This window comes from Trichosurus vulpecula, chromosome 3, assembly GCF_011100635.1.
Source record: "Trichosurus vulpecula isolate mTriVul1 chromosome 3, mTriVul1.pri, whole genome shotgun sequence".
In the NCBI taxonomy this organism is placed as follows: Eukaryota; Metazoa; Chordata; class Mammalia; order Diprotodontia; family Phalangeridae; genus Trichosurus; species Trichosurus vulpecula.
In genome coordinates, this window is record NC_050575.1 from 105488027 (window position 1) to 105776384 (window position 288358).

At 39.5% G+C, this 288358-nt stretch overlaps 1 protein-coding gene and 1 pseudogene across 1 annotated transcript; one reads left to right on the forward strand and one right to left on the reverse strand.

Moving 5' to 3' along the window:
* Positions 1 to 96959: 96959 nt before the first annotated feature.
* On the reverse strand, positions 96960 to 97995 carry LOC118842154 (annotated as a pseudogene).
* A 19402-nt stretch (positions 97996 to 117397) lies between these two features.
* Positions 117398 to 241863, forward strand: CHD6 (chromodomain helicase DNA binding protein 6). Its single transcript, XM_036752815.1, has 37 exons — positions 117398 to 117905; positions 118426 to 118573; positions 120042 to 120191; positions 138131 to 138196; positions 139229 to 139287; positions 139803 to 139920; positions 147754 to 147840; positions 148063 to 148197; positions 158193 to 158314; positions 159290 to 159533; positions 160952 to 161128; positions 161727 to 161870; positions 164022 to 164277; positions 166342 to 166552; positions 171785 to 171980; positions 182063 to 182227; positions 188536 to 188715; positions 190148 to 190258; positions 193573 to 193775; positions 194579 to 194778; positions 195603 to 195762; positions 198732 to 198821; positions 200244 to 200347; positions 203819 to 203948; positions 208294 to 208354; positions 211040 to 211088; positions 211815 to 212031; positions 212421 to 212629; positions 213590 to 215185; positions 220458 to 220609; positions 221889 to 222095; positions 226216 to 226308; positions 228617 to 229069; positions 230037 to 230228; positions 231461 to 231580; positions 238799 to 239228; positions 239394 to 241863. Exons 1-37 carry the CDS (start codon positions 117430 to 117432, stop codon positions 239693 to 239695), a joined length of 8013 nt encoding a protein of 2670 aa, XP_036608710.1. The 5' UTR covers positions 117398 to 117429; the 3' UTR covers positions 239696 to 241863.
* Positions 241864 to 288358: the final 46495 nt, after the last annotated feature.

The following is a 288358-nucleotide window of genomic DNA, read 5'->3' on the forward strand; positions in this document are numbered from 1 at the left end:
AGATGGACTTCATAAGAACCTGGAGAGACATACATGATCTGATGATGAGGGAAAGGAGCAGAACCAGGGGAACATTGTATACAACCACAGACACATTGCTTTGGTGATGACTAACTTTGATAGACTCAGCTCCTCTCAGCAACACAAGGTTCTAAGACAGCTCCAAAAGACTCATGATGGAAAAGGCTATCTACATCCAGAGAAAGAATTATAGAATCTGAATGCAGATTGAAGCAAACTATTTGCTCTCTCTTTTTTTTTTATTTTATTTTATCTTAGGTTTTAGAACACCATTCTCATGGTTCATTTGATTGGTTATAATTCTTCTTTACAACTTGATTATTGGGAAAATAAATGTAATGTGAGGTTATATGTAGAACCTATATCAGATTACATGGCATCTTGGAGGGGAGGGGGGAGGAGAAGAAGGGGGAGAAAATTTGGAACTCAAAAGCTTGTGGAACGGAAGGTTGCAAACTAAAAATAATTAATTAATAATAATTAATTGATAAAAAAGAAAGAAGTATAGTGGTATCCCTGGTCAAAGGGTATGTACAGTTTAGTGACTTTTTGGGTATGATTCCAAAGTGCCTCCCAGAATGGCCAGAACAGCTCACAGCTCCACCACTACTTCACTACTCTGCCTGTTTTTCTGCAGTTTCGGTGGCAATTGTAAATTTTCTTTTTTGGTTATTTTTGCCAATCTGTGGGAAGTGGGTTGGAATTTCAGAGTTGCTTTAGTTTTAATTCCTCTAATTGTTATTAATTTAAAGCATTCAAAAAATAGGGCTTTTGAGCATTTGAACTTTTTCCTTTGAAAATTGACCGTTCGTATGCTTTGCCTATCTATTGAAGAATGACTCTTCTTCTCATATATTTGAATGTTTCTTATATATACTAGATATCAGACCTTTATCAGAGAAACTTTCTGCAAAGATTTTTTCCCCCAATCAGCTGTTTGGCAATGGTACAAGTGTAAAGAGTGCAGAATTTGAAATCAGAGGAGCTAGGTTCAAATCTCAGGTCTGCCACTTAGCACTTATATGACCTAAGTGAGTAATTTAACCCCCAGGAGCCCCATTTTCCTCATCTGTAAAATGAGGCTGCTGGAGGAGATGACTTCTAAGGTTCTTTCCAACTCCCAAGTCTAGGATCACTTTCATTTGAGGGAAACCGGAAAGGCTTTCAGGAAAGTCCTCTTAGTTACACCTGGAAGGACGAGATGAATTTCAATAGTCAGAGAGACAGCCATCAGGGAGAAAGATGAAATGTCAAATTTGAGAAACAGCTAGCTTCCAGTTTGAACTTGTTTGGTTAGAACACAGAGTCCTTTAAAGGGAAAATTATGAAATGATGCTAGAAATATAGGTGGGATCCAGCCTGTGAAGGGCCTCAGATGATAAGATAAGCAGTTTGTACTTTATCCTTTAGGTAATAGAGAGCCACTAGAGGTTTTTGAGCAGGGGAATGACCTAGTCAGGAGGATTATTTTGATAGCTAGAGGACAAAAGGATAGGAGGGGGACAGACTGGAATCTGTGAGACCAAGTAAGAAATTATTGTAATAGTCTAAGCAACAGGGGATGAGGACTAGAACGAAGATGTTGCCAAAGAGATTAGAGAATGGGGGATGGATATAAGACCTATTACGAATCATTGAGAGAATAGGGGACCTAAGTATCCCAGGTACAGGATCCTTTGTTCTTACTACACAAGAAAAGTAAATTAGCCCTGAGGGAAGCTATGATGGTTCACACAGCAGGGGGGAGGGGGGAGACCTGGAAAGGAAGGACTCTGGGAAGCAGTGTTTAATAATGGGGCCAATTGACTTTCAATACCACTGACAATTGAGGATCCTAGCCCTTGCACTCATTAGTAGCAACAGAAGCATTGTCTTCAGATTTCCTGGACACAGAGTTTTCTGCTACCCTGGTGAAGCCCAGTCCAACCTCCTTCTCTTCAGCCCATATGGCCGAGGGAGTGGCCAGCCCCTGCCCGTCATAAATGGGAAGGGAAGGAACCCAGTGATACCTCCCCCCACCCAATTACAGCTTCTCCTGTTTGTCATTTATCCATGTAGCCGCCACATAATCTACAACTGCTCTCAGGGAGATCTCAAATGTGCTCCATTTCTAAAATTTGCAGTGAAAATGGAATAGCGCAACTGGCTCACAAGTCAATAATTAGCTTTTATTGTGCACTTTTTATTCATAAATAAAGAAATCCTTGATTATTTTTTTACTATGCTTACATGAGCTAATGTCCTTATTATCACCAGAAGGGATTTCCCTGGGTCATTTAAGGCTTTAGGCAGAACAATCCTAGAGAAGATGAGCCTGTACTTCCAGGTCCAAAGTCTCCATTCTGGATAAGCAAAGGAACTCCCAAACCTTCCAATTTCCCAAGCCTGTCTGTTTTCCAAAAATAATTCAAGGCTGAAGGAGTATGCACTTGCCACAAAGAGTCCCGATGTAAAGTCAGAAGACTGGCATTTGAATCCTGTCTGCTACTCCAATTATAATTTTGGGCAAGCCTTTTTACCTCTTGTGAGCCTCAGTTTCCTCATCTGTAAAATGAATAGCTCAAGATAGATAGTATCTAAGTTCCCTTCTAGCTCTATATCCAATGATCCCATGACTAAATCCCAGGGTCCCTATCTCCTGAATCCTATAATAAAAAGAGTTTCTATGGATGCTGGGTCTTCTTTTCTTTTTTCTGTTACACATAGATGGTTTGGGGTCACTGCTTTCAGGTGAGTGCTCAGGCTGTGCCCGGAGGTATTAGCCAATAGTCCTGGTCTGGGCACTGGTGGTATCTAAGAGGAAGCAGAGACTTTACTGCTTTTCCCCCAAATCCAAGCCCCTTTCAGTCTTTTTAGGTCTGGGCCCAAGATCTGAAAGGAATTGCCCAGATTTAGGCTAAACTAGTTTGGCCAGGGGTGGGAAACTTCCTTGGCCATCCTCCTGGCCCTAAAGGAGCATTCAGAGAACAGGAATGCCCTTAGGACCCAGGCTAGATGCTGGAACCCCCAAGGATCCTCTCTAACTAGGGGCTCTCTTAACGTTAAGGTACTAAAAGAGGGAGGAAGGCCTTTAGTAAGTCACTGTGGCCAGGTGTGTCATCAATTCTAATGCAAACTCCCCAAGGCAGGAGACATCACAGCATCCTGTCCTCTTCATTCTCCCCTGTGGGCTTTAAAAGAGATTCAAGGATTTCGCAGAAAAAGTTTCCTTATCTGTGGGGACTTGGGAAGTGGGAAATACGGCTCCTTGGGTCAGTGCTGGCCCTTACTCGTTGTGTGACCTCAGACAAGTTACATGACCTCTTTGACTTTCAGTTTCCTCCTCTCTAAAATGGGAATAATTATACTTTCATGACCTACTTTATGAGGCAGGTGGGAAAATCAAATGAGATAAAGTATATGAAGCATTTTATAACCTTGAAGTGCTATCTCAATCTTAGCTATTATCCGGATGATATCACAGGTGGCCAGAAGTACTCTCTCGAGTCACTGAATATCAGAGTGGGAAGAGATTGGTCCAATGCCCTCATTTTAAAAGAATGGGAGGTTGAAGCCTAGAGAGGAAGGACCTGCCTAAATTTATACATAGTACCAGCCTGAAACAGTGTGATGTAGTGAAGTGGTCTGTGGGTATCCACAAACTTGAATATGGAAAAAAAATATATCTTTATTTCAATATAATTTGTTTTCTTTGTAATCCCAGGTATGTTGTATTATGTATTATTCTGAGGAGTCCATAGGCTTCACCAGACTGCCAGAGGGGTCCAAGATGTAAAGCTTAAGAATTCTTTATATTAAGGATAAAGAGCCACCATGTGAGTCAGGGAGACCAGACTGATATATACTAGCTGTGTGAGACCGGCCAACTCACTGCCTCTCAGGGACCTGGGCCACTCTCTAAGACTAGACTTCAACAGCAAACAAAAATATCACAAGCAGGATCTGAACCCAGCTCCTCTAGTTCCAAATCGAGAGCTCCTTCCTGACAGCAGGCTGGGCAAGGCCACAAAAATTCATGCCCTTAAGACGCGTAGCAGATGTGGAGTCTCCTTAGTCACTGTAATAATTAACTTTGCTTTCCCTCTGTCTCTACATTTGTTTTAGTTCTGCTCCCAGAGTCACATGTTTGTCCTTTATACCTAAGCCTCCTCTGTAATGCTTGAATATAAAGGTCCCAATCTTCCCATCCCTCCATCCCCAGGGGAGAAAAAAGCAGTCTCACATAGGCCTTGCGCACTCAGCCTTGCCCAAAAGCTAAACACACCTGGGGTGGTCAGGCATGACAACAGTCCTGGAGTCTGCTTGGTCCTGACCAGACACTGAGTATCCATCATTAGATTGGTCCAGGGACTGAGGGTGCTCTAAGATTTTACATTGAGTCATCAGGCCAGGCCTGACCTGGCCTTCCACAAACAAATCACCTCCCTGCCTCTGCCCAGAGTTGAAAATGAACAGCCATCTGTCTTGTGTTCCTTCTATGTGTCCTTTATCTGCCAGAGTACGTAGAAGCAAATGGGTCCCTGTGTGTGAGTGTGAACACTGTGAACAGTCCTCAGATTGGTGTTTATGGCTGTGTAATGAGCTAATTTTCTTCCACACTATTGATTTCTCTCTCAGTGCTGCTGCAGGACGCTCTCTGACAAGGAGTGACTCAGCTACTTTGCCCAACATGGGGCCAGAATATGCAGGATGTTCCAGGTGATCAGAAAATAGACATGCTGACCAGCGGTAGGTGGCCCACGGCTAAGAGCAGGTGATAGTCCTCAGAATGGGCTGGGGGCGTGGCAGATCAAAGGTCTTAGATGGAAAAGGGGGAATAGCCGAGGATCATTTACAGAAGATATGTAAGTATCATACAGCCTGTGGAGGTCAGGTAAACAGCTCTAGATTACTATGGGATCATGGGATCATGGGATCATGATCTAGAGCAGGAAAATACTTCTGCTATCATCTAGCCTAATCTCAACACTGTTTTACAGATGAGGATAAGGATTGAAGCCCAAAGCAGTTGAATAACTACAGAATATAAGCATTCAATTAAAATTCATTTATTAAGTAACTCCTATGCTCTAGGGGCACGTGGAGTGTTTGGGAAGGACTGGCTCCTCTGGCGTGAGGGCTGCTGAGCCCTTTTCAGGGCTGCTCATCCACCTTTGGTGGCCACCTGATTGACCCAGCTATCGCCTGTGGCTCCAAGAAGCTTTATCATGCAGAGTAACCATACCTCAGTAAAACTGTTTTGGCAAACAGGCTAAACCAAGTTGAGGGTAACCAACAGGCCTCAAGCCCATAAGTGAGTTGGGGTGGGGTGTCTATTCCAAGCATGTAAAGACTTCTCTGACAGAATGGGTGGCCAAGAACAATTTGTTCCAATGACCATAAAGGAGGCTGAAGCAGGTGCTGTGGAGACTTAGAGCTTGGTTAGACATCAGAGATGCCAAGATGCCAAGGTCATCCACTGTGTCTCAGGCCATTGTCGGTTGTCCTGACTTTTGTCTTGCCACTGGACTTCAGTGATTTTGGAAGAAAGAGATCGACAACTTTGTGCAACTTTGCCTTATTTAAATCCAATTCACAAGAGAATCAAGACATCACCCATGATGTCACTGGTCCTCTACAAAAAGAACGATGAACAACAACTATGCCAGGCACTGTTCTAGGCATGGAGGGATACAAAGCCAAAGATGAAAATAATTCCTGTCCTAAAGGAGCTGACATTTTACTGGGGATGGAAGTAGGATGGAAAACAACATGCAAAATATATATGTATACATGCACATACACACACACAAAGTAAGTACAGAATAACTTTTATGGAGAGCACTAACAGCTGGGGGGAAGGAGCAGAGGGGTCAGGAAAGGCTTTCTTTTGGAGGTGGTACTTTAGCTGAGCCTTGAATGAAACTAGGGATTCTAAGAGGGGAAGGGAAGAAGGGAAAGCATTTCAGCCATGGAGATAATCTTTGCAGAGGCACAGGAAATGGAATATATGGGAACCAGCTATTGGGCCAATTTGACTAGAACAGAGATGTAATCCCTGTTCCAAAGCCCATTGATATGGGACTCTCTCCTTATTAGTGAAGACGAAGGCCCTGCTCTACTAGAGGTGGGGGTTGGAGTTGGTGGGAAGTAAGAGTTTTGGTTCTCAGCCAAGTCCTCTTTTAGGTACTCATCATTCAAGTGCTTCCTGGCTACCAGCTTCAAGAAAGAAGATGGAAGAGGCCAATCCCACTTCAGGTTGCTGAAGATGTTTTCAGGTTTTCTGTGAAGACATGAGAGGAGAGAACTGACTGTCTTTATCATGGTCCTATCCCCAGCTTGCTACTCTAGAGACTTTGGGGAGTTCCACCTTGGGTGAGATCCAGGACCCTGTCTCTTGGTTGCCTCTCACTCCTAACAGGAAAGTGACTTCATTCTGCATTGTCAGGTATATATTCTCCTATGTATACCTTCTCTGATTTCTGTTTTGCTATGATTTAGATAAATGGGCTTCTTTGCTGTTTTCTCTATGTAAGTTCATTGAGGAGCTGGTATGTGGTGGGAGAAAGGTAAAGCTTTGGATATAGACCTTGAGTTCCCCCTTTCCCTCCAGAAATTACAAAGCAATCAAAAGTTAGCTCAAACCCAACCATATCCCATAGACTAACAATGTTTAGGAGAGCAGATAAATATACTTCTGGTCTGGCATCTCCTTTCTCAGAGGAGAACAGAGCGACGACCTCCAGTCCCAACCCCCTGCTTCCCCTCTTGGCAGGAATGAACATCTCCCTTTGGAGAATGATGAGGGGAGGAGAGGCTAGAAATATCTGTTCTGCCTCCCTTCTAGTCACACACAAGGTCAAACTCCCACCAAGCATGGACCTCTCTACACATATGGTGCCCTTCCCATTCTTTCCCTATATAGATTATATGTGAAGTGGAGTAATGGCATAGATTGTTGTTATTTTCATTTCCAGTCCCGTCTGACTCTTCATGACCCCATTCTACAGATATCAGTCTGCAAAGATGGGCTGGAGCTATACTGATGAGGATGGAAGGAAAGCTCAGGTGGAAACCATAGTCCAACCTTATAGGCTATAAGGATCTTGGGTCAGCTAGTGCTGAAAGTACTGGACTTGGAGTCAGGAAGTCCTGAGTTCAAATCCTGCCTCAGACAATTACTAGCCATGTGACTCCAGGCAAGTCATTTGACCTCAGTTTACCTCCCTTTCCTCATCTACAACATGGGGATAATAGCACCAACATCACAAAGGTTTTGTCAGGATCAAATGAGATAACAAAAGTAAAACATTTTGCAAATGCTATATAACCATCATCATCATCACTATTCATGACCTCCAACTGCAAAGGTTTTCCAACCTGACACAGGCATACCCTATCTGTGAATAAGAATTCCCTCCATTACATTTCCAACAAGTGGACAGCCAGTCTCCATGTAAAGATCCCCCAGTGAAGGGGAACCACTAATTTCCAAAGCAGTTCATTCTCCTTTTGGACAGCTCTTAATTATTAGGAAGTTTTTTCTTTATATGGAGTCTATACCTACCTTTCAACAGTTTCCACCCATTGCTCCCAATTCTGCCTTGTAGGTCTAAATAAACAAGTAATTGATTCATCCACAAGACAGCGCTTTAAATGCTTGAAGATAGTTATCATTAAAAAAACTTCCAAGCTTTCTCTTCTACAGGATAAACCATCCCAGCTCCTTCAACTGACTGGCCTACAGCATGATCTCCAGATGTCCAATTATCCCGGTCACCCTGCACTGTCATTCACCAGGCTTGCTGCTGTTCTCCTCAATGTATAGTACCCTAACTCAACACAGTCCTCTAAGTATGATTTACCAGGTCAGAGGATAGCTGGATTGTTGTCTCCCTCACTCTGGCTATTATGCTTCTCTCAACACAGTCTAAGATTGTATTAGCTTTTTTGACTGCTGGATTGTGTTATGAATTCATTTTAAGCTTACAATTCACTAAAACCCCCAGTTTTTCCCCAGATCATTGTTTAATAATTCACCCTCCATCCAACACTTACAAAATTGATTATTTGAACCTGAATTTTTACATTCAGGTTTTAAAAGAACAAACCTAATAGGATAAATAAAAAGTTTTACCTTTTTATTTATCCTATTAGGTTTGTTCTTTTAAAATTCATTTTATCTTTCAATCCTATTCAGACATTTTTAAATTCAATCATCCAATGTATTATCTATTACTCCAAGCTTGATGTCTGTAAATTTAATAAGCATACAGTTTACACTCTATGTCACTAATAAAAGCATTAAGCAATACAAGGCCAATAGCTTCATAGGGTACTCTACTGCAAGTTGACACTAACATGTTAACAACTATTCATTGGGTCTGATCATTCAACTAGTTCTAGATCTATCAAAGTGTAACTACCATCCAGCCCTACTTCTCTCTATTTTGTCCCTAAGGATAGCACAAAAACCTTTGCCCAATTTCTTGATGAACTTCCTGTGTATTATGTGTACAGAATTCATTTAACCTACCAGTTGAATGATCCTGTCAAAAAATAAAATAAGTTTAGTCTAGCATGACCTATTTTTGATGAAGTAATGCTGTCTCTTTATCATTACCACTGCCCTTTTTCAATGTTTACATACAATCCCTTTAATAATATGCGCTACAATTTTGTTAGGAATCAAAATCAAGATCCCCAGCCTATAGTTTAAAGATTCCACCTTCTTCCTTTATGAAAAAGCCCCTCTCCTACATGCCATGAGTTTTCAAAGATTACTGACAGCAACTCAATAATCACATCCACAAGTTCTATCAGTCTGAGATGTCCTTCATCTGGGCCTGGTGATTTGAACTAATTAAGGGATGCTCTCTTGTCTCCTCACTGAGTTGAGTTTCAACTAAGTAAATGGGGACAGTGTGGTGCCAAGGCATAGGTATTGGATTTGGAGTCAGAAGACCTGGTATTCAATACTATCCCTAACATTCACTAGCTGTATGACCTTGGGTAAGTTATTTAACATCTAGGCCTCAACTTCCTCACCCATAGAACGAGAGTATCAGAATAGATGACTTCTAAGGTACCACTTATCTCAAAATCTATGCTTCTAAGAAACTTTGTTAACCATTTGTTAATTTGTCATCCCCAGTCCTAAGATTATCTTCCTTGGCAAAGAGAAGGAAAATAAAAAATGAATAATTTTGCCTTCTCTCCATTATTATCATTCCATCCAATATGAGCAGAGATCTTTTCCTCTTCCTCTTTTCCCCAGCATAGTTAAAACCCCCACTAATTCCTCTTTTTTATCCTTTACCCCCATTGCCAACCTCCGCTAATATTACATTTCAGTGTTCCTCAGACTGTTCTTACCACAAACCATTCCCCTGCATGAGCTGCACTTGTTTCTTCCTTCTATACATGTCTATTTTTTTAAAGACCAAGTTGACTGAGTTTCATCTGTATCCATGTCTCTTCCCCATCTCTTCTTCAATGGAATCATTTGTTTTTGTGTCATTAAAATTTAATTCTTGAGAACATACTGTCCTTGATCTACTTTACCCTTTTCCTAATCTGTAAAATGGAAGATATAATAACACTTCACAGAGTTGTTGTGAGGATCAAGTGAGATAATTGTGTAAAGTACTTCATAAATATTAGAGCAATATACAAATGTCAGCTATTGTTTTTGTTGTTAATATTATTATTATTATCCTACTTTTTTTGAACTTTTTGAAATCTCTTTTTTCCACAGATTTAGGGCATCAGACTGCACCTGGTTTCCTTCTCCTCCATCCCAAACTCTGTGATCATTTGCTCCCAATATTCTTATAATTTCTATTTCAGTAACATGTTCATTCTTTTTTATTAAAGTTCAGGTTCAAAATAAGTGTACCTTTTTTGTTTCTGCAATTGTTTCTGCAGTCTCTTAAAGAATGAAATTATCATGACAGCAAGTCAAAACCTTATCAGCTGCTTCGCTTTTGGTTGAAAGGAAGCACTATCAGATATCCAGACAGCTGAAGTCTGCAATAATAACTAAATCACAACTGTCTCAAATTGATGATCTTTTTCTGGAGCTTCTGATCTCATAGGATCATAAAACACAAATTAATAGAAGGAAGGGAATTTGGAAATTATCTTAGCTAATCCTCTCATTTCTCAAATGAGGAAAATTAGGTCTGGAGGCAACAGTGGTCCGTGGAAAATGGACTCAATCTGAACTTTGAGGACTTGAGCTCTAATCACACTTCTGACAGTGCTTGTGTGACCTTTGGAGAGTGACTTAACCCCCCTCTGCCTCTATTTCCTCATCTGTAAAATAAAAGGATTAGACTAAGTACCCTCTAAGGTCCCTTTCAGCCCTTCATCTATGATCCTAAATGGCTTGAAAAATTCATACCAGCAACACTCTTAGCAGAGCTGGAATTTAAACTGAAGTTCCCAGTTTCTAAATCCATTCATTCTTCTTACCACTACACCATACTGCTTCACCAGTTATTTATTTTGTTCTAGCCAGATGGTCTGTGGTACACTAACATGACAATATCTCTTCTTTTTTTCTCCCTATTGATTGTCACCTAAATGCCCTCTACTATGCTTCTTCCCTATGGTTCCTGTATTTCCTCACATTAGTGAATCTTCTTAATATATGCAATGCCTATTTCAAAAGCTTCTCCTAATAGAGGCTATACTTACTTCTACTGTATAGCTTTAAGAGCCAAATGGAATATATCGGACTTGGCAGTTGATACTGACAGCTTTTGAGAGACTGCGAAGACAGAATTAAAGGAGATGATTTGAGGGGAACTATGGGAAAGACAGAACATGAATGAAGAAAACCTAGCTCTTGGTAAAACTGTCACCTTATTTTATGAAGAAACAAGGAGAATTTTGTGTGGTGAGTTTGGAGAAAGACTATTAAAACTGATGGCTTGAGAGAAGAGTTTCCTGTCATAGTGAAGAGAAGCTAGAAAAGATAGAAAGAAAAAGAAGATGGAGGTGTCTTCTTTTCTGGAAAAAAAAACTATTTTAACTTTTATCTTGTAGAGAAGATGAAGAGTATTGCTGAGAAGAAACTGAATGGTATGTGTTTCCATCAGTTACAGTGATGTTTATAGATGGTTCTAGCTAAGATCTTTCTCATAGTTAAAATATTGAAAATAATTTTGAATGTCTTTCTATTATTGATTACATTGTTAATAAATTGTGTAGGCAGTAACTTTAACATTTATATAATTTTAGGAGATTAGGAGTTGATATACATAGAAGATCAACAACTATTTATGGGGAAAGATGATTCTCCAGTTGTAGGGGTAGGAACTCCAACCTAATTCATTAATAAGGAAAATATCGCAATTTTATTAATTAATAAGGAAATATCCACTATACCCCTAGATTACCCTAGAACTTATGATGATGAGAATAAATATGATAAAGAACCAGTAGCAAGCTATAAGGAAAGTTGACTAACCCAAAAAACCCTGTTTCATATACAGTGTTATTCCACTGCACCTTTTTATCTATTCTGTTCCTTTTAAATAAGCTATAAACTTCCAAATTAGTATTTTGTCTCTTTTTTGATTCATTCTCAAGTTACAAGTCCTGTCCTATTAAGTCCCAGTGATAGCTTTGATGTTAAACTTGCCTCCTTTCATTTATGGAGATGATTTGAGGCACTCTTCTGGAATATTATTTCCTTTGAATTATTGATCTCCAATGACATTCTTTTTTTCCTGTTATTCTTCTTATTCTCTTTGATGCCTTGCTTAGCAGATATTCCTGGGCAGTCTTCTCCCTTTCTTTGATTTTTTTTCAGCTTCAAGACCTAAGTATCAGATCCACAAGTCTCCAAGCAACCAAAGAAAAAAAAAATCAACTCTCATTAAGTACCCTCCATCCCTAATCAAGAACCCATAATACTTATATTTTAAGTGATAGCTTAGAAATCCAAATGCTTTTCTTAGATACCACCTTCTCAACTTCTTTCCAAAGCCACTTTAAGGTCTTCGGTGTTTTCCCCCCAGGACTTCATAATCTCTAGCAGTTCTTTGGGTTCCTTCTGGCAGAATCATGTGCCCATATGAACAACCAGAAATAGATGGTGGTCTTCAGGTGTGACAAGTCTCTGGAAGCTTTGCCTCACAACCTGGGAGATATGCCACAGAAAGACAACAGATTTCTCTGATTTATGTCAGTTCAACAAATAGCTACCTTGACAATCTCACCAGGAAGACAACAACCACTACTAACTTGTTTTTTTCCTCTGACTATTACAAGATGACTTCTCACCTGGTGCTACCATATCCTTATTCCTTGAAATACAAGTAACTTCTTTCCCTTAGAGGGTTCAGCTCTACTCTCTACAAGAAGGATATCACTCCTGCTATATATCTCCAAATAGCAAATTGTCCTTTTTCTTCCCCAAATCACATTCTACTACCCTCTGTAGTCCTGCCTCTTTTTATAATCTTTTGTAATTTTTCTTATTGATTTTCTCTTTAGAGAACCTCTGGTTAAGAAGATGGTGTCTGAGAATGGAATTTGGATTTTTGGACCACAGCTTAAAAATATCACAATGATGGGGACTTCTGGCCAAGAACGGAGTACATCTAATGAAGGCATTAAGTTAAAAAAGGAAGGATGAGAAAGAAAATTGCCCACATATATCTGCCAGGCTAGATACCATAGAAGGTAACTATAATATAGGAAGAAAAATAGCAGTGAAGACACTCAGAAATTCAACAACATCCAACAGGGGAGGCAACACTAAGACTAATGGGCTCAGCTGTTTATATACAAATGTACAAAGCTTGAATGACAAGTAACATAAGCCAATATCTTAATAAAAACAAATATAACCTTGTAGGTATATGTAGTCCTTGGTGAAATGAGACCCCTGAATGGAATATAACTCTGGAAAAATATATACAGTACAAAAAGAAAAAATCAGATAGCAAAAGGAGGTATGGAGTATTGTTACACAGGGTGTCCTAAAAGTCTTAGTGCAGTTTTAATTTTTAATAGCTTAAAAGTAAGCAGATAGCCTCAGTGTAAGTAATCTCAGGTACCAGAAGAGAGATAAATTGTGTAGAACGTATGGATAAAGATCAAAAAACAAAAACAGAAGTGATATTGTCATCAGATTTTATTCACACAACCTGGACAGAATGAAGAAATAGATAAAGAGTTTGAGAAACAGATCCTGGCACAAAGGCAGGATATAGTAGCAATGTGAGACTTCAATTATTCAGACATCTGCTGAAGCTCTTTCTCTGCCAGAAGCAAATTGGCTAGTAATTTCTTTGCTTGCCTTAACAATAACCTGCTCCTTCAAAAGGTAGAGGAACCAACAAGGGGAACTGCCAAAATGGATCTGATTCTCACCAATAAAGAGGAACTGGTTGTTGGGGCAGAACTGATAGGAGCATTGTGGGGAAATAATTACTTTATCACATTGATTGTGATAGAAAAGGAAAGAAAAAGGCATAGTCTGACAAATATCCTAGGTTTGGGAAGGATGAATTTCAAAATGTTCAGAGAAGGATCCCATGACCTAAAATTCTACAGGGGAAAATTAGCGCAGAAATGAAATCCTGAAGCTCTGGTGAGAAACAGTTCAAGTAAGGAGGAGTTACCAAAAAAAGAATGAGAATACACAGGAAATTCAATAACACATATAGATTCTAAAAAGATATACAGAAGATGGAAGATTAGTAGATTATTAGAAGATATTATAAGATAAAAACAAAAGTATGGTTACAGTCCTGTAAGAATAATGTAAGGATACCTGTCAGATTGGCTAACATGACAAGATGTCATGTTAATTGAAAATGAAATGAAATAATGAATGAATAATGAAATGAAATAATAAATGAAAATAAAATGAAAATTGGAAAACTAATGCATCGTTGGTGGAGTTGTAAACTGATCCAACCATTTTGGAGAACAATTTGGAACTATGCCCAAAGGGCTATAAAAATGTGCATACCCTTTGACCCTGCAATATCACTTCTATGGCTATATCCCAAAGAGATCATACAAATGGGACAAGAACCCACATGTACAAAAACACTTATAGAAACTCTTTTTGTGGTGGCAAAGAACTGGAAATTGAGGGGATGCCCATCAATCAAGGAATGGCTGAACAAGTTGTGGTATATGAATGTAATGGAATACTATTGTGCTATTAGAAATGATGAGCAGACGGACTTGGAAAAAAAACCTGGAAAGACTTGTATGAATGGATGCTGAGTGAGGAGAGCAGAACCAGAACATTGTACACAGTTACAGCCACATTGTGCGATGACTAACTTTGATAGACTTTGCTCTTCTCAGCCATGCAAGGTTCTAAGACAACTCCAAAAGGCTCATGATGGAAAATGCTATCCACATGCAGAGAAAAAACTCTAGAGTCTGGATATAGTTTGAAGCATACTATTTGCTTTCTCTCTTTTTTATTTTGTTTTGTTTCTTCTTTCTTGTGGTTCATTCCATTGGTTATAATTCTTCTTTGCAACATAACTAATGTGAAAATATGTTTAATGTGAATATATATGTAGAGCCTATATCAGATTGCATGCCATCTTGGGGAAGGGGAAGGACGGGGAGAAAGTTTGGAACTCAAAAGCTTGTGGAACTGAATAAATAAATAATTTTTTAAAAAGAATAATGTGAGGAGTACTAAAGCTCAGAATCAGCTACAGATGGTAAGGGAAGCTAAGCACAACAAACAGGGGTGTTGTGAGAAAAGGAGGATCAAAGAAGGGATAGGACCACTGCTCATGATGGATGGGGGTAATGATAATTGATGATAGAGAGAAAGTAAAGCTTCTCTGCTAAGAAGAATGATTTTTGGAATGGGAAGAACAGAACAAAAATTCTTAGAGTAGTAAAAACATAGGATAAAAAGAGAAACACTAAGACACTACCTAGTTGTGCCTAATGAGTTTAAATCATCAAGCCAAAAGGTATGGAAACAAATGATGGATGTGATTGCTGAGCACTTGTCAGAATCTTTGAAAGTGATGGAACTGACCTAAGGACATCAAATTCAGGGGAGGGGGGAAGTTTGCATATATGCCCAAATAGTCATAGTAGTATTGTTTGTGGTTGCAAAAAAAGGGAAACAAAGTGAATGTCCATCAATTTGATGATACCTGAACAAGCTATGGCATGGGAATGTCATGGGACAGTACTATGCTGAATTCAGACTAACAGTGAAAGATTTATATAAATTGATGCAGAGCAAAGTAAGTAGAACCGGGAAGAATAAAAGATTTTTGGTTATTGGAAGAGAACTTGAGAAAATTCCCATAAAAGGAGAAGAAAATGGAGTCTGCAAACTATAGGCCAGCAAACTCATTCCTGGAAAAATTCTAGAATATTTTATTAAAGGGATGATTAGTAAACACCTAGAAGAGGAAGTGGTGGGCCTAAAGAGCTAACTAACATAGTTTTATCAAAAACAGGTTATGTCAAACTAATCTCATCTCCTTTTTTGATAGGCTTTTTAGACTGATATGTCAGAAGAATGCTGTAAAAACAGTTTAGCTAGATTTTAGCAAGGAATTTGACACAGCTGCTCATCTTATTCTGGTGGAGAAAATGGAAAGATCCATCTAGTTAGACAATAGCATAGTTAGATAGAGTTGAAACTGAATGTGAGGATCTAAAGAGAAGTCATCAGGCATTTAAAATCACCTTGGAGCAGTGAAGGGAAAAATGAGTCTTCAGAAAACTTGTCATGAGCTCTAAGCCAATCCATCCTAAGGGCAGTGATAGGTGAAAATGTAAGGAGGACAACAAAGAAATGAAAACTAGAACAGATCTGTCTATAACAAAACATTTTCATTGTCGATAGCAATGGAAACACTACCTTTGGATTCTAACACCTCGGTCCCCTATGCTGTACATGAAGTGGAAATGGCATGAAAGAAGGCAGGAGGAGCAGCTAGATCAAATAAAATACACACAGAAGAAATCTATTCTGGAAGTGAAACATTTTTTAAAACATCAAGATTCTTATTTCCATAATATGTCAAAGAGAGGAATACAACAAATGATTGGGGAAAAAACACAGACAGTATTATTACTTTAAAAAGGAAATTGAGACATGAGTAGCTACTGAAACATATTTCTAACTTTTCATCTCTACAAAATGTTTGTCAGAATTATCCACATACATAATAATGGTGTCCTAGATGAAATATAAGAAGGAAATTATATGCTCTCACAATTTTCTATAATAAATTACATCTTCACAGTCACACAAGTAGATCAAAAGGTATGGAGAACACAAACTCCCACTATGGTAATTATTTGTTGGATATATAATATATATATTACCAAGTGGTCTCAAGCACAGCAGGAACTCATGGAAGAATTCAAAAAGGAGCTTAAAAATCATATAAGAGAGGTAGAAGAAAAATTAGGAAAAGAAACAAGAGTGATGCAAGAGAATTATGAAAAAAGAGTCAACAGCTTGGAAAAAGAAAACAACTGCTTAAAAAGTACAATTGGCCAAATGGAAAAGGAAGTACAAGAGCTAACTGAGGAAAACAACTCCTTAAAAGTTAAAATTGGGTAAGTGGAAACAAATGACTCCATGAGACATCAAGGATCAATCAAACAAATTCAAAAAAATGAAAAAATAAAAGAAAACGTAAGATACATTATTGGAAAAATAGATCTAGGAAAGACAATGTCAGAATCATTGGACTACCCAAAAGCCATAATCAAAAGGAGCACCTGGACAGCATCTTTCAAGAAATTATCAAGGAAAACTGCCCTGACATCCTGAAACCAGAGGGCAAAATAGGCATTGAAAGAATCCACTGATCACCTCAGGAAAGAGATCCCAAAATAAAAACTCCAAGGAACATTATAGCCAAATTACAGAACTACCATGTCAAGGAAAAAAACTGCAAGCAGTCAGAAAGAAACAATTCAAATACTGGGGAACCACAAACAGGATTATACAGGCCTCAGTAACTGCAACATTAAAGAATCAGAGATCATGGAACATGACATTCTGGAAGGCAAAGAGCTAGGACTACAACCAAGAATCACCTACATGGTGGAATTAAGCATAGTACTTCAAGTAAAAAATGGCTATTCAATGAAATAGAAGGATTTCAAGCTTTCATAAGAAGACCAGAATTAAGCCAAAAAGTTTGATCTATAATATCAAAGCCCATAAGAAGCCTAAAAAGGGAAAAAGAGAAAAGAAAACATAAGAGATTCAATGAAGCCAAACTGTTTATATCCCTACATGGGAAGATGATACCTGTGATTAGTACAGCTAAAAAGAAATATACATAGACAGAGGGTATGAGTATAAGGTGAATTTGAGGGAATGACATAAAAAAATAATTAGTGGATAAGCAAGAATAATATACTGGGTACAGAAGGAAGGGAGAGGTAGAATGGGGTGAAGTATTTCACATGAAGAGGCACGAGAAACCTATTACAGTGGAGGGAAAGATGTGAGAGTGGCAATGGGCAGCACTTGAACCTGACTCTCATCAGTATTGGCTCAAAGACAGAATAATACACATAATCAGTTGAATATGGAAATCTATCTTACCTCACAGTAAAGTAGGAGGGGAAGAGATTAAGGGGTGGAGGGACCAACAGAAGAGAGGGCAGATTGGAAGAGGCAGTAGACAGCAGCAAACACTGTTGAGGAGGGAAAGGGTGAAAGGAAAGAGAGGACAAAAAGGAAAAAAATAGGAGGGAGGGAAATGCACAGTTTGTAATCATTAACGGTTAACAGAGTAGATCAAAAACAAGAATCCTGGGGACAGAGCCAAAATAGTGGCTTGAAAACAGGAACTTGCTAGAGCTCTCCCCCAAATCCCTCCAAACACCCATAAAAAATTACTTGAAACAAATTCTAGAGCTACAGAACCCTCAAAATTACAGAGGGAAACAAGTCTCCAGCCCAAGATGGTCTGGATGGTCACTGGGAAGGGTCTATTACAACATGCTGGGAGAAGAGCATAGCCCAAAGTGGCCCATGCCAGGACAGACCAGGACAGAGTAGAATGGGTAGAGCAGGCCTCAGGGCCCTGAATCACTGAGCTGTGGCAGTTACCAGACTTCTCAACCCACAAACGCCAAAGACAATGGAGCAGATCAGCGGAAAAACTGCTGGATCTAGGTGAGAGAAGTTCACAGTCCGGTTGCAGCCCCAGGGAGGTGGAGGTGGCTGCAGATGTTTCTGGAGCCCCTGGACCATATGGTGAGGGGAATCAAGCAGCTGATCAGAGCAGGAGTGCAGAGATGGCTTTGCTGGAGCTGAGGCAACGTTCTCATGCTTTGTTCTGCTTGGATCTGAACCGTGGCTGTGGTTGGTGGTTCTTGGGGGAGGAGGAGTGCTGGTGTGGCAGAACTTTATGGTGACTGTGGAGAGGGAGTCCTCCTGGTGGTTACACAAAAGAAAGGAGTGCCTGCACTCACAGACCAGAGCACAGGCCAGGAGAGGAGCATCATACCACCTCCGAATAGAAGTAGCTCTGAAAACAGCAGTGCAAAACCCCTGAAGCTTGGGACAAAGCATTCTCCACTCTGCAAGCAGTCATGCCCTGACAAAAAGTTAAAAAGTCAAGTAATTGGCTGGGAAAATGAGTAAGCAGCATAAAAGGACTCAGACTATAGAATCTTTCTTTGGTGACAAAGAAGATCAAAACATACAGCCAGAAGTCAACAAAGTCAAAGATCCTACATCAAAAGCCTCCAAGAAAAATACAAATAGGTCTCAGGCCATGGAAGAGCTCAAAAAGGATTTGGAAAATCAAGTAAGAGAAGTAGAGGAAAAGTTGGGAAGAGAAATGAGAGTGATGTGAGAAAATCATGAAAAACAAGTCAATGATTTGCTAAAGGAGGCCCCAAAAATACTGAAGAAAATAACACCTTAAAAAAAAGACTAACCAAAAAAAATAGACTAATCCAAATAGCAAAAGAGCTCCAAAAAGCCAATGAGGAGAAGAATGCCTTGAAAGGCAGAATTAGCCAAATGGAAAAGGAGGTCCAAAAGACCACAGAAGAAAATACCACCTTAAAAATTAGAATGTAGCAAGTGGAAGCCAGTAACTTTATGAGAAATCAAGAAATTATAAAACAGAAACAAAAGAATGAAACAATAGAAGACAATGTGAAATATCTCATTGGAAAAACCACTGACTTGGAGAAAAGATCCAGGAGAGAAAATTTTAAAATTATTGGACTACCTGAAAGCCATGATAAAAAAAAAGAGCTTAGACATCATCTTTCAAGAAATTATCAAGGAAAATTGCCCTGATATTCTAGAACCAGAGGGTAAAATAGAAATTGAAAGGATCCACTGACTACTTCTTGAAAAAGATCCCAAGAAGAAAACTCCTAGGAATATTGTAGCCAAATTCCAGAATTCCCAGGTCAAGCAGAAAATTTTGCAAGCTCCCAGAAAGAAACAATTCAAGTATTGTGGAAACACAATAAGGATAACACAAGATCTAGCAGCTTCTACCTTAAGGGATCAAAGGGCTTGGAATATGATATTCCAGAGGTCAAAGGAGCTAGGATTAAAACCAAGAATCACCTACCCAGCAAAACTGAGTATAATACTCCAGGGCAAAATATGGATTTTCAATAAAATAGAGGACTTCCAAGCATTCTCAATGAAAATATCAGAGCTGAATAGAAAATTTGACTGTCAAATACAAGAATCAAGAGAAGCATGAAAAGGTAAACAGGAAAGAGAAATCATAATGGACTTACTAAAGTTGAACTGTTTTGTTTACATTCCTACATGGAAAGATGATTTATAACTCATGAGACCTTTCTTAGTACTAGGGTAGCTGAAGGGTATGTATATGTATATACACACACACACACACACACACACACACACACACACACACACATATGTATATATATATGTATATATATATATATATATATATATATATACACATATGGAAGGAATAACATATAAACTCAATTGGGTATCTTACCCCACAGGAAAGTAGAGAGGAAGGGGATAAGAGGGGGAGATGATAGAAGGGAGGGCAGATTGGGAGAGGAGATGGTCAAAAGCAAACACTTTTGAAAAGGGACAGGGTCAAGGGAGAAAACTGAATAAAGGGGGACAGGATAGGATGGAGGTAAATATAGTTAGTCTTTCACAACATGACTATTATGGAAGGGTTTTGCATAATGATACATGTGTGGCCTATGTTGAATTGCTTGCCTTCTCAAGGAGGGTGGGTGGGGAGGGAAGAAGGGAGAGAATTTGGAACTCAAAGTTCTAAAAACAAATGTTTTTAAAAAATGATGTTTTACATGCAACTGGGAAATAAGATATATAGGCAATGGGGTATAGAAATCTATCTTACTCTACAAGAAAGTAAAGGGAAAGGGTATAAGATGGGGGGTGGAGTGGGGAGATAGAAGGGAAGGCAGACTGGGGAAAGGGGCAATCAGAATTTTTGACATCTTAGGGTGGGGGAGGGTAGAAATGGAGAGAAAATTTGCAACTCAAAATCTTGTGGAAATCAATGTTGAAAACTAAAAATATTAAATAACAATAACAAAAAATAGATAGGGCCAACCAAACGTGCTACCATGCAAAAAAAAAAAACCACCAAGAATCCTACAATATGTTGTTTACAAAAAACACACTTGAAGCAGAGAGACACAGAGAGTAAAGGTAAGAGTATGGAGCAGAATCTATTATGCTTCAGCAGAAATTAAGAAAGCAGAGGTAGCAATCCTGATCTCAGACAAAGCAGAAGCAAAAACAGACCTAATTAAAAGAGATAAAGAAGGAAACTACATTTTGCTAAAAGGTATCAGAGACAATGAAGCAATATCAATACTAAACATATATGCACCAAGTGGTATAGCATCCAAATTCTTTTTGTTTCCCCAGGAACAGACAAAGTTCATTAAGGATTCGCCAAAATGGGTTGTGTTAAGAAATCCCACTTTTTTTCACAAGCCGGCCAGATTCAATCCACTGAGCTAGACTGAATCTAAGCCCAGCATCCAAATTCTTTAAGGAGAAGTTAAGTGAGTTACAGGTTCATGACCAAACAAGAGATAGGGAGAATGCTGAAATGTAAAATAGATCATTTTGATTATAATAAGTTAAAAAGGTTTTGCACAAACAAAACCAATGCAACCAAGATTAGAAGGAAAGTAGAAAGCTGGGAAACAATCTTTACAGCAAGCATCTCTGGTAAAGGCCTCATTTCTCAACTTCATAGGGAACTGAGTCAAATATATAAGAATACAAGTCATTCTCCATTGACAAAACGGACAAAGGATATGAATAGGCAGTTTTCAGATGAGGAAATCAAAGCTATCTTTAGGCATATGAAGAAGGGCTCTAAATCACTTTTGTATAGAGAAATGTAAATTAAAACAACTCTGAGGTACCACATCACACCTATCAGATTGGCTAATATGGCAGAAAAGGAAAATGATAAAATGTTGGAGAAGATGTGGGAAAATTGGTAAACTGATGCACTGTTAGTAGAGTTGTGAACTGATCCAACCATTCAGGAGAACAATTTGGAAGTATGCCCAAAGGGCAACCAAATTGTGAATACCCTTTGATCCAGCAATACCACTATTAGGTCTGCATCCCAAAGAGATCATAAAAAAGGGGAAAGGACCTACAAATGTAAAAATATCTATAGCAGTCCTTTTCAAGGTCACAAAATATTAGAAATTGAGGGGATGCCTATCAATTGGGGAATGGCTGAACAAACTGTAGTATATGGATTTAATGGAATTCTACTGTGCAATAAGAAATGATGCACTGGCAGATTTTGGAAAAACCTGAAAAGACTTGTACAAACTGATGCAAAGTAAAATGAGCAGAACAAGGAAAATACTGTACAGAGCTGTCAGCAACATTGTATGATGGCCAACTAGGAATGACTCAGCTCTTCTCAGCAATACAATGATCAAAGTTAAGTAGAAAGGACTCAGAAAGGAAAATGCTATCCATATCCAAATAAAGAACTGATGGACTCTGAATGCAAATGGAAGCCTACTCTTTTCACTTACTTTATTCTTCTTTGTGTTTTTTCCCCTTTTGATCTGTTTCTTCTTTCACAGCTGTGACTAATATGGAAATATGTTTTAAATGACAGCACGTCTATAACCTATATCAAATTACCTGTCATTTTAGGGAGAGGGAAGGCGAAAGGAGGAGAGGGAAGGAGAAAAATTTAGAACTCAAAATCTTGTAAAATTGAATGGTAAAAATTGTCTTGACATAATTAGGGGAAAATACTATTAAAAGATTCTATGATAGAAGGAACTGCAGAGATAACTTAGCACGGTTTCTAATCACACTTTATGGAAATAATAACACTTCCACTTAAGAATTTATCAAGTCCTTTCTTCACAATAGTCCAATGAGGTAGGTAATGTAAGCATTATTGTTAATATTTTACAGGTGAAGAAACTGAGACTAAGAGTGAGCTGCAGCTATTAAGAGTATTGAGTAGGATTCAAACCCAGGGGCCCTGAACCCAAATCTAGTACTCTATTCACCATACCACATAAATACAAAATATGTAGGAGATGAAAATAAATTTTAATTCCCATGCAAGACATACCCTGGAAGGTGCTTTTAAAAAAATAAATCTCCTTGGGGTGGCTAGGTGGCACATTGAGTAGACCACCAGTACTGGAGTCAGGAGGACCTGAGTTCCAATCTGGCCTCAGACATTTGACACACTTAGTAGATGTGTGACCTTGGGCAAGTCACTTAACCCAATTGCTCCTCCCCTCCAAAAAAAAATAAATTCTCATTATTACCTTTTGCCTAGACTTTTGCAATAGCCTGCTAACTAGTCTCCTTGAAGACATTTCTTCCCTCTACAACACAGCCTTCATACATAGCAGAGCAGTCTTCATAAAGTGCAGCTTAAGTGGGGCAGAACCAAGATGGCACTCTGAAAGGAAGGAATTACTGGAGCTCTCTCACAAATTCTGTCAGATACATCTAAAAAAGTGAATCTGAGCATATTTGAGAGAGTTGAAAGCCACTAGTAGACTGAGAGGGGTAGTAGCACCAAGCACGCGGAACAGCACCAGACCACACCAACCAGGAACAGCAGAAGAACCCAGCAAGCACGCTGGTCTGGGAGAGCACTGGGCAAGCAAAATGCAGGAACAAGAGCAGGCCCAGGGCAGAAGTACTGGCTACAGCAGCGACCAAGCCCCAGGCTTCTCAGCCCAGGACGGGAGTCTGTCAGAGCTATAGGAGACACCAGTGCAGAGTCTGAGGTTGTGGGAGCAGTTACCCCAGAGGCCTCCAGCCCACACACAGTCTAAAAGTTTGAAACTCACCTTTGTGAACTTCCAGGAGCCATAATGGCCAGGTAAATCAGCACTACCTCCCTCCCTCATCCAGAGAATACTATCTCAAGAGAAACAGAGAAGCCAGAAGTGGGACTTCAGTGGCAAAATAGCGAGAGAAGTTGAGGAGAGGACCCTTCTTGTGGTGGCAGAAGGAGACTAGTGCAGAAAGAGAGGAGTCCCAACAGGCCTCACCTCAGCAGAACAAGAGTAACTGAGCCCCAGGGGGGTGGAGATGACAAACATCATGGACCCCAGACATGCCTTTGCACAGCCAGCGGAAGTGGCAGACACCAGCACAGACAATAGCTGAGACCACCCGTGCTGTAGAGCAGTCCTGGGGAAAAGAAGACTTCCAGCAGCCAGACCACCCCTCCCCCACACCTCATGAAACCAGAGGCCATAGCACACAAAGCCAGTGAGCAGGCCCACAGATCCCAAGACAAGAAACTTGGGACAGAGATGCCTAAGCCCCAGAAGCAGAGATCCACTTTAGAAGCCAGGAGGAAAAGAAAACACCATGAAAAAGCACACTAAAAAGCCAAAGACCATTGAATACTATTTTGGAGACAAGGAAGATCAAAGTTCCAATTCAGAAGAGGACAGCATGGATACTACACCCACATCTGAAACCTCAAAAGGGAAAGTGAACTGGTCTCCAGCCCGAAGAGCATTCCTGGAAGAACTCAAGGAGGACTTTAAAAACCAAATTAGAGAAGTAAAAGAAAAAAATGGAAAAAATGGAAAAAAAATTCACTGATGAAAACAAATCTTTAAAAAGTAAAATCGGCAAAATGGTTAAAGAGAATCAGAATATAAATGAAGAAATGTCTCATTGAAAAGTAAAATCAACCAAATGGAAAAGGAGATAGAGAAGCTAAAGGAAGAAAACAATACATTAAAAATTAGAATTGGGCAAGTAGAAGCTAATGACTCTATGAAACATAAAGCATCTGTCAAACAAAATCTAAAGAATGAAAAAATAGAAGAAAATGTGAAATATCCGACTGAAAAAACAACTGACCTGGAAAAAAGATCAAGGAGAGACAATCTAAGAATTATTGGTCTACTGGAAAGCCATGATGAAAAAAGGGCCTGGACATATCTTTCATGAAATCATTAAGGATAACTGCCCCAAGGTCCTAGAGCCAGAGGGTAAAATTATCAAATTATCAAAATTATCAAAAAAATCCACTGATCACCTCCTGAAAGAGATCCCAAATTGAAAACTCCAAGAAATATTATAGCCAAATTCCAGAATTACCAGGTGAAGGAGAAAATACTGCAAGCAGCTAGAAAGAAACAATTCAAATGTCACAGAACTACAGTCAGGATCATGTAGGATCTTTCGGCTTCTACATTAAATAACAGGAGAAATTGGAATATGATATTCTGAAAGGCAAAGGAGGTTGGACTACAACCAAGGATCAACTACCCAGCAAAATTGAGCATAATTTTCCAGGCAAGGAGATGGACTTTCAATGAAATAAGGGAATTCTAGAACTTCCTGATGAAAAGACTAGAGTTCAATGGAAAATTTGAACTTCAAATACAAAACTCAAGAGAGATGTAAACAGAGAAAAAACCCTTGTTAATCAATAAAGCAAATTATTTACATCCTTATATAGGATTAAACATTATATTGTTTTATATATGTTATATATATATATATATATATAAATCTTGAGAATAGTACAGTTTTATGACAATTGAAAGGGATATACACAGACTGTGGGTGTCAGAATAAAATAACTGACATAACGATAAAAATACATTTAAGAGATGTAAAGGGATGGCTCTGGGAGAAGAGGTAAGGAAGTAGTAGAAAAGGGTAAATTATATCACATGGAGAGGCATAAAAACATATTATAGTAGAGGGAAAGAAGGGAGGGAGAAGAGCAGTATTTGAACTCTACTCTCATCAGATTTGGTTCAAGAAGGGAGTATGTTTACTCTGATAAGTATAGAAATCAAACTTGTCATACAGGCGGTAGAAGGGGAAAGGGGAAAGAAAAGGGAGGGGGTTTTCAGAAGAGAGGGAAGAAGTAGCAAGGGGATAAAGGTAAGATAAGGGAGGGAAACCAAGAGGGAGGGTAAACTGAGGAAGACAGTCGTCAAAAGCAAAACTCTGTTGAGGAGTGGAAGGGAGAAGGGAGAAATAAAAGTATAAACAGTGGGGAAATAGGACGGAGAAAAAGACACAGATAGTAATCATAACTGTGAATGTGAATGGGACGAAGTCTCCCATAAAACGGAAGCAGATAGCAGAATGGATTAAAAACCATAATCCTACAATATGTTGTTTACAAGAAACACATTTGAAACAGGGGGATACACACAGGGTAGAGGTAAAAGGCTGGAGTAGAACATATTGTGTTTCAGCTAAAGTAAAAAAAAAAAAAAACAGAAGTAGCAATCCTAATCTCAGACAAAGCAAAAGCAAAGATAGATCTAATTAAAAGAAATAAGGAAGGACACTATATCCTGCTAAAAGACGCCATAAACAATGAAGCAATATCATTTTTTAACATATATGCACCAAGTGGTATAGCATTCACATTCTTAGAGAAGAAATTAAGGGAGTTACAGGAAGAAATAGGCAGGAAAACTATAATAGTGGGGGACTTCAACCTCCCCCTCTCTGAACTAACCTCAGATAAATCTAACCTCTAAATAAACAAGAAAGAAGTTAAGGAGGCGAATAGAATTTTAGAAATGGCAGATATGATAGACCTCTGGAGAAAACTGAACAGGGATAAAAAGGAATATACTTTTTTCTCAGTGGTACATAGCACATACTCAAAAATTGACCATGTACTAGGGCATTAAAACCTCACAATCCAGTGCAGAAAGGCAGAAATAGCCAATGCATCCTTTTCAGATCATGATGCAATAAAAATTATTTGTAATAAAGGACCATGGAAAAATAAACTAAAAATTAATTGGAAACTAAATAATCTAATCCTAAAGAATGAGCGGGCCAAAGAACAAATCATAGACACAATTAATAACTTCATTCAAGAGAATGACAATAATGAGACAACATACCAAAACTTATGGGACAGAGCAAAAGCAGTTTTTTGGGGAAGTTTTATATATCTAAATGCTTATGTGAATAAAATAGATAAAAAGGAGATCAATAAATTGGGCATGCAACTGAAAAAGCTAGAAAAAGAACAAATTGAAAATCCCCCAATTAGATACCAAATTAGAAATACTGAAAATCAAAGGAGAGATCAATAAAATTGAAATCAAGAAAACTATTAAATTAATAAATAAAACTAAGAACTGGTTTTGTGAAAAAAAAAAACCAGTAAAATAGATAAATCTTTGGTCAATTTGGTTAAAAAAAAGAAAGAAGAAAACCAAATTACCAGTATCAAAAATGAATTCACCTCCAATGAAGAGGAAATTAAAATGATAATTAGGAATTATTTTGCCTAATTGTATGCCCATAAATTGACAACCTTAGGGAAATGGATGAATATTTACAAAAATATAAATTGCCCAGGTCAACAGAAATTACCATCTCAGAAAAAGAAACTGAGCAAGCCATCAATGAACTCCCCAGGAAAAAATCTCCAGGGCCTGATGGTTTTACATGTGAATTCTATCAAACATTTAAAGAACAATTAATCCCTATACTTTATAGACTATTTGGGAAAATGGGTGAAGAAGGAGTCCTACCAAATTCTTTTTATGACACAGTATGATACTAATACCCAAAGCAGGAAGAATCAAAACAGGGAAAAAATTATTGACCAATTTCCCTAATGAATATTGATGCAAAAATTTTAAATAAAATATTAGCAAAAAGATCACAGCAACTTATCACAAGAATAATACACTATGACCAGGTAGAATTTATTCCAGCAATGCAAGGCTGGTTCAATATTAGGAAAACTATCAGAATAATTGATCATATTAACAACAAAACTAGCAGAAACCATATGATCATCTCAATAGATGCAGAAAAATCCTTTGACAAAATACAACACCCATTCCTATTAAAAACACTAGAAAGCATAGGAATAAATGGAGCCTTCCTTAAAATTATAAATAGCATCTACCTAAAACCATCAGCAAGCATTATATGTAATGGGGATAAGCTAGATGCATTCCCAATAAGATCAGGGGTGAAACAAGGATGTCCATTATCACCCCTATTATTCAATTTAGTACTAGAAACGTTAGCTGTAGCAATAAGAGAAGAAAAAGAAATTGAAGGAATTAGAATAGGCAAAGAAGAAACTAAATTATCATTTTTTGCAGATGATATGATGATTTACTCAGAGAATCCTAGAGATTCAAGTAAAAAACTACTTGAAATAATAAACAACTTCAGCAAAGTTGCAGGATATAAAATAAACCCACATAAATCCTTGGCATTCCTATATATTACTAACAAAGCCCCACAGAAAGACATAGAAAGAAATTCCATTTAAAGTTACTGTAGATACTCTAAAATATTTGGGATTCTACCTGCCAAGACAAACCCAGGGCCTATATGAACACAATTATGAAACACTTCTCACACAAAGTCAGATCTAAATAAATGGAATAACATCAGTTGCTCATGATTAGGACAAGCTAATATAATAAAAATGACAATTTTACCTAAATTAATTTACTAATTCAGTGCCGTACCAGTCAAACTACTAAAAACTACTTTACAGAGATGGATGAAATAATAACAAAATTCATATGGAAGAACAAAAAGTCCAGAATATCAAGGGAATTGATGAAAAGAAATGCTAGGGAAGGTAGCCTAGCCATACCAGATATCAAACCGTACCATAAAGCAGCAGTCATCAAAACTACCTGGTACTGGCTAAGAAACAGAGTGGCAGATCAGTGGAATAGGTTAGGTACACAAGACGCAGAAGTCAACAACTATAGTAATCTACTCTTTGATAAACCCAAAGAATCAAGCTTCTGGGCTAAGAATTCACTATTCCACAAAAACTGCTGGGAAAATTGAAAAATGGTATGGCAGAAACTGGACATAGACCAATATATTATATCATATACCAAAATAAAGTCAAAATGGGTTCACGATTTAGGAATAAAGGCTGATACTATAAGCAATTTGGGAGAGCATGGAATAGTTTACCTATCAGATCTATGGGAAAGGGAAGAATTCATGACCCAACAAGAGACAGAGAGCATTACAAAATGCAAAATGGATAATTTTGATTATGTGAAACTGAAAAGTTTTTGTATAAACAAGGTCAATGCAACAAAGATTAGGAGGGAGGCAGAAAATTGGGAGAAAATCTTTACAACCAATGTCTCTGATAAAGGCATCATATCTAAAATATACAGGGAACTGAGGCAAATTTATAGGAATAAAAGCCATTCCACAATTGAGAAATGGTCAAAGGATATAAACAGGCAGTTTTCAGAGGAAGAAATTAAAAATATCTATAGGCATATGAAATGCAAATCAAAACAACTCTTAGGTACCACATCTCTCCTGTCAGATTGGCTAACATGTTGGAGAGGATGTGGGAAAATTGAAATACTGTTACATTGTTGGTGGAGTTGTGGACTGATCCAGCCATTCTGGATAGCAATTTGGAACTATGCCCAAAGGGCTATAAAAATGTGCATACCCTTTGACCCAGCAATACCACTTCTAGGGCTGTATTACAAAGAGATCACACAAGTGGGAAAGGGACTTGTATGTACAAAAATATTTATAGCAGCTCTTTTTGTGGTGGCAAAGAATTGGAAATCAAGGGGATGCCATAAATTGGGGAATGGCTAAACAAGTTGTGGTATATAAACGTAATGGAATACTATTTTGCTGTCAGAAATGGGGAAGATACGAACTTCATAATAACCTGGAAGACCTACATGATATAATGCTGAGTGAGTGGAGCAGAACCAGGAGAACATTGTACACAGCCACAGATATATGGATTCTGTGATGACTAACCTTGACAGACTTGGCTCTTCTCCACAATACAAGTTTCAAAGACAACTCAGAAGGACTCATGATGGAGAGAGCTACCTACATCCAAAGAAAGAACTATGGAGTCTAAAAGCAGATTGAGGCAAACTATTTGCTCTCTCTTTTTTCTCTTTTGTTTTTTGGGTTTTTTTGGTTTTGTTTCTTCTTTCTCATGATTCATTCCATTGGTCACAATTCTTCTTTACAACTTGACTATGGTGTAAATAAGTTTAATGCAAAGTTATATGTAGAAGATATATCAGATTCCATGCCATCTTGGGGAAGGGGTGGGGAGAAGAAAATCTGGAACCCAAAATCATGAGGAACTGAGTGTTGTAAACTAAAAATAAAAAATCTTAATAAAAAAGAAATTGTTTCCATTTTAGAAAATATTAAGCTATGTAACAGACAAATAATTATTAATGGCCATATCTTTGATTGGTGTGGTTAAGTCATAATATCCTTTAAAAATTGCCTTCTGGATTTACATGGGCTGATGCTGAATGAAGTAGGCAGAAGTAGTAGAACACTGTACCCAATAACAGCAACATTGATAGACTTAAGGCTTCTCAGCAGTACAAGGATCTAAGACAATTCTAAAAGACTCATGACAGAAAATGTTATCCACATCCAGAGAAAGAACTATGGAGTCTGAATGTAGATCGAAGCATACTATTTTCTCTCTCTCTCTCTTTTTTTTGTTTCTTCTTTTTTGTGGTTTTCCCTTTGGTTCTAATTCTTTTTTACAATACAACCTAATGTGGAAATATGTTTAATATGATTGTACATGTATAGCCTATATCAGATTGCATGCCCTCTTGGGGAAGGGGAAGCAGAGGGAAGGGGAGAAAATTTAGAACTCAAAATCTTATAGGAGTAAATGTTGAAAACTAAAAACAAAATTGTTTTAAAAATAATAAAGTACAGCTTAAACATTTCTAGGTATGAACAAAAACATAGAGGAAGGAAAGAGTTAGCCATATTGGGGGAACAGAAACTAGTACAATTTAGCTAGACCACATAGATCTTGAGAAGTAGCCTAAGTCCAAAGTTGGAAAAATAGGTTTTAGCCAGATGGTGAAGAGCCTTGAAACTTAGACTGAACAGTTTAGACATTATTCAGTAGACAAAAGGGAGCTGGTGAAGGTTTTTGAGGAGGACAGTGCCATGGATAGGTAACCAATCTCTTACGATACAATAACTTATTTATTCCTGGTTTGAACAGGGTTCAGAAGTATATATTAGAAGAAAATAAAAGTTATGAGGAATGAGGCTATCATCCTGGCATGCTTTAGGGGAGAAATAAATTGTGCTCTTGAAATAAAGTGGGCCAAAGACCTGGTTTTGCGATATGATGACAAAAGAGCAGTTACCTGACATGGGTCCGGTGGGGGACTGTTCTATGGTCATCAAGGGGTTTGTTGCTGAGGGTGACACTATTAGACACACCCTCAGGATTCTGTGCTGGAAGTAAAGACCGTGGCTATATCTGCCTATCTCTGACTGGCTTGTCTCTTCCTGCCATCCACCACTCTAACGTTCTCATGCTAACCTATCATGATGTTCTTTGGAGGTAGGGAGAATGCATAGTCCCCTTCTTGTTTAAGGGGCTTTGTAGGGCACTGTAAGATCTTACTATTATTATTGCTGTCTATAATACTGATAGCTCACTTTTTAATTTATAAAGTTTATTTCTCACAATTTCCCTGTGAAGTATGTATTGCAAGTATCATTAATCCCATTTTACAGAGAAGGAAATTGAGATCCAGAGAAATCCCAGAGAGAAGCAGAAAATTATGAGAGTTAGAATGGAGCAACCATCTAGTCCAACCTATACATTAAAGAAATAACTTCTTTAATATAATTGACAAGTGGTCACAACCAGAGCTTCTACTCACATATATTTGGGGTAAAGAAATGAAGTAGAGAACTGTCAGGAGAGTTTAGAACCTCTCAAGGATTTCCTTGTATTTTACCTACATTTCCTATGCATCAAGGACCCTACTCTTAAGTTGGAAAGGCTGTGGCCCAGGAGAGTAGGGAGCAGTGGGAATGATAAGAGAAAATCCTTTCTCAAAAAAATGTAAGCACCATAACTCCCCATACCCACCCACCCACACTCACACACAAAAATAACAATGCTGCAGTTATTTCCATTTGTGCCGAATTTCTACCATAAACAGTCTCTTAAGGGGGTGGATCTTGACTGGAGGAATTAGCTGCAAGCTGATGCTTGTTGCATGAGATCTTGGCCCTGGGGAGGATGTGTGTTTTCCTTACAGTTTTCTGAAGTGTGGATTTTGGCTTTTTAGTTTCTCAATGTGAATGAAGAATTTTCTTTAGTACTTTCAGATGCTTTAGTAATGCCTGAATGACTAAATATGACCAACACATAATTGAGTTGTGGTATTTAGAGCACATGAAAATAGAATATAATTCAGTTTTATCTAGTACTATTTGATGGTACCTAGAAAAGACAGATGATAGAAAAGTAGGAAGAAGGACCATATTACTGACAACAGAAGAAAAATAAAAGAAAAAGAGTAAAAGGAAGAGAAAAGAAAAAAGACCTTTGCAAAATAGGCTATGGCAAACCACAAGCTGAAACCAAACAGGTTTTCAAAAACCAATAGTTTCCAAGAAAACTAGGTTGGGGGAGGGGGGAAAGTGGTGCAGAAAGTGGTGCCAACTGGATACTGGAAGGGACAGTAATGGAGAAAGAATACCAGAATGAGTAACAGATGTGGCTGAAATGAAAGGACTCTAGTGGCTGGTAACTGGATGGAAGTGTAGTTAGTCTCCAGATGTTGGACCAAATGAGGAAATTGAACTCCATTCAGTTCACTTGTTCTGGGCAAGTTGTAAGGATCATGGTCAGGGAATTAGGCACAAAGGTGCTTAGGTGGTTTGGAGGAACAGGTGGCAATTGAGATCCTGGTAGGCATGGTGACAAAGGTAGATATAAGAGTTAGTCATGGTCAAATCAGACACAAGTCTTAGTAGACTGCTGGTGTCAAGGGTAGCCAAAGTCAGAAGGATCAGCAATGCAAACAAAGGTCAGGCACAGAGACAGAGGTCTCTGGTCCATTAGGTAAAAGACGATTTCAGGCAAGAGTAATCCAGTACACTGGAGAGCTCCCAAAAAAAAGTTCTTGACAAAGACTAGTGCCTTCCTGAGTAGTTTTCAGAACCTTGGCTCACATATATTGGCTCCACCCCCTTGGTGTAACTCTGGTTGATAAAACTGCTTCCTACACGTATCCTGGGTCAGTATTTGGGGGCTAGAAAACCTCTCTCCTCCTCCCCTTTACTACATTCTGTCCCCCCCCCCAAAAAAAACCTTTCAGTCACTATATCAAATGAGAAGGTCATACTTTTTTGGCCTGCCTTACATGAGATAGAGAAAGAACAATTAAGGGAGAAAGAAAGGTAGAGGCACGGAGAGATTGAAGAGAAGGAATGCAAAAAGTGAAGGAAAAAAAGTTTATAGTCCCTGTGTCCAGAGCTCGGAACATTTGTCGGAGGCAGTCCCTTGAAGCCTTGCTAAGTACTATTGACACATTTAAAGCCACCCAGGTCAGAGTTCAAATGCTTCAACCTAAAACTGGTGTAGGGTTGCATCTGTAGGGAGCCACTTAGCTCTGGGTAGGGAGGAGCTCTCAGAATCACAGGGTGGGGTGGGGGAGTGGTATGTCCTGTAAGAGTAGAGGAACTTTAGTGTCATAAGGCCTGGGTTCGTCTGGGGCCCTTTAATATTGAAAACCTTGACAATAGATTGAGATATGTAGATAGAGATAAAATAAGTAGGTAGATAGGCAGGCAGATATTTACATACATATATACGTTCATGCAACATTTATTATGTACTTACTATGCACTGTGCTAGTGGGTGGGGGATACAGGGGAAAAAAAATAAGCAAAACAGTCCCTACTTTCAAGGAGCATACATTCTAATAAGAGAGAAGGCAATACATGCAAGAGAGCTGAAAGGGGGGAGGAGGGGCCCAGGAATGTTGCCCCAGTTTCCAGTGCAAAGGAAGGCGAGAGTAGAGGCAGCATAGTGGGGAGATAGCCAGAAAATGAAGGCCTGAATCTGGGCAAAATAAGGCAAAAGTCCACCTGTTGGAGCCAGGGTGGTTCAATTTTTTAAAAAGCGAGTTATTATTTACTTATCTTCATCACCTTGAGTAAGTCCTTTTTCCTTCCTGGGCCTTAGTTTTCTCCTCTCTAAAATGAGAAGGTTGAACCAAACAATCTCTAAGGTCCCTTCTAGATCTAAACCCTATGTTCCTATGACCTCTCAAGGGATCTTCAAAGGGGTTAGAACTATAAAAGCAAGAATACATGACAGCTGTCTTAATCCCAACCACCCACGGAAAGAAACAAAATTAACCTAAGTATAGTCTGCAACAGGGCCCAAAGCAGAAGGCCCAAAGCAGAGGCCCCATGTGGTTTTTCTCTGTTTTAAAATGAAGTTCAACAGTGATAAACATACGTTAGTACAAATCAGCTCAAACAAGTCTGGACTGTCCAGTTATCTTCTGTGTAGCACTCATTTATGTTGTGAGTGTCATGCGAGAAGGAAGGGGTGGTGTTTCATGATGCAGTTCACGAATGTTCAAAAAATATTCCTCATGGAAGAATATTTTAAAAACAGAAAATAGTCAAGAAAAGGTTTAATGAAAAGCATTCTAATGACAATGTTTTAAAAATTATGGAGAAAGGCTCAGTAGGACAAGAATCCAAATAAGAATATCCATGAGAAAGGTGGCATGGTAATCCCTAATGCCCCAACCTAGGAAGCTGCATGGAGCTTCATGGACCTTGAACTTGAAGGCTATACAATTTGAGCCACAAAAAGTCACCTCTACTAAAGCCTTCTTCTGATGCCTCTTCAAGAGTTAGAGGAGATCCTGGGCTCCAGATGGACCACTTGAGCTCAGGAGTTCTGAGGTACAGCAAGCTAAACTGATCAGTTGTCTACACTAAGTCCAGCAGCAATATGGTGAGTCCCCAAGAGTGGGCAACCATCAGGCTGCCTAAAGAGGGGGTGAACCAGAACAGGTTGAAAAAGGAGTGAGTCAAAGCTCCTGGATTGATCAACAGTAGGATTTAAGACTATAAGCGGTCAGTGTCCTGCCAGCCTGAGTGAGACAGGGAAACCACATATTTTTTAAAATGTATAGACATTATCCTTCTATTACATAAAATGCTAAACATCTACACTGACTCAGCCCTAGGATCCACCCAACCAATATTCTATGGAGGACTAGAAAGCACATTACAGTTAGAGTACTAAGATTGAATTTAAGTCCAAGTCCCACTAATTTAATACTCTGGGATGCAAAGCTATGTAGGAGACTCTCAAGTCAGCATACGAAGTCAGCATGTTGAGCTTCATGCCAAAAGACCTGGGTTCAAGTCCAGGCCCTAATACTCATTAACTATGTAACCATAAGCAAGTTACTCAACTTCTCTAAGCCTCAGCTTTTTTGTCTGTAAAATAGGGGTTGTCACATTTGCTCAACCTATCTCATAGGTTTACTATGATTAAAGAACTTTGTAAAAAAACCAAAAAGTGATACCCTTTAGAAACATCTCTGGCAGGGACATGCGGTGATGTGTTGTGGAAGGACATGGCTGTTGTTCTCCATGTCATTGACCTAGACATCTAAATTTTAACTCTGGCAGTAGTACTGATACCCCTAAACTTTCTTACTAGTTTTCGCATTCTACTTAATCATCCTGGCTCTGCTCCTTCCTACCTTCAACTCTGATCAGTAATACACCTCCCAAAGAGCCATTCTCTAGCTCTGGTAAGTAGCCTAGAGTGGCAGGAGTGTGCGCGCTTGTGTGTGTGTGTGTGTGCGCGCGCGCGCATGTGTGTGTGTGTGTGCTCGCATGTGCATGCAAGCATGTTGAGTTAAGCAGAGCATTCCATCCCCTTTTTCTGTGGTAAACATTCACTGGCATGTCAGCACACGTTATTATGTGAGCCAATTCCCCCTAACGCATAAGGAGAACTGGGTTTGAATGCATTTGTGTGGATGTATTGTGTCATGTGCGGGTTTCAGCTTTAGCATCTTTAAACTTTAGATTGTGAATTCTTTGTGGATCTGTGGATCTGCACAGTATGTAGGATGGCCTGAAGCACACAATGTTGTTGACCATTAAAAGTTGCTTGTTTTATACAACATAATGAACCAGAGGGCCTCCCCGCCTTTTCTTCTCAGGTCTTTGCCCTTAAAGAAAGGCCTGAGGTGAGCTCTTCTGCCTCTCAGGTTTCATTTCCTGCGGCCTCTTGCTCTCCTTCCTTCTCCTCCCCCTCCTCCCTTCCCCAAACATTGCCATGCTATACTGCACTACAGATGCACAGCCCAGTTCAAGAGCAAAGAAAAGAAGTTTGATGAAGGCAGGCTGGTGGCTTCATGTGTGGAAGTCAGGTCTAAGGCCAGCTTAGACCCCTCTTCTCACACTCCTCAGATATTTATATCAAGAAGAGAGACAGAATGAAGCAGCCTAGTCCAAGTGACATCATGGCAATAGCTATTTCACTGGGCGGAAAGGAATAAGCATTAATATGGTGCCTACTATGTGCCAGACACTGTTCTAAGCACTTGACAAATATTTCATTTTAGTAGTTAAAGTAACAGTTACACAAGATACAAATGGAGCTTGGATGGAGAAATGCAGGTCGACGAAGACACTGAAACAATTTACTGGCTCATAGCAAAGTTCAAGTGAATGACAATTGAATGTCAATATCTGGACTTTCTATAGTTGAGAGGTCACAGAGAAGGTTATCAATAAACGTTTGTTGAATTGAACTGGACTGAACCACACAGCAATCAAAGAAATGATGGAAAAAACATTTAGTCCACGTACTAACAAAACATATGAACTAAAGTCCCCTCTCATGCCTTATCATGAAATAGAGTTGACTCTGGCTTATCAAAGTCAGGCAGAGCCCATGTCCTTGCAGGTTCTATCACCTTGGGAAAATTCCAAGGACAGGACTGGACCAGTGATGAACTTGTATGTCTGCTATCCAATGACCAATCTAAGTTAGGAGAGGCTCATTCCCAGATTGGCCATAAAGCGGAACTTCTCAACCTGGGGTTCGTGAACTTTTAAAAAATAATATTTTGATAACTGTATTTCAATATAATTGGTTTCTTTGTAATACTATGTACTTTATTTATGCATTTAAACACATTCCGAGAAGGGTTCCATTGGATTCACCGTACTGCTAGAGGGTGTCACAAAAAAGGCTAAGAATTCTTGGGATAGAGTGTTTAATTGTTTTGGCTAAAGCAACTCTCAAAGATAATAATAACAACAACAATAACAGGTACTTTACATCCATTATCTCAGTTGATTCTCACAAAAACTTTGAGAGGTTAATATTACAGGTATTATTACGCCCATTTTAGAGGATGAAACTGAGCTTAAGAGAGGTCAAGTGAGTTGCCCAGGGTCACACAGCTAGTATATGAGACGGGATTCAAACACAGAACTTCCCTGACTCCAAATCCAGTACCTTATCCATCATAGGAGGCTGCCTCTCATCCATTAAGTTATAGAGAGGCTGTGATCTTCATCAGCCAAGGGATATCTGCATTGACAAAATTACCGGTCATTGATGTATTGAGATTGTGGAAATTTTAGAAGCAGTGCTGGGAACAAGATGATTACACATGTTTCACTAACATACTCATAAAATAGCACAATGCAGACCTGAGTACTAATTACAAATGTTATGTATGTCCCTGTAATGAAAACTAAGGATCACTTTATAATAGGAAAAATACATAGGAGCAGTAATGATGGTGTGCACTTTGTATTGTTTTGATATTGCAAAACTGAGAAACCACTTTTGCAGCAAGACAGTGCAGGCTGGTAGAATTGATCAGTAATGCTGATCACAGTTTGATGCAATGAGGCTTAAGAATGGGGTATACTTTGCAGATCTACAAAAAATTCCACAGCAAGTTCAGACTTGGAAAGAAGCCTCAGATTAATCAAATTTATGTGTTCAAAACTATGTCTATCTAAGGCTGAAGAAGCAGGGCATGCTATAGTTAGAGGCATGTTCTTTTTATTCAGAATAGAATGGTTGGTGCTCAAAACATAGCCAATTACCAAATAATTTTCAAAGAAGAGTCCCAGTAACATTTTAAGCAATGGCAGCATTAAAAGTCAACCCGTTGATTACTTTCCTTCCTTCCTTCTTTCCTTCCTTCCTTCCTTCTTTCCTTCCTTCCTTCCTTCCTTCCTTCCTTCCTTCCTTCCTTCCTTCCTTCCTTCCTTCCTTCCTTCCTTCCTTCTTTCCTTCCTTCCTTCTTTCCTTCCTTCCTTCCATTCTTCCTTTCTTCTTCTCTTCCTCCCTCCTTCCCTCCCTCCCTCCCTCCCTTCCTCCCTCCCACTTTCTCCTTTCCTTCTGTTCATTCTTCCTTCCTTCCTATTTTCCCTTCTTCCTCCCTCCTCCTTTCTTTTAGCAAGCATTTATTACAAGGGTTCTTACCTGTAGTCTGTGAATGTGTTTTTCAAAAATATTTTGAAAACTATTTCACTATAATTGGTTTCCTTTATAATCCTATGCCTTTTATTTTATACATTTAAGAGTATTATTTTGATAAGGGGTTCATAGGCTTCACCAGATTACCAATAAGGTCCATGACACAAAAAAAATGTTAAGAAGTCCTAATTTATTAAGCACCTACTAAATACCAGACACCCTGCTGGACGGTGAGAGTTCAAAAGAAAAAAGAAACAGTTCCTCCTCTCAAGAAGCAACAATGTTAATAGAGTAGATACAACATGTACATTGAGAAGTAAACACAAAATACGTACAAGTAAATGTAAATTCATTCCAGGAGAAGAAGGAACTAACAAACGGGAGGGGAAATCAAAAATGACCTGGAGTAGAGAAGGTGGCACTTGAGCTGAGCCTTGAAGGGAAATAAGCATTTGAGGGAGCCTAAGTAAGGAAGCATGAGGGACAAGCCTATATAATGGCACAGTGATGGCAGATGGAAGGTTGTGGCTGGGGAACATCGAGTTGGTCAATTTGGCTGGAGCATAGATTGCGTGAAGAGGTTGTTGTTGTGGTTCAGTCATTCAGTCATGTCTGACTCTTAGTGACCAACTATCTGTGATATTTTCTTGGCAAAGACACTGGAGTGGCTTGCCATTTCCTTCTTCAGTTGTAGGGAGGGGTTAAGTGACTCGCTCAGGGTCACACAGCTAGTAAATGCCTGAAGTCAAATTTGAACTCTGGTCTTTCTGGCTCCAGCTCCCATGCTCTATCCACTGCACCACCTAGCTGCCCCTGTGTGAGAAGAGGAATGAGGTACAAAAAGTGTGTGTAGTAAGCGTGTGCTAGGCTCGCTGTTCAAGAGTGAGGCTTGCCACATCTGCCCCCTAGAGTTTTGTGGGTATGGTGTATCTTCCTCTAATGCCCTCATCTTGAGCTCCCATTCTGGATGTGTTTCCTCCACAACCACCACCTTTAACCAGTGAGTGACTAGCACTCTAGTTCCATTTAATGAAGTAACATCAATCAGTTCTCACAAACGGACAAAGGTATGAACATCCCCCCTGCATCACCTTGAGGTTTATTCCACTTTGATCTACAGAGAGAGTGGGCTCAGACTTAGTATAATTTGTAAATAGTATTGGTCCATCAAGTTCATGCCAAATATCCTCAGTAAGGCCTTTCTCAGGCAGTGTTGGCCTGGGTCCCAAGGGTTGCTTTGTACTCTTAAAGTCTTTGATATTGGGCAGGCTGCAAAACTCAGCATGAATTTGACTCCTGGGCTCCTGCACGCTCAGAGGCTCACTCTCCTGACCTGTGGAAACTTGTAAAGTTGGAGCTTCCAGACTGGTCTCTTTCACCTAACAAACACCAGGGCAAGCGAAGAACTGAGAACTGTATTTATGGGGGCTCCATATTGGTCCGACAGGGAGAGGACCCAAGGCCTCTATCCTTAAAGGAACGTTTCTTATTGGACATAGTTACAGAAGATCTATCCAGGGGTGGGAAACCTGCAGCCTGGAGGCCACATGTGGTACTCTAGGTCCTCAAGTGTGGCTCAGTCTGCACTTGAGGACCTAGAGGGCCACATGTGCCTCCGGGCCACATGTGCCTCCAGGCCACAGGCTCCCCACCCCAGAGCTATGTCTTTTCTATGTCTCTCCCAGGTACTTTCATAACTCTGTAAGAAGCAGGTTTCTCAGACTCTTCTATGTGGAGGAACTGTATCAGCTGAGCATTCTGTGCATGTAGCAGACTCTGATTATACCTGAAAAGGTAGGGGAGCCAGATTATAATGGGCTTTGTGTGCCAATAGAAGGACTTTGCATTTTAGTCTGAAGGCACTGGGGAGCTACTGATGCTTCCTGAGCAGGAAGGAACGCATAAGACCTAGATGCCTTAGGAGTATCAATTTGGCAGCTGTGTGCAGGCTGGAATAGAGAGGAAAGAGACTTAAGGCAGGGAGATCTAAAGTTATAAGGTTCCATTACCAATTTCATTACATTGTAATCCTTTATAGCAAAGAAAATTATGCTTAATAAAAAAGTGCAGAACCTCTGATGCTGTGTGAGAATGAATATCTGGCATGCAAAAGGAGAAAGTATTTTCTGTGATAGACCTGGATCACTCAGGCACAAGCTTGAGTGAAGGAGCATTTTGAAAATATGAACATAAAATAAAACAGAATGTTCCATGCTTACAAGGCAGGCCCAAGCCCACTATATGTGAATATCATTGATAGAATGTATCAATCTGACCTTCTCTTGGCTCCAGAAATTTTCTTTAGCTCTCTCCTGTATCTAGAATGCTTCCTCTCCTCAGCTCCACCTCCCGGCTTCCATTAAGTTCCAATTAAAACCCTACCTTCTACTAAGTTTGTTTGTATTTGTTTGCTGCCTCCCCCATTAGATTGTGAGCTCCAGGAGGGCAAGAACTGTATTTTGCTTCTTTTTGTGTTACCGGCACTTAGCATAGTACCTGGCACAAAGTAGGCACTTAATAAATCCTTATTGACTGGCTGTTTATTGACTTTGAAATTAATTCACTCATAAAACCACTTAGTAAGTTCTATCTCCATACAAAGCACTCCAAGGTTGTGGAAGGGGCATGGATAAAGATATTCAAGGCATGATCCCTGCCCTCATAAAGCTTACAAGACAACAGGGGGCATAAGCCATACAGATAAATGCACAGTACTATATATGTTATACTAATAGTGCAGAATAGCCTGTAATAAGTGAATAAGGGGACAAAGCAATCAATTATCAAATATTTATTAAGTGCCTGTTATGTACTAGACTCTGAAAAGTGAGACAAAGTGCTCTAAAAGGTCTAAGGAAGGAAAGCTCAAAAGATATAGACAGATTGATAGATGGATCGATAGATACACACACAAGTAGATAGATAGATAGATACACACACAGATAGGTAGATAGATAGATTGATAGATACACACACAGATAGGTAGATAGATAGATTGATAGATAAACACACAGGTAGATAGATACATAGATAGATAGATAGATAGATAAGCTATATAGATGGACAAGGAGGTCACCAACCAACCTAGATTATAAAAATACAAGCAGATGGAAGATGGAATAAATCAGTCACCAGCTTTGCTAAGGCAGCATGGTACGGTGAATAGAGATCCAGCCTGGGAGCCAGGAAGACCCGGGGTTCAAGGCCTGCCTCTGACACATACTATGTATGTGTCTTACCCTCTTAGTGCTCTAGGCCATGCTCTAAAACCATGTGTTTCAGAGAAGGTGCTGACCTGCTTGGGTAAAAAGAATTTCCTCATTTGAAGCTCCTTATACCAATGAAATCTCAGGTCCAGTCCTCTGTGTTAGGCACTAGAGACACAAAACCAAAAATGAAACTTTCCCTATCCTCTAGGACCTGCCATGCTGTCAGGTAAGGCAATACACACATACATTGATTATTATTAATAGCTAACATTTATATAGTGCCTACTATATGCCAAGCATTGTGTTGGTGTACTTTACAAATATTATCCCCTTTGATCTTCACAACAACCTGAAAAGTAGGTGTTATGATTAGCCCCATTTTACAGATGAAGAAACTGAGGCAGAGTGATTTAAGTGACTTGCTCAGGGTCACACAGCTAGTAAGTACCTGAGGCTGTATTTGAATTCAGTTATTCCTGACTCCAGGCTTTATCCACTGGAGGGGGGAGGCAATAGCAGCTGGGGTATGCAGCACAGGTAAGATTTCAGGTCAGAGCTAGTACTTACATTTAGCTCTGAAGGAAACTAGTGGTTCTAAGAGGTGGTGGTGAGAAGAGTGCATTCTAGAAACGGGGCCAGTCTAAGCAAAAGGGTCCGAGATGGGAAATAGAATGTGTGTGAAGAATAGCCAAAAGGACAGTTTGGCTGTACCAGAGAGGCATGAAGGAGGTTAAAGGATTATAAACCTTGAAATGCGGGTTGAAGCCAGGTTGTACAGCATTTCAAACACCAAACAGGGCTTATAGTTGATCCCAGAGGTAACAGGAAGCCACTGGAGTTTATTTAGCAGGGGAGTGATGTGGCCAGATCTGGGCTTTGGGTATATGACTTTGGCAGCTGTGTGGAGGATGGATTGGAAAGGGAAGAGACCTGAGACAGAGAGACCAATGAGAAGGCTAAAGCAATGGTCTAGGAGAAAAGTGATGAGGGCCTACATGAAGATCATACCCATGTGATTGGAAAGAAGGGGACAAGTGTGAGATATGTTTGGAGAAAGAATTGACAAGACTTGGCCATTGTTGGGATGTATGGGGTGAAGGAGAATGAGGATCGGAGGGTGACTTCAGATCTGCAAACCTGTGTGCCTAGGGGGATGGAAATAATGGAGTATGGGTTCTGGACATCCCCCATCCCTTTGAACTTTCCCATGAATTTCAGGAATCCAGCCCCTGAACCCAGATCCCTGGCGTTCACCCAAGGCATTGGCTCATCCCAGTAATTCTTTCAATTGTTTTTTCATTGTGGGCCCCCTACCCAGCCCTACCTTCAATTCTCTGTTACCTCCAACCCAGCCCAGACTCCCTTTCTCTGCTACATCGGACCATTCCAGGCTATTTGCCCTTGCATTTTGGGGTTCCCAAGAACCCTAGACCACAAAATAAGCACCCTTAACAAAAATAGGGGAATCAGAAGAGGGTTGAAAAAACACGACAAGGAAAAGAAAACTATGCAGTTCTATAGGCTTCAGTTCTATACCTTTAACTATCAAATCTACAACAAAGATTCCCAAATCTCCATCTCAAACCTAGACCTCCATCCTGGGCTCTAGGCCTGTATCTCCAATTGGCTGTCACACATTTAAAAAAAATTTTTTTTCCCCCAATTACATGTTAAAACAATTTTAAAACCTTTTTTTTAAGGTTTAAGTTTCAAATTCTATGCCTCCCTCCCTTCCTCCTCCCTGAGACAGTAAACAATTCATTATAGGTTATACATGTGTAATCATGTAAAATGACACATTTTAAATTTAATTCAACCACCATTTATTAAGTACCTATCAAGAACAAGTCACTGGGTTAGGTAGTGGGTGAGATATAAGGATATGGAGATTACAATTTAATGAGGCTTTTCCACCTGGATGTTCTACCACTACTTCAAATTTAACACACCTAAGACCAAAGTCTTCATTCCCTTCCCCAGCCCTATTCGCCCTCTCCCCATTTCTGTTAATGATTCCAGCATTCTCCCAGTTACCCAGGTTTGAAACTTCAGATTTATTTTTGCCCCCTCACTGTCTGCTTCCTTGTATCCAATCAGTCAAGGATTCCTGTTGGTTCTTCCTATGAAATATTTCTCCTGTTCATTGTTCTTCTTTCTAGTCCTCATTGTTATCCCCTTAGTAAAAACCTTTATTGTCTCATATCAGGACTACTTGTGATACCCTTATAGTCAATCGTCAATAAATATTTATTAAGTGCCTACTATGTTCGAGGCACTGTGCTAAGCCCTTGGAATACAAATATGAAAAACAAAGACAATCCCTCCTGCCCTCAAGGAGTTCACAATCTAAGGAAGGAAGACAACAATTGGTCTCCACCTTTTAGTCTCTATATTTTCCAATCTACCCTACAATATAGTAACGTCCTTCACGAATTATTCTTCCTAAAATATTACTTAGGCCATGTTATTCTCCTGTTCGAAAACTCTTAACAACCACAGAAAAAAATCCAAACTTCTTAACTTTATTTTAACTTGCTTCTTCTCATTTCAGTCCCAGTCTTACCTTTCATTTCCTTACGTTATCAACCTTACCTCCTACTACCTCTTACTCAAACCCTTGCCTCTGGCTAAAAAGTAGGTGGCACAGTGGATAGAACTCTGGAACTGGAGACAGGAAAATTTGAGTTGAAATCCTACCTCAGACACTTATTAGCTGTGTGATCCTGGGCGAGTCACCTAATGTTTGTTCACTTCAGTTTCCTTATCTATAAAATAGGGATAATAGTGGCACCTACCTCCCAGAATTGCAGTGAAGATAAAATGAGATAATATTTGTAAAGTGATTGGCACATAGTAGGCTCTATATAAATGTTAGCTATTAAATATTTTGAGCTCCTCCATGAGAGCAGCATCTGTGTCACATCTGTCTTTGTATCTTCAGTGGCTAGGATAGGACAGCAGACACACTAGGCTGTATGTACAACAAATTATTGTGGGTTGAGTTAAATTGGTCACCTTCCCTGAATCTGTGTAAGTTTTCTCACCTCTTTGCCTTTTTTCTGCTTCCCAGACTTTCTCTTGAAATGCTTTCTCCTTTTTTATTTATTCCAAAAATGTTTTTACAATTCAATTCTCTCTACTACAGAACTTAGTGCCCACAGTTGTAGCCTCTTAGAAGGGTGTATTAGAGATCCTCATCACTACTTACTTGAAAACATCCCCTTAACTACTCTCCCCACCTCTAGCCTCTCTTTCTAATCTATCCCTCAGATTAATGTTTGTTAATGACATACACATGTGATCATGCCTTTCTTCTGCTCAGAACTTTAAAGTATAAACTCCTTAGCCTGGCATTCAAGGCTTTCCAAAATCTTCTACAATATCTCTGTCATGCCTTTGCTGCTCACTTTGTTACCTGTGCCCAGAATGGCCTCCTCCCACTCCTATCTGTTGAGTTCCTACTCATTTTTTAAGACCTAACTCAAATGCCAACTCTTCCATGAAGAACACTGTGATCCTGGATACTCTTCCCTGGGTTTTTATGATACTGCTCTCTCTTGGTTCTCCTTCTACCTATCAGATCACTCCTTCTCAGTCTCCTTTGTGGGATCATTATCCACATCACGTCCCCCAACTGTGGATGTTCTTCAAGGCTCTTCTCTTTCTCTGTATACCATTTTCTTGTGACCTCATCAGCTCCCATGGGTTTAATGATGATCTCTATCCAGATGACCCATGAATCTATATAACCAACCTTAATCTCTCTCCTGTACAGCAGCAGCAGAAACTGCATATTTTAAAATGGATATCACATAGATTCTTCAAATTTCCTATATCTAAAACAGGACTCATGATCTCCCCCCTCAAACCCACCCTTCTATAGAACTTCTTTATCTCTGCCAAGGATACCCATGTTCTTGCAGTCTCCCGATTTCATACCCTCTGCATTGTCCTCCACTCCCCACTATCACCTCACATATTCAATTGGTTGCCAAATCTGGCTGTTTCTACTTCTACAACACCTCTTGGATCCTTTCCCTCCTCACTATTCACACAGTTACCACCTAAGTTTAGGCCTTCATCACCTTTCACTTGGAATACTCTGTGACCTCCTAATTGCTCTGCTTGTTTCATGCCTCTCCCCACTGCAATCTGTCCTCTACACAGCTGTCACAGTGACTTTCCTTAAACACAGATTTCACCATCTTGCTCCTCTCCCCAACAAACTGTAATAGCCACCAGGGTCAAATATAAATTCCTCTCTGTGGCTTTTAAAGCCCTTTAAACCTGATCCTAACCCACCTTTCCCACCTTCTTGTACATGATGTCCCTTTTAGCCAAACAGGCCTCCTCTCTGTTCCTCACACACAGAACTCAATTCCCTTTCTCTGAGCTTGGCAATCCCCATAATCCATGGAATGCACTCCCTCCTCATCTCCACCTCACTGAATCCTTCACTTCCTTCAAGATGCATCTCAGAACCTCACTCTCCTCTGACCTAAAGGAGAAACTAACATATCCACAGACCCACAAAAAGACACAGACATGCACTCATTTGCGTATAGAAATACATTTCACTCAACAGAGAAATAGGAGGGAAAGGAGAAAAGGAGTGAGGTGGAGTTAGAGAGATAGTAGATTAAGGGATGCATTAGTCCTTAGCAAAACAAATTCTAAGACTGTACAAAAATATTCGTAGTTTTTTTTTGCAGTGGCAAAGAATGGGCACCTAAAGGGGTACATAAATATGATAGAATACTATTGTGCTATAAGAAATGATGAAAGGGATGATTTCAGAGAAACTGGGGAAGATTTGAATGAACTGATGCAGAGTGAAGTGAAGAGAATCAGGAGAACAATTTATAAAATGATGACAATATTGTAAATACAATCAACTTTGAAAGACTTGGGAACTCTGATCATCATAATGACTCGCCATGAATCCAGTTGATTAATGATGAAACTACTTACTTCCTGATAGATGAATCAAAGTACAGCATATAGATAATATAGATAATATCCATAGATAAATGGATAGAGATAGATATCTATCTCTATATATCATCTCTATCTTTATCTCTCAGTCTATATATACATACATGTATAGGACATCACCAATGAGGAAATTTATTTTGCTTGACCATGCATGTTTATTAACAGGAATTTTGCTTTTCTTTTGTTCTCAATTTGGAGGTGGGATGGGATGGAAAGGAGAGAAGCAAATTTTCACTGATTGAAAAAAATAAAATTTAATTTAAGAAACAATATGTAGCTCAGGCATCACCTCCTATATGAAATTTTTTCTCAATTTTCCCCCAATTCAATCAAGAAGTATTTATTTAGTGCCTAGTATATGCTGGTACTAAGCTACGTGCTGAGGATATAGGTACAAAGAATGAAACAATCCCTACTTGCAAGATAACATTCTAATGGAGGAAAAAGACAAGTATACATCAAATATCGATAGCATAAACATACAATTATAAAAACAAATACAAAGCAGCTAAATACAAGGTAATTTGGGAAGGAGGGCACTAGCAGTTGGGGCGATCAGGAAAGGTTTTATGCGGAAGATAATGCTTGAACTGCAACTGTTCTATCTTTTGTCTCTGCATTCCCAGTGCTCAGCACAGTTTCTGGCACCTAGTAGGAGCTTAATATAAATGCTGGTTGACTTATTGATCTTGTGATCAGAAATGATCATGCCTTCCTTGTCCTTTACATGTTACATTAGTGCTTGCTGTTCATGTGCACAAATTGTGTTTTATTTGATTACTCAATTTAAGGCAAAGAGGTTCTGCTTATACGTGTGTGTAATGGAAAGAGCACTTACTTGGTTTGGAGGCAGAAGGCTTAAGTTCAAATCCTGACTCTTCTACTGTTGCATCAGGCAAGTTGTTTTTCCTCAATCTGGGCCTATTTCCTAATGTATAAAATGTAAGGCTTGGCATGTGAAAGATTATTCCAAATCACTAATAAGAGAAATGCAAACTAAAACAATTCAGGTTTCACCTGAGACCCAGAAAATTGGCAAAGATGATGATAATGGGGGTAGTCAATATTACAAGGGTTGTAAAAAGACGGGCACACTAATACATCCTTGGCAGAGCTGTATATGGCTCAACTACCCTAGAAAGCAATTTAGAATTACTCTAAGAAAATGACTAAAACGTCCATACCATTTGATTCAGAGCTCCCACTACTAGACATGAACTCCGAGGAGGTCAAAGATAAAAACAAAAGTTCCGTAAACATCAAGACATTTATAGCAGAACTTTTTGTATTAGCAAAGAACTGGAAACAACGTAACTGTCCATCAACTGGGGGATGGCTTTACAAACTGTGGCACATGAAGGTAATGAAATATTACTTTGCCACAAGAAACAATGAATAAAATGACTATGAGAGAAGAAGTATCGGAAGACATATTGCCTGTTGCAAAATGAAGTAAACAAAATTGGGAAAACAACATAAACAACGGCTACACTAGTGTAAAAAGAAAGGAAAATAATAGAACAAAATGCTATGAAATTATAATGATTCAACGTGTGCCCAAAGGAGAGATGTGTGTGTATGGGGGGTACTACAGGTGAGGAATATTGCATATGTCAGAATTAGCTGACATATTGGTTGGTTTTGCTGAACTTCTTTTTATTATCATAAGGGATGGGTCCCTAGGAAGTGAAGAGATGTGAGGGAAAAATATTAAGAAATGTAGGTGATGTAAAAATGAAAGATACCAGTAAATTTTTAAAATATACATGAGGGCTACACTCCAAGCCTGTTTATACCTGTAATCTATGATATTTCCGAAGTTTTGCCAGCAGGAAGAAATCTGCAATTATTGAGCAGAAAGGTGGCAAGAGCTAAGCCAATGAACATGAATTAGTTTACTTAAAATGTATGAAGTTGGAGAAAAGTTTAACATCAGCCAAGAGAAAAACTGATACCCCAAAATGATATTGAAAAGATTTTAAAATGTGGAGAAAGAGTGTCTCAGGCAAAATTTTTTAATCCCTCTTTATTCAGAATGGAACAGTTTTATTTTTGTTTTTGCTGTTAACAATAACAGATGTTACTAATAAACTAAAACCTTGCTAATTTGAATTTCATGTGACCAGGAAAAAAAATGGCCCATGAATGAACAGGATTCAGATTACTTCTATTTTTACTGAGGAAAAACAGGGTATCTAGTTGGCTAGGGCAAGTCAGTTGCTTTAAATTACATCTTACTTTGAATAAGCATATTGGCTTAAACAACTTTTCTATTATCAACATTTAGGAAGTATCCAGTTGAAATCAAAGGTAAACACCTGCTCAAAAGAAAACAAGCAGACAAAGGAAAAGCTCTCCAGCAAATCAGGGCACACTACTAAGATGCCAGGCCACTAACAGCTTCTAGGACTGGCATGATGCTGTGGATTCTCAAAGCCCCACCCAACATGTTTAAGTCTGCTTAAATGATTGAAGACTCCTTGGAGCCAATGCCATATTCCTGCCAGGGTTGGGGGACCCACTGGACCTAGGAGGAAAGACCATCTGGCTCATCCAGTATTAAAGATGTCATTAAGGGTAGTCAACCTTGGAAAGCTGTATAGGGCTGAAGCACGATATTTTGTGGGAAAGGTCTTTCTACTGGACATCAGCATAGGGTGGCTGGCATCAGTTACACTACCAATTATTTGCTGAGCTATGCCTCAGTTGTGTGGGGGCTCAGCTCTTCCTTTTCTACAGCTGTACCCTACCATTTACCCATCTTCTCATTTTTCTTTCCCGCTTTTCTTCCTCTTCTTTACTTCCTCCTCTTCCTCTCTCTCCTTCTCCTTAATTTTTTTCTTTCCTACCCTCCCCATAGCCTTTTCTCTCTCCTTTCCCCTCCCTTATTTGCGTTTGTCTTCTCCTTTTACCCCCTCTCTCTTTTGTTTTTCTGTTCCCTCTTCCGCCTCCCTCCTTTCCTCTCCCTATTCTCCTGCTTTCCCTTTCCCCTGCTTTTCTCTCTTCTCCTCTTTTCCCTTTCCTTTTCTTGTGCATTTTCCTCTCCTTCCCTCCCTCCAGAATCTCATTCCATGCTTGCTCTCTCTCTGGTCCTCCCCCAGGCCTAGGCTCTGAGGTTTGTGGGCGGGGATTTCGGTCCCGCCCCGCTTAGGGGCTGGATCCCCGTCGGGCTGGTCACGCTGCCCACTCCCTCCCTCTCTCTCTTTTTCTCTCTCCCTCCCTCCCTTCCTTCTGCAGGGCCGGGGGTGCGCAGCCCGCTGGGGGAGGAGGAAGGGAGGGGGAAGGAACGGAGAGGAGAGGGGAGGGGGCGACGTTGTCGCGGGGGCGCCAGGGAGGCGCGCGGGGGGCGGTGCGGCCCCGCTCGCGGGCCAATCAGCGCCGCTATCACATCCATGCAAATATGAGCACAATGGAGCGAGCCCATCACTCGCCCCTGCAAGCAAGCTTGAAACGGGCTGCCGTCTGAGCGATGGCCGCCGCGGCCAATGACTTTATGTCAAGAGCCAGGGAAGTCCAATGGCGTGGCGGGGGAGGCGGGCCCGATCCGGGTTAGGGTGTCCTTGCAGGGTGTCTGAGCTAAACTTCACCAAATAATAGCTGTTTGTATTTTGGCTGCTGCAGGAGCCATTTTAGGTAAGTTCTTCTCTTAACTTTTTATTTTCCGCCCGGGTCTCCGCGGCCCGGCCGTGCCCGCCTGTCCAGGATCGCACCCCTCGGGTCCAGCCGGTCTGTCCATATGAATGAAGCCAGGAGGAGCGGGGCTGCGCGGTCGCCGGGGGCCGGGCTGGGGACGGGGGCTGAGAGCAGGGCCGGCCGCGGAGCGAGGGAGGGAGGGAGCGGGCGACCGGGGAGGGGGAGGGGAAGGGGAGGTGGCAGGGGGGAGGGGAAGGGGGGGGCGAGCCCGGTTGGGCCTCCCTGGGCCGGGCCAGGCCGCACCGCGCTCCCCCTCCCACGTCCGTCAGTCAGTCAGTCAGTCAGTCTGTCCGTCCGTCCGTCCGTCCGTGGCCTCACCGAGTCCGTCAGGAGGGTGCGCGCCTCTGTCCTTGGGAGCTGGCGCGGGCCCCGGCTGCGCTGCGGGGCAAGACCCTCCTCACGGGACTGACTCCCTTCCGCGTGGGCTCCTGGGCTGGCGGGAAGGGGGGGGGGCACCCACGGGACCCCGGAGAAGTTGCTCCATCCCGCTGCAGTATTGGAGGGGGGAGCCCTAGGTAATGATGGTCCCTCCTGCGTTTTCAGGATCCCCAGGCGCTTTCCCCGGATTGTCATCCCCGCGGTCCCGCAGCCTGAGGACCAAGTTCTCCAGCTGCTGCCGCCCCCACCCACCCTTGCTCACGCCTTGGCTGGGGTTCCTCGCTGCGATGGGGAGCAGTGATTAGGAACCAGCATCCGAGATAACCCAGAGCCAAGTTTCCTGTCCTATGGGGCTGCATGCTTTTTTGAGGTGCGGGAGGGGGGGAGAATGGGAAAATCCACTCTTCTGGGCTCTCCTTTGGGGTTAAGTTGTAAAGGTGTCACCTCGAATTTCCCAGGGCATGCATGGTGAATGATTGGCAGGCCCTTGCGTTTTTCAAGGTGTTCGGAGGAAATCTCTCTGTCGAGTTTGAGTTTTCAGCCACAATTTTATTTGAACTAATTGGAAATACGTAAGCCGGCGCTTAAATGTGTGTGCATAAAGTCGCAGTTATGATGAATGTGACTGGGGTTTGTGTAGTGCAGTATCTAATTAGGCAGTATAATTCAATTGTGAGTTTGTAGGCCTCTGTTCTCTAAATTGGGGCCTGTGGACCATTAGTAGTCTGGCTAAGGTTTCTGGTGAAAGCTTGGCATCCCGAATTTCCAATCCCTGGGGATTCTGTGTGTGTTGCCTTACTCACCTGCCTCTGGCGGGGTACCCTGTTCCTCTAATCTCTGCTGCATATTTGTGGAGTTCAGGACATTGACATTAGCTGGCAAAGAATGGAGAAGTTAAAAATCAAGAAATTACACATTCCGGGCAATTCGAAAATTGTTTGAGAACATACTTTAGTTTCTCTTTTTGTGTGTGTATACGTATGTATGTATGTATGTATGCATAGGATAGCACTAGACCTATGATGGCTTTGCTTCGGGGAACTCCCTGGTGAGGGAACTTCCTCTACTAGTGCAGGTCATCATCTTTTCTATGATTTTTAGATTTTTAGTCTTAACCTGGGGTGCAGGGGTTGGTGAACTTAGATGGGGAAGAAAATTTCCTTTTTATTTTTCCTAACCTGTAACTGAAATTTAGCATTCCCTTAAACTGTGAATGGAGGCAGGAAACATTCTGAGAAAGGGTCTATAGGTTTTGCCAGGCTGCCAAAGGGGTCCATGGCATAAGAAACCCCTGAGAAAGTTGCTTGGAGTGCCAAGGCTTTAAGTGATACAGTCTAGGATCACACAGCCAGTGTGTGACTAGGAAGAGACTTGAACTCAAATCTTGGCTTCAAAGACAGCTGTCTATGCCAGACTCTGTCTTTGTAGATGGATCCTTAACAATCCCCAGTTGGAGAGGCATTTTCATATTACACAGGTAGTCCTTATAAAGGTTTTTCTAACGGACAACTGTATTTCCAATGAATGATGCAGTTCAGTGGTACTAGCTCCTGTTGCCATGTTGTGTGTTTTCAAAGGACAGAAAATGGAAAAAGAGCCTAAAGGTCATTCTAGTCCAGTTCTCTTATTTTACAGATGAGGAAACCAAGCCGCAAATACAGTGCTCTTCCCACTATACCACAAATGTGTGTGAGAGAGCGAGAGAGACAGGCAGAAACAGAGAGAATATATTTAAAATCTATGCATGATAGAGGTTGGGCATGAGTCTTTAAGCTACAGTATCATAACTTGGTTTTTCTTATCCAGAGTTGTAGTGTCAGAATTGATGCTTTCTTATAATCAAAGGCCTGAATAAAATGTAAGATAGCAAAATAAGTTTGAGAACAGTAGTTTGGGAATACTTTTTTAGGGCAACTCATAGGATCATGAAAAAACCCTCCATTTTTAAAAATACTTCATTGTTGATTAGTAGTATGTTAAAGGGCAGATTTTTTCTAAAAGTAAAACTCATTGAATGATTATTATTTCTATGACATTTTCCCCTACTACACTTTGGTTTTTTTCCCCCCTTGTGGACAGAGCAAATATAGATGTTATGCAGTTGAAATTATGCTTCAGTATGGTACCATCATATCTTATACAATGAAGTTATACCATAGTAAGCTATTAAGTAGTGGCATTGCAAGGTACTTACATCCAATCACCTCTACTCTTGTTCTTTGGTATTCTATTTTTTGAAAATAATGAGGTAAGCCATGGAAGATGTTAAAAGATCAAACAGTAAAAGAGAACTCCTGACCGAATTTCCAGATCTTTTGGTAATTAGCATCATATATCCAATACTTATCGATTTATTTTCCTGATAACCACTTTAAATAGTTTTTAAAAGTCTACAATAGTGTGTTTTTGTAGAAATCAAACAGTTTGAAATTTTTCCCATGTTGTTGTGGATGACCAATCAATAACAAAAAGCTTCTAGGGTACGATGTTCTATAGATCTTGTCTTTATTACAAAAGAGGTTTTTATGAGGCATCTTTAGGTGTTTCACCCCATGCCAATGCTAACACCAGAGTTGGTTTGAATTTATGTTGAATAATACTGAAGAAAGGGTTCCACAATCACTTGGGGGCTTTAAAGGCAGCAACTTAGAGCATTGTGAGGATTATAAAGAGTAGATTTAGGTCTCAAATAGCTTGATACCATTGGGCTTACAATATTTCCAATTTGGGGAAACAAATGGTACACGTAAATTCTATACAAGTTTGACAGTGTTTTCGAATTCAAGGGATGTGTCTATATATCTTTTTGGTTTGAGAGGTCTTGGATTCTCTGTTTACAATTCCATTCCTCTATACAGAGCTTCAGTTTAGTAACGTGTTTTGACATGTACATTGAATTCCAATACAGTCCACATTTTTTTTTGCCTTACTGAATTATTATTGAATGTGACTTGAAATAAATGAGTAGGGGCAATTTTTTTAAATTTCAGAGATTTTTTGCTATAATGAGATTTGATTTGTGTCTTTTTGGTATCTGAATCAAAGGCATGTTTATAGTAATGTATAATAATAGACTAAATAATCATATTCTAACAGCAGCCACATACAACTGAACTTGAGTTCAGTTAGAAGACCATTCTTTTTTTTCTTAGACAAAAAACTCATTTTGAAGGACTAAAACTTTTTAGTAAAGAAGTGAGACTGGAGTAATCAGATTTCCTTCTGTTGGCCTTTTTCTTATCTGATAGGTATTTAAAAGGAAGAAAACCCTAAAGACAGTATTTGAAAATTTTAGGAAAACCAACAAGCACTATTTCAAGTTAATTTTTATCTATTAAAGCAAGCATGAATACAGGTATAACCCAATAAATAAACAGCTAAATTTCTAAAATAGAACCATTAATGGATAATTATTTCAATTTATAAAAGGGATTTTCATTAAGTATATCCTTTTGAAGGGTTCAATAGTACAATTTTTTTTTTTAAATTTCACACCTAGACCAGTGTTCCTTACTTTCCAGTTGAGGAGTCTGAATTCCAGAGAACAAAAGTGACTGTCCCAAAGTTGAACAGGGAATAAATAATAGAACTAAGATGAGAACCCAGCAAAACCAACTACTTCTACTACACTGTGCTTGCTCAAATTTGTATTAAGTTTTCTAATAATGTGGCATAATCTGACATACATATACATCTACACTTTGAAACTTTCTATCCCATTACTTGCATTGGAAACATCCATGTGTTACTTTTATAGGGTCGAGTTTGTTGTTTTCTCAGTAGTTAACTTCTGGTTATTTTTTTGGTTTTGTAGTATATGTACCTGTCATAGAATAGGCATTTAATGAATTCTTGTTGATTATCTGACCAAAGTTATTGACTTTTGGAAGGTGCAGTTCATCACTACCATGGACTTCGTGTATAAAAGAACCAGGCTATAGGTTTGTGCTCTGTCTCTGTCAACTACTGTGGTTATATTGACCTTTTGTCCCTATTAAAGTAGTAAGTCATTTCTTCATAATTTTGATATTTTACTTAGAGAAAAGCTTTGTAGTGATTTGAGTTAGGCCTCTAGGATCTCTTCTTAACAGTCTTGTATAAGCCTATCCCATAGTTCCTGCTACTAGTGTTGCTGCTTATGGCTCCAGTGGATCCTTCTTGGCTGAGCCATCCCCTGAAATTCATCCTTTGGTTATAATGGGAGAGTTCTTTCCTATCGTTGTTCACAGAGCCTGAAAGGAGAGCTAGGACAGGCTAAGTGAGGATTAGGGAAATATTAGAACAGTCTTGGAGGGATCCCAGGCTCTGGATCTTTGCCTTTTCCTCTCTGTTGATATGTATGGCAGCAGAAACTTCTTGAGCTTTCTCTTCTCCCAAGAGATTAACTAACTAAACTCTCTTGTCCATGTTGTACTGAAAGCCACACTAGTTTTGATAAAGTTTAATTAAATACCTGGGGTTTTTTTTTGTGATAATGTTTAGAATGATTTTATGGGAAATCCTCGATTTTTCTATTCCTTCAATGTTAGTAGAAAGTAATTCTGCAAGCATATCAGTCAGTATATTCTGCTAAATGAAGATACTCTTGAGAGTTTGTCTAGATGTGTATATGAGTTCCTTTTATAGAATAAATGTATATAGTTCTAATTCTATTTTAACACAGAGGTTCTCTCCCCCGCCCATCAAGAAAATTTTTATACAAACATTTTTATGAGGGCTCAGTTACTTAAATAGTTCAGGCAACTTTTTATAGAACAAAATCCCAGTATAGTAAGGGAATTATGATAGTCTCTTGGAGTAGGTTGAAGTGGGATTTGACCTATAGTAGTTATAAAAATCTGTTTGTCGGTCTTGCCAGTTGAGAAAAAATTTTTGGTTCTGAGCAGATTTCTTGTTTGTCATGATGTACACATTGACACATCTGGGTTTTGGTCAGTTTGGAGCAGGGCATAAAGATATTTGATTTACTGCATACTGGTAAAGAAATATATCTGGAATGTGTTTGCTTTGGTTTCAAGGAAAGTCATTATTAGTATTAGAAATTCATCTAAGGATGGTTCCAAGTTGATCGGTGAGGTCCAGATCAGAGGTTTTATTTACTGAATTATATTTCACGTAACAGATCTATTAACAGAAACTATTTGAGTTGAAACACTTTTTATACTATTTTACACTATTGGTAATCTTAAACTCAACTGTGTTGCTTTAAAGTTAAGGACTTCTGTCAGCCTACTTGACTAAGTGAAGCCACCCAAAGGAATGGAATCCATAGTAACAGTTGGGTGTACCCTGTTTTAAGCAAACCTGATAGGGGATCACTTTAGTTAGCTGGTATGTGACTGGTATATGAGGGAATAAAATAGTCTGGTTAATGGAATTTCTGTCAACATTTATTCCTTAAGAGGAAGTGAAAGCAGAGGAAGGAAGTAGAAGAAATTGTTTTTATTTATGGTAACTCACATACCTATACAATTATAAGAATGTTTCAAAGGGGAAAAAGTTAAAAATGCAATTTAAAACACACACACACACACACCCCCTTTTTTTTTTTTCCGTAGCAGGAAGTTAAGAGTTTTTTCATAGTTGGAAATAAGGAAAAGACAGGATTTGGAGAATAGCCATGTATATAACCTCAAGGTATGATTTTTAGCACTTTATATAACAATTTCTAGAAATGCTTCTATGTGCATCTGTGTCTAAAAAAATAGATTCCCTTTTCTACCTTCGCTCTAGAAAAGAGATCTATCAATAAATTCGATTTACGCCTGACAGGGCTTTTGGAAAAAAAAAATACGTAGGCCATAGTTCAAAAGTATTAAACCATGACCATGGTGGGTCTTTCGTACTAGACATGTTTATATGATAATAATAATTATTCTTTTGTTTCTGGCTGCAATTAATAATTCTTTCTCATTGGTGTTACTTAAAAATTCTGGTTAAGTTTTTTGGGTCTTTTCATTGACAACTGGGAATCAGTGAAGTAGGTTGCCTCTGGGGTTTTTGGTCATCTGAAAGTTCTGGGCCAGAAATCTGTTTCAATGGCGGATTTTGCTTTTTCAAGAAACCCAATATTTTTATGGACTCTTTTTAGCAAATTTTAATTGTTCAGACTTTAACATTTTGTCTCATTTGTCATAAGAAATGGGTAGGTTTCTTGTTTGTCAGTGAGTCAATAAACAGCATTTATTACTTTATAAACTGGGTACTATGCTGGGTACTGTGAGGTATTATGGATTAAAAAAAGCGTAATTCCTTATTTAGGATTTTAGAATTTAGCCTATTTACAGAGGTTTGATTCCAAAATTATTAGAGGTTTTATGGTGTTACCTTATCTCCACAGCTGCCGTTGGTTCCAGGAGTTGCCTATACTGGATGGCATGTAAAGTACTGAAATAGGTTCCACACATAAAAATCAGTATCTATTTTTTTATATTCATAACTGCTATACTTTACCTGTCTCTTTACTACAGAAACATTTTATTTAACTGGTCTAGTTTTTGGAAGACGATCCGCAGAAAGATTCCTATTGACATATGCTGCTATTGGGTTATTGATGTGGCAGCTACTTTCATTTTTAAAATGTTATATATATTAGCATAGCAGTATTTTAGTTAAGTATAAGAACTTTAGTTTCTCCCAAATTAAAGCTTCTTTGCTAATTCTCAATTTCAGAATTTTGGAACTAGAAGGGATCCTTAGAGATCATCCGATCTGCACCAATTCCCTCATTTGACAATAGGAAACAGGAAGTGTAAAGTGCTTGTGACTTGCATAAGGTCATACAAGTGGTAAGTGACAGACCTGGAAACAGAACCTAGCATGACTGATATGATCCTGTTCACTCTACTCCACTACTTCTTGTGACTACATTTTCTGCCAGGTCAAATCTGTGCCTAAACTTTTCTTTGGGAGGCAGCATGGGAAACTGTGCAGTAGGATGATAAGGGAAATGGTTATCTTTGCATCTACACTATCTGATTGGGATTTTATGTCTAAAACATACAGGGAATTAACACTAATCTTCTCAGATCAAAAGCCAATAAGTTAAAGAATATGAACAAGCAGTTCTCTACAGAGTTGCAAATTCTGTTAACAATCATAAGAAAGATGATTCCTTATCATTTGTAGTAAGAGAAATGCAAAGCAAAACAGTTCTGAAATTTTTATCTTACATTCAACAAATTGAGAAAGATGACAAAACATGGAAATAGTTGATGTCAGAGAAGCTGTGGAGAGACAGGCACCCTGATGCACTGTTGGTGGAGCTCTGAGTCAGGCTAGCCATTCCAGAAAGCAATTTGAAATTGTGCTGAGACGGTGAGTAAGATATTCATACACTTTGACATAGAGATCCCACTGCTGACCTGTACCCCAAGGAGGTCAAGGATGAAAAGAAAGGTCCCGAAGACCTACGTACGGGATGCTATTTATTGCAGCACTTTTTTGTGGGACGAAGACCTGGGAAACGTTGTAGATACTCATTGACTGGGGAATGGCTAAAGTGACACATGAATATGATAGCATATTACTGTGCTATAGGAAACCATGAATTTGATGAATACGGAAAGCATCAGAACATTTATATGTACTAATGCAAAATTTAGTAAGCAAAATTAGGAAAACTATATACAATGACTATAACAATGTAAATGGATAAAACAACAACAAAAAACAGAAAAAAAAAACACTAAATGTTTTAAAATTATAATGACCAAAATTGGTTCCAAAGAAGAAATATGAGAAGGTACTTCTTTTCCTTCTTTGAAAAGGTGAGGGCGGAAACCATGATGTGGAAATCTGCATATAACATTGGATTTCGTTGATATGTTTGTATAGTTTTTCCCCCCTCTAAAAAATAAATCTTTGTTATAAGGGCTGACGTTTGGGGAAGGGGAAGGGAAATTTAGAAATGTAGTGGATGTAAAAACAAAAATTGTCTGTTTCATTTTTTTTTTTAAAGAGAGCTTCCTCTTTAATTATGTGACCTGGGTTCAAATTTCACTTTATTACCTATATGATTTTGATGAAGTAACAACTTTTCTTGACTTCAGTTTCTTAATTAAATTTTATTTGCAAATGAAAATCTACTTTTTCTCCTACTTTTCCTCTCCCCTCCCACATTGAAAAAGCAAGAAAAATGAAATCCCTGTTAATCCTTTTAATTCTAGATCTATAATGACTATAAAGTTTTCTTATCCCTAGTCTTTTGGCACTATTTTCCAAGATGTAGTAGAGGATTATTCTCCATCAATGAACAGCAGCAGAAAAATAAGACAAAAAACAAACCCAGCCCACTGTTTTATGTTTTTTATATAAAAACACAAACCACTATCATGTACAGGTGGTTTTTTAAAGCTTATAACCAATTTAGCATGGTAATTTTAAACCTGTGCTGTTCAGTTATGTCTCCCTTTGAACTTCCTTCTGTTTTCTTCTGCACATTTGAAAAAAGGTTGATGATTTTTTTTTCCTTTTTGGCATTACTTAGCCTTCCCTTTTAAAAAAATAAGCATAGTCAGGTGAACAAATCATATTGGGCATGTCTGAAAATGTATGTGTCAATTTGTCATCTTTGCCAGTCTGTTGGATGTCAGGTGCAACTTCAGAACTGTTTTAATTTGCATTTTGCTTTTTAGTTATTTGGAGAATTTTTTTTATGGTTTGATAATTTGCATGTCTTCTTTTTGAGAATTCCACTTTTATATCCTTTATTCCATCACCTCTCTGTCAGGAGGTAGGAAGAAGCATGCTCCATGATTATTTTTCTTAAGTCATGTTACTCATTGCATTGATCAGTTTAATTCTTTCAAAGTTACTTTTCTTTACAAAATTGTAGTCATTTCTATAAATTGTTCATCTGGTTCTGTTACTTCATTCTGTATTAGTTCATGCAAATATTCCCAGATTATGCTGAATCAGTTCCTTTTGTCATGTCTTATTCATATACCATTGTTCAGACATTCCCAAATTGATGGACACCCACTCAGAAGCATGCTGCTGTGAATATTTTTGCACAGATTGGTCCTCTTCCTTTTTCTGCTATTTCTTTCGGGTATGTACCTGGTAGTGGTATCATTGGGTCAGTGGGTATGCACAGGTCAATGATTTTTTTGGATAATTAAAAATTCTTTTTGGGAATGGCCAGGCAAGTAATTCACACCTTTAGTAACACTATATCAGTATGCCTGATGTTCCTTAGCCTACTCCTGACAATCTTCATTTTCCCTTTTTTCCATCTTTTCTAATCTGATGGATGTGAGGTGGAACTTCTTAATTGTTTTAATTTGCATTTTTCTTTTTAGTGACTTGGAGCATTTTTTCAGATGGTTGCTGGTAGCTTGCATGTATTCTTTTTGAAAAATACTTGTTCATAACTTTTGACTATCTACTGGGAAATGTTGTTTTTGTTCTTCTGTATTTGAATCAGGTTCCCATATGTTTTGGATAGAGATTGGGATAGGGACTGGACCTGTGATTTCATTCATGTAAGGAACTTTGAGATAATGAAAATCCTCCATCAATGGAGGTAAATGCCTTTTCTGCAATTTATAATCTTAGAGAGTTGCCTAGACCATTGAGAAGTTACACAGCTAGTATGGAGACAATGTGGGATTTAAGCCTGTGCCTACCTGATTCTAAGGCCAGCTCTGTCTTCATGACTCTCACATTGCCTCTCTTGGATATCAGCCCTTTTTTCAGCTAAACTTGCTGCATGGATTTTTTTAAAATCACTTAACTATTTCTGGTCTGATTTTAAGTTCACTCATTTTGCCTTTGCAGAAATGTTTCAATTTTATGTAATCAAAGTTGTCCATTTTATTTCCCATGATCCTTTCTGTTCCTTGTTTGCTTTCTCTTCATCACATTATTTTAATTGTTGCCCCCAGAGCTCTCCTGATTGTCTCCCTCTTTGGCTTGTATTGAGCTTGAAATTCCCAACATTTTGACTCAATTAAGACGTTAAGGTATTTGGAAAAGTATTTATATCAGGAATTTATTTATCTGATTAGCCTCTATCATTTACTTTCCCCTTGAACAACTCACTTAACTTCTCTAGTCTCAGTTTCCTCAACTGTAAAATGAGGAGGTTGGATTTGATGGCCTCTAAGATGTCTCCTCTGACTTTTAAGTGAGGGATCGAGATTAGCACAAAGAACTACGTAGTAGAAAGGACGTTAGAATTGGAGTGAGCGAACCTGTGTTTGACTCGTGGTTTTGTTACTTATTACTTATGTCACATTGAGCAAGACACATAAACCTCTAGCCATTTTACTCATCTGTAAAATGAGGTCTAGTTGATTTCTTAGGTCTTTTTCAGCACTTTAGAGTTCTTAATTCAGTGATAACCGATTTAGCCATTGTAAAGTAAGGACCCAGAATACCTAGGGGAGGCATTTGGACATGGGACCAGAAGTCAGCAGAAGGCACAAAACATAGGTGCAGGGCTACCATAGATAAGTATTACTCACTGTTAGTCCTGTTACCAGAAATCAGTCAATGCAGTACAAGACTCTTGCAAGATAAAGACCCTGGATGGAAAGGGCTTCGTAGATAAACTTTGTGCGTGTGTTGCTAATAAACAAGACCTCTTTTCTAAGTACAGTAAATATAGACTTTCCTGTACTTTCACGTTATATGTATTCATATGTTCTGAGACCTGACCTTAAAATTAATGAAGCTATCATTTCTGACAGTATAAAAAGAATTAAATTGTTGGTATTCATTTGGGTTGAACAAATTTGAGTCTAGTACCATAAAATTTAACCCCTAAAATATATGGGATACAGTGCTGATTTGTTAATATTTGTACGAGAGGGCCTGGCAGAAGCAAGTGTTGTGGGTACCCCTTACCACCAACCTTCCTGCTAATGACCCTTTCCTATTCTTTCCTACCAGCTGTACTCTGACCTGAGCACCTGCTCCATTTTAACACTTGGACTCATTCCCCCTTTCCAGAGGTTGTGGGCTAGGTCCCTCTGGTCTCTTTTCTACCTTTGCCCTCTCATCTCCCCTTCAGGCAGACATGGTCACCCATAACTGCTTAAATAAGCATATTGTGATGAACTGTAATTCTAGTAAGATGGAGGACAATTAGACCTTACCATCTGCCCTGCAACCATACCTTCTGGACCCCCTAGACCTCGGTATTTGACCTGCCCCTCCACCTTAAAGACCACTGGGCCTTACCATCTGCCTTGCCTCTGAATCCTAAGTAGTACCCATCCTTTTCATCTGCCCTCAGGCTGAACCCTTCTGTCTGTATTCCTAATACACAACACAGTATTTGGCACATTCATTCATGGTCCTGAAAACCATCTTTAAAAATGATTTCACTACCTTGTTCATGAAGACATACCTTATCTGACCTGATAATATGACCCACTTTAAGAGTTTAATGAAGTTTAATATTAGCTTATCTATAATCTTACTGTATTAGAAAGATGTTCCATAGTTGTGATTCCTGATAGTTTTCCTAGTGTTTTCAAAAGCCTGCTCTTGAGAACCAGTGGAGTAATAGGACAACAGGAAATATTACCTGCTTTAGTGATGATAATAATAATATCTGATAGCATTTTTAGAAAGTATTTATATATATGTATGTATATACATATATGTTTTTTATTTAACCTTCAAAACAACCTCATCTGTCTTCTAGGTGTTAATGTCATCTTCATTTTACAAAAGAAACTGAAGTTCAGAGAGGTTAGCAACTTTGTCCATAGCCATACGGCACGGCATGGACAGAATTTGAATCTGTGTCTTCCTGATTCTTGGCTCAGTGCTATCCATTATAGTAGATGAAGAGATACCACAAAGTGCATCATTGAAATTAAGGCTGTCTGGCATGCTTACTTTCCATAGAGCTTCCTCTCTGGCCCTATTCTGCTACATTTTGTGATCTCAGATGTGCCCCCATCACGTCACTGCAGCACGTACACACAGCCCAGTTGTGGCACCTAGCATTCTTGACCTTGTTTTCTGTTGGCCGTCTTTGCTTCCCTTCAGTTCCTCTTCTCCGATTCTATATCCTGCCTGGTAATAAGACCCTGACTCCTGATTCCTGATTTAATACTTGATGATTTGGCTTGCTGTTCTTGACCCTACACTGAACCCTGACTCAGATTAACTCCATCATAGCAGTTAGTCAGTTGTTTTGACAATTTCAACACCTTTTTTTTTCCTGAACATGCATACACTTTTTAGGAATGTAGGGATTTCCATTGCCCAGTATGCTGCAGGTCTGATTTCTGATTTAATGTGATTCTTTCATTTTCTCCGGACCACAAGAAGTACTTATTAAGTTAAGGTTGGATTTGTCATTGTGAACCTTTTTGAGGAAAGCTGTCTTTTGGAAATATGGAATCTGTTCAACATTCTCAACAGTCTCATCATTTATTTTTAGTTGTCAGTTGCTTAATGAGAGATTGTGAATGGAAGGTCTTGGTTTTCTGATCTTTTTCTCTAGACATTGGCGATTGTCTAAGTAATCTATCACTGTCTTTAATGTTATCTCTATCTCACATGAAGAGGTGGCCCTTTTCCTTGCCAAGGCAAACAAAGCCCTCCACATGCACAGGCGATGCTGTCCCATCCCATCTTCTCCAGCAGATTTCTCCTTCTGTCCTCTCTACTCTCTCACCTTCAGTCTCTCCTTGTTTACTGACTGCTTCCTTACTGACTACAGATATGTTTGTATTTTTTCCATCCTCATAAAACTCTTGATCAATTCTTCCCTGTAATTGTTCCACCTCTCTCTTGTGGCTAAAACTCCTTGACAAGGCTGTCTGTCATCAGTGCCTCCACTTCCTTCCCCTTTCACTCTCATCCTGAGCCTGTATGCCAGAGTGTCCTTGAGGCCACATGTGGCCCTCTAGGTCCTCGAGTGCAGCCCTTTGACTGAATCTAGACTTCACAGATTTAACTTCTGTGAGGGCCACATGTGGTGGCCTCGAGGCCGCAGGTTCCCTACCGCTGCTCTATAGTATGACTGCCAGCCTCATCATTCAACCAAAATTACTCACTCCAGAGTTACCCGTGATCTTTTAATTATCAAATTTAATGGCCTTTTCTCAGTCCTTTTCTTTTCTTGACAGCTCTGCAGCCTTTGACACTGTCAGTCACTCTTTTCTCCTTTATACTCTCTTCTCTCTAGGTTTTTTGGCACACTGCTTTCTCCTGGTTCTTGTCCTGCCTTTCTGACTATTCCTTCTGAGACTCCTTTGCTGGCTTTTTTGGCTAGGTCTCGTCCACTAACAGGACTTCACTACTGGCGTGTCTTCTTAGGGCTCCATTCTGGGCCATCTTCTCTCTTCCCTCTGGACTACATAACTTGTGATCTCATCAGCTCCCATGGATTCAATTATCATCTCTATGCAGATGACTCTCACATTCACTTATTTAGCCCTAACCTTTCTCCTGATCTCCAATCTCAGATCTCTAGCTTCCCCTTAGACATCTCTAACTGGATGTCCTGTGGACATCCTAAATTCAGCACGTCCAAAACCCCACCTCTTCCAAATTTCCCTGTTATTGTTGAGCATTCTGCCATGCTTCTAGTCACCCAGACCTACAGCCTGGGTATTATTCTTGACTTCTTTCTCACACCCTCTCACCCCTTGCATCTAATCATTCACCAAGTCCTGTTGATTTTACATACATAATAACATCTCTCTGGTATTCTCCCTTCTTTTCCCTTGTGCTGCCACCACACTGGTATAGGCTTTCTTCACCACACACCTGAACTATCACAGTAGTCCGCTGGTTGTTCTCCTTTCTGTAAGTCTCCCTCCACTAGAATCCACCCTCTTCTCAGCTGTTAAGTTAATTTTCCTAAAGCACATATTTGACTATCACCTCCCGCCTCCCTTTAATAAGTTAAAGTGGCTCCTTATTACCTCCAGGGTCAGATATGACATCTTCTGTTTGACATTCAAAGCCCTTTACAACCTGGCCTTACCTTTTCTTTCCAGTCTTATGCATTGTTCCTCTGTTAGGAAAGGTACTCCACATTCCAGTAATAACAGGTCACCTTGCTGTTTCTTGGCACAAAACACTATTTTGCAACTCCTGGCATTTCCACTGGCTGTTCCCCATTCCTCTCCCAACACTTTCCTTTCTCATCTCTGCCTCTTGATTTCCCTGGCTTCCTTCAAGTCCCACCTAAAAGCCGATTCCTACAAGAAGCCTTTCCCAATCTCTCTTAATGCTAGTACTAGTGCTTAATGCTAGAGGTCTCTTTAAGCACTGTGAAAATACTCTACGAGTATGTTAAAGGTATGTAAGATATGTAATAACTCCACATGCATAGGAGCTGATAGCAGAAAATGGTACTTCATGTGTTGTTTAGTTATGTGAGATAGTATAGTCCAAGGCAGGGCTTCTTAAACTTTTTCCACTTGGGACCCCTTCAGCACTTCTTAAACTGTGGGTTGCAATCTCAAGTGGGGTCGTGACCCACAGTTTAGCTGGACTCTTAAGGTAAGTCTGGAAAAGTAACTGGGAGCCAAATTCAGATCAGTTCAGCAAACATTAATCACCTTTTGTGTGCAAGTAACTGTGCTAAGTTTTGGGGTTACAGTTGTGAGTGTCAGACTAAGATTTATAGGATTACATAGAGCTGGAAAGTATCTTTAGAGATTAGGTAGTGTGACGGAGAAAAACTGAGGCCGAGAGAGGGGAAATGACATGTACACTGTCACATGGCAGAGAGCTGAATTCAAACCCAGGCCCTCTGACTACAAATTTGGCCACGTCCAAAAGTTTGTATTTTATTTGATAGGCCACTTTTTTAGAAAGTAGGTTATTTTCTACCCCAAAGGAAAAAGATTTGAAGATTTGATGGTTTAATAATAACTAACATTTATATCTTGAAGCTTACCAAGAGCTTTACATACATTTTCTCATTTAAAACTCTTAACTGCCCTTTTGAGGGTATTAATATTCTCATTTTTAAGTTGACACTTGAGGTTCAGAGAGGTCCTAAGAACTTTGGCAGTAGATTAATCAGAACTAGGAATGACTAAAGATAGAAAGACAGATTTCACTTGTCCATGTGAGAGGTAATAAGGACCTGAATGCAAATGATAGGAGTATGAAGAAGATGCATGTCAGAGAGAAAGAAAGAAAGAAGCAAGGTTTTGGTTGTTGTTTTAGCTATGTTGAGAGCAGGAGGATCAAAGAAAGGATAGAACCCTAGCTTGCAGTGGATAGGCTGCTAACTGACCCCAGAAAGAAGGCTGAGCTGCTCAGATCTTATTTTGCTTCTGTTTTCTTTGATAAAGACAATGACATTTGCACTGGACATGGCAACAAAAATGACCAACAGAAAGTCGATACCCCAAATTAGTAAGGGAATGGTGAGAGAGCACCTAGTTAGCCTTCAAGAATTCAAATCACCTGATCCAGACAGACTATTTCCTTAAGTCTGGAAAGATCTGGCAGGTGTGGTTGTTGATTCACTATCAGTGATGTTAGAAGGATCTTGGAAAATAAGAGAGAGAACACAAGGTCGAAGAAGGGCAGATATCCTGATTTTCAAAGTGAAAAGAACAGAAAATGCAAACCAGACCAGTGAGCTTGACTTTGATTCCTGGGAAAATTCTAGAATAGATCATTAAAGAGATAGTTGCTGGTAATATAGAAAAAGAAGTGGAAGTGACAAAAAACCATCGTGGCTTCCAGAACAGGCCATACCAGGCTAATCTCATTTTCTTTTTTGAGGATTACTAAACTAGCAGATAAGGAATGCTGTGTAGGTAATGGTTAACCCAGATTTTCATAAAGCTTTTTGTATCTCATGACATTCTTGTGGAGAGGATGGAAAAATGTAGATTCAGTGATTATACAGTTAGATAGATTCAGAAATGGTTTGATATTGGAATTCAACGAGTAAGTCAGTGTCAATATTGGTGGGAGGTTTCCAGTGAAGTACCCCAGGGATCCTTGCTGGACTCCATGCTATTGAGTGTTTTTATGAATGCCTTGGATAAAAGCATAGATGGCATGCTCATCAAATTTGTAGATGACATGTAAGTGGGAGGAATAACTAATACTGGATGCTGGAGACAGGATCCAGAAAGACCTTGACAAACTAGAGAATGAGCTGAAATCAACTTGACAAGCTCACGATGGTAGAGGCTTGATTAGACAGTTCTGAGAAAGTTCTGGGGCTTTACTGGATTCTAAGCTTAATGTGAGTCAGCAATGGGATTTTGCAGCAAAAAAAAAAAAAAAAAAAGAACATAATCTTGGACTCCATTAAGAGAGACATAGCTTTTAGGTTAGGGAGGTGATAGACCCATCTACTCTCCCATGGTCAGACATGATTTAGAAAAGTGGTGTGAGAAACTAATAGCTGCTTGCCACATGTTAACTTTGAAAATCACAAATTAGCTTTATCTGTGTTATATTTTTATTTTATTAAACATTTCCAAATTGCCTTTTAATTTGCTTCTTGGAACTCAAATCTGTGAGTTGACACCTCTGATCCAGAGTGTTTTGTTTAATTCTGGGCTTCACATTTTAAGAAGGATATTGAAAATTTGGCTAGCATCCAGAGGAGGGCAAATTGGATGGCAAGAGGCCTATAGTCTGTGTTGTATAAGGATTAACTAAATGCATGAATAACTGAAAAAGAATTTATTAAGTTTTTACTGTGTCAAACTCCTTGCTAATTACTGAGGATACAAATAGAAAAATGAGATAGTTCCTGTTCTCAAGCAACTCACACTCTAATTGAAGGAGACAATAAATAAATGAGAGTTCAAGACAAATGGCAAAGACCTGAAAACTATCATGCTGTCAATAACCGCATGAAGTAAACACCTCAAATCCCTAAAAAGAAGAGAAGTACAAATTAAAGTAACCCTGAGGTTCCAGACCCATCAGACTGGCAAAGTTGACCAAAAAGGAAAATGACAGTGTTGAAAGGACTATAGGAGGATAGGCACACTGATGCCAGTTGTCGGAGCAGTAAATTGGTCCAGCCATTTTAGAAAGCAATTTGGAATTATGCCCCCAAAGTCATTAAACTGTATACTTTTGACCCAGCAGTACCACTACCAGGCCTGTACCCCAGAGAGATCAGAGAAGGAGGAAAGGACCTACATGTATGAAAATTTTTATAGCAGCTCTTCTTGGAAACTCAGGGGGTGCCCATCAATTGGAGAATGGCTGAACAAATTATGTTTTGTGAATGGAATAGAATACTATCGTCCCATAAGAAAATGTGAAGGGAACAGGTTTTTTTTTTTCTCATTCAATTTTATTTTACTTTCAATTCCAGATTCTCTCCCTTCTTCTATCCTCCCCCACCTAATCTATTGAGAAGGCAAGAAATACAAAGCCTATTACAAATATGAAGTCATGCAAAACAAATTTCTGTATTAGCCATGTTCTGAAAAGGGAAAAAAGTAAACAAGAAAAAGAAAGAAAAGGGGAAAAATGCTTCAGTCTTCACTCTGAGTCTATTGGTTCTCTATGTAGAGGTAGATAGCATTTTTCATCTAGAGAACTTTGAAACTGTAGTGGGTCATTGTGTTGATCAGAGTTACTTTCACAGTTAATTACATTTAGAATATTGCTGTTACTCTGTAAGTTGTTCTTTACTTTTATCAGTTCATATGAGTCTTCCCAAGTTTTTCTGAAAGAATAGAAGGAGACAGTTTCAATGAAACCTGATAAGACTTGTATAAACTGAATTCAGGTGAACTATAGAACAAACTATAAAAACAAAGACATAAGAACTCTTATCAATACAAGGCCCAAACACCACTTTTTTTTTACAAGGCCTATGCAGGGATTTGTTTTGTTTGACTATACATAGTTGTTATAAGGGTTAGCATTCAGTAGGTAGAACACTGGATTTGGAATCATAGGGACTTGATTCAAATTCTGGCCCTGCTTCATATTTGTATGATTTTAGAAAAGTCATTTAATTTCTTTCAGTTTCTTGTTCTTTAAATGATGGGACTGTGCCATATGACTACTAAGACCACTTGCAATTCTAAAGCTAGAATTTTATGCCCCTATATAAGGGAAAAAAAAGGCTATAAAGGAAGAATCTAAACCATGTCAAATAGCTATTTCTCCAATGATCCCCTGGAGAATAATTTTTTAACTTCCCTTGGTAACTTCTATTGTTGAATAAGCTGTACCATAAGAAAATTCTTTATTATGTATAATCTAAACTGTTCTTGTGCAGTTTTATACCTTCCAGTCACATTATGTTCACAGGGGAGAAACTGACAACAGCTAATCTCCATCTTATAAAAGACTGGTGTTATACCTGTAGGCAATATTTAAATTACTTCATACTTCCCCTTAGGGATAAGAAATAAACTGTTTAGGTTATTTTATTTTGAGAGATTAGTGGGTTTTTTTTTAGTTGCCCTTTTATGCCATTCTTCAGTCTTTAAATTTCCATATACTACTTCCTTGGAAATTCAGGTAAAATGCTGATACAGAGAAAGCCATTTTTGTGGAGGAATTCCTTAATTCTTTTACTTTATTAGAATTTTGTTGTAACAAATAATGCTTAAAATAGATGAACCATCTGCTGGGATTTTTTTTTAATCCAAGGATTTTAATTGTATTATCTACCCAAAATAAGTAGCCATTACTGTATATGTTAATATTGGGAAATGATAAAGGAGGAAACTGTGAAACAGTCAACATTATTTTATTTTTGGTATAAGTATTGATGCTGATGTCATTCCACTGTCAACTTCCTCTTCCTTTAGTTCTGATTTGAACAGTGGGATCCGGCTGTCTCATTTTGTATATGAAGAGCCATGAGTAATGTGCATCATAGCTTTCATTCCTGTGTAATTTGTCACCTTACTAATTCAACAGACCCTTATGAGGTGTATGCTATGTGGGATGCTTTGTGCTAGAAGCTAAAGGTATAAAAACAAAATGGAAACAATCATTCCCTTAAAGAACTTATACTCTTGTGGTGGTGGTGGTGGTGAGGTTTTAACAAAAGTATGGTACAAAGAAAATTGAGGAGGAGAACATTAATAATAATTAATAATAGGAAACAGGTGAGGCTTCATGGAAGAGTTGGCACCTTCCACCTTTACGTGGAAGGAAGGCAAAGATTCTAAGATGCAGAGATGCAGATGAGATTACATTTCAGTCATAAGGCAAGGAATTTGCAAAAACATTGAAGGGGGGAAAGTGAGAGATGGAAAATAGGGTTGCAAAACCAGTAGTTTAATTTACCTAGAAAGTTGAAGTTGAAAGGGTTGTATTTTTAAAATAAGGCTGAGGGCAGAGTCAAAATGGCAGAAAGAAGCCAGGGAGTTGCCTGAGCCCTGTTTCCCTTGGAAACAGCATTAAATCAAGCCTCTAAAAGAATTCTGAAGCAACAGAATCCACAAAAATGGAGTGAGACAATTTTCTAGCCCAAGATAACTTAGAAGGACTTCAGGAAAGGTCTGTCTCACTTGGGTAAAAGGGGAGCAGAAGCCAGCACGGGTGGTATCCAGGCAAGCCAACAGGAGGCTCTTAGCAACAGCACAGATCAGCAACCTAGGTCCTGAGGTCCTGGCTTAGCAGGCCAGCTGTGAGGCCTCCAGCCACAGTGCAGCAAGCAAATTGCTAGCCTTGGAACCCAAGGCGCAACAGTCTCAACTAGACCGAGCTACCCTAGTGCAGTAGGCAAGTGACCAGACCCCTGACTTCCAGTGCAAAAAGCTTGGGACAGTGCGCCCTGTACCCCAACAGAGCTCAACTTTTAAAAAATGAGCAAAAAAAAAAAAAGAGACCTGACCATAGAAAATTACTATGGTGTGACAGGAAAGATCAAAACACAAGTTCAGAAGAGTCCAACAGTGTCAAAACACCTACATACAAAGCCTCAAAGGAAAGATGAATTGGTCTCAAGCCCAGAAAGTCATCTTGGAAGAGCTCAAAAAGGATTTTAAAAATTAAGAGAAGTAGAAGAAAAGTTGGGAAAAGAAATGAAAGTTATGCAAGAAATTATGAAAAAAGTCAATAGTTTGGGAAAAGAAACGCAAAAATTGACTGAAGAAAGCAATTCCTTAAAAAATAGAATGGGCCTGGAAAGACTTATATGAACTGATGCTTATTGAAGTAAGCAGAACTAGGAGAACATTGTACACAGTAACAGGCGCATTGTGTGATGACTGGCTTTGATAAACTTAGTTCTTCTCAGCAATGCGAGGATCTAAGACAACTCCAAAAGACTCATGATGGAAAATGCTGTCCACATTCAGAGAAAGAACTTTGGAGTCTAAATGCAGATAGAAGCATAGTATTTGCACTCTCTTTTTTTCGTTGTTTTGTTTTACTTTCTTGTGGCTTCTCCCTTTGGTTCTAATTCCTTATTACAGCATGACTAATTTAAAAATATGTTTATTATGAATGTGGGAGGGGAAGAAAATTTAAAACTCAAAATCTTATGGAAGTTAATGTTGAAAACTAAAAATAATTTTTTTAAGAAAAGAAAAAAAATAGAATTGGTCAAATTGTGTGTGTATGTGTGTGTGTGTGGGGAGCCACTGGAGAAAACAACTCCTTTAAAAGGAGAATTGGCCAAATGGAAAAGGAGGTGCAAAAGCTAACTGAAGAAAATACTTAAAAAGGAGAATTGGTCAAATGGAAGCTAATGACTCTATGAGACATGAAGAATCAGTCAAACAAAATCAGAAGAATGAAAAAAATAGAAGAAAATGTAAAATACCTCATTGGAGAAACAACTGACATGGAAAATAGATACAGGAGAGATAATTTAAGGATTATTGGACTGCCTGAAAGCCACGATTAAAAAAAGAGCCTAGACAGCATCTTTGAAGAAATTCTCAAGAAAAATTGCTCTTATATCCTAGAACCAGAGGGCAAAATAGTCATTGAAAGAGTCCACCAATCACCTCCTGAAAGAGATCCCAAAATGAAAACTTCAAGGAATATTGTAGCCAAATTCCAGAACTGTCAGGTCAAGGAAAAAATATTGCAAACAGCTAGAAAGAAACTATTCAAATTTTAAGAAGCCATAGGGTTACACAGGACTCAGCAGCTGCTATATTAATGGATCAGAGGGCTTGGAATATGATATTCCAGAAGGCAAAGGAGCCTGGATTACAGCCAAGATTCAACTACCCAGCAAAATTGAACATAATCTTTCTGGGGAAGGGATGGACATTCAATGAAATAGGGGACTTTCAGACTTTCCTCATGAAAAGGTCAGTGCTGAACAAAAAGACTCAAGCGTAAAAAAGTTAACAAGAAAGAAAAAAAATACATGTTATTCAGTAAGGTTTGCACGTCCACATGGGAAGATGATACTTGTAATTCTTATAAACTGTATCTCTATTAGAACAATTTGAAGTAGTATACTTAAAGGATGCAGGTATAAGTTGACTTTGATGTGATGATAAAAAAAAACTAAGGGGTAAAATAAAGGATTGTACTGGGAGAAGAAGAAAGAGGGAGGCAGACTGGGTAAGTTATATTGCATGAAGAAGCATGAAAAGCCTATTAAAGTAGAGGGAAGAAATGGAGGGTTGAGCATTGTTTGAATCTTAGTCCTATTGGATTTGGCTGAAAGAGGGAATAACATACACACTCAGTTTGATAAAGAAATCTATCTTATAGGGAAGTAGGAGGGGAAGGGAAAAAGAAAAGGGAGGGGGCTGATAGAAGGGAGGACAGATTGAGGGAGGCAGTGGTTAGAAGCAAAACATTGGTGAGAAGGGACTGGTTAAAAGGAGAGAGAGAAAAAGAAAGAAAGAGAGTGAGAGAGAGAGAAGCATAAACAGAGAAAATAGGATGGAGGGAAATACACAGTAATCATAATTGTGAATGCGAGTGGGATGAACTCTCCCATAAAACAGAAGTGGATAGCAAAGTGGATTAAAAACCAGAATCCTACAGTATGTTGTTTAGAAGGAATACATTTGAAGCAGAGAGACACATAAAGGTAATAAGGTAAATAAAAGGTAATAAAGGTATAATAAAGGTAAAAGACTGGAGCAGAATTTGTTAAGCTTCAACTGAAGTAAAAAAAAAAAAGCAAGGGTAGCAATTCTGATCTCAGACAAAGCAAAAGCAAAAGTAGATTTAATTAAAAGAGACAAGGAAAGAAACTACATCTTGCTAAAAGGTACCATAGACAATGAAGTAATATCAATACTAAATATATATGCACACAAGTGGTATAATATCTATATTCTTAGGAGAAGTTAAGTGGGTTACAGGAAGAAATAGACAGCAAAATTGTGCTGGGGGAGGGACCTCAACCTCCCCTTCTCAGAACTAGATTAATAACCACAAAATAAACCAGAAAGAAGTTAAGGAAGTAAATAGAAGTTTAGAAAAGTTAGATATAATAGACCTCTGGAGAAAAATTGAATGTGACTGGAAAGGAATATACATTTTTTCTCAGCGGTACATGGCACCTGAACAAAAATTGACCATGTATTAGAGCATAAAAACCTCACAATCAAATGCAGAAAGAAAGAAATATTAAATGCATTCTTTTCAGATCATGATGCAATGAAAATTACATGTTAATAAAGAGCCATGGACATATTGATCGTACCAATCAACTACCAAGAAATTATTTTATAGAGCTAGAAAAAAATAATAACAAAATTCATCTGGAAGAACAAAAGGTCAAGAATATCAAGGAAATTAATGAAAAAGTGCAAAGGAAGGTGGCCTAGCCACACCAGTTCTAAAAACTTTATTATAAAGTGGCAATCGTCAAAACTGTTTGGTACTGGTCAAGAAGTAGTGTGGCGGATCAATGGAATAGGTTAAGTACACAAGACACAGTAGTAAATGGCTATAGTAATTTACTACTTGATAAACCCAAAGAGTCCAGCTTCTGGAATAAGAGCTTACTGTTTGACAAAAACTGCTTTGTGAAAACTGGAAAATAGTATGGCAGAAAATAGGTGCAGACCGACATCTCATACTGTATACCAATAAGGTCAAAATGGGTATGTGATTTAGACATAAAGGGTGATAACATAAGCAAATTAGGAGAGCAAGGAATAGTTTACTTGTCAGATCTATGGAGAAGGGAAGAATTTATGACCAAACGAGATTGAGAACATTATGAAATGCAAAATGGATAATTTTGATTACATTAAATTAAAAAGGTTTTGCACAAGCAAAACCAGTGCAACAAAGATTAGAAGGAAAGCAGATGGGAAACAATTTTTACAGCCAGTGTTTCTGATAAAGGTCTCATTTCTCAACTGTATAGAGAACTGAGTCAAATTTGTAAGAATGCAAGTCATTCCCCAATTAACAAATGGTTAAAGGATGTGAACAGGCAGTTTTTAGACAAAGTATTCTAAGCTATCTATAGTCATATGAAAAAATGCTCTAAATCACTATTGATTAGAGAAATGCAAATTAAAACAATTGTGAGGTACCACCTCACACCTATCAGATTGGCTAATATGACAGAAAGGGAAAGTGATAAATGTTGGGAAGATGTGGGAAAATTAGGACACTAATGCATTGTTGGTGGAGTTGTGAACTGATCCAATCATTCCGGGGAGCAATTTGGAACTATACCCAAAGAGCAACCAAACTATGCATGTACTACTACGTCCATATCCTAAAGAGATCATAAAAAAGGGAAAAGGACCTACATGTACAAAAATATAGCAGCTCTTTTTTGTAGTAGTGAAGAATTGGAAATTGAGGGAATGGCTATCAATTTGGGGAATGGCTGAACAAATTGTTGTATATGAATGTAATGGAATACTATTGTACTATAAGAAATGATAAGCAGGCAGACTTCAGAAAAACCTAGAAAAACTTACATGAACTGATGCTGACTGAAGTGAGCAGAACCAAGATTAACACTGTACACAGTAACAGCAACATTGTGTGATGATCAACTTTGATAGACTTAGCTCTTCTCAGCAATACAGTAATCCAAGACAATTCCAAAAGACTCATGGATAGAAAATCGTATCCACATCTAGAGAAAGAACTATGAAGTCTGAATGCAGATCAAAGCATAGTATTTTCGCTTTTTAAAAATTTCTTTTTCCTTTTGTTCTGTTTGTTCTTTCACAACATGACTGATTTGAAAATATGTTTACATGATTACACATGTATGACCTATATCAGATTGTTTGCTGTCTTGGGGAGGGTGGATGAGAGGGAGAAAGGGAGAAAAAATTTGGATCTCAAAATGAATATTAGATTAAAAAGAATGTTGAAAACTATCTTTAAATGTAATTGGAAAAAATACTATTTAAAAAAATAAAATGAGACTGGGATGGCAGATGATAGCCAAATTGTGGAGGATCTAAGATTTCTGAGCAAGGAATTTGTATTTTGTTCTAGAAGTGATGGAGAATCACTAAAGATTTTTTGGCAGGTCAGTGTCATCATAAGTAGGAAGATTACTGTGGCACTTGTCCAGAGTATGGATTAGAGAAAAGAGGCTAGGAGACAAACCAATTAAAAACGCTATTATGGTGATCCAGGGGACAGATGCTAAGAACCTAGACTGGGGTGTTGGCTTTGTGAGTAGAGGTGACTAACTGATTGGAGGGATGTTGCTTTCTCCTGGCATCATAAAGCTCCCAGTGGAGAACTTGGGCTTTTCGTCCATCTGTTATCCCTCATGACAAGATCAACCCCCCTTCTCTTTTGATCATACATATTTAGTCTTGGTCCTTCAAAGCTCTTTATTTGATATATGCTACAGTCTGCTCATAACTACCTTATATCTCTCCATTGCCCTCTATGTAACATTCACTTTCAATTCTAAAGAGATTGTTGTATTTTTACAACCACTGAAAGGATACTCAAGTTAAAAAGATGGGTCATTTTTGTGTCAGGGAGCAAGATTGTTGAAAATGAGATACTATTTCCTAGATAGAATGCAGCCTGTGTTCATTTTCCCCTCTAATCCGTCTTGGATCCACCTTCTTATCCATCTGCAGTGTCTCACTAGGCTCTATGGTACTGGTAAGCAAAATCAATGGGCTTGCCATCCAAATGAATTTTATAGTCTGAACGAGAGGTATTCTTCATCTATCTGGTTGATTTTCACAGTGTCGATTTTCAGAAGTGCTCAGAGGTTTGAAATGTGATGAACCCATGGCCATTTTTGGTTTTCGTGGACTCAAACATGATGTTTTGTATATTATAGTCTGTACTTTTGAATGGGTACTTAGCCACTCTGTCAGGCTTTGAAAATCTACTGTCATTATAATTTCACAGACTTTCAAGTCTTGAATCCTAGAGATCTCTCTCCATTATCTTTGGAGTTTTGTTTATTTTTAAACAGAAACATTTCAACTAAGACATTTTATTTATCACTTACCACTTAATAAGGGAAAAAATAGAACTTTAACTACTGTTTCCCTGGTTCCTAAAGGATTTTCCCATCTTAAGTTTTATGAGGATATAGGTTTTAGGGACTGGTGAAATTCCAGTGTTTCAGTTCCCAGGGTAGTCTGTTTTTTCCTCTGCAGAATTTTGTTTGCTTGTATTTGTAAGTTGTTCTCTTTCTGGTACAAAATGACAACTTGATGGTGCAATTTCCTCCCCAAGAAACAGACCTTGAAGGATAAAAAATTCATTTTAATGATTCTAGTACCTTGTAAACAAAAAAAAAAACCCAAACAAAATTAAATAAACCCACAGACCTTAAAAATTATGTTGAGAAGGAAAAAGGACTATCTCATTAGCCTTTGAGTTACTTTCAGTATAAACAATAGAATATGGGCTCCTTGAGAACAGGAGTTATTTTATTTTTTTATTTTAGCCCCAAAACTTATCATAGTGGCATGTGGCACTTAATAAGTGCTTGTTGATTGATTGTATACCCGTTTTCAAAGTTGACTTATGTCATTCCTAGTCTATAAAATTTAGCACCTGACCACAAACTGGTCTTGTAGTTTGTTTCATGTATGTTGGTCGTCTCCCCCAACAAAAATATAAGAGCTAGAATTATATTAGTTGAATGATACCATTTTTGTGCACCTACCACCTTTGATTATTCAAAAGTAAGTACTTATTAACTTAATAATGTTTATGAGATTGTACATTGATTACTTTCAAGCTTGGTAGTAATTGTTAGAGCTTACATTCTTTTGGTATAGCTTTTGAGAGTGTGTGGTCACCCATGCCATGGTAATAAGTAGGGATCAGAGTAAAATTTTCTTGGAGGAAAAATACAAAATGACCCACCAGCATTGTTTGGGCCCTTTTCTGCTTCTCCAGTGAAAGTGGCAGAACAGCCTGAAGGTAGGGTAGAAAGTGCTAAGGATAGTGCCATTTTTAAGTCATGTACAAACATTAATTTTACTTTTGGTATTCTAAGTGTAAAATCTTTGTTTAGTTGTGGATAAGTTCACTTACCTTGACAGTATACTTTCTAGGGATAATAAGGTTGATGCATGCTTTGCCAGAACTAGCTCAGTGTTTGGGAAGCCCTGAAGGAAAGTGGGAAAGAACAGGTATTAGACTGACTACCAAACTGAAGGTCTGTAGAGCCATTGTGCTGACCTCATTGTTGTATGCCTGCGAAACCTGGACAGTATACCAACGCCATGCCAGGAAACACACACTTCCATTTGAATTGTCTTAGGAAGATTCTGAAGATTACCTGGCAAGATAACATGCCAGACACTGAGGTTTTTCTTGAACTAGACTGCCAAGCATTCAAACTCTGCTGCAGAGAGCACAGCTTCGATGGGCTGGCCACTTTGTTCGAATGCCAAACGTATGCTTGCCAAAAAGACTCTTTTATAGAGAACTCACACAGGGCAAGTGTTCACATGGTGGTCAGAAAAAGTGATATAGGGACACTCTCAAGAACTTCTCTTAAGAACTTTGGAATTGATTGTGTGACATGGGAGACACTGGCACAGGACCGCCTAGCATGGCATGCCTACATCAGAGAAGGTGCTATGCTCTACGAACAAAGCAGAACTGAAGTAGCTCAAAAGAAATGCGAGATGTGCATATTTAGAGAATCCATCCCAAATATTCACATGGACTATTTGTGCCCAACCTGTGGTAGAGCTTTCTGAGCTTATATTGGTCTGAGCAGCCACAGTCAGACACATTATAACTTGACTTAAACATAGTGATGTCATTTTGGTCCTCTTTGAGAATAAAGGACAACAACCGTAGGTAATAGGAGTCACGGAATTATATCAGTGTTATAATTCTTGCTTTAATTAAAAACACAAGCAAGATGTTACATAAGAGATATTACCCAAGAAATACATGATCAGAAAAGTAGGGAGGCCAAGGGTATTGTGAGATTAAGGGGTAATAATAAATGGACAGGGCTGCTACCTGGCACAGTGAGTAGAGCACTGGCCCTGGAGGAGGACCTGACTTCAAAGACGGCCTCAGACACTTGACACACTTATTAGCTGTGTGACTTTGGGCAAGTCACTTAACCCCAATTACCCCGCCTTCCCTCCTCCAAAAAAAATTAATAATAAATGGACAACCGAGTGTTGAACTAATAGTAATGTTAAAGTTCTATAATAGGGCTTCTTAACTTGGGGTCCACGGATCTCAGCTAGAGGCAGTGAAGTGATGCAGCAAATTGAATACTGGGCCTGGAGTCAGGAAGGCCTAAATTCCTGGGCAGATCACGTAACCCCAGTTTATTCAATTGCAAAAATATAATATTAGCACCCATTAGCAAAAATATAATATTAGCGCAAGGTCACTGTGAGGATCAAATGTTATATTGTTTTTAAAGTGCTTAGTGCATAGTAGGTGCTTAAATCTTGTTCCTTTCCCTTTCCCTTGTCCATGGACCACCAAAGGGTCTACATGAACTTAGATGGAAACAGATATCTTTATTTTTACTGGTCTCTAACTGAAATTTAGCATTTCTTTCTATTATGAATATAAACAACAAACATTCTGAGAAGGGATTAATAGATTTCACCAGATGCCCAAGGGGCCCATGACTCAAAAAAGTTAAGATGTAGTGAAAACCTTTAGTTCATTGGGTTTTTTTTTTAATGGTGACTTTGTGAAAGAACACAGATATGAATTGCTCAGAAAGAGAAAGTGCAAGTGTGTTGTAATCTGTCCAGTTGAACAGTGTCCTTGAGATTGTATGGTCATTGAAGTACTAAATGCTCATTTATTTGTGTATTTGTGATGTTGTTGATGTGGGTGCTTCCTTTAGTTATGTACAACACAAACCATCTCTTCATATGAGAATCCTTTTTGTTTATACCATTGACAGGGAGTCCACCTAACATGCTGGTTCTAGCTCTTTTGATATTGTGTGGATACAAGTGGAGCACATGAGTTTTTCCTTTCATTGTAAGACTGGTACATTTCCTTTTCCAGTTAAAAAGCTCTGATGATATCCTTTATGACACTTCTGTGTAGTTTTGTGAATAATTTGCTGCAGTAATCTAATATACACCGTGCACATCCCTATTAGTTGTGAGTAGTAGGCAACTTTTATTCTTCAAAGACTGTAGTATTTCTCAACTCACAACCATTTAGCTTTCCTAGAAGAATATTGATATTCAAGAGATGGGCCTTTGTCTCAGGGAGAAGTTTGATGTCATTAAAAGCAAAGACAGCGCAACTCATTCACTTCCTTTAGTTCAATTCTGAAACTAGCTTATTGTCCCTGTTCAGTGCCTGTCCAGAGTAAAAGTACTAGTTCTGTCACTGTCAGTCCAACATATCATCATCTGGACAATAGATGTTTTCCATCTACTTGGTTTTCTAAATAGATTTGGAGATAGTTAGGCTTATCCCTTTTGATTGCCTCAGATCACCTGTAGAAGGCTCTGCAGTGTTCCTTCCTGGGCTTAATGCAATCAGCACAATCTTGAGAACCTTACCAATCCTTTTTCCATTCACACTCTTGTGGTGAGCATGTTCTTTGACAGTGCCAAACAGCTTCTGAAGGAGATTTAGGTCATTCAGATCGTTCTCTCAATTCACATTCTAAGAAAGTAAGCAGAATTATTATTAAGTCGGTTTTTAATGTTGATTATAGTTAGCACATTAATTTTAGGTAAAATTAGACTTTGCTTGGGTTTTAAGCAGCAAAGCAGTAGGAAATGGGACATGGCCTCAGGTGCTCTACACTGTTATTTAAACCATAAGACTGTCCATATAAATTGAGGGATGTATCAGGAAGATGTGGTTACCAGTCATGCTTGCCATTGTTATGGATCATTTCCTGTAATGAATTCAAATGGGGGAGAGTCACCATATAGATGGTAAAGTTTCCAAATGCATTTATTTGTGGGTGACATACTGCTGATTCGGTCAACCCTTAAATATTAAAAAGTAAGACCTGTGGCTTTTAAAAAGAAGCCTCATACTCTGCAGGGAAAAGCCAAATACACGAAGCATGCTTATTGACTAAATTTGGATACACAATTGGATGGGTAGACCGTTGATCTTGTATGGCATGGACAGGCGCGATAGATGAACAAGGAGTAATAGAAGAGACCAAACTGTATTTGGGAAATTATGTAGCATTTTCAGTGATCTCCGTCTGCTTTCTAACACAAAAATCCATTTTTAATACCAGCATTCTTCCAGTTACACTATAAGACTTCCAAGCATATACCACTACAGTCTCCAAAGAATTAAAATTGACTTAGTCCAAAAGGCCATGGAGAGATACTTGGTGGATGTAATAGTCTGGAGCATATTAGCTTAAAATTGGCTTAAAATGGATAAACAGATGAACAGCCCAAGGTCTACTTTGGTACCTATGAAATGTTAAAAAGACTTAAAGGAAGGCCTTTAGCATGTTGAATAGATTCTCTATGAAGGATTTGTGAGAGGATATGAACAAGAATCTTACATCAGCAGAAGTCAGTACCATCACTGATGAGATCATGAATCAATTGAAGTCAAAAATAAAAGTTTCCACCTCAAAGAGCTTCCTTCCAGTAGAGAAATATTATATGTGTCCAGATATGTAAAGTCATTTGAGAAGAGAAAGAGCTGTAGTCTTCTTGTGGGAGGCAGTATCTGAGTGGAATCTTGATGGAAAGATTCTAAGAGGCAGAGATATAGAAGGAAAAGCATTCTAGGGGTAGGGGACAGATAGCTGAATGTGAAGGCATGGATACTAATAAAGGAATAAAGAGTTTGGAAAACAATTAGGACACCAGTTTGGCTAAAGCAGTAGAGTATGTTAAGAGGAGTAATATGAAATAAGACTGGTGAGGTAGGTTAGAACCAAATTGTGGAACGATCTAAATGCTGGGCTGAGAAGTTTATATTTTATCTTAAAGGAAATAGAAAGCCACCGGCAATTTTTAAATGTGAGAATGACATGGTCACTGTAAAGATTATTTTGGCAGCTATGTAGAGAGTGGTTCACAGAGAGGAGAAGTTGGAATCATGACTGGGCAACAAAATTCACTTCTCTGAATTTAGAACAAGGGTGACTGTATGATAAAAAGGAAGGAGTCAGAATTAATTGGTCTCAGTGACTATGACTACCAGTTCTGTGCCAAAATTTTAATACTGATTCCATTTATCATATTGAGTAGACCTAACTTGTTTATCCATAATTGTTTGTATGTGTTAGTTTTAGCCTCAGTGTCGTGATTTGTACAGTTGTTTGTCTCAAGAGTGGAACATGAATCTTTAGGGAATTGTGTGAATTCCTAAGACCAAAGGTTGTAGATATCTGACCTAGAATTTTCAAAGTCAGAATATAAGCAGTAAAAAAATGCACACTAAAAATCTCATTTATGTATGATGTTATAATGAGCACTATAGAAATGAATGTCAACAGATACAATCCCAGACCTCTAGGAGTGGAACATAATAAAAGCTTCAGAAGGTGATACACCAAAAGGGGCAAATTATGTTAAATTTAATACAAACTTTTAAAAACATAGGTAACAAGATTTCATGGTTTCATATAAATTTTTTTGCTCTTTTTTGTGTTCATGTTTGGTTAAATTCATAATTTTTTTTAAAATATTAACATTCCAGATTTGGCTTCTAGACTGGGTTTGTGATTTTTTTTTCTTTCACCTAGACCTAGCTGCTTTGAGCCTAAGTATGTTTGTAGCATGTGCCATGTGAGGGAGTTGGAGTGGGAATAATCTGTAGAGAGAAGAGACTGAAGCAGTATTATGAATGACTGACTTACTCAAGATCTTTTGATATGTCATATCTGGCTAACTCAACTTAGGGGTTCACAAATTGTCTAGGAAGTTGAGAATTGATGTCTAGATATGCTGATGTTTAGGTGCTACTAATACATTGACTGGTATCCTATATTTCTCCTCCCTTTCTCAGACAAACTTGGTGCCTCAACTTCCTTCTCACTTTCTCTTCAACGCTCTACAAGGATGGCTTTTGACCTCACCACTCAGCTAAAACTGTTCTTTTCAAAGATACCAGCAATTTCTTACTTGCCAAATTTCATGGTCTTGCTTCAGTCCTAATCCTTCTTGACTTCACTTCTTCATTTTGAAACTGTTGATCACTCCTTTCTCCTGGACATTCTCCTCTCTGTGTTTTTAAGATTACTGTCTCTTCTGTGAACTTCCAATTTCTTCCTCATCAACTAAGGTGCCTTCCTATGATTCTGCAGCAGTCTGTGATTATGTAAAACAGTCTCTTTTTACTCAAGATAATAAAACAGAACTGTGGTTGTTAAGCTCTCATAAAGCATGTTGTTTACAGGCTAAAGTCATTTGACGGTCTCAGTACAGGTTAGTTGGCTTTGTTGGACACATACTTTGCTTGTAACCTCAGCTAGCTGTTCTACAAATCTGACCAGTTGCTTACAAGGGGAAGTGTGTGTAAATAGTTTAAAGTTACCCATCTAGTAAGAAAAGTAGCTCAAAATGTACTTTTTTTTGCCTAGTAGTTCAGTTTAACATACATTTTGTGATTACCATTGCTCTTCTGTTTGTGCAGGTGATCCCATTCTATCCTGTCTCTTTCAGCAGATTGCTCATTGCATCATCCTCCTTTTACTTATCTTTAGTTTCTCCCTGTCCATTGGCTACTTCCCTACTGCCTGCAAACATGCCCAGGTCTCCCCCATCCTCAAAAACCCTTCACTTTATCCTTCTCTTCCCACTATTGTCCTGTTTCTTGCCTCCATTTTACAGCTTAATGAGAAAGCTCGTTACGATAGATGCCTCCGCTTCCTTTCCCCTTAATTTTAAACTCTGTTACCTGGTTTTCAGCCTCATCATTCAACCAAAATTGTTCTTTGAAAGTTACCAGGGATCTCTTAATTGCCAAATCTAATGACCTTTACTCAGTATTTATCATTCATGACCTCCCTGCAACCTTTTGACACTGTCATTCACACTGTTCTTGGTGCTCTCTTCTCTAGATTTTTGGGATGCTTTGGCAGGCTCACTTCCTACCTATCTGCCTACTCCTTCTGAGTCTCCTTTACTGGCTCTTTGACTAGGTCACGTCTGCTAATGGTAGGTGGCATCTACTAATGGTTGGTACTGGGGACTCTGTTCTGGGCCCTCATCTCTCTCCATACCACTTTACTTGGTGATCTCATCACCTTCCATGGATTAGTTTATCTTTATAGCGGTGATTCTCAAATCTGCTTATTCAGCCCTAACTTCTCTGCTTATCTCCAGTCTTGCACCTCTAATTGCCGATTAGATTCGTCGAAGTGGATAGCCTATAGACGCCTTAAACTCAACATGTCCAAATCTGAGTTCATTGTCTTTTTTATCGCCTTTCACACTTTCCTATAACTGTTGAGGGCACCACCAGGATCCCACTACCTCTCAGGCTTATGATTTCAGAGTCCTCATCTACTCCTTTACTCTCTTACCCCTCATATCTAATCTGTAGTAACCTGCTGATAGGTCTGCCTGCCTCAAGTCCCTCCTCTGTTTAGTCCATCTTCCACTCAGCCACTAATTTGATTTTTTCTTAAAACATAGGTCCAACCATGTAACCTACCCACCCCTCCCCGTCCCATAAGCTCCATTTCCAGGATTGAATATAACAACGTCTGAGGTTCAGAGCCCTTTGTAACCTGGCCTTCCCTCCCCCACCTTTCTAGTTTTCTTAGACCTTCCACCCCCGTTGCATACTCTTTTGATTCAGTGATGGCAGCCTTCTTGCTGTTTTTTGTACAAGACGCTCCATCTCCCAACTCCAGGCATTTTCTCTGGCTGTCCTCCACACCTGGAATGCTCTCCTTCCTCATCTCAGATTCTGGCTTCTTTCACATCCCAGATTAACCTTCACTTCTACAGGAAACCTTTCCCAGTCTCCCTTAATTCCAGTGCCTTCTCTTTATTGATTATTTCCTATTTATATAGCTTGTTTGCACATAGTTGCATATTTTTTGCAACTGTTTTTTGACTCTACTTTGTATTCCCAGTGCTTAGCACCAAGCCTGACACATAGTAGATGTCTAGTATGTGTTTTTATTGGCTGCCTGTATTAGACATGGGAAATGTATAAAAATCAGTGGGACCTTGTGTCTCTACCCTCAGAGTTACCATATTATAATTATGAGACAACCTTCTTGATTTGTGGAGCCTGAAAGTGCTTTTCCTTTAAGTGGCCCCTTCTGAGTTCTAAAATCTATTTTTGTTCTCTTGGCTTGTCCTTTGACCTGAGAGAGCTGTCATTCCCCTCTGCTTGTGGTTATGGAAGACAAAAGGAACTCCAGATGTCAGAGCAGATAGTGCCTAGAAGAGAAGTCTTTTACAGTGTGGTTTCAGTTCACTCAACAAGCATTTATTAACTGTGAAAAGCACTGGGCATACAAAGATAAAAGTGGAATAATTCCTGCCCCCAAGCAGCACACATTCTTCCAAAATCTGCTCATTGGCCTGTATGTTATCACTTGCCATAACCCATATGGACCAGTAGATTTAACAGTTAGTTGTGTTCTTTGTTCACAGGCACCCAAATCATGCTCTGTGGTTTTAGGGCATTTATTTAAATTATATTAAGTGTAGCTGATATCAGGCACCAAAGAAACAACAATCTCCTTCATCATGTCACAATAGTACCTGTAAACCTCCACGTTGAAAATCATCGAATGTCAGAGCCAGGAGGGATCTCAGGAATCCTGTAATTTCACCTTCTTACCTTAAAGAAGTTGAAGAGAAGGAAACTTAACTTGTGCAGGGCTGTACTGTATGTCATCCTGATATAGTTTTGTCTACTTCTGCCCTAGATTGGAGAATATATTTTTTAAAATAGAAGACTTTTTTTCCCTTTTTTTAAATTTATTTTTTATTTTTAGTTTACAACACTAAGTTCTACAAGTTTTTGAGTTCCAATTTTCCCCCCTCCCTCTGTTGCCCCCTCCCCCTCCAAGATGGCATGTAATCTGATATAGATTCTACATATCCCTTCACATTAAACTTACTTACACAATAGTCAAGTTGTAAAGAAGAATTATAACCAATGGAGTGAACCATGAGAAAGAAGAAACAAAACCAAAAAAAAAAAAACAAAAAAAAAGGAGAGGGCAAATAGTTTACTTCAGTCTGCATTTAGACTCCGAGGTTCTTTCTCTGGATGTGAATTACTTTTTCCATCATGAGTCTTTTGGAGCTGTCTTAGAACTTTGCATTGCTGAGAAAAGCCAAGTCTATCAAAGTTAGTCATCAGAGATACTGTGTATCTGTAATCGCCATATTCTCCTGGTTCTGCTCCCCTCACTCGGCATCAGATTATATAAGTCTTTCCAGGTTTAAATGTAAGACTCTTGAAAATGTTTTAAAACCTCTAGTCGATATACATCAGCCCTTTTTGGTTGGTCCTTTCGCTGTGCTCAGAGCTCCTGTGCTAATTGCATCAAGTAACTCAGTATCATCATCATGAAAATGTATTCTAAAGTGGGAAAGAGACTGGAGCTGTGATTTCATTGGTGGTGGGAATTCCCTGGATGAGGAAACTACTGCAGGGGAACTTCTCCATAGCTTAAATCCATTACAGAATTGCCTAAAGCATGGAGAGGTTAAGTAGTTAGTCCACAGTCACCGCCGATTTTCCTGGTTCCAAGGCCGAATATTGTTTGCACTCTGCCATACTGTTTTTGGTCATGTGTTACTAGGTAATTTATGAAAACAATGCCGCGAAAAATGATGCACCGTATTCTCATAGATGAGAAGCAACCTGGTGTAATTTAAGATGTATTTTCATTATTTTGTATTATTACTAGTAAATAGGCAGCATTGTGGAGAGCTGGCCTTAGCCAGGAAGACCCAGGTTCAAGTCCTGCTGCTCACGCAGATTAGATGTGTGATCCTAGGCAAGTCATTTAACCTTTTAGTGCCCCAGGAATAGAAGGTATGGATCTGCATTAATAAAGAAGTTTCTCATTTGCAAGCTCCTTCAAAATTGAAGATCCAATTAAAAAAAAGTCTGATGGAAGAAAATCTAGGATGAGTTATCCCTAGACCTACGTTATAGCCTCATCTCTCTCTACAAGTTAGCCTGCCTCTGTGCTTCAGTCAGTCTTCTCATTATTAACTCAGGGATGTTGCCTGCCCTGCCTACACCATGAGGCTAAGAGAGGATAGAATATGATTATCAAAAGGAAAATAGTTTAAAAAAAAACCCTTAAAATTATCATACCATTATCATTCTGCTGCCATTAACTCCTTAGCTTTTAAGGCCATCTATAATATGGTTCCTATCTGTTTTTACGGATTGCACTTCTTCTTAAACTGGTTGTTTCAATCAGATTGGATTGCCAGTCCTTCCCCAAACTAGAGGCTTCATCTCCCACCTCTGTAAGTTCTTACAAGCCTTCCCCTTGTACCTCCTCACTGCTTTCCTTAAAAAGGAGTTTCTGGGAGGAAGCTAATCAGAGGAAGGAGTACACACTCCCTCTTCATCTCTGCTTCTTGGAATCCTTATTTTTCTTTATGGGTCAGTTTCTTCCACTAAGCCTTTTTGGGCCCTCCGGTTGTTCCCTATTTATTTATTTATTTTGCACTTATACTTGTGTATATATATGGTGTTCCTCTAGTAGAATAAGCAAGCTTCTTGAAAGCAAAGACTGCTTCATTTTTTTTCTTATTGTTAATGCCTTTCACAATACTTTGTACATAGTAGGCCCTTCATAGATGTTTTAAAATCTGTACAACTCCGCCCATTTTTACTCCACTCTTTTTCATTAAGCATAATAATAGTGAAGTGTAATGAATACTAGACAGGAACCAGGAGACCTGATCTTTAGTCCCAACTTCAATTCAAATTCAGTCTCTCTGGATCTCGTAGGAATATGGAATTTAAGGTCAGAGGGAACCTTAGAGATCATTTTATCACTGAGGAAACTAAGATCCGGAGTGATAAAATGCCTTAATATCTTCATTTTTCAAATCAGGAAATTGGTATGGACTGAAGATATTTATTGCCACTCTCAGGTTTTGTGATTCTGGTCTGCTCTTACTTTAGGCTGTATGAATTATACCAGAGCAACAGAATCATTGAATTTGAAAGTTGGAAGGAACCTCAGTTACCATCTAGTCCAGCTCATTCCAAGAGAAGTCAGACATGGCTTTTGTCCTTGATTTATGCTTATACTACAGACAATAACAACAAACAAGTTAAGGATTAATGATAGTGTACAAAATGTTGTATGTTATCATTCCTCTCCAGGCTCCCCTCCTGACTCTCTGGACTTTCTTTATCATGACTTTTCATCCTGGAAGTTCCCTCAGCCCCTAGACTTCTTGCACTGGAAGTACCCTCTGCCCTTGCAGAGTATATACCTCCTTCCTCTGATTGGCTGGTTCCTCTCAGAAACTCCATTTTAAGGAAAGCACTGAGGCTAACTATGCCTTGATTTCTCTCTAGGCATCCCTCCTGACTATCTGGACTTCCTCTCTGGAGCACTTGCATAGATACCTTTTCTATCCTCCCCCTCTTCCCTTTGAGGTTCCTTGTATGTGGTGTTTTGCCCCCATTATAATGTAAAGCTTCTTGAGGGCAGGGACTTCTTATCCTATTTGTATTACCAGTGCTTAGCATGGTGCCAGACACATAGTAGGCACTTAATAAATGTTTGTTGGTTTGACTATTGAGTTAAGAAAATTGACCAAAGGATGAACCATGTGGGTAGAAGTTAGTAATAGAATGCATTTTGGAAAAGTGGTGCATTGAAGTGAATCTTGAAGGAAGTGATGGTTGAGGAAATTGAGACTTAGAAAAGTTAATAACTAGGGGCTGCTAGGTGGTACATTGGATAGAGAATCAGCCCTGGAGTCAGGAGGACCCAGTCTCTAACACTTGATACTAACTAGTTGGGTGGCCCTGGAAAAGTCATTTAACCCTGATTGCCTTGCTAACCGTACCCCCCCCCCAAGATAAAAGTTAATATGCTTGGGTTAGAGGCAAAATTTGATCCCAGGTCTCTCCATACTCCCAAGTCTGCTGACCTACCTGCTTCTCCAAGAATTAGAGCTATCTAGAAGTAAAATGGGCTTTTCCATGAGGTGTGATCCTAGATTTCTCCTCTGGAGAAGCCTTAAAGCAAACTCCAGCTAATCCCTTTTCAGCTGTGTTGTAGTGGCAAATTCTTGTTTGGGTATGGTTTAAACTAGGGTAGCCTCCAAGATCCTTTCCAGCTTTGAGATTCTGTGAGTCTTTGAACTACCCATTCTTCCTCTCTCCCCTCCCTCCATCTATGTAATGCTTATGTAATGTAGTGAAGTTTAGTGGTCCATTTCTACACCCACTGCCCACACAGTTGAATTTATATTATGTAAATTAGGAAGTCTGCTATTACTCTTTTTGCCACTAGATGACACCCCTGTTTCTTCAGTAAGTGAATTTTTGTCCTGATGAATTAGAAGTGTTGGAAATGAAGGAATGAACAAGTAATTGATGAAAATGTCTTTTTTTTTTTTTTTTACTGCACCTTGGTGATCAGATGAACAAAACAACAAAAGAGAGAACTGTTTATACTTATAACAGATTTATTTCATGGAAGATGGTAAAGGAGAAGTTTCCCAAGTGATTGCTATGAGTGATCTAGAGAGAAATATTTAGTTGGTGCTTAGTTTAGAAGATTGATCCTATAAGGGGTTATATTCTGTGGTTGTGAGCAAATCCCAAAGGAAGCTATTGACGGTTTGGGGGGATCTGTTGACTTGAGCAAGTTTCGAAACCTTGAACAAATATGGTTTCTCCTTTGTCTTCATTCTCCCAGTCTTTCCTCCTTCCTTCCCAGAAACAACAACTACTACAACAAACAACTACAAAACTAGTGTGTGGGTGGTAGGGTAGGGAGCCTGGAGAGGATGTGCCCTGCAGTGCTCGTAGAGTACTCCATTGTCTTTGGATGATAAGAGTTAGTGCTTACTAGGTAACTTTCAGCTTGAGTTAGATATTAGCTATAGTAACGCTATAGAAATCAAGAAACGCTCTATAAAGTGAACAAAAATCTCACTGTAAAAAAAAAAACTCATTGTGGAATAAATCTGGGGTAACTGGAGTGTCTTTCTTGAGTAACTCCCTCATACCTTGTATTTATTTTGGATTTATTCTGTATATTCTTAAATGTATGTGTGTCATATTCCTCTATAGGATGTAGCTTCTAGAGAGCTGGCACTGTTTCATTCTTGTCTTTGTATCTCCAGCACTTATCACAGTGCCTGGCATGTAGTAGACTCTTAATAAGTGCTTGTTGGTTGATTGCATTACAGTCAAATTCACGTGCTACCTCTTCCACGGAATCTGTCACAGATACCTGAATTGACTACCTCCTCTCTTGGACCTTACATAGCATTTTGTTTTACAAGCCTCTAATCTAGTTATCTTATAATATTATGTATTATACTATCTGTCTCATTTCCCTTCTAGGTTATAAACTCCTTGAGGTCACGAACCTAAACTTGGTATTTGTATTTAACTTCTAATCCTCATACTAGTGCTTTGCACATAATTATATATTATACACTTTATTAACTGATTGTGCAAAAATTGGATCCATCTACCATAGAAGGGATACTAAGAAATCTTAAAAGTGACATCATGTAGTAGTGGACAAAGCCTTGGGCTTGGAGTTAGTGGACTTAGTTTGACTCCCAGTTTTGCCACAACATGTGTTTTTCTGAGCCTCAGTTTTCCCATCTATAAAATGAGAGGACTGAATCTCTGATTCTGGAGAACTACTAGTGAAACATACTTTGCTTGAAAGGCGGTAGATGAAAAGTGTGAAGCGCATTGAGGGCAGGGAAAAGCTTTTGCCTCTTTTTATCTCTATAGAGTTCAGCGCTGTGTCTGTCACATAGTAGGTATTTAATAAATGAATGTTTATTCATTGACTAATTTCACATTAATCACTCCTCTACCCTTCACCCCCCACAGACAATGTATGTTCAGGTCATAATGGTTTCCTTGCTGTTCTCCAGTCCATCTTCCCTCTTCTGGGCCTTTGTTCATTCTGTTGCTCAATTTGGAATGTCCTTGTTCACCTTCCCTCCTGGGATACCTAGCTTACTTCAAAGCCATGTTCAAACACCTCCTATATGAGGTCTTCTCAGCTGTTAGTACCTTGTCCCCCAGTTACTTTCTGTTTATTTTATATGCACTCGTGTAGACATGTTGTTTCCTCCAATAGAATATACGCTCCTTGAAGGCTGGAGCCAGTAGGTTCTTGTCTTTGTATCCCCAAGTACTTGTTGATTCAGTTACATGCTATACATGTTTTATGTGTTTAGTTTGATTTCTCCAACTAGATTTTAAGCTCCCACCGTGAGAAGTTTTCCCATTTCTGTGATCGCCTGAGAACAGACTTTGGGTTCCAAGTGCAAGTAGATATGAGTCATGTAAGAGTTCTTCAGTTTCATATCATTAATAGACAAAGTTCTAGAACCACTTCTCAGGATTAGTGTGGTATGCTTTGGAAATTCTATGATATAAAAGACAACTTTTTGCCATGAATTGTTGTATTCTCAGATAAAGAAAATGATTTTGGAGCATTTGAAATACAGGTATTGACTGAGATCAGTGCTTGTGAAGGCTCCTGATTGGTGTAGCTTTTGTAAGGCATTCTAGGAAAGGGACCTGCTTTTAGTTTTCCACACTTTGATATCATGGAACCTCTGGAAAGGCTCTGGGGAAGTGTTACCTTATTTCTGCTAGTTATTAATCTGCTTCTTTCTTGTCATTGCTTTCACCTATTGAAATAGGTGAAATTTGTTTCCAGAAATTTGTAGCCAGATCCTTAGAACCTAAACTCTTTTACTGTGGGGTATTATATTCCTGTTATCAATCCCATGTAAATGAAACTTCTTTCTGTTCCTCCCCTCATGTGAAAAATACACTTGGTACCTTTGATGGGTGATTGAAAACTCACCTTAGTCCACTTTAGCTAGTCCTAGACCATCTTTACCATCCAGTCAGTCAGAGACATTGCGACCATCCAATGTGTGTATCTTGCCATCTTTCCTGCTGCCACATGTGTAAATTCCACCTCCACTCTTCCCTTCCTTCATATAAATACATCTTCCACCGTGTGTTCTTTTTCTGGGAGAAATAATAAAATCAGTACTATCAATGGTATTGGAAGGAGTTTGAAAATTATTACTTAAATTACTCCACACAAAATCCTTGTGATTTTCTAAACCAAAACTTCCTTCCTTGGCTACTACCCAACTTGTATTCCTCTCTTAGAACAGAAACTTCTTGAGGGCAGAAGCTGTCTCACTTTAGTATCCTCTGTCCTTAGCGCAGTCCTTGGCACATAGTGGCACTTCATAAATACTTGACTGATCATTGATTTAGAACAGTCTTTGCTTCTTATTTTGCTGCCACCGCCACTCCAAGTTATGCAGCATCTTGCTGTTTCTCTTACTTCCCTACAGACTCCATTTTTCCATCTACTACAATGTTTTCTAGCTCTTATTTTTCTTGAGGAGAAAAAAGGATAGAGACGAAGAGAAACTGCATATTTCCCCCTCAAATTTTGAGCTTACAAAGCAAAACATAGACAAAGGAAAAAACAGTAAGCAAAAATTCTCAGCCTCTAAGAGAATGTGAACAGAGATCAAAGTGGAACACTGCATTCGGAAAGTATAATTTTGGAGGCCAACAGAGTGCAGTATCTTCCTGCAGAAGCATGAGATCTCATATGAGACAGATGTTATATCCAGATTTCATCATGGAATTTTAAAATAGAGAAACTTCTAGCAAAATCCCTATTGCATGTTTTTTTTTCTTTCTGTCTATGATTAATCTCATAGCTTCATTTGAGTGGAATTGGAAGATCTTAAATTCCCTTCATTCTTGAGGTGACTGTACTTATATTCTTTTTCATATTGTCCGTAGAGTAGTTGTAGCATTCTAGCCATCACTAGAAAAATAGTTTTTAAGGTAAAAAGGCAAAAAGCAAAAACTTTTATTGCTGTTTTTGAGCCCTTGTTCTTCTGTTTTTCTACTTGTGATTATTTCTTTTCCCGCAGTTTTGCATTAGACACTTTGGTGTCTTTTAGGTGTGGAAGCTGTCTCGCTAGAAATTGCCACCTGGCTGTCAAATCACTTCACCTTTTTGGGCCTCAGTTTTTTCATCTTTAAGATGAAGGAGTTGGACCAGATGACCACCAGGTTCCTTCCAGCTCTAAATCTGTGGTCCTCCTATCCTAGGGATTTGCCATGAGGCACATAGAGATTATAAATGACTTGCCCTGGGTGAGATGTGGCATTTGAATCCTAGTTTTCATGCTTCCAGACCCAGCACTTTATCTAATGGTATGTCATATTGCCTCTAGGGATATGAAGACAATCTGGTTATGACATCTGGAACCTCATGGATTTCTAGATGTCTTTTGCATGTTATTCAAAAAATATTTTTATATACATTTTAACAATTCAAAATCAAATGCTTCTTGAATACAGAAATTAAGCTGCTGAATTAATTTCAGTTATATCCCTCAGGACTTTTAACTTTTTATCCTGTAAATTATTCTTAATCTTCAATCCTGTTAGAAGATTCCATCAATCTTCCCTAAAATGGTTCATGTAAATCTCCTCCTACCTTGGGAGCTATGTATTTCCCCAGTTCTCTGCCATTTACTCTTGAACCAAAGTACTAGAAAATACAGCCAGAGGAAAACACAAGAAAGCAAAATAGTCAATGGATTAATAAGAAATACTTTTTGATACCCAGGGCTGCTGTAGGGAAGCTATGAATGGAGTGACCTGGTCCAGTTATATATCTTTTTCCACATTTCACCTGAGAAATCTCATCTGTTCCCATGACAGAGGAATTCCAAATCTGCATCTGTATCATTGACCCACTCACTCATTTGCCTTCTCTCCTAATTTCCAGCTGTCTATAATATAACCTCGTATAGTAGAGAGACGGAATTTGAATCTGTAGTCCTGAGTTTTAGTGTTGGCATTTCTACTGACAATGGACAAATTTCTTACTTCTCTAGGCCCCAGTTTTCTTATTTATAAAATAAAGAGAATAGATTATTCCCTTGACATCCCATTCAGCTCAAAAATTCTATAATTTTAAGATTCTGTCATGTTTCCATTTGTATGTGCTTGTTATTTCAAATTCAGCACAACCGAAACAAAGTTCTTCATCTTCTCTCACAGTCTGATCACCTTGACAGCTTTTTTTTTTCCCTCTCATTACCACCATTTTTCTGGCCATGTAGAAATTTTGGAAGTATATTTGATTTATATGGGACCCCCCATCCACCACATGTGAAGTAGGTGTTCAATAATTGTTGTTTTGATTGTTTTTTACAAAATTCTCTTTTAATTTTGGCTTCAACTTCCTTTGAAATAGCTTGAAATCCCTGTTTTCCTTTCCTTTCCCTTTGCTACTGCCTTAATTCAGGTTTTTATCTTATTTGTGGACTATTGTAATCTTTGTCTCCAGTCTCTTTTTCTTCTTTCTTCCGTCCATTCACCTTGTATTCCACCACCAGGTCCAGTTTCGTTACGTGGCATCTCCTGTTGTCTGTATGATAAAGCACAAGAATCTCAGCTTGCCATTAATAGCCAATAATACTTGACTTTACATAGTATTCTTCGTACATTATTTCTTTTGAACCTCATGATGACCCTGTAAGATAGGTGGATACTATAGGTATTTTGTTTTTTCTTTTGGTCTAGATTCATGATTTCATTCATGTAGGGAATTTCCAAAGTAGAAGGTCAGCTCTCCAATGAAGCTTGGCAGCTTTGGAAGCTTTTATTCTTAGAGTTCTCTGGAGCTCTGAGACCTTAAATGACTTGCCAACACAGCTAATATGTGTCAGATACAGTACTTAAACTCAGGTCTTTCCGATTATAAAGCTGGCCCACTCTTCACTATGCCATGTTATTCTTTCTGCAAGTATTATCACTGTTGTACAGATGAAGAAACTGAGGCTTAGAGAAGTTAAATAAAAGTTTGACCATGATTGCACAACTACAGTGTCTCACCACTATTATATACAACTATTGTGCCAGATTTGAATTCAGGTCTAACTGTAATTTTGTGTCCTGTATTCCCTTCCAGATTATATAGTACTTCAAAAACCCTCTACTGGCACTAAAAACATTTTTAATATTATCCTTCACAAGACTTCTGTGCAGTCCTCAACATCTTCCTCGTTCCTCTACATTATCTCAGTGTCTTCATCCTCACCATCTCCTTTCCAGATCCTACCTGGCCTTCAAGGAGTGACTCAGGTACCTACCTTCTACACAAAGGCTTTCTTGACTACCGTACTCACAGACAGATTCCCATAGTACTTTCAGTACCACCTCTGGGACACTTAGGCGTATGTTGTGTTATGGCTAGCTGATTTTGAACTTAAGCCATTAGAATTAGAAATAGTTTTAATGTATCTCATATTGTCTGAGTACATTTGGAATTGTTGTTTTCCTTACTTCGTCTACTTCCTTGGAGAACTCAAACCTATTCCTCCTCAGGTCATTTCTGTTGTGCCTTTTAAGGAAGTTCTGGTTTTCTCTTGAGTAAGTTGTTCTGTGTATGGGTATTTCTTTTAGACGGATTTCCTATTAAAGTAGGTTTTTATGTCTCTCTTTTCTCAGTAGACCCGTAATAGCATTTTCACTGAGTCAAACAGTTTTAGAGTTGTAATTAGCCACCCTGTTCAATTCATACCTGCTCTGTACCATAACATGCCTGATCAGGGATCATCCAGCCTCTGCTTGAACACCTACAGCTAGGCCCACTTTAATTTTTAGCAAGTTTTTCCTTCCATATAGCCTACACTTAGCTCTTTCACTTGTTGCCAAGCAGATGCTGATTTGCCATTGGTAGAGTTTTCCTCACTGAGAGCTTTCTACATAAGTGAAATCATAGGGTTAAACCAGAAAAAAAGTCATTGTATACATTGTCTCCTGGTTCTGCTTCCTTGTGCATCTGTTCAAATTGCTTGGCATTTCTCTGAGTTCTTCATATATATTTTCCCCTAAGGTGTTATAATATTCCATCACATTCATATCGCATAATTTGCTAAGGTGTTCACAAGTCCTGGACACATATTTTGTTTCCAGCTTTTTGCTACTATAAAAAGTATTACTGTAAATATTGTGATCATTATGAGACTTTTCTTTCTGTCATTGACTCCAATAGTGGGAATGCTAGCCAAAAGGTGTGGTTTAATGGTATGGTTTAATGACTTTTCTTGACTAATTCCAAATTGTTTTCCAGCATGGTTATACCAGTTAGTTCAGAGCTTTGCCAAATATACATTAGCTTCCAGCCCCTCTAGTGTGATTTCTATTCTTTATCATCTCTTCCAATTTGGTGACTATGAGGTTGTGCCTGAATGTTGTTTTAATTTGTATTTCTGTACTATGTTAAGCTTTGGGGAATAAAAGATGAATTAAAACAGCCCCAGTCCTAGAGGACCTTCCATCTTCGGTAGATACAAGGTAATTTCAGGTAAAGAGATGTTAGTGCTCATGCAGAATTTGGTGCTTGAGATAAACTTCAGAGGAAGCTAGGGGAAAGAGGTAGAGAAGTATGTGTATTCTATACCTGTATAGAGGTGTAGGGGAAGAGAATGAATATCTTATATAAGGGACAGGAAGAAGTCCAATTGGATTGGATTATAGAGTATGTGAAGGGGAATAATATGTTAAGTCTGTAAAGTAGTGTGGAATGGAAGCAGATTGTGAAGAACCTTAAATACCAGAGGACTTTGTATTTGATCCTAGAGGCAGTGGGCAATCACTGAAACTTCTTAAAGCACGGGGTGTGACATGGCCACATTTACACTTTAGGAATATCATTTTGGCAATTTGGGAGGGTGAAGAGAGGGAGTATGGGAAGCTAGAGGCAGGTAGAACAGTTAGGAGGCCTTTATACTAGTATAGATAAGAATTGATAAGGTTTTGAACCAGTATGGTGGCCATATGAATGGAGGAAAGAGGACAGATGGGAGAGGTGTTGTGGAGGCAGAATTAAGACTTGATAACTGGTTGGATATGGTGGGGGGTGGGTGGTAAGGAGAGTGAAGAGTCAAAAAAGACACTGAGATTGTGAAAATGAATGACTGATAGAAATTGGAAAGTTAGAAAAGATTAGTTTTGAGGCAAAAACCTGGAGTTCTGTTTTGTATGTGATCCACATCACTTTCTGTATGGTTAGTATTTTGTTATCCTTCTTTTAAAAACTTCATATTATTCATGTTAATTTGTGTCTAGGTTTTTTTTTTTTATCACCAGAGGCTTTTATTTTCCCTTGGGCAGCACCTTTAAATTGATGTGATCCTAAAACAGAACGAACTGAGTTGTGAGGCTATAAATCTAGGTCTGAAACAGGTGGAGACTAAGTTTCAACAAAATGCTCCCCTTATAAATATCCTTTAGAGCAGCTGTATACAAGGAAGCACACACGCATCATCTCTATTGCACCTCCTGGATGTTCTATTGCTTTATCAAGATTCCTGAGTTCTAACTGAGATTAACCCTTGGTTCTGATACATGTAACTGGGTTGAAGATTCATGAAACTGAGTTCTTGGTCTGACCTATATCCTCATTAATGTCTGTCTTTGTATCCCCACTGCCTAGCTTGTAAAGCATAGCAGGTGTTTAATAAATGCTTGTTGATTGGCTGATTTTGCTTTTGTATCCCCAGTGCCTAGAACAGTAGCTGGCACACAGCAGACACTTAATAACTGCTTGTTGAATGAATGAAGGGAGAAGCCAAAGGTGAAATATAGTAGGCTTACACCGTCATGCTGCTTCAGCTTGGTTCCTGGGGTCCAATCCAGAAGCACAAGTTAGAATCGTCAGGGCTTCTGAGTCAGAAAATTAATTGTCATCCATCATGATAGAAAAGCCAAGAAGGAGATCCCAGGTATTAAATGATGACATTCCTTCCACTATGGGAGCTTTCTCTCTCTAAACGCCTTTCCACATTCCCTTTTTTCCTGACATTCTTGCCTGGAATGACATCTAGAGAGCGGTAGCTTGGAGGCTTCTCTTCTGTCCAGCTTGGGGGTTGAGAAGGATGGCGGGATTTCCAGCCTTGACGATACTGCCGTTCCTTCTCTTCTTCTGAACTCCAAGAGCTGTGGCAAGGTGGCGGGGAATAGCTTCAGTGTCAGTGGCTACGGTACCTGTAGGTGCTCTCCCTTTGGCCTGGTCTATGGCGCCTCCCTGGAGAGTGGCTCTGTCGTGTTGAGTGGTTGGGGTGCCAGTGGGCTTCCCAGGAATAGGACCCATCATCACTCAGGCCTAGACATGGGTGAGACTTCCTCCCTGGAGTTACAATGTCTTCCACTCTTAATAGTTTTCACCACCCCTATGCTCTGAGGCTTTGGGCTTTGGCCATGGTTCCAAGGACCCTCAACAGAAATCAGAGTAATGATTCTGCCGTCTCTCCTCTTTCCCCTCCTCCAGAGCCCAAGGTCGCCTGGAAAACTACTGGTGAGATGATTCACTGGTCCTCTGGGAGGAGGGAAGGTCTCTGACCAAGGAGGGAAGGTGGATAATCCTGCGTTCCACGATTTCTGAACCCAAGGAGGACAACATACTGCAGTGACGACCAACTCTTGCTTTGTGGTCTGGTGGGAGGGATTGGGCGGGGTTGAGTTTCTGCAGTACCTTCTCTAGATACTCTAGCTCTCCATTGGCAGCAGGGGGGTGAGTTGGTGTTGGGGGCACTGGCATCGGAGGGAAGCTGGCTGGTGGGGAAAAATCTCGCTGCAGCAGCGGGTTCATTTGGTAAGATGAAACCTGGGAGCTCCTGTCAGCTCCCCAGTAGAGGGGTTTTTCCATCATCTGGGGGATTAGTGCCCAAGCCTGCTTCATATACTGGTGCTGGGCCAGGGTTTCCTCAGGGCAGCAGCATCAGGTGGGACAGCAAGGACAGTGGATGTAGCAGCAGCAATACTAGGAACAACACTGACACCAGCACACGCTGACCAGCACCATGAGGAGGATGGCAACAGAGATGATAAAAATCACCATCAGCCGGTGGAAAACAATGAGCTTCACTTCCTTGTCTGGTTCTCCTGAAGTGTCCCCTGGAGCCTCAATGGCACAGTAGTAGACTCCATGCTCCTACCACATCACCTCATTAATCACAAGATCTGCTCAGTTTTGGATAGTAATCATGCATTGCCAGAACTCCACACCCAAACTGACTCATTCTGTCCATGCCTCTGAGCCACAGTTCGGACAGTCCTTTGGCTATCGTTGCAGTCATTGGATGGGTCTTGACCCAGAGCTAAAGATGCTTGATAGGATCTAGGACTGGGGCCTTGCAGAAAGACTTGAAGCACCAGGTGACCACCACATCTTGCTGCTGGGCAGATGTGGTATAGTTGCACTTGAGGACAACAGAGGCATACAGTGTGACGTAGCATTCAGTATCCTGCACCATCACCAGCAGAGAGAGGCATCCTGCTGGGAGCCAGGTAAAAAGGAGAAGAGGTGGAGGCGGCTCTGGGCCCATTGTGGCCCCTTTTGCTCACGATTTCCAAGGCACAATTATTTCTTCATCTGCTGCAGCCCCAGGAAAGCCTGGTGTTCTTTAGGACCTTCCAAATGCTCCCTTCCAGGAGGCTGGGCAAACTTGTGCAGTCCTCCCCAAACCAGGAGGCTTCTAGGGTGTCATCTCTACCTGTAGTACTCTCTCCTCTGCTCACCCTCCCAAACAAAGCTGCTGCTCTGTGTCTAGGTCTTAATTAGCCCTTGCTAGTGATTTAGTTTTTTTTTTAAACCAATACCAGATAGTTTTGATGACTACTGGGTGTGAGATTGTTTTCATTTTTTATTCTTTCTCTTGAATTTTAAAATTTTTGTTCTTCCAAGTGAATTTTGTAATTATTTCGTTTAGTTCTATATAGTAGCCATTGGTAGTTTGGTATAGCATGAATTTAATTTAGATAGTAGCATCATTTTTATTGTATGGTGCAACCAGGTCACAAACATTGAATTTTTCTCTAATTTAGACCTTTATTTATGTAATAGCTATTTTGTAGTTTTGTGTGTGTGTGTATGTGTTTAAATATGTAAACCTGCATGTGTTTTGGTAGGTTAACAACCATAATTTTATGGATTTCAGTCACTTTGAATGGAGTTTCTTTTTCAGATAGCTCCTCCTAGTTTTTTTTTTTTAGTAATGTGTAAAATGCTGATGGTTTTTGTTTATTTATTTTATATTCTACTCCCATTACCGAAGAAGTTCCTCAACCTTTTTTTTTTTTTTTTTTTTTTTTTTGCTAATTCTCCGGTGTTTATTGCATAAAACCATCATGTGTAATCAGCTCTCTACTTAGAATACTCTTTCTTCCTGGACAAGATTGTGAATTAGTGTATAGGATTTTGCCACTCAGTTCACTGCCCACTCTCTCACTCTCTCTGAATGACAGGCATATGCAAAGTTGGATTCACATAGCTCTTCACACCTTCTAATCACCTATTATGTTCTATTTTTATTGAAGTTTGCATACTTGTTTTACCTCCTGAACTAGATCATAAATTCCTTGAAGTTATTTTGTCTTTGTATTTCTCTCCCCATCCCCACCCCTATTCCAATCCCTTGTACTACATGCACGTTCAGGAAATAGATATTGAATTGAGCATAAAGAAGGGAAAGAAAAAACAGAAAGAAAAAATGAAGCTTTTATCTTGATATTATTCTTCCTAACTACATTTCAAGAATACTCAGTTTCTTTCATACTAAAGATTGACTCATTCTCACCTATTTCCATGTTTGCTCCCTGCCCAAATCAGTTTTCTTTTCTTCTTCCACTCTCCAAACTTCTTGATTCATAACATACTTAGATCCTTAATCAAAAAAGATGCTTTTCCTTGATGCATCTATCTCACTTAGTTACTTTCCCATATCCTTACTCTCCTTCACTGCTAAGCTTATTGGGGGAAAATTTATTTTCACCAAATGTCTGTACTCCCTCACTGTCAGCTCTTTCAACTTCTTGCACGAAAAATCCAGCCTTTCATATGCAACCCCCCAGAGTTGTTATGAGGATCAAAGGAGATAATATTTGTAAAGTGCTTAGCATAGTGCCTGGCACATACTAGGCACTTAATAAATGCTTCTTCTTTACCCCCTTATTTAGGTCACTTCCAAACAGATTTTCCTGACTATGCTCCTTTTATCTTGTCTATCAGAATAATCTTTCATCTGCAAAGATTTGGTCTGTACTTATCTGCTTAAAGATTTTTCAATGGCTTCCTATTACCTACCAGATGAAAAGGTCAGACTCTTTTGCCTGGCACTCGAGGCCCTCCACCCTTCATTCTGCTGCCATCCTTCTTCCCAGTTTATTCCATATCACTCCTCTCCCTAAGCTTTCTGCTCTAGCCAAATCGGACCACTCTCTTTCTGTTCATCCTCCTTTCTCTCACACACCCTAGTTGCCTTAAGCACACTGCTCCCTCTGCCTAGAATATTCTCCCTCTCTCTCTTGTCCTTTGGAATTTCTTCCCAACCTTGAAATACTTCCTCTGATTCCTCTGCTTTATAAGTACCTTTGATCTGGGGTTTCACATAGCACTTTGTTGTATAGTTTTCTCATGTACCTATAATGTAATATTGAATATTACCGTTATCTGTATTTATGTTTTGTTCACCTAGGCTAGAAGCTCAGTGAGAATGAGGACTGTCTTACCTAAACTTTGTAGCTACCCCAGAACGCAGCAGAGCTTCTTAACAGAGGGTAGCTGAGTGAATGAATGTAAAGGGAGGGAATCTGACTTGGGAATGGGCTAACATTTGTCACCCATAGAGGCCTGTTGGTGAGACAAACCCATGAGGCTCTGCGCTCAATAATAACCTGGAAACCTCTCTTAGAATGTATTTGGTATGTAGCAGATTTGTTTTAATGCATTATATTAATTCTGTGACTGAATCTTAGTATTAAATGACTCAGTATGTGCTTGAAACTAATCTTGTCATTCTTTTGGTTTTCTGTCTTGCCTTTTTATACGCTGTCTTCCATCTTCCTCAGTAGGCATCTTGTCAGCTCAGCGGGATAGAAAGCAAGAAGTTCTTTCAGCATTTGGTCTTTAACGTATTCTACCTTTATATAAATATTTCTCTTCTATTGTGTATGTTGTTTCTTTCCATCTTGAGTGGAAGCCTCTCAAAGTTAAAGAACATGTCTTAGACCTTGATACGTACTTAGCATCTTTTATACCAAAGACATTCAATAAATGTTTCTTCATGGTAAAGAGACAATATACCCTTATCGATGATAGAAGCCAATCAATGGGAAAGAAATGTATTCTTTAAATATAATTTACAACTATCTTTAAATTGTGCGTGGGGGGGGTATTTATCAGATAGAAAAGTAACAGATCGTTGGATTGTAACTCTGAAGGTGGAAGGAACCTTAGAGGTCATGTAGTCCGTCTACCCCCTTTTCCCCCTTCCAGTTTTACAGATGAGGAAACTGAGGCCCGTGGAGATTGTTACTTGACCAAGGTTGCACAGGTAGTTATGATAAGAGGTAGAATTTGAACCCAGGTCCTCTGAATACAGAGCTAGTAGTTTTTCCACTGTGCCATAAAGGACTGAATTATTTTGCTTCTGAATTTTTAATGATACTGTAAGTAAACTAACATTTTACAACCAGTGGTTTCTAAAAAAACCCCGATTATTCTTTACTTTTCAGTTTTGACATCACTATCATATCTTTGGGAATAGATAGTTTTAATTTATTCTTCTTCCACTGGTTTTGTAAAACATTATACAACATGTTTTTCCTTCAAAAACTTTTGGTTTGTAAGCTCTTTAATGGGCTCTGCGTGCCATCTAGTATAGTGCTTAGCACTTTATACCAGTAATGATTACCTTAGAATAACATATGAGAAGTGCGTTTGGGCCTCTCATTTCCTAGTAATAATTTTATCACGTCTCTGGAAGATGAAAATTCTTTCTACTAAATTGTGCTGGTTTCAGTTGTTTACATTTGAGTAGATGAACATTAATAGCTGTTAACAGTAAGGGAAAATTCTCAAAAGGCCTTCTCATCTGGCCAGATTCAGGGATCTGAAGCAGTTGGTGTATTAAGGCCATCCCTTGAATTCCCATTAGCATTTTGTACCTTTCATGTGATACTTTCAAATTTTATCTTGCCTTATAATGATTTTGTGGAAATGCATTATCTCCCCTATTAGATTACAGTTTCCATGAGCGTAGGAATTGGATCGCCTTACCTTACTATCTATCAATAGGCATTACTTATTTTTGTTAGTAAGACTCAGTGTAAAATCTTGACTGTTCACTTAACACTTACGGTTTTAAATTTTCTCTGGGAAGATAAAATTTAAGACTGATAAAAATAGACTATAAAATAATCCCTTGTAATATTTTCTTTGTGATACAGTCAGGGCTGAAAAATGTTTTTATTTTTTAAATCAACAACGTATTTTGAGTTTCACCTTGTTCGTTTTGTTTTACAGAAATAAGGTTCCCCCCCACCCCATTGATGATAATGAAAATACAGAAGAAAGAGAAACAGGTTGGTGACTATATCTCCTTTGAATTATTGTCTAAAATATCTAGGTGTGTATTAATGGGAATCAGTGCTGGCAGTATTGGACTCATTCTTTAATTTCAGAGGTTGTCTGCTTGCTTGGTTCCCCCTGTCTGCATGGTGACTTAAGACTTAGCGCCATGGGTTAGAGAGTCTCAGTCACTAGGTATTTTTCTCCTTTATTCAGTACAACCTCGGAGGGGTAGAAAGATAATAATAACTGAATAATACTGTGAATTATAACACAAAGCAAAAGGAGTTGCGGGGAGAATTTTTTCCTTATTTGACTGAAATACATTGTGATATTGTATGTAATATGTACCTTATTTATTATGATTACTAATAGTGAAGCAGCATGACAAGTGGATAGATTTGGCCTTAAAACCAGGATGAATGACCTGGTTCAAATCTTGCCTCTGACCCATACTGGCTGAATAACCCCAGACAAGCCCCTTTACCGCCCTGTACTCTAGGCAAGGGTATGCTGCTAAATGTTTAATAACCAGTGTGCCTGGCACACTTTTAAGTGTAATCTGTTTATTATTAACAAAAGATAATCAACAGTGTTCACATTAAGATTTTATAATTTAAGTAGGTTTGAGTTAGCTGGGCATGTAGGCAACACTCTTAAGATTTAAGTTGTAGAAAGTGCCAACCTGTGTGGTCAAGTGAGTTTCTTTATCCAGGAATTCCTTATGAGAAAGAAATCACAGATTCTGACCCTGTCCTCCTATTATTGGTCATTGTTCTTGTATTTGGCTCTTGTTTCACAATTTTGAATGATTGGAGTAGACAGGGATTAAGAAATGAGCATTTGGTATTAAGTTATTGAGCTTTTTTGTTCAAAGTGTCTTGGTGGGAGTGAGCTGCTAACATTTTGGTGACTGTTTTCTAGAGGAGATGCGTTGATTATAGAATTTGGTCTTTGTAGTTGTTGGACTTGCAAAATCCTTTGTGCCTGACTGGGATCTTCTAACTGTGGTCAGAAGAAAACTGGACCTTTGATTTTTGGCTGGGTATATAGAATGGAAGCATCTTGAAATCTGTCAGTCAGTCTTTTAAAAAATATATATTTTTGTTGATATCTTTTATTTTTACATTGCCTAAATTTCCCTCTGCATCTTTCCTTATCTCTCCTCTCAGAAGCTCATCACATATAACAAAGGTTTCTTAGTTTTTTTTTTGTTTTGTTTTTTAAGGAAAAAAAAAGGAAGAAAAGAAATCAGCAAAATTGATGAATATATCCAAAAAGTCTGAAAAATATATGCAATTCCATGCTCTTAAAACTCCTACCTTTGCAAAGGAGGGAGAGAAGGTATCTTCTCATGCCTCTTCTTTGGGGCCATGCTTGTTCTTTGTAATTTTACATTAATTTTTATTACTTTGTAGTGGTTTTGGTTCTTTCCATTTGCATTGTTGTAGTCATTCTGTATGTTATTTTCCTTGCTCTGCTTACTTCATTGTGTTCATATAAATCTTTCCATGATTTTCCATGTTCATATTTCATACACTTTTTTACAGCACCATAATATTCCATTACATGTACATACTGTAATTTATGTACTATTTCCTAATCAATGGACCTCTACTTTGTTTCCAGTTCTTTGCTACCACAAAAAAAAAATGGTGCTGTGAAATAGTTTGGGGCTTTGTAGTAGTAGAATGTCTGGGTCAAAAGATATGGGCATTTTAGTCATTTTATTTGCATAATCCCAAATTGCTTTCAGAAATAGTTGTACTAATTCATTGCAGAGCCAGTGGTGCTGTAGGGTAGGATGGAAATAGCATTGGCTAGGGACTCCCTAGATCTAGGCAACACACACCATACTCAGGAGAGCCTGAGCCACTATGTAGTGAATTTGGAATGTAGACACCTTGTTTCTCCTTGGGAGGAAAAATTTAAATGGCCAATCAGTGGAACTATTTGACCTGTTTGTTGCCAATCTTAAGCAAAAAGAGTCATGATTGAGTAAATCAGTATACTTTATTTAACTCATCTAGTGGTTAAAGTTGAGTACTGGTTACTCTCAAAAGAGAAGAGAAAGAAAAATGAGCATTGTATTGCAGGCAGAATCCTGATAATCTGGGCAAAATCCTAGGTGCAAATCATTTTCATGTTGCTTAAGAGTCATCAGTAAAAACCTCACACAATATATATACATATATATATATGTGTGTGTGTGTGTGTGTGTGTGTGTATATGTATATATATATACACACACACACATGAATTTTTGAAAGTTTTTTTTTAGCGGATTGTTACTCCATCACACTTTATTTAGTCTCAGATTTTAAAAATCCTGGTAAAAGCAGTAATAATAGTTTGTCATTGAACTGCTAGCCAGAAGAAAGGGAGACTTAATCACATTTGGCCTGATTTTAAATATAAACAATAATTTATGTAAGTAATAGGCTAGAATCTCAGACCTGATTATAAATTAGACTAGTATAGATTCTTTATTTCTGTTGGCATGGATTGTGAGGTAATTAATGTAAAGAAACCTCCCAAATACATACATATTTCTTTGGAAGGGAAATGTTTTTGGAAGGATTGAAGCCATTCTCTCCTTTTGTCATTTTGAATAATTTTAAGTGAGGAAAAATATGATATGGATGACATTTAATGAATTTTGAGAAAATTGTTGTCAGTGTTGAGAGGGAGTGTGATATTGGGACTAGAGCCCAAGAGTCAGGAAGACCTAGGTTCAAGTGCCACCTCTGTTATAGATCAGGTTTGAGACCCTGGGCAGGTCACTTCACCTTTCAGTCGTCTGGGCAATTCTTCAAGATTAAGTTGCACATTAGCTGCAGATTTCCATTAAGAGGAGTTTTTTCACTCCCATTCTGAGAAGTAAAGAAATCATAGGTCTGGACCCCCCAAAAATCTGTCAATGTGTTACTCTGTGTTACCATGGACTTAATGTATCCTTTATGACCCCTTCTTTAATCTACCACAAAACCTAGGGTTCCTAGATTTGTTTTCCTTTGCCACTACTACTGCTCCTATTACACACAGTAGGGGGATTTTATTGTCCAGACCTATGATTTCATTGGTGTAGTGAACTCACAAGAAAGAAATGCCTTTCAGTAAATGTTTAAGTTGATACTCTGTGCCAGGCACGGTGATGCTAGTACAAAGACTGAAACAATCCCTACTCACAAGGAGCTCATTCTAGTGGGAGAGTTATATGAACATATAGAACATGGATAGTCAGTAAATACTAATGTATACAAGGTAGTTAAATACAGTTTGAGAGAGAGGGCACTATCAATTGGGATGATCAGGAAAGAACTCATATATATAGGATGACACACCAGGTGTGTCTTGAAGAGAAATAGAGAAGCAGAGGTGGAGAGGGAGTTAATTCCAGGCCTATGGGAGGGCCATTGCAAAGGTATGGAGATGGGAGATGTGTGAGGAAATGAAAGGAGGCTAATTTGACTGGATGGCATAGTGTGCTAGGATAATAAGCTGCAGTGGGGCTGGAAAAAATAGATCGGGACCAGGCTTTTTAAAAGCTAAACAGAAGAGTTCATATTTTATCCTGGGGCAAGAAGAAGCCACCCGAATTGATTGAATAGGGGATGCCCATGGTCAGATCTGCACTTAAGAAAAATTTGGATAAGATTGATTGGAGTGCTGAGAGACTTGAATCAGGTAGATCAGTAAGAAGCTGTTTTAGTAATCTAAGTGAGAGGTGATGAGGACCTGAACTAAGACGGTAGCTGAGTATGTAGAGAAGGGGTCAGGTACAGGAGATGTTGTGGCAGTAGAAACAACTGATTGGATACGTGGGGTGAGGGAGAGTTGGAAGTCCAGGATAAGGTTGAATTTACTAACCTGGGAAACTGGTAGGATGGTATTACCTTTGATAGAAATAAGGAAGTTTGGAAGATGGGATGGTTTTGAGGAGGAGAGGATTGGAAGATAATGAGTTCAATTTTGGACAGGTTGAGTTTTAAATGTCCAATAGGTGATTGGTGAGCTAGGACTAGAGCTCATGGGAAAGACTTGGACTGGATATATAATTCTGTGAGTCATCTGCATAGAGATAATAGTGAAATTCATGGGATAAGAATATAGAGGGAGAGGAGAAGGGGAACACCCATAGTTAGGTGACATGATATGGATTATAAGCCAATAAAGGAGACCAAGAAGGAGAGAGAAAAACAGACAGAGAAAGAGAGAGGGAGAGAAAAAAAAATGAAAAACCCAGGAGGAGAAGGTAGTCAACAGTATCAAATACAGCAGTTAGGATACATACAGAAAGATAAGGGTTTTGACAGTTTCGGTTGAAGGATGAGTTCAGAAGGCACATTTTAAGGGATTGAGAAGTGAGTGAGAGAAAAAAATTTAAGGCACCGTGTAGGAAGCTTTTTCTAGGCTTTTGCCTCAGAAAAGGAGAGATCCGGGATGATGGCTTAAGGAAAGGGTAAAGTCTAGCGAAGTCTAGTTTTTTCCAGGGTAGGGGAGATTTGGGCATGTTTGATGGCATTAGGGAAGGAACCATTACATAGAGAGAGACTGGAAAATAAAGAGGGAAGAAAGACTGAGGGAAGTAATGTGATGAAGGGAGGAGAAGATTAGACCAAGGGCATATGGAGAAGGGTTAGTATTGGCAAGGAGAATGGCCACTTCATTATCAGAAATCGGAGTAAAGGAGGAGAGTGGGGATTTTTGGAATGAAGAGAGCTGTAGATGAGGAAGATAATGTTGAATGGCCTCAGTTTTCTCAGTGAAGTAAGAGGCAAAGTCCTTAGCTAAGAGAAGAGAAGGAGGGAGCAGAGTGGGGGACTTGTGGAGGGAAGATCAGGTTTGAAATACCTTCTGTGGTGAGATAGGGATAATTAGGGAGGAATAATAGGACTTGTGAAGCATTAAGGACTTGTGAAATCAGTTGATTGAATAGTTGCTGCTGGTCTGCCATACAACTGTACAGAGAACATAATCAGGGGTGTGTGTGTGTGTGTGTGTGTGTGTGTGTGTGTGTGTGTGGATGTATGGATGTATGGATGTAAATCTATTTGTCTATCCAAAGTAAGGAGCAAAATCTTAGCCTAACCTTCCGTGTTTACTTCATTTTCCCTTTCCTGGAGACAGCCAACCCAGTCCTGTTTGTGTTGGATTCTTGATGAAGCTCTAGAGTGCTAGTCAAAGTAGATCCTATTGAGCAAAGCTGTTAGCTCTTTCAGCCCATCTAAAAGTCTGCTTCCCTGGCTGTGGGTATCTCTAGCCGTCAGAATGAACGGCTTTTCCCTTTTCCTTTCTGAGACCCCCCCCCGGTCCCCAGCCTGTCTCCCACATACTCTGGAGTCCCCTTTTTTGCTGTTAAGTTTGTTTGCTGACTGTGGACATGTTGTTGAAGTTCTGTCCTAAACCTTTGTTTCTTGGATGTTAAAAGGCCTTCTCTGGTACTCAAAGATTCTTCTAAGATCCAGCTGGTACAACATTGACACTACAGTTCCATCCTTTACCCTGTAGTCACTCCCTTTATCCTGGAGATATAAATGGCTCTAACTCCTAAATATTCTTTCTCACACTAGGCCTGTTTCTCTTTGCCCTGGTTTGTTTTCCAGAAACAGATTCACTGGTTAGTTTGTGATAAAGGAGAAGAAAACTAGGAATAGACTAATCCACATCTTAGATTTTGAGAGACCATATTCTAAAGGTTTCAGAGAAAGGACAGATAGGCTTTCGTGCCCTAAAATTCATAGGATCATAGATTTAAAACTGGAAAGAAACTTAAAGATCATATTGTCCAGTCCCCTCATTTTACAGATGAGGAAAAAAAGGCACAGCTACTTACTGCCCAGGATCAATAAGTGGCAGCATGGATATTTTAACCTAGATCTTCTGATTCCGCATCCTACATTCATTCTACAAAGGAAGTTGGACCAAGGGGGATAGGAAGCTATCAAGAATAAAATTCTGAAACCACAAAGACAAATAATTTGTTAATGAAAAAAGAATTTAGTACTGGACTTGTAGTAAGGAAGACAAGTGTTTGAATCCTGCCTCTGATACTTACTAGCTATGTAATTCCCTGACCTCCATTTCCTCATCAATAAAATGAGGATGGTAATAACTATAGCACCTAGTTCAGAGGGTTTTTTGGCGTCTCCAATGACACTACATATGTGTGTGTGTGTGTGTGTATAGCCTTTTACAAACGTTAAAGTGCCCTATAAAAGTCATCTTTTTTTAAAATAGAAATTGTTTTTTTATTTTTTTATTTTATTATCTATTTAATATTTTTAGTTTTCAGCATTGATTTACACAAGATTTTGAATTACAAATTTTCTCCTCATTTCTACCCTCCCCCCACTCCAAGATGGCATATAATCTGATTGCCCGTTCCCCAGTCAGCCCTCCCTTCTGTCCCCCCACTTTCCCCATCCCCTTTTCACTTACTTTCTTGTAGGGCAAGATAGATTTCTATGCCCCATTGCCTATATGTCTTATTTCCCAGTTGCATGCAAAAAACAACTTGTTTTTGAACATCTGCTTTTAAAACTTTGAGTTCCAAATTCTCTCCCCTCTTCCTTCCCCACCCACCCTTTTTAAGAAGGCAAGCAATTTAACATAGGCCACACATGTATCATTATGCAAAACACTTCCACAATGCTCATGTTGTGAAAGACTAACTATATTTTGCTCCCTCCTATGCTGTGCCCCTTTATTCAATTTTCTCCCTTGATCCTGTCCCTTTTCGAAAGTGTTTGCTTTTGATTACCTCCTCCCCCATCTGCCCTCCCTTCTATCATCCCTCCATTTTTATCTCCTTCCTCCTTCTTTCCTGTGGGGTAAGATATCCAATTGAGTGTGTATGTTATTGCCTCCTCAGGTCAAATCTGATGAGAGCAAGATTCACTCATTCCCCCTCACCTTCCCCCTCTTCCCTTCCAACAGAACTGCTTTTTCTTGCCACTTTTCTGCGAGATAATTTACCCCGTTCTTTCTTTCCTTTTCTCCCTCTCTCAATATATTCCTCTCTCAACCCTTTATGTGATTTTATTTTCTTAGATATCATTCCTTCATATTCAACTCACTCTGTGCCTTCTGTCTATATGTGTGTGTGTGTGTGTGTGTACACACACACACACACACACACACATATATATATATATACATATATATATATATATATATATATATATATATGTATGTATGTATGTATATTCCCTTCAGCTACCCTAATACTGATGTCTCATGAATTACACATGTAGGAATGTAAACAAAACAGTTCAACTTTAGTAAGCCCCTTATGATTTCTCTTTCTTGTTTACCTTTTCATGCTTCTCTTGATTCTTGTGTTTGAAAGTCAAATCTTCTATTCAGCTCTGGTCTTTTCACTGAGAAAGCTTGAAAGTCCTATATTTTATTGAAAGTCCATACTTTGCCTTGGAGCATGATACTCAGTTTTGCTGGGTAGGTGATTCTTGGTTTTAATCCTAGCTCCATTGACCTCCAGAATATCATATTCCAAGCCCTAAGATCCCTTAATGTAGAAGCTGCTAGATCTTGTGTTATCCTGATTGTGTTTCCACAATACTCAAATTGTTTCTTTCTGGCTGCTTGCAGTATTTACTCCTTGATCTGGGAGCTCTGGAAATTGGCAACAATATTCCCAGGAGTTTTCTTTTTGGGATCTTTTTGAGGAGGCGATCGGTGGATTCTTTCCATTTCTATTTTACCCTCTGGCTCTAGAATATCAGGGCAGTTCTCCTTGATAATTTCTTGAAAGATGATGTGTAGGCTCTTTTTTTGATCATGGCTTTCAGGTAGTCCAGTAATTTTTAAATTATCTCTCCTGGATCTATTTTCCAGGTCAGTGATTTTTCCAATGAGATATTTGACATTGTCTTCCATTTTTTCATTCCTTTATTTCTGTTTTATAATATCTTGATTTCTCATAAAGTCACTAGCTTCCACTTGCTCCAGTCTGATTTTTAAGGTAGTATTTTCTTCAGTGGTCTTTTGGACCTCCTTTTCCATTTGTCTAATTCTGCCTTTCAAGGCATTCTTCTCTTCATTGGCTTTTTGCAGCTCTTTTGTCATTTGAGTTAGTCTATTTTTTTAAGGTTTTATTTTCTTCAGTATTTTTTTGGGTCTCCTTTAGCCAGTCATTGACTTGTTTTTCATGGTTTTCTTGCATCACTCTCATTTCTCTTCCCAATTTTTCCTCTACTTCTCTTACTTGCTTTTCCAAATCCTTTTTGAGCTCTTCCATGTCCTGAGACCAGTTGATGTTTTTCTTGGAGGCTTTTGATGTAGGCTGTTTGACTTTGTTGACTTCTTTAGGCTGTATGTTTTGGTCTTCTTTGTCACCAAAGAAAGATTCCAAAGTCTGAGTCTGAATCTGAGACCATTTTCACTGCCTGGCCATGTTCGCAGTCAACTACTTGACCCTTGAGTTTTTCAGTGGGGTGTGACTGCTTGTAGAGTAGAGAATACTTTGTCCCAAGCTTGAGGGGCTGCACTACTGTTTTCAGAGCTGTTTCTACACAGCAAGCGCTCCTTCTCCCCCAAGAACTGCCAACCAGGGTTGCAGCCCAGATGAAGGCAGGGCAAAGCAGGCTTTGCACTCCTGCTCTAATCCAATGCTTAATTCCTCCCACCCGGTGGGCCTGGGGCCAGAAGCAACTGCAGCTGTAGCTCTGGAAGCAGCCTCAGAGCTGCACCACCTCCGCCACCCCACCAACCGCCAATTCCTTTCACTCTGTCCCAGAACTTTTTGCACCTAACCTGCTCTGTTGTCTTTGGCATTTTTGGGTTGAGAAGTCTGGTAACTGCCACAGCTCAGTGATTCAGGGCCCTACAGCCTGTTCCGCCTGGCTCCCGGTCTGGTTGGTCCTGGCGCAGTCCGTGCTGGGCTCTGCTCCGCTCCGCTCCCAGCTCCATACGATAGACCCTTCCCAGTGACCATCCAGGCTGTCCTGGGCTGGGACCCTGCTTCTCTCTGCTATTTCATGGGTTCTGCAGCTCTAGAATTTGTTCAGAGCCATTTTTATAGGTGTTTGGAGGGACCTGGAGGAGAGCTTAAGCAAGTCCCTGCTTTCCAGCCACTATCTTGGCTCTACCCGCTAAATGTCATCTATTATGAAGAGATGATCGTGCTTACAAATGATATTAGTCATCAGATTAGAAGGCCAGGCAGGTATCAGCAGATGAATACAAAAATACAGTGTAGCCCTGTATTATAATACTGTCAAGAGGCAAAAGGTTTAGATTGAGACTAGCAAGAAAAGCAGAGAAATGAAATAGAAAGCAACATCCTAGGTACACTGGGGGAAAGAGGAGCATCAGGGAAGAGATAGGACTACTGCTTGGGGTCTTCTGTGAGCTGGTTCCGTGATAAAGTTAGAAGACAGAGCTACCCACTTTTTATTTTGTTTCTGTTTTCTTTGCAAAGGAGGTAGCAGGGTGTAGTGGGAAGAGCCCCGGACTTAGAAACAGAAGCTGCAGTTTAAGTCTCCTCTCACTATTTAATAGCCATGGACTTTGGGCAAACTCTTTAATAGCCTTGCTGGGCCTAAATTTCCTGACCTGCAAAATGAGGGGATTGGTCCCTTCCCGGTTAGACATTTGTGTTCCCTCTAATGTCTTTACTGCTCCTAAGTCATGTTTGCTACGTTTTCATCCAGGTCATGTCCATTAACCATGGGTATCCCCCAAGGCTCCATCCTGGACTTTCTGCTTTTTTCCTTCTTTACTATCTTGCTTGGTGATTTTGTCAGCTCCCATGATTTCAACTCTCATTCTATGCATATGATTCCCAGAACTATATATCCAGCCTTAAATTCTTTTGAGTTCAGTCTCATGTCACTAACTGCCTTTTGGACGTCTTGAACCAGATGACCTATAGGCATCTCAGACTCAACATGTCCAAAATAGAACTCATTATCTTTGTCCCCAAACCCTTCTTTCTTCCCAACTTTTCTATTACTTTGAAGGGGCGCTGCCATCCTTCCAGTCACCCATGTTTGCAACTTCGGAATCACCCTTCATTCCTCGTTTGCCCTCACCTCATCGACGTCTGTTGTCAAATCACGTCATTTCTACCTTCTCAACACTCTTGTCTACATCTTCTTCTTTCCTATTCACACAGCTACTTTAATATAGATCCTCAGCACTTTTTACTTGGCCTATTATAATAGCCTCTTAAAAACTCTCTGCCTCAAATCTGTCCTCACTCCAATCCATCCTCCACTCAGCCACCCAAGTGATTTTTCTAAAGCATAAATCTGACTCTAGCGTCCTCTTTCTCATTAAACTCCAGACCCCCATGCATGGAAATATTTTCCCCCTTACCTCTGCTTCTTGGCTTCCTTCAAGACTCAGCTCAAATGCTCCCTTCTTCAGGAGGCTTTTTCTGGCTCTCACCTTTGTAAGTAGCTTTCATCTTGAGATATTCCATCTATATACATCTTGTATATATGTGGTTATGTGCATATTGTCTCTTCCATTAGAATTTGATTTCCTTGGGGCTAGGGACTGTTTTTACCTTTCTTTATATTCTTAATTCTTTTTTTAAATAATAAATTTATTTTTTGTTTTTAGTTACAACACTCAGTTCTACAAGTTTTTGGGCTCCAAATTTTCTCTCCCTCCCTCCCCCCGCCCCAAGACGCCATGTAATCCAATGTAACTTCCACATATACCTTCACATTGGACTTATTTATATAAGTCCAATTTATTTACATAGTAGTACAGCTGTAAAGAAGAATTATAACCAATGGAATGAGTCATGAGAAAGGAGAAACAAAACCAAAAAAGAAGGAAAAAAAAGAGAGCAAAAAGTTTGCCTCAGTCTGCATTCAGACTCCATAATTCTTTTTCTGGACATACATAGCTTTTTCCATCATGAATCCTTTGGAGCTGTCTTTGAACCTTGCATTGATGAGAGGAGTCAAGCCTATCCAGGTTAGTCTTTACAGTTATGGTGAGTCTGTAATCATGTATAATGATCTCATTGTTCTGCTCTCCTCACTCAGCATTGGTTAGTTCATATAAATCATATAGTTATAATGAAGTCTGTCTGCTCCTCATTTCTTAGATCTCAGTAGTATTCCATTACATTCATATACCACAATTTGTTTAGCCATTCCCCAATTGATGGGCATCCCTTTGATTTCCAATTCTTTGCCACCACAAGAGGAGCTGCTATTAATATTTTTGTACATATAGGTCCCTTTCCCATTTGTGTGATCTCTTTGGAATACAGCCCTAGAAGTTGTATTGCTGGGTCAAAGGGTATGCACATTTTTATAGCCCTTTGGGCGTAGTTCCAAATCACTCCCGAGAATGGCTGAATCAGTTTACAACTCCACCAACAATGTAGCAATGTTCCAATTTTCCCACATCCTCTCCAGCATTTATCATTTTCCTGTTTTGTCATGTTAGCTAATCTGACAGGAGAGATGTGGTATCTAAGAGTTGTTTAGATTTGCATTTATTTAATCAGTAGTGATTTAGAGCATATTTTCATATGACTAGATATTTTTCATTTCTTCCTACCATGTAGTATGCACTTAATAAATTCTTGTTGACTTTCTGGCTAACTGATTAATCCTCACATCTTTGGAGTGGAGAGAACACCAAAATGCTTAATAAAATTGGTATTCAGTTGAGTAGGAGACCGTTTAGCTGCCTTTGATACTCACAGTAGAGGCACTAGGCTCTGTTGAACTATATTGATGGCTACTCAGATAACCGATAGATGTGTTTGCTGAGCTATTCTCAGTTATCTCTGAAAGATCACCGAGATGTAGAGAGTAGGCAGGGTACTGAAGGACTGGAGAAAGACAAAAAAAACCTAATTTTCTAAAAAGAGAAGAGAATGTAATCTACAAACTATAGACTGGTGAGTTTTAACTTAATTCCTGGAACAATTTTAGATCATTGTATTAAAGGGATGGTTAGTGAACATCTGAAAAAACAAGTTGTAATTACAAAAAAACCCAGCCTGTTTTCATCAAGAACAGGTCATGTTAGACTGACCTCGTGTCCTTTTTTTGTCAAGTTAAGAGACTAGTAGATCAGCAGATTGTTGCAGATTTAATTTATCTACATTTTAGCAAAACATTTGACTGTTGTGTTTCACCAGAGTTTTGTTGTTTCTCAGTGTTAATTTTATTTATTGTTGAAGTTAATATGTATATTATTCTTTTGTCTTTCCTTTCTTCACCCTGTATGTAACATCTATATAGGCTTTCTCATATTTCTCTGAATTACTTGTATTTTTCATTCCTACAGTATACCAATAATTCCATTACATCTTATATAATTTATTAACCATTCCCTTATTATTGAGTACATATCTTGCTTTCCTAGGTTTTTGTTATCAGAAATAAAATGACTGTGAATATATACATATAGTCATATGTATATAGAGTTTTTCTTGTTGTCACCCTCACCATAAATAGTCTCTGTAGTTTAGTTTCTGAGTCAAAGAGTATGAGCAACATTTCTTATAAGTATGGCTTTATAGTACCTTTTGGTATCATTGGGAGCCCTCCACTCATTTTCACAGTTTCTTTGTTTATTTTTCTTTTGAAATGTTTTGTTGATGCTTGTTTTTCTTTGCTATCATTACCCCATTATTCCCCCATAGACCCCTTCCGTGTGAAATACAGTTAAGCAAAACAGATCTTTATTTACCTTAAGAGTTGTGTTAGGATTTTATCTAATTCTATGAAGATACCCATTGACACTTTGACTGTTGTTCCATCTCTTATCTTTTTCCTCTATGTAAGGTAAAGGGGTGTAGATTATAAGTGTTTGATGTTAAAAGCTGACTTTCTTTAAAACTGATCAGTAAATGGGCCATGGTTTAAAAAATTCCTGGGTTTCTAGATCTCTAGATTTTTCCATGTGTACTATTTTGGCAAATTAACCTTCTGTAGTAGTAACTTTTACAAGGGGTGTGTGTGTGTGTGTATGTGTGTGTGTGTATGTATGTGTATAAAGCACTGGACCTGGTTGGGAAGACCAGAATTCCAATTTGGCCTCAGACACCCTGGGCAAGTCACTTAACCTGTCTGTCTCAGTTTCCTCATCTGTAAATGGGAATAATATTAGCACCAACCTCCCAAGATTGTTGTGAGGATAAAATGAGGAATTTGTAAAGTGTTTTATGAATGATAGCTAATATTGTCTTATTTATATTTATTTTATAGTCCACATATTTTATATGTACTAGTCTCCATTTGAATGCAAATTCCTCGCACTTGGAGATTATTCTATTCTTTGTACTTGCTGATTGACTAGTAATCCTTTTTCTGTTTTACTTTATATATGAAAATGTCCCTTTTAGAGGTATTAGATTAAGAATAAAAAATAAATTTTCTAAAAATACTTTTCTTCCTTTCATAAATAAACTTGTAGGGGGAAAAAACTGTGCATATTGGTTGCCTCGTCTTCTTTTATTTTGTACAGTGGATAGAGAGCCAGGCCTGGAGTCAGGAAGACTCCTCATCTTCATGAGTTCAAATCTGGCCTCAGACACTGGCCGTGTGACCCTGTTGGCAAGTCACTTAACTCTGCCTCAGTTTCCTCATCTGTAAAATGAGCTGGAGAAGGAAATGACAAACCACTCCATTATCTTTGTCAAGAAAACAACAAATGGGTTCATGAAGAGTCGAACACAACTGAAAACAACTAAACAATAAATTAAAACTGTACTCTCCCGAAGTAGTAATGACCTCTTAATTACCAGTTGTTATTTCAGTCTGGGTTTCTGTAGGCATTTCAGTATGTCCAAAACTAAACTCATTTTCCCCCAAAAGTCTGCCCCTCTTCTGAACTTACCTACTTACTCAAAGGTATTATCATGCTTCTATTTATCTAGGATTGCAAACCCAGTATTATCCCATTTCATATTCTCTCTCACTCTACATATCTAATCATTGGCAAATTTTGTGGTTTCTACCTCCACATCATCACTCACATCCCTCTTCTTTCTATTTGCATGGCTAACAGCCTGGTTCAGGCCCTCATAACCTCTTGCCTGGTCTTTTGCAGTAGATTCCTAATTGGTCTCTCTGCCTCAAGTGTTTTCCATTTCCAGTCCATCCAAACACAAAATACCAGACATGTTGTCCTAACCCAGTATTGGCATCTCTTCTGCTTACTCTGTATTTTAATTTGTGGAGTAAAAAAGAACTGAATGTGGAGAGATAAAATGACCAGATCCTACTCAGTCTTTATTGTTTTATTTCCCTGAGGTCTACCTTCTTTACTTCCTTGTCCAAAAATATGAAGCATAGCCTCAAGTGATTTTCCTAAAGTATAATATGGCCTACCTGATAAACTCAGGTGTCTTCTTATTTCCTATAGAATCAAACATAATCTCTCTTTTGCCTTTAAAGCCTTTTATAACCTGACCACCAACCCACCTTTTAGCCCTCTTATACTACCTTACTACCTTCCTTACTTACAATGGTCTAGCCAAATTGGCTATCTTCCTGTTTCTCACACTTGATATCCATGCCTTCACACTAGACAACCCTCATGTTGCTAATGCACTCCGTCATCTTTTCTTCTTAGAATCCCTTGTAGGAAGCCTTTCCTGATGTGGTTTTCCTTGCTGCTGGTTTCCTCTTCCCCACTAATACTACCTTATATTTCTTTTGTATATACTTATATATGTATGTATTGCTCCCCCCACTCCCCCAATATAATGTTAAGTCCTTGGGATCAGGGACCCTTTTATTTTTGTTTCTGGAAGCTCTGTTGCATGTTGTAGGAACTTAATAAATGTTTATTTATTGATGGATTATTGAAGCTACATAATATTCTTTCTGGCCAGGAATGTAAGGCTAAGTAGTAAAACTAATTTTGTTTGCCTTTTTTCACATGTTTTTGACCATAGTGCACTATGCCATGTTTACCCTCTGTATTTTATATCTGGACAAGGAAGTAAAGAGGGGAGACTTCAGAAGGAATGAGACAATAGGGCCTTAGTGGAATCCAGTCATTTTACCTCTTCCAGATATTATATCCACATTTAGTTCTTTTTTACTCCATGAATTAAGATAAGAGATAAGCATAAGAGGTGCTGTACTGGGTTAGGACAGCGTACCTGGTATTTTGTGTTTGATACTGCTACCAGAGACTTTTTGGTGGAAAAGAATGATAGGTACCCTCCAGAATATGACTCGTGAAAGTTTGCATCTATACCACAGGAATTCATAAAACCTCATGATATGCTGGTTTTCACTTGTCGCTTATAAAGTGTGCTAGAGGGAATTCTCTGCATGCATTTGAGCTTATAAAAGATCTTTAAGTATTCCGTATTAAAGGGAAATTTAATCATTTTTTTTTGTCTCTTGTCTCGTATCTCCAGCAGTTTTCAAATTTAAAAGTTCTGAGTCGCTCCCCAATGTCTGATGCCTCTGTCACTTGTGAGTGCAAGTCTCAGTCTTCATTTGTCAGCAGCACTGATCAGGAAGAGAAAATTACAGATTTGGCCAGTCACTGTATCCTTGAGAAGGACCTTTATCCAGCTGAAGATGCTGATCACCTTTTCCCTAGGAAAATGACATCCCATAACGGGATGGAGGACAGTGGAGGTGGAGGCACAGGGGTGAAAAAGAAACGGAAGAAAAAGGATCCAAGTGAACAAGAGGCTGTAGAGAAAGGAGTCAAGGAGAAAGAACCCAAACCAAAGAGGAAGAGAGAACCTAAAGAACCAAAAGAACCTAAAAAGGCCAAAGAGCCTAAAAAGCAGAAGGAGCCGAAACAGAAGGAGGCTGTTAGGAAGTCTAGGAAACCGAGGGAGCCCAAACTATCGAAGGATGCTAAAGACAAAAGGAGCAACACAGATTCAACACCCAAGATGAAAACCAAGAAGGCCAGGTTGGCATCTTTTTTCTTAGTGATCTTTATTCCTTGTCTCTTTTTCCATTGAGTCTGGAAATGTTAAAACGCTGTGGCTTACTTTAGTATATGAAGACTGCATTTAGACAATGTGAAATGAAAAGGAGTCAAAGTCTCTTTTGTTTTAATTTTAAGAATCTGACTTAGGAAGACTTCTGTCTTCCAAGTAGACCAATAAATCTCAAAAAGACTTTTGCTTATAGTAAACATAAGCAAAACCTCTGTTTTGATGAAAAATTAAAAATCTGTTGATACTCTTTTGCTCTTGGGGCCATGATATCTGGTTTTTTTTTTTGTTTGTTTGTTTTTTTGGTGAGGGGTGGGGGGTGGTGTTGCCAGACTTTAATTCACATTTTCTGAACCACTTCCCAGCCTCTGTGTGCATCTTGAGTAAGCAGTCTTATCATCTATGTGTATATTTGATACTAGAGTTTTTGAAACTGCCCAATAGATTTAATTCATTATGTCAAGAAGTTTAACTCTTTATTTTTCCTTGTAGTAAGGAGCAAGGACCAACTCCAGTAGAGAAGAGAAAGAAAGGGAAAAGGAAAAATGATATATCAGTGGAAAGCCTAGAGCTGGATCAGGGCCTACTGGGTTCATCTCATCGGAACACAGAGGAATCCACTGAGTCTGCTGACAGCCAGGTATAGCTATGACTGGGAACCCCTTTGGATGACAGCTGCTAGATGGGATCTTGCTTACTGCCATTTTATTACTAATTTATCTTGCCTCTAGTTTACTTCTGTAAATCTGAGTCCTAGACTTGGTCAGAGATACAGAAAGTAGTGAATAGGCCTTTTCTTGGTGTACTTTTTTGGGAACAGTGTTCTTTACAGAGGGAGTTACATTCTTTTAAGAATATTAGGATCCAGATTGCTATCACTGTTTGTACAAGTAATTTTAAAATCTGAATGCTTTAAAATTTTGAGTTAGAGATAAGAATGTGCTCCTTATTCCAGGACAGTTTGGGAGATTCATCAGTGCCAATTTAAATCCCACCTAAATCTCATTCCTAAATGCAGTGTCCAGGTGAATATGGCTTTAGGTAGGACTTTTACCCCTTGATAGGTTGAGTTGTCTTTTTTTCCTTTGGTTCAACAAATATTCATTAGTTCTGTAGGGTACTATGCTGGGTGATGGGGTTATGAAGACAAAAACAAACAAAAAAAAAACAACGAAAAACAGCTCTTTCCCTTGTGGAACTTAATCTTCAGCTTGTTTTGAAGGTCCTGAAAATGCTGACTTTCTTGAAGTGCCCCCAGCTACCTAACTGTACTATTTTGTTTTTAATGGAACCTCTATGATCATGCAATTCCAGCCTTTTGTGGACCTTTTCTACATCTCAAAGCCTCCTAAACTGTGTTGGATCTTGGGCTCATAGAATCATAGATCTGTAGTCAGAAGGGGGCCCTTAGTGAGCAGGAGTAGGTCAGCATCTGAGGATAATCAGTATTCTGGCCTGCCAAATAACAACACTGCGTGTAAACTAGGAGTACATGGCTTTTTTCTAGCTATGGTCATGGTTTCACAATGTATGTGTCATATGAGAAATATTGAGGGTTAGCAAATAGGAAAGGCAAGATTAAGGAAGGAGAGTGGTGAACATGTGAGGCTGGTAAAGATCGGTGTTGCTTGGGATCCATAAGGCTAATAATCTTCATGAATCCAAAGAAGGATGTAGTCAGTGTGGCAGAGTAAGGAGAATGGCTTTCAGATGTGGCTTTGGGAGTTCTTACATTATAGTCATCTTGCTTAGAAAGCAAGTAAGCAAGTAAGAAAGTTTTGGTAGGGGTTTGGAGATAACATAAAGGAGGAGATATGGGTTCATGCAGCTTTTGATTCAAATCAGATTAAGCACTTATTAGACAGAAAAGGATTGTTTGACAAAGTGTGAAAACACCAACTTTGTGAAGTCTGATTTTCATGTATTGGGTTTTCCTAGGGAAGAGCACACACATCTGAATAATTGCTAATAAAACTCACTGGATTCTTTTGTGCCATTCTGAAAAAGAGATGGAACTTCTCTCCTAAATCTTGTGTACCTCAGGTCCCTGAAATTTGGCTTTGGCAGAAGGAACTATTCCTCCCTGATTAGATTTGTTTGTTCCGTAGAAACGACGCTCAGGACGACAGGTGAAGAGAAGAAAGTACAATGAGGACCTGGACTTCAAAGTGGTGGATGATGATGGGGAAACGATTGCAGTGCTAGGGGCTGGTCGCACCTCAGCCCTCTCCGCTTCCACACTGGCCTGGCAAGCAGAGGTATGGTCACTAGAAATTCGACCTGACTCAATAGGGCATTCGACTTGCAGGCTTCTTTCATTCAATCCTGTTTTTGTGACTACCCCTTGGGAGGGGAAACCCACTGTGTTTCAAAGCAGCTTATTCTACTTTCTTACAGCTCTGCTATGACCCTAATACATTACTTTGGGTGGGATTAAGAGATGGACATTCGCAGATATGAGCAGTCACTCTCCTACCCACCTCTTTAGACTCCTTAAAATACGGTCCGTTAGTCTATTAACGTAGGCTAACTTTATCTAGCTTATTATGAATGACCACTTCTATGACAATTTTTCCAGACAGATTTTTTTCTCCTACCATTTGCTTTTATGTTGAACTTAACTACAGTATTGGTTGGAATAGCTGCAGCATTAAATAACCCATCATCCTCCAAAAGAACATTTTGGCATGCTCTAGAGGAGCCTGTTAGACTGTAATTCATTAGCACCTGTGTTTTGGAAGAATAAGATAAAAACTTTGCCAATGTTCTTATAGGACCCTTTAGAGATAATTTCCATTTTTCAGTTTTCTTAAGTGATTTTGCTAGCATCAAACCTAGGTTTTGTGATTCTAAGTCCAATGCTTCCTGTTGTATGTATGTTTTTGTCCTCCTTTACCTAATTTCTCTATGCCTTTTTTTTTATGGTAAGAGTCGAATTTAGTTAATCTTCATTCATATCTTCTCATACTCTTGCTCTCTGACATTGGGGTCAAAGATAAACCCATTGACCTTGTGTTATCTAGGCTTTGTGTCTCCCTTTCTGCCTATCATAGAGCTCTGCACGTTACACTCTTAATAGATGTGTGATTGACATTTAATTGATCGCTTTGATTCAGGTGGATTTCTTCAGCCAGATTTGACATCTTCCTTTAGATTCTTGTGACACATTCTTAATAGTAACCACAATTCTAATAGCAGATAATTTCTGTTTCCCATGGAAAATAATCTTTCTGAGCATTAGGAAAAGCTAAAAGAAATGGATGCGACAAAGTAATTGGGAAGAAAAGGTTGGGTATATTTTGCTTGTTGGCAAGTGTATGGGGTGAACAGTTGGGTCTTAGAGATAATTATTAGCTGTAAAACTAAATGCTTGGCAAATACGTCTGAGGGTATCTAGTCTCCCCTAAACCCATCCTTTGTTATTGTACTCACTGCCCTGAAGTCAAGTTTCAGGTGTTGGCCATTAGAGGGTCTGAGAGTAGCAGTGGCAGTGGCCTTGATATCATGAAACAGTGCCTCATTTTTTGTTCCTTTTTGTTTGCCATCAATTAGCAATGGATTTTCTAGAAAACGGTATGAACAAAGTTGCTGAATAATGAATACGTGTGTGGATAGGGAAGATCAAACTTTGCATGCACTAAGTTACATCTAGAACAGTCGTCTCTTTTATAATTGTAACACTGTCCACCCCAGGCTCTATTTCCTTGCCCTTTTTCATTACAACTCATTCTAGTCTGTAGCTTCTGTTTCACCTGCTTCTGAAATATTCTCACTTTTCCCTTTACCATGCATAGGAATTTGATTTTAAAAAACCCAAATATCTAAATATGAAAAACAAGCATATTTTAATTCATCTTGTCCCCATAAACTTGCATGATAGACAATTGATCTGTGTGTGTTTAATTTGTTAGGATCTTCTCATTGAGTTCTAAGCTTTTAGTGGACAGGTTATAGTGACACTTTGGATGAATTTTAGAATTAAAATTTAACAATTTTGAAACACTTTAAAGCACCCACTATATGCAGGGCTCTGTGCTAGACACTGAGGTTACAAAGTCAAAAAACAAATCCCAGGTCTCAAAGCTTACTTTTAAGTAAAGACAAAATGTATATTAAAAAAAGTAATTTCAAAGTAGCACTTTGCTCCATGTCATGTGCCTAAAGATTACTTACATGGTATATTGAAAGTCCAAAAGACATAATTCCTGGGTAATTAACAACCATTTTATTAATTATAGTTTACGAATAATTAATAAATGGTCATTTGGCTTTCTTACATAAACCAAGGATGACTCCTGGAGGCTTCTCAACACTTATATACTCTTAGAAGAGTGGGTGTTTGTGACAGGAGGAAATCAACTGATTGATTAGCAATTAATGAGAGAATGAGTTTTATAATGAGAGGTAGGCCTATTCTAATGAGTGGCTGAGGGAATGTGACTTTGCTTTTGTCACTTTTACTCTTCTCTACCCAGACCCCCCCCCCCCAGCTTGCCTGAATAGAGCACAATGGGCCTGAATTCACCTAGATTACATTTTCTTTGTAAGGTGTTCTAGTTGGGTGGGGTCCCAATCAAGTGTGCACCCTTCAGAGACTGGCTGTATAACCTACAGGGATTTGTTTCCGAATGAGGAAATAGAAAGGGGAAACCTTGATTTCAATTATTAGTTACTTATTAATGTAAGAGAGAATAGTAATTTTTCTCACTTAATATGAGCACCCTTACTAAGCTGCTGTTCACATGTCTCTTGTGCCATCTCACCCCTCTAAGCCTTTTTGCATCCTTTTTCCAGTAATAAGTACTCAATCTTAAACTCAGGAAATTAAAAGCTATGGCATTTCAGATAGTTCGAGTCATTACAGCCAAAAAAGAGATGAAATAAAAATAGTGACGTAGATTGTGAATGTTTTTAAGATTTCAGCTAGCACAGTAGAATGACAGATGTTAGTAGAGTCATTGTGATAAGCATTCTTTTACTATCTTTGTGAAAAGTCATAGTCATGAATGAGTTAATCTTGCATCTAGGATTCACCATAATAATCCAAACAAAATTTCTGCTGAAAAAATACTGACAGAACAAAGTACTAGAAAGACTATAGCAAAAAGAAGAGCTGTCAGAGCTGTCTATGTATAATACGTCATTTTTAGGTTTGCCACATCTGATATCAGTCAAATGCTGATAAACATTTTGCAGCTAGGTTGTAAGTGGGTAGCAATTTAGGAATCAAGATGTGTATCCAAGGGAGAAAAAGTGGTTTTTAATAGAGATTTGAAATGACAAGGCATTTTAGAGTGAGCTAGGAAGGTACGCAGAGGGGAAAGCTTATACAATTTTAGTAGTGGACAAGAGTGTGTAGTAATATATGGAGAGATTGTTGATTAACTGAGAAACTTAGAGCAGGGAATAGGGAAACATAATTTGGTGAGTTAACCAAACCAGGTCTGAAAATAATTCTAAAAACAGGGATGATGAAGTTGACCTTCAAGTGTTTAGGAGTCTTACAGAAATAGTGAGTGGCAGCGTGTTAGAGTAGAAAGAGCACTTGTTTCTTCTAATTAGTATGGGTTATATGAAAAGTCTTACAGGAGCCCAACTTTTGCACAGGTACTCCATGAAAAAAATTTTAAAGGCATTATATCAATTGAATAATGATTAAGAAGCCAAGGATAAACAATAGTAAGCCCTCCCATCTAGCATAAGGCTACACAAAAAAGCTAGCAAGAAAAGAGTTCTCAAAAAAATTACAAACTATTAACAACCATATGAAAGATACTCCAAAATACTAATAATGAGAGAATTGCAAATCAAAACACCCTTGAGATTTTGCCTTATACCCAGCAAAGTCACAAAGATGACAAAAGATCAGAATATTCAAGGTCCAAGAGGCTGCAGAAAGACAGGCACACCAGTGCATTGTTGGTAGGGCTGTGAATCACTACAGCCATTTTGGAAAGCAATTTGAAACTAAGCAAATAAGATGACTAAAATATCTATACTCTTTGAACCAGAGATTGCACTACTATTCTTAAACCCTAAGGCAGCCATTGATAAGAAGAAAATCCCCATATACACCAAAATATTTATAGCAGCACTTGTTTGTGATAGCAAAGAATTGGAAACAAAGTAAATATTTACCAATTGGGGAATGTCTAAATAAATTTTGGTATATGAATGTAATGGAATATTACTGGATTGTAAAAAATGATGAATGTAATGAAGCACAGGAAAATCTTTATGACCTGCTAGAGACTGATGTAAGCAGAGCCGAGAAAACAATAGGCACAATGAATCACTACAATAATTAAGTGGAAAGTGCAATAAGCACAAAACAATTGAAAATGATAATTGCAAAGAATAAGCTTGGCTCCAAAAAAGTAATATGAGAAGATACCTTCCCTATTTCTTTGCAGAGGTGGGGGGATGAGGGCCTCAACTTTGGAGTGTTGTTTATATTGTCAGATTTTCTTCAATTTATTGCTCGGTTTTGCAGATTTTTTTTCTACTAAAAAATACCTTGTTATAAGGTATAACATTCTACTGCCCCCATGTTTAACATTATTAAATGGTGTACAGTAGGGCCTATCCAATGGAGTTTTAATGTTTGCACCATCAGTAACTCATTCTCATTATTTAGAGCTCTTAATATACCCCACTTCTTTTTGGGGGGTTGGCTTATTCACTCTAGCACACTAGCAGGTCTGAGTTCCCAGAGATAGACCACTAGTGCACAATTACATTTAAGCTTTCTTTAGGGTTCTAGGGATAGGTATAACCATGTTGAGGACAAATATACTCTCCTACTTACCACTCTAGCACCAGTGTGTTTTTTGATTGGCTCTGATGCGGTCTGGGGTGCTAGGAACCCTGAAATGCAAGGGTACAGGGTGGGTCTGCCTGGAAAGAATTCAACCACTCTAGTCTTCCTTCAATCCAAGTAGTGAGTTTATTAGTGAGTCTGCACTTAATGGGGGTGAAAATGATACTTTCATACAGAGAAAGGGAAAAAGGGTCAGTGAAAAGATCTTGATGGGATTAAAGAGTGGCAAATAGCTTGGGGTGGTCCAGAGGTAAGAGAGAATGAAGGGCTGGGCTGGGGGTGGGGGGGTGGAGGGGGTGCAATGAAAGGACAGTTGAAAGGATTATAATGGGATGGGCCAGATGCCTCAGGCAAACACCAGGGATCTGGGCTACTGAAATTTGTGGGAAAGTTCAAGGACTGAGGGTCTTCCTTTTAGGAGTTCAGATCCCATCCCCATCAAATGGAGACTTTTATATTTGAAAGAAAATCATTTAACAGGCAAAAGATATAATATTTTAGATACTAATATATTAAAGTCAGTAGATAAATAATGAAACTAATCGCAGTACTCAAACCCAGATTACACTCTTATACCAATTTTCTTATTCCCTATAGTGAATGATGGTCACAAACTTAAAGGGACCTAGCACAGAAATACTTGAGGGAAGTGCCAACTCGGGTAATTCAGGTGACTCATAGTTCTAGATTCCAAGCTTCAGTTTTAGTTTTCTCTTAAGGAACGTAAGCACCACATGAAACTGCTTCTCTTCTCACTGCTTGACTGTTGATCTTCACCACACAATCTGGGGAAATCCCCTTTTTACTTGAACATAACCTTTTAGAAGATCTTTCAAATAATCATCACCCTTAAAGAAAACATTTAGAAAGGGTTAGCTCTTAATGTAAATAGCAAGTCTCTAGCCAGACAACTGCAGAGCTCAACAAACTGGCTCTCCCTGGGCTCAGGCCATTACTTACTCACTTAGATCTGTTGCACATAGTAAGCGCTTAATGCATTCCTTTATTCTTCATTCTGTGACCCCCTCTCCCCTGCCCTCCTCCCCCGCAAAAAGTCAAGCTATCAAAGCCACTCTAATGCCCTCCTGCTTTTCTTTCTGAAGACAGAAATGGCAACAGATAGCTACCCACCCCTGTGAAAAGACTCGTTGTTCTCCCACCTGAGGCAGCGCGCTGGAGCTCTTGGGCAACACTGAAGCATTCTCTCTGTAACCACTGTTCTGTTCCAGTGGAGCTGCTTTTCAGCCCCCTGCTGTCTTCTTTAGCTCTCTCTTCTCTAAAGGCTCCTCTCCTTCCTTTGTTGCCCTCTCTGCTGGGGAGCTTGCTATGAGAGCCTCCTCCTAATTCTCAGTCATATGCTTTTGACTTTAAAAAGTCACAACTCCCCAAATTCCCCCATCAAATCAATAGTCTTTTTTAAACTTAGAAACCTTTAAACTTATCTCAGTATCCAAATGTTTATTTCTCATTTTCTTAGGTTTACCCACTTCACTTATGTGACAGATACGCAAATTAACAGAAGGGGCCTATCATGCCTTAGTTCTGGAGTCTCTGAAAAGGTCCTCCTCTCCAGTGTCTTTGATAGGCTTTTGTCACAAACCTATTTCTCTACTCCTTAATAAATTATCTTTCTTTGCTTCTTCAAAACGTTCACCTGTTCCCAAGCAAGTATAACATCACTCCACGTTGTTGACAGTAAGTTCCACATCAGTCCTCACATCTTTACAGATCATTTTCTCTCCAAAACTGTCCAAGTCCTGTCTGAAAGCTATGCTTCTTCACAGACATTTTAGCAGTTTATGGTAAAAACCAAATTTTTTTCTATTCGTATTAGGCATCCAAATGTTTATCTATAACAGCAGCAATATCTTAAATCCTTTAACAATTAATACAAAGCCTCTTCCTTTATATAAAAACACCTTTTCTTTTCCTTTCCTTCACTAACTGCTCCTTTCGAAAGGAACCTTAAAGAGAGATAGTGCACCTTACAAAGAGATGACTCTTAGGAAGAGTGTGATGTGCAAGGGGAAATTTAAGCAATGTAAGAACAAAAGATATCAATAAATATTAATTTTTTAAAAAGCTAACCAGAAGTTTATGACTACCCTCTCCTTAGGAAGCCAGCTTGAGAGCAGGTAAATAAGTTATCAGTCTGCTACTACTCTGACCAGTGATGCTGTAGGAGCACCTAAAACCTATAATACTTTATTCCAAGGGGTTAAGTAGCCTGGAGTGCCTGGATGCTGAAACTTTTTGGGGGGGATGGGATTGGGTGAGAGGGGTGGGAAACACTCAGCAGTCTGGGGAATGCAGGATGAGGAGTGAATAAATGAATAAGCCCTTACTGCACTAAGCACTAGAGATATAAGTGGAAAAGCAAGACAGTCCCTGCTCTCAATAAACTCACATTCTAATGGTGAAGACAACATACAGGAAAGGTTTCAGCTGCAAATCAGCTCGAAAAATCCCATGGTCCTTAGGGTACAGTGACAAAGTAAAGGTTAGTGTTTCTTCTTTATTGTCTCTGATTTGACTTTATTTGATTTTTCATATCAGTTCCTAGTGTTGAACTATTTAACAGTGTCAAGGACTTTGATGGCAAGAACTTTTCCTTCAGCAGCTGTGGCTGTAGCACTTGCAGGAGCAGTTGCCAGGCTGAATCTCCATAGGGATTGGCTTTCAGTGCTGTTGGGCTTGGGATCCTGGGCTTATCTCCATTAGGATCTGACTGAGAGATGGTGGTCAAGATGGTGGTGAGATTGGGTCAACTCAGGGTGAGGGGAAATCCATAGCTCTCTTGCTAGTGACAGTAAGACCAAAATGCTCTGGGGAGGAAGCTCCAGGGAGGGTCAGAAACTACCACCATGGAACAGAGCTGAGGACTGGCAGAGCTCTGACTAGGACCTGGAAGTTTGTGGCACTTTGTACTGAAAACTCTATTGAAGGTCCTGAAGACTGTAATACCCTGAACCCACACAGTTGAAATGGGCCTAACCCTTACTAGCACTTTGTGTGCAGGTGTAACAGGGGAGGTGGAAACCATGAGCAAAAGCCAAATTGAGTTGAGGACCAAATAGGACCTGACCATTCCATCTAAGAGTGTGGCAGGACGGAGTCTGGCCCTGGCACAAAGTCCCATTCCACAAGTGAGGCTAGTCATGTAAGCAAACAAAAAGGCAACACTATAAAGAAATGTTAAGTCAAAGAATGCCCAAGGAGTAAACAGAAAAGAATAAAATAGCTCCACAGAAGCAACTATAAATATAACCTCAAAGGTAAAAAAAAAAAGTTTTCCAAAGAACTACAGGAGTACTTGGAAGAAATGAAGAAAGGATAAACAGTAAAGTTAGAGCTTTGCAGAAAAGAATTGGGACAGTAGAGAGATTAAAATAGAACGTAGATTGTCTTCACAGAGGGTGATGGATGCCAGGTGCAGAATGAGATTTGTTTTTGAACATGGCAAATGTGTGATTTTGTTTTGCTTAACAATGCTTATTTCTTACAAGGATTGTTTTTCTTTTCTTTATTAAGGATTTGGTATTCGGGAAAGAGAGAGTGGTGCCAGTATTGCTTCCTTTGACTGTCTCCCTTGCCCCCCAAAATGAAAATAAAATATTGTCATTGAAGCATTTTTTAGATGCCTAGAAGGAAACAAAGAGGCAGGATGGTTTGGTAGTAACATGTGGAATTTATAATACTCTTTTTTTAAGCAAGCTATATATAATAGAGAATTTTGTAGTTCTACCTATATTACTTTTTTCTGTTCTTTTTTGTATGAGAATGTTCATCTTTTTTGTTTTTGTTAAGTTTAGAATTTTTAAAATACAATGATTTTTTTCTTAAAAAGAAGAGATGGTAGAAAACCCTATCTAAGTGATGGGAGAGTCCTTGAATATTATTATGGAGAAAATAAAACTAATGATTCTATGAGAAAACAAGAGATATTAGAAGAAGATGGCGGCTGGAAAGCAGGGACTAGTGTGAGCTCCCCGCTGAGTCCCTCCAAAAACCTACAAAAAATGGCCCTGAACCAATTCTAGAACTGCAGAACCCACAAAACAGCAGAGGGAAGCAGGGCTCCAGCCCAGGACAGCCTAGATGGTCTCTGGGTGAGGACTATTCCACACGGAGCTGGAAGCTGGGAGCTGGGAGCAGAGTGGAGCAGAGCCCAGCGTGAGCAGCGCAGACCAACCAGACCAGTAGACAGGCGGAGCACACCCTAGAGCCCTGAATCAGTGAGCTTCGGCAGTTACCAGACTTCTCAACCCACAAACACCAAAGACAGCGGAGAAGGTTAGTGGAAAAAGCTTCGGGAGTGGAAGGAGTTCAAGGTTTGGCCACCACCGCCCAGGGCAGCGGAGGTGGGGCAGCTACAGCTGCTGTTGCTTCCAGCCCGAAGCCCACCTGGTGGGAGGAATTAAGTGGCGGATCAGAGCAGGAGTGCACAGCCTGCTGAAGATCTAAGCCCAGTCCAGGTTGGGGGTTCTTGGGGAAGGAGGAGTGCTGGTGTGGCAGAGCTGGGGCAACCCCCCCAAACATGGAACATAGAACTCTTTAGTCTACAAGCAGTCATACCCCGCTGAAAAACTCAAGGGTCAAGTTAGTTGGTTGGGATTATGGCCAGGCAACGAAAACGCACCCAGATTCAGTCTCAGACTTTGGATTCTTTCTTTGGTGAGAAAGAAGACCAAAACATACAGCCTAAAGAAGTCAACAAAGTGCAAGAGCCTACACCAAAAGCCTCCAAGAAAAACGTGAACTGGTCCCAGGTCATGGAAGAGCTCAAAAAGGATTTGGAAAAGCAAGTTAGAGAAGTGGAGGAAAAATTGGGAAGAGAAATGAGAAGGATGCGAGAAAACCATGAAAAACAAGTCAATGACTTGCTAAAGGAGACCCAAAAAAATACTGAAAAATACACTGAAGAAAACAACACCTTAAAAAACAGACTAACTCAAATGGCAAAAGAGCTCCAAAAAGCCAATGAGGAGAAGAATGCCTTGAAAGGCAGAATTAGCCAAATGGAAAAGGAGGTCCAATGGACCACTGAAGAAAACACTACCTTAAAAATTAGATTGGAGCAAGTGGAAGCTAGTGACTTTATGAGAAATCAAGATGTTATAAAACAGAACCAAAGGAATGAAAAAATGGAAGACAATGTGAAATATCTCATTGGAAAAACTACTGAACTGGAAAATAGATCCAGGAGAGATAATATAAAATTATTGGACTACCTGAAAGCCATGATCAAAAAAAGAGCCTAGATATCATCTTTCAAGAAATTATCAAGGAGAACTGCCCTGATATTCTAGAGCCAGAGGGTAAAATAGAAATGGAAAGAATCCACCAATCGCCTCCTCAAATAGATCCCAAAAAGAAATCTCCTAAGAATATTGTCGCCAAATTCCAGAGCTCCCAGATCAAGGAGAAAATACTGCAAGCAGCCAGAAAGAAACAATTTGAGTATTGTGGAAACACAATCACAATAATCCACGATCTGGCATCTTCTACATTAAGAGATCGAAGGGCTTGGAGTATGATATTCTGGAGGTCAATGGAGCTAGGATTAAAACCAGAATCACCTACCCAGCAAAACTGAGTATCGTGCTCCAAGGCAAAATATGGATTTTCGATAAAATAGAGGACTTTCAAGCTCTCTCAGTGAAAAGACCAGAGCTGAATAGAAAATGTGACTTTTAAACACAAGAATTAAGAGAAGCATGAAAAGGCAAACAGGAAAGAGAAATCATAAGGGACTTACCAAAATTCAACTGTTTTGTTTACATTCCTACATGGAAAGATGATGCGTATAATACATAAGACCTCAGTATTAGGGTAGCTGAAGGGAATACATATAGACAGAGGGCACAGGATGAGTTAAATATGAAGGGATGATAACGAAAAAAAAAATCAAACTAAGGGATGAGAGAGGAATATATTGAGAAAGGGAGAGATAGAATGGGGTAAATTATCTCACAGAAAAGTGGCAAGAAAAAGCAGTTCTTTAGGAAGGGAAGAGGGGGCAGGTGAGGGGGAATGAGTGAATCTTGCTCTCATCAGATTTGACCTGAGGAGGGAGTAACATACACACTCAATTGGGTATCTTAACCCACAGGAAAGAAGGAGGAAGGAGATTAATAAAAGGGACATTAGAAGGGAGGGCAGATTGGCGGGGGAGGTAATCAAAAGCAAACACTTTTGAAAAGGGACAGGGTCAAGGGAGAAAATTCAATAAAGGGGGACAGGATAGGATGGAGGGAACTATAGTTAGTCTTTCAGAACATGAGTATTATGGAAGGATTTTGCATAATGATATGCAGGTGGCCTATGTGGAATTGCTTTCCTTCTTCGGATGAGTTGGTGGAGAGGAAAGAGGGGAAAGAATTTGGAACTCAACGTTTTAAAAACAGATGTTCAAAAAAAATGTTTTTGCATGCAACTAGGAAATAAGATATACAGGCAATGGGGCAGAAAAATCTATCTTGCCCTATAAGAAAGTAAGGGGAAAGGGGATGGGGAGGAGTGGTGTGACAGAAGGGACGGTTGACTGGGGAAAGGGGCAGTCAGAATATATGCCATCTTGGAGTGGTGGGGAGGGTAGAAATGGGGAGAAAAATTGTAATTCAAACTCTTGTGAAAATTAATGCTGAAAACTAAAAATATTGAATAACGATTAAAAAATAACAATATTTTTTAAAAATTATCTTCATAAAAGTGGCAAGAAAAAGCAGTTCTGTTGGAAGGGAAGGGGGGGCAGGTGAGGAGGAATAAGTGAATCTTGCTCTCATTAGATTTGACCTGAGGAAGGAATAACATGCACATTCAATTGGGTATCTACCCCACAGGAAAGGAGGAAGGAGATTTCAAAAAGGGGGGACAGTAGAAGGGAGGGCAAATTTGGGGGGGGGAGGTAATCAAAAACAAACACTTTTGAAAAGGGACAGGGTCAAGGGAGAAAATTGAATAAAGGGGGACAGGATAGGTTGGAGGGAAATACTGTTAGTCTTTCACAACATGATTATTGTAGAAGTGTTTTGCATAATGATACCTGTGTGGCCTATGTTGAATTGCTTGCCTTCTTAGGGAGTGTAGGTGGGGAGGGAAGAGGGGAGAGAATTTGGAAAAGTTCTGAAAGCTGATATTAAAAAAAAAAAGTTGTTTTTGCATGCAACTGTGAAATAAGATATACAGGCAATGGGGTATAGAAATCTATCTTGCCCTACAAGAAAGTAAGGGGAAAGGGGGTGGGGAGGGGGAGTGGGGTGACAGAAGGGAGGACTCAGTGGGGAACAGGGTAATCAGAATATATGCTGTCTTCGAGTCGGGGGGAGGATAGAAATGGGCAGAAAATTTGTAACTCAAAATCTTCTGGAAATCAATGTTGAAAACTAAAAATATTAAATAATAAAATATGAAAATTAGAAATAAAAAAGCCTCCCAGAAATGTTGTAAGTAAAATGAAGAACTTCTTAGTCAAAGAAAAACCACTCTAAGTTGACATAAAGAAAATTTGACTACCAAAGACTCACAAGATCTCAGGAAAACTTGGCAGCAACTACTATGAAGTTAAGAAAATCTTAGAATGTGACATTCTAGAAAGCAAAAGTAAAAGTTTGCAACCAAAGAATAATCTTGCAAGGCTTAATATAATCTACTAGGTAACAGAGCTGGGGTAGTCTTTTAATGAAGTATAGGACTTTCAAAACATTACTGCTCAAAAGTAGCAGAACTAAGTAGAAATTTTGAAGTTCTAGCACAGAAGTCATGAGAAACCTCTAAAGGTAAATATTTTTGATGAATTAGAAGGGGCTAAATGGTGATGGAATACTTACATTCTAATAAGGGTAAAACAAACAAGGGTCTATGCAGAATGCTCATGTCTTCAAATGTCATAGAGGAAGTCAAATAAGACCAGCAAAGACCAAAGCCTGGGGCTATATTCCATTTTGAGATTAAGAAACAAAGAAAAAGTAGTGGGGAAAGGAATATATCAGGAATAAAATGAGGAAAAAGCCTGTTGAACCTTCAGTTTCTCAATGGAGAAGACTATACAAATGTAGAAGGAGTAGGGAGAATGGAACTCTTGTCAGTAAAATAAATGATAGTTAAACATACACATTTGTACAAAAAGGTTGGTATAGAAAAACATTATCCTACGTAGGGAAGCAGGAATGAGACAGGGAAGGGGGAATTTAAGAATGAAACTAGAGTCTGGATGGAATAGTCCTTTGGCAAACAAAACCAAAGATCCACTTCAGAGTAGAGCTGTAAGGGAGGAAGAGTAATTAAAAGAAAATAAAAGTAAAGAACCAGTGAGGGTGGCAGCTAGGTGCCGCAGTGAGTACAGCACTGGTCCTGGAGTCAGGAGGACCTGAGTTCAAATGTGGCCTCAGACACTTGACACACTTACTAACTGTGTGACCTTGGGCGAGTCACTTAATCCCAATTGCCCTGCCTTCCCTCCTCCAAAAAAAAACAAAAAAAAAAACAAAACAGTGAGCTGAATCTGGACAAAAAGAAGAGAGGTGGGGCACTTTATTAATAGACACAAATGACTCAAGTATAGATAAGTATAGTATTGTTCACATTCCTTCTCTCTCACCTCCTTTATAGGGAAGAAATGGAGGGTAGAGTATATGATAAAGGGAGATACACACCTTATTTCTAAAGATTATAAAAAGAATAGACTCATCCATAAAAACAAAAGGCTATCAGAATGCATTAGAAAAATTCCACCAAATGTGTTTTACAAGAAATTCTTGAAACATAAAGATTCATAGAGTTAAAATAAGGGCTGGAACAATTTTTATTGTGCTTCAAGCAAACCCAGAAAAGCAAAAGGTGGCTGTAAAGATAAGGGCAGCAGTAAAAATAGGTGTTTCAAAAAGATTAAGTTACATTTATGGGAAACTACATTATGTTTAAAGGCACCATAGATAAGGAAATAATATCAGTGCTTAATACATGGCACTGAATGTCTTGGCATCTAAGTATTTAGTGGGAAAAATCCAGTGTTGGAGAAAAATAAACAGCAAAAGTGTCATTAGAGGCCTCACTGGACCCCTTTCAGACAAATCTAACAAAAAGATAAACAAGAAACAAGGAGTTGAATGAAATTTTAATCAAGTTAAATATAATTCTGGCAAATATTAAATGGAAACAGAAATAAATAGGATTTCTCTGCTGAGTGTGGCACCTTTATAAAAATTAACCGTGTGATAGGCCTAGCATGTAAACCTCATAAACAGATGACACAACAAAAAACCACACATACTAACCACAATACAATTAAATTTATAGTCAATAAAGTACCTTTAAATAAAAGATTCAAATTTAGATGGAGATTAAATCATGTAATCCTGAAGAATTGTTAGGTGAAAGTACAAATTTTAGAAATAATAAATAAGTTCATCAGTGAAAGTGACAATGATGAGACAGTTTATCAAATCTTTTGGGATGGGAGAGCAGAACCAAAATGGTGGAGTATAATAAGCAGGGACTTCCTGAGCACTCAAATTTCCCTCCAAACTCTTTTAAAATAACACCTCAAAACAAATTCTGGAGTGGCAGAACCAACAAAAGAACAGGGTGAAAGTTTTCCAGCCCAAAAGAAGTTAGAAAGTCAGCAGGAAAGGTCTGTCTCACTGGGGTGAGGGTAGAGTGCAGTCCAGCACAGGCCACACCTGGCAAGCCAGCCACAGGCCTTGAAGGCAGCTGAATCAGTGGCAGGGAGTCTCAGCCCACAGATGGTAAGGGGGTCAGACAACTGGTTAGAAGATTAGGGAAGAGGACCCTTGCATTGCCTACACACAGTTCTGGGAACATTGAAGCACCATTGGTGTACTTGTGAACTGATCCAATCATTCTGGAGAGCAACTTGGAACTGTAAACATAAAGAGCTGTAAACCTGTGCAGACCCTTTGACACAGCAAGACCCTTGCTGGAGGTATTTTCTAAAGAGAAAAAAAAAAAGGAAAAGGACCTATATGTACAAAAATATTTATAAGAACTCTTTTTGTACTGGCAAAGAATTGGAAATTGAAGGAATGCTCATCGATTGGGGAATGGCTGAACAAGTTATAGTATATGATTGTGATGTAATGCTATTGTGTTGTAAGAAATGACAAGCAGGATGCTTTCAAAAAAACCTGGAATGACTTACATGAACTGATGCAAAATAAAGTGAATGGAACCAGGAGAACATAGTACACAGTAACAACAATATTTTATGATGATCAGCTGTGCATGACTTAACTATTCTCAGCAATACAATGATTCAAGACAGGTCCATAGGACTTAAGATGAAAAATTCTATCCATTTCCAGAGAAAGAACTGATAGAGTCTGAATGCAGATTGAAGCACACTTTTTTTTTTTTACTTTATTCTTTTCGGATTTTTTTTTGGAGGGGGGATATATGTTTTCTTTCACAATATAACTAATATGGAAATGTGTTTTGCATGACTACATATGTTTTATATAACCTATATCAAATTGCTCGACTTCTAAATGACAGGGTAAGGGAGAGAGGGAGGCAGAGAATTTGGAACTCAGAATTTTTTAAAATGAATGTTAAAAATTGTTTTTACCTGTAATTGGAGGGGGAAATAAAATATCCTGAAAACATTTAAGGAAAAAGAAAAACCTTTTGGGATGGAGCCAAAGAAGTCCAGAGGGGAAAATTCTTGTCTCTTAAAAATTTTAATCACCACAAAAGAGAAAGAGTAGATCAGTGTATTATTGAGCATTCATCTAAAAAATTTATTTAAATTAAATAGAAAAATCTTAGCTAAATAAACATCAAAATAAAAATTCTGAAAGCCAAAATATAGGCTCACAAAATTGAAAACAAAGAAGTCATTGAAGTGATAGATAAAGCCAGAAGCTAATTTTTTAAATAAGAAACATATGTAATAAAACAGAAAAAAATAGCTAAAAGAATTTTTTTTTAAAGAGAGAGGAAAAGCAAATGTCAACAAAAATGAAAGTGGAGAATTCACAACAAAGGAAGAGGAAATAAAGGAAATGATTAAGGACTCTTTTGCCCAATTATATGTTTCAGCAAAACTGATAGGAAATGGATGAATATTTATGAAAATGTAAAATGTGCAGATTAATAGAATAAGAAATCAAGATTTTAAAGAACGTGGTCTCAAAAAATGAACTTGAACAAACCATATATGAACTCCCAAAAGGGGGGAAAAACAAACAACAAAGACCAAAACAGGACCAGATAAATTATATCAGACATTTAAACAATAATTCATTCCAGCATTACATAAACAGTTTGCAAAAATGAGAGGAAAATGTAGCCTATTGAATTCCTTTAATAATAGAAATATGATTTAGTCCCTAAACCAAGAAATGACAAGTCAGAGAAAACTGTAGACTAATACCCATAATGAATGTTGACATAAAATATTAAGTGACTTTAGCACATGTAAAATTTACATACTGTGACCATCCAAGATTTATGAACAATAAGTGGTTGCTTAAATTTTAGGGAAACTAAATGTAACAGGCCATATCAATAATAAAATTTTTGAAAATCAGTTGATTATCTCAACACGTACAAAACAAATTAATCTGCAGAAGAAAATACCAAGAATCTCAAGGGAAATTTTTAAAACGTAGAAAGGAAAGGGAGCTACTATTATCACATCTTAAGCTAACCTACAAAACAGTAATCATAAAAACTATTTGGTACTGGTTAAAACATAGAAAAGTTGGTTGGTGGAACAGATTAGGCATTCACCATACAGAAGCAAACAAACAGTAGCATAGGGCTTAACACACCCAAAGACTCCCTCCTGGGGCAAAGATTGTCAGTTCAGCAAAAACTGCTGGGAAAACTGGAAAGCAGCCTGGCAGAAATGAGTTTTAGATCAAGATCTTATATCATATGCCACATTAAGCTCCAAATGGATACTTGACTTAGGTATAAGAAGTCATGTCATAAAATTTGAGGAGCAAGGAAGAAGATATGTTTTGTAAGAGGTTAATTAATGCTTTCTAGACTAGACAAGGGGATAGAGAGTTTTAAACGAGATAATATAGACAATTTCTTTGTCTTTGTCTTTGATGCTGTGATACTACTGCTAGACACAAACTCCAAAAAGCTCAAAGAAAGGACCCTTATATACAAAAATGTTTTTTATTCTAACAAAGAATGGGAAACCAGTAGGATGCCAGTCAGTAGGGGAATGGCTAAACAAAGTTTAGCCTGTGAATGTAATGGAATACATTAATAAGAGATGAATGATTCACAGAAACCTGAGAGGACTTGTATGAACTGATGAATACTGAAATAAGCAGAACCAGGAGAATAATTTATACGATGACTACAGCATTATAAAGAAAAGCAACTTTGAAAGACTAGAGAATTCTGACTGATACAATTCTGACCAGTCACAATTTCAGAGGACCAAAAATGAAGGCTGTTTCCCATTTCCTGAGACAGGAGTGATAGAAGTATAGAATAGTTTTTTGATCATGACTAATGTGCAAATTTGTTTGTTTGATGGCCTGTTACAAGGGATAAGGTTTTTTTTCTTTTTTGCAGGAAGGAATTATTGAGAAGCAGGGGACTAGTGATAGTTATGCCAACAAAAAGAAGGAAAAGAAAGAAAAGAGTCATTGAAGCTTTTAAAAGAAGGCACACAGAACAGAAGGAGGTTCAGAGAGAGAAAAGCTGGGCACCTTTGAAAATATCGTATGGAATGTATTATATATAGATTTTATAAAGGAAATAAGCTTGACCTTGTGGATTGTCATAGTTTCTTATCAGTCCTGTTTGTAAAAGAAAAGAAGAGTTGTTTGTAATCTGTTAGACCTGGGCTCATGTCCCAGGGCTACTACCTACTAGTTCCTGGCTGATAATGAGCAGACCACTTAACCACTCCGACCTTTGACATATTTGACTATAAAATGGGGTTAATATTGCTTATACTACCTATATCACAGGATTGCTATGAGGAAAGCTCTTTTTATAATATAAAGTGCTGTAGTATGTAAATATGAGTTGTTGCTCTTACTGTTAGAGTACTCTGCCCCCATTAGTACCATAGGGATTTTCAAACATTTTATATTATTAACTAGGGTTTTTTCCCTTCTGAGGGCTCCTTATAATTTGGAAGTTTTCCAGTTAGTAACTGTTCTGCTTTGTGTTTCATCATCTTTTTATGCAGTGCCAGAACCCCTCCAATATAATCATAAACATCTCTTATAAAAGGTTATTTTGTAATAGTGGTTCACCATATGTGCTGATGGTTACTGAGGATTAGTAAACTTAAGGATCAAACAGTGCCAGTTTTGGTACTTCTGATGAAATCTTCCTTGGTGTCAGTAGAATAATGACCATTACTTTAACCCTTATCTTTAGGAGCCTCCAGAAGATGATGCTAATATCATTGAGAAGATTCTGGCATCCAAGATGGTACAGAAGGAGGTCAGTGGCTTGTGATTTGTAATTTTCATCTTATTCAGCCATCTGGAAATATGCACAAGTTGAGTGTGGGAAATAGGCAGAGAGGAGAAATTGAGGATGGAATGGGGATTTAATACCTTGGTAGGAGTGAGAATTATGCCAGAATATTTTTTGACATTTATCATCCATTTGTCCTTTATAATAAATTTTGGGTTATATAATTAATCAAGAGCAAAATTATTTTTTCCCTTACCTTTGCATCTAGAGATAGCTGTTCCATAATTGCTACCTTCATTAGAATTCAGTTGAGGGCCAAGAGGGGAGACAGTGAGTAGCATACCAGAGAAGTCTCCTAGATTGGTTTGATTAGTTTAAATAAAGTATCCCAGAATTAGCAGGCAGCATCTCAGGAAGAAAATTTTTAAAGACAGAAGAATATTAAGGCATTATCTCAACGAGAACTTATTTTTCATCCTTAAATATTTAAGGAAGTAAGTTTCATTTCTTTAAGCCTGAATGCTGCCAGTGACTTATTGGGCTGTCATAAGAAAAATTATAATTTGAAGCATATTTTGCCTCATATCATCAGGCACCTGCTTAGGTCTAAGATAGTTAATAGGAACAATGGGAAGTCAGCGTTATGGTGTTACAGTCAGAGTTTATGCAAATGGTTTGGGTTTGGGGTCATGGCTTATACTGTTGCAAAATAGAATTGGCTGGACCATTGTTATGTGGGATGTGGCTAAAATCTACGTTTATCCTAACCATCTGTGCTAGCTGTGTGACCAGAGGAATAAGATGAATGTAGTTGTAGCTTGAATCTTGCAAGACTACAGAAATGTGGAGGCTTAATCCATGTGGTTTTTAGCTGTGTTTCACCTCCATGAAACTTGGTCTTTAGTTGTCAGCAAGAAGTAAAAGGACTGTGAAAGTCAAAGTTTTCTTCAGTAATCCTTGCTTAAAATTTATGTATTTTCATTTAGCACATGAGTTATTCATGCAGAGTAGCACCTGCCACAGGGATAGAATTGATAATCTGCTTGTTGGCCACAGGTTCACCCTGGGGAGCTTCCTTTTGACATGGAGCTATTCTACGTCAAGTACAGGAACTTGTATGTATTTACTTGTTTACAGCTTTTAATTTCTTCCATTACATTTCTTTCACATAAAAAGGATGCTTCCCCACATTTTTAACACAATATCCCATGTTGATATCTTTCATATATTTTTAGGATGACCCTTAGAATTGTATCTCCTTGAGTTTTACTGAAGTGTAATCTTTCTTCTCTTCTTGATCTTCCTCTTTTCATTTTCTTCTGCTTCTCTATATAATCTGTACCCACCATTTCCCAGTTAGTGTCAGTTCTTATGTGGACGTAACTACTTATAGCTTGCCCATGGCTTTTCACTATCCTAAAGGGCAAACCCCTTAAAGGCATGTGTGCAAATGCCATAAAGAGCAAAATTGGTACAATGACAATACTGAATCATGGCATCAGAAACTAAACTCACATCTTAGAACCAGTCAACTGCTTTTGTGTTTAATAGTTTGATTTTTGAACAGTTAAAGCAAATAACATATTTGTGTAGTTGTTCCTGGATTAAATGTTCTTGTATCTTTGGGCAGTTCCTATTTGCATTGTAAATGGGCAACAATGGAAGAGCTGGAAAAAGACCCTCGCATCTCTCAGAAGATAAAGCGCTTCAGAAATAAGCAAGCACAAATGAAGCACATTTTTACTGAGGTAAAATGACATTTAATAATTAATGTAGCCTCAGCTCTTCTTTGAGTTTTGAAAATTTGACTTAGGGGTTTAAGAATGAGTTATTAATTGAAGTAGAGGCTCTCTGTAAATCCACTGTTTCTCTCCAGTTGTTGAACCTGCTATTTTCTGGTATAATTAGTCCAAATTAATACTAAAGAAAAACAGTGATCCAACAATGTATTTAAGTGAATCATTGGCCACATAAGGTTAGATAGCATTGGACCCTGCCAAGTAGAGTGTGAAAACTCAACGGAACATTTCTTTTTTTAAATATTTAATATTTTATTTCTCCTCAATTATAGGTAAAAACAATTTTCAACATTCATTTTTAAAATTGAATTCCAAATTTTCTCCCTCTCTCCCCATTCACCTCATTCAGAAGGCAAGCAATTTGATATAGCCTATACATGTGTAATCATGCAAAACATTTTTCCATATTAGTCATGTTGTAAAAAAAAAATTACATCAAAATAAAAACTCAAGAAAAATAAAGAAATTTAAAAGAAAGTATGCTTTCATCTGCATTCAGATTCCATCAGTTCATTCTCTGGGGATGGATAGCACTTTTCATGAGAAGTCCTTCAGATTTGTCTTGGATCATTGTATTGCTTTAGAGTAGCTAAGTCATTCACAGTTGGTTATCTTACAATATTACTGTTACTGTATACAATGTTTTCCTGGTTCTACTCGTTTTACTTTGCATCAGTTCATGTAAGTCTCTCCAGGTTTTTCTGAAAGCATCTAGTTCATCATTTTTATATCACAATTGTATTACATCACAATCATATCACACAAATTGTTCAGCTATTCCCCAATTGATCCAGCATCCTTTCAATTTCCAATTCTTTGCCATCAGAAAAGAGCTGCTATAAATATTTGAGCATAGTTCCAAATTGCTCTACATAATGATTGAATCAGTTCACAACTCCACCAACAGTGCGTTAGTGTCTCAATTTTCCCACATTCCCTCCAAAATTTATCATTCTCCTTTTTGATTCTGTTAGTCTAATAGGTGTGAGGTAGTACTTAAGTATTGTTTTAATTTGCATTTCTCCAGTCGGTAGTGATTTAGAGCATTTTTTCATATGGCTATAGATTTGATTACTTCATCTGAAAAGTGACTTCATATTTTTTGGTCATCTTGTCAATTGGGGAATGGCTTTTATTTTTATAAATCTGACTCATTTCTCGGTATTTGAGAGATGAAGTCTTTAACAGAGAAATTTCAAAAAAAATTGTCACAGTTATGATTGCTAACTGTATTTCCCTCCTTCCTAGTTCTCCTTTGTTTATTCTATTCTTTCTCTCTCCTTTCACCCTGTCTACCCTTAAAAATGTTTTTCTTCTGGCTATTGCCTCCCCCAGTCCACCCTCCCTTCTGTGAGGACCTTCTTCCCCCTTCTTTTATCCCCTTCCCCTCCTACTTTTCTGTAGGGTAAGATAGATTTGTATACCCAGTTGGACATGTATGTTATTCCTTTTTTGAGCCAGTTCCAATGAGAATAAGATTCAGGTGTTACCTGTCAGCTCCCCCATCTTCCCCTCCACTATAATAGCTCTTTCTTGCCTCCTTTGTGTTTGGTAATTTACTCCATTTTACCTCTCCCTTTCCTTTTCTCTCAGTGCATTCCTCTTTCTCACCCCATAATTTCATTTTTAAAATATCCTTTCATGTTCCACTTAACACCTGTGCCTTCCATCTATATATACTCCTTCTAACTGTTCTAATAATGAGAAATTTCTTATGAATTAAAAGTATCATCTTCCCATGTAGAAATGTAAACAGTCTAACCTTACTAAGTCCCTATGATTTCCCTTTCCTATTTGCCTTTTTATGCTTCTCTTGGGTCTTGTATTTGGAAGTCAGATTTTCTACTCAGCTCTGGTTTTTTCATCAGGAATACTTGAAAGTCCTCTGTTTCATTGAATGTTTGTTTTTTTCCCCCGAAGGATTATACTGAGTTCTTCTGGGTAGCTGCTTCTTGTTTGTAATCTTAGCTCCTCTGCCCTCCAGAATATAACATTTCAAGCCCTCTAATCCTTTAATGTAGAAGCTGCTAAACCTCGTGTTATCCTGACTGTGGCTCTGTGATACTTGAATTGTTTTTTTTCTGGCTGCTTGCAATATTTTCCTTGACCTTGGAGTTCTGAAATTTGGCTATAATATTCCTGGGATCACCTCGCTCAGGAGGTGATCAGTGGATTATTTCAATTTCTATTTTACCCTCTCATTCTAGAATTTCAGGGCAGTTTGTCTTGATAATTTCTTGAAAGATGATGTCTAGCCTCTTGTTTTGATCATGGCTTTTAGTCCAGTAATTTTTAAATTATCTCTCCTGGATCTGTTTCCCACATCAGTTGTTTTTCTAATAAGATATTTCACATAGTCTTCTATTTTTTTCCTTCTTGTGGTTTTGTTTTATTCTTTCTTGATATCTTATGCAGTCATTAGCTTCCACTTGTCAATTCTAAATTTTAAGGAATTATTTTCTTCAGTGAGATTTTGTACCTCCTTTTCCATTTGGCCAATTCTATCTTTTTAATGAGTTCTTTTCCTCATTGAATCTTTTATGTCTCTTTTTCCATTTTAGCCAATTCTGCTTTTCAAGGTATTCTTCTCCTCATGGGATTTTTGTATCTCTTTTACCATTTGGTGTATTCTGTTTTTTAAAGTGTTATTTCAGTATTTTTTTTTGTGCCTCCTTTACCAAGCTGTTGACTTTTTATCATGATTTTCTTTTTTTTGGATTATTTATTTATTTAATATTTTTAGTTTTCAGCATTGATTTTAACAAGAGTTTAAATTACAAATATTCTCCCCATTTCTACCCTCCCCCCCACTCCAAGATGGCATATATTCTGGTTGCCCCATTCCCCAGTCAGCCTTCTGTCACCCCACTCCCCCCATCGCCTTTTCCCTTACTTTCTTGTAGGGCAACACAGATTTCTATGCCCCATTGCCTGTATATCTTATTTCCTAGTTGCATGCAAAAACTTTTTTTTTGAGCATCTTTTTTTAAAACTTTGAGTTCCAAATTCTCTCCCCTCTTCCCTCCCCACCCACCCTCCCTAAGAAGGCAAGCAATTCCACATAGGCCATATGTACATCATTATGTAAAACCTTCCACAATACTCATGTTGTGAAAGACTAACTATATTTTGCTCCTTCCTATCCTATCCCCCTTTATTCAGTTTTCTCCCTTGACTCTGTCCCTTTTCGAAAGTGTTTGCTTTTGATTACCTCCTCCCCCATCTGCCCTCCCTTCCATCATCCCTCCATTTTTATCTCCTTCCTCCTTCTTTCCTGTGGGCAAGATACCCAATTGAGTGTGTATGTTATTGCCTCCTCAGGTCAAATCTGATGAGAGCAAGATTCACTCATTCCCCCTCACCTGCCCCCTCTTCCCTTTCTACAGAACTGCTTTTTCTTGCCACTTTTCTGTGAGATAATTTACCCCATTCTATCTCTCCCTTTCTCCCTCTCTCAGTATATTCCTCTCTCATCTCTTAATTTCATTTTATTTTTTTCGATATCATCCCTTCATATTCAACTCACCCTGTGCCCTCTCTCTCTATATATATGTATATTCCCTTCTGCTACCCTAATACTGAGGTCTCATGAATTACACACATCATCTTTCCATGTAGGAATGTAAACAAAACAGTTCAACTTTAGTAAGTCTCTTACGATTTTTCTTTCTTGTTTACCTTTTTATGCTTCTCTTGATTCTTGTGTTTGAAAGTCAAATCTTCTATTCAGCTCTGGTCTTTTCACTGAGAAAGCTTGAAAGTCCTCTATTTTATTGAAAGTTCATATTTTGCCTTGGAGCATGATACTCAGTTTTGCTGGGTAGGTGATTCTTGGTTTTAATCCTAGCTCTATTGACCTCCAGAATATCATATTCCAAGCCCTAAGATCCCTTAATGTAGAAGCTGCTAGATCTTGTGCTATCCTGATTGTGTTTCCAAAATACTCAAATTGTTTCTTTATGGCCATTTGCAGTATTTTCTCCTTGATCTCGGAGCTCTGTAGTTTGGCAACAATATTCCTAGGAGTTTTCATTTTGGGATCTTTTTCAGCAGGCGATCGGTGGATTCTTTCCATTTCTATTTTACCCTCTGGCTCTAGAATATCAGGGCAGTTCTCCTTGATAATTTCTTGAAAGATGATTATCTAGGCTCTTTTTTTGATCATGGCTTTCAGGTAGTCCAATAATTTTAAAATTATCTCTCCTGGATCTATTTTCCAGGTCAGTGATTTTTCCAGTGAGATATTTGACATTGTCTTCCACTTTTTCATTCCTTTATTTCTGTTTTATAATATCTTGATTTCTCATAAAGTCACTAGCTTCCACTTGCTCCAATCTGATTTTTAAGGTAGTATTTTCTTCTGTGGTCTTTTGGACCTCCTTTTCCATTTGGCTAATTCTGCCTTTCAAGGCATTCTTCTCCTCATTGGCTTTTTGGAGCTCTTTTGCCATTTGAGTCAGTTTATTTTTTAAGGTGTTATTTTCTTCAGTATTTTTTTGGGTCTCCTTTAGCAAGTCATTGACTTGTTTTTCATGGTTTTCCCACATCACTCTCATTTTTCTTCCCAATTTTTCCTCTGCTTCTCTAACTTGCTTTTCCAAATCCTTTTTGAGCTCTTCCATGTCCTGAGACCAGTTGATGTTTTTCTTGGAGGCTTTTGATGTAGGCGCTTTGACTTTGTTGACTTCTTCTGGCTGAATATGTTTTGGTCTTCTTTGTCACTAAAGAAAGATTCCAAAGTCTGAGTCTGAATCTGAGACCGTTTTCACTGTCTGGCCATGTTCCCAGCCAACTTACTTGACCCTTGAGTTTTTCGTCAGGGTATGACTGCTTGTAGAGTATAGAGTACTTTGTCCCAAGCTTGAGGGGATGCACTGTTGTTTTCAGAGCTACACAGCAAGCTCTGCCACACCAGCGCTCCTCCTCCCCCAAGAACTGCCAATCTGGACTAGACTCAGATCTAAGCTGGCTCTGCACTCTTGCTCAGATCTGCCACTTATTTCCTTCCACCAGGTGGGCCTGGGGCCATAAGCACCTGCAGCTGTAGTTCTGTAGCTGCACCACTTCCACTGCCCCCAGGGTGGTGGCCAAACCGCAAACTCCTTTCACTCTCTCCCCACAGTTTTTTCCCCACTAACCTTCTCTCTTGTCTTTGGTGTTTGTATGTTGAGAAGTCTGGTAACTGCCACAGCTCACTGGGGCCTGTTTTGCCCGGTTCCTGGTCTGGTTGGTCCCTGCAGCCCACACTGGGTTCTGCTACGCTCCGCTCCCAGGTCCGTGTGATAGACCTTACCCCGTGACCATCCAGGCTGTCCTGGGCTGGAGCCCTGCTTCCCTCTGCTATTCTGTGGGTTCTGCAGTTCTAGAATTTGTTCAGAGCCATTTTTTATAGGTGTTGGGAGGGACCTGAGCAGGTACTCACTCAAGTCCCTTCTTTCTACTTTCATGATTTTCTTGCATCACTCTCTTTTCTCTTCCCAGTTGTACCTCTCCTACTTCATTTTTAAAATCCTTTTTCAGCTCTTCCATGGCTTGAGAGCAATTCATATTTTTCTTGGAGGCTTTGGATGTGGGAATTTTGACTTTGCTGTCTTCTGAGTGTGCCTTTTGATCTTCCTTGTCACCATAGTAACTTTGTGTGATCAGATTTTTTTTCTGTTGTTTGCTTGTTTTCCCACCTTATTTCTTGACTTTGCTAAAGTGGGGCTCTTCTTTCAGGGTGGAGGATATACTGTACCAAGCTTCAGGGATTTTGTGCAGCTGTTTTCAGAGATACTTCTAGGGACCTGTAAGTTTTTAGATTTTCCAGGGTGGTATGATCTAAGGAGAGGTGTGTTTATTACTCTCCTGGCCTATGCTCTGGTCTGTGAGTGACCACAAGCACTCTTTTTTGCCTTGGAATGGTGAGGAGGGTCTGTACTCCCCTGTGGCCACAAGCTCGGATGCGCTAGAGTTCCTCCTTGCCCAGCGACTACCCCTCAGGACTGCAACCTGGATTTGAGTATGAGCAAAGCAACAGAGTCTTGCCTCCAGTGCCAGCTAAGAGATCCCCGTAATCTCCTTTTGACCTGTTGTTCAACCGCACCCTCCTTACTGTCTATGAACTGAGAATTCTGGAAACACCGACTGTAGCTGTTCATTCATTCACTCCCAAGTCCTGCTCCTGGTTTGCTGGGGCTGGGTCTACTCTGGTGTGGCCTGCACTGACCTGCGCTCCAATGTCACTCAGGTGTCACAGACCTTTCCTGCCAAACTGTTAAGTTGTCTTGGGCTGGAAAACTGTTTCACCTCTCTTTTTGTGAGTTCTGCTACTTCAGGATTTGTTTTAGGATATTATTTAAAGGTCTTTAGAGGGGTTTGGGGAAGAGCTCAGGCAAGTTCCTGCCTCCTCTCCACCATCTTGGCTCCACCCATCAGCACAACATTTCTTAGGAATTTAACAGCATACAGATCAATAACTAAAACGAGAATAATTTCATGCTCTTTCATCAAAAAGAGTCACATTATTCCTAAACTATATGTGAAGTCTCTTGCTTTCAAATTATAGAAAATTTATATGCAAATGTTTCAGTTCATTTTTTGGTTTTTAAAATTTCAAAGGAAACAAAATAGACAGTTTTGATGAATTTTAGTGAAATGTTGAAAAGCCTTTTTTGGATGATGCAGAGTGAAGTGAGCAGAATAAGAAAAAATTATATAGTAACTGTAGCATTGTAAAGAAAAGCAAAATTGAAAGACTTAAGATCTCGATCAGTGCAGTGAACAACCATATCTGCAGAGGACTGATGATGAGGTCTGGCTACCGATAGTCTGAAAAAGGGGTGGGGAACTCAAGAAATAGGTTGCGACACACATTTTTAGACTTGGCTAATGTTTGCATTTATTTTGTTTGACTCTGCTTATTTTGTGGAAGGGTTATTTTGCTTTGTTTTGTTTGGAGGAATGGAAGTTAGTGTGGGAGATCAATGATATCAATGATGTCAATGATAGTGATGCCAGAATAAGAATAAAAGAAAGATGGATCATTGGAGCATTTTTTTTTTGATGAAAAGAAGAAACTTAAGGAAACTTAGACAACCAAGTCAACTTTGAAACTAATGTATTGGATTTATTATATAATTTTTTAAAACAAATGCTAGTTGTATGCAATGGAGATATGGGGTTTCATATGCAGGCCTCTTTCAGTTCTTCTTTGTATAGGACAGTGTTTCTGTCTGCCAATATTGGCTAAGTTAAGAATAATAATTTTTTAAAAAATGTTCCTTGTTGGGGTGGTGATCTCCTAACCACTAAAATTGTTTAGGCAGAGATTGGATGTTCATCCGACACTACTTGTGTAACCTTAGGCAGGTCATTTCATCACTCTTCACTGTCTCTGTTTCCTCTATGTAAAATGAAGAGATTGTACGAGGTGGCATCTGAGCTCCCTTCCACCTCTAAATTTGTGCCTTATGATTTTTAGAGGGCATCATAGGAGAAATCATAAGAGAAACTGTAAGGACTGCTTCTTACTTGTGCATGGTGCTATTTTGGGTCCTGCATAAAGCAACTTAAGCAAAATTATGTGTTGCCTTCTTGAAACTTTTAATATTAAAGATGGCAGGTCCTGAATTTTAATTGAGAGAAAAGAACAGATATAGATGTTTGTTAGCTTTTAAAGAAATATCTATCTCTATGCAAATGGGTTGGTTTTTTTGGCCTAATGGCATTTTGATAAACACTGGATGTGGGCTTTAAGGGAATTGAGGAACTCTTTTAACTGCTTTCCTCTGTTTGCATTAGCCTGATGAAGATTTGTTCAATCCAGACTATGTAGAAGTTGATCGTATCTTAGAAGTGGCCCACACCAAGGACTCTGATACAGGGGAAGTAAGTACTTCTGCACCCTGCAGTCTCTTTCATGCCTGCTGTGTGTTTGGGTGGTACTTATTCCATCAACATTTATTTTGTAACCCTTCTTTGAATTCCACACGTCTGTTACCTAATTGCAGTGATTTTCAAATACCTGGCCAAAGTAGGACCAGTCCTAGTCCCTGTGTTCTTGTGGTAAGTGACTCGGATTTCTCTTCTCTCCTCTTTGCTCCCAATCAGGAGGTGACTCATTATTTAGTGAAGTGGTGTTCCCTGCCATATGAAGAAAGCACCTGGGAATTGGAAGAAGATGTTGATCCAGCTAAAGTGAAAGAATTTGAGTCTCTTCAAATTCTCCCTGAAATTAAACATGTGGTAATATGCCTCTGTTTTTCACTTAAGTCCTTTAAATAGTATGTTTAATGGGCATGTGGACTTACTGATCATGAAATATAGAAAAGTGGTCATTTGTATCTGCATATGCAAGATGGGTGTGGGCACCTGTGGATGTGTAGCTCTTTAACTGGAGAGTTTCTTTTTCTGCTTGGCCCCAGACCATTGAACCAACTGTTTTTTGCTTCTTCATTGAACATATTCAGCAAAAGCAAAACTCCTTCCCACTCCTTTGAAGCTGTCTTTTCTTCACTTGTTACCATTAATCATGCCACTGTTTCCCTCATCAAATAGAGAATCAGTTCATCCCTTTGCTTATTTTTTTTTCCTAATCTAAAAACCACAGTACTGTAATGAAGTGTTCAAATTTCATTTCAGGGGCTACATTCCAAACAAAGGTGCAGACATCCATATAAAGTTCCCTAGCAATATTTTTCTAACTAAGGATCACCGAAACAGTCTTTCAGATATGGTACCCTGTGTAAAAATTTTAGTATTTTGCTTGAGTTTTTTTAAATTATTTTAGTTTTCAGCATTGATTTTCACAAGAGGTTGAATTACAGATTTTCTCCCCATTTCTACCCTCCCCCCCACTCCAAGATGGCATATATTCTGGTTGCCCCATTCCCCAGTCAGCCCTCCCTTCTGTCACCCCACTCCCCCCCATCCCCTGTTCCCTTACTTTCTTGTAGGGCAACATAGATTTCTATGCCCCATTGCCTGTATATCTTATTTCCTAGTTGCATGCAAAAAAAATTTTTTTTGAGCATCTGTTTTTAAAACTTTGAGTTCCAAATTCTCTCCCCTCTTCCCTCCCCACCCACCCTCCCTAAGAAGGCAAGCAATTCCACATAGGCCATATGTACATCATTATGTAAAACCCTTCCACAATACTCATGTTGTGAAAGACTAACTATATTTTGCTCCTTCCTATCCTATCCCCCTTTATTCAGTTTTCTCCCTTGACCCTGTCCCTTTTCCAAAGTGTTTGCTTTTGATTACCTCCTCCCCCTGTCTGTCCTCCCTTCCATCATCCCTCCATTTTTATCTCCTTCCTCCTTCTTTCCTGTGGGCAAGATACCCAATTGAGTGTGTATGTTATTGCCTCCTCAGGTCAAATCTGATGAGAGCAAGATTCACTCATTTCCCCTCACCTGCCCCCTCTTCCCTTTCTACAGAACTGCTTTTTCTTGCCACTTTTCTATGAGATAATTTACCCCATTCTATCTCTCCCTTTCTCAGTATATTCCTCTCTCATATATACACATATGTACGTATGTATATTCCCTTCAGCTACCCTTTTTTGTTTACATTTTCATGCTTCTCTTGATTCTTGTATTGGAAAGTGAAATTTTCTATTCAGCTCTGGTCTTTTCACTGAGAAAGCTTGAAAGTCCTCTATTTTATCGAAAGTTAATATTTTGCCTTGGAGCATGATACTCAGTTTTGCTGGGTAGGTGATTCTTGGTTTTAATCTTAGCTCCATTGACCTCCAGAATATCATATTCCAAGCCCTAAGATCCCTTAATGTAGAAGCTGCTAGATCTTGTGCTATCCTGATTGTGTTTCCACAGTACTCAAATTGTTTCTTTATGGCCATTTGCAGTATTTTCTCCTTGATCTCGGAGCTCTGTAGTTTGGCAACAATATTCCTAGGAGTTTTCATTTTGGGATCTTTTTCAGCAGGCGATCGGTGGATTCTTTCCATTTCTATTTTACCCTCTGGCTCTAGAATATCAGGGCAGTTCTCCTTGATAATTTCTTGAAAGATGATATGTAGACTCTTTTTTTGATCATGGCTTTCAGGTAGTCCAATAATTTTAAAATTATCTCTCCTGGATCTATTTTCCAGGTCAGTGATTTTTCCAATGAGATATTTGACATTGTCTTCCACTTTTTCATTCCTTTATTTCTGTTTTATAATATCTTGATTTCTCATAAAGTCACTAGCTTCCACTTGCTCCAATCTGATTTTTAAGGTAGTATTTTCTTCTGTAGTCTTTTGGACCTCCTTTTCCATTTGGCTAATTCTGCCTTTCAAGGCATTCTTCTCCTCATTGGCTTTTTGGAGCTCTTTTGCCATTTGAGTCAGTTTATTTTTTAAGGTGTTATTTTCTTCAGTATTTTTTTGGGTCTCCTTTAGCAAGTCATTGACTTGTTTTTCATGGTTTTCCCACATCACTCTCATTTTTCTTCCCAGTTTTTCCTCTGCTTCTCTAACTTGCTTTTCCAAATCCTTTTTGAGCTCTTCCATGTCCTGAGACCAGTTGATGTTTTTCTTGGAGGCTTTTGATGTAGGCGCTTTGACTTTGTTGACTTCTTCTGGCTGAATATGTTTTGGTCTTCTTTGTCACTAAAGAAAGATTCCAAAGTCTGAGTCTGAATCTGAGTCCATTTTCGCTGCCTGGCCATGTTCCCAGCCAACTTACTTGACCCTTGAGTTTTTCGTCAGGGTATGACTGCTTGTAGAGTATAGAGTACTTTTTCTCAAGCTTGAGGGGATGCACTGTTGTTTTCACAGCTACACAGCAAGCTCTGCCACACCAGCGCTCCTCCTCCCTCAAGTACTGCCAACCCGGAATGGACTCAGATCTGAGCAGGCTCTGTACTCTCACTCAGATCTGCCACTTATTTCCTCCCACCAGGTGGGCCTGGGACCAGAGGCCACTGTAGTTGTAGTTCTGTAGCTGCACCACTTTCATTGCCCCCGGGGTGGTGGCCGAACTGCAAACTCCTTTCACTCTGTCCCTGGCAGTTTTTTCCCCACTAACCTTCTCTCTTGTCTTTGGTGTTTGTGTGTTGAGAAGTCTGGTAACTGCCACAGCTCACTGATTCAGGGTGCTAGGGCCTGTTCTGCCCGGTTCCTGGTCTGGTTGGTCCCTGCAGCCCACACTGGGTTCTGCTACGCTCCGCTCCCAGGTCCGTGTGATAGACCTTACCCCGTGACCATCCAGGCTGTCCTGGGCTGGAGCCCTGCTTCCCTCTGCCGTTCCGTGGGTTCTGCAGTTCTAGAATGTGTTCAGAGCCATTTTTTATCAATCTTTGGAGGGACCTGGGGGAAAGCCCTAGGCAAGCCCTGCTTTTCAGCTGCCATCTTGGCTCTGCCCCCTGAGTTTTTAAATATCACAGAGATTGTAAGTAATTTTATAGTCAGTTCACGTTTGACGTTCCTACTCTTACCTAAGAAAACCTATTTATAAGGGAAGCACTGAGTTAATTCCTCTGCCTAGCAACTTCAAGAATATAAAGAAAAGAATGCAGGAAAAATTCCTTGAGATTTTTAATAGTTTTAATTCAATTTTCTTCACCTTATAGGACATTATTCTAGAGGTCATTCGTTGCTATACTTTTCCAATCATTTGAAGATGGGGTGTTAGAAATCTTAGCTCCTAAATTGCTAGGATCTGTCTCTGATTGACTGTGGTCCTACCAAACTTTGCCTTAGGTCTCAGTCCTTTTCCATTGCTTTTTTTCCTCTGAGGAGAATGGGTTATTCTTCCCCAGCTATAGACAATGCATTTTTGTTGGGGGTAGAAATGTTCATATTCATGTGAGTGTTTTTATCTTTAGTGAGACAGTTTGCTTGAGTTTAGGGTATTCTTATGCTAAAAGGCATTATTCTTCCTCAGTCTCCTTCCTAGATGTTTGATTTTCTACTGCTTTTCCTGAAACCACATACTCCCTCTTCATGCCCCTGCCCTGTGATGACTGTAAACTTCAGTGGTCTGTCAGATGGTTGGATGTTAAGTTTATGCTGTCTGTAAGCCCAACAGTCATAGTCTCGTATCTCTGTAAAGGCCACTTTAAGCTTTTATTGTTTACATTTTGACCATCTGGGAATTAGCTTTCTTTCATGATGTCATTATTATGTTCTCCAGCAAATTTTTTTATGCATCCACAAGTCATTACGTTAGGTAGGGTATGCCTGTTGGAGCTGAAAAGATAAAGAAATAGATAGAATCTTCCAGTGAAAATTGGTTCAAAGGAGGGAAAGAAGGAAGGACTGACTGACTTTTTCTTCAATAAGAGAAGGGAAAAGTAATGATAGTGCATAGGGAGAGAATATCTGGTATGCCTGGTAGTCAGATCTCACCCTTTTCCACTCCATCCCTCATCACCTTTTGCTTGACTTTTTCCTATACCCTAAGTGTCCTGCCCTGCCTTCTCACCGCTTGAAAGCCAAACCCACATGTCACTTTCTTCCTAGGTCTTCCCTGTACACACTCATGCACATATATATCTAGGGAATGGCTGTGCATTTTGTTTATCCCTGTCTGAAGCATGCATATCAGTTTTCTGTGTAGGTCTCACCCCCTCCTTGATTGTATTGCCTCATGAAAATAGATGATCTTACTTGAATTTTGTCATCTCCCTCAAACCAGCAAAATGTTCTGTTTATTGAATAAACTATATCAAATTCAAATTAGTGACAGTTGGATAGCTCTATAATGCACACTCTGTAGTTTACTCCTTTTAATAGTGATTCTACTTTTACCTGAGATCTTGAGGCTTGTGCTTTGTAAACCTCAAAACAAAATATCAATTATCTTTTCATTAAATATCTGACAGCGACAAATTCTAAAGAAAAAGACTATGTGTCAGTAACAAGAGTGATAAAGGAGCCCTTTGATTGATTTCACTGATTCGAGTCTCTGCCGCCATCATTCATCCGTTAGATTGAGGATCAGGTCACTCTACTACTCAGGAAGCTTTGGTGGCTCTTATTTTTCCTAGAATAAAATACAAACTTCTCATTAACATTTAAAGCTTTTCACACTCCAGTTCCAACCTACTTTTCCGTGTTGACATCATACTGTTCCCTTCAAGCACTCTGTATTCCGGCTAAGTTGGCCATACGTGACATTCTAACTCTTTTTGGATTCCTTAGATCCCTTTAAGGTTCAGTTCAGGTTCCACCTTACTGACAAGGCCTTTTCTTATCATCCCAGTTGTTAATGCTTGCTGCCTCATTTCACCCTACTCCTCCCCAACTGGCTTTGTTACTTAGTTTGCATTTGCTTATCTGTATATATCATGTTCCCCTGAGTAAATGGTTAACTTCCTGAGAACAGGGACTGTATTTTTTTTTTCCAGTGCTTGCTGGATTGACTTGTAGCAACTTAAGGGAGGAAGATTCTTGAATGTGCTAGAGAATCTTATCTTTGCTAGGATCGCAAAGGAAAAATTAATATAAGCAGAGCAGAAGAATGTAATGCTTTCTCCTTGAAGATATATTATTTGTGGAATGCATTGTTTTTACATGAAATCCAAATAATCTTAATTATGAATTTTGTATGGTCCTGTTAGTGCCTTGCCCCATGCTATGTATTCTGTAGTATTAGATTTAGTCATGTCACCTGAGGAAATGTTGATGTATTATCGCACTTAATTTGTTATAGTATGAAAGCTCATAATTGGAATGTTGTGCTTGTTATTTAGTACCAGTTTTATACTGAGTGGTTTAATTCTGTGCCAGATATTTTTAGTTAAAAAGAATTTTTTAATAATAGTCCAAACTAGAAGTGCCAAAAGCCTTCATGATTGTTTTGAAGTCTGCAGTTCACAAAAACCATAGTCACCACATTCTCACTTAAACTTTTAGGAGTAACTACAGCTTTAGGAAACTTTTAAGATTGATTGTGAACTTCTGTGGCAAAGACTGGCTCTCAAATGAAGTAACACCGTTACCATTGCCGTATTTTCTAGTTGCTTATTTCTCTACCACAAGCTCCATCTTATCTGTATTGGATAAAAGTTAGATTTTTATCACTGATGTAAGTCATGAATCAATGATAAAGTGCTGCATGTCCACCATTAAGTTTTGCAATGCTTTGATATACGATAACTCCTTTGTCCCTCACAGCAGACCTCTGAGGGTAGGTACTGTTATCTCCATCTTACCAATTAAGAAACTGAAGCTCACAAAGGTCAAATGACTAGTATAGAATCATAGTCTTCTCAATAGCCCTTTGAAAAATAGATATACATAATTGCTGCAGAATAGCTCTGTCTGCTGGATGGCAGGTAGTCTTAACCCCTTCTGATTTCCCTGTCAGCATGTGCCACTGCATGTAGACATTCAGCCATTATTCCTTCAAGAAAATAATTTACTGCTCAACTCAATACTGTTTTTCTACTTTAACCTCTTACCTTTAAAAGTTAAGGGATTCTGAATATCAAAAAAAAAAAAAGAATCTATGCCCTTTTCCCCTAAATATGGGGAGAACTGAGCAATAGATGATTGGTAAATCATGGGGCATATCTGCTTTGCTGATGATGAATCTGTTGCTTTTATTGTCTTTAACTTTTAAGGAGGACAGGATATGTTTTATAAGTTGTTGCTTATTTCCAGTACTTCCAGAATCTCATAGAGTACTGATAGATAAAGTCCATTTGAAATAGTGCTTCTTAATCTTTGTGTCATGGACCCCTCTCCCTATGGGCAGTCTGAAGAATCTTGTGAAACCTTTCTTAGAATCATGTTTTTAAATGCATAAAATAGAATACATGACATCACAAAGATAATCAATTGTATTGAAATAATTATGAAAATATTTTTAAAAAACAAACAAGTTCATGTCCTCTGGGTTAAGAATCCCTGATTTAGAAGAAAGGGCAAATACTTTGGCACAAATCAAATAATATGGTAAATATGGAAAATTTAGGGCAAAAAAAGTTGTATTCTATAAGGAATCTTTTGTCTTACCTATATCTGGCCGTTAAACAAGCATCCTGGGCTATGTGACACATTGAAGGGCACAGTTTGGTTATGTTCTGCTTTGATCGCCACTTCTGCAGTCACCATGGGTTAATGAACCCTCCTTTTTCATATGTTCCTCTCCTCAGAAGTATTTGACCTGTAGATTGTAAGTAACTCTCTTGCTCTGCTCTGTGTGCTCTTTTACGTTGCCCTGCTCCTGGAAATCAGAACAGGGCAAGTTTCTGTCCATTTATAATTTTTAAAATCATCTGAGAAATGCCATAATTGCAAAGATAGCCAGCCATAGATGAAGATAATACAACAAAAATGTCTATCTTCTCTTCCATCTCTCTTGCCATTTCTTCTTGTAATCTATTCCCATCTTTCTCATTATCAAGAAGTATAATATCTACTGTACTGTAGCTTCTGTCTCTTGGACCTAATAGAACTATGTAGAAAAAATGAGTAATCTTCCCTCTATGTGAGAGGCCTTTAAATATTTGAAGAGAGCCTTCACAAGGACTTCTTTCTAGACCTAACATTTCCCAGTTCCTTAGAATGTTTATTGTACAACCTACTTTCTAGATCCCTCACAGCCCAGTCATTTCCTTTTGGGTACATTCTAGTTTTTCTTGTTTCTTAAAATACAGCACCCAGAATTGAACATAATATTTTGTTTGTGGTCTGACCCACACAAAGCCCAGTGGGACTGTTATTTAAATAGCGTATATAAAGTGCTTTGTAAAAGGTAAGGTAGTACACAGATATAAATTCTTATTGTTAGTATTCCTACTTCCTTTAATATTTCTAGTAGTTCAGCCTAATACTGTGTTAGCCTTTGATCACTTTGGATCACATTGAACTTGTAGTCCACCAAAACCCTCAGATCTTTTTCATGGTCGCTGCTCACAGGCTAGGGGAGTTGCTCTCAGGCTAAGGATTCATAAGCATAAAATAGAAATTTGTCCTGGATGACCTGTAAAACCTTCTTTCAGCTTTAGGATTCTAAGTTCCCTTGTGGTGATTTGCAGGAATGCATCAAATGTTGCAATTACCTAGAGTCACCTCACTTTATATGAAGAACCCTTAACTGAAACAAACATATAAAAGTCTCAGTTTTTGCAAAATGCTCTACTTGCAGTCAGATATTTTCCTATGGGGATGGACTCGAGACTCTTCATTCAAACTCAGGAGTGTACAAGTGTGTTTTTGAAATGTAGCTTTTGCTAGAGAATATGTGTAATTGCTAGAGAATAAACCTTAATATTCCAATTAGTAGCCTAACCATAAATGACATCTGTTTGGGATCTTCACATGGGAAAGGTATGTTATAAAAATTCATGTGTTAGCATTACCATACCTTTTCTTTTGGATTTTTTTTTTATCAGCACCTTGCTCCCTAGGAGTCAAGAAGACTGTGGTTATTGTATATCGCCTGTGTTGAGTGTGTTTGGAGTTGAGTAATCTTTGAGCAAGTAATTTTACCTTCTTTAAACCTTTAAAATGAGGAAGTGGAACTCCACTTCTAAGACATTTCTAAGGCTGTTCCAGCACTGAAACTCTGACATTTGGTGGGTACTTAGTAAATACTTGTTGAATTATTCAAGATATTATCTACCTTGCTATAAATTCTGCTCTTTAGTCCCAGTAATGTTCTGTAGGTCTATGGAAAATGAATAATCCCTCTTCTTTATGACAACCTTTCAAATATAGGAAGACAGAAATTTTCTGATTTCAAAAATAATGATTCTAAGATTTCCTCATCTTGCAAAATTGATTTTTAAAAACTGAAAGTAAGACTTTACATTAATCTATACTGCATTTCTTTTTAGGAGCTTAAGCCCAACATTCTAGATTGCTGAAGCCATTTTGCTTCTTGATTCTTTGATCTAGTATATTAAATGTATCTTTCATCATTGTGTTATCCACAGATCTGACAAATGATAACTTTTTAATGTCCTCATTTAATTTATTGAAAGAATAAGCCGAGTCCTTGGCCATGTGACATTACTACCTAGTCTAGTCACTTTTTCCCAACTTGCTATCAGTACTTTTGAGTATGTTTGTTAAGACTAGTTGTAAATCCACCTAATTGTACTTTCATCTAGTTTCTGTTTTCACCATTTTATCTACCAAAAATCATAGGAGTTATGTTGGATGCTTTGCTTACATTATGTGATAGTCTTTGTGGCATTCTCCCTTATATACCAATCTCAGTTAACTGTGCCACAAAAAGGAAATCAGGTTAGTCTTTCATTATATTGAATGTCAGATAATCCCCTCGTAGCTTACCCTACAATTCCCTGTGAGCTTTGCACTTACTTGCCTGTTGGGTCTTACTTATTTAGAATGTTTCCTTTTATAAATGGTGTCATTTCTTCTTTTATAGTTTAAGGAATTTCTATTGACAAGGAGGTGATGCTCCCATTAAGTAAAATACTGGTTTTATTGCATCTCATTTCCATTAGGCCCTTTGTAGAATGTTCATTACCTCTTAAGATTCAGCACTTCGGACTATCTTGAATTAACTGTGTATTGGGAAGTTCTCTGGGATCTGTAATGTGCACTTATATGTATATTAGCTTAAACTAGGAAGAAGTCTCCATTTGGAAATAGTTTAGAAGACTTACAATTACACTCTTCTGTTGTTGAATAGATTCAGCAAACATAGTGTTTTTCCCAAAGCTGCTGAACGAATGCACCATGCACAAAGAAGGAAACCAGCTCCAAGTAGGCAGAACAGATTGTGAAAATAGAAGCAAATAAAGCCAATGTTGGCCCCTGAAAAAGAAATTAGAAAAATAATAAATTAATTTGAAAAGTTTATTTCCATAAAGAGAGGTGACATGGTCTAATAGATAGAGTTGCTTTGTGAGGAAGACCTGGCTTGAGGAGGTTAAGTCTTGCCTTTTATATATACCTACTGCCTTTGTGAGCCAGCACAAGTCATTATAAATTGCAGAGAGGGTATCAATCTGCATTGATAGATGAAATTTCACAGAGAGAACTCCCTACATTGATAAAATCATATCAGCCCGTCCCATGCTCACGCAATACACACACAGCACAACATAGTAAGGACTAAAATAGTCTTTGCATTGTTTTGAAGTCAGGAAAGCATCTGAGGCCCAGTACCCTTGTTAACTGATTTGCAAATTAGATAGGAATGTTGAGATTTGTTGCTCTCTCAATCTTTTCTTGTGTCTGTACTCATTCATGTGAAACTCCCATAAAGCATTGTCTTTCCATGCATTTTGCTCTCTGCTTTGTTTATTAGGAGCGTCCAGCTTCAGATTCGTGGCAGAAACTTGAGAAGTCTCGGGAGTACAAGAACAATAATCAGCTTCGAGAGTACCAGCTTGAGGGGATGAACTGGCTCCTATTTAACTGGTATAATAGGTGAGGAGCCAGAGCACATGTGCCATGCCCCTGAGCTGTGCCTTTTCAAAGTGTACATAATCAAAGGAATGACTGACCTAGGGTCATGCGTTTGACTAGCTTGGAATTGAAAGTTTTAGATAAAGATGAGTAGCAAAAACTTTTATACTTGAACACTTAAGACACTGGCTTTGCACATTGTATTTCATTAAATGCTTATTGAATGAATTGAAGAAAACTAACAAATTTTTAGGGCAGCAATTCTGTTCTCTATGGTGTGTATTCAGACTTATTTTGGTATCATACGGCATTTCGGTGATATGGGAGATTCTTTCACAAACCATTGCCTTTTATACTTTGATTTTCTGAATTGCTTAGAATGAAAGGTCATTTTCAAAAAAATGAAGATAGAGAATAATCCTGGGAATCCTCTAAGCTGATTGTGTCCTAGATCTTTCTTCAGAAGGAGAATGACACTAAAGGATCTACTAGGCTTGTCACTTGGGATAATTAAGTTAACCTCTCTTGAGTCCTTTTCCTTACATGTAAATTCCCTCACAGGGAAGTGTCAAAATCAAATGAAGTGATGGATGTAAAAGTGCTTTGTAAACTGTGAAACACCATATATTTTTCTCAGCTTAATGAGCTACTATAAATTTATGGAAGGGGACTGAGGTCCAAGTAGAAAATATTCTCTTTTGTGGCTGACAATTTCTTCCAAAAGCCATTTCTAGCATGGTAGGACCAGAGCTTCAGACTCCTAGATTAGAAAATGAAGTCTTTAATGACTACTTATTTAGAATCTTCCAGAAGATTTTCATCTCTTCTTAAGGAAGAATTTACCTTAAAAGTGTAAATACTAGAACAATGCTGTTCTGTAAATTTTTCATTGTTAGTGGGGTTCCCCCCGCCCTTTGTTTCAAGAGCTTTGTCCATTATTGCCTCTCAACTTTCTCTCCACTGTATTGGTAATAAAACATGTTTTGTTTCCTTCAGAAAAAACTGTATTTTGGCTGATGAGATGGGCCTAGGGAAAACCATACAGTCCATCACATTTCTCTCAGAAATATTTCTGATGGGAATACATGGTCCTTTCCTCATCATTGCTCCATTGTCTACCATTACTAACTGGGAGCGAGAATTCCGAACATGGACAGAGATGAATGCCATTGTGTATCATGGCAGCCAGATTAGCAGGCAGATGATCCAGCAGTACGAAATGCTCTACAGGGATGCCCAGGTAAAATTAGCCTAAACCGCAAATTTATAGCAGCTGCTTAGTGTGATAACCTGCAAAGTAGAAACTTTCCTTTAAATGTTTTCCCACCTAGCATCTTGAAGTTTGGTTTTTCTGTGTCTTGGGTCACTGACCTTATAGAGAGTATTATTTTCATCTTTCTGATCTTGTATTATTAATAATGATATTCAAGGCCTTCAGGCATTCTTTCCATGCCCTATGATATTTCAAAGGCCAAGAAGCCTGACTTCAGGCTGGCTTTTGAAACTACTTTTAAATTATTGTTATTTTTAAATTTGAGTTGTCACATATGCTATGTGGACTACAAGCAAAGCAATTGTTTTTGGACAGGCATTGAAATCAGAAAGGGAGCTGGAAATTAATTCTTTTTTAAGAATCAAGAGGAAGCTTAGTCTTTGTTACATTAAAACAAACCTTTTTTTTTCCCTTCCCTTCAGTGAGAATCATCCACTGAATATACTTAAGAAGTAGTATACATTGGGTGCAGATTTTTGTAATGAAGTAAAATGAAAATTAAATTAATGGAAAGATACACTGTACATAGGCTTAGCAGTTGGACTGCCTCTGACTTGTACAGTTTGAATTGTTTGTTAGGGTTATACTGTTTAGCCAGAAAAAGTCTAATGTTTTTCCAAGGGGTTTAGAAGAAGGAGGAAGTGACACATGGGAGGAGTACAAAATCAAAACTATACTAGGTCAGCTCTATTCCTTAACAGTGACCCCAGGGGTTGGGACTAACTAAATGACTAAGTCCTACTAACTGGTAGTCCTTGCCCCAGGGAATTCTCATCTTCACTTTTCAACACTGCAAATAAAATGTGTTCTTCAGATGTGTTATAGGCAGTGAGTTAGTAAGATTTCCATTAGTATTCATTCAATACATGCTTTGATATCATTTTTGTCTGGAAATAGTGAGTAAGCATGGGTCAGCTGTAGGTTTGTTGTAGCAATTTATACAGTTGTTCTCATGTACTTCTTGTTTTCCTCACGCTGGCACTTTCTCTTGGTTTTGTTTAGTTTAGTGCCTTATCAGTATATGTAGGAAACCCAGGTTAGCAATAGGTATGCCACTAGAGCACAGATCTGTCAGGTTCTACCAAGTTAAAAGGTTTTGGGCCTCAGCAACTCTTTGAACGACTGATAGCTGTCAAGATACTGGAGAAGTGGCAGTGAAATAACCTTTGAAGTGTTTATTAAAAGGTAAGGGTACAGTGCTTTGTCTGTATTAGGTTCCTTTGTAGACGTATGTACAACAGTGCATTTTGACCTTTGACCATGTCTTACAAGTAATGTTAATATCAATCCTTCCAGTAATAATACAAGAATTTACTTTGCCCCAGAGTTCAGCAATACCCATTGATAGAATCCTATGGCTGTTTTTTATTTTATGTCGTTCTCAGGGCAACCCACTCTCTGGAATCTTCAAATTCCATGTTGTTATTACAACATTCGAGATGATTTTGGCTGACTGCCCAGAGCTGAAGAAGATTCATTGGAGTTGTGTGATAATTGATGAAGCACACAGACTGAAGAACAGGAACTGCAAACTTCTGGAGGGATTGAAGCTCATGGCTTTGGTGAGAGTTTGCAAGCTTATAAACCTGAGGATGTTCAATGACTTCTCCAAGTCTCCAGTTCAAGGAGCTTGGAAGCAATAGAGAAACTGTGACAAGGGGATTCTTCAGTTTTTTTGATAGGAACCAAGCCAGGAATACTACTTTTAGTTCTAGCTTGGTTTTATGCTTTTTACACTCAGAAAATTTGCCGTTTGTACAGAGGCAATATGGTATATAGTGGAAATAGAACTGAACTTGGAATGAGAAGACAAGAGTTGGAGTCATGATTCTACCACCCAATTCTTACGACCTTGGCCAAATCACTTTAGTCCTTGATTCCTCTTCCAAGAATTGAAGGTTATAGTACTTGATCTCCTACCTCATTGGGTATTTATTTGGCAAGTACTTTGGCCATTTTAAAACACCCCAGATAAATGTCAGTTACTGTATTTTTTGACACCATTATTATTAGCCACACCCTCTTTTTTTTTTTTTTTTTTTTAGAGAAGTATAACAGGAGGGCCTGTAAAGACTGTAGATAGCCCCAGCATGGCATTGTCATTGTGAATAAGTGCTCCGATGCTGAACTGTTCTTCATTACATGCTTTAATTTGTATAGGAACATAAAGTGCTGCTGACTGGGACTCCCTTGCAGAACTCTGTGGAGGAACTCTTTAGTTTACTGAATTTCTTGGAACCGTCACAGTTTCCTTCAGAGACTGCTTTCCTGGAGGAGTTTGGAGATCTGAAGACAGAGGAACAGGTAAGCAAGAGCCTGGAGAAAATGAGAAGACACAGTATTGGCCCTTGCAGAGTCCCCTTCATTCGAGAAGTCAGCAGAACTCTCTGGAGTTCTTAGTAGTTAGTAGTAAAAGTAGGAAATTAGTAAAATTAGTATTAGTAAAAAACTTAATTTTTACACAGCCTTACTGTCTTTCCTAAGTGAGGAAACTAATTAACAATAAAATGCCCCCAGAAAGTTGATAAATTAAATTATAAATAAGAGCCATTGACAGCATGGCAATTTCTTGGTCTTCATGTCAACCACCTGAGGACTTCAAGATCTTGCTTTTGGCTGCTTTAATGGGAGCAGAATCCTCCCTTAATTTCTGTGCCTGTCCTTATAATAACAAGTATGAAACATGCTTGGGCCAGTGTTCTTGAATGCAGCTAGAAAGTATTACAGCTGGTGAGGAATTCTGAAGATACAAATGATTGTACTGATAGGCAGGTATAGGTTACTGAGAATAATTGCTCTACCTTTATCCATTTATGTTAAGTGCCTCAAGTTCTAGGTACCTTAGCACTAGGTACCTAGCCTGGGCTGGACTTTTTAATTGAAATGTCCTTGTATTCCCAGATAATATGACTGAGTTACTAGAAGCAGGTCTAATCTAGTTCCCAGCTTTTGCTGTATTTACTACCAGGGTAAGGAATTATGAAGATGTACTTTACCACCACCCCCCACCCCCGCTTCTATCCCAGATGCCTGGACCTTTTGACCTGTTGCTTGCTAGTTTATCCTAAATGAACAAGAGAAGGATATCTTACTCATTACAGTTATTCTTTTAACAATTGGCTATCCTGTTTTAACATTTAAAAACATAAAACTTGGGTCATACCACAGAAATCATGTTAAGGCACATGTAGTAAGCTCTCACTTATGACATTGTTTTCTGAAATGATTTCTTTCCTTCATATTGGAGGCTATAAATCTCTCTACTTGAGATAGATAATCAGCAAGAACTGTTCTTATTTTAAGATTCTTTGTGCTAGATCACAGGACAGGTAGAGAGTCGTAAAAATCTTCTTTCTACTTGCTTTCATTTTTCCTCATTCTCCCACTTTTTGCTTTTAATTGCTCCCATACTCAGGATGAGGTCATGATCTAACTCTGCGCCTTAAAATTGCCCCCCACTCTAAGACTCTTTCAGGATTTGAGTACTTGAGACCCCTCAGTGACCAAGACTTTAGAAGTACCCAGTATGCCATCAAATAATTCAGTTACTTCATGTTGTCATGAATCACACTTAAGAAACATGAAATAAAACTTCTTGCTTGAACCTCCTTGAAATCATGTACTGTTTTGACTTCATCTTTTTATCCCCTAGTGCCTAAGACTGCATTTTAAGTCGCAGGTACTTAGTCATTGTTTGTTGAATTCATTATAAGCTAGTGCAGGTCTTTCATTCATAGCAAACATAATGATGAAAATTGTTTTTGTGCTTGTTCTGTTCAGTAAGCAAAGACACTGGAGTTCTAACTTGATTTTAGTTTGTTCACATGATTAGAGTACATGCAACAACTGATGCCAAGGTCACAAGCTTGTGTAGACCAGTTTAGCTTTACTCTTTTATGGCTGCACTTTATTCCTGACCTACCCCATTTATCTCACTCGTGTTGTATCACAATGGAATTGGTTGAGAGGATGTAAAAGCTCAATGTATATCGACTATTATACTGGAAAAAGAATGCTAATTCATCCCCTATTAAACCATGTTCTTTATATGGAAAAGTTAGCCATTTTTGTTAGTCATCTTTTAGTGGTTTTTTTTGGTGGTAGGTGATAGTTTTAGTGCAGTATTTTGTGTTGTATTGCGGTAAGCTGCCCGCTTTGACCAAGGAGGAGAGAAGTGCCTCAGGCTAAAGACATTTTTCTGCACCTTGAGGCTCTTTAGTAGCTCTCTCATCAATGTCTCTTTTCAGCGTTCTGTCTCTTGTTTCCCTTTGCAGGTTGTAAATTCTCTGAATGCACGGGGACCATCCTCTCTCTTAGTTCCTTCCATAGCTGATATTCAATACTTATTTGTTCATTATACCAATTTGGTTCAGCATATATGTATTAGTGATTGAAAAATCTTGATGCTCACTTCACCATGGTTCAGAGGTAAACTAGTCTAATTTTCCTGGGCAGGTGAAGAAGTTGCAATCCATACTGAAGCCCATGATGCTGCGGCGACTGAAAGATGATGTGGAAAAGAACCTAGCTCCCAAACAAGAGACAATCATTGAAGTAGAGTTGACCAATATCCAGAAAAAGTATTATCGAGCCATTTTAGAGAAGAACTTTTCCTTCCTGACCAAGGGGGCAAATCAGCATAACATGCCTAATCTCATCAACACCATGATGGAGCTGAGAAAGTGCTGCAATCACCCCTATTTGATCAATGGTGAGCCAGGGGGGAACAAGGTAGGGTTAAGTCTTGCCACAGACCCCCGAGAGCAACAAGTTTGAATTAAGCAAATCATTCAAGTTCAGATGAATGCATTGTTTGTATGCCTTCTTCGGCCCTTTGACTGAGCATATGTGCATGTGGATGCAATTACTTGGCATTTTTGGCTCTCTTAATATTTGGGGTATTTCTGACTTGATTCCTCGGAATAAGTGGTTTCTGTCCCTACTTGATAGACCCCATTTTCCTTTTATTTAACTAGACCCAAATGGATTATCAGCAAAGACCTCCAAGAATCAATAACTAGTAGAGAATAAAATGGAAGAGGGTAGACACTTGGTAGAGAGGAAACATATTGAAGCTAGGAGAGTTTGGGGTCAGAAACAACCCAGAAAGTGGATGGTGATTTTGAAGCAGAGTGGATGTGAATACGGGGGAAAGCAGCAGTGGTGTGTATATATAGGTTGGGGTCTGAGTGATGGTATGTGTAAGTTGTTTATCTCCAGCATTGTTCTGCCACGGCTGGCTTTGGTTAGGACATTGTGCCTTTGCTTTCACGTATGCAAGATCAATGCATGATTTTACATTTCCTAAAAACCACAGAATATGGGACTGGAGTAGCTGAAAGAGGGAGAATTAACTTCATTGGAGATGGTGCTTCAGAGATCCAGTATGGTATACAGTGTGTTTACAGGTGGGTGTGTGTACGTGTACACAAGTCAGTTTTTAGTTACAGCTGTCATTAGATGTGGGAAGTTGAACTGGGACATAGTGAACTCTGGTATTAATGGGAAAATCTTTGCTAAATAGTTAGGAAGATATGAGGAAGTTCTAGGAAAGATGGCATTATAGCAAAAGGGTGTTTGGTTGTATCCATGGCATATTTTGGCAAGAAGTATGGGCCAATAGAGAGATTACATAATATGCAGTTAGTGACAGTTTGAATAAGAAAGCTGCAACAGTTGGCTCTCATCTCTGTCTGTGTTAAGGGGGGTGAGGGGACTAGAGGTATGGATAGTCCAGAAGTCATTTTTTCTTTTGGTCTTAGAATGTATCCTCTCATTTTGAATATGGGTGTGTGTTCTTGGAATTCATGACACTTCAAACCAAAGAATGAACCTACACTGTGAAAACTAAACCCATCAGGAGCTAGAAAAATGTGGGGCTTTGCTGTCCTTTTCTCCAACTGAACCCTATTGTTATTTTTGTTATTAAAGCAATATAACTAAGTTTATATTGTGTCTTACGGTTTACAAAGTGCTTTATATCCATGATCTCATTTGTCCTCTTACCTCTGTGAACTTTGTAGTACATGTATTATTATCTTCATTTTACAAATACATTTTACAAATAAGTAGAACTGAGGTTCCAAGTAGTTGTGACTGGCCGCGTAACCTTAGACTAGATGGCAAAGCCCTGATGTGACCCTAGGTCTTCAGACTGCAGGTCCCAGGGTTTGTTTTTTTTGTTTTTGTTTTTGTTTTTTTTACTACACTAAGCTACCTGCTTCTTATAGCAAAGAAGTGTTTTCTCACGAGGTTATTGAAAAAAGCAAAACAAGAAACAATAATGTCCTAAAGATATTAAAAGCACCTGTACAGATATATTAATAGTTGATGAAGATTTACCAATTGAGAATTTTCATAAAGAAAAGTCCCAAGAGTTTGTTAAAATAATATTCAGTTTGAGTTCTAATTAGTTTAGATATCAAAAAAAGGTTATAATGGAATTTCTTGTTAGCTTTCTGTGAAGCATTTTTGAGTCTCACTGGAAAGCTTAGAATGTGGCATCTAGAAAACTCTTAGTAACCGATAAAGAGTCCTTGTGTAGGGAAAAGTGCTAGGCTGCAAGGCTAACCCTGCTGCTGCCCAGGTTGAATCTGTTCATTTTACTTGGATGCCCAGCTCTAGGGGATTTAGGACTTGAAGCCTAAAAATTAACTTTTCAGATATTGCTTTATTTTTCTCCCTTGGCTTTTGAGCTGTTCTTTTCCAAGAAACAGATAATCTCTTTCATCCTGGTAATTTGTGCAAAGAATGCTTTTGTTCTGTTCCGTTTTAGGGGCAGAGGAGAAAATTCTGGAAGACTTCCGTAAAACACATAGTCCTGATTCTTTGGACTTTCAGCTGCAGGCCATGATTCAGGCAGCAGGCAAACTGGTGCTAATTGATAAATTGCTCCCCAAGCTCATTGCTGGTGGACATAAAGTGCTCATCTTCTCCCAGATGGTGCGTTGCCTTGACATACTAGAAGATTATCTCATCCAGAGACGGTGAGTAGTATCCTGAAAGGGCTACGTGACAGGTACCATTCACTCCCTTTCCTTTGTACATTTGATCACAGAAGTGCACAAAACATGATATGGAATGAAATTAATAGGATTAAAACTACTAAGTAAATGAATAAAAGAATGAATGAAAAAGTATGTATTAAGTACCCACTATGTGCCAAGCATTGTACTAGGCACTGTGATTACATTCAGAAATGTTCTCAGTGAGTTCATATCCTAAAAGAGGACAGCTTATGTAAGAGTCTGAGTGGAGACCGTGGTCAAGGCAGTGGCAGTGGTTTGCCCTACTACCTTGTACTTACTCACTCCTGGTTCTCCCTCAGGATACCTTTCTGCTTCAGCTAGACTAGCTTCCCTGTCCCCTTGGTGATAGTTCATCAGCAACTGGTATTAGTGTCAACTTGATGTCATGCCTTTCTCCATAAAGGTTGCTGCTCTGGGCAACAAAAAGGGATGAATTCAGAGAAACCTACGAAGACCTGTAAACTTATGTGGATGTAGAACAATTATAGGTTAATCCACAGAACTGTTATCAAATATATGTACTTATATGTGTGTGACTGTGTGTGTATATTAATAGAGTAAAAGTTTTTTGAGTACATTTAACACATCTTGTTTATCTTTGTTTTTAAAGGCAAACAAAAAGCTTTCTTTCTCATATTGTTGTCCTTTGTGGCTCTCTGGCTTGAGTATATCCTATTATTAATACTACATGAGTTTGCTAAGAAACTACCAATAAGAACTCCCATTTAAACAAGGCACTTTTACATACATGATCTGCATTGATCTTCATAATTAACCCTGTGATATAGATAGGGAAGAGATTTTATCCCCTTTTTACAGATGAAGAAACTGAGGCTGAGAGAATATGCCCATTTTCCCCAGGGTGATGGTATTCCCAAGGTAATCGAATACTGGTCTTCTGATTCCAAGTCAAATACACTTTCTGCTCCTCACATACAAAATAACACTTCATGCAGTGAATCAGCTGATCTTCATTATTTAAAAATGATTAACGCTGAATTACCAAATTGATGGGTTATATCAGGTCTTTAAAAAATAAAAAGTGTGCATAGTATTGATAGTGAAGTGTTAATTGCCAGGTTTTTTTTCTTACTGAACTAGGCCTCACGTTTTTTCTTCTTCTTGAGTTGAGTTTCCTCTCTTATAGTTATCAATTTAACTTTACTTCTCTTTAATTTTGCGCCAGGCTTTGAGGCAAACATGAAGAAATAACTGAAGGATCTGCCAATCACACAAGTAATTTATGAAGCTCCTACTGTGGGCCAGGCACTGACCTAGGTGCTGAGGATTCAAGTACAAAAATAAAATAGATGCTGTCTTCAGGGAGCTTCCAGTATATCAGGGACTCATTTTAACCATTCTTTTGACATTTTTAAAGTGTATGAGATTAACAAGTTAGTAATTTTGACTTTTTTAACATTAGTGAGATTTTCTTTCCTAGTTTAGTAGCCATGTCATGCTTGTTGATGATTTCTCATCATCCTCAAAGATTGTAAAAGTTAACATCATATCCATGGTAGTATCCATCCCAGGAATCTCTCTTAACAGTGTACCAAGGGACTTACAGAAGGCTATGGTAGTATTCTAGGACTTAAATATTGAAACATTAGTAAGACATCCTTCATATGAATATATGGTTCCCTGGTATCTCTAAATCTTTTCTTAAGGTAATATTTCCTTCTTTGACTGTCTCTTAGCATAATGGTTTTTCATAAATTTAGTGTCCGTGTTGTGACATATATTTGCTCTACATATTGTATTTTTTTATTTTAGTGGATATCCTTTAGGTTTTAATTTATTGGGATTTGGTGACAAGTCCTTGCTTATCCTATACCACACCATTTTGTAATTTTATAGTCAATTCTTAGTCATATCCTCTTTCCACCTTTGTTCTTCCAGTCTAAAGAGTTCTAATCTTTATTCTGGCCTCATGTAGAAGCTGTGCTTCCCTATTAGTCACTTGATAATTTTACCCACCTTTCCCTGTGGCTTTTCCAACTCTTTTTTAGCTTTCTTAAGATGTAGCAGCCAGAACTACACACAGAATTCTGGTATGGATAGGTCTTGGCTTTGTACCAGAAGTATAAGAAGGGAATATTGATTTCTGTTTTGATGCTGATTTCTTTCCTAAGGATGTTCACTTTTGTGTTGGTCTTTTGGGCCAAATTAGATATGTATCTTAGGAGAACATAAAATTTAAAAAATCACAAAATATTATAATTAGAAGGGCCCTGAAAGGTCATTTATTCTAATTGCTCACTCAGTGCAAAATTCCCTTATTAAAATCCTGCATAGTTCCTGGTTTGAATATTTTATTGATAGAATATAAAGCCAGAACTAGCATATGGCAAATGGGGCCTTGCCTCAAGGCCCCAACATGGGGGTGCGCAGTCAGGGTTGTGTTCTTCTTTCTTGTAGCAACCACTGTCCACAATCTTGTGCCTCATGGTGCTTCCATATGGCACAGCCTTGCAGCCAGAATTCTGTCACTCTGGCACTCCTCTTCCCAACCTGTCTCTTCACCCAGCTCTCAATCCTTCTTCTGTTACCTGATTCCATGAAATACCCTGCCTCTTCCCACTTAATTGTTTTTGCCTTAGATGAAAAATGTTCTATCTATAGCTGTGTAACAACCCTATTTCACAGGATAGCCTGTTCTATTTTGGGACAGGTATAATTGTTAGTTTTTGAACCCAAATTAACTTTTATTCTACCCATTCATCCTAGTTTTGCCCTTTAGAGTCACATGAAATAAGGATACTCCTTCATCCTCAAAGCATACCTACTGTGTTTGACGATAGTGATTATCTTCACCCTAAGTATTCTCTTTTTCAGAATAAACATCTCAGGTTCCTTCAACACTTCCTCCTATGACAGTTTCCAGACCCCTTAATATCTAATTTTTCTTTTTCTGGATATACTACAAATTTGTCATCATTGCTTTTAAAGTACTATTGCTAGTGATGAATGGGCATATGTGGCCTCCCCAGTACAGAGTACATTAAAACTTTTACTTTCCTTTTTTAACAAAACTTGGGATTGTATTAACCTTTTTTGTATTTGGCCTTATTAGTCTCTTGTTAGTTTCAGTCTATCTTTCCAACTAGAGTTGATCATTTTTGAATTCTGATTTCTTTCAGATATCATAGGGGTTACTAACCTCACCAGGGTATGTATATTCCAAGGGAGAATACAAGAAGCTTGTCATGAGTGCATGGAGAATATCTGGTAGATAACTATATTATCCTATTTAGATGTTCCAAAAGTAGGTAGCAGTTAGTGGAAAAAAAGTTGTGGATTGGAGGGCAAAGAATGGTGAAGAAGTTAAGATGGGGTAGGAAAATAGAAAGCATTTTATTGCCTCTGAAAAATTTGATAGTTGTAGGGATAATTGCACTCACTCAAACCAGATGAATGATGTTTTAATACAAAACCCCTTTCATATTGAGCTAGGAAAAAAAAGTCAGGCTGGTATGGAAAAAAATAAAACCAGAAACTGATTGAACTTGTTAATAGCCAAAATTCTAAAGAATTTTCCATCAATCAAGTTAACGTAATTTTTTATGTTCCCTTAGTAAAATATCTCCTTACTAAGCATGCTTATAAAACTTTAATTCCCTTTATAGAAACTTATCTTTGTGAATCAGCACTCTCAGTCCTATTTTTAATCAAATCCAAAGTAAGAAACAACCTAGAGGCTGAACATGATATGTAGGAATCACTTTCGAAAACTATACCAAGAATAAAACTGTTGGTTGACAAGAAATAGAATCAAGGGTCTTAATAATTTATCTGATTTAACAACTTTTTGATACCAAACAATGTTGTTATATGTTAAATAAAAGTTTTCTTTTTGAAAAACTAATCTTTTTTTGTTTCTTACATGTACAGGCATAGTAAACTCTAGAATTTATTTCCTTGCATTTTGAATAGGAGGTATTATTCCCAGACCTAGGGAAGGTTTACTGAAAGCCGTAGGACGAAGGAACCAAAAAAGATTGGGAACCCTTGAGAGAGAATATACTGCCCATCTCAGCCTCATGCGTCATCATCAAAATCTTAAATGAGTCTTTATCGAGCAAGGAAAAGCAGGCAGCCCTCAAGCACAACACTATTGACATCCCTTATGTTAACATTCATTAATTAATCAGCCATCCAATAACCTGCCAAATCAGGAATTTAGTATCTGTTTTTAACAGAAAGGAACATCTGACAAATAACTAGATTTGAGGTATTCTTTATCACCACTTTATATGACTAAGATTAAAATGTGTTCCTTTAGCAACAGTACTTTTGTCTCTTACCATTTTCTTCTTCCAGTTGCTCTTCACTGTGCTATTACCTCTGGTTCATAGGTTTTCACTCAGGTATACTTTACTTGCATGTAGTGCTATTTTTGCACACGTTCTGTTGTATGTATTCATTTGGAATAAGGTATATGAACCCTTCCGTTACCGTTTCCATTCACGAACTTTCTTATTCATCATTTTGTGTTAAAATTATACATTTACTTTGTTTCTGTTATCCCTATTCCATTGATAAACATCTTGAAGGCTATCGGTGTTAATCCTGTCTTCATTGATATTTTTACCGAAGAATTATTGAGAATTACCTCCACTATTGATCTTTCCATGTCATACCTGATGTTTTTCTGGTACCCACTTTTAGGCCATAAAAGGTGATAGGGTTTTGTTTAATTATTTAAATTTCATCGACCCTGATTTTTTTTTCTTAATATTAAAAGTAGTTTCCTGAGACTTTCTGTTGTTGCCTGAATCTTATGATCAAACTTGACTCACATCTTACTTTCTCTTAAAAGAAAAATTAAACTGAGAATTTTACATAAAATTAAACCACTGAATATACTTAGGATTGGCTTTGTTGTTCAGCCTTCATAAAGGAGATAAATATTACTCCAGTTTTTTTAACCTGCCCTCTTTCAAATTTTGATACTAATGTTAGTAAATAACTGATGTTTTAGAGGAAGATATTGTTACCCAGTGTAATAATGGGCAATAACTGTTAGATTTTGCAAAACAAGATTTCTTTTTGACCATAGTGTTATTGTGTTCATATAAAAGGATAAAATTTAAAGTCTTAACCCAATAAATTTCCTGTGTTTTTAACTATTCTCCCTTTAAAATGTGCTCATTTGCTGCTTAAACTCTTACTGTTTTTGGGTACCTCCAGGTACACATATGAACGGATTGATGGCCGAGTACGAGGAAACCTACGCCAAGCCGCTATCGATCGTTTCTGTAAACCAGACTCAGATCGCTTTGTCTTCCTCCTGTGCACCCGAGCAGGAGGCCTTGGTATCAATCTCACTGCTGCTGACACCTGCATCATTTTTGATTCAGATTGGAACCCACAAAATGATTTACAGGTAACTATAAGGTTGATAAATATTTCACTTGGTCACCCTTAAAATCCATAAACTAAAAGCAGTAGTAAGCCTAAGTTACTACTATAAAAGGGTACTTCTGCCCAGTATTGTGCTAAGCACTAGATATCTAGGTTAATAGTTTCTATCAGATAGGAAAACTTAAGATGGAAACATTAAGCCTTCCAACTAAATAGGATTCATTGCTTTCTACTTTGAATTGCAACATTAGTTCAAATTGGCTAATTTTTTTTTAAATCCATGATTTCATTGATGTGACTATTATTTAATCAACATAAATTCCAACGCTTCCATAGATGATGCAGTGAGGGCTGCAGTTGGAGTCAGGATGACTTGAATTCAAATACTCCTTCAGGTACTTACTAGTGGTATGGCTCTAGGCAAGCCATTCTATCTACCTCAGTTTCCTTATCTATAAAAATGGAAGTGATAATACTTGCTGTGAAGATCAAGTAAGTTGACATAAAATTCTTTTTGCAAGTTGAAGTACTATAGAAATGTGAGGCAGTAGTACTTGTCGTCATTGTCTGAGTAATTGTAGGTGACAAATTAGGTGTAGGTGACAAAATAAGTTTGATCAAAAAAATTCATCACCTGCTGGCCAGTTCTTCTGATAATGAAACTTCTAAAGCTTAACTAGAATCCTTGAACAAGAGACAGTTTTTCATCAGGCACATACTCAAAGCCATTCCCAGCTGAGAAGGACCTGTTAGAGCTCTTCTGGGAGAGCCTTTCTAAGTACTTGTGGTTACCTCCATGCTGCAATGAAACATTGAAGTAGAACTTTGGGTCAAGTTGGCTAAAGCTTACCCTCAAAACATCTGTTGAGAATCAATTGATATTTGGGGCAAAGCTGGGTTTTTCTTGTAAGCAGTCAAGGTTTTGAAATTGGTATCCAGATCTTTCTTTTTCTACAACACCCAAATAAATTAGTGGAACCAATCACTACTGCTTTCTGGGTCCTGTTTTTTAAAAAAATTTTATTAATTCTTGTTTTTACGTGACAATCATGTCCAGATAAAGAAACCCACCACAATTACTGCATGAATCTTCTCATAACAGACAAAATCAGTTTTGCAGAGCTCCAATAATGTACATACATAGCTTTCCCCACCTATAGTTCCCTACTTCCTTGTGGTATGAAGGAGAAACTTGCTCTTCTTTTTTCCAAGCCCAAATGGGTCATTACAACTACTTAACATTTAGCTTCATTTCATTGGAGTTTTGTTTTGTTTATGTAATCTTAGTCATTGTAAATATTGTTTTCTTTCTTCTTACCTTACTCTAAATAAGCAATATTGTGAAGTGGATAAAGAATTGGCCTTAGAGTTCAGAAGACTTGGGTTCAACTCCTACCCTTGACACATACTGGCTGTGTGAGTTTGAACAAAAAACTTAACCTTACGGTGATAATTATTTTGATTTTTTAGCCAGTTATCCACTGGGGAATGGTCCTTGATAGTTCTGACTATTTTGAGAAGTAAATAGATTTGGTGTTTTAGACACCTCTCCTCTGATTTCAGAGAAGATGCCAAGCTGTATTGATAGAGTTTTCACATTTGGAAAGTCTCTGTACCAGTGGAGTCTCGGGTTCAATCACTATCCTTATCCTGCCTTCCTCTGGATCAGTTTACACACGTCTTCCCATGTTTTATATTCTGTGTTTCTTTCATTTGCTACAATTTCTTCAGCCAATCGATAAAATCACCCACTTTGTTTGCAGTTTGTAACTACTGCAAAAAGCGCTGCCAAGAATATCTTGTTCTGTAGGGTCTTTGACCTCCTTGCTGTATATGACCACAGTAAGTAGGATCTCTCTGTCAACAGTTTAGTGACTTTTCTTGCACAATTCCGAATTGTTTTTCAGAATGGGATCAGTAAAAGGTTCCATTTACTGTGTAGTGGTGTGTCTGTCTTCTCACTGCCTACCGCTTATTCTGTTTTCATCTTTTGTTATCGTTGCTAATTTACTGGGAAAAATCTCAGAGTTGTTTTAATTTTTATTTCTCTAGTTACGAGTGATATGGAACCATCTTCCATAAGATCATTGATAATCTTTTCATTTTGGTCCACTGTACCCACTCTATTCGGGAATGGTTCTGATTGTATTTTGAGGAATAAATTGATTTGGAGAATAAGGTACAATAGATGGCCTTGAGTCTAATGTGTTTCATGGTAGGATTGTTCCTTTTAATCAAATATTTGGGTTACTAGAGTACCATCATCTTTACCATATATTCACAAATTACCTTGACACTATAATAATTGGTTCTTTATTTGATCTGAGTCATCATTTGAAACATTAATTTCATTGTATTATAGATACATGGAAGTACTAATAAGATGCCAGCTAAAAAGAGAGTTTACCAAAGATTCCTTTATTTAAAAAACATCCAATTAGATCTTTTTTTAGGACAATTGAATATGTCAATTTATAAAATCAAATGAACAGAACAGAAGCTACACCAAGAGTTGTCTCAAAGCAGTACATAATAAATGAATGTTGTCAGGGGTAAATGCCATAGAATTCAGAAGAGGGAGAGATTCCTCTAGGTTGTTGAGGATCTAGAATATTTCATAATATGAAGAGGCATTTGAGCTGGCTCTGTTGAAACATGGATTGGTGATATGCCATGTAGGACAGCATTTTAAGGTAGGAGTAATGGTGTAAGTAAGCAAAAGTGTGGAGGTAAGAAAGTATTAAGTGTTAAGAAAGTATCTGACGAATATTGAGTAGTCCAGTTTGGCTCATTCAGAAAGATGAGTTATTGATAAGGCTGTTAAGGTAAGTTATAACTGGATTATCGAGGGCTTTGAATGCTAGGCTAAGACACTTGGATCACCCTTTTGGTGAGGATTCCCAACCTTTTACAGGAAGAACTATGTTTCATTTCCTTAAAACTTTGATATCACAGGATTAGGGGTGAGGTAGAGGGGTTGGGTAAAGTTTATAGAGAAAGTTGTGACAGCATTAGTAGGCCAGGAATACTTTTTATAGGTATCATTCTCTTCCTTACAGAGAAATCCAATAAACCTCATAGGGGAGAGGGCTTTAGAGCTAATTGAGAGAAAAGCAGTATTATTAGTGTCATCCAGCTTAGAGCATTTTTAGAAAAAACTTTGAGATGCATAAGAATGTAGTATTACAGAAAGTTCTAGAGATGACTGCCCTGCAGCCTGCTCTCTTCTGATTAGTGAGTCTCTGCCAGGGATCAACATTTTTGGAAGGGTGCTCACTTCACTACCCACTCAACTTACTCTGCAGATTGCTCCGCCTTATTAGCATCCTTGGCCAGCTCCAGATGACTTCACCCTGAGGCCTGCTCTCTCCTGATTGTGACTCTTCCCTATTGTCTCCTATTCACCCACCTCCCTGCTTTCCAGCTCCATTTTATGTTCTGTCTTCCCATGTTAGATAGAATGGAAGCTCCTTGAGAAAAGAGACCATCTTTTCTTGTGTTATATGCCCCATACTTAGTACAGTATGTGCTTAATAAATACTTCATTTATCTCTAGAATCTAGACCATCCCAATCCACTGTTGATATGCCTGCTAAGAAACAAGATAGCCTAGAAGTTTTTTGAGCTAGAGAGTAACATGATTAGAGTAGTATTTTAGTTCTTTATGTAAAAAGCTGGGAACCCTCACCAAAAGGATGATCCAAGTGTCTTAGCCTAGCATTCAAGGCTCTCGATAATCTAGTCATAACTCACCTTAACAGCTTTATCAATAACTCATCTAACATTGGAAAAGACTAGGGAAGGGGGGAAACTGAAGGAAAGGAGAGCAGTCCAGCAAGGTTATCAGGTTGTATCATGAAGTAAGAAATGGAAAGGAAAGGATGAACCACCTGATAGAGGGAATGAAAAATCAGTGGAACTTAGTAATGGGTTACAATAGGACAATAGGATTTTAAGCCGAAGTAACTGAAAGAATAATAGTACCACTGTCAGAAATGGGGTAGTTGAAAAGGAAAATGGGACTGGAGGAGCACAGCAGAATAATTTTCATTTTAGACATTTAGTTGAAGCTATGGCAGAATAGGTAAGTAGAAATATATAAAAGGAAGATGGAATTGGGGGACTAGACCTAGGGAGAAAGGTCAAGATTAGAAATTTAAGTTTTGTAGTCTTCCCAATTACTTGAGTCAAAAAAAAAGAAAAAGTAAAGAAGGTTGAGTATGCATCGGCATTATAGTAGTTGTTGGATGAAATTCTAGGCCTTGAACATTGGAAGAATGCCAGCATTTTAAGTAAAAGAGTTTGGGAAGATTATGTCTGGTGATCTCTTTGTCAAGTAAAATCATAGTATCATAGAATTTTTGAGTTGATCAGATCTTAGAAGTCACTTTTTAGTGACTTTTTTAGCCATTGCTAAAAACATATCCACATGTTGTCCCACTGGGGTTTTAGCTACTACCTCTGTTCAGTCATCTGTTATTCAGAAAGAGAAGTGATAATTTCCTGTTTTGAAATAAATCTTTTGTCATACTTCTAGAAATTGTCTTAGTCATTCAACATTGCCCAAAGATAGAATAATGAAGCTGTTCAATCATACTATTGTTGGTGACACAGAGAAGAGGATACTAGATTAAACAGAGACTCAGTGGCCTTAAACACAGCTTTGTTTTCAGGATCCTAAGGGTACAAGTCCAAAAGAATCCAAAAGACTCAGGGGCTCTGATGAAACTAAAGTAGTTTCTAAAGCTACTCTGATCAAGAGCAACCTTGGGAGATCTTAGAATTATATATGCCAATTTGCAAAGTACTTTTATACACATCAGCACATTCAGACTTCTCAACAACCAAATAAGGTAAGTAAAGCAAGAACTTAGGGCAGCTAGGTGGCACAGTGGTTAGAGTGCTGGGTCTGGAGTCAAGAAGATCCGAGTTCACATGCGGCCTCAGATTGCTTACTAATTGTGTGATCCTGCAAGTCACTTGACCCTGTTTGCCTCAGTTCCCTTATCTGTAAAATGAACTGGAGAAGGAAATGGCAAACCAGTATCTCTTCTCAAACCTCCCCCCCTCCACCCCCCGCCAATAATGGAGACACGACTGAACAAAAACAAAAAGGCAAGAACTACTTTTTTCATTCCACAGATGGAGGAGACCTGAAGCTCAGAAGGGTTAAGTAATTTGTCCTAAGTTGTACACCTTCTGGATGACAAAGCTAAGTCTTCTTCAAGTCACATATTTTAGAATTAACAGGGATCTCTGCAGCAATCTAGTCCAACCTGTATATTAAAAGAGTCCCCACTAGAACATACCTTATGGGTGGTTGTCAGCATGGAATCTGTGCTTGGAGATACCTGGGGGGGAGGGGGGGGCACCATATTTATATAGTTCTAATTGTTAGAAAGGTTTTCCTGACACTGAGCCTAAATTTGCCTGTTTCCACTCACTTGACCTCCTTCTGTCCTCTGGTGCCAAACAGAACAAGTCTGATCCCAGTTCCTTATGACAGTAAGTAGCAGAATAAGACCAAGGAGGCTTTCTATAGATGTCATTCCCAGGCCTTCAGGTACTTAAAGGCAACTAGCTCTGTGTTGATTACCATTTCGAGTATATCATGCTGCCTTTCTATCCTAATCTCTGGTAACATTTAGTCCGTGTTTGTTCTCATGCATGGTTATTCCTGGTTGAATCACAGTGTCAGGGCTAGCCAGCGTTTATCCAGAGCAGAACTTGTAGTGGCTCTGAGATGTCAGAGATTCATTAGATCAGCAAACTCAAAGAGATACTGTTCCTCCTGTGTGGGGACTATTCCCCATCTCCTCTCACCTTTACCCCCAGCTTCTCAGCTCCCTTTTAGGTGTAGACTTCCTCCACTAGAATGTAAACTCTTTAAGGGCAGGCTGTCTTTCTCTTTGCTTGTATTTGTAATCCCAGTGTTTAGCACAGTGCCTGACACATAGTAAATGCTTAATAAATTCTCCTTGCCTTGCCTGCATCATTGGAGGTGGCCCAGACGTAAACCAGCCTCATACATAAGGACAAGGGCATGCTTCACTGGAAAATTAAAGGAGGGTCATGTAACAATCATAATACCTTTACAATACTTTTCATGATTGTTAGCAAATAGGTGATTTCTTGAGAATAGATTAAACTGGTTTATTGTCTCCGTTCCTATCTCACCAAATGACCACTACCTACATCAGAATAACTGTTGGTCGAGCAACAATCCATGTTTTGTTTTGTTTTTCCTTTAGAGATTTCTCATACACAGTATATACTAATGTCAAATTCGTCTTGAGCTGTCATGCTGCAACAAGTACTGTTGGGAGTCAGAGAGGAAGTAGCAACATAGGGCATCAAAGACATTAAAGATACTAGAACCCAGTGTTAGGAATTGGCTAGTACCAAATACATAGAGAGTTCCATTACAGTCAGTGCTGAAGGGCCTACGTAATATTACTGGATTTTCTGGATGAAACAATGTAAAACTTGGCATATCACCTCATTACCATGCTGGTTCACTTTTGGTAAGCATATGTGTCCCTATTTTATATCTGCCCTGACACTGAACAGTGTTAGCTCTGTAGTTGCATGTGTTACGGATATACAACAGAGACAGCTTGTTTGAAGAGAGCCTTTGAAAAAAATGTATTTTATTCTGCTGAATCATGGGTCAGTGGTTTTTTTTGGGTTTTGTTGGGGGGCATAGTGGGGGTTGTAGCCAACATACAATAAACTCAATGGGATCTTATATTCTTCATACTTCTCTGACTTTTGTATGACTGAAGATGTTTTCTGCCGTAAGAAGGTATCCGCATAAGCTGTAGCGAATAGTCTGCTTGTCCCCTTTCCATATTCCCATCAGATTCCTTCAGTACAAGCATAGGCCATTCTCATAGAGTTAAGAAAGTACACATATGGGGTAGTATTTACTGTTGTTTTCTTGGTCTCCTTGTTTTGCTAATAGTGCCATGTGTTATCTGGGCCCAGAATAGATTTGGATGGAGGACTTAAGGCCCGATCTTATTTGGGAAATTGTGTAGTACTTGGAATAATCCCGTGCTGCTTATTGCCATAAAAGTTCACCTGCATAATAGCAGTAGCCTCTCAATGATGCTGATTACTAAAATTAATAGAGTATAGTAAGTTCAGAAGAGCTACGATTGCAGACAGTCTAAAAGCAATGGAAAGACACACAGTTGGATATAAACAGTTTGAAGGATGTTACCAATTATGATTTGTGCATACGTGGTAGTATGAAAACATCACGGTGGTTAAATATAACCAGAAAAATCAGTGAGTTTTCATATAACAAGAGTGGGGGATAATAGATAAAAGGAGTATTGTACCATAAGAGGATGTGGAGGTGGTGTGACTTTCACAAAAAAGGAGAACAAACCCAAGATGCTGATGAAATCTGGAACCAGATCTTAATGCTAAGATTAAAATTAGATAAAACCTACATTGTGTGTGCGTGTGTGCGTGTGTGCGTGTGTGCGTGTGTGTGTGTGTGTGTGTGTGTGTGTGTGTGTGTGTAAGATTGTAAATTCCGGGTTTCTTGCCTCAACAGAGGAATTGGCTGATTCAGCCAGCAGTATCTTCTTACTCAAGTTCATAGTCATATCCCCTTCTAAAAAGTGGCTGCTCTTAAACCTCCCTTTCCCTGACAAGGGGATGTGCAATGCTGCCAATCCTTGGAACAGAGGCAGTCACAGTGGGCCTACCAGTGGAGCCTCTCTCCTCCCTTTCTGCTTCATGTGGGCCATATCTACGCATTTCCTTCTGATTCCCACTGTGGATGTTGCTGTACCCAGAATGGCAACTTCTTGCCTGAAACAGAGCCTTGCAGTTGTACAGGGGTTTCAGAAACAGTAGTGGGGAACTCCCCGAGTTCAAAACCCTTGTTGTTGAGTAGTTCTAGAAAGGGGAGAAGCTTCTTTTTAGTGGCATCCTTCTTCCCGTTGGTGCCCTCTTCTTTTGTGATCTCTTGTTTCCTTACTCAGATGTCTGTTTCCCTTGGGTTTCCCTTTTACTTCTCAAAAATCCTCACTCAGGCCTGCTATGAACCTTTGGGTCTGCCTGCTTCTATCAAAGCTTATTCTCAGTTATTTGTAACCTTGGAAAAGGGTCTGATAAACAAATGCACCTTTAGATGTTGGGTTAATTGCATTTTTAGTGTTAACTTTAAGAGGCAAATCATTGACCAAAATAATGATTTTTTAAAATAAAATTTCAGGCATTAGGGGTAGTTTAGAGGGAAAGATGAATTTGGAAAAAGTCCTATAAAATCATACCACATAAGCAGTTACCACCTCCACTGTGGCATAATCAAATATTGGAACAAACAGTAGACATTCTGATGTAAGTCCCTGACTTCTTCCTGTTTTTCTCACCAATACCTATTTTGAATATCACTGCCTCTTTCCTTTAGTCTTCTTCAGTAATGATTTGGTGAATGATCCCTGTACTATACAATGAAAGAAAAATTATGCACCTGTGAATAGTACAGGCAAGTTATTAGATCCATACCAGCATCTTAAAACTGTTCCGAGATCCCTCAATCCTGATTTAGGTATATTTCTATTCTGATTTGGGGTTCATGTGCTGAATCTATGACATACCTCATGAACTTTCAGAATTAAAAAAGGCTATTTTTAGTCCTCAGGACTAAAAAGGAGATTATCTAGTTCAGTTCTCTTGTTAATGAGGAAACTATGACCCAAGAAAATTATCCTTGGACTAATTTCTTTAGCCTTCCTGTCTTGAATCTTGCATTCTTACTTCGTTTTCAGATTTTCTGATTTAGAAAACAGAGACTCTGTAGGAGCCTTCTATAACTTTTTAGAGATATTTGTTATTTGGGCTACTCCTGAAACATCAAATATACCGAAATTGAGGTATTCAAATAAAGATTGTCCTCCCGTGTATTCAACAATTTTTATTCAGAATGTTTCTGGAGTTCATATTTATAAATTGTATATAAATTGTAAATAACACAAGAAAATCAGTCTCCTTGCTTTGCAAACACATCTTAGTTTTGACCAAAAGTTATGTTACCCAATTTGATCACTTGCCTTTTTTTAATACCAGATCTATCTCTGAATGACTTTAGACTGTTTTCAAAAATCAGATTACTTTCAAATGATGAAGATTTGTTACCACTTAGCAAATTCCAGAGAATGTGCCTCAGTCCCTGAAAGCATTGCCAACAAAGGAATTCCCCTAAATATTTCAAGCAGTAGCAGCACTGTTAGAGTAAGTAAATGGCCTTCCAGAGTGACTGCTTTGAGAGTTAAGTTTTAGTTTAGCTACCTACATTGGTTTTTTAAAAATCAGGCATATTCTTCTACATTAAATAATTTCTTACAGTGGAAAATACTGCTTCTGCCTGTTAAATCAATAAGCATTTATTAAGCACCTATTACATGTTAGGTTCTGGGGATAGAATACCAAAAATGAGACCGTCTCCATCTTTAAGGAGGTTGTAATCTATCAGGGAAAACAAAATATACACATATAATAAGTGCAAAATATATCGAGGTAGTATGGAATTGGCTGAGGCACTAACAGTTAAGGGAGATTAGGAGAAGTCTCAGCTAAGCTTGAAAAGAAACTAATATATTTCAGGCATGGGGAACAGTCTGCTAAGACAGAGACAGGCAGTGGGAAGCATAAACTATAATGATCAAGGAAGAGCAAGGCCCCATTTGTCTGGATCATAGAGTACATGAATGAAAGTAGTGTGTAATAAGACTGTGAAAGTTTTTAAATGTCAAAGAAGAGTATGTATTTTGTCCTAGAGGCATAAATGATCCACCGCTTGAGATTCTTGGGCAGGTGATCAACATGGATCGTGCCTGGGCTTTAGGAATAACATTGACAGGTTGTGGAGGATGATGGATTGGAAAAGGGAGAGATAATGTAGAAAGACCAGTTAGGAAGTTATAGTCTAGCTGAGATGTGAGGAGGGCCAGAACCAGGAAATGTAGTCATGTGAGTAGGAAAAAATGGTCTGGATATAAGAAGTGTGGAGGTAAAAGCTACAAAACTTCAAAGTTAATCTGATAAGGGAATTAATGTGTTCTTTGGCATTCTTAATTCCACTAGGCTCAAGCTCGCTGTCACCGAATAGGTCAAAGCAAGGCTGTGAAGGTCTATCGTCTCATTACTCGAAATTCTTATGAACGAGAAATGTTTGACAAAGCCAGTCTCAAGCTGGGGCTGGACAAAGCTATCCTGCAGGACATTAATCGAAAGGGAAGCACAAATGGGGTGAGTATAACCACCTATGCTTTCTGAATGTCTTCCCTCAGCTACACTGAATATTACAGAGTAATGTGGGCTCTTCTTGCCTGTCATCAGGCGCTCAGTAAGCCTGACTCCTTGCTTCTTCACTTGCATCATTTGAAGCATTATTAGTTCTATGTAGTCAACCCCTGTATTTCAAAGTAGGATGTAGTCATTGCCTGGTTATTTCTTAAGCTTCATTTAGATCAGGAGTTCTTAATCTTTTTTGTGAGGCAGCTAGGTGATACAGTGGATAGAGAACTGGGCCCTGGAGTCTGGAAGACCAGAGTTCAAATCTGGCCTTAGACACGTACTAGCTGTGTGACCCTGGATAGGTCATTTAACCTGTTTACCTCAGTTTACTAAACTGTAAAATGAAGATAATAATAGCACCTACCTCCCAGGGTTGTCGTGATGGTCAAGTGAAATAATAATTGTAAAGTGCTTAGCACAGTGCCTGGCCCAGAGTATATGATATATCAGTGTGTGTGTGTGTGTGTGTGTGTGTGTGTGTGTGTGTGTGTGTGTGTGATAATCCCTTTGGCAATCTTATGAAGCCAGAAGGGTTTTAAGTGTTCAAAAGAAGATGACCTCTTCTCATAAAATAGATAGGATTCTTCTGTATAAAATAGATAGGATTGTAGAAGAAAATAGTTGTATCAAAATGTTTAAATGTTTTAAAAGGAAAACTTTTCAGATTTGTATTTTAAGTGCATAAAATTCATAGGGTTACAGAAAAATATAGTTATGTTTAAATGTTTTAAAAGAAGACCTCTTCTCAAAATGCAATTTTAAATTCATAAAATACATTGGATTACAGAAGAAAATAGGTATATTAAATAGTTACCAAAAACTTTTTTTTTTAACTTTATGGACCCCAGGTTGAGAATTCTTGTCTTAGAGGATAATTAAGACTCATCTGGCTGAATTTTGCTAATGAAGAAAATCAAACTCAGAGGTGTATGATTAAATTTTGGGATAAGCAATTAAAAAGCACTTTATTACTACCATAGCAGTTTGTCTGAGGGAAATGTTAGTGTCTTAGAAGTTAGTGAGAAAAAAAAGAGAGCGAAAGGAAATTGAAGACCAAGAACAGACAAGAAGGATAAGCAATGTTGGGACTACTCTTAACTTTTTATTTAAAAAAACAACAACAATCAAGCTGCATGTAGGGAAGAGTCAAGACTTCATATGCAGCCCTCTTTCTGTCCTTGGTATACAGGAAAATAGTCATGTTTGTCATTTGTCAAGTTGATAATAAAAGAAATTGTTGAGAATTAACAGAAGAGCACAGTGGCTGGTACTATAATTTATTAAGCTGTAAGTCCACCTTTTTCTTGGAAAATTTGAACCCAAATTTCCCTACATTTTAGTCATATAGTTCTTTTTTTCATGTCTTCGTTTTTCCAGGAAGCCACACCTAAGTGATGAGCCTCTTTACTTTTTTGGGGAAAGGGAGGGAGTTGTAAAACTGAATGGCTTGAGCCAAGATGACAGAGAAAAGGCAAGGACCCACCTGAGTTCTCCCAAATTCCCCTCAAAACAACTTTAAATAATACCTCAAAATGAATTCTGGGGCAGCAGAACCCACAAAAGGATGGGGTAAAACAATTTTCCACCTCAAGACAACTTAGATTAACAGGAAAGGTCTGTCACACTGTGGGTGAGAGTGGAGTCCAGGTAAGCACAGACTTTGCCAGCACAGGCCAAGCCCCAAGAAAAAAAGGCAGCAGGCCTTGGGGCATAATCTCAGGGTAAGGAAGAGCCCTAGCACCACAGAGCTTGTGACTGCAGGAGAGTGGGAGCCCTGGTCACAGTTCCAAAGTAGAAAAGAGTGCTTGTGGTCACTCTCGGACCAGAAGAACGGCACTCCTTCTTAGATCATGCCATCTTGTAAGAAGTAAAAACTTACAGACTTCTCCATAGACAGACAGACACACACACACACACACACACACACAGACACACACACACCACCACCACCACCACCACCACCACCACCCCCCATGAACTAGCTCTGAGAACAACAATAAAGAAGGCCTGAAGCTTTGGACAGTGTCTACTCCACCCCAGGAGAAGAGACCCACTTTAACATAGAGTAAAAAGTCAAGAAATCTGCTGGAAAAATGAGGAAACAACAAAAAAAGAAACTGACCATAGAATGTTACTGTGGTGACAAGGAAGATCAAAACACAAATTCAGAAGAAGACAACAAAGTCAAAACTGCCACATCCAAAGCCTCAAGAAAAATGTAAATTGCTGTCATGCCGAGAAGTAATTCCTGGAAGAGTGCAAAAAGGATTTGAAAATCAAGAAATGAGAGTGATGTAAGAAAATCATGGGAAAAAAAAAAGAATCAAACGCTTGGTAAAGGAGGCATAAAAAAATACTAAAGAAAATTGCACCTTAAAATGCAGAATAGGCCAAATGCTAAAAGAGGTCCAAAAATCCAATGAGGAGAAGAATGCCTTGAAAAGCCGAATTGGCCAAATGGAAAAAGGTAAATAAGAATTCACCAAGGAAAAGAATTCCTTAAAAAACAGAATTGACCAGATGGAAAAAGAGGTACAAAAATACACTGAAGAAAAGAGCTCCTTAAAACTAGAATTAGACAAGTGGAAGCTAATGACTCTATATGACATCAAGAAACAAAGAAAATCAAAAGAATGAATAAAATAGAAGAAAATGTGAAACATCTCATTGGGAAAACAACTGACCTGGAAAATAGATCCAGGACAGATAATTGAAGAATTACTGGACTACCTGAAAACCATGATCAAAAAGAATTAGACATCATCTTTCAAGAAATTATCAAAGAAAACTGCTCAGATGGTCTAGAAACAGAGGGTAAAATAGAAATTTGAAGAATCCACAGATCACCTCCTGAGATACATCCCAAGAAGAAAACTGCCAGGAATATTATAGCCAAATTCCAGATCTCCCAGGTCAAGGAGAAAATATTGTAAGCAGCTAGGAAAAAAAAAAAACAACAATTTAAATTTCCCAGAGCCACAGTCAGGATAACACAGGATTTAGCAGCTTCTACATTAAAAGATCAGAGGGTTTGGAATATGAAATTCCAGAGAGTGAAGGAGTAAGACTATAATCAAGAATCACCTACCCAGAAAAATTGAGTATAAGCTTTCAGCGGAAAAGATGGATATTCAATGAAATAGAGAATTCCAAACATTCCTAATGAAAAGACCAGAGCTGAATAGAAAATTTGACTTTTAAATTCAAGACCCATGAGAAGCATTAAAAGGTAAATGGGAAGGAGAAATCATAAGGGATTCAATAAGTTTAGACTGTTTATATGGGAAGATGATACTTGTAATTCCTAAGCATTTTCTCGTTATTAGGGTAGTTAGAAGGAATGTATATATAGATGGAGAGCATAGGTGTGAGATGATATTCAAAAAAATAAAATTAAGGGATGAGAAAGAGGAATGTAGTGGGAGAAGAAGAAAGAGAGAGGTAGAATGGAGTCAATTATCTCACATAAAAGAGGTGTGAAGGAGCTTTTACAGTGGAGGGGAACGTGGAGGGGAACATGGCGAGTTGGGTACAGAAATCTGTATTACTCAGAGGAAATAGGAAGGGAAGGGGATAAGAGGAGGGGGGGACAGCTGTTAGAAGGGAGAGCAGACTGGAGGAGGTGATAGAAGCAAAACATTTTTAAGGATGGATGGGGTGAAAGGAGAGAGAGAGGTCAGAGGGAAATACACAGTAGTTATAAATGTGAAAAAAAATTTACAGCATGCTTCTTTGATAAAGCACCCATTTCTCAAATATATAGAAAAATGAATCAAATTTATAAAAATAAGAGCCATTCCGCAATTGATAAATGTTAAAGGATATGAACAGACCGTTTTCAGGTGAAGTAATCAAAGCTATCTATAGTCATATTCTCCGTCACTATTGATTAGAGAAATACAAATCAAAAGAAAAATGACAAATGTTGGAGGGGATGTGGGAAAATTGAGACATTACTACATTGTCAGTGGAGTTGTGAACTTATCCAGCCATTCTGGAGAGCGATTTGGAACTATGCCCAAAAGGGCTTATAAAAACCATGCATATTTGACCCAGCAATACCACCACTAAGTCTGTGTCCCAAAAAAGATTTAAAAAAAAAGGAAAAGCACACACATGCACACACACAAACACAAACACATTTTTAGAAGCTCTTTTAATGGTGGCAAAGAATTGGAGATTGAGGGGATGCTCATTAATTGGGAATAGCTAAACAAATTGTGGTATATGATTTTGATGGAATACTATTGTACTATAAGAAATGACAAGAGGATAGTCTCAGAAAAACCTAAACAAACTTACATGAACTGATGCAAAGTGAAATGAGCACAACCAGGAGAACATTGTATGTAGTAACAGCAGTATTGTACAATGACCAGCTGTGAATGACTTAGCTATTCTCAGCAATATAATGATCCAGGGCAATTTTGGTAAGTCCTTTGGAGGACTTACGATGCAAAATGCTGGCCTTCTCCAGAGAAAGAACTGATGGAGTCTGAGTGCAGATCAAAACATACTTTTTTTTACTTTATTTTTCTTAGTTTTTTGCGGGGGGAGGAGGATTATGTTTTCTTTCACAACATGACTAATATGGAAATAAGCTTTGCACAACTTCACATGTATAACCTGTATCAAATTGCTTGCCTTCTCTATGAGTGGGGAGAGAATTTGGAACTTATAATTTTTAAAAATTAATGTTAAAAAATGCTTTTACATGTAATTGGGGAAAAAATAAAATACTAAATTAAAAAAAGAAATAAACAACAGCTTAAATAGCTGGTCAGTGCTCATGGCTGGCTTCCCAATATAATAAAATAATATGAAGAAAGAAAAAAACTTGAATTGCTTAGGTAAGAACTTTGTTTCCTGGAGTTTAACTTGTGGATTTTGTAAAATATAGGCAACTAAAATGTCTTTAAAATAGGACACTATAGTATGTTAAGTTAAAATTTTCCTGTGTCTTATTACTCTAATGAGTATATTAAATCATCAGCACAGGACAGGAAATTTAATAGTTGTAGTCTGTGATAATTGGCACAAAGAAAGCCACTTTCTTACCAGGAAAAAGGGTTTTCTTTCTGTATTATTTATTTGCAACAACTAGTTGAAGTAATCATACCTCAACACTATTCAGCATTCATTAATCAGACACTAACTGCCAGTCACTCAAAAAGACAGATGATTTTTTTAAAAAACAAGCACACTGTGTTCTTCTGCAGACCTAAAAGTCCAGAGGCATAGGTAATACACCCATCCACAAGTAATATGGTATAACGTAGAATATGGGAAGGCCACAAGAGGGGCATAAACAAAAGTGCTATAAATAGTGAGAATAAGTTAAGAAAGGAGAGCCTTTTTAATACAAAAACTGACATTACTTCTGATATTTAGCCTTTCTGGTCCACACTTTCCTCCTGTCTAAGATGAGGCGGTTTGATTCAGGGACCTTTCAGGTCCCTTCTCAGCTCTGAATCTATGATCCTAGTGTACTTATTTTGTATAAATCACCCTTTGCTAGCTCATATGGCACATCTAGACATTTTTAAAAGTTATTTTATTTTTTCCCAATTAATATAAAGATTTTTAACATTCTTCTTTTTTTAATTTTGAGTTTTAAATTCTTTCTCTCCCTCCCCTCCCCTGTCACTGAGAAGGCAAGCAATTTGATATAGGTTATGCGTGTGCTGTCATACAAAGGATATCTCCATATTATTCATGTTAGGAAAGTAAACAGACCAAAAAAAACAAGAAATACAAAGTAAAAAAGAATATGTTTTGATCTACATTCAGACTCCATGAGTTCTTTCTCTAGAGGTGGATAACATTTTTCATCATGAGTCCTTCAGAATTGTCTTGGATCATTATATTGCTGAGAATAGCTGAGTCATTCATAGTTGATCATTATACAATATTGCCATTACCGTGTGCAATATTCTCCTGTTTCTGCTCACTTTAGTTTGCATCAGTTTATGTAAGTCTTTCCCATTTGGACATTTTTTAAGGGTATTGTCTAACTGAAGAAATCAAATTCCAGTTCTGCCCTTTTTCAGGAATGTGTGTATGAATTTTCTTTTGTTTAAGTAATTTCATGATATTTGGCAACAATCTCAATCGCTAAATCCAGGGGCATTGTGTCATGCTCAGAACTCGTGTATATCACAGGTTCATAGTAGAAATAATTGTCAAGTCAGTGTAAAAACTTAATTACTTAAAAACAGTGCTTTTTTTTTTTTTGTTTGTTTGTTTTTGTTTTTGTTTAGGTGCAGCAGCTCACAAAGATGGAGGTGGAAGACTTGCTTCGGAAGGGAGCTTATGGAGCCTTAATGGATGAAGAAGATGAAGGTTCCAAATTTTGTGAAGAAGATATAGATCAGATCCTACAAAGAAGAACCCACACCATCACCATCCAGTCTGAAGGAAAGGGATCTACCTTTGCCAAGGTACAGGGCTTTCCTGCTAATCACCTAATTTCTCTCCTGCCCACTTGCCGTCAGTCTTCTCTGGCTCAGGCAGTGTTTTTCTTTGGCTTTTACCAGCCAAGATTCTGGTTCTCTAAGTGTAAAAACACAAAAAATGTATGGAAGTCCATATGAAAGTATGTAGTTATACACACTCATTTCAACTACTGCTCGTTGAGAATTCAGTTCCTCATGTGGTAGCAAAATGTAGTATCACAGACAAGACAGAAGAACATTTCAAACTGAAGTTTAGTGGTCAAAACATCAAGTGTCTTGGTGTAATGGGCTATAGATACATTCCAGCAAGGGGACATTTGAATCATGAAATATTATATGAATGAGTATTCCTTGGTTAATATTGGATTGGATGTTCTTGTGGACAGTTGAGTTTTAAAAAATAACAAAGGTTTGTATTATGTGTGTTTATGTATTTTTAATGCCACGGGAATAGGGATTTCACCTGAGATGATGATAGTAGTGACATGGTGATAATGTACACTTATAAAGCTGTTTACATATATTTCTAATTTGATATCCCAATATCCCCTACATGGTAGATATTATGTTCCCCATTTCACAGATAAGGAACTAGACTTAGCAGTGATAACTACTTGTTCACAAGTACTGGTAATACTGGTAAGTGGCAGAGACCAGACTTGAACTCAGGTTTTCTGACTTGTAGCTCAGTGCTCTTTATACTTTGGCACAATGACGTCTCAGCTTTGTGTGGCTGCCCAGATCTTCATCTTTTTTTAGAGCCCTTCCTCTTATAGTATGATATTTGTTGTTTTTCATCTTGTTTTTTTTATGCTTTAATTTATAAAGAGAATGATAGTAATACTTTTCAGTGAAAGTAAAGGCCAAGTAGTGCATCTCTGTAGAGTTAACCCTTGCAAGGTTGCTGCCTCTAGATAACGAGGGTAGCTAGATGGCCCAATGGATAGTGTTGGTCCTGAAGTCAGGAAGATTTAACTTACTGAGTTCAAATCTGGCCTTGGATACTTATGACCCTGGGCAAGTCACTTAACCCTTTTTGCCTCAGTTCCTTGTCTATTTAAAATGAGCTCGAGATGGAAAAAGCAAACCACTCCAGTATCTTTGCCAGGAAAACCCCAGATGAGTCATGAAGAGTCAGACATGACTGAACAACAGCAGCAAAAATGTTTTCTCCTATTTGAAGAGAGATGGGTCGAGTTCGAACATCCACATTTGAGTTACTATCCAGCGAATCTGTAGATCAAATTGAAGCTTTTCACTTTAATTTTTAATAAATGAATAGATTTGAGCATCATATACCTTTATCTGTGATATTCCATTGAAAGTTTTGGTTTTGAATGAGTGAAATAACTCGAGTGTGTTATGAGTTCATCCTCTTCGATTGCAGTTTGTTGATTTACTGTTATCTTCTTCACAGGCTAGTTTTGTGGCTTCAGGGAATAGGACTGACATTTCCTTAGATGACCCCAACTTTTGGCAGAAATGGGCTAAAATAGCTGAACTGGACACTGATGCAAAGAATGAGAAGGTAGAGGTCAAATATGTTTTGGTTTTTATTTCTGTATTTCTGTGTTGTCAGGACAAAACATTAGAGCAAAAGCATACCCAAATCTGAATTTTAGTGCCTAAAGAAAACTTTAGTGATCATATGATCCATACCCCTTTCCCCACCAGGCACACCCTGATATCTTTACTTTTAATTGGTATTTTGTGTCTCATTTTTTAAAGTTTATATTTTTAATAAAGTTCATTTTTCAATATAGTTTATCAAATTTTAGTTTAGTTTATTTAATGAATAAAAATGACCTTTATAGTTTAGTATTCAATGAATGTCACCCTTAAAAAAATCCATGTGTGTATACCCTAATGAAATGTGCTATGCATGCCTCTGCTTATGGATGAAGAAATTAAGTCCCAGAGAAGCTAAATGATTGCCCTTGATCAGGGGTAGGGAACCTGCAGCCTCAAGCCACATGTGGCCCTTTAGGTCCTCAAGTGTGGCCCTTTGACCGAATTCAAACTTCACAGAACAAACTCCCTTAATAAAAGGACTTGTTCTGTAAAACTTGGACTCAGTCAAAAGGACCCAAGGACCTAGAAGGCCACATGTGGCCTCAAGGCTCAGGTTCCCCAACCTTGCCCTAGATCATATGGTGGGTGAGTGGAAGAGCCAGATCTTAAAAATCCAATTCTCCTGTTTCCCAGCTCAGTGTTCTTTACATTTTACCCCCACAGCATGTCCTACCTAGATGCAAGCACAGTGAAAATATTACAGGATTCCAAAGGGGCGTCACAGCTGCCCACATTTTCACTTCCTCCCTTTTTGGGTTCCTAAAAGATGAAAAGGATTACATCAATTACTTAAAATGTAGTTCCCATTTCTGAGTGTTCTGTCTTCTGATAGGGAGCTGAATTTCTTGAAATAGAAGAAACACAAAAAAAACCCATTTCTCTGTAGTCACGAACTTAAAGCTTTAGAATTTGAAGTGATTTGGGAGGTCATCTAGTCCAATGTCTTCATTTTGTAAATGAGGAAACAAAGACCTGGAGCTGGTAAATGACTTGTCTGAGGTCCCAAAGAGGCGGTAAATGACAGGGCTGAGTTTTGAACCCATAGCCCATGTGCTTTTCATTGTGCTCTGCTGCCTTTGAATAATGTGGGGTTAGAGGCAACTAACCATCCTGTGACTAGCAACCCTCTGAAAATGTCTGCTTTTAGAAGGGAAAAATAAATAGAAAAAACATAGGATTTTCTTTATAGCTTAGACCTCTGGTAGAAGTTTCCCCAAGAGCCACATATAGGTATATAACATACTTAGCAAAGATATATTTTCACTATAATTTCTATGATTTGCAGTTTTATTATGCTCACATAGATTGTATCTGTTTTCAAGTAATTTTCTAGTTGAAGAGTTTTATTGCGGCCTTCTAGCTTATTACTTCTGGATTTTTTTCCCCTTTCTCACCCAGTCACTGTTATCAAACTGAATTCCTCGTATGGGTCGGGGGACATGGAGCACTAGGGAATTAAGACAGAGGGCTCCAGAACTTAGAACAGAGTCCATGGACAAGAAAATGACCCAGGAGGAGCTTATGAACTGTTGCTACCTGTCCTGGATGGCCTTGCAGATTGCCCTTCATTGCTACTTGGCACAGTCATTTAGAGTTTTCATGATGTCATAAATTCTTCCAGCTTTTCAAATGGGAACCAGGAATGAATGTTTGTTCCATGAGCCATAATTTAGCAAACACGTAATACCCTAATAATGACATAGAAGGCTTAGCACCATAGACTCTTAGACTTAGGACTTCAGAGGTCAACTAGGCCAACCCCTCTCCCTTTATAACATCACTGAGAGAATATCATCTACTCCCTGCTTTAATACTTACTGTGACAAAGAGCTCACTGCTAAAATTAGGATAGTGCATCAAGTAATGAGTTAAGGCTCAGGAGGCAGTTCAGCCATTTTCCCCCCAAATCTTTCTGTGTTTTAGTTTTTATGAATCTGACCCTCACTTTATCAACTCACCTTAAAATAAATACAGTATATAGAGACACACCTGCTTATACCTCTACAGCCACAGCTGAGCCCACCAGATCCTTTCTGGATGCATGAGCCAACTTCTTCCCTATACCCAGCCCCCATGGGTCACAGCCACCTGGTCACAGTACCTCCAGAATTATTCTAATCTACCCTCTTTTCACCAAACAAATGCACTTTAAACTTTCCATTCTTAGAAATTTTCAAGAAGCATATTAAATGCTTTAAAATAATTAAAAGTACTTCACATTTACCTTGAGATTTACAAAGGCCTTTCCTTATAACAATCCATGAAGCAGGGCAAGTAGAATCACATCTTGCTGAGGGTGAAGCTAAGTCTCAGCAAGGGGGAGTGACTTGCCTGGGGTCACACAGTCTGTGAGGGTCTTCTGGCTCCAGTTCCAACATTCTTTCCACTACACTGTGTTTGTTGCTTCCTTATTAAACTTACCTGTTGTTTTTTAGCCAGGTTCCCCTGTCTCTTTGGCATAGGGGAGGAAAATAACCTTTATGTCCTTAGTGACATGAGGCAAGGCTTTTAGACCAATATAAGCAGTTTTGTTGTCCATATTAAAGTTGGTTTTAGCCAGTGAGGCAAGCATGGAAGACATAGGAATCAAGAGGGAAGACCTGAGCTATAGGTGGTGGGGGTAGGAAAGTCATACTGACTGACCTTGAGGAAAATGGCCTTTGAAGCTATATCAGTAGGTGAAATCCTGGAGCTAGAAAGGATAGTTCTGTGAAAGGCTTTTCTATACTTCACCTATCTAAGACATTGGCATTGGAAAATGGATGGTGAATCACGGTGAATGGGAAGTTGTTTAACAGATAGATGGAAGGGCAACTGATGGGGTCTCCAGAGTTTAGCTTGCTCTCTTCGTCCAGAGCTAAGCTGCTGGGGTCACCACTGTGGTTTCTCTTGGCAAGATCAGACTGCCACTTTGGACCCCATGGGCATTTTATCTTTCTGAACCTCTGTAAGACTGGTTGCAGCAACAGCAGATAGCTGTGGACAGCACTGAGGACTGGGGAGCACACATTTCCAAAAAACTCAAAGAAATTCAGTCTGTTCTGGTTATGGTGTGGCAGACTTATTTAAGAGAATTCCTTCTACTCTTCCTACTATGATCAGATTTATGTTTTGGCAGGCAAGCAAGGCCCAGGGTTCTTGCCTGAGAATGGCTCTTGTAGATGCAAAGAGGGCTGGCAAAGGATCACTGCTGTGTGTGTGGATGAGAAAGAGAGAGAAAGAGAGAGAGAAGAGGTGCTTCTCCCACAATAGCCCCCTCTCTGTCTCTAGGAAAGCTTAGTGATCGACCGGCCCCGTGTGAGAAAGCAGACCAAACACTACAACTCCTTTGAGGAGGACGAGCTGATGGAATTTTCTGAGTTAGACAGTGACTCTGATGAGAGGCCCACCCGATCGAGGCGGCTAAACGAGAAAACCCGGCGCTACCTCCGGGCAGAGTGCTTCCGGGTAGAGAAGAACCTGCTCATCTTCGGGTGGGTATCTGTCACGCCGATCCTGCAGGGTTTGTTGGGGATGTCTAACAGGTCCTGTCAGCCCTGGCTTTGGGTTTTCTCTGTTCCTTGTCAGGGCACTGTTAAGGCAGAACAGAGTTCTTGTACCCTACAGTTCCCTTGGGTGACTGTGAACTTCACTCAGAGTACTTTACTCACCGTGATTTTATCTTCTGCTCTCATTCTTGCCACCATGAGCAGCTTACTGCTTGGTTCTGTTTTATTTTATTTTTCTATCTGCTTTTAACTCAAGAAGAAGCACCCCATGTTAACTAGTGCTAAAGTCAAAGAAAAAAATTCACATGGCCCCTTTGGCTAGGGTGGAAAGAGAAAGCTTTGGCGTGTCTTCTTCTGAGAACACTACACTCTCTAGGTACTTAACCTTGACTCCACTTTATTGACCTGGGTTCTCCGTGCTCACAACACTTTATAATGTCATTGTGGGGATGTTAGAGAGACTAGAGGCATAGAGGGTAGTTACTAGGAAGGTTTTGTACTCATTTAAATCTGGTTTCATTGCCAGCCCTTCCTGTCTTATGGTTCTGATGGTTTCTTGTGAAACACTCAATGCCTGATGTGTTGGACATCACAGTGATGCACACTGCACAGTTGTTGGGACCCCTCAGGCCCAAGTAAAGAACAGCAAAAGGAAGCCAAACAACCCATTAAGAAACTAGAAGTATTTTCAGTCATACATGGTCTGTAGAGGCTTTTTCCCACCACATTATAGCTCTGATATTCTTGGTTTTTCATAGCTCACGTCCTTTGATATTTCCATCCCACAGATGGGGACGGTGGAAAGATATCTTGACTCATGGGAGATTCAAGTGGCATCTTAATGAAAAGGACATGGAGATGATCTGCCGGGCTCTCCTGGTGTACTGTGTCAAACACTATAAGGGAGATGAGAAGATTAAGAGTTTCATATGGGATCTGATCACACCCACAAAAGATGGACAGAACCAGGCCCTCCAGAACCACTCAGGTAAGAACAGTTGGGACCATACTATTTTGGCTCACAAGCTCCCTTTTAGTTTCTGCCTTTTCAAATGGCCCACATTGTTATGCAAGGTCTTGGCTTTCTCATCATTAGCTAATGCTACTCAGGAATTTGAACTTACTAGCCATCTATCACCTGTATAATTTTGTTCATTTAACCCTTCATCTGAAGTTTACCCGTCTCCCAACACTTGCCCAATAAAACTGGAAGGGTAAACTTGGTTCCTGTTTCTGAGTTTGAATTTGCTTAATCTGAATCATTCTCACCTCTGCTCTTTTGTCTCTTCCCTCTTCTTCTTTCCTTCATCTTCATCTTCCCCTTCTCTCTATTTATCCAGATTATACTTATCCTCAAGGCCTACATCTACCAAGAAATTTGCAATGATAACCTTTATCCTTGCACTCCCTCTGCCTGGACTCCTGCCCCATGGATGCCCTTCGTACTTCTAAAGCATAAACCTTATTTGAACTACTTTTGCACTTACAGACATTATCACACACTTCAGCTTTTCATTTTCATTGCAATTGCTTTGTGTGTGTTTTGTCTCCTTAACTAGATTGGAAGTTATATGAAGACAAGGATTGTGTTATATTTAATCAGCACCAAGCATAGTGTTGATTGTTTAAATCTGTAATTTTTATTTTTTGTTTCTACCAGCTTGAAATTAGTTTCATGCTCATCTGGATTATGGACCAGGACTGTTGGGCCAAAGGATGTATTGTCTAATTGGCACCACATACATAATACTTGTTTTTGCCAGGCACTATCTCTATGCCAATGAACTGTCATTCATTCTTGTGCCCTTACAGGGTTATCTGCCCCAGTCCCCAGAGGGAGAAAGGGAAAGAAGACAAAGAATCAGATGCTGCTTCCAGAGTTAAAGAATGCAGACTGGTTGGCCACCTGCAACCCTGAAGTTGTTCTACATGATGACAGCTACAAGAAGCACCTAAAACAACATTGCAATAAGTAAGTGTCTCTGATCTACTTCCCTCTTACCTCAGAACATCTCTCCAACCTAACACATGCTTTGAATTGGAAGGAAGGCCCCACCGTTCTGTAATTATTCCAGTAAAGAAGATCAAGAATGCTGGAGATGTGTACTGTAGATTACTTTGAAATTCAACGGTTAAAATGCTTTACTTTCTTCACATTACCTCTTCCTGGACCCCTGTCCCATATGTACTCTTGAAGTTCTTGGAAATCTTGTCCTCAAACATTGTTTGGTTCCTGTTATAACCCTTCATTGTGGTGGCAGCCTAATCACTGTCTGGAGGACAAGAGCTACAGATACTCCAAGGCTGTTATATATACTAAAGAGGATCCAAGTCTTCTCAATATCTTTCCCAAGTCTTTGCCTTCCAATCTTCTTCTAAAACTCTTGAAGGTGGCCTTGGAAGCATCTTTTCACTATTCCACTTTAATTCATTTAAAAAACATTTGTGAAGAATATATTTTTCATTGTTTCATACTAGGTGCTATGGGGGATACAAAAAAAAAAAAGAATTGAAGATGTAACCCCAAACCTGGTGGAGCTTACTGTTTACTTGGATCGTTAAGACCTACAAATAGAGAATTGATGACAAAGCAGCATAGGAATAGATACAGAATAATGTCACATCAGTCAAATAGAAAAGTATGGGAACCCAGAAGAAAGAAAGCTGAGTATGAATTTGGCGTCTTGGAGAAGGTTAAATCTTGAGTTGGACCTTGAAGGAATGTTGTGGAGAGGGAGGCACTGTACTTCTAGGGTGGAAAAATAGCATGAAAAAAAAGCACAGAGGAGAGCTAGAAAAAGCAGAATTTGTGTGGGAGCAGTGAGAGTCTTGGCCTGGCTAGCTCTAGAAAGGTTGTGTTGGAGAAAACTGTAGAAGGAAGATGAAAATGGTTAAAAGAAGGGGGAGGGGGCAATTGCTCAGGGACCTCAAGTTTGAGTTTAATTGAGTATCTTGATTAAGGTCATTTTTCAGAAAATAATGGAAAAGCTTTTCTTGCAATTTCTGATAGGGCCTACATCATTGAAAGACATCAGCTCTAAAATTATTATTTTTAAAAACAGAATGTTTGGCTTCAATTCTTGCTTTTCCTCTGTATTCAGACATCAGCTAAGATTGCTTGACCCCCTGAGAGCAGCTTGAAGATCATCTTGCTCCAGGAGGACAGGATACAGGTAGAACACTGTCCAGGGAAGGGCCACTCAGCTTCTCATAGAATTTTTCAGCCATTTTGTCATTTAGAGAACACCGAATACCATTGATTTGAACTCTCTTCTTATGTACATCACAGATATTTTTACAGTGAATGTGTTGTCCCTTCTTTCAGCTGAAGTAGGAACAGCTCTCTGGCCCCAGGTATCCATAATCTTGTTTCTACAGAAACTCCTGATGTGCCAGCTGCACTAGAATCCCAGGAGACAGTGTCCTAAAGTCCTCTCTGAGGGCCAGAGAAAACTTCAGTTCTTACCCTTGGCAGCTGCTGCTACTGCTGAGTGGCCTTGCTCTGTTGGTTCCTTGGGGATTTTTATTTCTTGTACCTTTTGAAAATAACAATTACAACAAAACTCACATCTTAGGGTTATTCCAATTGTTTGATTTACAGTGAGTAGAAAATTAAGAAGTGTTTCCATTCACAATCATACCTGGTCCTCTGGCCATTACAACCTGTAAGCAGTCCACAGATAACGAATTAAGTGTGGCACCTAATTTGTGACCAATGTTCGGCAACTCGTAAAATAAATTACAGAATAAGCTGAGTTAAGGCAGCGCCTTTCAGTCAGTCAGCAAGTATTTTTAAAGTATCCCTTATGTATCAGACAATGTGCTAGTCAGAATGGAAAACAAATGTAAAGAAACAGTCCCAGCTCTCAAGGAGCTCATACTCTTTGAGCCTTGGGTCCAAAATTATGCACATATCCAAATATGCACTACTTCTCCTAGCTGTTCAAAAGCACGCTGATCTCTTTTCTTTCCTAAATCTGTAACATATTAATTAGTATCATTCCTCCATTTTAAATTATAAGTTCCATAATCTCGGGTATCAAATCGTGTACTTCTTTTCTGTCCCCAGCACAGTGTTAAGACATATTTGGTAAAGAGTTTATCAGTTACTGTCTTCCTGAGATGAGCTCAGATAGCTAGATTAGCTTAGTTTATCTGCAGATCCTTAGGGAAGAAACAGTACTTCCTGTGGCTGACTTTAGAAGTGGTATGATGCAGTAGGCAATGCTGAATGTGGAGTTAGGGAACTTGAGTTCAAATTCCTTGCTCTTTGTGGCCCTTGCAAGTCACTCAACCTCCCTGGGCTTTGGTTTCCTCTTCTGTAAAACAAAGGATTTAGACTAGGGGAAACTCAGGGGAGACTTTAAGGTCTGTGCTAGTGCTAGATCTTTGATCTGAGATTAGAAAAACGAACTTTTTCTCCATCAAAAACACAGCACTGTGTTCTTAGGAAGATTTGATTCATTCCTGCCTGGCAAATGTTCATATAACTGCTTTATGCCACATGTCAAATGTACCACCACTTCAGCAAACTAGGCAATCTGTAACCAGCCACTTGGAAGTCAGTCATGTTTAGTAAGTCCAAGCAGATGATTTATTGAAACTCAGGAGGACAAAAGATCACTTCAAGCCTGTATTGTAATCCCAACAACAACAATCTTCTAGCAGTTGAGGGAACCTCTTCTTTTTTGGTTCTATTCTTCTTTCAGAGTGACTGAACAGGTATTTTTCTTCCTTTGTAAGACAGAGGTATTCATAATGACCTACATTTGTAGACTATTTTATATTTTAAAAAACATTTTCATATATTAATAACATAATGTTCTGTCAAGATTATTAACAGGAGGGAATACAGAATATACCAAGGCACATGGTGTCAGAGAACATAGAGTCAAACCAAATATTCTAGTTTATTTCCATTAATCAGTTCTTCTTTCTTAGGGTGCTTCTTCGAGTTCGAATGCTATACTATCTGAAATCTGAAGTGCTGGGAGAAGCAGCAGATAAAGCATTTGAAGGAACCCCTGCCAGGTATAACCACTGTAGCCAGGCCAGAGTTTTGACTGTACAAAACTAGCATAGAATCATGTATGTTTTCTTCAGGGCCTATGCCTTTTACACAGAATATTATCTTTGGTTACATTCATCATGACTGTCAGTATTCTTAGACATTGGTCTCTTTATTTAGGTGATATTCCTATTACTACTCTATAGTTCATTTGATTTAACACAACTTAGTAGTAGTCGTATCTCTCAGGATGTGGACCATTGGGATAATAAGGAAAGGGCCACAGGTAGAGGTGGTGATACCAGAGCGTTAGTACATAATGGTCATTTTTGGTAGAGTTGGTAGCCAACCATAAGATGAGCCAACTTCTGTCTCTTGGACTTTTCTCCTTGGGCTCCATCTTCTCTTTGCCTTTTAGCATATATAACACTGATAAAGAGACTGAATCAACAACGCTCAGATAGCTTCAGATAACAACCAGCAAAATGAGCGGAGCTTTCTTCTGTCCTACCTCCCTGTGTGGGTGATCATGGGAGCTAGAAAGGAAGAAAGGATTGAAAAGAATATGAAAACCACTACCTTCAAACATCTTTGTTTATCTTGAGAGTAAGATTATGGTTTAGGTTAGCTATTGAAGTAATTGCCATTTTGAGTGATTTGTAGTTAGAATAAATTCATATACTAGACATAAGGAAGAGATGCTGGTTTTTTGGGTGCGGCTTCCACTGTAGTTAAAAACTTTCAGATTAAAATTTGAATCATTCAAGAAGTACATTCTGGTTTGGCAGAATTTTAAAAATCACATTTGAGTATGTTGTAGTGGGGATTCATTTTGGGTGCTTTGGACTGGACTAGGGGCCTCTAAAGTACTTCGAACTCTATGATTCTTTAAGTCTATGTGATAGTGAAAACCAGACAGAAACATAATCCGCAGATTAGGCTGAAAACATGTTATTTAAGTGAGAGGTACAACACTGTTTTGGAGAACTTTTTTTAATGTTTAATTTAGTCATATAGCTAGATAAAAGATATTTTGCTTGACAGTTTTGAGTATTTTGCCCATAATCACATCACATCTCCTGACCCCCTCACCAGCCAGTACTCCCTTCCTTATCATTCCTCCCCCAATTCCTGACCACACTAGTACAAATGTTCTTGTTATATTAGTAATAGTGTTTGTGATTTCCATTCTTTGAGCAGACTGAATATTGAACTTTTCATTTTAGTCCCATGCTTTTGATTATGTACAGATTTAGGAGCATAAAACATTCTGGGATAATCGAAAACAAATTGGAACTATCCAAAGAAGACTTGTCCTTTTTTAATATTTTTGCTTCCATCCTCAAGCATGACACTATAAAGACCCTGGGATATGGTTGGGTTGTTGGATGTTGGATTTTTGTCTGTATACAGAAAAATGTCTATTTGTCCTCTATCTTCCACAGAGAGTTGGATGTTTTGCTGCCTGATATTGACTATGTGGAGATCCCAGTGGATTGGTGGGATGCAGAAGCCGATAAATCTCTTCTTATTGGAGTAGTCAAACATGGTATGTATTCCTAGGAGAGGTAATAATTTTCTCCCAATAAATGATCACCCCAGGGAAAAGTTTGCTTTAGAAAACCCTACTGTCAAGGAGACTTTTTAAATGGATTAAATTTCTCTTGGACAGTTGTGAGTAAGGAGATAAAATATGCATGGTCACCGGCTTTTAAGTTTTTCATATAGTTACTCTTGGCCATTTTTTGGTCATTACCTAGTTAGTTTTTCCCTTTCAGTAAAATTTCACCTCTAGATCTTGGAAATTAGCCCAAATGTATGCACATGTTATGGTAATAGTGAGAATGTTTTCAGTAGGTTAGAGATTCAAAGGCTAGAAAAAGTTTGTCACAAATATACCCTGGAAGAAAAATTCAGTTGTGTAAGGTTGTACACATGATCCTTATTTTCTCAGTCTACTTCAATCTGTAAATACACGCCCTACATGCCAGATACTGTGCTAAGTGCTGGGTATCCTTAGCACTGTTGCTATAATGCCTAGAGCTAAAATATGGCCACAGGTATTTCCATGGCAATAGTCCATCTATTGCAAAAAATGTTTCTAGAAGCTTTTTATAATAGACTGAAGCATGTAAGATAATTTTTGATTTGTGGGAGAGGTGTGAAATATGTAGGCCTTTTCTTCTTCCCAAGGTACAATCAGGTGTCCCACTTGTGCCCTCAACTGGTTGTCAGGTAATCCATGATGAGGTGTTTAATTGATGATTAAGCTATAGTCATCAAACTAGAATAACTTGAGATGTAAAGGATACCATAACCCCGCTCTGGTCACCCCCAAGTGAATAAACACACTTGCTATGTACACCAGTTTTGAAAGATTGTTACCTCTAGCATTTCACTAACAGTTAATGAATGCCCAAAGATATTCGTCTGGCCCATTTGCTGCTTGCATTAATACTTTCTTGGAAATTTCCTCAAACAATTTAAAATTCAAGTATTTTGATTTTCACTCTTAGAAAGTCCAGGGCCAGAGATACTTTTAGAGCCTCATGCTAAGCTGTTGGAAGTAATGTTATCATGTAACCCTAATTTTTGAGGAGGAAGCATGTGAAGTCTCAAGGACCCAGCGATACTGTAATATAAGGCCGTAAAGAGTAGATAAGCTTGAAATTCCAAAAATGTACAGTAATATATCACAGTATTCTGAAGATGGGCAAATTTTAAAAACAGGTGAGAATATAATTTGAGAGTTTGATTCCTTCAAAAAAGACTGGTAATTATAGTGATTGTCTTTCCCTGATAGTGTCCCAGTATCTTACTCGTAGAAATTGATGATTTAGAATATAAATACATTTGGAAATTAAAATGTCATTCAGATTCTGCTTCCTGCCTTGGTTATGAATCAGCTTTTCTATTTCTATTGTTTTCAATATTAACTAACACAGAACACTGTTAAATGTTACATGGATATCACAGTCTAAACCGGTTGAACCTGCTGAGATATTGCTTAAAGTCATACAGAACACTAAAGTTTGTTTCAAAGCTGATCAAGACTGGTTCACAGACATTCCATTGTTAACAGAAAAGTTCCCATAGCAGAACTTCTCATTTGTATCATGCTCATGATTGCTCATTCTCGGGTAAAGTGACTACTGCAGCTTTCCCCCTCACCCTTAGGGATGCCTGGATTTATGAAGATGAAAAAATCAGAGGTGTAGACAATTGCATTATAGTAGTTCTATCCATTCTCTTGGAAAGGACTGTGGGAAAGAAATAAAGGCAGTCATTCTTACAAACCCACTTTCCTACTATTTTAACTTTTCATTCTATATTTTTTTTTACCTTTCTTTCTTCCTTGTCACTAGTGCTATATTACTCTGGGGGGAGGGCATAGATTTGGAGCTGGAAAGACTTTAGTTTCCATGTAGTCCAACCTACTCGTAATAAGTGCGGAATTAAGGCCCATGGATCTCCTGACACCAAATCTGATGAACATCTGCTGATAAAAGAGTTTCGTGGCAATATTAACAAGTTACTAGCTGTACATGAGCAGCACTTGTTATGCTGATGGTGTCTTTAGATTAAGAGCTAAAGAGCCCCCAAGAGAAAATTGTTGTCTAAATGTGTCGTCGTCATCATCAAAACAAATGCGTATTTCCAACAGAGGGGCCAAAGCTAATGAGGAAACTAAGGAACAACAAATTAAAATCATTCTGTTAACACTTGGAATGGTTCCACATACAATCAACTGCACATCTTTCATAACTGGGAATTATGATTGTATATTAGCAAAAGTTCAGAAAGAAGTACTTCTAGAATCTGTCATATCTCCTGGAGATTTCTATCCCACAGTAACACTTCACTGGCACACCTCTTCTGAATCTGCTTAGAAAAGCTGTCTATTACCAGATTTGTGTTTTAGGAAACTTAGGAATAAGATACTTTCTGTTGTGTGGCATCATGTCTTATAACCTACTTCTAGATTAGAAAGAATCTTTAAGTTAAGTATTTTCAAAGTTTGGCATAGAGTGATTCTTGTATTTACCTAGTTGGTTAAATTTACTTCTAGCACTGGTGAATTCAGTCATTGGGTCACTTTTAATCACATAAGTAGGTACAGTAGTTAACGTTTTTGCCCTTAATGTTTTTAATTGCATTGCCAGACTTTTTCATTGTAATTTATATGATACTATGAGTTAAAATGGCAATAATGAAGGAAACAGGCCCAAATTAGAACATAGAGTTTGCCACAAGGTGAAAAAAATATGCAAAATGGGGAGCTCCAAAGCTAGATTCCTATTTACCTGTCATCTTAATAGTCATTAAACATTTATTAAGCACTACTGTGTGCCAGACTCTATACTGAGCACTAAAGATACAAATCCTGCCTTCAAGGAGTTTACAGGCTAATGGGGGAAGACATACCCCAAAAGGAAACTGAAAAGCAGGAAGGAAGAACACTACATGGAACACATGATAGAGAAGTCAGAAGCCCCAAAGTCATGTAGCAAGGTGGGAAGTGAGATGTCTTTCCTGAGCCCCCTCCTGAAATGGAAGTTTTAGAACTCATGGCTTTGTCCTCCAGTCAGAAGGGCAGAGGGTAGTTATGAGGAGTAGGTACCAATGCTCATGCAGTCCTGCAGGATGAGATTCCCACTGATGAGGTTCCCAGAGCATGGTAGGAAAGTTAGAGAAATCCTCATAGTGCAGCATACCTCCATTGCTCCAGTTAGCCAAAAACATGTGGATTTGTATTTGTGCCTACTGTTTGCTCACAAAATATTTGAAGAAGGTTTTTTTTTTGTCTGTGTTACCCAAAAACTTTTACTCCAAGTTAGAAATATATTCCTGGCAGTTAAAAGAATATGATAATGGTTTATAGGTTTATGGTCCTTTAAAAAGCATGATTCAAGGTTGTGGCATTCTATTTAAGGACAGAAGTTGAGGTCCTGTGGTACAGGATGGAAGTAATCTTTGATGTTCGATGTTGTTTCTAATGCTCCCTACTGTCTTCATCCAGGTTATGAAAGGTACAATGCTATGCGAGCAGACCCTACTCTTTGCTTCCTGGAAAAAGTTGGAATGCCAGACGAAAAGTCGCTTTCTGCAGAACAAGGTGTCACTGATGGTTCACAAGATACTTCAGAGAGGTGAGAAACCATATGGGCCCCTGGCAAAGTTAAAAATATGGCCTTTTGTGCCATGAGAACACAACCTCTTCCTGCCACATCCAACTCCTTCCATAATTACTTTTATCATAATGTTCCAGTCTCTGATCTCATGAAATCATCCCTCACACAGTCAGTAAAATTTTCTGCCAAGTACAATGTTTAAATGAGGTCCTGTCCCTCAGATTTGTCCAGTGGCCCCTAGATAGTGCTGGTTCAAATGCAGTTTTTTGTGTATGGGGACCAAGATGGTCTGCCATGTTGCACCGTATATAGTACATTACTACCTTTGTCTCCTGCTGCACTTGCCAGCTGATGACCAAAACAGGATGAGTCCCTCAAGAGACATAATGAGGTCACAGGTCTTCTTTAGATAGGACAGTTCTGACCGCTCAGTCATTAAAGGGCTTTTAAACCCCTCACAACCTGGCATATTCCTGACTTTCTAGTCTTCTTGCTCTTTACCTCCTTGCACTTACACTGATCAGCTACACTGTCCTTTTTGCTGTTCTTAAACAGGCACTGCATCTCCTGGCTCCTGCTTTTTCACAGACTGTCCCTGATGCCTCAGTTGCCCTGCCCCCTCACCTTAGCCTCTTGACTTCCTTAACCATTCTTCAGTGTGCTCATAGCCCACCTTTTGCAAGAGGCCTTTCTCCACCCATGGCTAGTGCCTTCCTTCTGAGATTACTTTCCAGTTATATATGTCTCATATAGAAAAATTTTTACGTGTTGCCATTTGTATTAGAATGTGAGCTCTTTGAAAGCAAGGACTGTGTTCTTGCCTTTCTTTGTATCCCCGCACTTAGCCCAGTGTCTGGCATATGTCGAGCATTTAATGAATGCTTATTGAATGACTGATTAAAGAAATTCATGAAATTCTATTCAACAAGCTTAGTTCCCAGTCTATGGTAGTGCCGTTTCCACTGCCCAACACACAGATTTCTTGACTTCCTCATGGGTCATGTGCAAATATGTGGTGTAGCATCTTGTTGGCTATTTTGGTTTGTTTTTAATAGAATAACCTAATACTTTGATATTTTGGATATGAGAATATCCTATGTAGAATCCAAACAAAAGAAGAATTTACAATGAGTTATGAAGTTCTTCAGATGACCCATTTACTCGTTTGTACTAATTACTAATTTCATCTACTGAAAAACTACAAATCAGAGTTCATTTTAACCATCCACACTGAGAAAAGAAATGTGTGAGATATGAAAAGTACACATTGCCCAGACTATGACATGAGCAGCAATTCTAGTTAGGCCTTAACGTACATATTCTGTGTAAGTGTGCGGATGCATAATTAGCTAGACCTCAGAATTGACTAAGGAGGAAGAGATTAGGCTGGACTGCACATGAGAAACTGTGGGTCACTTTTGGTGATTCCTCAACTGTGTGACACTTCGAAAAGACACTAACTGTAATGCAAAAAGTCTTTTGATGATTTCATATGCCTGCAAAACATGGAAGAAAAAAATTTCAGAAGAAGTAAAACTACAGATTATAAATGTCACTAAAAAAATGGTGATTGTAACCATTCTCTGGTGTTAACAAGGAGGGATGGGAGAAGCAGCATGGCAAGGCTAATTATGACCATAAAAAGAGGTAGGTCATTGATTTGTTGAAAATGAGAGATGGCTTTAGTGGCTTATTGATTCCATAAGGATAAAGGGAAGCCTTCCCTTTGAGTTGTGTGCTTTGGAAAGATTTATGGTAGAAACAAAGATAAGAATGGCACAGGACAGGAGCAGGTGAAGAGTGTTGATCTTTGTCAGTGCAGGAAGTACTTATGCCAGTGAATTCATGGAATCATTTTTTTCCCCAACAGAAGTATAACGCAGAATCTATTAACACCTAAAACCTTTAAGTTTTTTAGAAATTGTCAATGAAAGGTAAAATGTGATGTATCCCTTAATGTATATGCCTTGAAAGTAGAGGAAGAGAGAAGGAAAACTATTCTGTTCTTGCTCTTCAACCATAACACATGTTGGATCGTCAACATTAAGACTTATGACTGAGCTAGAAAAGAAGACTGATGAGCGTAGGTTAAGGCAACTTCAGAAAACCCCAGCCAGCTGCTATCGTCATCACTTTGGCAGAGAAAATTTGAGTAATGGCAGGAAAGATGGCCAAGATTGTGGGACAATGGCAGCTCCATTTTCTTCTCAGGCTCTTGTATTTACCAGCTTTTGTCCCCATGTTAGAATTTATACTCCTTTTCCCTGCCTTGCCTACAGAATTGTTTAGGGTAGATTCAGGGAGGTGTCACCAAATTCCAAAAGAATTAGTGACTCCAACATATCAAACTCAAATAGAAAAGGGGTCCACTAAACCATATATAAGGATCCCTGCAGACAATGTATTGACTTAGTTTTAAAATGTAATTATTATCTATGTTTTATTATATTTTTATGTATTTTCTTAAATATTTCCCAGTTACATGTTATTTTAGTTGGACTGCACTTGGGAGTGTTGTGGGTCATATGTCTGACACCTCTGCTCTAGCATATTCACAGGTTATATATAAAACATAACCCAGGTTTGCTACCTAATAGTTTATGATGTTTATGTCCTGGTTGCTTAGAAGGAGAAATTTAATCATTCCAGCTGTAGATTTGAGAGACCTATCGCAGGTTTGTAACTATAAGATATGTAACATGCCTCCACAGAAACACAGGACCAGGAAAATAAGTCATCTTGAAGATAAAGCCCTTACTTGGGCTCAGTTAGGAGGAATATTTAAGAACCTAGCTCATTAACAAATATATAATGGAGCTTGAGAAATTCAATTTGGCACTTATTAAGCATCTACTATTTTTTTAAAGATACTGTCTTAGGTACTATAGATTCAAAGTTTAACACACACACACACACACACACACACACACGCAAAATCCATTGTCCCTTAAAGGACTTTACAATCTAATCATGGGATAGAGCATGTATTAACAAATAAGCATTGTGTAAAGTAGAATGAAAGGACAGATCCAGACAAATTGCTCTAAGGCAATTTGAGGAGGGGAAAACTTGATGAGTTTGCAATCATGACAGTTATCCTTACCAAGGAGAAGACTTGACCTCCTATAATAATTTAGGGCTTTAAAAATGTAGAGATAAATTTTGAGTAAAACCAAATTAAATTTCTCTGTGAATGGGTGTCATACCACTAGTCTGCTGTGCTCTGTCATTTGTATTCATCATGTCATTCTTTCTCCTCAGATCTCTCCTAAGGCAGCCAGAATGGTAGCAACTACATGATATGAGTCCATAGCCATATTCCTAGTGTGAAAAGGATGTAAATATGAACTCTGACCTCTTAGCAGAGGTGATAGGGCTCATCCACACTCCCTCATAGGTATGCATTGTCTCACATTGTTGACCCCAAAGATGCTTGTTCAGAGCACAGCACTTTAGAAAGGGTCTGTTTGGTTGTCCAATCAATAACTGACTTCCTTCTGCTGCCTCTGTTATATAATACTTCTTTTGAACTTGCCTGCAGGGATCTTGAAGCTGTCTTTGCCAACAGCAAAGATGAATAGGATGGATTATAGTCCTATTTCATCTTCACAGTTCCTTGGTGGTCTCCAAGAGTTGCAACAGTATCATTGCAATAACAGTATTGTGTTACAGAATTTATTAATTATTCTTTCCTTTGTTCAGTGAATTTTGGACTTATAAACACAAAGAATTTGGGGATTTTAGGGGACTCCGTGTTCAAAACAGTGTGATATTGCAGCCAAAAAAAACTGTGATCTTAGACTGTATTGAGAGAGACATAGTATCCAGTACTAAGGAGATATACTCTGCTCTGGTCAAACCAGCATTGGGTTCAGTTCTATAAGCCACATTTTAGAGCTATTCGTAAGCTGTAGAGTATCTGGAGGAGGGTGAGCAGGATGGGGATGACGCTCCAGGCCATACTATATCAGGACTTGCTAAATAAGTAGGAACAGTTAGCCTGAGGAAGATAAGACTTAGGAGAACCCACAATCAGTGTCTTCAAGCATGTGAAAGGTTATCATGTCAGAGAAAGATTAAATTTATTTTCCTTGGCTAGAGAGGGAAGAGCTCTGAGTGACAAGTTGACATTGCAGAGAAGCAGGTTTAGTTTTAATATGAGGAAAACCTTCCTACTCGTTGGCACTATCCAGAAGTGTGTTGTGCTGCCTCGGGAGGTAGTCTGCTCGTCTTCACTAAAGGTCTTCAAGCAAAGGCTGGATGATGTAACTAGATAGTCTCTAAGTTCCTTTCCAATTCTGGTGCTCTGTAAACAGAAACATCTCCTGGGTATTTTGTGATCTTTTCTCTGACTTTTATCTAGAAGCAATCTGGATAAAGAAGATAATACCGAAGACAAATTAGATGGTCTGCAGAAACAATTGGTAAGTCAAATATGCAATAGCTTTTATTCATATTTCTTATTTTTTGAAATAGTCGCCAGTTTTTCCCAACTTACCATTGGACAAAGAGAGCCTGAGACATTGTACTACCCAAGAGAAATGGGTTCCTGGGGCCAAAAAAATACAGGTCCCTGTGGCAGAATGATTCTAAATCTAATACTTGGTGTGATAATAATTTGCTTAGCTCAGTCCACTCCCCAAAAGGTCTGTGGGTAGATTTCACCATGTGTATGAACTTAGGTGCAGGAAAAAAAAATCTTTGTTTTCACGAATCTCTACATGAAATTTAGCATTTCCTTCCATTATGAATGTTTTGAGGAAGGGTCAGTCCATGGCACAAAAAAATTTTAAGAGTCCATGGACTAGGTTTTCTCCTGCCTCAGTTCCTTTTATCATTACATCAGACAGATGTATTAGTGCCTTAGGAATTCAGAGGCCCAGCAAGTTATCATTCCCATATGTATACTTTTGCTTATTCCTTCTGCTGAGTCATATCCAAGAAGCCCTAACTGTGTTTCTACTACCATGCCTTGTATAAAGTAAACATTTAATAAATGTTTATCGATTGACTGATTCTATCCTGGAGAGGACTGAGACCTTGTGTTTACCCAAGAGTAATCTCTATTTGCCTATTTATAGTGAAGTTGGACTATCATTTTCTCATATTAAGAGATAAGAGGGGCAGCTAGGTGGCGCAGTGAGTAGAGCACCGGCCCTGGAGTCAGGAGGACCTGAGTTCAAATCCAGCCTCAGGCACTTGACACACTTACTAGCTGTGTGACCTTGGGCAAGTCACTTAACCCCAATTGCCCCGGCTTCTCCCCTAAAAAAGAGAGAGAAGAATTTTTCCAAGATATGCTTTCACAAAGCCCTTGAGCTGCTGGATAAGCAAGGTGGTTAATGACGCCATATAAATTAGCATTGATTCTTTAAACTTTAGACCTAAAAAAAAATTAGGCTAAAGATAATTAAAATGAACTTTTAAATTGTAAATGCCTTTAAAATTGAGGTTATAAACCAGATATAAGCAGTGTCTTCCTTACACAGTGGTTGCACTGTAGAAGTTTTTCCCTTAGAAATAATGTCATGAAATCGTAGAATTTTAGAGCTGGGAGGACCCTTACAGCTCAGTGAATATGACCTTGTTTTACGATGAGGAAGCTTAAGCTCCAGAAAGTTAAAATGATGTATCCAGATTCACACGGTGAGTTGGTAGCAGGCTGAAGGCTAGTCCTGTTGACCACAAATTGTGCATGGCTCAGGCCAGCCTTCAAATATTATTTTATCCATTCTTTCAAATTAGGGAATATCATTGTCACCTTTATTGCTGACAGACACTAATACTGCAGGAAAGGTGCTGACTAATAGGAAAATATTTGTTATAGGTTTAAAAATATATATCTGTCATTCTGGGGTAACATGGCACATGTTTGTGCCAAGTTAGAACTGATAAGGTAAGGACAGCTTCAAGGTTATGTTCTTTCTCACATTATGAAAAGAATTTGAACATCCATTGCTATGTGCTTCTTTTAGTTGGAGAAGGGATTCATAGTAGGCTGGTGTGATCTAGTTCTAGAAATTACTTCACTCTCCCAAACACAGATGTTTAAATAACCGCCCACTCTGATTTACATTTTCATGGTTTTTCTTCAAAGCAGCTCCAAGATAATTATCTGCATTTTAAATAAGTTGCATGTTCCATGGTACAGCTTCTTTTTTTCTAGACTCAGCTGCCAGGTACCTTCAACTATAAAATCCAAGAAGAGACCTGTTATGTGCAGCCTGTCCAAACACATGCCACCTGAGACTTGTCTGCATACCCCAAGTGATCATTTAGGCTAAAAGGAGCTCATCAAAAAGCAGCAAATTAATCTACATAAAACAATTTAGTGAAAATTAGCCCTTCCTCCTCCCCAAATCACACATACTTCATATTTCAGGTTTTGTTTCTTTTGGGAATAAGGACATTAAAAGATCTCATTAGAATGAGGAACCTTTTCTGTAAGCATTTCTATAGGTGCCAATTGCATAAAATGCCCACTTTCAGAAGTGTATCTCTGCCAATGATAATAGTCCAGATTCACTTGGAGCTTTGATTCATTATTTTAATTTGAACTTCCTGGCAATTTATCCCATTGGGTTCTTTGATTGAGCAATAGTACTCTATGAATGTTTCATATTGATATGAATTGAGGTAGGAATTATGAACCCCAGAATGATAAGTTTTTCACACACTGATAAAATAAAAGTATAGATGAATCAGTTTTACACTGTTAGCCACAGCCTTGGTGAAATGGCAGCACTAAATTGTAAGTACCTTTGGTAAAGCCTCTAGTTAAATTCACCAAGAAGATGGGACTTCCATAAAATGTGATTGCTAAAGGAACAACTGTACTCCATTTTTAAAGCTTATTTGCCACAGAAAGTATTACTTGATGCAATTACAAGAGCAAACACTAACAAACTAGTCATTTTTTAAAATGTGACAATCACCACATGGAAGGCATGCATTAAATAAGTCTTAACCAGATTTGGTGACAGCTCACAAGCAATGTCTCTTACATATTCTTATACTTTCTGTACAAGAGCATGTAGTAAATATTAGCAGTGAGGATCAAGGAAGAATTTGCAGTCCTTGATGGTTGTGGTGGCTTTCTTTGTCCCTAGGAGGATACCAGTTTTGGTGAAAGTGAGAAGAAGGATGAAAACATGGCAGGTGAGACAGTACCCTTCAGAAGGCAAAGGAAAAAAGCATCCAACTAATGTTATACTAGAATTCCTATCTTTTGAAACAAAAGAACCACTGCTTTTTAGAAGCATGTTTAAGAAAGATTGACCTTCTTCAAACCCATCAATGCCTTTTCTCTTTGGTTTGATCTCCATCTAGTTGACATTGAAATTCTAAGGTAACATCCATTATTCTTTTGCAGGACAAAGAGATAAGGGTTTAAGATTAACAGATCAAGAAATAGTAAGTTTAGAATAGCAATGGGAAGGAAAGCTCAGTTACATTATATTTTACAGTTCTAAATAAAGTAGGCGACAGGTCTTGCTTATCTCATGCCTCATATGGGATATATATAAAATTTCCAGAGGCCTCTTTCACACCTACAAAGCAACTCACTCTAGAAAAAGGACTTCATAGTATTTATGCTTTACAGATACAGAAAGCTATGCCTAAGATTTTGCACAGCATGATGTTTCAAACACTTGGCTGAGTCCTTGTTCTTGAATCTGTTATTAAAGGCCCTGGAGTGTGTTAATTTGGAAAATAATGGCAACTTTAAGTAAGTTATTGCGCCATTTTTATCTCAAGTACTTCTCTGTCTATCCTTGGGGCAAAAAAAAAAAATAGTGAAAATGTGAGTGTTTTCATTTTTAAAAATATATCACCTTTGTTTTAGTTGTTTGTAACTACTAATATCCTCACTGATGTTTGAAGCCCAGGATGGCTCCGACCCAGACAGATCGCCCTGGCCCGTTTCTTCCGCCCTTACAGCTCGGTTGAGACGCCTGGTCACTGTTTACCAACGTTGTAATCGTAAGGAACCCACTCGAGCTGAAATTTTAGGTCCAGGTAACCAGGGATATTGGATCCAGGAAGACATGTTTAGGAGAGCCTCTGAAATGGACCCTATCAACAAGGATATCCAGAAAAGGTAATAGTAACAAAAAAGGAGGTCATGGTATATACTAGTAAAGAATATGAGAAAATTAGCCTTCATAGCTAAGCCAAAAGTTTATATGAAAGGGAAATGTTCTCTTCCAAGGTTACTCAGGTCTTCAGAACTAAAGCATTAAGGTTTTTCTAATGGTAAATTTCTCATAGTTTGGGGTCTGATGCTGTCTGTGAGGTGGTTGGGTTCTAACTTCTAGATATCCGTATCTTCTACTGCAAAGGTGGCAGCCTCTTTTCCAGAATTGACATGGTCTTTGGGGGTGTGGGCTAACAGTGGTGAAAGTGCAGTGTTCACCAGACTGGCACATTTTAAATACTAGAATACCAAAATATTTCACTCTTTTTTTTAAACTTATGTGAATCCTCAAGATGGACAAGAAGAGAACAAGCAGATTTCTATAGGACAGTATCCTCCTTTGGCGTTGTCTATGACCAAGAAAAGAAATCCTTTGACTGGACCCAATTTCGAGTCATCTCACGCTTAGACAAGAAGACAGATGAAAGCCTAGAAAAATATTTTTACAGTTTCGTAGCCATGTGTAGAAATGTTTGTCGCCTCCCCATGTGGAAAGATGATGGTAAGAAATACTACTTTTAGCATATCATGGAGGAGACAGAGGAAACTTTTGGAATTAGTTTATTTATAACTCTAGCAGTATATATGTTCCAACATGAGGAGCTTCTGAGATAACCAGAAAAGTTTTGCTAATTTGTGGAGTTCTGCTGGTTGAATTCATCCTTACAAAAAAATAATTTATTCCTAAACTATTTCCCTAAGAAAAATGTACCTTAGTTCAATAAAAGTTGCAGGTTAGGTTAAGACTTCACAATATAGTTAAAGAAAAATTGTCTCAATAATATAATTATTCTTTTGTAAAAATTGGGCCAATTTATATTGCTCTAAGGATGTTTTTTTTTACCTGTAGTTTTGCACCATGCTTACATTAAAAATTTATTGCAAATGCAACTACCTGAGGTTAAAAATACTGAAAGTAGGTGACTTGTCATTTGTTCATCCTTTCATGTGGTATTGAACCAGTCTCAGGAATTTTACAATAACCGAGTTGTGATGGTTGTTTGTGGTTTTGCCCTTTGAACTGCACATTTGCAGATAAAATCCTTATAGTGGCAATCCCATACCTCACAAGATCTGGCATTTATAAATGTTGAAGCAAGCAGGGATGAGAACAGAACTGACTTAAGTGTACAAGGACACCTAAGTTTTTGCCTCTACCATGGCTTCAGAAAGTCATACATACGTGGCTAGGATTTTCAGATTGTCCTTTGACCTTCCCTGGGCCTATATTTCTTACATAAGATTAATTCATGTTCACTTAGTTTTAGGTGTCCCTGAAGTAACAGGCTAAGACTTGCAGTGGCAGTGACTTGTGGCAGCACAGTTATATACATTGTTTTTATTTGATGATTCTTACAGAGTCAAACCATAGAGTTTTGAGTTGTGTATATCAAACACCTTTGTTGCCAAGGGCTACATCAATTAATTAATTAAAGAATTTTCTGCTTATTTGTCTCTTCAGGTCCACCAGATCCCACTCTCTATGTTGAACCAATCACAGAAGAACGTGCTGCAAGAACTCTCTACCGCATTGAACTTCTGCGGAAGGTCCGAGAGCAAGTACTGAAATATCCTCAGTTGCACGAGCGCCTCCAGCTCTGTAGGCCTAGCCTGTATCTGCCAGTCTGGTGGGAGTGTGGGAAGCATGACCGAGACTTACTCATTGGTACGGCTAAGCACGGGCTCAGTCGTACTGACTACTACATCATGAATGATCCACAGCTATCCTTTCTGGATGCCTATAGAAACTATGCTCAGCACAGAAGAACTGAAGCGCAAGGTCCAGAAAATGCGTGTTGCCTTTACCAGACTAACTCTAGACTTTATGAATCCCTTACCTATACCCAAATGGGAAGGACTTGTGAGTCCATAGATACTGAACCTGAGAATCAAATAAAGATGGAAAGCATGGGTGATAATCTCAGCCAAACTGAAAGCAACCTACCTGATGTCATGTGTGAAAATTTTATTTCTAAAGTTCAGGATATCATTTCTATTAACCATGATGAAAGCTTATTACCTGATTCTTTGGAGTGTATGATGTTTGGTGAGAAGGTTTTCAACAGTGAGCCAAGTTCTTTCATTCAAGAGAACCCCAGCAGCACCGAGTCCAAGAAAGATGTTTCTGTAGCCTTAGCAAGTAAAAACAAAGAGAATCACCCAGTTAGCCATGAAGTAGAGGTGGCTACAAACCGCTGTTCCCTGGGTAATTTAGAAGCAAAAATAGAACAAATGAGCAATAGAAATGAAAAGCATTTGTCTCTCCTGACTATAAAGGACATGGACTCTAATAAATACCCACCTGCTCCAAGATATGAAACTGTAAGATGTCCTGAAGCCAAATGTAGTATTCCCCAACCCTTTGAGCAAGGGAATGTAAGTAGATTAATGGAGATGTGTAGCCTTAGTGTTTGTAATTCTGAAAGAAAACTTTCTTCAGAGCAACGGTTAATTGATTTGTTAGGAAATAAAAGTCTAGAAGGTAAATTAATATTGAGTCAGAACCATAGTGATGAAGAAGAGGAAGAAGAGGAAGAGGAAGAGGAGGAAAATTCAGAAGTAGGGGCACAAATAAGGGAAAGGCCAGAGGGTATAGGTCAAACTGACTTCAGTAGTAACATACCAAATGAAATGAACAGAGGCTTCACTATAGATAAAACCAAGGAAGGTGGCCCAGCATCACAAAACTGCGATCCTACAGAACTAAGGTGTATGGATCAAACAGTATGTGAATGTCACTGCAAACCTATAGACAGATGGAAAAGTCAGAGTAACATTGTGGAATTTGAGATGGAAAAGACCAAGTTCCCTGACCCAGACTTGTACAAAGGCAAAACTGTTAACACTGTTGCTGTAGAAGGTGGAAACAAAACTCTCTTACCAGAGCCTTTGAAAGTGGACCATGAGTTCTTAAAAGAAGATTCCTGGGAAGATAAGCTAGAAAGGCAAAGACGTTATACCACATGTCCTCTTGACAGGAGTGAACTAAAACAAGAAGAAATGGACTTTGAGAACAAGGAAGATGATGATGATAAAGATGGAAACTTACAGGGTCAAGGTACTGTATGGAGAACCTTTATTTTTCTGACTAGGCCATTCACCATTTCTTTGATCCTTACCTAAGTGCCCAGAACGCTACTGCCACCCCAGCCCCGTTTTTCTGAGGCCTCTTGTAATCTTAGTATGGTATGAATGTGTAATCTGGATTCATAAGGAAGCAGTCTTAGTCACTATCTCCTCTATGTTAAATTTATCCAGCTTGTTTCAATAGAGAGCTCAGGCAGGTTATAGGGAGCCACTCTGTAGAAATGTGGAGTGCTAGTAGTTTCTAGTCTCCTCCTTTCTCGTCCTTTTATCTTTAGAAATGGGGAAATTTTTCTTGAGGGCTTAAAGATAAGAAGAAGATGGTCACTGTTATGGGCATTTACAATAGCCCTTTCAGATAGATAATTCGTGTATTATTCCCATTTTATGAATTAGGAAATTGAGCCCTCAGAAAGGGAAAATGACTTGGCTAAATAAGTGTCAGTGCCAGAATTCAAACCCAAGTCTTCTGACTCCAAAGGTGGGTCTTCTTCCACAGAAACTTGTAGGCAATAGTTGATATCATATAGGGCTTTAGAGTTTACAGAGTACTTTTTGCCTTTTCTCATCAAATCATTACAAGAACTGTACTCATAAGTAGTATAAGCATTATTATTCCCACTTTAGAGAGGAGAGAAAAAAGCAGTTATTAAGTCCCAAGTATGTGCTAGGCACTATGCTAAGTGCTCTACAGATATTCTCTCTTTTGATCTCATTTTGTAAAGGAAGAAACTGAAGGGGGGAGAGGGGAATTGATTAGCTAATCCAGAAATCTGGGGGAAATGGACAGTCTTGTGAGAATGAAGGGAAAAGAGTCTTCAGTGGAAAGTACATAGCAGATGTACGTTTAAAATTGGCTGAACAAAGAGTTCATGCAGGTTGGAAATAGGAATGCCATAAAAATGGGGACCGGACACACCAGAGGAGAGTGGAAAGAAGTGAAGAGCATGCTGTTCATAGAATACTCAATGTAGAGGTGGAGGGGCCTCTTAAGCCATCTCATCTAACCCTCTCGTTTTGCAATTGAGTAAGTGAGGCCCAAGCAGCCAACATGACTTGTAACATTGTGCATAGGCATCCAGATCCATTCCTCTTTCCATTCTACCGCAATGCCCATAAGGTTTAACTCACAAAGCAAAAAGTTTGGCTCAGAAAGGGAAATGCTAAAAAGCCGCACCCACATTAGACCCAAAGGGAGGAAATATTACAAGAGATGGTTGAATGCCACCGAAAAGCAAGGTTTTAAAGAAGCTTTTGGTTCCCTAGACCAGCCACTTTAAATTAAACCTGGAGCAGGCAGAATATGGGGAGAATGGTAGAAGGTAAAGAAAATGACATATATTCTGTGGTCCTTGAACATTTCAAAAAATAGCCTTTGAAATATAAAATACTTATGTAACTTTATCCTCTAGAAAAATAGAGAAATGTTGCATTTTTACGAAAGTTAAGTTTCTGATTACACAGTTAGTAGTGACCATGTCTGCAATAAAATTTTGATTAGCTAGAATGTTTAGGACAGGGGTTTTTAACCTATTTTGTATCATGGGCCCTTTTGGGGCTTAGGGTTTTCAGCTGTTTTTTACTCATGGGAGAGGAAGAAAGGGAGAGAATAGAAGTAGGGAGGTTGGTCAGTTAATGATTAAACAGAAAATCCTTTTTGTTTCATCCCTTTTTAACCTTTGTAAAAATAGTCTTCCTTTCTACCTTAGTGTACAGTATATAAAACTTAATTGAATCTTTATTTGACAGTTCAGGATTTCGGAATTGTTGAGGACTGACATTTCCAACCATGAATCTTTATTGTTTAGTCCTATAAATATGGAATATGTAAGTAACTGAACTGAATCCGTGCTCATCCAAGACAAGACAAACCTTGAAAGGTGTCTTGTTTGAAAAGACATCTGACATCTTATTGCTTCTTTCTGATAAAAGTTGCATATTAGCAAGGGAAGGGAGAGTTCTGATTAATTGAGGTCTCATTTTATTTCTTTCCTAGCCAGTCATAACTCTCAATGTAGTATTCTGTACACAGCAGGCATTCTATAAATTGTATTGACTGGCATAATTGCAGAAAAGAACTATTCCTGTGAAGGAAGGTGCTGATCATGCTGCAGGTTGTTCTAGGAGAAGGAAAGTAAGGGAGTGGAAGGTGAGCTGAAAACAAGTTATTTTACTAGATTGAGACAAAGAGTAAGTAGTTCTGGGGAGTAGACTGTAACTTGCTGTGAGAAGAGAAGGAACTGGTAGAGTTGGAAAGGGGTAGGTTGGAAGATGGAAAACTACTGAAGTATAAATAAGGAAGCTCTTAAAGAGTACAGAAAGCAGGGAGTGTAATTTGAATTTAGTCTCCCTAGTGTAAATCTAAAGATATCTAAGAACTTGGGGGGACAGTGGGAGTTAGGGGAAGGAAGAGGTCAGTGTTTGATCATGTGGTCCAAGGGAAAACAGTTTTCGCAGAATAAAGTACAGGAACATAATGCATAGCTGCAGTAACTACAAAAAATACAATATAATTTTTAAAAATTAAGCACTTACCACATGCTACTGTGCTAATATACTGTTAAATGTAGCATATTATAGTATGTTGCTCAATTGGAGTTTTTCTAAAGGGACATGCTAGTCCTAGTGCCCCCTTCTTAGTCCCACAGTGGTCAGCCCAGCCTCTACCTCCTGTTCAGGTGGCTGCTAGGCTCTGTGCCTTTGACATTTCCTATGACATTTTTTGATCTGCCAGTGTGATAGCCTCACATTTGAAAGGTTAAGTATGATTTGTCATTTCCCTGAGAAAAGATGTCCACAAGTCATCCTGCCTTGGGATCTGCAAGTTTTCTGCTTATAGATATCATAAGTCTCTCTGTAATATTTCTTATAGAAGTTAGATCCAGTTTACTACTTTGTTTTTAGTATCAGGAGTTTGATGATCTGCAGTACCTCTTAACATCAGCCTTCCTGCATTCCATCGTGTGTTAAAATTTTAATTAAAAAACCATCTCCTAATGTCTGTCTGTTGAAGTAAAATAAAGGATTTATTAAGCACTTACTATATGCTGAGCATTGAAGATGCAATCAATCATTAAACATTTATTAAGTGCTCACTATGTGCCAGGCACAGTGCTAAGCACTAAAGATACAAAAAGAAGCAAAAGACAATCCCTGCCCTCAAGGAGTTTACAATCTAATGGAGGAGACAACGTGCAAATATATACCCCAAAAAAGCTCTATGTAGTATAGGAAATGATTAGCAGAGGGAAGGCGCTGTACTTAAGAGAGGTTGGGCAGAGCTTCCTCTAGAAAATAGGATTTTAGTTGGGACTTAAAGGAAGCCAGGGAGGTTATTTGGTGGAGCAGAAGAGGGGAGAGTGTTCCAAGCATGGGGGACAGTCAGAAAATAACCAGAGAGGAGACGTGAAGTGGGAGTGTCTTATATGTGGGACAGCTGGAAGGCCAAAGTCAGTGGATCAAAGAGTATATGTCTAGGAGGGAGGTGTGAGAAGACTGGAAAGGTAGGAGTGGGGGCTAGGTTATGATGGATTTTGAATGTCAAACAGCATTTTGTACTTGATCCTGAAGGCTATAAGAAGCCACTGGAGTTCATTGTATTGGGGGGTAGGGGGGTGATGTGATCAGACTGCACTTTAGGAAAATCACTTCAGTGGATGAATGGAAGATGGATTAGTGGGGAGAGACATAATGCAGGCAGACCCCACTAGCAGGTTAATCAATAACCTAAGCAGGAGGTGATGGCATCATCAGAGGAAATAAGGAGGCATATTCGAGAGATGTTCCAAAGGTGAAATCGACAGGCCTTGGCAACAGACTGAATATGAAGGGTGAGAAACAGTAGGGAGTCTAGAATGACTCTTAGGCTGGGAACCTCAAGGGCTGGGAGGATGGGGTTGTACCCTACAGAAATAGGGAAGGTAGGATGGGGGGAGGGCTTAAGGGGAAAGATAACGAATTCCATTTTGGACATTATGAGTTTAAGATGTTTCCTGGACATCCAGTTTGAGATGTCTGAAAGGCAGTTGGGGTTGTGAAATTGGAGGTCATCAGCGAGTTTGGGGCAGATTAGGTACATTTGAGAATCAGCCTTTTTGTTTTTTAGTCATTTTTAGTTGTGTCCAACTCTTTATGACCCCTTTTGGGGTTTTCTTGGCAAAGGTATTGGAGTAGTTTGTTATTTCCTTCTCCAGCTTCTTTTACCAATGAGGAAGCTGAGGTAAACAAGGTTAAGTGACCTGCCTAGGATCACACAGCTAGTTAGTGTCTGAGGCCAGATTTAACTCCAGAAGATGACTCTTCCCTGACTTCAGGCTCAGCACTCTATTCACCGCGCCACATAGCTGTCCACTATAGCTGTCCATGAGAGCTGATGAGTTCACCAAGTGAAACAGTTATAGAGGGAAGAAGAGAAGACAACCCCAGGACAGAACCACGAGGGATACCTATGGTTAAAGGGTGTGATCTGGAAGAGGATCCAGCAAAGGAAACAAAGAAGGAGCTGTCAGGTAGCAGAAGAACCAGAAAAATCTAAGACAAACCCTGCTCTCATCACATGTTGATGGGAGAGACTACACATATGGAAGGTTTTGCTGCAAATCAGTTGGAAAAATCCCATGGTGCTTAGGGTGCAGAAGCAAAAGAGATGGTAATACATCTCCTTCAACGTCATTTTTACTGATAAAATAAGGGCAGCTAGGTGATACAGCGGATAGAACACTGGGCTGGGAATCAGGAAGACTCACCTTCCTGAATTCAAATCCTGGGCAAGTCATTTAACCCTGTTTGCCTCAGTTTCCACATCTATAAAATGAGCTGGAAAAGGAAATGACAAATTACTCCAGTATCTTTGCCAAGAAAACCCCAAAAGGAGTCATGCAGAGTCAGACACAACTGAAAAATGACTTAACAAAAACTGATAAAATCGTAACAGTTTCTTATGTTGAGCCATTTGAGAGTGCCAAAGACAACAAGTCCAGCACCAGTGTAGTGACTAGCCCCTGGGAGTGGAGGGCCACCATGCTGCCTAAGGAGAGGGGCTGACCAGGCCAGATTGGAAAAACTTCTGTGCTGATCAGTCTTGGGAGTGGGCCCATCAGTGTCTGCTGTACTTCTAGCCTGTGCAAAATAGGGGTACTGAGTCTCCTTCCACCATCACCACTACCAGAAGAAGAGGAAAGTATAAATTGAATGTTGTGATCTCAGTAAATGGTATATAACTCATCTGCACATTTTTATATTCTCAGATTATCCAGGAAAATACTCTGAAGAAGAAAGTAAGAGTTCTACATCTGGAATAGCAGGAGACATCGGGGACGAACTCCAGGAAGCCCGAGCACCAACCATTGCCCAGCTTCTACAAGAAAAAACTCTTTATTCCTTCTCCGAATGGCCAAAGGTGCCTTCCAAACATTATGATGCCTATTAAGAGCACTCCCAGCTAAAAACAGGATATTTGGTGGCCCACTAATGGGATTGAGATCAGGGCCTCATCTACAGAACTTCAGAATTTGGAGCCTAAAAAGATAATCTATGATGATATCCATCTCCAAGCACGCATACACCCTACCCCTTGATAGAAAGTGTTCCCTAAGAGTGATCTTTGCCTTAGTTTGGCTTTCTGCTGGCTCACTAGTCTCATCTGCTTCATGGTTGATATTTATAACTATTGCAGCAAATGCTGTTTAAGACTTAATTCTTTAAACCTAGCAAGTTTTGAGCCATGGGTACATTGAGCAAAATAACATTATTTTATCAACATTTTTATTTTAAAGGAATATTTAATACTTAATTTTAATATTTAAAAGATTATAAAGGTTATGGGGTTTTTTAATATAGTTTTTTTAAGGTGTATGTGGTAAGGAAATGAAGCTGTAAAAGTTTACAGAATCAAACTTTCTAGTTAAGAAATTCCTAATAAACCTATTTCAATCATCAGGAAATTTTATTTTAAAACTATGTACGTGAAACTTCCTATTTTTGTTGGACTTTAGTAGGACTGTCAAGTAATAAACTTTTAGGAGGATTTTTTAGTCATAGGACCTGAGAAATGTTAAATTGGTAAAATATATTTAGAACTGAAAAAGGATCCTTAAAGGACGTTTGGTCATTTTGCAGATGAGGAAACAGGCCAGAAAGGTTGAGGGACTTGCCCAAGGTCACACCAGTAGTGAGTGGTAGGAGCTGGGATTTGAACCCAGGTCCTCTGGCTGCAAATCCACGTCACTTTATACGCAGGATGACATACAGTAGAGTGAGCAAGAATTTCTGTCTTGATCTAGATAGCTGTCTCTACATATATACACACGCATTTAACATCTACATAGTTGTAATAAGTCACAGCCAAATGTTTTAGCTTTGTTAGAATTGATTAGTTCTTCCAGTTATACTCACAACTGGCCAGTTAGTCTGTGCATCAGAAATGGTGCGTTGTCGTGACACTTAGTCATCTTTGTGCCCTCTGCCTGTGAAGTGTTTGCGTGGTTTTAAATGCTCCCGTGCAGCGGTTTGAGGTGTGTACTCTAGCCTCTCCCTCACCCAGTCTTGCTATAACCTATTTAAATTCTTTCGAAGGAATTGCTAAGAGGAAAGTATTTGTGAATTTACATTTACTGTATTTAAGTCCTTGCTACCCAGTGCTAGTATAAGAGATGTGCTGTTGCCATTCTTATTTGCAGGATCGAGTGATAATTAACCGCATAGATAACATCTGCCATGCAGTCTTAAAGGGCAAGTGGCCTTCTAGCCAGCAGTATGAAATGCCAAGCGCACTGCCTGCTCCGGTGTTAATCAGCAGCCCTAGCTCACGAAACAGCCTTGCAGAGCAAGAAACACCAGGCCCCAACTTCAGCAATGGAGCTGCATTAGTCACACAGATCCCAAAGGTGAGAGGGCAGGTAATGGTGTTGACCCCAAATAAGGAGCTGTTGATAGCTGCTTCTGCTTGATTGCTTCATTCATTGATTCAACAGGAATTTCAATACAATAGCATTACATGGAGTTTCCCTAAATGTCAAGTAAACAGACATTTATTAAACTCTTACTATATGCCCAGTACCATGCTAAATGCTGACTAATACCAGGCTGCTTTTTCCCTATAGAGTTTTCTCTCTCTCCATAAGTTCCTTGTACTTTCTTATGTCTACATATTTTATCCTTTAGTAAAATGTGAACTCCTGGGTTTTTTTTGTCCTTCTATCCATAGTGCTTTACAGATAGTTAACAGCAAAGTGAAACTGTCAAGTGAAAAATATGTGGCTATAGATAGATATTTGAAAGTTGTCTTTATAAATGTGATCCTTACAGTCTCTCTAAGAGAATGACTCTTGGTTATCTGGGTTTGAAATCTTAAATGCATCTCAGTTACATTTATTAATTGACTACTGTGAGCTGAGGCAGCTAGTAGATAGAGCACTGGGCCTGGAGTTAGGAAGATCTGAGTTCAAATCCAGCCTCAGATACTTACTAGCTGTGTGACCCTGGACAAGTCACTTAACCTTGTTTGCCTCAGTTTCTTCATCTGTGAAATGAGCTAGAGAAGGAAATGGCAAACCACTCCAGTATCTCTGCCAAGAAAATCCCAAATGAGGTCACAAAAAATCAGAAATGACTGAACAGCGACTACAAAATGAGCCAAGCTTTGTGCTAAGCTCTAGGGCTACAAAGACAAAAAAAAAAGACAGTCCCTGCCCTTGAGGAGCTTATAATCTAATGGGGGAAGACAAAACACAAAAGAAAGCTGAAAAGCTGGGAGGATGGAGAGGGGCATGTGTAAGCATGATGGAGAAGCTAATCAAAGACATCCCAAAGTAGTGTATCCAGGTGAGAAAAATCATCTTTGCTGATCTCACAGTGGGGCAGTACATTTCATTTTATTAAAATAAGTTTTACTACTGCCTTTTTGTCTTTACAACAGTCATTTCTGGAAATATTGCTACTTCCTGCTCCCCAGCCCCAAATCAAACCTTACTTATAACAACGGCAACAATAACAAAAAAGCCGATGGGTTGTATCTTATGCTCTGTGTGTACAGCATATTCCCCTATTAACCCCTTACTTCTGTTTCGTGAGAGGGAAAGTGTATTTGATTATTTGCTGTCTGGGACAAACATTGGCTCTTCAGTAACTCAGTTTGAATTCCTTTTAATGATCTTTTCATTTCTCTTGCCGTACTCATTGCATGTACTGTCCTGGTTCTGCTTACTCTCTGCATTAGCCCAAAGTCTCCATATGCATCAGTTCTTACTCCACAATTCTACTCCGTTATATTAACATAGAATTTTTTTTTCTGCCATTGAATAGTATGATTTATATTAGTCTTTTATTTATGACTTTGACATCCTTGAGAATGAGTCAAAGAGAATAAATGGTTTAATATTTTCTCTTGCATGTTTAACTGAAGAGTTCCACCAGTAGGATATTTGTGCAGCTATTTTCCCATAGCCTCTACACTGTTCCCACTTTTCACTTTTGCCAGTGTGTAGGATGTAAGGTAAAAACTTAGAGTTGTTTTAATTTATATTTCTCTTATTAGTAATTTGGGTAATGTTTTCATATGGTTATTTATAGTTTGCAATTTTTTCTTTTGAAAACTGTTCGTAGATATTTTCTACTTTTCTACTGCATAACTCTCCATTTCATTTTGAGGCATTTTGGCCTCAAAGAATTTAGAGATCCATTGGTCCTGCATCTCCAGGGCAGACGGAGAGTATTTCCATAATACTTTGTCAGAGCACTTCTACTATCTTATTTGTTCTTTGTTGGAAGGCCTTGAGTAAGAAAGCTGGGAGAGAGAGGATGGCCCTAAACCCAGAGCCACCTAGTGGCAGAGCTGGAGTCAGATCCAGGTCTTCAATTCCTAGTTCATTGTTGTTTTCCCCGTACCAGGTACAGTGAAATATTAATATGCCAAGAAAATGAAAAGAGATTAGAATACAAGTGCATAATATTAATATTTGGCTTCCACCTAGTAAGTAGGCAAAGGGAGAATAGTTTGCACTGAATGAAGTCCAGAACCATAATGCAGAGCCTCAATAGCAATAAAAAATGCAAACCTAAACAATTTTAATGAATGAGAAAGATTTTGAGTACTTATTGTTTGCCAGACACTGTACGAATATGATGTTAAGTGTCTATTAAACTAACAAATTAAGTAATAAAGACCAGTGTTTCTAGGGAACTAAGTCCATTGATTGTGGTACTGTTGACTAGTGTAGACCAGGAGAATGACTCCATTTTCCATCAAGAATGATCAGATAGCATGTGCAAAGCTTATTACCCTTTTACCTCAGGGAGCGTAACACCAAAGAAATAAGTACCTTTTTCTTCTTACTTCTGGCCGCCCCATCTCAGTCCCACAGAAAGGTAATCTGTAGAAACTTATTCTGGAAACAGCCCAAGCATCCCACAATAGGAAAGTAGTTAAGTAAATGATGGTGTGTGGCCATGCGAGGTGTAAATGACAAGTCTATAGATGCTCAGTATATTCACTCATCGGTCTACAAACACTTATTGAGTGTTTACTATGTATAATGCACAATAAATAGTGAGAGGCGTACAAAGATAAAGGCATGGTTTCATCTTTTAAGGGGCTTAAAATTTAGTGAGGTCCTAAGATGCATACACAGAGAAATAGCAAATGGTACAAATACAATAAACATGTATCCTAAGTGCCTACCATATGTAGAACTTTCTATCTCTGCCCTTGAGGAACCTTCTATCAGTATTACAAGAACATATTGTTGATGTGTATTGTTAGGTGGGTACTCATATTCAGGCTGATGGTTTTTCTGATGGTCCTCTGTTGGAATTCCTATACAGACATGCTAGACTAGTTCTCTGGTCTCTGGAGGCACAATTGGCTTGAGGTAGGTATAATAAATTCATAAATAGAATAGCTCTAGTTTATCTAAATTTAAGTAAAACATTTGAGCATGCGGACAAGATAGAGGTAAACTAGATACTTATACAGTTAGATGGACTCAGAAATATTGAAACACTGGACCCAACCAAAGAAGAGTCATGATTCAAAACAACCAGAAGTCAGTCTCTGATCAGATTGACAAATAACACAAAAATAAAAGGCATAGCTAATATACAGGATGACAAAGTCATTATCCAAAAAATAAATAAATAAAAGACCTCAACAGGCTAGAGTGTTGGGCCAGATTCAATAGAGATAAACACATCTGGAATTTTTAAAAACCAATTTCTCAAGGACAAGATGAGATCAGAAGTTTATCAGAGCAGTGTAAGAGGTCAATAAAAGAGGCAGTTCTCCTGCCTGAAGATGACAAACTACCTCAGAGCTGAGACTCTTGAGAGAGTTAAAGGAAAGACGTTTCTGTGATCCTAAGCCAAGGGTCATTGCCTTAATTGAAAGACCTTTGTAGCCATTCAGCTGAAAAGAGCATGATAACATTCCAGCTGAAGAATGTGTAGTACAGCCCAACCAAACCAGTGCCTGAAAGTGGGGGAAAAAACTGAAGCTGTTCATTAAAAAGAACGCAGAAGATTGGCTGATCAGCATGTCCAGCAGAGATGCTAATACTCTTGAAATGAGCAACCTGCCCAGCCTAGCTGGACAGCTGCTGTCCTGTGGCAGAGCAGACTGCCTAGACCTATCTATCACCCACTGCCCAGTGACAGCCTGACCTCATCCAACAGCGTAGAGTCAGGTAAGGAGCCAGCACAACCACCAAGTGATCTTTTCATCCAACCCAGCATTATATGAACCCATGCAGTCAAGACACCAAAACCCTAAAAGGAGCAAGCCTAGCTGTGTAGACAGTCTAACAGAGACACTATTCCCCATAAAAAGCCAGCCCCACAGAACAGCTCAAAATATGCACAAATCCTCAGTGTGATGTGGCAGCCAAAACAGCCGATTTAACCTTAAACTTCATTAAGAATGGCATAGTATTCAGAACTAAATAGGTGAGTAATAGTCCCTCTGTGCTCTGCTCAGACCAGACAACATCTGGAATATTGAATATTGTCTTCCAGGCATCATGTTTTAAGAAGAACTTTGGTCAGCTGGAGAGGACGTTGATGGGAGGGGAGGAGAGATGGACAACCAAGATGGTAAAGAACCTAAAGGTAATGCCATACAAGAAGGCTGAAGAAACTAAGAATGTTTAACCTGGAGAAGAAAAAAATTAGGGAAAAACATGATCATCATTCTCAACTATTTGAATAGCTGTCATGTGGAAAACAATAAACCCGTTCTGTCTGACCCAAGAGAGTAGGACTGGAACAACAGGTAGAAGCTGTAATGAGGCAGATTTAGTTTTGATAAATGGAACAATATATTAATATCAAAACTATTCAAAAGTGGAATCAATTGACTTAGGAGGTCTTAGATATCTCCTCACTAGAAATCTTCAAGCAAGGACCAGGTCACCATTTGTCAGATTTATTACAAAGGAGCTTCTTGTCTAAATAAAGTTTGGGCTAAATGATCTTCTGATGTCTCTTTGAGATTCTGCACTACAAAAAATGTTGTATCAGAAGATTTATTGATTGATTCATTAACCAAATACCCACGGGAAAATTATATGAAATAATGTTAAATGAAAAATAGCAGAACACAGAATAAAATGTATAGGTATACCTTGCTCTGTTCAATATCACTTCAGAATAGTATTATTGGTATATTATCTAACCAAATCTCACTTTAACATCATGAAACCTTTAATAATTGCAATTGGCCAATCACCCAAGCTAGAAGTTGGGTCACTGGTGACCATAAAATAGCACAGAAACCCAGCGGTGTTTCTCCTGTGTCAGTCTTTATTGTTTTGTTTGTTATCATTATTATCAATCTACTTTGTCATTACCACTATATTACCAATAATACTTACCGTTATTAAAATTACGTAACCTCTGTAAATATCTTTTACATTCATGTAATAAGTATTTTGGCTGTCAAGGATATTTATAACATTGTTCCTGTTTTTCAGTTCCCAGCTGCTCTCTGTAACATCTCACCTAACGTGTATTCCTGGAAGCAGGCTGACTTAATAAAAACCTATGTATATACATTAGCAAAGATCACAAGAGATTTAGAGGTTTTTGTTAGGTTTATTATTGCTTTTTAAAATCTTTACCTTTTTTTTAGAAGATGTAACAGTGGATGTGCCCTGCTACCAAAAAAAAGCAGAGGATCACAGGTACCCAATAGACTGTTAGTAGAACTGTGAATGGTCCTGCCATTCTGGATTTCCATTTGAAATTATGAAAGAAAAGTAACAGTGGTTCACACTTCGGGGCATATTTCCTGGAGACATCAAAGACAGAAACAAAGATCTGTCATGTACCACAATATTCATAACAGCCTTCTTTCTGGTAGCAAAGAATTAAAAATAAAGTGGACATCTATCAATTGAGGAATGACTTGGAAAAGTTGTATGTTAGTATCATGGAATATTATTATTCAGTAATAAATGATGTATCTGAGGAATTTTGCAAAAAAACAAATCTTGGGAAGGTTTGTTTGAATTGATGGGGAATAAGCAGAACCAAGAATACAATAGATGATGGTTCTAGTAATGCAAATGCAGTTGTCACCAGAAGCAAGCTATGCTGTGAGTAATGGGAAAGCCAATAAAGGTCCTAGAGAAGAAGCAACAGAATGGGCCTCTACCCTCACAAAAGAGGTTGGGGACTACAAAGACTAAATAAACATCACGCATTTCCATCCAAGTTGGATATTTTTATTTGGATATTTTTAATTGTTTTAAATGATTCCGTCTGGGGGCAGGAATAAGTTAAAAACAAAAGGCTTCAACAAAATAATGTGTGGGGCTTTTTCAGTAGAGAATTTAATGGTTTCCAGGAATGTGTGAGTACTTACTTAGTGTCTATACTAGAAGGAGGACAAGCAATTCAAAGAGTGGGGCTCTTGGCAGCCCCCTCCCCACACAAACACAGGAGAGGGCTTTCAGTTTCTGAGAGGGACCAAAAGTGCTTTGTCTCAGTGGAAGAGGGTTAGTTTGATGAAAGCATTGCTGCTTTCTTTAACCAAATTGGGTATTAAGTTGAGCATTAGGCGCTTGAAGACGTGACATGGAAACTGTATTTATTGTAGAAACCACTTTTTTTTTTAAATCCTGGCAAGTCTCATTGTCTGTCGGTGATGAACATTCTCCTATCAGTCCCATTTAACCTGATTGGACCATGAGACAAGACAATTTAAAAGACTGAAAGAATAATATCTTCCTAGAGGAAGTCAGAAGAACAAGAACAGTCCTCTAAAAAAAAAAAATCATCTAGCTATCTTCTAACAGAAACCTTTTTTCTGGACCACATGGGAGCTACCACTTGCCTATATTACAGAATTGTCTTTGTATATAAGAAATTCTATGAAAGTAAAATATTAATGTTATTTCACATTTGATATTAATAGGAAAGTTTCCTGGCTCCAGTATTTGCCAAGGATGAACGAAAGCACAGACGACCCTATGAGTTTGATGTGGAGAGAGATTTGAAGTCTCGGAGCCTAGAGCAATTCTCTGCTTCTCATGGACACCCACCTATTGTGCTCAATGGCTGGCGTGGGGAGTCAGCCATAGACCTCTCTTGCACACCTGATGCATCTCCAGCAACCACTTCCCCTTTCCCATTGAGCACCAGCACACCCAAGGTTGGGACAGTCAGTACCCTCCAAGGATCCCTTGGTATGGACTTGTCTGGAATTTTGCAAGCTGGGTTAATTCACCCTGTTACAGGACAGATTGTCAATGGAACCTTAAGAAGGGATGATGCTGCCATGAGAAGACGAAGAGGGAGAAGAAAAAATGTAGAAGGGGGAATGGACCTCGTCTTTTTGAAGGATAGAACACTTCAGACAGGAATTTTGGTAGGTATATAATGCCCTGGAAGGAATGCTCAGGAGCTACCATTGAGATCTAAAGATTAAGAAGCAGTATTTCAAGATTCTAATGCAGCAGTAACCTTTGAATACTAGCCTTTTAGCATTCAAGGTTCCTCTTTGTAAAAAGTAATTCTTTTAAGACCCAGAGGCTCTTTTTCTAGTAGTTCCTGTCTATCATTTGAACAATTGTGTTTCATTAAACACCATTACATTTCTCTGTACAGGACTCCCCTTTAAAATTTTAAGCTCAATGGGCAGGAATTATATTTTGTAATTTCTATATAACTTCCAGGCAACTGGAGCAAGATGGTATTTTCATTGGCTATTTAATGAGTAATTGATATTGATAAAAGTCTTCTTCCTGCCTTGTGCCCTCCTTTATCCCACCCTTATATCTATAGAATATTTAAGATGATTTGTTGGCTCTCTGTAGTTCTCCAAATAACTTACTTGGACATTCAGCATGCCCAGTCAGTAAGACTTTGCTATACAGAACTGTTTTATTTTTAATCTCCCTCTTTTTAAAAAAAAGTCTACTGTGATTTTTAAAATATTTCATTTATTTTATCAGTGTATACTAAGATTATTACTGAAACTGACTAGTTGTAAAGGTTAAAAAAATGAAAACAATTAAGGAAAAACTTATGGGACACTTTTTTTTTTAGAAATTCTCTTTCTATTAGTACTTAATAATTCACATTTTATAGGCTTCTGTTTTGTAAAATGCTATCAGACAGCAACTTTATGAGACAGATAGCATAAGTAGTATTACCCCTATCTTCTAGACATGGAAATGATGCTTGGAGGGAGTAAAGTCCCATAGCTAATAAAAATCAAAGCCTAGATTTGAACCCAAGTCCTCTTACTTTAAGTCCAGTAACCTTTCCAGTACATTTACACATTGCTTATTCCCAAATACTCATTTTTTTTTTTTTTTTGCTATTCTTGTTAGGAGGTCCAAGAAGATCAAGAGCAGCCCTCACCAAGCAGCACTCTCCCCGAAGGGCCAATCTCGGCTACCTCATCTCCTCACACAGTCACAACAACCAGTGTCCCAGCCGAGAAGACAATTCCCAACAAGAGTTTGTTGGACTGGTTAAGGCAGCAATCTGATTATACAATAGAAGTTCCTACTTTTGGGACAGTAAGTAGAAACATAATGTGTGTCTTCTTTCTACACGCTTCCGTATGACTTGATTGAGTTTGAGATCAAGAGCTTATAGGAGAGAGTAATGAAATGTGTGAAGACTGGGGGTGTCGCTTAAGAAGTCCTTCTGTATGTGGTTCCAAGACCTTTGCTCTACCAAGTAATCCTCTAACTATAACTTAGAAGTCAGAAACATCTATGAAGAAGTGAATGTGGTTGGAACTTAAGAACTGTCCTCACTGACACTTCTTTGATACCTCAGATGCTTAGCATTTAACTCATTCACGTTGTGACATTTAGCTGATGTGGTTTCATGAGAAATCAAATTGTGAAACAGGAGGCTAGATAACGTTTTTATGATTTTGAGTTTGTGGTATTGTTTTGTTGTCCTTGTTTTGTTGTTGTTTTGAAATCACTGCTGTCCTTAAAGCTGTCTTTTAGGGACTTTTCCTTCTGTTTTACCTTGTTAGTATCATCTCTTGGGCAATGGTTTGGAAGAATATAATCATCTTGTAAAATTTCTCCTTTTTAATTTCTCTCTTCTAACCATTAACTATCAACCCCACTCCCTTGACCTTAGATCCACTACACTAATAAACAATGTAAAGGAGTTCATAAAAAAAAAAAAGCAGGTGAGAAGGCTTAGAGAGATAGAGAGGCCCTCTACCCCAACCTTCCCCCAAGTGAAAAGAGGATAAACACATATGTATGTAAGTAACAATGCAATTGCAAAAATGCAGAGGAAAAAAGATTGGTAGGTGCATAGTACCACAAAGACTCTTCCAAGGTCAGCTATTTCTAGCCTACTTAGGGCCTGGAGCAAACAGAAAACAACCTAAGATCTTTCTACTGCACAGCTAAATGCAACTTTATTTCTTTTGTTTAGTATTTTATTTTTTATTTTTCCTCAGTTACATGTAAAAACAATTTTTAACATTCATTTTTAAAATTTTGATAAACACAACTTTAAATCATTGTGTTTTCCTTTCTACTAACATTGATACTTTCATCTATTTTTTCCAAGTTAAAGGACAGAAAGGAGTGAGGAAGCAAAAAGAAGGGCCCAGCATGGACTAGCTCCCGGTGTCTTTCATTCCCTTTAATTTGGTGTCAGGCTCTTAGGAAGAAGTATAATGAAAGAGAGGGCTACATAGGACTAGCAGCCAGCTCCTCAGAAAGCAGCAGGAGAGTAGTTTAACATTTTAATATTTGCTCTCTTTGCTTCTTAGAATTTTTCAGACAAACCGAAGCAGAGAAGACAGCGTTGTAAAGAACCAGGAAAATTGGACATTGGCTCCCTAAGTGGAGAAGAAAGAGTCCCTGCTGTCCATAAGGAGACAGGACGGCAGGTAAGGGAGAGGACATTTGAGGTGCAGAGAATATTGTGTTGAGTTGTGTAGTGAAGCCTCATTGTTGATCAAAGCCTAGGCTAAGAAGTCTGTTAAGTAATTTGCCAAAATGATATCTACAAAAAGGTTGAGGATAGAGGTGACATAATTTGGTAAAGACATATGGCTAAAACATTAAATATTGCTGATTTTTCTCAACTCTAAGCATCTCAAACTCAACATGTCCAATGCTAAACTCTCTATTTTTTTCTCTCAGGCCCACCCTTCTGCTCTTTTCTGGTACCATCCCTCTAGTCACCCACGTTTAAAGCTGTGGCATTATCCTTATCTCTTCGTTTTTCCTCACCTCACATATCTAATTTGTTGCCAAATCTTGTATTTCCTGCCTCCATAATAGCTCTTGAATCCATCCCTTGTCTCTGGTCAAACCACCACCGTTCTAGTTTAGGCCCTCAGCACCCCTCCCCAGCCTTTTGCAATAGCCTCCTGATTGGTCTCCCAGGCTCACGTCTCTCCTCTAGCCAATCTGTCCTCCACACAGCTGCCAAAGTAATCTTCCTAAAGAGCAGCACTGACCATGCCAGTCCTTTACCCAGTAAATCCCCTTATCTCCTAATTGCTTTTAAGGTCAAATAGAAACACCTCTGTTCAGCTTGTAAAGCCCTTCACAACCTGGCCCCAACCTTCTGTGTGTGTGTATAATATGTGTGTACATATACATGTACATATCCACATATGTATGTGTGTGCATAGACACATATGTCTTGTGTATGTAAACGTATGTGTATTGTGTGGATCTAGATATGTTTTATACTCCCAGTGTCTATATAACAGAATATATAATGCATAATGGAAGTCTGGAAAGGTTGGGACTAGGAAAATCAATTTAAGAGTCATCTGTATAGATATGTTAATTGAATTCACGGAAGCTGATGAGATCACCACTGTATAGAGAGAAGATGGCCTAGGACAGAGAGCCTTGGAGGACACTCATGATTAGTGGGTGTGACCTGGATCAGGATCTAGCAAAGGAGACTTAAGAAGGAGCAGTAGGGCAACTAGGAGGAAAACCAGGAGAGCAGTGTCACAAAAACCTGTCTATCAACAGATTTTGTTGGTCAGTCCCTTCCAGTTCTTTGTGACACCATTTGAGGTTTTCTTGGCAAAGTTACTGAAGTGGTTTGCCATTTCCTTCTCCTCATTTGGTAGGTGAGGAAGCTGAGGCACACAAGATGAAATGACTTGCCCAGGGTCACACAGCTAGTAAGTGTCTGAGGCTTGCTTTGAACTCAGATCTTCCTGACTCCAGGGCTGGCGCTCTATCCATTGTTCCACCTAGCTGCCCCCCAAAAGAGATGATAGATAGATGTACACATATATTTAGGTACACAGATAATTAGGTGTATGTGTATGCATCACCTTCTTGCAATATGCGTTTCAGTCAGACTGGCTAAAATGTTCTTGCTGCTTCTAAACACTCAATAATCCACTTCCCATCTCTGTGCTTCTTTTTCTCTCACTCTTAACTCTCTTCAGTTTGACCTCTGGCTTCATCATTCCACTGAAACTGCTAACTTCAAAGATAAAAATGATCTTTTAATTTACAAATTTAATGGATTTTTCTCCTCATTCTTGACTCTGGCCTTTGATACTGTCAATCACCCTCTTCTTGATTTTCTTTACTCATTAAGTTCTTGAGACACTTCCCTCCTGGTTCTCCTCTTACCTATCTGATTGCTCCAGCTCGGTCTCATTTGCTGGATCCTCATCCAAGTTACCCACTTGTCATAGGTGTCCCCCAAGGCTCTGTCCCAAGCCATCTTCTCTCTATATATTCATAATCTCATCAGCTTCCTTGGATTCAAATGCTCTCTCTCTGTAGATGATTCTTAAATGAATTTTTCTAGCCCTAAACTTTTCTGATTTCCATTATCCACCTGCATATTGTGCATCTCAAACTGGATGTCCTAGAGACATCTTAAACTCAACATCTCTAAAACTGAACTCATAAAATTTCACCCAAACCCTCACTTCTTCTGAACTTCCCTATTACTATTGAGGGTATCATCATCCTTCTAGTCACTCGGGCTTATGCCCCAGGTGTCATCCTCCATTCTTCCCCAGGCCACCTCCCCCCTCCCCCAATATTTGGTCATTTGCTAAGTCCCATTGTTTCTACCCTCTTCACATCTCTTATATGCAAACATTCTCCCCTAATACTGCCACCACCCTGGTTCAGGTCCTCGTCACCTCATGTCTAGACTATTGAAATCGCCTTCTGGTTCATTGTCCCACTCTAGTCCACCCTTCATTCAGTTGTCAAATTGATCTTCCTTAAGTGCAGATCTGACAGTATTGTCTGTCTTCAGTAAACTTCAGGGGCTTGCTGTCACCTCCCCTATCCCCTATACCTGGAACACTCTCCCTCCTCATCTCTGCCTAGAAGGCACCTCCACCTTTTATGATCCTTCATTTTCTTGACAACTCTCAAGTCTCCCCTCAGCCACTAATTCCCTCCCCAGTATCCTTGCTTGGGTATGGACTTATTTGTTCTCATGGTGTCTCCCCTAATAGAATATGAGCTCCTTGCCAGGAAGGATGGTTGTCTACTTTTTTGTATCCTCAGTGCCTGGCACTTGGTAAGTGTTTCATGAGTGCTTGGTGGCTGAGTTCTTCCAAAGGTCTCCCAATCCAGAGCCCTCCAATCACTACTGTGCCTTCCTTCTTCATGAAGATCATCAAGAGAAAAGAGCAATGCTCTCCTTCAGGAGCCTGTTCTGGGTTAATTCACTGTAGGAAATGCTTTCTGCTGGAAATCCTTGATAACCAACCTCCCTAGCCTTTCTGCTGTTTAAAGATATTTATCCAGTCTGCCTTCACTGACAGTCAGGATATAGCTGGTTCAAAAATGTCATCCGCTGTAGTTAAATTGAGTCAGGTTTCAGGTTTGAAGACATGAGTAGATTCATAGAAAAATCATAACGCCTAGGAACAATCACGTGACATAGTTGGTAAGAGGCAGCCTTTGGCATCAGCAACACCTAGATTCAAGTCTTGGTTCTGACACATACTGTCGATGACCATGATCAAGTCACTTAGCCTCTCAGTGCCCCTAAGCATCCTCTGACTGGGTAAATTACAAACAGTTGCCAGTCTGCATCAGATAACTGCAACAGTTATCAGTCTGCAATAAAATCACAGGTCTAGGCCAGAAAGTAAAATAAAACTTTTAGTTAAGGCAAAAACCTTTCAGCTTAAAAATTGATTAAGACTAGGCTTCCTAATCTGTTTAGATAAACAAATTATACATGAATATACTAGTAACTGCCTTACAGTGTCATGCTTGGAGGAGACCCAGATCGTTGTGGAAACTATACTGTGTCCTTCCTACCACAGGTTCCATCACGTTGTTGAAGGCAGGCTCCCTAAAATATATACACTTATACATATGTAGGTGTGTATGTGTATAAATATATATAATTATATATTATTTTATTTTACCAAGTGGTTCTTTCCTTAGGATATTAATCCAGTAACTAGATTAGAAAAATAACCATTTTTGTATAATTTCTGTCCATCCTTAACTTTTTTCTGTAAGCATCAGCTTTAAAAACAAAGAAACAAACCTACTAAGGTCAGTTATTTTCCTCTTACCATTTCAAAAGTATGTAATTGAATATTCTCTAAGAACATTAGATGATTTTCAACATGACATTTTACTTTTTCTATAAATGTTTAAGTCAGTAAGGTTCTCTCTCATCACCACATCCCCTACCAAAGCCACTTGTGTTCGGAAAGAGGAAGCCTGTCGGTCTTGCAACTGTCACCTATAAAAAGGTGTGATGTGTGTGTGCTTTTTGTCCCCTTTTGGCTTTAATGTAAGAAATCCTAGTTTCTTTTCCTAGGTCTGGAAGCGCATAACTATATGTGCTACACAAGTGAACACTCTCTCCCATTTTACACCTCCCGATGTCTTTTCTTAACCTTCTAAGTTAAGCAGACTTCACATTCCAGGGTGGTGGAAACCCTGCGTGCCAGGAAGGAGCTGATGGTGTTTTCAGTTGTTTCAGCCATCAGTAATGGTAACAACAGCTCACAACACTGCTGTAAGAGAGCAGTATTGTTCCCGTATTACAAATGAGGAAACTTGTGGTTTGGAATTGAAGTAGCTTGCATAGCCAGGCAGCAAGTGTCAGGGCCGGAATCAGAGAGTTAAATCATCCAGACTCATTGTCTTAATATACCAAGACTTCCGGTTTTTCTATGAAGGCCAAATGAAAAGAATACTGTATTTGTAGTGTTGAATCATTCGATAGTGTTTGTTGTATTGAAGGCCTGTTTCTGAGCTTAGGTTTTGCCACTTCACACGTATATGACCTTGGACAGGTCACTTAATCTGTTTCCTCGTAGGTAATACAGTGTGCCAAGTGTGTTAGTGCAGTTTTAAGCTGTAATTATACTATCTACTTCATACAGATGTTACTGGGAGAAATGCTTCCTGAACCATAAAGCATTATAGAAATAAGAGGTATACTATGTGATCTATTCTTCCTGTTTATTTTATGTGCTCTAAGCATTGTTTTTAAAAACGTTTGAGAAAGTTGTGCTTTTTTGTTGATGCCTTTTCCCGTTTCACTCTCACCTGAATTTCCTTAGTCTACTAGAAGCTAAGGTTTATCACCTGCTGTGGATATCTTACTTACAGTCAAAACTTATTTTAGAACCTTCTTCCTTACCAACCATTTTCTTGCCACAAATGTATTTCTCCTTCATTGCTAAATGGACCTAATCCTTGTTCTAAAGCAGCGGTGTCAGACACTCAGTCCTCAGACCACACACAGCACTTTGAAGTGTAGCCTGAACCATATTAAAATATAATTGGGAAATATTTAACAAAATAAATAAAAATACAATAAAACATAAACAGTATTTTTTAAAATCAAATCACTACGCTGCCTACTGTATGCCCACTGTAATCCTTAGGTATGTTTAGTAGCCCTGCTCTGACAGATACTTTCTGGTACCATCTGCCAAGATAAGAAAACCAAAGCATCGTTAGTATTATATTACTTACAGAGCCCCCCAAGAGCTTTTTCACTCTGTTCTATTGCTTTTGCCTGGGGAAACCCTTCCATAGGATCATAGAAAGTTAAAAGAGACGTTAGAGATGAACTAATTCAACCTTTTCATTTTATAAATGAGGAAACTTAGACCCAGAAAAGGCAAGGGACCACCAGTACCACACAGCTACTCGGTAGTGGTCAAGACTAGAGCCCACGTCTCTGGGCTGTTTTTCCACCGTGTTCTGTGGCCTCTCTACCTTCACTAAAGTCATTTCTGTATTCTGCTCTTAATTTCAGACTGGGTAGTATCGTTCACTTCAGTGGTTGTATTCATGGGTATAATAGCCAGTGGGCCCAATGTGCCAAACCAAATTTCTCTGGAAGGTGTAGATCTTAAGAATATACTATAGGGGCAGCTAGGTGGCGCGCTGAGTAGAGCACCGGCCCTGGAATCAGGAGGACCCGAGTTCAAATTCGACCTCAGACACTTGACACTTACTACCTGTGTGACCTTAGACAAGTCACTTAACCCCAATCGCCTCGCCTTGCCCCCTCCAAAAAAAAAGAAGAATATACCATCTTCCCTAGGACTGCATACGTTAAACATTTCTTAATGGCTTATTAAACCGTTAACTGCATTTCCAGCAAGCACTCAAGAGGCAATCATTAACTAATGATAACAGCTGACGTTCGGGGCACTGCGCTAAGCGCTTTACAGCCCTTCAAGGACAGGCGGACAAACCAAGGTTAGGTGTCTGAGCCTGGATGTGAACTTCCTCTGTCTACGGCGCCACTCCCATTCATGATCTTAGGTAGAAAGTTAACGTGTCACGGTGAAGCTACTTATTCCTAAGATGCCCATCGATTTATCACAATGACAAGCTCTTCATCTCAAATCATGTAGAGAGCTACACCTGGCCCCAGGCATGGTCACTGGATGCGATTCTCCCCTGGCTCTCTCCTCCATTTAGCCTTCTTATGGTGTGTAATCGCCAAGGGGCATAGGCTTCCAGAGAGTGAATGTCCTGCTGTGTGTGGCCGCACACGCACACGCGCGCGCACACACACACACATGCAGAAAAATAAAAATTTAAAAAGAAAAATAAGTTAACATGATTATGAGATTTACAATAGGAACTTTCAGTGACTAACCTGTAAGTCATAGAACTAATCTGAGTGTTAAAAAGGACTTCAGAAATCTAATCCAGCCTTCTCATCTTAGAGCTGGAGAAACAGGTGACTTACCAAGAGCGCACAGTAAGTGTGGGGAAAGCCAGAAGTCTATTCCGGGTGTCTCTGCCGCATTGTGCCACCTTTCAGAGTTTTCAGTGAGGTATTATTATTCTTTACTGCTGTAACTTAGAAGGCTTAGTCATCCCAAATCTTGTGATGGTTACATGTTAAAACATGTTGTGCAGGTGACCCATGTGCGTATGAAGTTCTGTAGCTGATGGGTGTGAGTCCTTAGTAGTGAGGTTACTATCCTTCAACACATCATTTATCAGACGTAAGTGCTTCACCAAAGTGCTTTTTTGCCTGGGTGGCAAACCCCTGTGGGGAAGAAAAATAGATCTGTAAGGTAAGCTAAAACATCAAATCCTTAAATGGTATTTATTTATCCAGCAACTTGATAAAATGAGAATGCTAATTCTGGATAGAATTTAAATAAGACTGTGCCCCGTGATATTAGAGAAGCCATTTCTGGTTGTTAGTACCTGCCAGTGAAGTCTTGGTATTTCTTGTAACAAAACCTTTAATTCCTAATAACTTTCACAGGTTTTCTAAAGGGTAAAGACTGCTTCTGTCTATTGAGTTCCTTTAAAGCTTTGTTCAAATGGTAATCTGCCCAGTAGTAGGTCTAGAATATTATAGTAGAATTGTGGTTTTGATTCTGAATAAGATTGTAACAAATTCCCTCAGCATCCATTTAATGCCCAGTTAGAATATAAAATACACAGTAAGGAACTGCCAGAATGATTGGGTAAAATACCCACCAGCTCTAGGTAGATTATTTGCCTTCTTTGCTGATCCATACGTTTTACTAAACACACTCTCTGTGGAAGGAAGAGCCAGTGTGGGAACATTATTGTCGCCCCAGATGATTTCCTGTAGGGTAGTAACTCAGAGATTTTGTGTTTCTTGTTCTGATTTTTAGGGGTTTCTACCAGAAAACAAGTTCAGTCAGATCCTAACTGAGCCAGTTCTCCGAGATGCTGGTCCTAGAAGGAGAGGGAGGCGCCCACGAAGTGACCTCATGAAGGCTCCTGGCATCGTGGCCGACTCTCCCTCAGGAATGGGACCGCTGTTCATGAATGGACTCATTGCTGGAATGGATCTAGTAGGACTTCAGAGTATGAGGAATATGCAGGGCATCCCTCTCACAGGGCTGGTCGGGTTTCCTGCTGGCTTTGCAGCAGTGCCTGCTGGAGAGGATGTCAAAAGCACCCTCAGTATGCTGCCTATGATGCTGCCAGGCATGGCAGCTGTACCCCAGATGTTTGGTGTTGGAGGACTTCTGAATACGCCCATGACAACTACTTGTACTTCAACGGTTCCAACGTCTTTAACAAGCACAACTAAAAGTGGTACGTCAAACACAGACAAGGCTACTGATGACAAACAGAATAGCCATGATGTAAAAAAAGATACTTTAGCTGAAGACAAACCTATTCCTAGTTCCTTTTCAGATCAGTCTGAACCTGCAATAACTACCAGTAGTCCTGTAGCTTTTAACCCTTTTCTCTTACCAGGAATGTCTCCTGGACTGATCTACCCATCAATGTTTCTCTCTCCCGGCATTGGCATGACATTGCCAGGCATGCAGCAGACCAGACATTCTGAGAACACAAGCCTAGAAAGCCAGAAGAGGAAGAGAAAGAAAGCGAAAGGGGATACCCTGAATCCAGACCCAGAAACTGTCCCCATATCAGAAAAAGAATCTGGAAATGGTCAGAACTGTTCAGAGCACACCCCACTTTTGCCCACAGATAAAGAACATGGTGTACAAGCTGAGCAAAGCGATTTAAAAGGAACTCATAGTGACACCAATTAGAACTTTATTTCATTAAGAAAATTATTGTGGCTTGTAAGTTTCTTATCCCATAAAAGATTTGTTATTTCCCTCACTTCACCTTCATAAAAACCTGTGTTTCCATGAGTAATATTACCTACCTAATTCCCTGTCCAGGAACTATGATAACAGATATTAATAGTTTCAGGGTCTCGCCACTTTATTAGATAAAAGTGTTGTCTAGCTAGTCTGGGAAGCACAGAATCCTCATTCTGTTATCCAGTTGTTCATTCCAGCAAACAATAGTAAATTCAGTACTTGGTGACATGCCCTACCCCATTCCCTTCCAAATTTTTTACTTATTTGGTAGGGAGAAAAAGGCAAAAGAAAGTGTGTGTCTAGTGATCCACAATTAAAATGCAGAAGAACAGAGACCAGGGGAATAATGCCTTTTTCTGTGAGTTACACTAAATGGAAAACAAAACAAATAAACCAGTATTGGGGGACCAGAAGCACATCTATAATACGTGCTAATATGTATTTTTGATTTACAATGTTTCCCTATGTTATCATGATTACTAGATGAGTAGAATAGACAGGTATATAACTAATGATTGAAAACATATATTCATTTCTTTTTAAAAAAAAAAACAACAAAAACATAACTGGTAGCAATATAATTTCCCCCTTTCCTGGCTTTTCAGATATCTGAAGCAAGTGGAGATGTGGTTTTATACTTTACTAAATGACAATTTCGATTTATTTTCAGTGTCCCCTTTTCCCCACAGTTTAAAAAAATGTTCTCAGTTTGGCTGAGGAAGCTTTACACATGGTAGGCTATGAGCAGAGGGACAGTGGGGAGGAACAGTCACACTACGTAAAGCCTATTACTTTAGAATTATACTGGCATTTTATTCTTATCTATGGCATTAATACTCTTTACAGAGGGTTGGGGTTTTTTTTGTTTTTAGTTGTTTTTTTTTTTTCCTGGCAACGAATTCACCCCCTCTGACTCCAAGGAATGTGGAAGCGTGATAGATTTTATTTTGCATTGTTCCTTACCCAGAAGGGCGCCTCTGCTGAAACCTACAAGAAATAGTCCAACAGAACAGCAGCTTTTACGTTTTGGAAGGTCCTTTCTCAAGGCCATTGAAGTTTTTCAAAACTTTGAGCGTGTCCCCTCTGTCACCAGCACCACCACCAACACCCTGCCTTTTATAATGTTAGACTGTGAAAGCTTTTTTTTTTCCTCCCCCACTTCTTTATAGCCTCTCTGTTATGTTTGTATTGGACAGTTGGATCCAAACACCGAATTATTGAGACAGTCAAGAATATGTTACAAATTAACATTATTTTTGATTCTTCCTTAGACTCTCAATCTTCAGAAGCTTGGTCTAAGAAGAAACCTGCGTAGTCAGTTCTCATCATCATCCTTCTCCTCCACCTGCTGATTAACATTTTTCAGTACCCTTAGTCTTAGCTTTTGTGTTAGAGCTCATGACCTGAGACTTGAAATAAACTCACATTGGTGGAGTGTACTGGGGGCAGTGGGCAGTGCAGTAGGACAGTTGGAAATGTTGGAAGTATTGCTAGTGTCCATTGTTGTCACAATTTACTGTATTTTTTACATTTTTCTGTTACAGTTTTCCTAATTTATCAGAAGGTCCAAACGTTTGACATAACTATTTCAGTTTGCATTATTTATTTATGATGCTTGTCATTGTCTTTTATACATTTGGGATTATAAATTATGTATGTGTTAAAATTAGCATCTCAAAGAAGTCTGTTAAACCATTACTGAAAATTCAACCAAGTGTATTTTCAGAAACTAGATTCCCAGTTTCATGGATCAGAGGAGTAAACCAGAAATTATGTAACTGATCATATAGCAAAGAAGCCAATAATTAAACATGTTGTATTTAATAACACCCTTGTAGCATAGCTGCTGTATAATGCTATCTATCCACAGATTTCTTAGAAATGCTGCTCTCTCTATTTAACTAACATTTTGTTCAGTTTTGCCTCCAGTGGAAGCAGAAAGGGTTTTTTCAGCTGTTAAATCCAAAATCAATATAATTTATTTATGTAAAAAAAAAAAACATTCGATTGATATATTTTTGAACCTTTAAGTACTAATTTTCTTTTTATCAAGTAGAAGAAAAAAATGTATTTGCCCTAAATCCTTAAAATACAAATGCTATAAAACTTCATATATTTTGAAAGCCTTACTGAAAATGAGTATTATACACATCTATGCAGAGTTCAGGGGGGAGGGTGGGGTAGTTTCTATGGAAAATTTGCTTTTTCCCAGATTGCACCGTCAGTAGGAAACAGGGTTCAATATAGATTTTATTTAAATAGCTAACAGCATGCTGAGTTCCTTGGCTTTTTTTTTTCCCTATCAAACATGTATGCTAACTCTGGGTGTCTGGGCTTATATTTGACTACTCTTGTGACCCTGTTTGCAAAATGAAAATGATACACTATGGATTACTTGTTCTGTAAGGCTTTAGTGGCTTCTTATAACTATTTTGATATCCATTTCCAAAAGCAAAGGCCAAATTTAAATTTTCCTTCCACAACTTGGATCTTTTCATTCAAATCCATATCACTCATGAGCACACTTTCTCTTGATCATTCTTCACCCGTACCATACTACATAATAAATTGTCTGTGCTCTTGACCCTGGATAAAAAAAAAAAAAGTTGAAAAGTCAGATTTTTATTTGAGATTTTTAGTGATACTTTATTGTCTTCTGCAGATATGACACACTGTTGTTGTACCAGATGGGTTCAGGAATCCACTTGGTGGATTTATGTGGTGCCTAGGACCATGTACCCTATGGGTATTAATGTATTCACTGGTGATGAAACAGATGCTTTTTTTCAACTCAGCAGCCCTCCAACAGCACCTGGTTAAAACTGTTTATGAGGACGGATGAAGAAGGAAGAGTAGCCGTTTGCCAGGATTGGTGCTCTAAGGGAACCCACCAGTTAGGAAATACTTGTCTTCTCCACCCCATGGAGCTCCAACTGTGAAACTACCCTGTATTTTGGGTTTCAGGTGGGTTTCATCTTTGCTAGGTTAAAGCAGATCTTTTGCCTCCATAAAATCCCAGTCTGGGGTAGATTACTAGGAAGTCTTCTTGTTCTCCTTGTCGTTGTTTACGTTTGGGAAGTCTTTCAAGCCCCTGGTATCAGAAGTTCCGGATCAGCCCCTTGTAGCCTGAAAAGTAAGATTGAACCGTCAGTCTCTAGTATTTCATCATTGGATGGGTCTAGGCTTCACTCTGACAGTGTTTTCTGAAGGGAATTCAGTACAGGAAAAGTGAAAAAGGACAAAGACGCGGTCTTGTTCATCTTCGTTCTCCCCCAAGTTTCCCAGTACATGATCAGGTGTCAGCAGACATCATTTGCATGAATCTAATAAGACTTCTGTGCTGTTCTACACCTAAGTAATGATTTACATTGAAAAATGGGTGAGGGGATGGAGAGGGAAGGTGTGTGAGATGTTGGTTTCCTTGTTTCTCTTTTAAAACAACATAAACCTTTATTGAGTCAATGGAACAGAATGATGAAAAGACTGGTCCAGTTATGTGTTATGGTCAAGATCAAATCTGTCCCCGCAGTACCTTTGGGAAAGAAGTAGAGATAAGTTGTCATATTTCCATCTAATTGTAAGTAGATAGAGTTGACTTGACCAGGATTACTCAGTAAAGAGTAATTTCTAGTAGACTTGTAAGTAGAGTCCAGGTCAGTTCTGAGGTTGCCATGACTTTTTGTAGGGACAGCACATTCTTCCTGTTTGTTTCCAACATTGCTTACCAAAGCATCCATGAAGTGCTAGGTTTAGAGACTCCCACTGTCAGAAGTTGGAACTGACATTTCAGTAAATTTGGAATTCAAAGTTGGGGAAAAAAGGGGTCGTCATTAGGTGCCGTGGTGTAAACATCCTTAAGAAAATGTCTTCTGTGTGCTGAAATAATTTCCCTTAAAGTGTGGCCTTGCAAGAGTTCTTATCCAAGAGCCCTTTAAGCCTTTTTTTCCCTCAAAAAAAAGTTATTCCAGAAAGCATTGAATTCGGACTTAGAATAAAAATTATAATGGTCAGATCCATATTTTTTTCTTTAAGAAAGTGCTGAACTGACATGTTATTGAAAGGGTCAGTGATCGTCCTTGATTCTGAAACATAGTTGATTCAAATTTTAATAGACATGAACCCATTTTCACAAAATCCAAAGCAATATGAATTTAAGACCAAGACTGCATTTCATAAGACATAGCATTTATGCGTTTTAGCAGTGATTGGGATCAGAGGTTCCTCAGGGATGTATTAGTGAAAACTGTATTAGCCCCTTAGAAATAAGAAATACCAATAGTGAGGAAAAATAGAGGTAGGGGGAACAGTTATTCTGCTAAGCAGCTATATTGGCTAAATAAAGCTGAATTTTAGTTTTTTGACTTCTGACCTTTGCTGTACCTCCATAAATGGCATTGAGTTCAGTCATTTAAGGTCACTTCCTAGGAGTAACAGAATGGAAAAACTAGAGGAAGGATAGATTTGAATGAGAATGATGATGTTGAATAGAATTGAATAGAACACGGTAGGTTGAAAAGGACCTCCCTGATAATCTCTAACAGCCAAACACTGGTCAGGTCCTATGGCCTAGCGCTTCATGGAAAACTGGTAGGTTTTCCTAAAGATTAAATTAATCTGACCTGAAGAATTGACATATAAGAGGATTACAGTAAAGGCAACAATTCCAAATGTAGAGGAAACTGGCATGGGTTTTGAAGTAGATGGGAGAGTGGGGATGAGAAAACCTATACAACAAGGTCAAATTGTGTGTGTGTGTGTGTGTGTACTTATGTCATCTTGACTATAGTTTGTAAGCTCACCAGGTTTTGATTTTAGAATCTTAAAGTTGGAAAGGACCTTAGAGGTCTTACAGTCCTACCTTACATGAAGCTTCAGTGTCTGAGTATTCCCAGTGACCAAGATCTCATTGTCTCCAGAACTACTGTTCCATTTTCAGATGGCTTTAATCATTAGAAAACCCATCCTTTTATATTGCCTCCCCATAATTACCAGCCTTTGGTACTAATTCCTTCCTCTGATGAGCAGAAGGTTTGCTCCTTCAGTTATTTAAAGAAAACAATCATCCCTTTGAGCCCTCTCTTCCCCTAGCCAAGCATTCCTTGCCCCTTCCATTAAGCCTCGAGTAACAAGTCTCCTAACCATCCAACCCAGATTGTCAATGCCTTTCCTAAAATATAGCCTCAGAACTAAGTGTAATACTCCAGAATGGTCTCATCAGGGCAGAGTATAGGTACAGGGGAGCTATCACCTGCCTCATTCTGGACAGATCCACAGTGATGGCACCTAAGAGTACATTAGGGTTGGTGTTTTGGTTCAGTTGGTTTGTGGTTTTCTGTGTTTTGTCTTTTTTTGAGCTGATGTGTCAGACTATTTGTGTGGTTTCTAATCTACTAAAAAAAAGTTTTTCATGTGCAACTTCCATTACCAATGTGTTTATGCAGTTGATGTTTTGACCCATAAGTGCAAAGGCATCATGGGCTTATGGGTTAATGGCTAGAGAGCTGGCCTCAGAGCCATGAAGACTTTGGTTCAGGTGACTTTGTGACCCTGGACTTCACCCCTCAGTTCTCTAGGCAGCTCTCTCAAAACTGTAACGAGAAGGTGCCAGTCAGCGTTGGCAGAGGGGATTTTGTCACCCAGGTTCCCTGTGCCAATGAAATTTACAGGTCTGGTCCCTGTTCTTGTAAGTCTTTGCCCATTGCTTCAGCCAGTCTAAATATTTTTCTGAATCCCAGTTTTATCCAACATACTAGCTTTCCCTCCCAGCTTTGTGTCATCCACACATTTGGCAAGAAGCCTTTTGTGTTTTCATTCAAGTCATTGATAAAAAATGTTGAGCTACACTATGCTGAAGATGACAAGTTATGTTGATGTAATATATAACTTTTCAAAGTGCCTTCACATGGGTGATCTCATTTTATCCTCATAACACTGTGACAAAGAATATGGACATACTCCCAGGCCCAAGAAGGAAGGAGAGCCATAGGTAGAAAGCTTCAGTAGGGAAAAAATAAATGAACAGAAAGAACAATAGGGAGAGGCTTGTAATAGCCTCCCCAGGAGTAAGGGGGCAGAGAGGGAGCTTTGCCAATACAGCCAGTCATGTAGTGTACTGAATTCTTCCAGGATATTACAGGAAATAGTTGAGGCCATTTCCAGTAGGAAAAGCAGGCCAGTAAGAACAAGCAGTTTGTAGCTTTCTCTTTGCTCCCTCTTCCTCTAACCTTATTCTGTCCTTCCTCTCTCCCTTTTTCTCACTTCCCTTCGTTTCTCCTCCTCAAATAGATAACTCAGTAACAACCAGGGATGTTGCTTCTACTGTTGGCTGATGCCCTTTGACTTGATTTTATGTGTGTGTGTGTATATACATATACATATATATGTATTATCTATATTCTACGTATATATGTATACACACACACATATATATTTTTTAAACAGGATCTGTGTTTTCATCGGTGTAGGGAATCTCCCATGAGGAACTGCCTTCACCAATGCAGATCTCCACTTTCCCTAAAATTTGTGGTCTTGTAGAGTTGCCTGAGGGCACTGAGAGGCTAGGTGACTTGCCTAGAACCTTAGCTCATAGTCAGCATAATAACATCCGTATAGCATTTTAGGATTTACATAAGACTTTTCCTCCCCATCCCAAAAAAAAGCCTGATGATGGAGTACATGTCTTTTCAAATGGGGGAGTGGGGGTGGTAATGCTTGCTATTATCTCCATCTCACAGATGAGGAAATTAAGGCAGACAGAAGTCGTGACTTGCCCACAAGCTAGAAAGGGTCAGAAGCAAACATCAAACACAGGTGGTAAACAACAAAGTTAGTTTAAATGTAAAACAACCTTAGAAAATTATCATAAACTTCTGGGAATCCAAAGGTCAAAAAAGTTGCAGTTTTCAAAGAATTTGCGTTCTACTGAATTATTGGTGTCCTCCCTTTTAAATCTGAAGCTCTTTGAGAACAGAGACTTCCTCTGTCTTGTGTTGCCTCCACCACTAGCGTGGAAGATGGGTAGCTTTTCAATAATTGCTTAATAAAATGTATTAAACGAAAGATTAGTGAAGACAAGCTATCAGTGAGCTTAAGGTATTAGGAGGAAGGTATAAGGGCCTAGGAGACCTAGTTGACTTAGCAAAGAGGAGAAAGGAAATCTCAGTAAAAATGTCAGGAAGAAGAGAGGGCTGGCCTAGAGAAGGATCAAAGGTAATTAAAAGGGTGGGAGTGTGTGAGGCTCCCAAGGACAGGAATGCAGCTGGAGAAGAGGATGTGTCGAAGCCTGTTCCTTGAAGCACACTTAGAGTTGAGAAATAGAGTCTATTGGAGGAGAAAAGTCAAAGTAGAACACCTAGAATGGGCACTCTGAGTAGGTGAAAATAATATTTGCTAAAGTTTCTATAATGCTCTAAATCTTAAGAAGTTTTCTTAATTGTAATAGCATTTACATAGTACTTGAAAGTTTGTAAAGTGCTTTACATATATTATTTGATCCTTACAATAATCATGGGAGCTAGGTGCTATTATCCTCATTTTAATAGTTGAGGAAACTGAGGCAGACAGAAGTTAAGTGACTTGCCCAGGGTCACACAGCTGTTGTCAGAGGCTGGATTTGAATTCAGGTCTTCCAGAGTCTAGGTCCAATTCTCTTATCCACTGCACCACCTAGCTACCAGTTAAGTAACATAAGGATCTTTGTTTTACAGACAGGTGAACCAAGTCGAGTGTTCTTTTTACAATGCCACCCACCTGTAAAGTATTACCTAGTAAATATCAGGGAAGAACCTTCAGGCATAGGCTGGAGCAGTTTTTCCTCCTTTTTTCCCTTTTTTGGAGGGATGGAAGGAGAAGGGAGTTGGAAGAGGTTTGGTTGAGTTGATAAATCCATAACTGCCTGAACATGTAAAGATGATTTCTAAAATGCTGATCTTCCAAGGTGGGGTGGGGCCTACCCTGAGCCTTTGGAGTCAGGAAATGGGGAAAGAAGCTTAGAGATGTGCCAGCCATTTGTGCTAAACCCAGCAGGAAGAGCTCATTTCCTTCTAGCTTGAGCAGGGAAGGAACAGAGACCTATCCAGGGTGGCTTCTGGGAGATTCAGGAGACATGGCTCCCTTAACAGCCCCTAGAATCCTAATGCCTCAGGCTTGGAGACCAACTCGTCGGGCCAAGGTCTCTCTTACCTCACTGCCTAAGGATTTGGGCATCTCCCTTTCTACTCAGTCATGGAGAGCTCTGTGTTCTTGGGGGTCCCAGCCTCTCTCCTTTCTGCCCTCCGCTTTACCAAGAAGCTGGGGTGGTTCTTTGTGCTAGTGTCTTCTGGTATGCAGACTTCCTTGGTCTCCCCTGGTGGAGCCAAACCCTTTCTCTTTCACTGCGATGCTTTGATAAACTTGATTTCCCTGGTGCAGGTACTGCCTCTACCAAGATGGATGGCAGGCCCGCCACACCTACACCTTCTCGTCCTGTGGGATCATTAGCATAATAACAAGAGCCAACATTTTTATTTCACTTGAAGACTGTATTCACAAAGTGCTTTACATACTTCACTGCGTTCTGTCCTTACAACAGCCTCGTCAGGGAGGTGCTATTATTATTCTTGCCGTTTTAGAGATGTCTGAGAGAGGTTTTGTGACCGACCTAGAGTCGCGTAGTCAGTAAGTGTCTGAAGCAAGAATTGAACTGGGGTCTGCCTGCCTCCAGGCACAACATTACCCACTACACCCCACTAAGCTGCCACATAAATCTGTGGAGATGGAAAAAAAATACCAGTATGCCAGAGACTTTCCTCTGGTTTATAACACTCAGATTGCCCTGCTTTTACTCTTGCTATATGACTGAGACCCATCTAGTGTGGGAATGAGGCAGGAACGATGGGGGAGGAGAGTGAAATAATACCACACCTAAAAAAAATAGAAATAGAGAAGCTAACCCATACCAAGGGCAAGCGATTCATGTTTTTGTATGTAGCGATGCCAATAATAACTAACGCTTATCTGGTACTTTAAGGTTTACAAAGGAGATTGACTATGTTATCTACCTGTGAGATAGATGCTGTTATTACCTCCTCCGTTTTACAAATGAGAAAACTGAGGTAGGTTACTTGCCCAGTACAGTGCCTGGCACATAACAGGCACTTATTTTAAAAATGTTTATTGGCTGCATGAGTGGCCCAGGATACAACTATTAAGCATCCAAGGCAGGATTTGAACTCAAGCATTACCTCCCTCTAAGTCCCAGCGTTTAGCAACTATAGTACCTAGATGCCTCAATGTAAATAAAAGGTTGTATTTACTTTAACAAAAACCATGGCATAATAGAGAGTCTCTGCCTGGGAGTTGGAGCGGGTTCAAGTTCCACCTTTTACATAACTGCTGCATGACCCTAGACAAGTCACCTTCTCAGTACCCTAGGCAACATTCTAAGTCTGTGAATTGCAGGGCCACTGTCACCAATCTGCATTGGCTGAGAAAGCTCCCTGCAAGAATGAAATCACAAATCTGGTCCCTGCACCCCCCACTTTTTTTTTAACTTAAAATATTTCAAGGGGAAACACTGAGAACATCCCAGGACAAGAACAGGGTGATCGTATTAGTGAAAATCCTTAGAATTATGTCATATGAGTTATCAGTTGAGGACACGATAGCCTAGAGAAGAGCACGTTGTGGGTGGGGTACATGACAGATCTCAAATATTTGAAGGGCTATCATGTGAAAGAGGATTCAGTTTGTTTTGTTTGGTCCCAGAGCACAGAGCCATCCATAGGCAGAATGGGCTGCTTTGGAAAATAGTAGGTTCCCCTTCATTGGAGGTCTTTAAACATAGACCCCCTCAAGGATGTTGTAGAGGATCGTCCAGGGATGATACGGATTACACTAGGTCTCTCCTCGACCAGAGGGAGAAGAAAGAGCTTCCCCCGATCAAGAGCTGGCTTTTCCTCCAGAGCTATCACTGTTCTCTGCTGCCAAGAGTCCCATACCACAAAACTCTGACAAACAGGCTTTGGAGGGTGGCCAGTGAGCCAACCTAAGGAAAGTTCCCCTTCTAACTGCATGATGTTAGAATGAAGGCCCCTTCGTACACACATATGGCTGGATACGTACGTATTTAATGTAAGATTCTGTGGTTTTGTAATTGCCTTTAAAATGTCAAAGTAAATAATGAATTTTTGAGTAGAGCACACCAAAACTGGATTAAATGGAGGATATTGAAATGGGTAATGGGGAAGGAGGATAAATACTGGAGGTGGAGACAGAAAAACAGCAGAAATTACAGATATAAAACAAGATAAGTTAGAGAAATAGCCTTAGGGAAGGGAATGGAAGGGGATATGGAGAAAGAAGGTTCTTCTGGGTCTGGCTGGCTGAGTTGATGAAAAGAGTTTCTTTGACTAAAAACCCTTTGCCATGAGAATAGTGGTATAGCAAGAAAAGGTGTGGATCTGAAGTCACAAGAACCTGTGTTCAAATGCCAGTCCTGCTACTCATTACTTTGACCTTTGGCAAATCTCTTACCCTCTCCTGAGCTCAGGTTGTCTTTTACTTAACATGGGACGGTTGTCCTCAGTGACCTCTAAGGTCCCTTAGCTTTTGATGCTATGGTCCTTTTCTAAATGGATATATCTCAGATGATATTTTCATGCCCCAGCCTACTCACACCCATCCAATGCCTTTCTGTTTCCTGGGTCACCCTTGGTTTGACTCCTCTGAGGTTGTGGTTGCCTGTGACTTGTAGCCATTAATCTTTTAGGTTTGTTTATACTCAGGCAGGTACCAGAGATGTCAGGTGCCTGCAGTGAGCACTGTGGGAAAAGAGGTGACATTACGAGAACGTTTCTGCTCCCACGTCCCCTCCACCAGATCAGTTTAATTCAGTTCAATAAACTCTTAAAGTCTTATGCTCTGAGCTGGGGTTACAAAAGACAAAAACAACCCAGGCCCTGCTTTCAAAGAGTTCCCAATATAAAGGTAGTGGAGGTCCGATGTTTACAGCAAATAGGTAGAACACAAAGTAAGGCCATAGATTCAGAGCTGGAAAAGGAGCTCACAGGTGATCTAATCCAACCCCTTCGTTTGGCAGGCCCAAAGAGGTTAAGTCACATCAGTAGTAGTAAGGGGCAAAGGGATGATTTGAACCTGGATCCTTTGGTTTCTCACTGCTCTAAGGTGCCTGAAGTAGAATATGAGGGGATCAGAAGACCCGATAAAATGCTCTAATGAAATGGGAAGAGATCACTTTAAACTGGGGAGACCAGAAAGGGCTTCCTTTGGGGGAGGGGGGAAGGGGTGGTGCCAGCCATCACCCTGAATGCTCACTAGTGAGTTTGACACCTCCTGTTCCCACTATACCCCCTACAGAAGATGCTGGGTTCAGAGAATGGGTTTGCTATTCAAGGGTAAGGGGGCATAGGGCTATGAGCTGAGGGAGGGGGGAAGGGTTTCCAAAGAGAAAGGGGGAAGTGACCCAAGTTCTATGTAAGTCCTGGGTGGATTGGAGGAGGGGGAAGGGAAGAAGACTGTTAAGTGTGTAAGTTGAGGGGAGGGGGTTGGGCTGGGGGCTGTGACTCACTTGCTCTGATGAAGTGCTAAGCCTCTTTCCTGGCTCTCCCAAGCCCCTCAGCCTGGGCCTCACTGCCTTCCCCTTCCCCTTCCCCAGTCAGCTCTGATCCACGTTTTCCACTCCTCCCTAGCCAGAGACTTCTTAGGACTTCAAGGGACCAGACCAGAACTTACTGGTGAAGGGGTGTGTCAGGTGCAAGGGTCAGGAATAGACCTTATGTTGCCCTTACATCAGGGACAAGAGCTTCAGAAAATCTAGGACACTAGACTTGGATTCCTAAAACCCTGTGCCAGCCCACGGTTCTTAGAAGAGAAATCTCAAGTAGCCAGAGCTTCTTGGTTTTCTAGAGTCACATTAGAAGGCTCTGACCATTCACCTCCATGCCCATCCGCTAGGACTCAGGGAGGCAGAGTAGGGAGATCACTCACAATCTACTTGTGAAAATAGCTTATAGAGAAAACAAGCCTCCCATTGACCCTGTCTGGTATTAAATTGTGTGGTACAGATTCCAAGGAGTTTACGTTGGACTGGTAGTGGTCAAAGATAGCAGGGCCTTGAAGGATAAGGAGGTAGGATCTGATTAGGTCAGTAAGAAAAGACTGCCCAAGCAGGAGTGTCTCTATATGGCAGAGAAGCAAAATGACACAGCCAATCAGTTGCTGGACTTAGTGTCAGGAAGATTCAATTTTCTTATCTGTAAATGGGGAAAATAATACCAGCAGTACTTACTTCACATGGTGGTAGTAAGGCTACCCCAAGATAATGTATACAGTTTTAATTTAATTTAAAATGCTACATAAATGTTGGTTGTTCTTATTAGAACACAGCATGGAGAGCATGCTGTATATGAGCATGTGTAGTGGCTGCATGTGTGTGGAGAATTGGTAGTGTCTTTGGTAAAGGAGACCAGGAGATGAGGTAGCCTAGGTTACTGGGCCCCAGTAAGGGGGAAATCTGACCTACTTAAGGTGATACCCTGGCCCATATCTTCTATCTAATGGAGTTCCATCGATTCTGTTACCAGGTCTTGGGGAAGGTGGGTGGAGGTAAGGGATGATGTGTTGGAGAGCACTGCAAGGTAGGTAGAGCCATTGTAGAGAGTTTTCGTTTCGTGTTGAAGGTAGCTAGGAGACTTATTGCTCAGAAGCCTCTCATTAACATATAACCAGGTATATATTGATTTAAGTGGGAAGTGTCTCTCTTCCCACATCTGGCTTGGGAATCTTCATTTGGGCAGCCAGAGGACACACTGGGAAGGGGGATAGATAAACCCACAGGATCATCCACTGGACCAGGAACCTCATGAGTTTGCCAACAGCTCCCTAAGAATAAACTGTGGGCCTTCTAAACACAACCTGCCTCCAACTTTCTGAACCAAGAGTCAGCCCAGGCCAGGAGCAGTCATAGGCTCAGTTTTCCTGGTCAAGTCAATCAGTTAACTACTGGAATAGCACTGGGGATATAAGAAAAGGCAAAAAACAGCCCCTGGTTTGGTTTGGTTTGGTTTGGTTTTTTGCTTACAATCTAATGAAGGAAACAGATACAAGCAAGATAGAGCATGAACTAGGGATGTTGTTGTCCTTCGTTCTTGAAGAGGACTGTGACATCAGAAAGCTGATGCCAGGTCTTGCAAGTGAATTGGATTTGAGTGAGGGAGGGCTGTGCAAAGTCACCAGCCTCACTTTCTCCTCTGAAGCCATCTGGGTCCAGTGGCAAGATATAGATCAGGATGACTGGAACTGGCCCCCATTAACTGGGGATAGTGTCAGAGGGAAGGCACTAAGATTAGAGAAGAGTGAAAGGAACTTCTTGCAGAAGGTGGGACTTTCCCTGAGACTTAAAGGAAGCTAGGAGGTCAGGAGAAGAGGAGGGATCATATTCCAGGCTTGGAGGACACAGGACACTAAAAAAGGAAGGACTTTGGGGGAGCAAACCAAGGCCATCAGCAACTAGATGCCCTGGCTGGTAACAACCAGAGGTGAGGTTGAATAATGGGTCCGATAGATAGATAATGAGTGAGCATCTATTAAGCCCTTATTTGTGCCAGGCACTGAGTTAAGTCCTCTGGAAGCACAAGCTGAGGATGACAGCCAGAGTAAAGGAAGTGGCCAGGAAGTGATGACCACTAACTAGTTAGCTTTATCTTTCAATAATGCTCCTTCTCTCTAGCATTTTGATCTTTCTCCATATACAAGGTCCTTTCCCAAAAGTCCCCATAGCTACTAACCTGTTCTCCAATCAGATTTCTCCGACAGATTATCTACATATGCTGCCTTTGCCTTCCTGCTATTCACTTCCCCCTAATTTCCTTTAATCAGGTTTCCACCCTCACCATTCTACTGAATGGACTTTCTCTACAGTCACCAGTGACCCTCATGTCCATATCTAATGCCCTTTTCTCAGACCTAATCGTCTTTGACATCTCTGCAGCATTGAACGCTATTGAGAAATCATCTAGTCTAATGAATTTTTAGAATTTTAATTTTTAAAACACCCCCAAAAGAACTGCCTTTTGCGGAGTAGAACAGAAAGCATTCTATGTGAAACCATAAATATCTATTACATACAACTTGTTTTTTAAAAAGTATATAATAAATTCAACATGTTACTTTCAAAACTACATTTCTTGTCTGTTTCCTTCTGAATGTCCCTCTCTTCTCTTCTGTGCATTTTTTAAAAATGCTTCAGTCACCCTCTTACTTTCTTTTCTTCTTTGGGGGAAAACACCAGCCCTAGTTCCCACTTGCCTCCTCATACCCCGCCCCCAATAAAAAAGAAAGAAAAGCATAGCACTTGTTAAAAATAAGCATAGCAAAGCAAAACAAATTTACAAGTTTGACATATACAAAAACCTTTGTCTAATTCTGTGCCTTGAGTCCATCACATCTGAGAGAAGGTGGGCAGCATGCATCGCCATCATCAGTCCTTTCCTATCACGGCTGATCACTGTATTGGTCAGAGTTCCTAAGTGTTTCAGAGTTATTTTTCTTTGTAACAAAGTCTGTAAGTTATTCTCTTGGTTCTGCTTACTTCACTCTGTATCAAGGCATACAAGTCTTTCCAAGTTTGGGGATGTCTTATAGGGAGATAATCCATGACACTAATATACCATAATGTGTTCAGCCACTCACCAATGGATGGGCACCTCCTTGCTTTCCAGTTCTTTGCCATCACGAAAGGAGGTGCTATAAATATCTTTGTATTTATGGGCCTTTTTCCTTTCTTTGATCTCTTTAGGGTTTAGGCCTAGTAGTGGTATCACTAGGTCAAAGGGAATGCACCATTTAATGACTTTTTTGGAGCATGGTTCCAAAATGCTTTCCAGAATGACTGGACCAATTCAGGTTCCACCAACATTGAGTGCACCAGTGCTCTGTTTTACCACAGTTCCTCCAACTATCATTTTCCTTTTCCGTAATCTTTGCCAATCTGGACCCCACCCCCACCCCTGAGTCTCCTAAAGGCTTCTGGATATCCCCTTTGGCAGACCTAGGCTGAATGAAAGCATTCACTGTAGCTTCTCTCTTTATTCTCAATCTTTATTAAGCGTGGTGATCTATTGCTGTATCTTTTCTGGAGTACATTATGGAAATTAAACTGCTTTGCTCCTACTTGCTCAATGATACCAACTGGTCATTCGCGGTGTTTTATAGAGAAGGAAATGGGTTTGGCCAGGAAGGAGAAAGGTCTGTGTCTGGGTCATCCAACTACTACTAAATTTCAGTTATAGATTATAATCTCAGGTCTTCTCATTCATTGTGACCACTTTGTCAGCTTCACTCACTCTTATTCTCTAGCCTCTTATCTGTGGGCATCCCCCAAATTCAATTCTCAGTTCTCTTTGCTTCATTTTCTCCTTCATAGATCTCATTCATATCCTCTCTGTCTCAAGGCTTCAACCAACACTTCAGTGCACATAATTCTCATGTCTACATATTTAGTACTGATCTCTGGTTCCAAATCCCCTGCTGCTTCCAGAAACTTCCATCTGGACATCCTGCCATCTCCACAGACCCAACCAAATGTCATTTTCCAGCTCTTCTTCCAGCATGCATTTAACTATGTTAATAAAACCAAGGTTTTTTTCCTTATAGTTGTGAAATATTGCATTTGACTCCTCTCTTCCTTTCCCTTCTCCCCCCGTAACATGTGCTTGGACTTATGTGTGTGCACATGCATACATAGACCTCAGAGTTCATCTTTTCCAACCTATTTCATTACTGGCATGCTTTCTGTAGCATCGCTGACCAGTGCCCATCTAGCTTCCACTTGAAGACCTCCCTTGATGGGAAACTCCCTAGCTTATGAGTCAGCCCATTCTTCTTTGGGACAGCTCTGATTTTATGTAAGTTTTCCTTACATCAAGCCAAAATCTGCTTTTCTGAAATTTCTACTCACCACTCCTAGTTCTGCCATCTGGGGCCAAGCAGAACAAATACAATCCATCTTCTCTTTAACAGCCCTTCAAATACTTGAAGAAAGCAATAACCCCTGCCTCTCCCAAGGCTTTTTCTTGAGTTTCTTCTACCCATCCTTGTATGGTATGTTCTCTAGTCCCCTCTCAATCTTGGTTATCTTCTTCTATAGTCACTCCAGCTCCATTCATCACCACAATTCAATGCTGTTTCTAGAACATGGTACCCGTAACTAAACACAACCAGTCATCAAGTCTCATTGATTCTTTCTTATATTTGTCTCATGGTGTTACAGAATAGCAAAGATGGAGGAAATCTTGGTGGATATCAAGGCCAACCCCAAACATTTTATAGATGAAGAAGCTATGTATGGGCCCAGAGAGGTGAAGAACTTTTCCAAAGGTCCCACAATGAATTGGTGCCAAAGCTGTCATTCAAACCCGGGGCTCTTTCCACTATACCTATGCTTCTTCCTTCCTGTCCATCCCAATGGCAACCACCCAACCTGCTTCCAGTCAATCTTCCTCTACTATATGCTACTGTTTGACTATAATGATCCTAACCACCACCCTGCTCCTGTCCTTCTCGGGACTCCCCTGAAAGCCAAAAATTTGGAGAAGAGATGTTAGGAGAGAGGGGTTGACCATGCCCTAGAGGTGCCTGGTGAATGCCTAAGGTTGCCAATAGACCTATTCCACCACCATACCATCATCCCACCACTGGCATAGTGGAGCAAGGGACTGACCTCATGGGAGAGGTCCAGCCAATGCCATTCCTGGCAGAGAGATGACTTCAATTCTCAGTTCTCTTTAAATCATCTCTGAATATGTACTTTCTCCAGCCCTCCAGAGGCTGGTAGTGGGAAGAGAGCTTTGCTTAGATTCATGGATACTTGGCTTAATATTTATTAGCTTTGTGACCTTTGTACAATTCACCTTGGGCAGCTAGGTAGCACAGTGGATAGAGTACCAGCCCTGAAGTCAGGAAGACTCATCTTCCTGAGTTCAAATCCAGCATCAGACAGTTACTAGCTGTGTGACCCAGGGCAAGTCACTTCACCCTGTTTGCCTCAGTTTCTCATTTGTAAAATGAGCCGGAGAAGGAAATGGCTAACCACTCCAGTAACTTTGCCAAGAAAACCCCAAGTGGGGTCGTGAAGAGTCAGACGCACCTGACGCTACTCAACGACAAAAACAACTAGTCACCCTACCTCCCTAGGTGTCCATTCCTCTGTGAAGGGAAGGGGGGAGGGAGGGGAATAATACTTTACCACTCTCCTGTGCTATGACCAACGTGCTTTAAGGGTTGGCTGCATATTACTGTTTTCAGGGATCTGAGATGTTATGCTCATGAGTATCCCTGGAAGGACAAATCATAACCTTTCAATAACTCAGTAGATGGTCTGTAAGAGATGATGACAAGGGAAGTTTTCAGAGAAAACCGGTTGTATGAACTGATGCAGAGGGTGCAGTGAGCAGAACCAGAACAATCAGTAGAAGGACAGCCACATTGCAAACACAGACTCTGAAAAACTTAAGAACAGTAATCAATGCAATAACCAATCAACTACTCTTGGATGGGACCCATGACGATGCATGCTACACCTTCTGACAGAGAGGTGATGGACTCAGGGTGCTGAATGAGACACGTCTTTGGACATGGCCAGTGCAGGAATCTGTCTTGGTTTACTATGCATATTTGTTACAAAGGGCTTGTTTTTCTTTTTCTTTTTCAATGAGAGAGAGCGGGGAGGTGGGAAGGAGAGAAAATAAAATGCTTGTTACTGAAAAAAATTCAAAATAAAATAAGATAAAAACTAACTTAGTAGATGGTGTTCAAGGGTTACTACGGCTGAGACATTCATCACCACAAGCCTCTCCATGCTTATCTGGGCCTCTGGAGCCAAATGTGCAGTCAGTTGCCAGAATGGCATCGGAGACCTTTTCAGCTTGGTACAATCTACCAGAGTCTGTGCCCTGTTGGCACAGCCTTTGAGAGCTAAGGGTCATGTCCTAGGCGTAGAGGAGACATCAGATGAAGCCTTTAAGTGGAAGGCTGTATCAATGTGAGTTATTATTCTCCCTTTTTTGGATGGGGTATTAGGAGCGGGGAAGGTTTTGGCTGGGTCGGCATCCCATGGAGGGTGTGCTGTGCCCTTCCCCCTTCACCCCACCAAGAGAAGCATTGGAAAACTTCCTGCTCCCTCATCTCCTGAGAGTACATGGAAGGGTCCAGGACTTACAAGAACTGAGGGAGAGGTGTTGGGGGTGGGGTACTGCATTGGGGGGAACAGGCCCTTGGTGAAAACAGCCAAGCTGTTTTCCCCTTCCTTCCCCACCCCCCCCCAACCCATCCTAGAGCCAAGAAGCAGCCCCGCCTGCCTGCCCGCCTGCCCGGCATGTGGATGTAATTAAGGCCCGCGCCGGCCTGGACAATGGGGCACTTGTCCCTAACTAGAAGGGAGCGGACCGGGTCCGACCACCAAGCAACCAATCCCTGGGGCCACCTCAGACACGTACTCGGGGCAGGGAGTGGGGGTGAAGAGGGGAGGAGAGAGTTCTTTCACTGAAAGCAGCACTACTGAGTGAGCAGCCAAGTGGCCAATAAGAATAGGAGTTCTCTGCCACCCTCCCACCAGCCTCCTGACCCTCAGGTGGCTGCTGTGGCCTGAGTCCCCTGCCTTCCAGGCTCAATGGGAAGGAAGAGGAAAATTGTCACTCAGCTGGTTCATGGGCGTCTCTAGGACCTAGGTACTGGAACTGTGCTACTTTCTAGGCATATCACCCCAAACCAGTCACACCCCATCAGAAGGGTTTCCTCTTCTGTAAAATAAGAGAGCTAAGATCTGTTCCAGTTCTGACTTTCACTAATGAGGCTCTCTTTAAGAAGGTAGGTCCAACTGAAGTGCCGTCACCTCTTCGCTCCCACCTAAACCCTAACAGCAGGTGAAGAGGAGTCAAGAATAGCAGATCACATATGTGGAAACTGAGACTCATTGAGGAGAAGGGACTTCTCCAGAGGCACATAGGGTGAGGGTCAGAACCCAAATCTAGCTCTGGCTACTCCTACCCAGCCATCACTGACCCTGTGCCCAGCACAGAGGGACACTTGATTGATGCTGGTACTCCAGCCAGGCACAGGCGTTCCTGTCTTCCATGCCAGTTTTTGCAGTAATGGAACTACATCCTCGTCTTCCTATGCATGACTCTCCAATCCTGGGCCCCTGATCAATTAGTCAAGGTTTCAGACGCCCAGCCATTGATCAGAACTAACTCCTTCAAGGGTGGGGAACCTGCAGCCTCAAAGACACATGTGGCCTTCTAGGTTCTTGAGTGTGGCTCTTTGAGTCCAAGTTTTACAGAACAAATTATTTTATTAAGGGGATTTGTCCTGGGAAGTTTGGATTCAGTCAAAGGGCCACACTTGAGGACCTAGAGGGCCACATGTGGCTGTGAGGCAGTGGGTTCCCCAGCCCTGGACTATTTTATAGTTTTGAGATAAATAGTTGTGTTGAGAGACAAGGAGCCGAGAGACAAGGCTGAAAGTGTTACTCCAAAATACCTCCCTCCCTCTCTCACCTGTCTCCTTGATGCCTCAAATTCCACCATTGGGACTTTCTTCCTTTGGCACAAGGTTTTGTCCCCTGCTTAGTTTTGGAATACCAAGTGTAGGCTTAGTGGAAAGAGCATTAGATCTGGAGTCAGAGGACCAATCTCTGCTCTGTGATTTGCAGCTTTGACCGAGGGCTTAACCTCTTTGGGGGTCTCAGTTTTCCCATCTAGAAAATGTGGAGATGAATGACAGGGTCCCTTCTAGTCGGAAACCCTATCACTTCTGGGATAGATAGCACTGTCCCTTCAGTATGTTTCAGGCCCTTGAGCAGGGAGAAGGAAATTCAGTGTGATAGAGTATATGATGGGGCAGCTAGGTGGTGAACTGGATAGAGCACTGGGCTTGGAGTGAGGAAGACTCATCTTCATGAGTTCAAATCTGACCTCAGACGCTTCCTGGCTGGGTGACCCTGTCCAAGTCACTTCACCCTGTTTGCCTCAGTTTCCTCATCTGTAAAATGAGCTGGAAAAGGAAATGGCAAACCAAATCCAAGATCTTTGCAAAGAAAACCCCAAATGGGATCATGAAGAGTCGGACACCACTGGGGCAGTTGAATGGCAGCAAAGTGTGTGATGTAGTGGAGAAAGTACCAGACTTTAATGTAGATTCCAATCTCAGGCTTCTTTCTGTTCCAGGCTTTTGTGATTTGGGGCAAGTCATAAAACCCCAGGTCATAGACTTTAGAAGCTGGGCATTTCAGATTAACTAGTCCAGCCTTCTTGTTCTACAGAGGGGGACGTGGAGGCCCAGGGAGTTGAATCGACCTGTTCAGAGTCACCTAGGTCTATGGTAGAACCAGGATTTGACCTCTAAGTTTGACTTCTAAGGCCCCTTTCAGCTCCCAATTCTATGAACTCAGATCCTTTTTCCACTACATCCAAGGGTTGGACCATGTCCCTCCTTACCTCTAGGGGAAAAAAAGTCTGTGCTTCCCATTCCCTGGGTGATAAAGTCTTTTTTAAAAAGCAGCAGTTGGTAAAAGGTCTGGGCTGTTCCCTTCGTTGATAGAATATAAGCTCCATCAGGGCAGGGGTGGTTTCATTTTTGTACTTGTATCCCTAGCCCGTAGCACTGGCCCTGCATGTATTAGGCACTCAATAACTGCTTCTTAATTGATTTTCTCTAGTTCTAGGTCTGGATCTGGGTCTAGGTCAAGCCACAGATTCCAATGGCTCAGGGGCATCAGGATGAGTGTCTCTGGGCAGAGTGCCAGGGCAAGAGCACTCAAGTTGGAGTCAGAGGCTCTGCGCCCTCTCCTTCTAACCACCTGGAGGATGTTGGGCTGCTGCCTCCCTCTCTTTAGACCAGTTCCCTCAATCAGTCAATAATCACTAATTAAGCCCCTACTCTGGATGTGCCTCGCAGTGTTCTACACACTAGGAATACAAATACAAATTTGCCCTCAAAGAGCTTCCGTTCTATCAGGGAGTTAGAGCATGAAGGGGGAGCAGGAAGAGGATAAGTGTGTATTGACATTATTATCTATCGGCACCTTACCAATATTCTCTCTTTTCATCCCCACAATAACTCTGGAAAGTAGGTGCTGTTACTATCCCGATTTACAGCTGAGGACACTGAGGCAAATAGAAGCCCAGAGTCACACAGCTATTAAGCATCAAGGGCAGGGTTTGAACTCAGATCTTCCTGACTCCAGGCTGACTATACCACCTGGATGCCTCACGATCAGAGAGAAATAGATCTAGGATGCATACAAAAGAAACACGTGGTGATGGGGGAAAGGGAGAGAAAGAGAAGTGACCAACAACTGAGGGAATCGGGAAAAGCGTCTTGGAGGAGGTGAAGCTCGGGCTGGGCCTTGAAGGAGCTCTGGGGGTTCCAGGAGTAAAGAGAACATAGTCTTGGGGGCAAACTGGAATCTTATACGAGATGAATAGAAAGTAGACTGGTCTGGCTGCACCGTAGAGTACGTGAGGGGACCGAATGTGTAAGCAGCATGGAAGGACAGGCTGGAGCCAGGCTGTGAAGAGCTTTAAATGACACAGCAGTTTGTGTTTTTTCCTAAATGAAGACAAGGACCTACTTGAGCTACTTTCCTCTGCAATGTTCAAGAAGGAAGATTGATTTCCCAGGTCCTGTTCAGCTCTAGGTCTCAATCTGAGTCTCAATTTCCTCATGTGTAAAATGGGGATTAACAATATTTGCACTACCTACCTCACAGAGAAAGGTGCTTGGAGATAATCTCTCCCCAGGGAAGCCAGGTAGATACAGTAATGCAGAGGTGTCAGACACGTGGCTGGGGAACATTCCCAAGTGGGACCCAAATCTGATGAAGATGTAATCAGGAAATATTTAACAAAATAAATAAAAATATAATAGAACACCAACGATGTTAGCATGTGGTTTTCTAAGTCAATGTGCCACCCACAGAAATCCTCGGGAACAGTTTAGCAGGGCGTCTCTATCTGAGTGTGATACCACTACTAATGAATCATCCCAGCCTCTTGAAGACTTAGGCAAAGACAGAATGCAACTTTATCACTGGCTAGTCATCATACAACCGCTTACATTCAGGAGTATCCTTCCAAGGCCCTGTTCCCCACTCCCCTGTGACTCTCCTCTATAGATAAAAAGGCCCTGGTCCCAGCCTACTGTGGGATCCCTGGGCTGAAAAAGCAGTCAGGAGCTCAGGAGAGAGGGGGGAAGGGTTGTTGGCATCAAGCAAGCCTCCCTAGCGTCAGATCCTGGTGAAAAAAACTGGGAGGTTGGGGAATGAGAAGAGCGGGAAAAGTAAAGAGGTGTGGGGCTGTGGCCTCTGAGAGGAGCCTACCAGAAAACCCTTTGTAGTGTTTTCCTATTAAGGATGGAAGCAGGTACACAAAGCCCTGGGACTATGTAATGTCCCGGGGAGGAGAAACTGAAAAAAAGAGAGGAAGAGAACCTTTCCACTATCCACCCCCTCCAGCTCCAGGAAGCCCATCTTTCTCTGGATCACAAGGCCCAAGGTCTGGTGGGTCACAGGCTGAATTCAGATCTCCCTCTACAGACCAGGGCGGGGATGCCGCTGAGACCTCTGGGCTCTGGATAGAGATCTGCCCAGTGCCAGGCACTTCTCTTTACCAGTCCCTGTGCCTCTCATTCAGGGTCTCAGGTACCCAGACCCCTCTCCCCTCAGTCCCCCTACCGCTAGGCCAGCCCGCTTCCCAAGATCACTAGCTCTCTTTTTCCCCTAATCAAAAGTATCTGGATCCCTGTGCCTCTCTCTTCCTTGACTCATCATACTGCTCCAAAGAGCACTTTCTTTACGTGTGTGCGCGCACGCACGTTTGTGTGTGGTAGAGAAGGGTAGATCGTTCAGGTTTTACAGACCACATTTCACAGATGAGGAAGCTGAGGCTCAGACAAATGAAGAGATTTGCACCACTAATTAATATCTGACCTGGGGCCGGACAAAGGATCGACTGATGGGAGTCAAACTGCTCTAGGTTAATGAGTGGTCTGTCCTGTGGAAGGAGGGATTCGGTTTTACCCTAGAGGACTGAACTAGGAAAGCAGGGAGGGGAAGTCACAGGCAGACAGATTTCAGCTCAGACTAAGAACCAGAAGGGACCCTTCCTTCATTTTAAAAATGGCAGCTCCAACAGAACCCAGAGAAGTTAAGTTACTTGCCCAAAGCCACCCAGGTGGTAAGTGACAGAAAAACGCTCTTCCCATTGTCCCAACAGTTAGAACTGCCCAGCAATAGGGTAGCGTAACGGATAGTGCGCCAGGCCTGGAGTCAGGAAGACCTGAGGTCAAATTCAGCCTCAGACACTCACTAGCTGTGTGACCCTGGGCAAGTCACTTCACCCTGTTTGCCTCAGTTTCCTCATCTGTAAAATGAGCTGGAGAAGGAAAGGACAAACCACTCCAGTATCTTTGCCAAGGAAACCCCAAATGGGGTCACAAAGAGTCAGACAGGACTGAATAACAATAAACAAACCCAACAGCGTGGGCTTCTTTATAGCGGGCTCTCCAGTGTGGAAGTGTTTAAGAAAAAGCTTCAGGACCACCGTCCAAGATAGTGCAGAGGGGATGCCAGCATCTGGCAGGGGGGCGCACTAGATAAACCCAGGAGGCTTTTCTAACTCTGGAATTCAGACTCAGGACTGAGCATTACACCTTCCCCCTCCCCCAATTCACTAAACTCCAATGACTCCCCAATGCCTCCGGGATCAAATATAAAATTCTGTTTGGCTTTTAAAGCCCTTCACCTCCTGGTCCCTCCCCACCTTTGATACTTTACTCCCTTCCACATACCCCATGTAGTCTTCATTAATGTCCTGCCTGTTCCTCACACGTGACTGCGTGCTTTCCCCGCTATCCTCTGTGCCTGGAATGCTCTCGCTCCTCATCTCCACCTCATGGCTTCCTTCAGGTTCCCACTAAAATCTCACCTTCCGCAGGAAGCCTTTCCAGATCCTTAATTCCAGCCCCTTCCCCCTATTGTCTCCAGTTTCTTCTGCATACGTCTTGCACGTCCATAGTCTTTTGCCTGTTGTCTTCCATATTCGAATGTGAGCTTCTCAAAGGCAGGGACTGGGCTGTTGTTTTTACAGTTATTTGCCTTTCTTTGTTCCTCCAGAACTTAGCATAGTGTAAGCACTTAATAAAGGTTTGTTGACTTGACTACTCTGCGTACTACCTACAGCGCCAGCCTTGGCATCCAGGTCTGTCCTGATGCACCTTTGCTCATCCCCATGTCCGTGGTGTCTGGGCTTGGCCTTCTCATCTTGACCCTCTCCCCTGCTGTCTTTGTAGTGTTAACCTCTATGGAAGCCACCAGAATGGCTCAGGAGGGAGAGAACCAGCTTGGATTCATGTGGGTCAGCTCTTATGTCAGAGGCCAGGGCTTGCCCAAATTCTACCTACCACCAACCGCATTTGGCAGACTAGGTGATCATTTCAGGTGGGGGAAAGGAGCTTGTCATGGCCTAGGGGTGAGGAGAGGGGTCACCTGGGCTTGGGTTAGAGCAAAGAACAGGATGCAGGAGGTCTGAAATACACACCCACCTAACCATTCATTGAAATGTATCTGGTTATTTCACTCCTACCCCAACTCCCTCCTCCACCTTGTCCTCTGGGCTAAAGAGGCCTCCAGGGAACCGCATGTGTCCAAGATTAATTGACATGACTCTCCAAAGGACCTTCCTCCAGGAGCCTAAGCTTTTTGCCTGGGGGAGGACTGGCTTCTATTCCGTCTCTGACTCTAAATTGCTGGTGCATCCTTGAGCCAGTCCCTTCCTTCCTCTGGGCCTCAGTTTCCCCATTTGTAAAGCGAAGGGTTGGGGCTCCATCTCTAAGGTCCCATTAGCTCTGACAGCTCTGATATTCTGTGACTTTATTAATCCCAGCCTCCCTCCCCCAACCACCAAATTTTCCCAGGAGGAGGACAAGGAGGAAGAAGCTAGGGCCCCCTGGAAAAAAGCCAGAGAGAGTGGGCCAGATCCAAGGAGCAGTCAGCTGCCTGGTTTCCTGGTAGGAGGCGGCCGTGGAATTTCGATGCTTACACCCAGACCTCAGAGGGCAGGGAGGGAGCCCAGGAGAGGAGCGGGAAGCTTTAATGGAGAATTTGGAAAACCTCTCAGCCTCTGTGTAGGGCTCTGACACCTTCTTGGCAAATGCCTCACTCCGCCAGCAGATCTCAGGGAATTCTTCTTGTCCCTGGTCCTGTTTGTCCTGCCCGGCCCTACTTCCCAGGTTGTGACTCTGGCAGAAACCTAGCCCAGGGACAAAGATCACCCTGCTTCTCGAACCCTTCCTTGTTCCTTCCCCCTGGATTTCACATTGCACCTCTCTAATGTACTTACCATGTAGCACTGTATATTATTTGTGGCCAAGAACTGGTGGCCAAGAACCAAAACTTAAGGCTTACACAGATGGGATTTCTCACAAAGTATCTCCTTTTTACATATGCTCCGCACCCCCCCATCCGAGGTTTGGCTCTGGCTAGGAAAAGTGCCCTCAGGTCCCATATAAGCACCCAGGCTAACAACACATCAGATACAAGATACTTTGATTAACTTGAGAACAATTAACCTGCAAAGGCTTATTGTACTAGAGCCCATAAACAGTCAAGGCAACTATCTTTTCCCCTCCAATGGGCCTCCACCTTCCAGGGACCTTCAGACTTAGCATTCTGCCCTGAAGATGAGGCTCCCCAAAAGAGACAACATTTGGCATCGCTGGAGAATCCGGTCCTTCCTTGAACCCGCACAATGCCTGTAATTCACAGAACCAATGAAGGACAAGTTATGACCCTATTTCTCCCTTGATGTTCCTTGTCAGTGACTCTGCTCGGTCCAGGAGCTCTGCCCCTTGGTCCACCTGACTCTGCTCAGTCCAGGAGCTCTGCCCCTTGGTCCACCTGACTCTGCTTGGTCCAGGAGCTCTGCCCCTTGGTCCACCTGCTAAGGGCTTCCCTCAAAATACCACATCCATTGCCTCCAGTTTTCTGTCTGTCTTATCCTCTGTTCTTGACCATTATTTATTCTTCTTCCTTATGGTATCCCTCTGGAATTCACACCTCATCAAGGAATTAACCTTATCCAAGGAATTTTATGCCTTTTTAAAGAAACATTATCAGTGTCAGAACAACGTCCAGTCCTTATACACAGTGTATGTTTTTAGGTTTCGTTTTGTTTTGGGGGGGGGGTAGTTAGCAGGGAATGACAATGCCTGGGCTCCCCTATTGTGTGTAATTATCTCTGTTTCTGTCTTATGTCCCTACCAGCCTATGAGCTCTGTGAAAGCTTGTAGGTTAGATTATGATTTCCTAGGACGACAGATTTCAAGAGAGAAGCGGTCTTAGAGGTCATATAGTCCAACCTTCTCATTTTACAGAGACAGACACTGAAGATAAAAAAGAAGAAATTGCTTCTCCGAGGTCGTATTTTGCCTTGTTCACTAATGAGGGATGTCGAGTCACTTCCAAAGTGTTTGTTGACTGACTGACTGATTGGATCCGGCCATCTTCTCCTCCTTCTCCTTCACTGTAAGACGTATGCTCTGATCGTAGGTGGTAGGGCTTTATAGTGGAAAGAGAAATGAATTTGGAATCAGAAAACCTGGGTGTGAAAGGCAGCTCCGAATCTCACTATGACTTTGGGCAGCTCACTCCCTCTATCTAAGCTTCAGTTTCTCCCGCTATAAAATTAGAGTATTGGTCCAGATGATTTTAGAGGTCCCTTCCATCTCTAAATCCTAAGACCCATGACTAGGTCTCCAGACCGGATAAGGGGTGGCTTTATTGATCAACCACACCCACCAGGCCTACTCAGGCAGGGCCTAAGGCCCAGAACCTCCAGTTACCTGGTTAGAGTGCACTAGGAATACTTTGGCAAAGTGTGTCCTGTCCCTGATGTTTCCAGTTCCAAGCATGTGCCTGGTTAAGAATGGGGGAATGGAGAGTGGCTTTCAATGGTTACTCACAACTTGGCATAGTAGGAAAAGCACTGAACTAAGACAGAAAGAGGGGCAGGGATGGAGAAGAAGAGGATAAGCATTTGTTAACATCTGCTATGTTGCCAGGGACTTTGCTTTACAAATATTTTCTCATTTGATCCTTATAATAACCTTAGGAGGTAGGTGCTGTTATTATCCCTGTTTTATGGTTGAGGAAACTGAGGCAGACACACAGACAAGTGACTTGCCTAGGGTCACAAAGCTAGTAAGTGTCTGAGGCTGAATTTGAACTCGTCTTCCTGCTTCCAGGTCCAGCTCTCTACTCCACTTTAAGACCTAGCTGTCTAGCTAGGAGAACTCCTCTGTCACTCAGTGTGACCAAAAAAAAAAAAATTAGGTATGATGCTTTCTCCCCATGGGGCCTCAGAATTAGGATTTTTGCCAAATTAGACTCTTTCATAGGATTGCAGGATTCAGAGCCAGAAGGACAAAACCCACTTTTAGATATAAAGAACTGAGACTTAGAGGGGGCAAATAGTTGGCCTTAGGTCACAAAGCTAGAACATAGATGGTCTTTAAGGCATATCCTTTCCAGTTCTAAAATTCTGGGGTCCTGCCATCCTCACCAGGATCGTTACTCATACACACTGCCACCCCACTGCCCAACACAGATGCATCCCATGTAGTGGATAAAGAAGCAACCTCCCCACCAGACACCCTCTGCTGTGTTCCAGGGTCAAGGTTCCTTACTATGCTCTTCCCTCTGTCCTTCTTCCCTACCTGCAACCAAGGGTGATCTCTAGCTTGTCCACCATAATCATCGGATCTAGTTTATATGGTCCCAGATTGGAAAGGGTGATTCGACTCAGCATCTGAGGTCTTGAGTTCAAAGGGACCTCAGAGGGTCACACAGTCCAACCAGTTGGTTATGCCCACATTTCCAGTAGCTTCCCTCCAAGCTGCTGGTGACTAGCTTAGATCCAGTGGGTTAATTTACTGCAGGTATAGATAAATGGTGCTTCGGTGTGATCACACGGACTTTCACCCCTTAATAAGTCATTTATATTAAAATTATATTTTTCATTTTAATAACAATATGACAATGAAGTTTTTCTTCATGCTTAATTGCTTTAAATATCTAGGGACTTGTTAGTATAGTCACTGTTAATAGGCAAACACAACTTCATGTAAACCACTTCTATTGACACAAACTATCTATGACTTGGTAGAAGGTCTTCAGGGGTTCCTGTGGCAGATATGCTATTACGCTTCTCTAAATTTAGCTACCCAAGAACAAAGGGTCACCTTTACACTGAGATGTGGAATCAACTAAGACTTTAGTGAAATCTCTACAAAAGACAAATTACATAGAAATAACATAAAGAACAAGATTGAAAAGAAATAAAACACCTAACATGCTATGACAAATCCTCTCAAATGTTAGTAACTCATTTATTAACTACTTATAAGGGTTTAATATACATTTTTTAACATGGAAATTTTTAAGGAAACGTCTTAAATTAATATGTATTTTTGTGAATTTTAAAATGTATTTTAAACTTAAAAGCAAAATTAGAAAAGAAAAAGAAAATTGCCATGTACAAAGCAGGCCATAAGAGAGGACTCAATATAAAACAATAAATTTCTATTTCAAAAAAACGTATACAATAAATACTGCACATTGTTTTTAAAACTGCCCAGCTTTTCTTTTCTTTCTTCTTGGTTTTCTTTTGTTCTCTGCTGTAAATTAATATGTATTTTTGATAGTGAATTAAAAGAGACAAATGTAATTTCTCTGTCACCCACCCTCATTTAGTGCTGTGATCTTTGAAAATATAAATTATACAATATAAGGTAGAAATACAATATTGGTTTAGTTCAGGAGGTGGAGGATAGGGAGAAGGGAATGGTGAGAGAAGCCACTGGTTGACTTTTTCTTCTATGTTGTCTAAAGTCTAGCTTAGGTATTACGTGGAAGGGCAGAACATATTAACATATACTTGGTCCTGCATGAAACTCTCAGGCTGTTCTGTCAGTTGTGAGCCAGGCATCACTTGGTAAAAATCATTACTGTTTCAAAATTCTGTTTTTTCCAGTGTTTGTGCTTTCTACATGTTGGTGTGTATTATTTAAATTCTCTGCACATCTCATCCATGTGTCAATCATCTGAATCGTTTTTGTTATGTATGCAGTGAGCTAACTTTTAAATCATATAGACTAGATTTTATTCTTCTAGTAAGGAAAGCATATGAACTCTATTGGGTTGCAAAATGGATGTCTAGGATAAAGTCTGGGCCCCTCCCTACTGCGGTATCGCTTGCGCTCGAATACTAACGAGCTTGACTTCGTGGATCTCAGCCATGTTGCTTGCAGTTCGTATTATTTGGAGAGAACAAAAAGGCAATTGAGTAGATTGCTGTTTTGGCTTAGCAAGTAGAGCAGGAATTAATAATAGCTAACATAAGAGCTAACATTTACATAGTTCTTAGGACGTGCCAGAAACTGTGCTAAACATTTCACAAATAATATTATTTCGGTTGATTCTCACAGCGACTGTAGGAGTTAAACGCTATGATCAGTCTCATCTTCCTGATGAGGAAACTGAGGCAAACAGAGGTTAAATGACTTGCCCAGGATATTCACATGGCTAGTATCTGAGGCTGAATTTGAACTCAGGTCTTCCTGACTCCAGGCCCAGCATTCTATACACTGAGCCACCTCGCTGCCCCTAAGTGTAACCATAATGTACACTATCCAAATCTACCATCAGGTAAAAGAACTGTTTTAATACAGTAAAGAACTACCTTCCCCAAAATTACCAAAACTTGGATTGGGGATTTTTTTTTTAAAATGAACCTAATGATTTAATTTGCACTCATGAGACTCAACATAAGGTAGGAGAACAACAAAGTGGTTATTTCCCCACGTGCAGTGAGCGTTCCACCCTCAGATCCTCATTTGATAACTCAAGCAGAATATCCTTTGACCCAGGGATATTGCCACTTGATCTATACCCTCAAAGAAATCAAAGAAAGACAAAAAGGATCCATGTATACAGACATTAATATAACAGCTCTTTGTGAGGTGAAGAGGTGCATCCATCAACTGGTGAATGACTAAATGAGTTATAGCAGACAAATACGCTGGAATACCATTTACCTATAAGAAATGACGAAGGGGATGGTTTTACAGAAACCCAGAAAGACTTGTATGAACTAATGCAGAGAGAAGGGAGCAGAACCAGAAGAGCAATTTGTACAGTAAGAAAAATATTACAAAGACAAAGAACTTTGAAAGACTTAGGAACTTTGTTCTAATGAAATGACCAACCATGATTCAAGAGGACTCATGATGAAACCCATCTCTGAACAGAGAGATGACAGACTCGGAGAGCAGATGGAGATTTGGGAGTTAATTTTTTTTTAAAATGGTCAATTTGGGATCCCCTCCAACTATGCATATTTCTAATAGGTTGGTTTTTTTTTCTTTTCTCAATGTGGGTGGGGGGAAGAAGGAGGGAGAAAGGAGAGAAGGCAGGCTTGATTGAAAAAAAATTAAATTTAGAAAAACAAATAGAAAAAAATAACTCCAGTACATCTAAATCACCTTGCCACCCATCTTAACTTACTTAAAAATCATGCTGAACTTTGAACCTAGTTCTAGGCTAGAAACGATGGAACCTTCTTCAAGAAGGCACCAAAATATGTTCAAATTGTGAAACTTATCTTGAGAAGAATTAAATATGAAAAGTATTCTTGGCAAATCTGTGGGAATCTGAAGAAGATTGCTGTTTTACTAGGAGATTGCTTTGGTAAACCAAACACTGCTGCTTTATTTGTAAAATGGGATGACAGGGACAGAAAAAGACATTATATTTTTATAAAATACTATCCTCAAAAGAATGCACTGAATCTAAGAAAGAAAAATGTGGTAAACAACAACTGACTTATCCTAAAAAGAAGTTCTTGTCACATTTGCACATTACATTTAATTTAATGAAAGATTTTGTCAAGTCAATGGAGTAAAATGGTGTTGGTTTTCTTTATCTGAAAAATAAATCTGTAAGAATCAGTGAAGCTAAAATCATAGAAAGAATATTTATGGGCCCCTGAAAAAGGAAGTTACAAAAGATCAACATTTGGGGGGTTTTTAAATTTTATTTTTACCATGAATTTTACAAATGTGAACGTTCCAATACCCAAAAATCAAAAAAAGAGGATTACCTAGGATGCCCTGAATTTCTCTGACATAAGTTTTCTTAAAAACGAATTTTGAGTTGAAAAGGAATCTTAGAGAATAATTGAGTCCAATGCCATCACTCCACAGACTCGGAAACTGAGGCTCAGAAAGGTTGAATGACTTGCCCAGGGTCACATAGCTAATAATCTGAGGAAGAATTGAATTCAGGTCTTCCTGACGACATGCTCCATCTCCTGCACCACCCTCTTGGTATTTCAACTCAGCTCCACTCATCTGTGAAATAAGAATATTTTGAAAAACAGTTGAAGGAGCTGCATGGAAATCGTCTTAAAGAATGACCAAAACCTTTTTGTGAAACTATAAAGCAGAAAATTACCAAGAAATTGTCAATGATCTCCTCAAAGCCTGAAGGATTATGGGAAGCAACATGTCATTCAAAATACATTTCTGGGCTTCTCATTTGGACTTCTTCTTGGAAAACCGACTGAAATCGGTAATGAGCATGGAGAATACATGCATCAAGACATCTCCACCGTAGCAAAATACGGGGAGCCCCAGGAGGCTGGCTAACATACCGCTAGGTGCTGAGGACTGATGCCAAGGAGGCAAGATGGACCAGGAAGTCATCAGAAGCTGCGCATCAGTGGCTCTATCGGGAAGCTATATCAGAAGCTGCAGTTAAATTAAATGAACACAATTTTGTTTAATAAAAAATTATCTTAAAAAGATCAAAAATGGTAATTCCTGTGAAGACGATGGGCAAATGGCAAAATAGGAAGTCATATTTGAAATTGGCACGAAAAAGTAGTATGAAGTTCAACTCATTTTAAACCATTAATAGCTAGTATTTATACGACTCTTCAAGGCTTACAAAGTACTTTACCAATATTATTTCATTTGATCCTCACCATAGCCCTGAGAGGTAGGTGTTATTCCCATTTTACAGATGGGGACACTGAAGGGGAACAGAAGGAAACAGGCATTTATTAAGCACCTACTATGTGCCAGGCACTGTGCTAAGGTCTTTACAATATCTTCTCTTCTGATCCTCACATCAACCCTGGGAGGGAGGTGCTGTTATTATCCTCATTTTATAATTGAGGAAATTGAGGCAGACAGAGATTAAGTGATTTTGCCTATTGTCATAAAGCTAGTAAGCATCCTATGCTACATCTGAACTTGTTTCTTCCTACGGCTAGGTCCAGAGCTTTATCCACTGTGTCAGAGGGGAAAAGCAAGTTTCACTATGCAGTATAACTAACTGGCTACTTGTGGGACCCTTATTCTATTCGCAATAACATTTCTTTGATCATGTCAAATCACTTCTACTGATATCTTTTGTTTTTATATCACTTTGATTTCCCCCTGTTCCCCTCCCAGAGAGACATCCCTTATAACAAATATTTTTTTAAAGAAATAAGGAGGAAAAGTTTTGTTAAATCAAAATAATGCATCCAAAAAACATTCAAATAACTCTTGGCTATGATGCTCACACTAAAAATTTTGTCATCGTCTTAACCCTCAGTGAGTGTTTCCATGACTTTCTCAGCAAGGTGGTCACCTCCCGCAGATCATCACCATCACCAACATCATCATCTTCATCATCATCATCACCACCATCATCAACACCACCACAACACCACCACAACACCACCACCACCACCACCACCACCATCATCATCTTCATCATCATCACCACCACCACCACCACCACCACCATCACCATCATCATCATCATCTTCATCATCATCATCACCACCACCATCACCACCACTACCATCATCACCATCTTTGTCATCATCGTGGTCATCACCACCACCGTCACCACCATCATCATCATCATCATCATCGTGGTCATCACCATCATCATCATCACCACCACTACCATCATCATCATCATCATCTTCGTCATCATCGTGGTCATCACCATCATCATCACCACCACCATCACCATCACCACCACCACCACCATCATCATCATCATCATCATCATCACCACCATCACCAACACCACCACCACCATCACCATCATCATCATCATCTTCATCACCACCACCACCACCACCATCACCATCACCACCACCATCATCATCATCATCATCATCATCGTGGTCATCACCATCATCATCACCACCACCACCACCACCATCATCATCATCATCACCATCACCACCATCATCATCATCATCACCATCACCACCATCATCATCATCATCATCTTCATCATCATCACCACCACCATCACCAACACCACCACCACCACCACCACCACTACCATCATCATCATCATCATCATCTTTGTCATCATCGTGGTCATCACCATCACCATCACCAACACCATCACCATCATCCTCATGTTTCCATTGAAGTTCTTCTCAGATGGCTCCCCATGATATGGAGATGACTTTGGATTCTCAAAGACTATGTCAGTAGAGTGTAAGTTCAGGCAGATCCACCCTAGCAGGGAAAGGTTTCAACTCAAGTACAAGCTACACAAAAATGTAACACAAGGCTTAGCAATAGAGGATTGATCACCTGATGAATTTAGGTTTCTTGTTTTTGCCACAGTAATTCACTAAATCATATAATATAGAGTGGGAGGGATCATTGGATCACAAATATGGAGTGAGAAGGGGTCTCAGAGGCCATAAGTCTAATTTTCATTTTACAGAGGAGGAAACTGAAGGAAAGAGGAGGGGAGGGGAGAGGAAAGTAGGGAAAAGAAAAGGGAGGGGAGGGGAAAGGAGGGGAAAAGAGAGGAGGGGAAGAGAAGGGATGAGAAGGAAGGGGGAAGGGAGGGGAAGGGAACAGGGGGAAGGGGAGGGGAATAGAGAGGAAAGTAGGGAAAAGAAAAGGGAGGGGAGGGGAAAGGAGGGGAAGAGAAGGGAAGAGAAGGAAGGGGGAAGGGAGGGGAAGGGAACAGGGGGAAGGGGAGGGGAATGGCCAATCTGATATTGAAAGTCCTCTTATTTTAAAGCCAGTGTTTGGTTGGTTTTTTTCACTTTATGAGTCAAAAACTGCATAAATGCCCCAAGGACAGCCTGGAGGCCACAGTCATATGCAATATTCCCCACAGTAAGCAGTACCCCGCCTGGACTCCTGACTAGTCTCTCTTCCTTTTTTCCTTCCCAATTTCTGGCTAATGGATAATGAAAGACTTGGCCAAACTAACTTTTGCTTTCAATGACTAAACTTTCCAGATGCTTCTTTGTAAGGGGTTTTCTTACAAGGACTGGACCTACTCCCTGTTGAAGCGTACTTTTGAACAAAGCATAAAAGAAAAAGTTTTACATACTCGGTTTCCCTCCAGTATTGTTCTCCACATCAGAAGCCAAAGAGTATTTGTTGTACTCAAAACCCTGACTTGTGAGATCATCACTGAAGAGGATTCTGGGAGGCTGGGGAGCAGCTATGTCCCCAAGGTGGAGGCTCAGGATCTTTCGGGGTGGCCACAGCAGTATCCTGGAGCCTTGTGGGGCTGATTCTTGTAAAGTACACCTTCTGGTCATGGCTTGTACACAAGACAGTAAATGATGATTGTGTTCAATGAGCTGTGTATGTATACACACTTACAGATACTCGTACCAACAATGCCCACACATGTGACCCCCTATTAGGGACACTGTAGAAAGGATTCCTGCTCAGGTACAAGTTTTGTATTAGATATCTTCTGGGGTCCCTCTTGATTCTGACAGTCCAAGAATCTAGTATTTGCACACACATACAGGTGACAGACAGATTTGTTGTCGTTTATTCATTTCAGTCATGTCCGACTCTTCATGACCCCATTTGGGATTTTCTTGGCAAAGATACTGGAGTGGTTTGCTGTTTCTTTCTCCAGCTCATTTTACAGATGAGGAAACTGAGGTAAACAGGGTTAAATGACTTGCGCAGGGTCACACAGCCAGTAAGTGTCTGAGGTCAGATTTGAACTCAGGAAGATAAGCCTTCCTGACTCCAAGCCCGGTGCTCTGTGCAGTATGGCACCACTTAGATGCCCAGACAGATACCTACACATTATTTCCTGATTGAATTCCTATCTGTCTTTTAATAGTCACTTCAAAGACCACCCCCTCTAGGGAGCTTTTCCTGAACCCCTTCGGCCAGTGTAACCTTCCCCCCCCCCACCGTTGTTTACTTCTTAAATATTCTAATCATATAACGCTATGCATGAAAATGATCTGTGCTCAGGTCTCCTCTCTTTGCTAGACTGTAAACTCCACGGGGGAAGGGACTGTGTCTCTGCATCTGCCCCAGCACCCAGCACATAGTAGGTGCTTAATAAATGTTTGTTGAATTGTAAAAATGAACCATGTTGAAAGACTTAAGAATCTTAAGAAGACTCAAGGTCCATGCAATGACCTATTATGATTCCAGAGGAGCACTGATGAATGAAGAATGTTGCACAAACCTTGACAGGTGATGGACTAATAATATACTGAATGGGACACCAATTGTAGGACATGGCCAATATGGGAACTTGTTTCACTTGACTATGCTTTTTTGTTACAAGGATCTTGTCTCTTTTTCTGTCTTTTCGTTTGTTTGTTTTTTCTAGTGGGGGGAGGGGAGGTTGGAGAGAGAAAAAAATAGATGCTTGGCAGTTGAAAAAAATAAATTTAATAAAGGCAATAAATATTTGTTGAAATAATGAATGAATATAGATATACAAGTAAACACAGAGACGTGCATACACATGTGGAACCCTCCTTAGTTTATGGCTAATCAGGACAATTTTCCTTGGCTCATTCCCCCCTACTCTAACCAGGGAACCAGAACTTCCCAGTTATCCAGGGCCCCAGGGAAAAGAAAAGAAAACCAAGGAGAAAATTTTGTTTTAATAGAATATATTTAACATCAGTGTAAACCGGGCCTTTCTTGCCAAGTTACCAAGACCATATAGGCAGTCCCTTACTTCTATACTCAAAGCCACCCTTTGTCCCAAACTTCCCCCCCAACTATTCCCTGAATTTGAAGGTAAGGGGGTAGGGAGCAATGTGATTTCCCTAATTTCTGTACACAGCAGCATACACACAGGACACACAAGTAGAACACTGCACGCTGTGTGCACATACGTGTGGATACAGATACAAATGGGCACATATGCTTTTCCCGGAGCACATGCGTGTGCATACACACACAAAGGAACACTGGGTCTAATCCAAAAAGCAGAAAGCATGCCTGGATGCCTTGCCCCCACCCCCACCCCCACCTCCACTCCCACCCCAGCTCTCCTGAGCACAATTCACCAGTCTCAGGACTGCTTGTCCAGGGCCAGCCTGGCCTAGAACTGGATCCTTTCATGACAGCTTTTGGATCCCAACAAAAAATCGAACCTGGCCACGTGCAGGGAAAGAAAGGTTCTTTGTCTGTGCCAGGCCTCAGAGCAGCTGGAGCCTCTCTCCCAGGATGACGGCCCAGAGAGAGGCACAGCAGGCGCCAGCCCTGGGCGGCCCCCATACCCCTCCTTCATCTCCTCTTCACCAATCTGAATGAGACCCAAGCTGCTCTCCACCCCCCACCAGGCCCCAACTCCCCTTCCTCATCCAGACTGCTTGGCTTGAGGCTCCAAGGGGAGACAATGGGAACTCGCAGGGAGAGAGACACAGCCATATCCTGGGTATCAGAATGACCTCATAAACCTGATCAACTCTGAGCTCTCGCTAGGGTCCCAGACTGAGCTCTGTCCCTGACCACAGACCCAGCCCTCATCTCTGAGCCTCAACCCTGGCCACAGTCAGAGTCCCGAGATCTGACCCTGGCCACAGTCAGAGCCCCCCAGGCCCTGACCCCGGCCACAGACCCAGCCCTGGGCCCTGACTCTAGCTACAGCTACAGCCTCAGATGAAGTCCAGGCCAAATACTATTCCTGCTGAGCTCTGCCTGAATAGTAACACATGGCCTCAAACACGACTGGGTTTATCTTCTGTTTGTGATTCTCTGGCCCATCCTTACAAATTATCCTCAGCTTCAGCACTAACCAGCCAGTTCCCCAAGGCTAGCTCCACCCTCCCTGCCCTTCATCTCTTCTCTCCCAGTGTGTGAGCAAAGATGCTCTCCTGGGTCACGTCTGTATGCAGTACTTAATCAGTACTAAAATTATATTACAGAAAAAGCAGCATGGGGCAGTGGAAAAGTGCTTGGCTTAAGACTCAAAGGATCTGGGATCTCCTCCTTGCTCTGCTCTTCTATGATTTCGCTCAAGGCCCTTCACTTCTTCGCACCTCAGTTTCTCCATGTGTAAAATGAGGGGGTTGGCCTCCATGAACTCTGACATTCCTCTCGGGGATCTCATTTGTGAACTTGACTGGGATCTACGCTAAATTGCTTTAAGATCCTTGTGGGGAAAGCCTACACATCTCCAAAGCCCAGATCACCTAATGGGAGCTAGCCATTTCTGTCCATCAAGACCCCTCAGCTCTGCCGCTTATTATCTAGGCTCAGGCACTCGCTCAGACTTTCCAGGCCTCAGTTTCTTTATCTGTAAACTGAGGAGGCTGGACTCAGTGACATTGTAATGATATCCCTTTTAGCTCTAAACTTACTATCTTATTACCGTTTAAACACTGCTTACATACATATTTGCAAAGAATCTTGAGGTAGGTCAAAATGCATAAGACATTTGAGGCCATAGAACAGAGATCTTCCAGATGAAGCAGAAAGAGTAGATATTTACAGGCACCCTTATTGAGATAACAGCATTTTAGCCATAAGTTTGACGATACACTTCCCAGCCTACGGGAAGAATCATTGAGATAGAAAGCTTTCATTGGCAAAACAAAAATAACAAAGAAACTCCCCCACAGGGAAATTTTTTCTATCTGGAGCTAGATTCAAGGAAGAATTTACTATATAGATCCTTGGGTAAAGAGTACTTATTGGTATAAGGAGCAATATCTTCAACCATTTTTATTCATTTTTTTTCAATCATGTCTGACTTTTGGCAACCGCATATGAGGTTTTCTTGGCAAAGATAATGGAGTGGTTTGCCATTTCCTTTTCCAGCTCATTTTACAGATGAGGAAACTGAGGCAAACAGGTCTGAGTGACTTGCCCAGGATAGTTTTACATGAGACACTGACTCATTTTGCAGGAAAATGGATCAATAGAGCAAGTGTGGACCCCTTGTAAAAACTGAGGGCACAACAATAAGGCAGAACTTAGAGAAGGCACATGTGCAAAGGGCTAAGCCAGCATGACCCAAGTGCTTAATAAAGGGGAAGAGGTCTCAGCAAATCCAGATGAAAGGACAATGTCTGTTGTTCTCAAATATCAAGATCTTTTAAAAATCATTAGTGACCTAATAACCATTAACAAAAACAAATAATTAAACATTCAAAATGAGCTATAAAACATTGCATAAAATCCATAGCATTTAATGAAATAGGGCCAAATCAATGAACAAACAGCAAAGGGGTAAAAATGCTTTTGTTCTGTGTCCCTTTCCAGGTCTGTCTGTCTTAAGTTCCATCTCTTGTCTTTCTTTCTTTCTTTGTTTATTCCTTTGTATCTTCCTTCCTTCTTCCTCCCTCCTTCCTTCTTTCCTTCCATCCCTCCTTTCTCTCTTCATTTTCCTTCCTTTTTTCCTTTCTTCCCCTCCCTCTTTCTCTCATCCTTCCTTCCTTCCTCCCTTCCTTCCTCTCTTTCCTCCCTTTTTCCATTCTTTCCTTCCTTCATTCCTTCCTTCATCTCATTTTTCTCTTTCTTTTTCTTTTCTTCTTTCTCTCTCTCTCTCCTTCTCTCTTTCTTTTACTTACAGTAAACATTAGAGTCTTAAATAAGCTTTGACCAGATGCTGTATCTCATTAGGTTCTTGGAAATAGGGCAGTCTTGTATAGTAAATAGTGTGCTAGAGTCAGGAAAATTGGGCTTTGAATCCTACCTCGAATGTTCACATACTAACTGGGTGACCACTGATAAATCTCTTAACAGCAAATGTTGTCCTCTCTGCAGGGTCGGACACTGTTAGCACTCCCTCCTCTTGGACATTCTCTCCTTCCTGGATTGTTCTGACACTGCTCTTTTCCCACCTGCCCAATCACTCCTTCTCATTGTCCTTTGCTAGATCTTCACCTCTGAAGGAATCCTAAAGAACCTCTGATTTTGGTCCCGGCTTCTTTCCTCTTCTCTTTCTATATTCTCTCTCTTGGTAATCTTATCAGCTCCCTTGGGTTCAACTATCATTTCTATGCAGATGACTCCCGATATCCAGTCTTTGTCTCCTGAAATCTGGCCCAACGTTACCAACCGTCTGTTAGACATCTCCACCTGGATATATCCTCTGATCATCTCAAACTCAACATCCAAGATGGAAAACATTATGTCCTCCCCAACCCTCCCCTCTTTCTAATCCTCCCATTTCTGTTAAGGATACCACCATCCTTCCAATCAGCCAGGTTTGCAACCTCAGAGCAATTCTGTATTCTTCCCTCTCCCTCATCCTTCATATCCAATCAATTGTCAAATCTTGTTGGCTCTGCCTCCATAGAAAATGTCTCATTTGTTCTATTTCATGCAGCCATCACCTTAGCTCAGGCCCTTGTCACCTCTCACCTGGGCTATTGCTAAGCTTCCTAATTGGTCTTCATGGCAGTAGTCTTACCTCTCAGGCCCATCTTCCACACAGTTGCCGTACTGACATTCCTAAAGCACAGCTGTGTCACTTTCCTATTCAAGAAGTTTCTTTGGCTTCCTATCGTCTCTAGGATAAAATGCAAACTGTTCACTAAACAATTAAATCCCTTCAAAATCTAGTTCCATACTATCTTCCTCTCCCCTCATATTGCAGCCAAACTTGCTGTTCCTTTTATGTGGAACTCAATCCCCAACTTCTGGCCTTCCCAACCAAACTGCCCTATTTTCTTTTCCCCATACACGACATTCCTTCTCACATCCCCTTGCCCTTATCCCAGGCTGCCCCCCACGTCTGAAATGCTCTCTCTCCTCTTGGAATCCATAGCTTTTCTTCAAGGCCCAACTCAGGTACGGTTTGAATCACGTCCAGCTCTTCATGCCCCCATTTGGAGTTTTCTTGGCAAAGATATTGAAGTGTTTTGCCATTTCCTATTCTGGCTCATTTTATAGATGGGGAAATGGAGTTAAGTGATTTGACCAGGGTCACACAGCTAGTAAGTTTCTGAAGCTGGATTTGAACTCTGACTCCGGGCCTGACACTCTCTCCACTGCCATCTACCTGTCCTTAAAGCCTTCTCTGATTCCTCTAGTCAGCAGTGTTCTACACCCCTCCCCAATTATCTTATCTCTACATTGAAATAATATATCTAAAGTGCTCTGCAAACCTTAAAGTGAGAAACGTGCATATGTATTTATGTATATACATGTTGCTCCGCCCCCCCCCAGTGGAATGTATGCTCCTTGAGGGCAAAAGTGGACTCCTTTTTATCTTCATATCCCCAATACACTGAGTGGTTGCTTGATAAGTGCTTTTTGAATTGAAAATATATATTAGCTCCTCCTGCAGAGGGCGTCCCTTCCACACCTTCTCAGCCTGTGTAATTCTTGTCCATGACTTTCTATAAATCACCCGTGGAAGACCTACCCAAGGTGTCAGAGCCTTCCTTCGGCAATTTTGATATGTCATAGATACCAGTGAAGCGTACAAGCTCTTTATTTATTGCCACAGTACAACCCAGCCTGATCAGATCCTCAATTCTTGGCCCAGTTCGGGGTAGTCTGTCCATCCAACTACATGTCGTTGGGACGTGAGCAGTGTGTGTTTTTCATCCACTTTTGTTTTTCTAGTATGATTGACTAAGCTTATCTCTTTTGAGTAACTGTGGCCTTATTGATGAGATCCTGTAGTATTCTGGCTGAATGCAATCAACAGAGTGTAATCGACAAAAAGAAACGCCTGAAGAAGCTCAACTTTGTGGTCTATATGTGGTCTGAGAAATCAAGAAGACAGCAAGACCATCATTTCTCTTGTGTTGGACATTGGGATCCTACCAATGCAATTGATAAAGAATTGCAGGGTTTTTTTGTTCAGACCCTGAGAAAAACATCTATGACAGAGGTAATCAAGTTGGGTGAAGAGGGAATACGTAATTAAGTGATAAAGTGGGTGGTACAATTGATAAGTGCTGAAGAGTTCAGACAGAGGACATCGATGTGAGCCAGAGTAGGCTTCTGTGGAAAAGTTGGGCTTTGAGCTTGAAGAATGGATGGGTAGGTTTTGTCCATACAGAGAGCTGGGGCCAAATATTCCAGGTGAGGAGATTAGTAGGAACAAAAGCAGGGACAAATGTGTTTAACCCAGTTTGAACCAAATGTTTTGTTTTGGACAAAATGAAATATGAAAACTAAGTGGAAATGACCAGCAGGCACTTGAGGATACAGGCCTGGAGGCCTGGAGAGAGATTGGGGCTGGAGACGTAGACTGGGGAGTCATCTGCAGAGAGGCTGAAGTCATTAGAGGGAATGACCAGGGGAGAGAGTGCCAAGAGAAGAGATTAGGAGGCCAAAAACATGAGCCAACAGTGGATAATGCAGCTGTTCCTGAAGCTAATGTGAGCTTAGCCTGCCTTAGTAGGATCCTAATGGCCAAAACAAGAGGAATGACACTCTCGCTGTCCTCTGAGCTGTTTGGACCACCTATCAGACAGCATGCTCAGAGCACAAAGTCCAGTTATGGGTGTCACCTTTTAGGAGGAAAATTAACAAGCTGGAACATATTCAGGGAAAGGAGAGTCAGATCGTGAGGGGACTCAGATGATGAGGTGTCTAGAGATCTTGCCATGACGAGGATCACTTAAAAGAATGAGGAATGTTTCATCCAGAGAAGAGAAGATTAAGGGAGGAATGTGGTCTTTGTCTTCAAATAGTTAATGCTGTTTAAGTAAAAGAGGGATCAGACTTGTTCTGTGTCACTTCTGTGGAAAGGATTAAGAACAGTGGGTGGTAGTTATAAAGGCTCAAGGTTCAGTTTAATATATAGAACTTTCTAGTAGCTAGAACTGTCCAACGAAGCAATAAGCTGCCTTATCAAGTAATGAGCACCCTGTCCCTTGAGGTGTTCAAGCAGAGGCTGAGAGACTATCTGTCAGAGATGTTACAAAGAGACTCCTACACTGGGAGGAATGTTGGATTACATGACCAAGGTCCTTTCCAGCTCTGAAAATCCGTGATTCCATATGCATCCATTCTCATTTTCTTTCCTCCCCTTGTCCCCAGGCTAGCCCTCTTCCTAACTTACCTTTGTCTGTCAAGGACACCAGTCACCCATCCTCCCAGTCACCCATGTTCTCAAACTCAGAATCATCTTAGACTCTTCCCTACTCCCCTCCCCTCTCCTCCCCTCCCCTCTCCTCCCCTCACCTTCCCTCTCCTCCCCTCCCCTTCCCTCCCCTCTCCTCTCCTCACTCCCTCTTATCTAATCACTTGTCAAGTCTTATTATAGTGTAAAGTATGCAACCCTGAACTGTAGGGGATGCAGAACTATCTAAGAAATGGTGCCTGCCCTCCAGGAACTTCCATTCTAGTTTTGGAGAAAGGATGTCCCCATGGAAAAATGACTAACATGAAACGGAAGCATGTACCAAGTGCCCAAAGAAAGATAGGGACAACGTGTGTTAGCGGACTTGAATCTCCCTCTGTCCATCTGTGTGTGTGAGGGAGTCTCTGTTTCTGCCTTTCCCTCCCAAGGGGAGCTCCTGGCTTGCCTGACTTGGCTGCTTTGGCCAGTTCCCTCAGGAGACGGATGGGCTCCTTGATTCCAGGCTGCACATCTGGAAGTCAACACTATTAAAACAAACCCCATTATATAACAATTGACATCTGGAACCCGTTACCGCTACATTTTTAGAAGAAGAAATTGTTTTTGATGTGATTTCTCCTTAAGAATGTGGCAGCGTGCCCTCACCTTGGCTGTCCAGGGACCGGTACTAGGGAGGGGGGTAGCTGGAGAGGAAAGGGGGCTCATAGCCTCTCCAAGCCTTGATTCTTGAGTTGGCTGCTTCTTCTTCTGCATCTCGGCTCAGACTGGAGACAAAGCATGACCGTTAGGACAAGGTAGGGAGTGTGGCAAGGACAGAGAGGGTGATAGTGATGGAGAGGGTCAGTGACAGGAGTAGGAACAAGGGGTAGAAGTGTGAAGGGAATCAAGATGGGGAGCATGAGAGGGACAGTAACAGGGAATACGACAAGGGCAAAGAGTGTGAGGACACAGGTGCAGACAGAGAGTGTGGTTGGGACATGTATAGGTATATAGGCACAGGGTCATTCATTATGAAACAGCTTCTATCTTCTGCACACTGAAGGAAAGACTAAATAAGACAAGGTCCCTGACTTTTCAGATCTTATAATTTAATACAGGGACAAGATATAAGCATAGATGCCTCACAGGGTGAGACACAGGAGAAGAGCTAAGGTTAATATTAGGTGATTGTCCCACTCAATGTCTTCAGGGGTAAGTGAATGCCCTGCTGCTTGTTGCCGACCTGGCCACTAACACAGCTTCTGTGCTGGGGCCCCATCCCTGGGACTTCGTCTGGCAGCTTCATTCCGGGCCAATTACACGCCTGACTCCTCCATCGCCTGGGAAATCCCGTCTGGTTTTTACTCCAGTGCTCTTGAATAGGCAGGTTAGTGTGGGTGGATGAATGGGACAGCAAGCTCTTCCCAGGGCCACTGAGACCCACAGTGGGCCAGCGTGGTCAACCCAACCCAGTGCCAAGCTGGACAGACCACAGGCTAACTTCCTGGGACTCCCAGGCACAATCCAGGGTGGCTGAGCAATGTTCAGAGTGAGAAAGATTGGGCCATCAAGGGCTAGAAGAGGTTATTGAGTTCCACTCTTATTCCATAGCTGAAGAAAATAAGGACCAGAAAGGTTAAGTTATCTGCTCAGTCACAGAGTCACAGAATAGCAGAGTTAGGATTTAAACTCGGATCCTCTGCCTTCAAATACAATGTTCTTTCTCCTATGTCACACTGCTAAAGGCCTCCCTTTCCTAAAGCAGGGGCCAGAAAAACTGCCCTGATCCAGCTCCCCAACCCAGGACTAGCTCTAACCTTCACCTGGAAGAGAGGAAAGGAGAGGAGAAGAGAGGAGAGCAGAGGAAAGGAGAGGAGAGGAGAAGAGAGAAGAGGAGAGGGGAGGGGAAGGGAGGTGAAAGATAGATTGGGACTACTAGATGACTAAAATGATCGATAAGTCAATCAACAAGTCTTCATTAGGTGCTAACTTTGTGCCAGGCACAGTTCCAAGTTCTGAGAATAGAAGATAAAAAGGAAGCAGTCCATGCCCCCAGGGCACTCACATTCTATTGGATGAAAATGCCAGGGCAAGGAATTTGGACTTGAGAGGCAGGTATGGAAGGAAGGGCATGGGATTTTGAGTGAGAAGACCTGGGTTCAAAGCCTAACTGTGCTGACCTTGGGCAACTCACTTCACCTTGTTTTCCTCCTCTGTGAAGTGAAAGAGCTGGTCTAGATCAGCAATTCTTTACACTCCTAAAAATTATTGAGCTTTTGCTTATGCAGGTTTTATCTATCAATATTTACCGCATTAGAAATTAAAACATCTTAGTATTAGAAAAAATAGTTTTGACCTCACAACCCTCCTTGAAAGGGTCTGGGTTTCCCCCAGACATCCCCCAACAGGCCTGGAGAACCGCTGGACTAGATGTTCTCTTCCAGCCCTAAATCTATGATCACCAGGCTGGGCCTCAGTTTCCTCTTCAGTAAAATGACTATAATGGAGTACATGAGCTCTAAATGTGTTGTCTAGTCTGCGACCTGGTTTCCAGTCCTGATTTGGACAAAGCTGCTTGTGTGATGATCTCTTACAAGTCACTTTTCCAATCTGGGTCTCAGTTGTGGTTTTTTTTATTCTGTAAAATGGGGCGGGGAGAATGGAGCTAGGGAGTAGGAACTGAAGTTCTGGAAGCTTCCGGCAGCTGGCTTAGCAGGGAAGGTGAATTTTAATTTTAAATATGTTCAGTTTAAGAGCATGAGAGATGTCTCAGTGGAAAGAAGTCCTCTTACCCTGCCCTGGGCCTGGCTTTCATTCTTTTAAAGGAACAAAGGGATGGTATTTTTTTAAAATTGTTTTCTTGGTTGTTTTTTAAACATTGTTCATTTTTTTTTTTAATTAAACGTTTTACTGATGCCTCTTTTTATTTTCCTTTCACCTCCCAATGACCCCTCCCCGCCATTACCCTTTCCCTATGCTGGAATCCTTTCTCAAAACAAAGAAATATAGTTACGCAAAACAACTCGAGACTTGGACATGCAGGCCTCATTCTGCACTTATAGCTCCCTCACTTCTCACGTAAGGATTTGAACTCGAGTCTTCTGGCTCCAAAGCCTTGCTCTTTCTACTACACCTCGCCTAAGTTACTGAAGGAATCAGTTTGGAGACTAGACACAGGAGTTACCGAGGAAGAATGGTCCCTCCAGTAAACCACCTTTTTCTTGGTGACACATATAAGTCAATATTCTAATTGGATCTATGATCTTATCAGTGTGCATACTCCCTCCAAGAATGCAGATTGCAGCCTGTCTATGCCTACCTATGTTGTGTAACTCTTGTCCACGTGTTCCTATAATCCTATAGTGACTTTATCCAGTGAGCTGGGGGCCTTCCTTGTGCCCCTTGGCATGGGGTAGATACCCTTAGGGCTTGTGGAATGTTCAGTGGTTATCCTTCACCATTGCCGCGTGACCAGCCTCTTTTTCCGTCCTGCAGTTTTTTTTCCATTGACGTCCTTTAAATTGTTTATCACTGCCGCAGTGAAACAGTGTTGACCTCTACCTGTGTTCAGACCCCAGCAATGCCCTTAACTCTTTTGATCAATCAGTCAATAAATATTTTTTTCAGCACCTACTATGTGCCTGGCACTGTGCAAAGTGATGGGGTTACAAATACGAAAAAGAAAGGGAGTACCTTCCTTCAAAGAGCTTACAATCTAGTGGAGGAAAACCATATACAAAAAGAAGCTGGAAAGGGGTGGGAGGGGAAGCCAGCATGGGGGTGTGATGAAGTTTAAAGTAGTGTTACAAGGTGGGAAATTAAGAAATGGCTGTCCTGAGAACCCTCAAGTGAGGCTTTAGGAGGAGCCGGCCACAGCCCAAACCAGTCCCATTTCCTCCTCTCTGCCTCTCACCCAATCCCTGGAGTGCCAGCCTGTTCCAGGCCTAGTTAGCCCCTGCCCCTACTCCCAATGCCCAAAGGCTAGCAAGATTGCAGAGAGGGAGTCTTCGGGTAGAAACTGACCAACCACTCTTTGGCTGCGTTATAGTGGGGACTGGTTTTTAGGTATGGGTATGGGTTGGACTGCGTGGCCACCGAGGTGCCTTCAAACTCTCCACTTCTGGGATTCTGGGATTCTCTTGCATAATGCCTTGTTTATAATGTGTTACAGCCTGCTCACACCCACCGAGTACCTCTTCTTGCCCTCTGGGTGATCCTAAACTGCAATTCTCTGGAGACTGAGATGTTACAGGACTTGTAGCCACACATCACCAGAAGAATAGTCGTGCTCAGAGATGAACTTTTGTTTCAGGGAAAAGCTTGGAGTCATTAAAAAGAACTGCAGAGTATTCTAAAGTCCATGCAGCCTGTTGCATTCTTCCTGTTCAACTCTAGGCCCAGCTCACCGGCTGTTTGGGGAGTGGGAGTGGTTGTCTATATTAGCTATAGATAGAGAAGTGTGGGCTATTTCATCTGTTTAGAGAACTCCTACTGAGGAAGTTCACTTCACTGATGCCATCAGCACATTCTCATTCCCAGTCATTTATAATCTTAGAGAATTGCCTGGGGCACTTAGAGATTATGACTTGCCCGGGGTCACAGATTCAGTATGTTTTGGGGACTCAACCCAGTCCTTCCTGACTCCAAGGCTGCTCTCTAGCCACTCTTCCATGGCTGCCTGCCTTTGTCTCTGGTCTGTCTGTCTCTCTCCTCACCCCCTCTCCCTCTCTCCCCCTCTCCTTCTATGTGTTTGTCTCTCTGACCTCTTCTTCTTCTCTCTCTTCCCCCTCCCCCTCTCCCTCCCTCCTTCCCTCTCTCTCTCTGTGACTCTCTGTTTCTGTCTCTCTATTTCTGTCTCTGTCTCTCTATCTCTTTCTATACACACACATTATATATATATATATATATATATATATATATATATATATATATATATATATATGTATGTATACATATATACAGAGAGAGAGAGAGAGAGAGAGAGAGAGAGTTATGCATTCAACTGTACATTATAGTCTTATAGTCTGGATGTTGAGAATTATCTATCTACTTGGTTTTTCCTGTGTGGATAGTTAAGTCAAATTTTTCAATGATTATGGATCTCATTTAGGAAGTATTACAATATTCCAGAACTCAAAGCCATCACCATAACGTCAGCTGCAAACAGGAACATCAAGAGGGCCTCACCATCTACAGGGAATACTCCGTCAATTCAGTCTCTATTCTGGACTTTCTCCATGACAGTGGAAAATACCTTTGGCAAACATGTCTTCCTGTTTTATCCCTTGCTCTATGTTAATAATGAGAGAGTCATCTCCACAGCCATCAAAATATTTTAGCAGCACTTGTTATGATAGCAAAGAACTGGAAAGAAAGTAGATGCTCATCAATTAGGGAATGGCTAAACAAATTGTGGTTCATGAATGCAATGGAATATTACTGTGCTATAAGAAATGATGTGTGTGATGAATACAGAGAAGCATGGAAAGATCTATATGAACTGATGCAGAGTGAGGGAAGCAGAGCCAAGAAAGTAATATATACAGTGACCACAACAATGCAAATAGAACAAAAATAAAACAATTAAAAGTTAATGTTGAAAAATTACAAAGGTCAAACATGGATCCAAAGAAGAGATATAAGAAGAAATCCTCACCCCCCTCCTTTGCACAGGCAGAAGGGCCACAGAAGTGGTACATTGCATAATTTGTCTTGTATTAATTAGTTTTAACAATTTCTTCTTGTTTTTCTCCTTCCTTCCTTCCTTCCTTCCTTCCTTCCTTCCTTCCTTCCTTCCTTCCTCTCTCTCTTTCTCTCCCTTTCTTTCTTTTTCTTTTTCTTCTCCACCTCCTTCTCCTCCGCCTCCTTCTCCTCCTCTTCTTTGTCTTCTTCCTCCTTTCTTTAAAAAATAGTATTTGTTATCAGGAATGACTCTCTGAAAAGAGAGATGGGGAGAGGTACTGGAAAAAATCTGGTAATGTACAAATTATGTCAGTAAAATGTATTTTAAAATAGTGACAAAGTCATTGAACAAATTACAGAATCTTGTACAGTTTTTGACATGTACATGGGAGATATCTTGTTGGAGGACAGCATTTAGGGAAACATTTTGCTCTACAGAATCAAATGCTTTATTATAATTAACAGACAATATCTTGCAGTCAATTGTGTGATTGTAAAGATGGGGTCTGCTTTGGAATATTGTTCTT

What these genes read in the sequence shown, in the direction of transcription:
- CHD6 (XM_036752815.1), top strand. Translation starts at nt 117,430, where the DNA reads ATGTCTGATGCCTCTGTCACTTGTGAGTGCAAGTCTCAGTCTTCATTT. An exon ending in ACCCACAAAATGATTTACAG is followed by an intron (nt 171,981 to 182,062) that starts GTAACTATAAGG and finishes TAATTCCACTAG; the next exon opens with GCTCAAGCTCGCTGTCACCG. An exon ending in AGATGGTAAAGAACCTAAAG is followed by an intron (nt 226,309 to 228,616) that starts GTAATGCCATAC and finishes TGATATTAATAG; the next exon opens with GAAAGTTTCCTGGCTCCAGT.